The sequence below is a fragment of the Acanthochromis polyacanthus genome, chromosome 1, assembly GCF_021347895.1.
Source record: "Acanthochromis polyacanthus isolate Apoly-LR-REF ecotype Palm Island chromosome 1, KAUST_Apoly_ChrSc, whole genome shotgun sequence".
Lineage (NCBI taxonomy): Eukaryota > Metazoa > Chordata > Actinopteri > Pomacentridae > Acanthochromis > Acanthochromis polyacanthus.
Window position 1 is genome coordinate 49,758,806 of NC_067113.1, and position 214,848 is coordinate 49,973,653.

Here is a 214,848-nt window from a genome sequence, read left to right on the forward strand (position 1 = left end):
GGGTCAGTGGAGAATTGGAGGACATTTTATCCATCAAATTTCATATGGTCTACGTACAAAATACTAAAACATGCAGCTGTTGAGCACATTTACTTGTCCTGAATCTTAAAGAAAAAAAAAACTAGGAGAAAAGAATGTTTGGAAATATTTTGAAAATACCAAATAAGTCTGGAGTTCCCCCAAAAATAACATTTCTCTGTTGGCTTTCTTGTAAATCAGAGAAGGTATATTTTTCAAAAATGTTGAAGTCCAAATGTCCTCCAATTCTTGAATTAGCCATTTATTCTATGACTGAAGTCTCCTCCTGTACACTTTTCAGCAGATCGCTAATTAAGCAGCGCCCATGAATGAGTGCATTTCCATGGAGGTGGTTTTGTTTGCACTCTTGACCTCAGTACATCTCGCCTACAGTCCTGAGCATTAAGTAATTCCGCTTACAAACTCACAGCTTTGTTTTTACATGTCTAATTGTATTCTAAAAGTATTTGGCAGCTCGCATTTGATATGTTTACAATTGCACCAGTAATTCTATTGTTTTGTATGATTCATTCATTTAGTTGTATGACATTGCACAAATCCAAATATCATTTCTCGTCTTTTGTCTTCTTGTGTTTGCTTCGCATTAATCCCAGCCGCCTTGAAGGGCCGTTTTCATCATTTTCTCCGCTAAGCTTCTAAAATTAACCTAATCTCCTGTCCCACCCACTCGCCTTGTTGTTCTGAGCCCACGCTCATCCTTCTGAGGATATTGAGTTTGGTATATTACACTCCAACACCAGAGTGACTTTGTGATTACGATGCAGAGGCTGTTGTCTTTGAGATAGGCAGGACTGGAGGAGGAGAACGAGGAGGAACGGGGGGATTATGAGGCTAATTCCCTTATAACTTTTTCCCTCATTAATCTCTGCGGAGGGATACGAGATTCTTTAAATGCTAATGTCCAATAAAGATGTCAGCAATGACATTTTACAGTGGCTGCACAGATGTGAACAAAATTGACCGTGTTGTCGCCGAAGAACTGTTCCCACTTTCCTCATCTCACATGCTAATTTGAAGAGTCCTCTCTTAGGATTAATGTGTTCTAAGCACTCATCCTTCTTTGGGCAAGTCGTAAATTCAAACATTTTTTAAAACAAGGTCAACTCTCGTCCTCAAAAACAACTTTGAGATGAGGCGCAGAAATGCAACTTTTACAGAGGAATCAAACTTTAATTCAAATACAGTTTGATGCTGTCAGAACAACCAGCTGTATTTACAGGAATTTAATGGAGGTCAAAGTTGCAACAAACAAACAACAAAAAAAATCACTTTCACAGCAAGCACTGATGGACACGAAGGAACTCTTGTGTTTCCTTCAAAAGCACCCATTAATCACCTACAAATAATTGACAAATCACTGAGGTGAGAGCAAAACAAATCAGCTCTTACAATCCTGTCACACAGAATTAACGTCCCAAAAGGTTGAACGCTAAATGTAGCGCTTCTTCCTTCGCTTCAAGGTCGAATCCCTTCTGAAGGGTTTCAACGCTCAGTTCATTTGGTTGAGGCTGAGCACCTTCAGGAGTTTTAAAAAAAGAATGTGACGACACTAAAGGTTTGCATAATATCGATCTCTGTTCGCGTAATCTCTGTAGGCGAACTTGGCGTCCTTCTTGCTGTGTGGGATTCGTCCGAAAGGCGCGTGGTCGTTGAAACATGAGTCGAACACCTCGTCGACAACCTTCTCGGCCTGCTCTCGACTGATTTTCCTCACGGCCAGGATGGAGCGCAGGGCTCGGCCTCGGACGCACTCCTGTCCAAGGAGAACAGAGGTTTAGAGGCCGTTAAGTGCAGGTTACATTCTGTATTTAAAAAAACAAGAGATGCATTGACTAGACTATCATTCTAGGAAATGCCAGTAAGGAGTTTAAATTAACCACATGTGCATAAAAACTACATTTTTCAACTTTATTTTGTATTTACAGTTGGCTTCTTTTGGCTACTCGGCCCACCCCCCATGTCTGACTTTTTAAAAGAAGGTCTCAGGACCAGGGCCTCCTCTAGGGGGACTGTGAGGATAAACACAGAAAAACAACCTTCGGACAAAATGTTCTTTCTGTGAAGGCCAATAAGATCTGGAACAGTCTTCCACTCTCCATAAGGGAGTGTCCCACGTTACCAACTTACGAATCTCACATTAAACAGCGGCTGAAAGGGAACCAATCATGTGACCATTGACCTATAACTTCTTTGTGTACATTTTGTGACCGATTGTCTTTTTATTGCCTATTTTCCATGTTTTATTGTGTGTTTTACTGTCATGTTTTCTTTGTGTATTTTTTGCAGTGTGATTTTATTATGACTTATTGTTTTATGTATGACTGTTACATCTTTTTTTTTTTTTACCCAGGGATTGCGGATGTAAATTAGCATTGTTGCTACAACCCGGCATATTTACACCCATTGCTGTATAAATAGGCGTTCATTAGTGTGCACTGTTCATACCAAATAAAGAAATAAAATATGTGAAAATCACAGACATGCATTTTAAATAACACACTGGGAGTTTATCATCAAAATCGTGTCAGTCATGATGTGACCAAACTGAATCAATTACTCATCTGACTGATGAGTGTCTACAAGATTTTGACAAAAACTTGTCACTTGACAGACCATAAACAATAATAAATTTCTACATGACCACTCACAAAACCTGTGATTCTCCATGGATTATATTGCTTGCATTGTTATAAGTCACAAGTGGCTGTTTAACCATCCATCCATTATCTATACACCTCTTAATCCTCATTAGGGTCATGGGGGGCTGGCGTCTATCCTATGTTTGACCATGGAGCAACTCCCCTGACATTAGGTCTTGGTTGAAAGAATATGCCAGACATACAAGGACACGTATTGAACGCTCTCTGGAAAAATAACAACTTTAAGTAGAATTGTGGTGGTAATTCATAAAATGCCAGTAAGCCACAAGAACCAAAATCACACATAAAAATAAAGCGAGGATATCTTCTTGTTCTACAATAAACACTGATTTAAACTCATTACTGGTTGTTTTTCCTCCCAAAAGGCATTTATAGCTTCGCCCTACTGTCAGGATTGCATTCACTGTGGCGAGCCTGGCAAGGTTCACGGCAAACACGCAGGCTGAAAAGTCCAAGCTACATCCTGTATTCAACCCAGTTTAAGTACCTGGTGATGCTCCTTCAAGCCAAAGTTGAATCTGGCAGCTTCGTTGTAAAAGGAACAGTCTCCGCTGAGGTTAGCAGCCCGAATCTGAAACACCGACACAAGAAAGCCTCTGAATAATCAGCAAAGGTGTCATGTTTTTCTGTGTGAGGATTACTGAAACTATTTAGCTCCAACGAAACATAACAGTAACGCATACAAAGGAGAAAATTCAATGTGGATGTTTGGCAATAAAATGCCTCAAATCAACTCCGACCTAAAATTAATGTTGCAGCGGGCAAAAATCTGGAAAAGATGAAAAAGCAACAAATAAAGAAAACATAACTTTCTGCACAGAGGTGTATTACAATGTAAGATTAACATAGCTGGGCTTTTTTTGAGTGAGCCGGCTCAACAAAACCTGCTTATTGTTAACATAACATCTTGAATTTAGCTGTGAAAGGGGAAGCTGATAGCAAGTTAGGACAAAATATTTGACATTTGTAATGTTTTATAAGGAAACACTTTCAGCAGATTTGTTAACAAGAAGTCAAACATGTGGCAGCTCACCTCAGAACAAGCCAGATGTCTGTAGTTGTTGAACCAGTCGACGTGAGCTCTGCAGTGGTCGAAGGCGTGGATGAGCTCGTGTGTGACGACTCGGTTCATGTGTGCCTGTTGGCGGATGTTGTTCTGACACAAGACGATCTGGAAGCAAACATCAAACACTGAAAAGTCGAGTCTTCGTAATAATCCAGAGCAACCTGTAGCATGTTTTTAAAAAAAAAAAAAAAAAATCGTTATCTCTGTTACCTGAGAAGAAGCTGCATCGAAGCCGCCGCTGACTGTCCCGTCACAATCTTCGCAGGAGAAATGTCGGTCTTTAAAGATTTTGCTGCATCAGACGGGAAACGTAAAGTGATGCAGACACATATTGGAGCAAATATTAAGTAACGTTGAAAATATCTAATTGCGATTTTTTGGACAGATATTGTGATTATATTTGCAAAATTATTACTGTAAAAGTAAGATTCAGTTCAGCATCCACTCAGTAAAACATGTCATGGTGCTTTACACGAGGTGGACAACGTGAAGTTATAAAATCACTAACACCAGAGTTTAAACCCTGCTTCAGATGCACTGGATATCATCTGTCCAGGAGCATTTGCCAATTCCATGGCAAGAAAATTTTAACTGAATTAATTGTAAAGCTAGTGCAGGAATCTGAGTTTTGTTGCATGTATGTAGTAAATGCTCTAAAGTTTAAAATGAGGATCAATTAGCAACGTTGAGGCGAAGCTTCTGACTTATTTTTTCATGTCGTAGTAAACCAATTTATTAGTTTTACCCTTCTAAAATCCAAAGCTCATCGGTGGCTTTAAAAGGAATGTTATCAAAATTTCGATATTTATCACAGCCAGAAATTATTAAGACAGAAAGACACACCTGATTTTCAACTTTTCGACAGTCCTTGAACTGATAATGTGTGATATGTAGCTCTATTTGGAAAATTAAATTTATAAAATATTTATAAAATATTTTTATGTACATGCGTCATTAAAAAATTTGCCAAAAATAAATAGCTTGCACCATACAGGTCCAGTAAAAAAAACATAAATATTCTGAGCTCCTTGGCACAACTATGAAGCCATGAGTGACTCAGCTTCAAACAATTCAGTCACTTGACAAAGATTCATGGAGAGGAGGCAAATATGGAAGCAAATTAGAGAGGTTGGGAGCAAAATAAAGAATACTTTATAGCAATAAAATACATTCAGCATGGCTCAAAAGCATTGTACAGAGCAGCTGTCAGTAATGTGTTGGAAGATACATTCAGCATGGAGAAACATCTTTCTGGAGTTCATGTGCAGAGTAATGTGACACCTAATTTGTAGAGGTTGAAAAAAAAACGTAAATATAAATATATACATACACACACACACACATATTGTCAAAATGTTCTATGTATTGATTTCATGTTTTTCAATATTTGAAAAATGAATGAGAGAAATTCAAGATTAGTTGTGTTTTTATGATTTGTGGCATCCTAGCTGTTTCATACTACACAAAACACATTTTTTGGATTTTCTCTACTTCTAGTCACGGTTGTTCTGTTTCCATAGAGGTGCTGAACTTTATTTTGCAGTGAAAAATGAGTCCACAGTGATTAAAAATGGGACAGGAGCAAAAAAGGAAGGTTCAATGGCATTACCATTAGACTCTACGTAAACAAGAAATATTCCCAGGATTTTTAGGAATTTGAAACTGGCAGTAGAAAGTCAAATATGGCAACGGTTGTTTTTTTTAATGACACGTACCATCCTGAATTCTTCATGGCACTGAGGAGGAGTTTGGCATAAGGACCTGAGAGAAGCACAGGTGGAGACAGTTAGCATTCACTGACAGCTTTTACCTTTAAACGGCTAATCAAGCTAGCAGTAGCTACTTACTGGTTTCCATTGCGAACTGCAACATGACCCGACACTTGTGGTTGAAAGTGAACAGGCTCTGGCCGAAGTACGCCTTCTTGTCTTTCGGGTTTCTGTCCGGGAACAGGTCGTATCCGTACTCCTCCTCATCCTGCTTAGTCTGGTCCATGGTGGGAAACACTTTTGGAGACGTTAGCAGCCGCTAGCTAGCAAGAGAGGTCATCGCTGTTTTGTAGATCACATGGTCACTACAGGTCAAAGGTAAGGGATATTAATTTTTATTTTCAACTTATTCCATATCGTCCTTCTCCTAAATGTCACAAAATAAAAACAAACCTAACAAGAAATAAATAAAAAAAAACATTTTAAATTCCTTTTCAAGGCAGGTTAGTGTGTAAAGATCGTCTATTTAAATGTGTGGAGAAAGGCGTTAACTCTAAACAGGATTTGTGGACCAAAACCACAATCAAACCTCCACAGTTTTTAGTGTTGTTCTCACTGACACTCATGCCAAATTGTGATTTACACTTTTTTTTTTTAAATTTCACCGGTTTCTTTCTTCCAGCTAAAAATTGGCATTGGTGCGAGAGATGTCTTCAATCAATTTTAGAATATATATTTGGAATATATATTCATTTACATAGTATATTCCAGTAAATACTTCATTTGAGTGCTCTGGAACATGGTGGAAATTGTCATGTTCTATTTTTTTCCATTTGCAACAATTAAAATATATTCTAAATATATATTGTATGAATAATATGGGTTGCAACGTCACTGGCTGGTGTTACTTCACTGTTTGATGAAGTCTGAAGTCAATACAGCCGTCTAGCTGGAGATTTTAGAGCACTTCATGTTTCTATCTGCTGGCAAGATTTACAGAACTGCCAATTTCCCAGAACTACAACCAAATGGTTTGCTGATAATGGTATTACTGTGCTTGACTGGCTAGCCAACTCACCTGACCTGAACCCCATAGTACCCCATACAGTATATTGTCAGGAGGAATATAGAAAACTCTTGGCCCAGAAATAGGAATGAAATGAAGGCCACTATCAAATCAAGCCACACTGATGCAGTAATATGTGGTAAATGAGCCTCAAACAAGTATTAAGTGCGTAAATGAACATAGTTTACAGAAGCTAGACTCTTCTCTAATTTATTGATCTTAGGAAACATTCTAGTAGTTTGAGATACTGGATTTTCATTAACTATACGCCATAAGTATCAAGATTAAAACAAAAATGGGCTTTAAATATTTTACTTTATGTGCAATAGATACAAAATATATGAAAGAACAAAAACAATTAAGTTGTTGGATTCTTTTTTTTTTTTTTAGTTGCACTTGCAAATCTATCATTGTTGCGTATCTCATTTTACAAACTAACTAGCATAGATGCTAACAAGTGAATAAAAGATCACTGAAGCAGATTGTCTGTTGTGTATATAGACGATCTTCGGTTACTTCCGCCGCCGCAAAGGCTGCCGGGACTCCGCTGTCATGGCTCCCAACATAAACAGAAACCTGTGAAAAACGACACTTTTTACTGCAGCTTTTAGCAAAACTGTTTGCAGCTACGTTTTCCCTGTCAACTCAGGAGAGAAACGGAAGGTATCTTACAGACATTAAGTTACCCCAGAGTCGCTTTAATCCGCTGTTTACTCTAAATAAGTGATTCTTTGCTAGCCAGCTAGCTGTTAGCCGCAGCGTGATTCTCGTGTTTTCCACTGGGCTGCTGCTGCTGCTGCTGCTGCTGCTGCTCGGACTGAAGGATAACAAGTGTTAAAGAGTTTGTCCCCAAAAAAAACAAATGTGTGTTTCACAGGGAGGAAAACATGTCCGGAGGAAACAAAGCCGTTGAGCTGCAGCTTCAGATGCGGCAGAATGCGGAGGATCTGCACAGCTTCATGAAGGAGCTGGAGAGCTGGGAGACGGACATGAAGAGGAGGGACGAGGAGCTGAGGACCGGAGGAGTCCAGGAGGTTGAGGTGTGTCCTGCTGGAGACACACATCCATGTCAGGAGAGTTTACCAAACACACGAGGCTCATTTTAAGTGATGTGACTTGCTTTTAGGCTTTTCAGCTCATCAGTATGCACCAAACAAGTAAGGTTTACTTTAGTTGCTTTGACTTCCATTAGTTTGGTTCCAATAAGTGCATTTACCAAATAAACCAGGCTTATTTCTGTTAGTCTGACTTACTTTCAGCTTGTTTTGTTTCGTTATAGCAGGTTTACCGAATAAGTCGGACTTGTTTCAGCTAGTCTGAGTTATTTTCAGGTTATTTCAATTCAGTTTCATATAGCAGGTTTACTAAATAAGTCAGGCTAAATTCATTTAGCTTTTAGACTATTTAGTTCCATAAACTGAGCCTCATTTATTTCAGTTAGCCTGACTTACATTATTTCGCCATAAGTCGAGTTTCCCTATAAGCCAGGCTTGTTTCACTTACTTTCAGGTTTTTACAGTTCATGAAGTGACTTTACCAAATTAGGCCAGGCTTCTTCCATTTATTCTGAATTGCTTTCTCGCTGTTTAGGTTCCATAACGTAAGTGTACCAAACAAGCCAGACTTATGTCAGCCAATCAGACTTGCTTTCAAGCTAATTCATTCCCATAAAGAGAGTTTATCAAATAAACCAGGCTTATTTTAGTTAGTCTGACCTACTTCCAGAGGAGTGTGCCACGAAACATGTTCAGCATAACCAGGATTTGTTTAGTTAACTGTCCTGACAAAACGTAAAACCCTTCTCGCAGATAACAGGTATCACAATGGTGGTTATCAGCTTTCCTCGTTAACTCAGGCTTTCTTTATCATGATCTGTAGTTTTTGGCTAAATCGCAGGGAAATGAATGCTATTTATGGAATAATCTTTGTGATAAATACCAATAGACTAATCAGTATTGGAATCTGTGTGCCTAAAAAAATCAGGACCAAACATAGAATATATATTTATGTACTTTTTGCATTACAAATTAAATTTATTTAGATTCCCAAAGCCACACAGTGCATACAGTTTGGTTTGGTTAGGTTAGCTGTGCAGCATCAGTTTCCATGTAGCAGGAGACATTGAGAACTCTGGCTTTAGGCTGAACAAACCTTTCTAATCTATTCACTCATTTTGTAGTTAACCTTTCATTTGAAGACCTGGTTGAATATCTATCAGGAGTCATCCGCTTGTTGTTTCTGTGTTGTAGAAAAACCTCCCACCTGTGCGCAACAAGTACTACAAAAACAAAAAACGAGAGAAGAAGAAGACGGAGCTCAGTGGCAACGGTGACGCAAAAGCAGAAGAGACCAAACAAGCATCGAGGATAAAAGCATACGATTATCGATCATGGGACAAGTTTGATGTGGTAAGGAAAACTGTCTTTGAGAGCCTTTCAAATGTACTTTGAACAAGAAGGAAGTCCACTACAGCTTTTATTTTTTTCTTCTGGTTGCAGGACAAAGCTCTGGAAGAAATGGATAAGGAGGAATGTCACGAGTCGAACGAGTCCGACTCTGAGGAAGCTGCAGTTGATCAGGAGAAAGCGCTGGCAGAGAAGGAAAAGGTAAATATTGTTCCACAAGTATTTGAAAATAAAGACAGAAAGGGAGAACAACTAAAGTGGGTTATGCTTTGATTTCCAGGGTAACAAGTTTTTTAAAGATGGGAAATACGACGAAGCCATTGAATGTTACACCAGAGGGATGGGTGCAGATCCTTACAATCCTGTGCTTCCCACAAACAGAGCTACCTCCTTCTTCAGACTCAAAAAGTAAGTAAACTGCATGTTGCATTTAGCTGCTGTGTTGTTCAGTAAAGGATGTTTGGAGGATTTTGAGGATCTGTAAATGAAGAAGTGTTTTTTTTTTTCTGCAGATATGCCGTAGCAGAATCTGACTGCAACCTGGCGATCGCCCTTGATGGTAACTACGTTAAAGCCTTTGCACGGAGAGGAGCAGCTCGTGTTGCACTGAAGAAATATGAATCTGCATTAGAAGGTAGCAAACAGAAACTGAGCATCATTTATTCTTCATGTCTTCAATTAAGAAGTCAAAATTGGAAAAATCCAAAAGCTGCTTGTTGTTTATTTACTGATGAATCCAATGTGACGCCTTACCTGTTGGTCTGTGTATTTTTTTTAGTCATTTGATTTTCCTGTCAGACATGAAAAACAAGTGATTATTTGATTTCCATGAAAATTTAAATCTGTTTCTTTTCATTTTAATGATCGAAAAGGTTGAGCACAGTTTGAAAGAGTCTCATTTTCTTTTTCGAACATGAAACAAAAAATCAACAGAGAGCAGAAATGGCGAAAATATCTCAATGATTGCTTTATTTCTGAGTGGAAAATTTGAGTATTTCCTCTGTGAGCAGTCAAAAACAGATACTTGAGAAAGACTGTATTTAGAATAGAGGCCCAAAGTAGGAAGTCAATGCAACAAAAGTGAAACATCTGTGATTCAAAAGAAGATTGATAGAAAACCAGTGACGAGTCAAACAATATTGAGTCACCTGTGGTTTCCAGTTAGCCCAATTGCATGAACAAGGTTCTAAAAATGGCATTAGAACTTTCTAAATTTTCAGTGTCTATCTGCATCATGGCAGATAGACATGTCAGAGAAACCGAAAGATCTGATTGTGTGACTTCACAAAAATGGAGGCGAATACAGATTGATCCATGGACAGCTAAAATAAGCTGCAGTAGTAATCAGAAGGTATAGACCGAGTCATAGTGCCACTGATCAGAGCTGCAGTGGTCGTCTTAGTTCTGAAAAACGGATCAAACCAGACGATTAAGTGCTTCAGCCTTTACACAGGTACTGTCAATGGAAAGTTGAAAGCGTTTTTGTGAAGGCTCAGACACCATGAAGGACCGAACATGATGTCAACATCCAACGGCATCCAGGAAAGAAAAGTTGTTTTTGTTGGGAACAAACCTGCCGGATAAAACTTACCAAACAATTTACAAATAAGCCTGATGAATGCTGGGAATGCAATCATTGTTTACATGAAAGACAGATAAATTTGTTTGGTTAAGATGGAGTCCACCATATTTGTCATGAAGCCATCCAGTGTATGCACGGTTTGAGTGTGATTATATGGGGTAGAAATGATATTTATAAATGCCATCATGTGTGAAAAGAATAAACAATACAGAGACGAAGCAATTAAACCGTTCAAAAGGCAAAGCAAGTGTTTTAGCTGACGAAGATGACGACATAATTCTGCTTCTCAACAGATTATGAGACGGTCCTCAAGCTCGATCCTGGAAATGTGGAGGCCCAGAATGAAATAAAGAAAATCAAAGAGGAGGTGAGTTCATGGTGGTTATTTTAGGGTCATCTCTCTGCTCTTTATTCTCTAATGTTCTAATTTTATTCTGGCCGGTTCAGACCTCTGGACATCAGGCTGCTACCGTCCAGAGTGAAGCGACGCGACAAGAAGCAGCTCCAACAGTGGATCCTGATCAGCACAGGCTGCTGGAGGATCAGCAGAGAAGACAGGAGGCGGTTCTCCAGAAAGACAGAGTAAATTTTACTGCAGTTTAACAGTTACCTGACATGTTTTAGCGTCATCTACTACTTTGTTTTACAACCTGATGTATCTCAAACTAACTCCCAAGTGAACGCGGTTATTGTATGCGTCTGTCAGGGAAACGCTTATTTCAAAGAAGGAAAATATGAAGCGGCTGTGGAGTGCTACACCAGAGGAATGGAGGCCGACAGCATGAACGTCCTTCTGCCTGCCAACAGAGCCATGGCCTTCCTCAGACTGGACAAGTAAGGACATAGATTTACTTGAGAGACAGTTAGAGGAATTAAAACAAAAATAAAAGTTGTTTCTCTGTAGATGTGATCGATGGAACTGAACCCCCTTTTATTAAACCCTCTTATCCTCAAAACCAGGCGATGGGTTTAAAAGCATTTTATGTTTTTGAAAAATCTGTAAAAATAACGGTATAGAGACAAATAAATTTGGTTTAAATATTTATTTGTATTATTTTTACTATGTGTATGAATATTATTTATGTTATTAAATGTAGATGTGATCAATGGAACTGAACTTTTTAAAATTTTAGTCCTCTCCACCCCAAAACCAGTCGGCATGTTTGTTGCCTTTACAAAATAATCGGCAAAATTACATCATTTATCAGAGCCAGAAACCGTAAAAGAGAAGAGATAATTGTCAGGTTTGGAAGTTTCTGACTGTCCTTGAACTACTCTTCTGTAATGTGCTGTTTCATTCGGAAAATCAACTCACTTTTGAACTTCAAAATCACTTCATTCTGCATGTCTCATTAATAAATACACCAAAAATAAACCATTTGTTCAAACCTGATTCTGTAAAAAGAAAAAAAATTCAGGGCTCCCCACCACAATCAGAAACTGATTAGTGACTCAACTGCGATCAACAGTCACATAACAAAAAAATCAGGGAGTTTTTAGGATGAATACAGGCTGTGTTTGCACAGCAAGCGTCTGACAAGTATGGAAGAAAATTAGTGTGATTTGATAGCAAAACAAAACATACTGGAGCAATAAAATACACATAGCTTGGCTCAAAAATGAACAAATTGTCAGAAATTTGTTAGATGATGTGTTCAGAGTATATAGAGCCACCGTTTTTTTCCAAGTATCAGTAACACCTGTGTTATTTTTTTTTCAATCTTTCTATAATAGGCAAAGAAAATCAGCTTTGTTAATTATGATTTATGGCATTCTAACTGTCATTCTTAAGTTGTCTCTACTTCTAGTGATGTATTTCTTTAACACATTCAGTGGTTTAACATTTCAGTATATGGCTGCTTTATTTCCAGTCGAGCTGGATGAACACATTTATTTGGTGCCAAGCTGTAATGCGCTTTTGCTGGTGTTTTTTTCACTGTAGTGTTAGCACTCACCTGCCATCTTCCACATTCTCCACAATTTTGCTGTATAACTTGAAGGCTTTTCTCGTGGCACCTATGGGCGCTCTGCATTGATGACTGAAAGGACAAAGAGATGCCAAACATTGAGCATTTCGTAGAGTGTCCAGTATTTGATGACAAGATGTGCACTTTCTAGCTTTCAAATGCATATGTTTCCATAAAGGTGCAGGACTTTAGATTGCAGTGAAAAATGACTCTACAGTGAGTAAAGTTGTAGCAGCACGGTCATGACACACCGTTTCTTTATGTTTTTCCTCTTTCCTGCTGCAGGTATGAGGAGGCAGAGGAGGACTGCACTAAAGCCATTTCCCTGGACAGCACTTACTCCAAAGCTTTCGCTCGCCGAGGAACAGCCAGAGCGGCTTTAGGAAAACTGGAAGAAGCCAAACAAGGTGCTTCACAGAACAACACTGTGTCTGCTTTTCTGACTCTGTGCTGTTGAATTCATTCTTACCTTTTCCTCTGTTGTGGGTCACAGACTTTCAGCAGCTTTTGAAACTGGAACCAGGAAACAAACAGGCCCTGAATGAACTCCAGAAGCTGCAGATTGTAAGTTTCAGTGAAACATTTGAGTCTAAAATGGCAAAGAAGAGAAACAGCCCTGCCAGTCAGATGAATGTTGAAATTCACATCTTGTTCCTCTACTGTCTCTCCAGTGTGGAAGCTCTACATTAAAATAAATGAGTACATTCCAGTTTAATTCAGCTTACAGACTTCCTTTCTCTTACTTGTTGTTTTAGGACTCCACAGGTCTTCTTCAAGCAGAGGAGAGCTCACAGAGGAGAACAGTCCAGCCCATAGACAAGCCAGAACATCTGCGCTCAACTGTGAGTTTCTCTAAAAATCTCTATTAATCTTCCTCTAAAGTGTACTCTCATTCTCTGTTACTGCATTGCAGATGAAGGAATCCTTTAATTAACCAGCCAATGATTGCTGTGAAGTTGGGAATTTTGGATCAAAAATATTTTAAGCTTCAATCTTACATCATTCATACATTAATAAAAAGTATATTAAACATGATTTTTTTGTCATATTACTGTTGATCACTGCAGAGCCACTAATGACCTCCCATTTGTGCTGAAACTGCAGAATTTTATGTTTTGTTTTGTTTTTTTTTTTTGTTTTTTTTACAACATCTGGTTGGATAATTTCAATAAAATGTCACAATTTTAAGATTAGATTTGGTAAATTTTCCCGACAGTACGACGGATGTCAGATGAGTAGTTGTGCTGCTGTTGGAGAGTTGAAAATCTGCCGTTTTTTTGTTTTTACAGTTTGTGGCTTGAAAAGTGGTTTAATTTTGTATATTTTAAAAAAGATAACATGATTTGAAAGCTGCTGGTGGATTTTGGATTTCAGAGGCTTAAGATGACTGCAAATTGTCACAAGTGTATATATTTAAAATTTTAAATACCAAAAGATTAATTCAGTCAGAACAAAATAAATTCATAATAAAATGTATGTATTTATGTTGATTTTGGGTAATGTGATGGTGGTTTCCGTCTTTATAATCTTTATATTTCGCTGTAGCTTTGACTGTTGTTTCCTTCAAAGGAAACAACAGTTTTTTTTCTCTTTACCTTTGTTTCTTTACCTTTGTTTCTCTTTACATGCTTCAACATTCTTTGTCCAGCAGGTGGCACCATAGACTCAATATTTAGCACCTGAAACTTACATTTTAGCTCCTTTAGAATGATGAGGATCAGTAATTAGGTGTTTTTTATTTTTATGAACTTCACCAACACATAATTATTCGTTTTCTTTGCTCTTCAGAAACCTCTGAGGAGGATAAACGTGGAGGAAATCAGCGGAAAAGTGACGCTGCCTGAATCAGTCATCCAGGAGGTGATGAAGGAGGCCGAGGACGGATCGTCTCCGCTGTCCACATCACCGAGTGCCAAGATCATCAAAATCGAGGAGATTTCAGACTCTCCCTCCCTCACATCTGACCAGTGAGGGATATTTATTCATCAGCATCATCTATAAAAGTTGTTTTATTGTGTGTGCTGGTCCCCCTGTCTGGGGATTTTTTCTTGTCCATTTTCGAACGACTGCTCAGTAAACGGGTGTTCTGCTTCTGTTCACCAGATTTCCTGCAAATAAACCGACCAAAGAGGCAGCAAAAGAGGAAACAGTTGGTCCTCCTGAACCATCGGCCACAGAAATGGAGCTTCCTCCTCCACCAACCAACAGTTTCCAGCTGGAGTCCGACTTCCGCAAGATCGGAAAGCAGCCGCAAGTCATTTACAGATACCTGAGGGTGAGACTTCTGAGCTCTCCTTAGTGAGATGGTTGAAGCGACGCTTCAAATCACCTGAAAACTAGACTTTTAAATACAAGGATTGAAATTCTTTCAGTCTTTGGATCTGAAAATCTGACGAACAAATCAAACATGAAATGCTGAAAATTGAACTGAACACTTAAAAATCCGCCTCTTATGTCCAAACTACAAGTTTGGACATTTCTGCTGTTTTGTACCAGTGTTAAAATAATACGATGATATGATGCGCACTGTAGGAGCTAATTAGTGGTCAGTTTATGAAAAGGAAACGGCATTAAACAGCCGTCTGAGGCACCTTGTTGCTGCAGTATTTGTGTTTATTTATAGAAAACATGGTGGAGATTATTTCTCGGGTTGAATGAGAAAACTACTAATGCATCTCAGCATATCAAAATATAATAAAAAAGTTCATTTTTTCAGATTTTAATTCAACATAAAGGTGAGCTGTCTTGTTTTCTATATTAATTACATGTCAAGTGCAATGTTTCAAGCCTCAGTCTAAACTTTATGACAAAATGCGAATTGTTTTAGGATGTACTGATACTATATGCTGTTGATGTACACGATCCTGAAAACGTGTAGTTTCGTCCTGCTGTACTTTGAAAATGACTGAGATTACAGTAAAGAGGAACTTTAAAAGAAAAGGCTTGAATATTTAGTTTGATTTCATTCTTGTTCTTACTCCTTGGTTTGCAGCAAATCACCCCTGAAGCGTACGCGAAGATTTTCCACAACTCCCTCGAGCCCGACATCCTCAATCAGATCCTGAGGACGATGCAGGAGTTCTACATCAAGTAAGTTCTTTAAATGCAGCTAAAAGGAAAAAATATCTGCATCTGAACTGGTTTTATTTGTAGTTAATGAATATTATCCATTCCTCATTCATTATATTACATTTTTTTGTTATAAGTCAGAACAGACACATTTACAGTTTGATTTAATAGACGTAAAATGTATGTTGTTCTCTTTCTTTTTTTTTAAAATTTTTTACTGTCTTTATTCTTTTATTTCATTTATCGTTTCGCCTTTATTCCATAAATCTGTATTGTTTTCTTTCCTTTAATGTGTATGTTAAAGGCATTTTTGGTGCTTTAACATTTTTGTGAATTGAATTTTTTATTTGTTGAATGGATTTATTTGTATTGAAATTCTGTATTTACAATTTGTATTTTTTGTTCTATTTCTCCACTTTTTATATAAATATAAAATTAGATGTATACACTACCATTCAAAAGTTTAGGGTCACTCAGACAATTTCATGTTTTCTGTGAACATTGACACTTTTATTCATGTGTAACATAACTGCATAAGGTTTTTCTAATCATCAGTTAGCCTTTCAACACCATTAGCTAACACAATGTTAGAACACAGTGATGGTTGCTGGAAATGTTCCTCTGTACCTCTATGGAGATATTCCATTAAAAATCAGCCGTTTCCAGCTAGAATAAACGTCTAGACTGGATTTCTGATTCATTTAGTGTTATCGTCATTGAAAAACCTGCTTTTCTTTCAAGAATAAGGACATTTTGACCCCAAACTTTTGAATGGTAGTGTGCATATATAGATGTTATCTATATAGAACTTCTTCTTCTTCTTGTTTTTCCTTCTTATTATACAAGAAAAAACAGTAACTAAACAAATGGAGAAATATTTTTTAGCATGAAGAACCTGTCTGGTGTTTTAGTGTATATTCAGACCAGTTTCTGTGCAGGAACGAAGCTCCAGCCGTCACCATGGAAACCCTCAGCAGCCTAGCGAGTGTGAGACGCTTCGACATGGCCGTCATGTTCATGTCGTCCTCGGAGAAGAAAGGTGGAGTCTCCTCGCTTTCACCGCTCTGCTCATTTTTTTCATCCCTACATTCCAGCATGCTGATAATTCCTCTTCTTTACTTTCTTTTCTCTGCAGTTCTTAAAGAATTATTTGACTTTCTTCACCAAGCCGAGCTGGATGGATCGTCTGTCGCCGCCTTACAGAAGAAATACGGCGTGTGACTCTCGGATTTCAGGCAAATCTGCAGCCTCTTCGACAGACTTAGGATTTCAAAGCCAATTAAACAATTTAATTATATTCTAATACCTGAATAAACTTTGATTCAGTTCCCTTCCACTGAACAGGACTGCTCAGCTGTAGGGAATATGGACATCTGTACTCTTTACACTGAGTGTATTCAGAGTTAGAGGCTGGAAATTCACCCCCTGCTGTCCAGACTTTGATGTATTTTATTAAAAAAAACAATCCAGTGAAAAGCCTCGTTCCTGTGTCATAATTAAATTCACTGACTTAAGTCAGATTTTCTGCATCTTCAAGTGCATCTTTACTCTTCCAAAATGATGTTGTAATTTTGACTTTTAAAAAAATCTCACCAAAATTTCACCGTTTACGTGAGCTAGAATCTGTCCAAGCAGAAATGATCTGATTTTCAACTTTTTGATGGTCCTTGCACTACTTATCTGTAACATGACATTTAATTGAGAAAATTAATCACCATGTGTTACAAAATTGCTTTATTCCATGTCTCATGTTTAAAAAAAGCGGTTGGTTTTTCCCAGATTCTGTCAAAAACAAAAAATTCAGCAACCTTTGGCACAACTGTGAAACAATCAGTGACTCAGCTGTGACTAACAGTTACTTCGCAAAAATTTTGAGGCTTTTCGGCTGAGCTGAAGGCAGTGTTCACACAGAACAGATAGGAAACAAGTCTAGAAACCAATTAAAAATGTAAGAAGTAAACAATTATAACTCGGAACCATTCTGTACTCATTTAAGCAAGGTTTTTTTTTTTCAGCTTTTGTGAAATGAAAAGTCTCATTTATTTGTGTTTTATGGCATAACTGGGTGCACAATACCAATAATTTAAGTCTTTTGTGTATTTCTAGTCAAGGCTGACCTGTTTCCATAGAGATGCAGGATTTTATATCTCAGTGAAAAATGAACCCCCAGTGAGTAAAAATGTCGTAGGAGCATAAAACACCAGAAAATGCCTGGTGTTCAGTGGTTAAAGCATCTGTAAGTGGTTAAAAATTCATGAACAGGCAACACCGGTAATAAAAAAATGAAGACAAGCTACACAGAAAGAGGAAAATAAAAATTAATGGCAGATATTTCACTCAGATGTGAGACGTTTTCTACAAACAGGAAATGTGAATTTCCAACATCCTGCTTTGTTAAAGACAATATTAAAGCATAAATGTGAATTTGGGAGTTCTCTGCATTGGTTGAAACTTCCAATTCTTCTTCTTTTTTTGGCATTTTTTCCCTTTATAGTGGAGAGAGAAAAGAAATGTGGGAAACCAGGGACTCGTGTAGTTTGCACCCTCACTGCTCGACATATTTTCATTTTAAAAACTTTATTGGCTAAAGTGGTGAAGACAACTGCAAGAAGTATTTAGTTGCAGTAAACTGAGCCACAAATAAAGCAGTATTTTGTAAGTTACATGCCAGCTTGTTAGAATTTAACGTTGGGTAATCTCAGGTTTGTCGCCTCTCAGATGTGCAGATGAATTAGCAGCAGGTAATCATTAAAGCAGCTCATTGTTTATTAATGACATCAAGACAAATGGGAATAGATTGTGATTGAAATTAGACGAGCTTTATGTAGTTCATAACTAAGCACACTCTTTGTTTCAATGCAGGTCTAATCTCGTGTTCAGGTCACACAGAGGTTATCCCAGCATGCTTTGTGTCGAAGGCAGGGAACCACCCTGGTCAGAGAGCACAAGCAAATACAGCCATACGCTTAGGATCATTGATAACAAAGATAACCAACGTTTACGTGTGTGCGCTCAGCCGCTAACAGGAGAAACTGGTTCACACAGTTCGTCTAACATCTCAACAGCCGCACCACTGAAGTTCTGCAGTGAAAAACACAAGAAATTAGAATAGACACTAACTTTAAACTGCATCTAAATACATTCAAAAGCTCTGACAGCAGCCCACCTGACACACCGAGCGTCTCGTTGACCGTCGCCGTCCTCTCAGTGACGGTGTTCTCAGCCCGGCAGCTGATGGATTCACTGGAAATGTGTCGGTTCACGGTGATGTCAATAACATCACCTTTTATGTCGTTACCATACAGAGTCCACGTGAAGCTGCAGGACGGAGTGCACTCGGCTGAGCATTTAAAACTCACTGTGACCCCGATGTCAAGAGAGTCTGGCCCTGAAATGACCACGTCTTTAGGTCCATCTGCAAGACCAAAGACACAGCAGTCGTGGCATTGTTTGCTAAACAGAGCTAAATTACGAACTCCCAACTCCCGTTTAGTGCCTATAATAGCATTCATACCCCTTAAAGTTTTCCACTTTTATTGTTTTTCAATTTCAAGTAATGGCCAATTTCATTTGGCTTTGTGGGCAAGAATTTACCCCAAAAAAGACTCATGTCCAAGTGGAGACAGATTTGTACCAAGTAACATCAGTTAATTTAAAAAAATTCAATGTATAATAAGCAATTGAATGCATCTCAAGTTATTGTAATATAAAGACTCCTGTATCTGTAAGGTCTAGTCACTGGTGAATCAGTACTCATGGATATAATACACCTTGAATTCTTCACGTCTTGATGCCGCCACCGCCATGCTTCACGTCGTGATACCATCACTACAGTGTTTCACATCATGATGCTGCCACCACCGTGGTTTGCAGTGGGGGTGGTGTATTTGTGATGATGTGCACTGTTTGGTGTCTGCTAAGCATTGTGTCTTTCTGGTGAACTCTAGTCAAGTTTAATAATTAACTTTTCCCAAGAGTAACTTTTTCTTTGCCACTGTCCTATAAGACTTTGACTGGTGAAGAAAAGGCAACAGTTGCTGTCTGTACACTCTCTCCCATCTAAGCTGCTGAAGCTTGTAACTCCTTCAGAGGAGTCATAGATGTCTAAATGGCCTCCTTCACTAGTTTCTTTCTTGCTCAGTGGCTCAGTTTTTTAAGGAGACCTACTCTCAGCAGATTCATGCATATTCCTTTCATATCTTAATGATGGATTTAACCGTCCTCCAAGGGATATTCAGTAACTTGAAAATTTTCTTCTATGCAACCCCTGAATTGCATTTCTCAGTAAGTTTTAGCAGAGTTACTTGGAGTGTTTTTTGTCTTCATAGTGTAGCTACAGTCAGAATTCACCAGAGGCTGGACCTTCCAGATGCAGGTGTCTTCATACAACAACCACTGAGACACATTAAGAGCACTCAGGTGATCTTCATTTCACTAATTATGTGACTTCTAGTGTCAGTTGGCTGCACCTGTGTTGAAATAGGTGAGTCATTTATTATAGTTAACTGACAATACTTTGCAGAAATCTGTTTCCACTCTGACATGAAAGAGGCTTTTTTGGGGGGGTAAATTTTTTTCAAAAAACCATAAACAAATTGACTGTTCTTACCCGGAACAACAACTGTGGTCTCAGCTGTTTTGTTTTCCTTTGACAGCGGGTTAGAAGCCACACAGGTAAGGTCAGTCGTGTATTGAGAAGTGTCAGGTGTGAACAGTATGGAGGCGTTTGTAGCCAGGAGTGTGTTGTTGTAAAACCAGGTGATGGAGCAGGTGGGGAAGCAGTCGGTCAAACACTGCAGCTCCGTTGTAGATCCAGGCAGAACGTACAGAACCTCAGGAACCAGCATGTTGTTGGCTTTCACCATCTCCACCTTGGTTGGCCCAACTGGAATGTGCGGGGGGTTTTAATTGTTTTCTAAATATTCAGCTCATTCAATCAACTACCGTTTCTGCTCTTGTGGCTAAGTATGAAAGTACAGTCTGGATGCAGCTCAGTTAGCTTAGCTTAGCATAAAGTTGCATATGAAGCTACAGTGTGGAAGCAGCTCAGTTAGCTTAGCTTAGCATAAAGTTGCATATGAATCTACAGTGTGGAAGCAGCTCACTTAGCTTAGCATAAAGTTGCATATGAAGCTACAGTGTGGAAGCAGCTCACTTAGCTTAGCATAAAGTTGCATATGAAGCTACAGTGTGGAAGCAGCTCACTTAGCTTAGCTTAGCATAAAGCTGCATATGAATCTACAGTGTGGAAGCAGCTCACTTAGCTTAGCATAAAGTTGCATATGAAGCTACAGTGTGGAAGCAGCTCACTTAGCTTAGCATAAAGTTGCATATGAAGCCACAGTGTGGAAGCAGCTCACTTAGCTTAGCATAAAGTTGCATATGAAACTACAGTGTGGAAGCAGCTCACTTAGCTTAGCATAAAGACTCATGGCTGGGGGAAACAGCTAGAATGTGAGGATATTTAATCAACAATACTGATTCTACTGTTGTGGCTAAATATGAAACTACAGTCTGAAAGCGGCTCAGTTAGCTTAGCTTAGCATAAAGCTGCATATGAAGCTACAGTGTGGAAGCAGCTCACATAGCTTAGCATAAAGACTGGCAGCAGGGGGAAACAGCTAGAATGTTAAAATATTTAATCAACAATACTAATTCTGCTGTTGTGGCTAACTATGAAACTACAGACTGCTATTTTGGTTAATTTCCTGCTATTTTCTGATTTTTTTTTCCAACCAATTGATAAATTCAATATGACGTTAATTCTTAGTTGCAGTCACATGAACAATGATTTATTGAATGTACAACATTACAGCTCAGTGGAAATGTCTAATCTGCTTTATTTGCTGCATAAATACCATTTAAGTGTTGGTTCACATACTTGCCACCAGCAGAGCCAGACTCTTTGAGATGTATTGTTGTGACACCGTGTCCTGAGCCTTGCAGGTGAGATTCTCAAAGGTGGTGGTGTTAGTCGGACTGATGGAGATTGTGCTTCCTTGTTCAGAGCTGAATTCTTCTTCTATGGAGGTACCAGTCCAGGAGTAGCTGCAGGAGGGGAAGCAGTGAGCAGAGCAGCTGAAGTTTGACGTAATTCCTGCAGTGAGGAAGGTTGGACCGATGATCTGGATGTTGGATGGTCCAGCTGGAAATACAGATCTGGTTAAAAATGTCGCTCCATTACAAACAAACAAGACTAATGTTGTTGTTATCACCTGTGACTTGCAGTGTCTTCTGAGCAGTGACTGATTCTCCAGTAGCAGGATTTACAGCCGTGCAGGTCAGGTTCTGTGCTGACTGCAGTTCACTGAGCTTCAGGCTGAACTCAGAGCCCTCAGAGGTGGAGTTTCCCCAGATCCAGGTGAATGTACAGTTGGGGTAACAGCTGGCTGAGCACTGGAAACCATAAAGTATCCCCACAGTCACCACATCGACCCCACTGATCACCACTGAGGACGGTCCATCTGCAGCGAGAGGTACAACACACTAATTATTCATGTTATTAATTCAACAAGGAGAAATATGTGGCAAATTATAGGTCTGAAAAGAAGGTTAAAAGAAAACTATTATTCATTTATGCAATATCATGCCTACAACTAGCATCATGATTCAAATGAAATGCAGACAAATGGACATCTGAACCAAATGTTTCACGATTACTTTCATTACATTCATTCATTCACTCACATAATATTTTAGGCATTTTTATCTCATTTTGGCTGGTGTGATGTTACTTCTTGCAGCTCTATGCCCTTCAGTGGTCATATTCAAATCCTTTACTCAAGTAAAAGCACTGATACAGCAATTTAAAAATACTCCATTACAAGTAAATCAGGTTGAATCATATTATGTCCAGTTTTATATTCAGAAACAGATTAATGGGAGACAAAAGAAGAAAAATCCAAGTTCTGATGCGTTGATCCCTTTTTTGTTTTTCTCTACTCTCAGATTTTTGATGAGATGTTCGATCAATTGAGCGTTTATTGAAGTGAATAGAGGTTTAGAGAGGAAAATCCCCATTTGGTGGAGCTGTTAGCAATTTGTGTGACCAAAGGGGCTATTTTTGTCCCTTTCATTCGTGATTTTTTTTTAAAACTTTTGCGGGAAATTTTCCAATGACAACCTCCGAGTTCACAAAAATGTTACACTGAAGATCTTAAGGACCAAAATATTTCCCCAGTGTAACCATTTAAAACTGACATTTTTGACCTCACTGCCACATTTAAAGGCTGAAAATCAATGAACATTTGGTGTTCATGGTGCAGGTGTAAAACGTTTACTCGGTGAAAGTGAGAAACAAAAGTAATATTTTTGTGGCAGCTTTTTAAGCATGGAAAATGATGGACTTCACCCTGATTTTTTTGGGGAAAAAAATGTTGAAAACCACTGGTTTAATCTTCAGCAGCATTCTGCATTTTAAACACTTGCTATATTATCAATTGAGTAAAATCTTCCTTTTAAGAGTAACTGAAGCTGCTAGATAAAAGTAGTGAAGCAGGAAGTGCAATCTCTGAAACATGGTGGAGAGGAAGTATGAAGTAGCATACAATAGAAATATATACAAGTAAAATACAAGTACCTCAACCTTTTGCTAAAGTACAGCACTTGAGTAAATGTACTTAGTTACTTTCCACCACAGATGGGCCTCAGCAGCAGACATGTAACTGACTTAATATGATAAGAAGGATGCAGTATAAAGTGCCTCAATAACTCCTACCATTATAAAGGTGCATTTGCATGTAAGACTTACTGTATGTTTGCCAATATAAAGAAGAAATACTGGATATTATTGTTGGCAAGCATAGTGGTGCTTCACTACTCTACAGTTTATTCATGTAAACCTGTTTATGTCTTGCTGCCTACTGAGGCGACTGATGGAATCCACTCACAGTCTACTAGCATCTGGTAGCCGACAGACTTTATCGGAGTGTCGACTTCTGAAACCACACACTGGTATAAACCGTCGTCTGTCTGCAGCAGAGGACTGAAGGTCACCGAGCTGTTGTCAGCAGAGAAACTAATTCTTTCTGAAGCCGTCATCGGCTGTTTGTTCTTCAGCCACGTGATGGAGGCTGGATTCTGAGATCCGATGCACTGCAGGGTGAAGGTTGTCTCTGCTACCGGTAGAGCCTGAGAGGAGGGACGAACTGAGATGGGATCTGTGCAGAGAAAACGGTCAGAATCAACATGAATGCTTCTTGAACCATTTCTCTTTCAAAAATCCACCAGAAGCAACATCACAGACTCACCGATGACGGTGAGGTTCTTGGTTGTGGTGATGGTTTGATGCGTCCCTGGGTTCGAGGCCTGACAGGTGAGAGATTCAGTTGTAGAAGAGTCGCTGACGGTGATCTCTATGCGACTCTCGACATTTGCTGTCTGCCCCTTGTTCAGTATGGGTATCTGGACTTTGTCGCCCTCGAAAGTCTTCCCCATGTAGGTCCAGGTGAAGGTGCATTGAGGGATGCACTGAGCGAAGCATACGAAGGTGTACAGTTTGCCCATCGTCACCGTGCTGTCGCCGGAGATGCTGATATCAGATAAAGCTAAAGAGGAAGAATTATGCTCAAAGTTGGATCAGGACATGAATGCAACCAAAGTGGTACCAAACCCTCTGAACCCCAAGCAGTTTCTGGACATTTTTTGCTCAGTGCAATTTAAAGTCCTGCACCTCTATGGAAGCAGAGCAACCATGACTACTCAAAACGGTCTTCTGTGCAGTAAAACAAAATTTTGATTCCTGTTACGACCCAACCGCTAGGGTCAGCTGGGTGCAACAAAAATAACCAGATACAGTATCTTTGGTTGCTCAGGGACAGAATGAACACAAAAGCAATAAAAGAAAGGAAAACAGGGCTGGTGGATGATGCTACATGAAAGAACAAAATAAAACAAAAAAATGGCCAACAGAGTTATCAACCCATCTAAAGAAAAACTAAATGGCTAAACTCCTTAGCCAAACCTAAACACCATAGTAACACCCACACCACACAAAAGTAACAAACAAGTGCACAGAACTAAGTAAACCAAAACAGGTGCTTCCAAACACACATGGCCAACCTGACAATATGTGAGTCACCACCCCTCATTGGCTACAGGACGCATGCAGGACACAAGTAGCTTCTCACCAAGTTAGCCAGCTGCTAACGGAATCTACAGTCTTGGTAACTCCTCACCAAATTAGGAGCTGCTAACAGAAGCTATATTTTCTGGGTAGCCACCACTCAGGGGCTACAGAACACACAAAACACAACAACTCAAGAGGCACCAGGGCAAACTGGTTATGTTAAATCCCAGCCACCCAGACTGAGGGTTTGGTTGTGGATTTATCCTCTCCAGGTGTGATGATGACTGCGGACGGTTGGATGAAGAACCACCACCAAAGCAAGATGACACTCAGTCACCAGTGGCTATAACAATGCCATAACTCATTTAAAAAAAACCCTGAAAGTTGCATTTCTTTCATCACATGACGTACAAAAACTGAGAAATCCTGGACTCAACATGCACCACATTTATTTATACTGTAAAAAATGGTGACTCAGTGTACTATAGATATTTTACTACTTACATTTTTATTTTGCTTCCTATCCGCTCTTTGTAAACACAGCCTGCAGTTCAATCAAAAAGGTCCCTAAATTACATTAATGCCACAAATTATAGAAATTGAAAACAAAAGTTAACTTTCCTTGAATATTTGCTTTAAAAAAAACTTTAAAAACCTAGAATCAACATGTAGAACATTGTGCCCATTTGATGGCTCCAGATATTGTAGATATTTTATTACACTGCCTGCAATTCTACCTAAAAATCTAAAATAATAATAATGATAATTTGTCACATCACTGTTTGTTCTCAACTGAGCCATTAAAGTCTTCATGGTTGTGCTGACAAAGGCAAAGTTTTTACTATTTTACAAAATCTGCTTACTGCTAATGGTTTATTTTTGGCTCTTTTTTTCACGAGACAAAAGAAAATAGTGTTAAAGAAATATATCTTAATTTTAAGCTGGAATTTGGTTAAGCTTTCCAGTTGAACAGCATGTCCTAAGTTAGGCACCAAAAGACCATCAGAAAGTTGAATATCTGTCGTTTTTGTGTGTTTTTCCAGTTTGTGTAATAAATAAATTGTGTAATTTCAGTGATTGTGGTGAAGAAAACCTGATCTTTGAGTTTTGGGGTTCAGAGGGTTGAAACAGAAATACAATCCAAACGTAATCAGAGGTAGCTATCAGTAGAATCTAATCAAAGGATGATGTTAGTTTCATTTGATATTCTTATTTAAAGTTCTTCCACATACTTGCCACATACAGCTTCTGTAGGGTGGAGATGTAAAGTTTTGAGACGGTGTCCTGTGCTTTGCAGATCACAGTTTCAGAATTAACAGTAGCAGTAGCTGGAGTGATGGAAATAGTGTCGCCTTGTGAAGTGCTGAAAACCTCGCTGTCTACCATAACCGTCCAGGTGTAGCTGCAGGACGGGTAGCAGTCAGCTGAGCAGGTGTATTTGGAAGCACCAGAGGAGCTGAGGTAGGCCGGACCGCTGATGTGGATGTTTGATGGTCCGGCTGAGAAGTTCAGAAAAACGATTGAAAGCAGAGCTGTGAAACCAGTGCAGGGGCCACATTCAGCCCAATTTGATCGCAAATGACCAGTAAAATCAGAACATAATAACCTGTAAGTAAGTAACCACAACTCCAAATATTTCCTTTGTTTTAGTGCAAAAAAGGGTTTTCTGAAAATGTTCACATTTAAGGAACTATCTTTTTACAAAACGTTAAGAACAACCTGAAATTCTTCAGAAAAATAAATACAGTTTCAACAACATTACACCTCAGTTTATCATTTGTACGTTACAACTTACAGAGCACAGTTTATCGACAAAAGGACTAAACATTTAGCCACAGGTATCTGAAACTGAATGATATAGTATGCACTTTATGATCAAAATGACAAAATTCAGACAAAAAATACAAAAAACAACAAAAGCAAGACAAAATATTACAAAAATGAGACACAAAATCACAATAAATGAGACACAAAACCACAAAAGCGAGAAACTAAATGACAAAAATGAGACAAAAAAGTTAGAAAGCGACAAAAATGGACAAAAAAATGAGCAAAGCCAGAAACAAAACGACAGAATAATAGACCAACAACACAAACGAAAAAAAACAACAAAAATGATACACAAAACAATGAATAAAGCAAAACACAGAATGACAAAAATAAGACGAACAACGCAAGCAAAACAAAAAGGAAACACAAAACAACAAACACATAAAACAAATGACAAAAAAGACAAAAAACAACAAAAGCAAGACAAAATATTGCAAATATGACACACAAATTGACAAAAAAAACAATGAGCAATCTAGTATTTTACTTTATGATCAAAACTTGTCATGGTCTTGAAATGATTTTTATCTTTAATGTTTTGCAAATATACAATTTGCAGTTAATGTCTTCTCTGTAATTTTCACACTTTGTAAAGTTGTCCCACAAGCCATAAGTTTTGACACCCCTGATTTAAAAGAAACCAATGAAGCTAATCAGGTTTCATCTCTAAACTGGTCTTTCATACCCGTCACTTGCAGCGTCTTCCGGACACTGACCGACGCCCCTGTTGCAGAGTTGACGGCTTTACAGGTGAGAACCAGCGCTGGTTGTACCTGCAGCAGCTTCAGGCTCAGTTCTGAACCCTCAGAGGTCACATTATTCTCGGTCCAAGTGAACGTGCAGCCTGGGTTGCAGGTGGCCGAACACTGGAAACCGTAAAGAATCCCCACGGTGACGATGTCAACCCCACTGATGCTCACTGAGGACGGCCCATCTGTAGGGAGGACAGAACTCGCACTTTAAAACTAATTCAAATATGAACAGTTTGAAAACATGAGGATTAAAGTTCTGGAAGTAAAAGGATCTTACATGAGGCTTCCATCACGTTTCCACTCTGCTCAGTTTCACTGGCAGAAGAGCCTTTATTATGAGAAGAAAGAATGAATTAATGACAGAAATAATTAAATAAATAAATAAAATTTTAAATCTTAATGTAACAAATCACGATATTGCACATTAAACTTTCCATCAAATCTTGTAAATTTGACGTATTTAAATAATCAATTTAAGGCTGTAGTAGATGAAGGATTTTGAAAAGAAAAGAAAAAGGTAATGTTTTAGCAGCTATTGGGCAAGACGTTGTTTAAAATAACAATTAAAATACAGTTTCCAGCTTTAATTTTACATAAGATCATGTTCATTTTTATAGCTTTAAACTGTCAAATGAAGAATATTTGTGTGTCAGAACAAGAAAATTACATATAAACATAATCCAACAATGTTGTAATAAAAAAACTAATCAGACTCAACACGGCCAAAATGTTCAATCATTAGTTGCATTTTATCATCTGAAGTGATATAGAAGATGTAAAAAATGTCACAAAACTGTTGTGAAACTAATAATAAAGCAGTTTGTGATTGCAAGAATCTACTGATAATTTTAGAATATAAGTGTAATTTTGCATAGAAATCTTGTAAATGTGACAGATCTTTAATTTAAAATGAAATTATTTTAATGTAATTTAAGTTGTTATAGCTATGCAGTAAAAAAAGTTGTAAAAAGTTTTAGTTTGGCAGAAAGAGTGGCAAAGGAAATACAGTAGATATTTGGGAAATAAGTAGCCCATAAAGCTACAGTGACTATCCACAATTAAAATACATTTTATAGACTTAATTTTATATGAGAGCATGTGTATTTTTATGTTTTTTCAATGAAAAACATTTGAATATAACATATTTACACCTGTAGGCTTTAACTTAGCAGGTTCACCTAATAAAAAGCATTATTTTAAAGAAATTACATTTAAAAAACACTTTCAGTAGACACTGTAAAAAAGGTTTAGAATAATATGAGGGGCCGTACAAGACTTAATTCATTCTCGTCCTCTCACACACATATATTTTCTCTCATACACACATACATTCTCCTCTCACACACATACATTCTCTTTTAACACATATATATTTTCCTTGCACACACATACATTCTTCTTCCACATACATATATTTTAATTTTCACGCACACACACATTCTACTTTCACATACATACATTTTCACTCATGCACACACATACATTCTCCTCTCACATACATGTATTGTCACATTTGCACGTACACACATTCTCCTTTCACATTCATACATTCTCCTAAATAAATAGACATATATGTATATGTACAAAGAAAATATATGCATGTAAGAGAAGAATGTATCTATGTAAGAGGAGAATGTAGGTGTGTGAGAGGAGAATGTATGTATGTACGAGAGAGAATAGTGGAAAAGGAAGTCCATCGTTTTTTTCCGCTGTGATTGGCTGAAAAGCTCAAGTGGGCGGTGATGTTCAGGTAACGGTTACCATGGCAGGTGGAGAGGAGTCCCGAGCGCTTCAGCAAGCCATTGGAGTTTTAAGAAACATTTTGTCATCCCCAGAAACGGTCACTTATTGTCGTCGTCGCTTGAACAGCGGGCGACAGGTTTATCTGCACCAAGCTTTACTCACAGCACTGTGCAAAGTGAGATGAGACAACTTTTCAGACCTGCAAACTTCCAAGTCGCTTCAGCGGGAGAAGCAGCTAACGCTAACGCTAACGCTACACAAGGCCGAACTGGAGGATTACGTGTTGTAGAATTTTCACACTCCCCAGAAAAATATGACTCCCTCCTTCGCGTGAACGCGCGCGACTTACGTTTCAGTCTGTGGCCACTTGACGGGTTTTCTGTTGTATGTTTACTGTTTTTACTGTTGTTTTCGGGTTAAATTTGATTAAGTACTGAACTGCAGACGTGTTTTCCTGTTAAATATGATTAGGTGACATGTTTCTCCTCCTTCTCATCCGTATGTGCGCACCCTAAATGGCATGGGGGAGATCCTATGCTACTCTCAGCTTCACTCCTACGAGGACATCAGGACAGTACAGGGTGTAATCGCCAAATATCGTTCATATTCCATCAGTGTTCTACATGTGTCAATAAAATGTTCACCGAGAAAGCTTTATATCTCTTTATTTAAAATCAGACTCCCCTAAGAATGTAAGATATGGCATCAAAATATGTCTGGTATTTATGTATAAAGTCTTTACTATAAGTATAGTTTTTAAGTATAAAGTCATTTGTTATTGTTGTTATTTTTATTGGGCCAGTGAACAATATAATAGAATTGAAATTCTTTATTTATCCCACACCTGGGAAATTATTTGCTACAACAGGTGTTTTAGCTGTAGTAGCAAATAATGTGTGACAGGAGAATGTATGTGAGTATGAGAGAAAATATATGTGTGTGAGAGGACGAGAATGAATTAAGTCTTGTACGGCCCCTCATAGAAAAACAAAAAGGTAATACTTTGGTAGCTGGGGTGGGAAGAAATAATTTAAAATAACAGGAAATCATCATCTTATAAAAATACTCTAATTTTCCACAATTAAAATATAATTTCCAGGTTTAAATTTACAGGAGACCATGTTTATTTTTTGGCTTTAAACTATCAAATGAAGAATATTTCTTTGTAAAAAAAAAAAAAAAAATCTTACTAAAATTACAAATAAACATAGTCCTAATCAGACTTAAAACGGCCAAGAAATGTCAATATTAGTTGTATTTTATATCTTTTTATTCTAAAAAAAAAGGCTTTAAAAATGCCCCAATACTGTTGTAAAACTAGTAAAATCAGTTTGCATTTGCAAGAATCTGCCAATAATTTTAGAGCTAATTAAGTGTAATTTTTACATATAATTGTGCATTAAAATCTTGCAAATTAATGATGATAATAGATCATTATTAAAAAATGTATTTTAAGTTAAAGTTATTTTAGCTGTACTTAAAAAAGAAATTTAAAAAGTACTATTTTGGCAACAAGAGTGGCAAAGGGAATGCAGCAAACTATTATTATTATTGTCTTTTTATTGTTTTTTATTGTTTGTTTTTAACTTGTTCAGCACTTTGTGCTACTTTTGTATGAAAAGTGCTATAGAAATAAACTCTGATTGATAATGGGAAATTACTAGCTCATAAAAACACAGTTCCCATCAATTATTACAACATCAGATCATTTCAATTCTTTTGTTTTTCTTAGTGCTGAAAAATATTTAAAGATCATGTATTTATACATGTAGACTTTAACTGAACAGGTTTGCCTAACAAAAAGCTTTATTTTAAAGAAATTACATAAAAAACATTTTCTTGAGAAAAAGAAAGAGATTTTAGAGGTGTTTTACATTAGACATGAAAGTTCTTTTTTTATTTTATCGATATTTTTTCTGTATGTCAAACATAAATAAAAATATCTATAAACAAAAATGGAAAGCTTCTTTTACAGTAGAGCTCCTATAAAATTTTAGATTAAAAAAAACCCAAGCAAATATTTGCAGAAAAATACCCCAATAAAGTGTAGTACAAATTCAAGAACTCTGATTGACGCAGCAGGTGATCCTACTTCAGTTTCCTCTTACCTGTCGGCCAGGTGAGCAGCAGCAGCAGCAGCAGAGCGTCTGTGTGATGAACCATGGTGAAATATTCACTCTGTCAGACCATCAACACTTTTATAACGTGTAGAGAAAACCTTCCCCTCCGTTATCAACACAAAAACAACAGAGACATGAAGTTCCTGGCACTGAGGTCGACATATCAGCTGGTTTATTCTCTGCAGAGCCCATTCAAACAGTGTTTTTGTCTTCTGAGGGTTGTGGTTGTTTCTTTTGTAACTGCACACTCGATCAAACCCAGATAATGTGCTTCTCTCGTTTTCCATATCTTAACGCGGTTGCAGATGTAAAGATTTTAATTTCAGGTTATCGCAACATCCTGATAGAATACAGCTGCAAGCAATCTATGTGGCCTTTGTGGTTCTGTTCATGTGTTTACCCTCTGTTCACCTTTCTGCTGTATGCTGTCACAGTGGCACACTGAAGTTGCACGACACGTGATTTGGATTTAAAGCTTCCCAAGACATATGGTTAGATACCACAGCAAAGGAAAGTCTGCCAGCGGGAGATTTTTCATAAAAGCACATTTGGGTGCGTTTTGTTTCAAATTTCATGCTTTAAATTACATATGCTTTCTGTTTGTTGTGCTCAAACGCAGTGAAAAGTTCTAAATTCTCCTGATATCCTGTGTTATATCAACCCACTGAACTCAACGGTATCACATTTTGCTCAGAGCTTATTCCACAGTAGACTAATATTGACTGTGTTGTGCTGTCATCCTCTCTGAATACTGAAAACACTTGGAATAATTAGATAAAACCTAATGTTTGCATATACACTAGCGTTCAAAGTGTTTCATGTTTTCCACGAAAACTCACACTTTTATTCATGTGATAACTTAACTGCATAAGGGTTTTCTAGTCATCAGTTAGCCTTTCAACACCATTAGCTAACACAATGTAGCATTAGAACACAGGAGTGATGGTTGCTGGAAATGTTCCTCGGTACCCCTATGGAGATATTCTATTAAAAATCAGCCGTTTCCAGCTAGAAAAGTCATTTACCACATTACCAATGTCTACACTGGATTTATGATTAATTTTATCTTCACTGGGAAAAAAACTACTTTTCTTTCAAAAATAAGGACGTTTCTAAGTGACCCCAAACTTTTGAATGGTAGTGTGCCAAAATATCTAAAATATTCATCCCTGTAAGAGCAATTACATTTGACAGAATATTACTAAACTGGCAGTTTACATTTGCTTTGTTTATGTTTGAGCTAAAGCCTAAAATGACCCGCTGAATTCATTAGGAGTTGCATTTTTACCATTTAAGTACAAGTCTGGTATTCACTCTTTTTGCTCTGTTTTTGGTCACCACCATCTTTTCAGAGAAATTTCAAATACAATTTCTTCTCTTTTAAAACATGTCAGAAATAATAAGAAAGAAAAACTTAATGCATATATATATATATATATATATAGCCAATACACTGGTGATAACTAACCGCTTTGCATAGTAAAGTTACTATATTATACTAAGAGAAACCCAACAAATCCAAGCACTTGCCATCTGTGAAGAGAAAAACTCCATGTCCATACATGTCTGAAAAGGAGTTGGAAGAAATTCATTCTTACAGTTGTGAACCAGAGTTCACATACACTCTTCAGTCTTGGGTTTCCAATGCCTCCTATAAATCTTTATTTTCTGTGAAACTTGTGTTTGTTAGAAAAAACAATCATGCATTTTGGTTCTTTCATAAATTTATTATAGGTCTTCTGGAAATATGACAAAACTTGCTGGTTCAGAGCATATCAATGCGGAATACGTCCAATTGGCCATTTTCAGGTGGTCTTTGTAGCCGTCCACAAACTTCTGGTCATTTCCTCATGGCAAAATTGGTGCAGTTAAACAAAACTTGTTGGTTTTCTGACACAGATTTGTTTCTTCATCAGTCCACAGGTTCTTGATAGCCGTTTAAGTCAAGACTTTGGAGAGACCAGTCTAAAACTTTTAATTTTAGCCTGATTTAGCCATTTATTTACCACTTTTGATGTGTGTTTGGAGTCATGGTTGTCTTGTTGGAACACCAATCTGTGTCCAAGATCCAACCTAGTGACTAACAATTTTAAGTTTTTCTAAGTAATGTATATGAATCTACCCCTTTTCTATAATCAAACATAACTCATTCTGAATTATTAATAATACAGACATCACAGATATGTGCAGACCAACAACAATATATGGCTCTAAAGTTGCTAAATAATCAATTTTTTTACCAGTTGGTCTCTAATTTAGTGTGTTACCTAAACAATGAGCTGAAAGTCCCCATGAAGCTCCATAGAGCTGACAGAAGCAGCAGATTGAGGAGAAAATTATTCCTGTCCCACCGTCAATTGATATATTATAAAAATATCAGTCAAAACTCCCTTAAATCAGGGACACATGACAGTGGATTAATTAAAATGCTTTTTCCCAGTTTGCAGGGTTCTCACCAGGATTTTTTCTCAGCGTAAAGGCAGGTCCTCGCGGACGCGCGCGCACACACACGCAATAGACGAGAACGGGTCAATCGACAGGAAAGTACGGCTGAGGTGGGGAGACCTAAATTAACCTAGATAGGCACCCAGTCGATAAAAACAAACGCAAATGGCATTATCTATCAAAATAACGCAGCGGCCCTAATCACAGTGTTAACCCTTCCTGTTCGGCCCTGACCGTGGTCAGGAAGCCCGGGGTTAACCCCCTTCACTTCCTCAGCAGCCGTAGAGGCAAAGACACAGGAGCCCAGCCGTATCGAACAACACTGCAGCCTTTACTGTCTATCAACAGTGGCTGAACCGCACAGTACCGCCAACCCAGCAACTACACGCCTTCTCTCCTCCTCTACCGAACTGCCGTCTCTCTCGCTCGCGCTGCATTCAGGGTCGCTGGGACATCTCGCTCTCCTCCTCTCTCACACTCACACACGCTGCTCTCTCTCCCTCTCTCATGACGGAGCCACACACTCTCATAACAATATTTTAAACTGATAGCGTAACGGGCCGTTACGACAGCGTAACGGGCCGTTACGACAGCGTAACGGGGCGTTACGCTGAAATTCGCTGGCGAGAACCCTGGTTTGTATCACCTACTAGAACACTCAAGATTTGTTTTCAGTTAGAGAAATAAATGGTAGTTTGAATTACAGGAAGCTTTTGTTTGCATTAATTGCTTAATATGGGATAGAACAGAATCTACTGCAAAGGGGAAAATGAACCTTTTTTATTTCATTGTTGCTTTTATAAGTAACAATCACTTATAATAACTATGATTTTATTGAATATTAGAAGCTACACTTTGACAGATGTCTTCCAGAGTATTGCATCTGAGCCTTTGCCAGAAAAAAAACACAAACAAGAAGTTTTACCAAACTTGGACCGCCCGGCGACAAAGATGACCCCTGTGACCTTGAAAATGAGGTCACGGTCACCAAAGTCGAACTTGATCTGTGTCTTAGTATGGTACACCTGTGTACCAAATATGGTTAGGCTACATCAATATTTTATCGAGTTATCGCGCGGAAACCAAATTGTTACAGACAAACAAGCAACCAACCAACCAACCAAGTCCATGCAGCTCAAAACAATACCTTCCGGAAAATGCAGTTTTGCCGGGCGGTAAAAACAACTTGGTTTGATTTGATTAATAGTCCAATTAAAACTTACTGTTGCTTCTCTAGTACTATCACATCTTAATTACATTAATCAAACCTTATAATAAAATGTCTGATGTTGACATAAGTTTTTGTTGACAAAAAATACTGTTTAGCATTTCTCAGTAAATTCGTCAGTGGACTGATATGAACACTGGGTGTGTCCTTTAGCTGTCACTTCTATTTGCCAGCATGAGATTACAGAAAACATATGGCCTTAAATACATAACTGTGTAGAATAGACAGAGTCATGTATGCTTTGTTGCTTGTAGCAGAATCCTGACTAGTGTGGCATTGTGTCACCTGGTTATAGTTGTTTGCACGCTAGCAGCTCATATTGTTATATAAAATGAATTTAAGGTGGAAGGTCGTATTGAGTGTATGAATATGCAACCGACTTTTGGCTCAGTTTATTGCATAGTAACACCTTCACTGTCCAACCTGTTGGAGACCTTGTTATTCTGTATCATATCATAGTCATGGAAATGTTACACTATTTAGTAAATGTATTTAATATTAAAGTCATTAAATGCAGATGTCAATGTAGTACCTTCACCATGCAGTCTGCAGATGAAGTCGTGGTTGAATAAACACTAAATCTTAGTGTCTAGCAAGAGTTCAAGAGTAGTTTTAAGCCAACTGATACCTGAAGAGGTGCTTTCAGTCATTTCACCTGATATGCCCTCCTCTCAGGAATGTGTGACTGTGCTTGATTGACATCTTCCTCGCTACAACTTTATTGTACCTATTGGGCTGGAGCTAATTATTAATGTGATGTTTATTAGTTTGTTAACTTTAGTGACCTTTAGTCCAGCAGAACATCCCTCAACAGCCTGAATAATGGAATTGGAAATACAACTGCACTGACACACAGTGGCGGCTGGCCAATAGGGGGCGCTCGGGAGCAACGCCCCCCCCCCCCCCCCCAATAATAATCAGTTATTTTTTAGCACCATGCATGTTTAAATTCGTCATGTACAAAATATTCATTAGAATTTTCGGGGAAAATAGTTTCCTGCTCATCTCTGCGGAGCTGCTGGGGCGCTGGAGAAATCGCCCCAGCAGCTCAGCGAGAGATTCGACATAGCAACAGAAATTTATCCAATCAACGTCGTCGAATCTGGTGCCCAGAGGGGCAATATCGATATCGCCCCAAGCCAAGTGAGCATGCGTGAGTGCGGTGGATAACTGTGACAGCAACAATGATGGGCAACACGGATGTTGAAAGTGTACGATCTCATCTCCTAAATCCATTTGAAAGGAGAACATAGGTGGAAAAACTCAAAATAAAACAGCGAGGCCCAGATCAACCTAATATCAAAATAAGTCAACAAACCAGTGAGAAAGGTAAATTTTATACAAGAGATTTCTCTCATAATTGGTACAAGAGGAAGGCTTGGCTAGCTGGATGCAGTCATGCAAATGCTTTATATTGCTTCCCGTGTTTGCTCTGTAAAACAACAGGGACAGACACGGCATGGACTGTTTCCAGCCCGATCTCACGAGGATTCGTGAAACTGTCACGTAAATTTTTGTTTCGGCTTCGTGCGCACCAACACGATTTCGTCATGTTTTTCGTGCCGCTCACCACGAAATGCGCACCAATGTATTTTAAACGGCGGACTTTTCGTGCCACTCAGAACGTATTTCAAAAGAATGTGTATATTATATTTTTAATGTAAAACCGTGGCGAATCCAACGCTATATTTTGCATGACATCGTCCCTAAACATAACCCTAACCATAACCCTAACCATAACCTAACCATAACCTAACCATAAGCCGGTGGTACACTTACCAATTTGCATAGGAATTTCAAGAATGTCCGGCGGCCGGCGGCCGCAAACGCAATCACACAAGCAGTATACGCCGATGGACAGCTTAGATCGTCATGAATCCGCCGGTATAAACCACTTTCAGATGTGATTACCACAGCGAAAAACATTTCGTGGTGAGCGGCACGAAAAACATGACGAAATCGTGTTGGTGCACACGAAACCGAAACTAAAACTTACGTGACAGTTTCACGAATCCCCGTGAGACCAGGAGTAAGAGATATGAAACATTTATCCGAGAAAATAAAGAAACACGAGAGTAGGAGGGCACATATGGAGAACACCGTTAAGCTAACGATGCTAGGCAAGGCTAACATCGCGACACAGCTAGATGAAGAGATGAAGTGTAACACACAGTTACACACTGAACTGTTCTGAAGTGGCCTCCAATGAGCCCTGATCTGAATTCTACTGAACATCTGTGGAAGGAGCTGAAACATGCAGCTGGAGCAGTTTGCTCACCAGGAGTCGACAGGTGCAGAGGTCTCACTGAGAGTTACAGAAATCACCAGACTGCGGTGACTGGTTTAAAAGGTTGTGCAACAAAATATTAAGTTAAGGGTACCATCATTTTTGTCCAGGCCTGTTTCATATTCATGCAAAGTAATCTTCAACAGAAGAGTACTGTCTGTCTGTATACACACACGTTTATTCCCTTGACCAGATTTTTCTTTGTATAAAGTTGACTTTAGCACAACACATCATCCAGCGATGTAATTTTTGGATATTTTGTCTAAATAGTATGTGTTTGCTTATGTAATCTGCTTGTTCACTAAAATGTTGAAATCATCAAATTGTTGCAGATTGTATTTTTCTTTGTCTGCTAATTGAAAAAAATCACTTAATTGTTGCAGTTCTGATCAGTTAGTAACATTTAGCATGATCATAAATTACTGTACAGTATTTTTCTGTTCTAGTATTAATTTCTTAATATACTTAACACTTAACATAATACTTGAGTCATCAATTCAACACTAATGCACTTTCATGTGCTCAGCTGTATATAAAATTTACTGCCAAAATTGTGGTTATGCAGTATGTTCATGTTTTGTGCAAAAATGCCTCAAGTTGTTAATATTGGCATTTAATAATTATTACTTCACAGAGCACTGATATCCTGCCGTTTCTGTTCAGTTGTATCGGGATGGTTACTGAAACTGACCTGATATGGCACAGCCCCACCTAGAATATTTTTCACCAGCCGCCACTGCTGACACACATTGTTGAATTTGTTGACATAGTGAGTTTTTATTTCTTTTTACATATTGTCCGAGTCTTGTGGTGTAAGTCATCAGAGCATTTTATTAATGATATTTCTGTGTACATATTTAGACTGCTTCAATGTAGAAGAATCTTACAAATATGTTAAACAAAAGAAAATATAATGACAACATCAAAAGTGCACACTCCTTCCCACACTTGTTGATGTATGAATCCTTTGCCATGTCAAAAGTGCAAACAGGGCTCGGCCCATTGTCAACATGTGCACATAAGACTAATACACAGATTGAGATTGCTGGTATGGGTTAGGGTTAGGTGAGTCATCAATTCTTTGGAGTTCAGAAACGTTGCTTCATGATTTATTTGCAGAAGATGAAAAAATCTGAAAGAGACAAACTGAGAGAAAGGAAAATCATTTTTATGATATTAAGAACAATAATTTTTCAGTAGAAGTCAACTGGATTTGTCTTTTTTGGGTCTTGAAAACATTTCACCTCTCATCCAAGAGGGTTCTTCAGGTCTGACTGACTGATTGGGACTCACAGATAAATATTGTTACCTCCAAAACACATGGACAATGGACAGAACTCTACAGAAGTATGTCAGGACTGCATTATAAGTACCTGATAAGTGGGACTCTAAATCCCATCCTCTATTTAGAAACTGCTGTTTTCAGTCTATGGCAGCAATCAAAACTCTTGGTAGAGATCTCAGGACTGCATTATAAGTACCTGGTAAGTGGGACCACTGACTTCATCTTGTCTTTAGAAAAAACTCTTGTTGGTCCATGGTAGCAATCAAAACTCCAAAGAGGGGTCTCATGACTGCAATATAATTACCTGATAAGTGGGATCCTTGACCACATCTTGTCTTTAGCGACAACTCTTGCCAGTCTAAAATCAACAATCAAAACTCTCAGGACTGCATTATAAGTATCTGATAAGTGGGATTATAAACTGCTGGTCTATGGTAGCGATGATAGTTTTGGGGATGACACTAAATTTCTGAATCCACTGAACCAGTCGGTTAGAACTGAGAAGGGCTCTTGGATGAGCAAGGAAACATTTTCAAGAACCTTAAAAGACAAGTCCAGTTGTTGTCTGACTGAGAATCTACACAGATATAAGAGCAACAAATCTGTTTCTGTTATGACAGTAAAATGGCACTAAGTGATAAAACATTTTTTAAAGGCATTGAAACTGTAGCTGAAAACAATAAGAAGTAGAGTTAGTGAAGAAACATGCTAAGACACACTAATGGGACAAATTATGAATACAAAAATTCACCTTTCCCCTTTGGATCACAGTGCAAAGGCAGCAGAAAGGATGAAGGCAAACAGCAGCAAAACCAAGGTTTCTCCAGGACGTGTGGACTTATTATCAAACCCTGAAGATGAAAAAAAACATAAAAATGCAGGTCACAAATCTCTAAACATTCTTATGTGATGTCCAGTTATATCCAACAAGCCATTTTTGCAGCGTATCCACCTTTGATTTGTACAGTTTTTAAGGCTGTTGCTGTCTTCTTTGAAGCAGTGTTTTGAACCTCGCACTTGAGAGTGACCGATTTATGCGGCTCATCCACGGACATCTCAATCACGTTTCCCCTCACGGTCTGACCGTCCACGGACGACACGTAGCGACACGAGGGGTGACATTCAGCAGCACACTCGAATTTATACTGTTCCGCAATTTCTATAACGTCAGGGCCTTTGATCTGGACATGTGATGGACCGGCTGAAAGACAGATAGTGAGGACATGTCGATACTACAGTCAGTGAACGGAGCTGGTAAGAAAAAAAAGGTAATTTTTAAACTTTACATCTGATAAATTCAGAACCTTTAGATGAAAAATTAGAGGTTACTCTGGTGTTTCTGTACTAAATATGAGCTTCAGCTGGCTAGCTTAGCTTAGCATAAAGCTTTGAAATGCGAGGAACAGTTGATGTCTTCTGTCACTTTATTGTCCAACTTTCGTTGTAAAATATTTACGCAATAGGTTTCTATTTGTATTAACATTTTTGTATGGGATACTGCACGTTACCTGGTTAGCTTTAGAGGTTCTAACTAGCTCTTATTTTGGAGTAAAGATTAAAAGATTAGTCAATTAATCAACTGGCTGTCAACTATTAAATTATTCATTAACTAATTTGATAGTCAATAAATTAGTAAATAATCCAAATTCTCAGATTCTTAAATGTATTTTCTTCTATCTTATTAACTCCTTTATGACAATAAACTGAATATCTTTGGGTTGTAAACAAAACAGCTCATTTGAACGTGTCATCTTGGATTAATCAAGAAACAATGATCGACATTTTTCTCTTTTTTCCGACATTTTTTAGACCAAACAATAGATTAATTATGAAATATCTGCCAATCAACACTGAAAATAATCATTAGTTGGGCCCTACTTTAGAGAGTCAAGCCAGCTGTTTTGCTAAGTTAAGCTAACCATCTCCAGAGACGTTATTAGAGAACGGCTCGCCATTTAAAGAGTCCCGAAAAGAAATGTGGAAAAACGTCAAACGTGGCGGTTGTATGACGCGTCCCACGACACCTTTGTAACAACCGAACCAGGAAACATCCAGTCAATTGTGATGTTGTTGCACTGATGTGAAAGCCATGTTGTCAGGCGATGTACATGGTCTAAATTGTGGGGGAAAACTCTTTTTCAACTTTCAACTCTTTCAACTTTCAACTCTTTTTCATTTTGAGAGGCAAAGTCATCAAAATATTTAACCATTTTTCAAGAGATTATTATTGTGTTATTGTGTCTTATTGTGTACATGCATTTTTTTTGTTCGCTTCATGCTAGCCGTAAATAACTGCCTGAGTTTATTACCAAGATGGCTGCTGCGTAGCGAGACTTGCTTACGAAGGACACATTGACGGTCTGTCAGAGAGGCATAGAAATTGCTAGTGCCCAGTAAGCAGAGATGAATGCTATCATATAGATGGATGAAGAAAATTAAAAGGATGACAATAAAAAAAGATAAGATAATCTTTTATTGCTCCTCATGCCAGGAGAAATTGTCATTGCTACAGCAACCTCATTTAGCAATAAACATAACAATAGTAATAAAATAGTTATATTAACAATAAATTAACAATAAATGTCTGAGACAGCATCATTCACAACATGAGGGTAGCAATTAATTGATGCTGATGTTGTGTAGTGCAAAATCCAAATTTGAAGGTTTCTTCAAACTGAAACCTTAGTTTAAAGATTAGCTACAAGTGAAATGTGCTAGCAAAATGCCGTATAGTGGTATAATAATGACTGAATAATTTTCTTTAGAGATCTATTCAAACAATAATAGACACTGTACTGTGGCATATTGAAAGATTGAAATAAGGCTGTTGGACAGTTTCCTGGTCCAGTCTTGGATCCAGAGACTGTTTTAGCAGAGTGTTTGTCACATTTCAATAAGCAGATAAAGAATTTGCCTTCTCCAGACTGTGGCTTTGGATTTATAGGTTCTTTTGTAATTCTTGGCAAGAGAGTCATGTTTATATCACCAAAATGTCAAAGTATTACTTTAATACTTTATATTGGAAACTAGTGTCAACATGTAGGGCTTTACCTAGGTATCTGGGCAAGAAAGTCAAGTACATTTCTCAAAAATGTCAAGTATCTTTTTCTTTAGTGCTTTACACTGAAAGCTAACATCCACAGTTACGCCTAGGAATCTGGTCTTATTTATCATCAGTAAAATAAGCTTTATGGAAAAGTGTTCTCTTTCAGTTTGGCATCTTTCCTCTTACTAGTAAATTTAGCACAACTCTTGACTTACTCGTCACAGCAAGGTTTCGAGTAGCTGTGATATACAGCCCAGAAACGCTGTTGGTGGCTTTGCAGGTGAGAGATTTGGAGTTGTCCATCTCCTGAGGCATGACGGAAATAACGTTGCCTTGACCACGAATCCACGGGCCTTTATCTGCCCTCCAGGTGTAATTACAAGATGGCCGACAGTAGGCGTGGCAGCTGTAGGTGTGGCTCACTGTGGGATTCATCAAATCAGGGCCTGTGATGGAGATGTTGGCAGGTCCAGCTAAGGTGGGAAAGACAAATATGAGTCATACATATTCTACAGTATCACTCAATTGGCGGCGTCTAAATTTAAAAAACTTCATACCTAGCACCCGGATTTTCTTTTCTTTTTCTGCTGTCTCAGTAGTCGCATCATCTGTGACTGTACACTTCACTGTTAAAGCCTCCACCCAGCTTTTAACAGTGAAGGCTAGCTCGTTGCCATGACCTTGGGCCGTCTGTCCGTCCAGAGACATGGAATAGGTACATTGAGAGCAGCTGGACAAACATACAATGCTGCTTGGCACACCCACAGTGACATGATTCGGACCGACGATTTCTACCGTCAAGCCTTTTGAAAATGACACAACATAAGTTAGTACACCATTGTGTAATATCACTGCAATGTCCAGTGATTGATAACTATCATCTTTCAGTAGTTGCGTCACTTCTATATTGAACAATAGGGTATTTAATCTTACGTCAAATTAAACCTTATTAAAACTAATAAATTTAAAAAACGCTAATAGTTTAGATTTTAAAAATTCAGAACCACAAAATAGTAACTCAGTGCAGAAAGTTGTTACTGTGATTTAAATTTTCTACTGCTTCAGTACTTCATGTGTCCACCTCTATTTTTAATGACAGAATCAATCCCCCTCAACATAGAGGACAATACATTACTGGAGAGATGTTTGACCTTTTTTTCTAACTGCTCTTTGCTGGAGGGGTTGTGTTGCTCTATATTTCTCTTAAAAACACACCCCAAAGGTGTTCTGTTAGATTCAAGTTGGGTGACATACTTGACCAGGACACAGTTTTCACTTTTTTTCTTCTTCAGAAACCTTTGTGCGATTTTTGAAGTGTGCTATAGATTGTTTTTCCAAAAATACTCGTCTGCCAAGTTTTTGCAGACTGGGACTCATCTTTTTAGCTAGTGTTTGGTATATCCATTCATGATGTCATGTATAATCATCTCCCCAACACCTTTTCCTCTCATGAAGCCACATATTAGAACACTCCCACCTTCGTGCTTCACTGTGAGGACTGTGCATTCACTGGGATAGTCCTGACGAGGTTCACAGCAAATATGTCGAAGCACATTTGAGTCCAACTAATTTACTTTGGCTGATCTGACCAAAGAATGTTCTGCCAATATTTACCAGACCTGATTTCATGTTCTTTAGCAAAATTTCATCTTGCAGTTTTCAGACACAATTAAAGGTGTTTTTTTATGGATCAGGTCCATGTACTGTTCTTCACACTGTCTGAGCTGTCACGGAAACTTCAATTTTCATTGATAACCTCTGCAGCAAGTCTGAAACACTCTTTTTCAGAGCTAGATTGCACAGGTAGCACATTTTCTGTTGTGTCATTTTATTATGATGACCATCGCATCTCTGATTAGTGGTACTATGGCTCCTTCTGCACCTTCTGCTTACCGCTGCAACTGTTTTCAGTGATTTTTAGTTGTTTGTCGATCCTCCCCTATTCTTTTCTAATCTTTTGGAAGTCCCATAATCAGATTTTTAAATTCCTTTGGCACTCTTTCCCATGTGGAGCCATGAAGTCATACAGATGAGCACAGCTCGTAGGTCCAAAACTGACAACTTTCTGGTGTTCACAGCCCATTTTATTGTCATGGTAATGCAGTTAAGTCACACATGTCTTCAATATCATCTCACTGATCACAGATTCTGACTTGTTTTCAGTATCAGTTTTGTTGCACTGAGTTTCTACTTTGAATGCTGTATTTTCAGAATAATTTTTCAAAAATATATGCTGTTGACTGCATTACAGTACAGTATTAATTTCCGACATGTGAACTTAGAAGTAATGCAATTATTGAAAAGTGATGCATGTTTGAATCATTTGACATTTAAGTGACGTTGCACAATTGTGTCCTCTCTTCTCTTGTATACTTTAAGTGCGTCATAACTTAGAAACATTAATGTTCACATTTCAACACTTCACAGTAATCTCCCCAAAATATTACAGACAATTTAACTTTTTAGATTTTTAAGATGATGCAGACAGCACTTTTAGGATAAGATTATTTCATAATTAAAAGGAAAATTACTTACTGCTTGGTGGTTGAGTCTGCGCTCCCTGAGAAGACAGTGCTGGCTGAAGACCTAACAAGCAGTGAAAACGTGCTTCATAAATATCTAGCATTAAGCATAAAAAAGCGACTACAAAAATAGGTCCAAAGCAAGGTCTGCTTTCTAGCTTTTCTTTTTTGTTGTTTGTCTGTCTTCATCATGCTAGATATGTTTGTTTCTTTGTTCTATTGCTCTTATCCAGGTTGTTTTCTCCTGACTAGATCCTTGCTTGTGTTGTATCTACTCTCAGATGTATGTCGCTTTGGATAAAAGCGTCTGCTAAATGAAGTTGTAGAAAGGTAGAAGAAGGTTTGTATGACACATTGAAAGTGGTAGCTAACAGCTTTACATGAAGTTAATGGTAAAGTACAACAGAGGACAAGATAAATATGGAAAAACTCCAGTATAGTACTGCAAATTTGTCCTGTAGATGTAATTTAAATACAGTGAAGGGTTCTCCAAGCAAAAACTGTCTTTAACAGTCAATGAAAAGAGCATGGCAGCCCTCAGCAGACTACACCAAAGGACCACATATTATCACGACTACATTTTGATTCCCTTTGCTGGTGTTTTCATCAAAATGGACATCATCGTGTTACCTGTCAGAAACAGCAGCAACAAGACTCTGCTGAGAGTTGTGTGTACTCCGTTTGGTGTAGATGTGTAGATATTATCCATTGTCCTGGAAGAAAGTGAAGTGATCGGCCACCAGGAAATACTCAACTGAGGCAGCGCAGTCAGTCAGTCAACATTAGCAGGCGACCAGCTCTTATCACAAAGAGCTGAAAAGAAATTTACCTTCTTAGTCACCAATGAAAGATCCATTGTTTTTAACTGCTGGCACACTGCGACCCACAGCAGTGATAAAGAAGTTTCACTCATGGTGACTCCTTGCAGATTTTCTCCAGCTGCAAAATAAGCTGATTTAAATGTACTTACTTGCGAATCGAATTGCTGCAGGTCAATTCTCCAGAAGCTCACTTGTGAGAGAGGAGATCAGTAGTGCTTTCGTCTTTGGGCTTCAGGCTCAGAGCCAGCTCGAGGGAGTGTTTTATAGATTGTAGGATGTTGTAATTCAATTGGAGACTGTCCCAAAAAAGGAAATGTCACAAGTCTGATCACTGTAAAAGGGATTGTATCTCAAACAAAATTGGAAACCTTGCATGCATGTAACAAAATATCACCTGGTATCATTAAAAATCTGGATCAATACGTCAGGTACAGAGTAAAGTTTACAAAGAGGAGAGAAATATTCTTGTTATTGACTGTGTTTAAGGACTTTTACATGAAAAGAACTTGTTTGTGGTTGATACAGTGCCTTTGTCATTATTCACATCGTCCCTCTGAGCAACCTCGCCCTTACTTCCAAAAATAAATCCACTATCAGAACAAATAATCAAAATGCAAACAGATAAAACAAACAGTTTTCAAAGAAGAAGTTCCATGAATGACATCATGTGGTGTTTTAATGATGGACTAAATAATCTGACATGCACACAAACTCTTCTGAAAAAAAAAAACATTTATTGAAAGTTTAAACTAATAATATCCATTAATCCTACACAAATTCAAAAGGAAAAGCATATTTCAGGGTGCAGGTGTGACTATGTACAGCTTTGTGTTTAAGAATAAGTGTGAACATGTCGTGCTCTTAAAGTGACGTCTCTTTCGAATCCCTGGGCGGCCTGAATGTCAGGATCTCTGTGAAAGTGTGACCTGTTCAAAAACAAAACACAACAGGAATATGCATCAACTACTGTGCATCAAATGTAGATCCAAGCTGAACACCTTCATGGGGCTTTTATTTTTCTGATCATGGTGTCCATACAGTACATGGCAGCTTTTGTGTATCATTCGATTTAAAAGAGCTATCAAGTAAAATTAGATCTTTAGTGACATCCATTGGCAAATGGCAGGTACTGCAACAATAAGATATTTAACCTATAGACTGTATAGCCCCGAAACCCACCAGACTTTGAATAAGTTGTTATATTTACAAAAAACTCCAAAATTACAACATTTATCAGAGTTAGAAAGGGTAGAAACAGAGAGAATCCTCAATTATTTTCACTTTCTGACAGTTCTTGAACGACTCCTCTGTAGCATTTGCAGAAGATTTCCCCAAATTTAAGCCTAAAATTGTGATATTTCATCGATATCCCTTACATCAACTTGTCTCGATTTAACAAACGCCCAAAAATAAACAATTTGATCCAACCAGATTATGTAAAAAGCAAAAATGCATTCACTTGTTTGTGCAATCTTGAAGTCTGACAACAATCAGTGACAACAATAGACTTTTTGGCTGAACTGCAGGCAGTGTTTACAGACAGCTGATCGCAAATAAGTATGGTGACAAATGAAAAATATAAGTAGTAAAATATCTACAGGATGTGCTCACTTGGAAGCATGATGTACGTGTTAACTGGAGGTTTGTAGGTTAAAAGAAAAATAAATGAAACAAAGAAATTACACTGTTTATTTATCATAATGTCCAGAAGACATATTTGAGTTTTCTGTACTTCTTCATGGTTGTACTGTTTCCATAGTAGTTTAAGACTTGATATTGCAGAAACAACAGTGAGCGAAAATATAACAGAAGCAAAAAACATCCAGAAACTACTTGAGCTTCAAATGGTTAAGATGAGTGCAGTGCAGATGAGTTTTACTGCATAGATGTGCAATAAAACTAGTGTCTTTAAAGATTTGATGACCTTAATTGTTTTTGTTTTTGTAACTAACACAGATGCTGATAATATTCAATCATCGTGGCCTTATGAAAATGGAGATACGGTAAAAGGCTATCTCTGGACTGGATCCTTTAGAGGATAAGTCCAGCTCTGCAGTTTCGTTAAATGTTTTATACACATTGTATATTTTTGATAATGTACTCATATCATAAAAGCAAAATATTTCTCTTTAGTCATTTAATCAACTTGTACAAAAATTGCTTAGCCAAGCGGTTGTCCTTGACATTCTGGCTTTTGTCTTCTCAGATGTATTACGATATACAGTAAAGACCCTTATTCACCTGTTGTTTCTGATATTGCAGAAACAAAAGTGAGTGAAAATATAACAGAAGCAAAAAACACACAGAAACTACTTGAGGTTCAAATGGTTAAGATGAGTGCAGTGCAGATAAGCTGCAGATCCACTTAAGCAAACAGATGCAGGCAATACTAGTGTGTTCATTAAAGTGTTCTGACTCGTTTGTGATCATTATTAACTTGCGTTTTACAAGATGCAAAAAGAAACTAGCACAAAAACACGATCTCTTCAATATATATTGACCACCAGTAGCTACTTTCTCAATATCTGTATCAGTCGTTAAAAGTCCTGATCAGTTAACCCCAGTGGTACATGTTGAAATTTTACCGACTGTTAAAATTGAGAGATTAAATAATGCAGCTTTAAATCTGACTTATCCCCCTCCTCTCTTACGTTTCCACTGGTCCAGAGGCAGGTCTGTGTTGTCCATGGTCTGGTCGTACGGCAGCGCCTCCGTCTCCTCCTCGGTGTCTCTGAACTCGCTGAAGAACGGCAGGTCGAGGGCCTCCGAGGCGCTGACCCTCCGCTCAGGATCCAGAAGCAGCATCTTCTCCAAGACGCACACCGCTGCAGAGACGCAAAGACACATCACAGTCAGCAAGGTGAGAGTGGAACTAAATAAATTCATGTTTAATATTTAAAATTTATACAAATAAATTAATAAATTAAATATAAATAAAAGAAACAAAAATATATTTAAAAAAAATATACAAATAAATTAATAAAATAAAAATAAAATAAAAATAAATTTAAACCAGATAAATTCAATTTATGATTAATAATTTATAAATGTATACAATTATATGAATAAAATATCAATAAAATAAATTTCAAACCAAATAAATTTAACTTATTTTCAACACATTTAAAATTGTTGTTAAATAAATAAATAAAATAAAAATAAAATAAAATGTGTGAAATACATTCAAACCAAATAAATTTCACTTACATTTAATATATTAAAATTATATAAATAAGTAAAGAAAATGTAAATAAAATAAAAATATTTATAAAATAAATTGAAACCAAATAAATTCAATTCATTCTTCTTATTATTTGTATTATATTATTGGTATTATTATTAATAGTAGTAGTAGTGGTAGTAGTAATATCATATATCAAATCAATAAATATATATCATATAAAATAAATATATAACATGTATATAGCTAAACTCACAGGTGGATAACCAGATATCTTTACTTACCATTTGAACTGGCTTTGGAGAAAATGGAGTGCAGATCTTTTTTTGGCACTTTTGTTAGACTTCTGATATAGTTTTTGGCCTGTTGGGAACAGAATGTGAGGAGAGAGGTTGGTGGATTTTGGAACACAGTAGCACGGACTTCCTCTTATCTCTGTGCTTGAAGACGTCACGGCAAAAAGTCTAGGCATTACGAAACCCTGAAACCCTACTGTGAACTCTGAGAAAGGCGGTAAAAGAGTGACGATATCTTTAACCCTTTAAGCTTCAGTCAATTCCAGCCATTTTCAGTACAAAAAATCGCTAATATTCTATTTTTAAATAAAAAAAATTACGAAAAATACAGGGAATATTGGACGGGCATCGCGAAGTGCATTTCCTTGAAAATGACCGATTCGGGGATTTTATACCGACTTCAGGACATGTTTTGGATAAAATAGTTTACTGGCTTGTGTCATCTGGATGTAAAAGGTTGGATTATGGCCGTTTTTTGTGGAATCTTTTTTTGTGTGTAATAATAAACCCGGAAATGTGAGTCGCGCTGTGTGCTTTGAAGCCGTGTATAGAGAACGGATGGATGAATATTCGTTTTTGACGGACAAATGTGTTTATATTACCCGCTGTGGTAATCGCATCTGAAAGTGGTTTATACCGGCGGATTCATGAGAATCTAAGCTTTCCATCGGTGTATAGTGTTTGTATAATCGCGTTTGCAGCCGTCGGACATTCTTGAAATTCCTATGCAAATTAGTAAGTGTACCGCCGGCGGTAAACTGAAGCTTAAGGGGTCTTATTCCACTCAAAATGTGACTTAAGCATCAAAAACTTGATCACAAATGGAATAAACTTCTTTAAAAAGCTGGATTTTGTGATGCAGGACTTGCTTGAGATGTTTCTACATCTGATAAAAACCTTGAAGACAGTATCTACTGGACTTTATTGTGGCAGCTATGAGTCCAAACTGACCACAGCTGCTGCTCTCTTTGAGATTTGAGGTAGTAAACCACGGTATTTTACAAGCTTCATTCAACTTTACGGGCAGTCAGTGTTTCATACTCAAAGGTCAGATTCAGAATGTGACTGTAACTCCAGGTTATGACTTACGTCTTGACTCTGCAGTTTCACAACAAAGTCAGCAGTTGGGGTTCCTGTAATCTTCATGATCTCTCTCAGCTGGTCCAGGTCTGACAGTAGCTCTGGTTAAGAATCATCTGCTGTGTGGACGTTTACCAATCAAACATGACCTTTCTCAGTGACCACCGTTGAGGATTTTGAAATGAATACTGGATGTTATTTGCTCTAAACATGTTCTAGCCCACAAGTCAACCAGTTAGGATGTAATTAAATCATTGTCTGGAATGAATTTTGAACAGAAAAAGATCACTGGGTTCAAGTTAGCATGCTACAACAGTGGAATCAACAGGAAGAGGGTGCTGAAACAAGAAAGCAAACACATTTTCTGAACTTCACTCAGTTTCTGGGTGTTTTTTGTGTGCTCCTGTCACATTTCACTCACTGTGGGCTCATTTTTCACTATAAAATAATAAAAAAAATCCTGTTCCTCTATAGCAGTGGTCGGCAACTGGCGGCCCGTGGGCCAAAACTGGCCCGTCAGGAATAATATCTGGCCCGCCAGATGATTTTGAAAATTTGATTTGGCACGGAGCCAAGCCAGTCCCAACACGAAACCCTTGTGGTCGGCTGCTGCCAGGCATTTCCGCGATCGCGCTACACGGTTGTACCAGCCAGATTTCACCGAGCAACAGTGTGTGACAAACGTGTATGTCTCGGGAGTGTTTCTTAATACATCTGTGATCAGAATTGAGACGTGTGTCCCAAGCAGCAGCGATCAGCTGTAGAAGCTCCGCTGCTCGCGGTATCCCCCCCCCCCCCGCGGAATCGGAGCACACCCCCCCACAGGTTGGCCCGCTGTTCAATTGTTTACAAACTTTTTGGCCCAAAGCCACATCTACTTGCCAACTCCTGCTCTATGGAAACAGCACAACCACGACTAGAAGTATAAAGAACTCAAACATGTATTTTTTTCAGCACTGCAAAGTTATGCCACAATTTATATCAGTAAAGAAGAAAATACGCTTACATTTATTTCTTTAATTTACAACAATTTATGGAAAAATCTGGAATCAGCATCTAAAGGTTTTCTCCAAGTGCCCACAGGTGTTATTAATACTGGAACAGATCTGAAGACTCTACATGCTAGAGATAGTTTACCATTTAAATTCAAATTTGTTTCCATGCTTGTCTTGTACGTACACTGCAGAGCAGATTTTTTAGAGTTTTTTTTGGTTGCCAAATCTAGTCAGAGCAAACACTTCATTTTTAACAATTTTTTCTCCATGATATTGATGAAATATCACAATTTTAAACTTAGAATTAATTATTTTTCCCAACTTAATGACAATTCATAGATGAGTACTTCAGTGACCATAGCAAAATTGAAAATTTCCGCAATTCTTTCCGTTTTTTTCTGCTTGTGGCTCTGACAAATGGTGTAATTTTGGTGATTATTTTAAAATGGCATGTCTTTTAAAATTGCCAGCTGATTGTGGGGTTCAGAGGATTAAAAGATTTCAATGACTAGATCAGAAGGACAACTGGCCAGGATCTGAAACATATTAGCCCATGTCTGAATAAAGTCTTCATGCACTTACATGACACAGGTTTGGAAAGTCTACATCAGATACAATCAAGCTGGACTGAGACCAGTCAAGGATACGATCGTTTCCTTTGAACAGCGGTTTCCCCAGCAGCATCTCTGCCATGATACAACCTGCTGACCAGATGTCCACTGCAACACAAAGCCAAACATCAGTTCATAAAACAGATCTTCCTCATGTTTTCTGCCTTCATGTGAGGACTGAGAGTTTTACCCGTTTGTGTGTAGTGCATCCAGTTGAGGATAACTTCAGGAGCTCTGTACCAGCGTGTCACCACATAACCCGTCATTTCTGCATCAGCTTGCCTCGCCAAGCCGAAGTCCAGAATCTGAAACATGAAGAAGAAGCAGTACTGTAGCTTACTAATGTGTGGACTGTTCAAATCAAGATAGCATTATGTGATGGTGGATTACCTTTAACTCACAGTCTGGATTAATGGCTAAATTCCCAGGTTTGAGGTCCTGTAGGAAACGGACACATACATATAATTTTAAATCCTTAAATCTTAATCAGCTTATGATATTTTACATTGATGTAGGGTCATTGTCTAAGCTTTTCCCAACTTTTTTAAAACAGTTTTCATGTCAGGAATCTCAGAAATCTCTGTTACTCTGCTACTTTACTAGCTAAACCCCACAACGTTCAGTAAGAGGCTCCACCTGATGGCACAACCAGGTACCACCGCAAATTTACAATACCTGAATCAATCAAAAAATACAAAACTTGATTGGGACATCCCTAATTTAATGTTATCAATTCCAATCTTGCCTCCTCAGGCACTTGGGAAAATCTAAATCCCTGCACTTTGACTGGAAGACTATTGAAGTTATCTGTGTTTGCATAAATGTATGCCTGTTTCACTGCTGAATGTGAGACATAGCTACAAAACCAGCATAAGATGGTCTACTATGATGTAGGGACCCTGTCTGAGTTGGTCTATCATAAGTATGCCTCCTAGAAGTCTTTGTCACGATGTTCCTTTACTTGCTAAGCTGCACAATGCTTAGTAAGAGCACCCCCTGTTGGCGGAAACAGGTACTACAGCTAATCCACAAGACCTGTATATTACTTAAGAAAATGGTATGGCAGACTTGGGTTGGATCTAAAAATAGACTAAACTTGATCGGGACATCCCTCATTTTAATCCTATCAATCAAGATTTTGGCATGGATCCCTGAACTTTGACTGGAAGGCAAACAACACGACAAGCTCACATTTTGAAGAATTAATTGATCGATTCTCTGTGGTTAAAGTCTAGCAGACCCATCTGGATACAGAGATATATCAATAATACGATCTAGCAGATGGCATGTCATCCTGTCTCGACATAAAAAACTACACAAATCCACACACACACATTGCAAAGCTCTATGTGTGGGAATCAGCATGAATGGGATTTAGTGTGAAAAAATGTGAGAAAAGGCCCCACCCCCAAAGCTCATAGTCTCAGAGGTGAAAGTTCACGCACCCTGTGGATGATCCCTGCCGAATGGATATACTGTGGAGAAAGAAGATAGCGTCAGTTCTACTCACAACTCTGTGAAACAGTTTGGAGAAACAACGCTGTGTTTCTCTTCACCTTGAGTCCTTTGAGCATCTGATAGACGAGGAACTGCACTCGGTCTTCGGTTAATCTCTCCATTTTCATGAGCTTGCCGAGGTCGGTGCCCATGTACGGCATCACGAGGTAGCTGTGGAAGCGAAGGAAGGAGCAAAATCTAAACAAACTATCTTCTTTAAAGAATAAGTGTTTAGGAAAGCAGAGGAACTCACAAATCACGAAAACGGTCCAAGGAGATCTCAGCGGTGAAAACATCCAACAGTCCAATTACCTGATATGAGCCAATCAGGGGAAATAAAGGAGAAATTAAAATCTGATTGGGTTTACTCGTGTTAGCAGGCAGGACTGGAATCTTTCCTGCTTTCTTACATTTTCGTGCTTCATGTGTTTGAGGAGTCGTAGCTCTCTGTAGGCCCTTTTGCCAAAAAGCTTGGACTGGAAGGGTCGGTGAAGCTTCTTGATGGCCACCTGTGTTCCCGTCCGGCGATCCCATGCCGAACTGAGATGCAAACATACATTTACAACTGGAAAACAATCAAAAATAGAGCAAAACAGCTTTTCCAAGAACATAAATTTGACACATTTATAAAGAAATCCACTGACTGATGTGAAGCTTTCTTAAAGTTTCTCTTGTGCTTTTCCTGCTTTGATGCATCAAAATGTCTGCTGGGTTTTTAAAAATGCACATTTGTGTGAGTGGAGACAAAGTAGTGGTCCTTTCAATGGACTTAACTCGAGCTCTTTGACTTCTCCCAACAATGAGATGGGGGGGGGGGGGGGGGGGTCTTTGCTGACCCTCATACACACAACACAATACAAAGAGGGGCCCTGCAGAGCCAGCTGTGCAGACTGCTGACCAAAATATACAACCGGGAACTGCTGCTTGGAGTGAAAGTAGAAGTAAAAGACAGCTCCATCCGAATATAGAAAGTCAAATTATCCACTTTTTTGTTCGTCTTCTCCGTGCGTAAAATGCAAAAATTGTATCTTTTGGCTCTACATTTCGTCTTGTATTTATTATTTGGTAAAACATGAATTGAACGTGTTAATATACAGCCTTCGCCATAAAATAAGCTATCTGAGCTGCTACATTCCTGTACTCACCACACAGTCCCATACGCTCCCGTTCCGACCTGCTTCAGATCCCGGTACCGCTCCGGAATCTCCCACACGGTTCTGTTCACCTCCTGCCGGCAGAATCCCGTCCTGGACCGCACAGCCATTCCTCTACCGACGAGTCGAGGCTGAGGTCGGTCTGTGGGTCTCTACGCTCATGAGAACAAGTCAAAGTTTTCGTTTTTGTTTTTTTTTTAATTTTGGACGCGCAAGACGCACAGTACGCACCACAGTCTCCACATGAACCAGCAGTTGTGCAGCAGCGCAGCGTCGCCGGGTTCACCCCCAACACACACACACACAGACGCACATATTGTTGGTCGCTCAGGGCAGTCTATGGGTGTGTCTACAATGTGGGGAAACAGCCACCAAACATCTGCCCACCCTGAGCTCTGAGGCTACAACTGCTGCTACAGTCTGATCAAGTTTCTGTAAAATCACTGCAGAGTTAACTTGAAACTATGCTGTTCTGTATGTTCAAACTATCATATGCTATACGTAACTACATACTATGTTATTAGTTGTGGTATACCATACTATGATATACTACACTGCAACAGACTATTACTTGTTCTAAACCATGCATAATTGTGCTTTGCTATGCTACATCACTACTTTATGAAACAACACTATACTATACTGAACTGTACGATGCTATGCTATACTATATTGCTACTATATTTCACCAAATTATGCTATACTATACTATACTATACTGGGTTATACTATACTATACTATACTATACTATTATTAGTACTTCACTATACTATACTATACAATGCTATAATATACCGCATCAAATTAAGCGATACTATACTATATTATACTGTAAAATACTATACTCTAATATTACTAGTACCTCACTGTACTATACTATATTATACTATGCTATGCTATATTGCATCAAATTATGCTATACTAAGTTAATCTACACTACGCTATACTACACTATGCCATACCATGTTATGCTATACCGTATTGTAATATATTATATTATTACTAGTAATAAATCATACTATATTGTGTTTTGTTGTGCTATGCATCACAAACCTTGTATGCAATACTATATTGTACTCTGCTATATACTATACTATATTTTGATATTACTAGTTCTATACTGTACTATACCATACTACACTAGGAAATGGTATGCTATACTACGTATACACTATACTAAGCTGTAGTACACTATACTATGCTGCACTCTACTGTATTATACAATACTGTAATATTACTAATACCTCACTATAGAATAAAATACAATACTACTAAAGTATACTATGTTATTCCGAGCACTACACTATAGTACACTATGCCACGTAGTGCTATTATACACTATGCTATTACTAATACCATACTATACTGTATACTATGTGCTGCTGTACTATGCTAGACTGCACTACACTGTACTTGCTATGTCAAATATATTACACAATGCTATCCTATTAATACCTCTATGTTATGCTACACTCCACTATACCTTAACATAATAGTAGTACTTCACTGCACTATACCAGACAATGCTATGCTATACTATATTAAAAAACAGTGCTATATTGTAATATTATATACTAAACTGTGCTGTATTATACTATGGAAAACCTTTGGCTCCAGATTCAAGTAGATGCTGCTTGTAGACCACATAACCTCCTCATGACAATGTTGTTTCTCGAATGCAGTGTTCAAGGAAGTCTGATCCATGGAGGTGCTACATCACAACAACTGAAGGATCTGCTATTGACGTCTTGGTGCCTGATACCTCAAGATACCTTTAGAGATCTGTAGGTCAAGTCTTCAACAGGTTGGAGCTGTTTTGTTGTTATTACTTTGCTATGATGGTGAAAGTTTTCCTTTTTTAGCAGACTTTTCTGCAGGATTTTACCTGGCTTCAGGACTTGCAGGTACTGATGTTGGGCATTGAGACCTGGTTCCAATTACCGTTCCAGTTCATACTGTAGAGATCAGGACTCGGAGCATCATTTCTTTATGGAATTAGTTTTATGAATGCAGTTGGAGGTACACTATAACATCTAAAAGACCCCTCTATGCTGTAGCATTGAGTTTCTTTTAATAGGAATTTAGAGGTCTAGTCCGAGTAATCAAAAACATACAAAAACCTGGAAATCCATCCATATCTATAACTATAGTGTTTGTGAAGATTGAATAATGCAGAGAATATGCAAGACAACGAACGTGGTGGCAAACAGAAACGATGTTGTTTATTCTGTTGAAGCCAAAACTTGCCAAGTCATGTTACCTGCTGAGAAATGAGAAAACCATCTGGATCATTTGCAGAGTGAGAGCTGACATTCATTTTTAGTGAATTGAAAATGGCTACGGCTGAATCACATGCCACCATGTATTCAAAGGTCACCTCTAACTTGTAACATACATACGTACAGTATACATATACATTCAGTTTGCAGTTGCTATTCAAATCCACCACGTGTACAACATCCACAGAAGCACAGAACACTTTAACATTCAGAGCTCGTACACACTTTGATTGAGACACACTGTTTAGATTCATTAGGACTGTAAATTCAACAGTTTGCATCCAGTGTTAGTGAACAACTTGCACAACAGGCTACATGTAGCACTCCAGTGTGATCCAATACGGAAAAGAGTACATTTCCTCACCTGTGCTCCATTAAAAATGATTCCTAAATGGTAAATTGAAGCTTTAGTTGTGCTAATGTTTCTGTGAGGCAGAAATAATCTGACTGGTTGAGTTAAACTTGTGCCACAGAACACAGATTAGCATCTCCTAAAATACTCCGAATACTGAACTTTACTTCTTACTTCTCCAATGAGCTTAATAATGTTACACTCTATTCTGTACTCATACTACGATAGTAGTGCGACAACTGATTTAAACCTTGCTAAAGTTTAGCCTTGCTAGTTAGCTTGGCTAATGTCTAAGCTAGACTGTAGCACTTTAGCTAACCAAGTGCACTACTTACTTGACATTTGAGGGTCATTTTGGGGAACCAATAAATTGAAAGTTTATTATCTATTTTAGAGAGAGTAGGAAGAAGTACACAGATCTTGCACTCAAGTAAAAGTATCAAGACTACAATGTATCAATTATAGCTTTGTATTTAATCTTTACTTATGTAAAAGTACCAACATATTGGCATTAAACTTTACTTAAATAACTACAGGTAGTCATCATGCAGAATGCTATATTTCAAAATATAATTTATTCTATTATTTTATTGCAATTACTGAGTCATTAGTGTGCATGTCACTGTATTTGTTGAAGCTGATAAAGTTCATATATACTTTATATAGTTCATCTGCTAGGTAGCTTGTGAATTTCCACTCAGCAATCAATGAAGATTTATCTTAATCTCTAATATGACACCATCATATTTTTGTAGACTGAAGTTTGTGTTATTTAGCTACATCTACAAAGGAACAAAAATTAGTGAATAAATATAGTACAGTAAAAATACATTATTTGCCACATGTAGCTGACTATAAAGTAGCAGAAAACAGAAACACTCAAGTGGTATAACACAAAATTGTACTTGAATATTTTCTGCCACTGGTTTTATAGCAAAGTTGTATCCAGATAGTGCACAGATAACATTTAAAATGCATCTGCAGCAGTAATATATGACAAATAAACCAGATGTATCTCATTGTCTGATATATGAATGTTTTACCTCCAAACATGTCAACTGGCTTCACTTAGCTTCATGTTCTGTTGTTAATCTGTTGTGAGATTTATTTTTGTGAAGATTTGTAGGACTATATTATGTTTGAATTAATTTAATTCATAAAATTACTATTTTTCCAAACAAAATTTCTCATTTATTTTTTAATCCCCTCCCCTTCTTGTTTTGAGGCTTTTATCACAGAAAAACTTCTCAATAGAATTCACCTATGCTCTCTCAATCCCAGATTTGTCCCCCTACACAGTACCACCTATTTTCTATTTCTGCACAGTTAATAAATTGCCCTCATTAAGTAAATGAAGACTCTGTATCACTTATTGCTGCCTTGTTTTTGGTTTTAAAGTTGGAAGGAATGTCGGTTTTATAGAATATACGTTATTTACACCTCGTAAATTCTAAACTAGTTTGAGTAGAGGGATGCAGCATACAGTGAACTTATCTCCAAGTTTACTTTGGCTGTTTGGTGACTACAGCTGTATTTGATAGATTTTGGTGTGGACATTGACTAAAAATACACATTTTCTGAGGCTAAAATGGCGTCTATGGTAGTAATAGTAATAGTCAATGCTAACATACATCAGTGTTAAAGTAGTTTTAGCATTTTCATTGACCTTCAGTATCACCCTGGTTTGTTGGTTCTGCACACTGAGGTTTACCACAACCAGATTATTTCTACCTCAGCAAAAAAATGTTTTTTATAGAACTAAAAACTCCAGTCTGCAGCAAAATGAATGACACATCAGTGGGGAAGTCAGCCATTTGACGCAATGATCTGCATTTGCATTGAGCTCGTGCTTCACAGGGTGTTGCGTAACATGATCCCGGGGATAATAATGTTGCACTAAGCTATAAACTGCAGTTGGAACATACGCATTTGAGGTAAAGCACACGGCCAGTTGCTGTAATACTGTGCTCAGTAATGAATATGTGCAGTCTGGATAGTTTTTCTTTACAATAAACTAAAAAAAATAACATGAAAGATGACAAATGAACTCCCTGGTTGCTGCAAGCAGCCAAACATTGCTGCTCAAAGTGAATCATCTGCCTGGGTGGTGTTTGACCTGTCGCTGCTTGGACGGAGCTACAAGTTGTGTAACAGATTTTTACCCGGCATTGTTGCGCAGCTACTGGAGGGGATCGTTTCTGAGAGTTTACAAAATGTCTGTAGTTAACGTAAACACAAACACGGGACTGTAAAAAGACACAGCAGAGAAACCCGATGGAGCGGCGCCAAAGCCAAACCGGAGAGCCGCAATCAGCCATCAGCGGTATATGAGAAGCGAGGTCGCTTTGTAAACACAGACCTGCAGCACAGTCACTCTGTTCCAGCTTTGGCGTATATTAATTACTTGCTAATTAATAGCACAGTTGGTGTTTACGATTCTGTAAGCAGGAGAGGATGAGTTTCATCCACGGAAGAACAGTAGCTAGTTTTTAATGGAAAGTATAAGACAGAACAGGTTGGTCACATTTCCTGGCGATGCCTCTTTCACACCCTCAGACTGGTTTAAAACCAGCGTGCCAGACTCAGTAAGCAGTCTTAATGGTTAATATACAGTACCAGTAATATGCTGTAACAATAAAATGCACAGAAATCATGCATCATTAGTATGCAGGCTAAATGCGAAGCTCTTCTGTGACGTGAAATGACATTGCTGCAAGCCTTTAAACATGAATTCCATATATGAAAGCATCACGGCATTCGTCCGGATGAGGGATGAGACAGCGTTCCTGTCGTTGCTTTGGAAATCCTAGTGTGCATTTTTTTTCCTTTCTTTGAATACCCTCCTGTCAGTCTGTAAACAGTTGCGTAAAGTTGCTCCCTCGTATGAATCCTCACGCCCTCTTCCATCCCCAATGGTTCCTCATTTTACCCTCAGCGAGCAGAAACATAAAAGGAGGCAACTTTCCTCACCGGAGAGATCCTTTTTATTTGACTCTTAAATGCTCCCTGTAATTGTAACGTGTGCATCTGATCCCACAGAGACCGTCCCACCTTCCTGCTCAGATAAACTCAGACACTTCTTTCAGTTGCTTCTCTACAGTCTTCCTCGCATTCATTGGTCCTTCTTCAGGCAGACGATGAGGCAGAGCAGGAGGTTTACTGCTCCACCTGAAGGCTGTCAGTCTTGCTGCCAGGTGCTTTGAAGCTGCTCACCTCTTCGAATACCAACTCTGGATATACATGAAAAAGAAACAAGAAGAAACTATTCTAGTAGGTGCTGATTAAGATTTAAATCCTGTAAAGTTGGACAACAATGAACTGGGAAAAGCATCTCTTTATATAATACACATAGTGTAAGGCATCAAAGGAACTCTAAAATTGTCTATGTGAGTCACATCAGCTCCGGGGCATTTCACACTCAATAAAACTCCCTGCTGAGCTAAATCATATTTATGATGTTATAAATGACATCTCTAAATATCTCAAAACCCTTATTACTTTAGCAGTGCAGTCAATGTTCCCGCAACACCCATACAGGCTTAAATTCATCATTGCATAATCCCCAAAGTGAAAAGCTCTGCTTGTTCTCACTTCCCTTTACAGCCAATTTCAATAGGGTTGTTTTCGACTTGCAGAGGAGGAAGTTTTACAGACTGGCAACACAGATCTGGTGTAAGCCTTGAATATATTCATGTTTTTCTTGTCCTCCAGCAAGGACCACAGTGAAATTACAGGTGCAAGGTAAATATAGCATTTACATAGCAGTAAACACCTATGTGAAATATGGAGGTATAGTGGAATAATGGCGTCCTTAGCAGAGAATGAATTCTCCTCTGTGTTTGTGTAATCCAAGCTTCTCGGTTACTGTTATGTCAAACTAAGACTCAAATGCGTACACAGAAGTCAGGTTACAAATACATAAAGTCAGATTTAATTGTCAAGCCTAATAAAAATTAACCAAAGTACAGATGGTTTCATCAAAACAAAGGGAGCAGGAAGACAACCAAAACATCCAAAAGGGCAACAAAAGCATGGGGAGGAAACTGAAGAAAGAAACACAAAGAGGTTCAAAAGCCCTAATTACACAAACCTAAAGCACAGGAATATAAGATCTTTATACACGGTACGTCAAATGTAGAAAGTCAAAAATACCCACAGCACCTTCTACATCTAGTTAGATTTTGAAGTATGCTTGAACATGTTTTTCAGGCCATTCTGACCCACAATCCTCTGTGAAGGTACGTCACCACGTCTCACACGAGTATAAGCAAGCTTGATCCAACAAGACCTCCAGAAAGATTTTGCACCGTAGACAGTGACAGTTAAAGTTTACTGTACAAACTGAATGAAATGGTATGTGAAGGCAACATTGGTATGTACTTAAAGTAAAACAGAACAGACAAAACACAAGTGGAACCAATGGCTCCATTAAAAAGAGGGGAAAACACACAAAGGGAGTAAGTAAAACAACTAGAGACAAACAAGGACATGGAAATTCAAAATAAAACAAATTATTAACCAAAACCAAAGACCATGACACTTTCCCGTTCTATGTTTGGGCAGCTGGTTTTTCCAGTATGTGAGTCCCTCCCGTTGAAACTATTAACTGTTATGGCTATTTGTTGGCTCTTGTGTACACAATCTATCTAGTTATAAATGAAACATCCGAAAGGCCTATTTATTCTGTTCTGTGTGTATGTTGTCGCAACATCTACTTTTTCTGAATGCATTCAGAACTCTTATTATTTTAAGTTACATCTGATTGTAGTATCCAATGAAGAAAGTTTCTGAGCTCCCTGCAGATATCCTACCGGTAAAGTCCAGCCGCTCTACAGACAAGCTCACTTTGGTCACTTGTATTTGCAGTCTTGTTCTTCTTGCCACAACACAGAGCTCATGACCATAGATGAGGGTTGGAATAAAGACTGACTGGTGAATTTTAAGCTTCCCGTTCTGGTTCCTCCCCCTCTTGAACCACAATGATTCAGTACAACTCCTAGACCACCATTCTGAAAGTCATGTGCTACTCAAATATCAAAGTAAGCCTTACCTTTCCATTCCTCTAGAGTTCGGTCTTTGCTCTCCAGTGTTTGGTCGTAAGGCGGGGCCTCCGGCTCATCATCTGGATCATGGTACTGTGAGAAGTAGGGGTGGGACAGAGCCTCACTGGCTGAGATCCTCCCATCACAGTCCAGAACCAGCATTCGCTTCAAGAGATCAACAGCTTACAGACAGACAGAAACAAAAAGACATCAGCGAAAGGGGGCTTGGATATGTTCCGAGGTTGGAGACAAAAAGCCTTCAACCTCTAAGTGAATTTCAAATTTGCAGTATGGAGAGAGCAACTTGAGTCTTAGCAGGCTCTCAGCGGCTCTCAATCGAATTTGAGGAGTTGATAATCCAATCTGTGGTGCATCACCCACCTAGTGGATTCGCTCCTCTAAAGATCTTTTCCAAGTCTTGTTGGGGCATGAAGGGCAAAGATTGGATGTACTTCTGCGCCTGCAAGTAGAGACCAGCATTCAATTCATGGTATGTGACAACACTGAACACATGATGACAAACAGTTAGTGATCAATCACCCCCAACACTCACGCATATTGACCATTCAATCAACGGCCTTGTCAATGAAATGACTAATCATGAGAGGTTGCGTGGGTCAGTGGAAGCAATGCTAAAAGCCTATAAAGCCTTCTTTATCACTTTCCCAGACCCTTCTTCCCTTTCTCACATGTTCAGAGCAGATCTTCTTCAGCAGGTCTGGTGTTGGAGTCCCAACCACCTCCATGATTCTCTTCAGCTGGTCAATATCTTCGGGCAGGAGGAGTTAAAGGCATCAAGAATTGTGAAAAATCATCAGCTTGCAGCCTGACTCATTATAACTTCCTGTTACATAGTGAGATGGAGTATCGCCGAAAGTCAGCTGTTCTTTTTTTACACATCAGAAGTTTCACGACACACAAAGATCAGTAAATCAAATTTGTTTTAGCTCCGCACTTAGACACTGAATACTACACCCTCGGTAATTCAGTCCTTTGTGATCGCTCCTATTCATTCCCCAGTTGCTCTCTGTTAATGCAACTCCTCCTCAGAAAAGGCCTGGGATTGTAATGCAAATCCACAAGAGGTCTGCATCCATGCGGCACTTTAAAGACGTAATGGAAGGCTCCTGCTAAGAGGGGAAAGAGCTGCAAATTGCGGTGGACTCATGCCATGGCGATAAAGGATACAGTCAGTGCCAGGAAAAAGGACTTTTCCCTTCAGCAGCTCTCCCATAATGCATCCCACTGACCAGATATCAACTGAAACACAAGCACAACATGTTTACTTGTTAAGCAGTTGATCATTTGAGTACTTTCAATGGAAAAAATTATGTTGATGAGCTTATTAAAAGTCTATAATGTGGTGGCACCTCACCATTCTGATTGTAGTGCATCCAGTTTAGCATGATCTCTGGCGCTCGATACCACCGAGTCGCCACGTATCCTGTCATTTCATCATCTGTCTGTCTGGCTAATCCAAAGTCAAGGATCTGTCGGACACGTGGACAGTTTCTCTAAGTTATGGAGTTTATGGAATGCACTGAAGGTCTCTTAGCTTTAAACTGAAGGACAGTCTTACCCTTAACTCGCAGTCCTCGTTTACTGCCACATTACTTGGCTTGAGGTCCTGGAACGGAAAGCAAAACAAACAGAGGCACAGAAACATGATGAGAATTAAGATGCATCAGAGTAAAAGAGCATTTCCTGTGTTTCTAACTTTGCTGCACAGCATTTATAGTCTGGTTGCTTTTCTCTTACACACAGCTGCATCTACTTCTGTATTCAAGGTATAAATATTAACTTCCATGTTGCTGAATTTCACCCAACAGAAGTTGAGATAAAAGAGAAAAGTTTCCTGACTCAACCGCATAATTTAAGGTTGCAGTATACAGCAATATATATCAAGGTTGTGTTCTTCTAGAAGCTTACTTCTGGATTTCAAACTTTCAGATAGCTAGTTCTTGTTTGATTGAAATTCTGAAAAATTGTGTTTTTGAGTTGCAAGGTTGGCTGGCTTTTGGTGAGATACATATGGAGTCTTGGATATGAATATCTGAATATTTTACTCAGTGTAAACATCACATTTGCAGCTTTACAGAAGAGCTGGAACAAGCTGGTACAGAATATTTGTCATAGTATGGCAGACGGTGTTAAATAAGGTGATTTTTTTTCAGACTTTAAACTACCTTAACCCTCTGAAATCCGAGCAGTTTTGGCTTCTGGGTGATCCAAACTTTTGAGCGGTAGTACATCTTTTCAAGTTTCTACAAATGTAACCAATATTTTAAAAAATGTTGACTACATACTATATATTTTACTGCTTTTACTTGTGTCCATACTTTTTCCCCCACTCTGCCTAAACAAAGCCTACATTTCAGCCCAGTCTAGCCAAAAAGTCCAAGAATTTTTGTGATTTTAACGATGGCCACAGCTTTGTCACTAAAGATGCCATTGTTACATCAAGAAGTGCAGAATTTTTAGTTTTTTACAGAATCTGGTTAGTGGCAATGCTTTATTTTTCAATGAGTCATGCAGTGTACTTGAAAAGTCTAAGAATTTTGACCACAAGATTGAAGCTTCATGGCTGCGATGAGGAATATAGTTTGTTTTTTTTACAGGATGTGGTGATTCAAAGGGTTTTATTTTGGGCAGATTAAAGATATGAGACAAAACAATGTGTTAAAATGTTTTCTTGCATTTGAAACCACGCCAGTGCAGTAGAATAACAAAGACAAGAAGGGAAAAGAAGGCACTCACCCTGTGGATCAATCCAGCTGAATGGATGTACTGTTCGATGGGGTGGGACAGCAGGATGGGGGAGGAGAGAGGGGAGAGAGAGGACATAAAGAATACGGAGGTCAACAGTGCAGTTCACCATATTAGCTCCTGCCTAAAGGGGAGGCTGCTTTTGCCGGCCCCATGGTAACCGGGCAGCCGGACAGCCTCTGCAGGCTGCTGGACTCATTCAGTGTTGGCTGGCAAACACTGGATGCAGTTTGTGCAACATAGATTGTGGTTTTCAAACTCTGTTGGAAAGGCTGAAGACAGGTGGCGCTTAAACCAACCATAGTATGTTGGAGTGATTCCAGTACTTCAGTTGTCAGGAAATATGTTAAAAGATGTAGCTTCAGTTTATCGTCATTTTGGAGCGACAATGCATCTCTAGTTCCAAAATAGAGCTGCAAATAGTTTATGGCTATTGCTAACTTTCAACTCTCGTCCCCAGTTGGTATTACTCATACAGCGCAATTAAAATAGACAGCTTTCATCCCCATGACAGTACAGTGAAATACTAAAAGTAAATTGGGATCCATGAGAAAGAAAAACCTACATTTACCTAAATATGACGACAGCTGTAGTTCACTTTTAACTCCACTTTAGGTTAGATATCTGCAGTTACTTTAATTTCAATGTTCAGACTTGACAGTCTTAATGAAGAAAGCTGACGGTCCAAATTTAGACATACAATGCAATATCTGAAGTGTCTGGAAGCAGAGTCTTCTAACCCACTTTCTGCAGTTTTTGAGAAAAATGGGTTCAAAGTTTTGTGTTTTCAAGAATGCTCTAATACTCAAAGCACCACTGTAACATTATATTTGGGTTGTGAGTTAGACCACTTTTCCACTAAAATCTAGACCATAAAATATTACAGAAATGATTTAAAATTCAGTTTGGATTTTTTTGTGGTTTAGACCACTCTGCTTTTAACCCTTCATTTTACAGTTGGCTTTCAGCATGCTTCTAGTTACCCTGTTAGTGTCTTGTGTTTGATTATACACTACTGTTCAAAAGTTTGGAGTCACCCAGACAATAACACGTTTTCCATGAAAACTCACACTTTTATTCATGTGCTAACATAACTGCACAAGGGTTTTCTAATCATCAATTAGCCTTTCAACACCATTAGCTAACACAATGTAGCATTAGAACACAGGAGTGATGGTTGCTGGAAATGTTCCTCTGCACCCCTATGGAGATATTCCATTAAAAATCAGCCGTTTCCAGCTAGAATAGTCATTTACCACATTAACTATGTAACAGGTCAGTAAACCATGCAGAGGTCCAAACAGTCAGCTAAAAGTACTGGATAAATGGTTTAAATTATGGCTATCAGTTCAAATTGATTGCTTCAAGTAAGGATTTAAAATCTACATATACAGTATACAACTGAAGACAGTACATCTCTTAAATGTCACATGATTCCTAGTTGTGTCAGATCACAATAATTATTTTTTTCTCAGTAGACAAGTAGAGCATATCACAACACAAATACTTCACAAGAACTATAATGAAACCACAGTTGTGTCCAGCATGTTTGTTTTGAAACTGGCCAGGACTACCACAGTGAATGCATAGTCCTGACAGTGAAGCGTGTAGGTGGGAGTGTGATAATAAGGCGCTGCATGGGTGCAAAAAGAGCGGGGAGGAGATGACATTTATAAATGGCACCATCAATATCAGTAGGTTTACCAAAATACTGGCTAAAATGATGACTCAAAATCTGCAGAAGCTCTGCAAAAGATGAATATTCCAGCATGATAATGATCCAAAGCCTGCTGCCAAAATACCACAAGAGTTTCTAAAGCAGAAAAAAGTGACATCTGATTTGAATCCAATCTTTTCATCTCTGAAAGACAAAGAAAGGGCAACACAGCCCCTCCAGCAAAGAGCAGGTCTTCTATGAAGAACCGCAGAACATCAAATTTGGCATCCTTCATGCTGAGGAGGATTTAGTCTCATCGAAAACAGACAGACGTACAAAGTATTGAATAACACTGCATTGAGCTCCTGTGGTGGGGTCTGTATTCGTAAATATATTAAATGTAAACTGTTAGATTTTAATTTTACATCAGCTTAGAAGCAAAGCAATTACTGCAGGACATTAAGGGATATTGCAGCTCACTTCTGTAGTTCTGTACTGTATACTGCAGGCAAACGCTTAATGAATGAATTTAAATCAAATATGCCAGATAAATACAAAAACAAAGCACCGACAGTTCATTAGTTCATCGTTCAGCGAATTCAAATGTGTAGCTCATCACATCCGGCTGTGGGAATACATCAGAGGCAGAGGGTTTTACATACAGTATAATATACGTGTTGCATTCACTGCGGCGTGCAGCAGATGTGCACCATGATGCGGTCAATTACCTTGAGGCCACGGAGGAGCTGGTAAATTAAGAACTGCACATGCTCGTCTGACAACCTCTGAAATTTGACGATGTTGTTGAGGTCCGCGCCCATCAGGTTAGTCACCAGGTATCTGCAAAAACAGGAGACGGTGTATAAATATATATATATATATATATATATATATATATGGCATGCCGTTTAGGAAATTATATATATAATGAAAGTCGATATATATATAATGAAACTTGATATATATATAATGAAAGTTGATATATATATAATGAAACTTGATATATATATATGAAAGTCGATATATATATAATGAAAGTCGATATATATATAATGAAACTTGATATATATATAATGAAACTTGATATATATATAATGAAACTTGATATATATATAATGAAACTTGATATATATATAATGAAACTTGATATATATATATAATGAAACTTGATATATATAATGAAAGTCGATATATATATAATGAAACTTGATATATATATATAATGAAACTTGATATATATATAATGAAAGTCGATATATATATAATGAAACTTGATATATATATAATGAAACTTGATATATATATAATGAAAGTCGATATATATATAATGAAACTTGATATATACTTGATAATGATAATATCTATGTTTATCTTTATAGCTGGTCTTAAGGCTAATTACGAGGCAGAGGTCAGCTGCTGCCTGGACACATCCATGATCACGCCACTGGTGGGACACAATTGTACTGGATTTCAGCTGAAGGCTGTTGTTCTGTCCAAACTGAGACATTTTTATTGTGACATACCCTCCACTGTTGTTAGCTTTTGATTCAATAAATTTTTTTGAGATGAGGAAATCACTATTGCATGTTTCTAGTTAAATACCCTATTTTTATGATATATCACTCAAGCATGCACTTTTTATATTTTCCATCAATTTCACCCAAAAGTTGAATAACTATTTGTGAGCAGTGTATGTAGACACATAATAGAAGCACATTTCAATAATATGTCTGCTGCAGTAGTGCAGTTTATCTACCTAGATTGGTGTAACAGTAAAAAAAAACACATATGCTACTGATGTTTCTGACTAAAATCTGCTTGAAAAGCACAACTGCTTATCTGTCAAAATGTGTGTAACAAAAGTGTGCACTGAACACTGAATAAAGTCTCTGTAGATTATAGACAAAATTTGCATCTCTCATCACAAATTTCTGTTTATTCACCCAAAGTGCATGAGTAAAATACAAAACAGGTGAAGTACTAAAAAGATTTATTTTCTAGAAAAGCCAATAGTCAACAATGCAGTTTAATTCTGGGACAGTTGCTCCAGCACCGACGCCATGCGTCCCATCAGTGCAACCAAGGTTTTCATTCATCTTCTGGATGTTCTGGAGCATGGCAGAGGTCACGTCTTGGTGTCTTCCGATCTGTTCCAAGAACCGTTCCTCTGACCTCTCCAGATACTGCAGAGGATCCAAAGCAGCTTCCTGGTTCCCTTTTCCTGCATAAAAGCACCAAAAAGTACTAGTTGTCAGTAATTATTTTCTATTTTCATAAACACAGTTAACTTAAAGTAAATGTTCTATTTTGTGATTTTAGGATGGGTCAAAAGATAACATACTGATCATGTTGATGTCTGCATAGTCTAAACAGATCTTACTTGATTTGGTCTGTAGAGAGGAGGACGGCGTGGAGGAGCTGCAGGACGGAACCAGTAAGCTGCAGACTAGTGCTCCTGGTAACTGGACCTCATCATCCAAGGCCGACAACTTAATAAAATGAACAAGACATGCTGTTGATAGCATCTGTAATACAAATGATTTTATCCATTAACTGATTTATTGCTTTGTCCATACAATGTTAGAAAGTGTTACAAATAATACCTGTAATAATTTCCAACAGTGATAAATGCCTTGTTTTATTTTACAACAAAAAACACCAAAAGCATCTGTGTATAAGAAATCAGTGCATTGGATTTCCACATCTGCAAAGCTAGAAAATCACACATCAGAATTTTACCTTGAAATTATGAAAATAGCTGCAGATTACCAGTACTCTTTACTTCATTGTGTTAACTTGATCATTTGAATCAGTTTTTTAGACTTGTATTACTGATACGAAACATAATCAACACATAAATTAAAATGTGTTCGCAAAGAGTTCACTGGTTCTTCAAGGAAAATTTCAATGATAACCATATAGTTCAGTAATATGATTAATGGGTCATTGTGTAACAGCGTGGGAGGTTCTGAATACAGGTCTTGGACTGAAATATTGCTGCTGCTTTCCTCCGGTTTTATAAGGAGTTGTTTCATAGCTTGTTAGCTTACCAGCGGCTAACTGGCTGGCAAACAATAGTTCAACGCCAACCTCCAATCAGTGATCCGGTGTCCGGACCGCGTTAGCTGGCGGAACGTTCATAATACTGATGTGGGACTGTTGTAGCTAGCGTATTCATAGTAGGATAACAGCAGGATGTTGGAGAAATAAAACTTACCATTATCAGGATCGCTGGTCTGCATGGCAGACTCTTAGCGCATCGCACTGCTTGAATGTCTGTGTATTTCAGGCCGATTTCAAAATAAAACTCAATAAAATTCTCGTCCGGGTGAGTGTCCTTCATTGTCGCTTCGCCATACGGACATGTCCCTTCCGGGGCTCGGTAGGAAAAAAAGATTTGATATATATATAATGAAAGTTGATATATATATATATATAATGAAAGTCGATATATATATATAATGAAAGTTGATATATATATATAATGAAAGTTGATATATATATAATGAAAGTCGATATATATATAATGAAAGTTGATATATATATAATGAAAGTCGATATATATATAATGAAACTTGATATATATATAATGAAAGTTGATATATATATAATGAAAGTCGATATATATATATATATATATATATATATATCAAGTTTCATTATATATATATCAAGTTTCATTATATATATATCAAGTTTCATTATATATATATCGACTTTCATTATATATATATATCAAGTTTCATTATATATATATCGACTTTCATTATATATATATCAAGTTTCATTATATATATATCAAGTTTCGTTATATATATATCGACTTTCATTATATATATATCAAGTTTCATTATATATATATCAAGTTTCATTATATATATAATTTCCTAAACGGCATGCCATATATATATATATATATATATATATATATATATATATATATATATATATATATATATATATATATATATATATATATGTATGAGCCGATGGAGGGGCTGGGGGAATTTTTAGTAAGAGAAGAACATGATGACGCTGCCATGGCAACCATCAGACATCTCTACAAGCCTGCTATCCCCCCGAGGATCGCCTCCGTATCCATCACCGTGCCCTCTATTAGCAAAACTATCAGTTTTTCGCGGTGAAACGTGCACAGCTTGTAGTGAAAAGATTTACAGCTCATTGAAGTCTTCTAGCGTCGCGGCAGGTGTGAAGACGTCCAGCAGCCCTATTACCTGCAGAGAGAGAGACAGGAAACAAGCAGAGCTGATCAATAACCGAGCGGAAGCATGCAGAGAGCTGCGTCTGTCTGTCTCTGGGTATTTTTATTGGCGGAGCACTAACATTCTCGTGTTTCATGTGCTTGAGCAGCCTGAGTTCCCGGTACGATCGGCGGCTGTGGATCAGAGACTGGAAGGGCCTGGACAGCTTCTTCACCGCCACCTTCTGCCTCAAGACCACATCGTACGCCGAGCTGGAGGCAGAAAGCAAAGGGTTAAAAACAACACTTTATGCTAAGCTAAGCTACTGCTTTACACCTGCTGTCAGCTGGAGATGAGATTGTGTCTACATAACAGGGATCAATGTTCGAGAGTGGAAAAAGAGCGAGACGGGCCAAGAGAGACGAGCAGAGAGAAAGAGGATGTGGTGGAACAAGAGAAGTGAGGATGTCAGTTATTGTAGAAGTGCCAGCAGGGCTTATTTCATCTGCCTCTTTTGAAATGTAAATGTCATTCCACGTATCGAATGCCGGGCCCTGCCGCCGCTGCCTTTGTGCTGCCAGTGTTTCTCAGCCCTGCCAATCTTCTGCAGCGACTCACAGAAATAATAATAATAACAATAAAACAGCCATCAGAGAACGGGGTGCACAAATGGGAAGGAAACATGGGCGAGAAATACTGCTAAGCACTGCAGAAATAGAGCAATGAGCAAGAAGTGAAACACTAGATAAGAGGAAGCATTGAAAAGACTTACATTACTCATTTAGAACTGGCTCAATATGTGACATGAAACTCTTCATTGTGAGGTTTACATCATTAGTTATCTAAAAGAAAACCCCGTCTTCTTCACACTTAAAGTTCTCTTGAATATATCTAATATAATATGTAGTACACCTCATTATTTTTTAATAACCTTCCCTAGATTTCTCAGGATTTTGTCAGTTTTGCACCAGAATCTGCAGCAAAAGCCTAAATTTAGCATTCAGTTTGATATGAGGGTTAAAGCAGTTTAGTGGTTCTCATTGTGTTTTTACTGTAAGCCACACCTGCTCACTGAAAAGCCAACATGTCTTGCTCATCTTGCATATCTGTTGATCAGTATTGTTTAAATATTGCAAAAAAGTAATATTTCTACAGATTATTTTTTACTATAAGCAGGTTTAATGGACATAACAACCAGACAGAAATATTGTCTGTTTTTCCTTGATCTGGAATGGTGAACTGATCCAGACTTTTTAAAATGACACAGTTTTGGACATAAATGAAAGGAATAGTTCACCATTTGGGGATATATACATTGACTAGCCATCATGATGCAATGTTGTGAACTAACATTCTGAAGACTCAAGTTCTGAAATTGGCCACCACAATAATGGTCCATTCCCTGCTATTTTTACTCTAAATGGGACAATAAATTACTAAAGGGACATCAGTCTGTATTGAAGGAGACTTGAAACTACCAATGGAGACCATACACTCATTGGGTAATTATTTACTGAGCTAGCAAATCAAAAAACAAGTACGGTCACTTTCCAAAGACTTCTATACCATTGGAGCTTCCAACTGGAAAGAAATCGCCCCCTGCTGGGTGTTAGATACAATGCAGCGTCCATACGTCCATCCTATAGATATACTCTTGTTAAATAACACTCCTGTCTGTCTCATTTTAGTCTGACTTACTGAATGCAGACCTGCAGTTTCCTTTATTCAGCTTTTTCCTACATTGTTGCTTTTTGTGTTTAACTGCAACTCCGAGCATCAATCTACATGTGCAATAAGCCAAGCTTGCTTGTATCTTGCAGCGAATTAACTATGATCAATAACAATGGTCACCTCCCTGCATGCAAATAATACTCCACCAAAACAATGTTTTGATCCACTACTATACAGGGCACCATCACTGCATCCTGGGCTGAGCACCACCCAAGACGATTATGATTAGTTTAATGAAATACAAACACAGCACATTTTTTCCCTTAAAGCAGTAAGACCATTGTTCAGCACTGACACAGGTCTGTGGCTATGCGAGACTAGTGTTGTTGAAGTGTCAAGAGATTAGCTTAGCTTAGCATAAAGCCTTGAAACAGGGGGAAACACATCTAAAGATGCACGAATTGTCTTGTTTAATCCCTAAAAAAGTGAAACAGTGACAAGTTGAGTTTCTTCTTTACCTGAAAATGTCTAAACTTACCATCTCCTGTGACGACTGACTTAAAACACTGAGACTAAAGAGCTGTATTAATCTTCGTATCTAAGACAACAAGGGAGCAACAGCACTGCACTATTCCTTCAGTGCATATCATCTTTCTAATTTTAGTGAGCATGCTGCTGTGCAGGTAGAAAAATAAGTACAAAAGGGCCCCATGCAGCCTCAGAAACACAACCCAGTCATTATGCCATCAAAACAGTCTGAAAGGGACTTTTTAAACGTCTCTACTGATGAGAGGAAGTTCATTTTGTTCTTGTCAGCTTGATAAATCTCTTTTTTCCCATTAAAACCTGCAAAATTTCACTTCCCAGCAGGCACAGTCACCTGGAGACCATAGATGTTTTCCCCTGCAGCCATTATGACATGAGTTGTAGGTAAACACAGGCATGATTAGTGGCAGTTTTGATGGTTTTTGTTCTATTTAGGTAATTAGATGTGACTAATAATCAGTGTGTTTACCTACTATTTTAAGTTAAAGTGGCTGCTGTGAAGACAACTGATGCATGTATCCTTTTTCTTCCACCATATAAAGCCCACCATAGTATCATTTTTGATGACCTATGTTTAATTGTGTACATGCTTGAGTAAACTGCACAGTCGAATGCATCCATGTGGCTCAGTGTTCACCTGCTGCCAGTCCGGATGTTCCCGCCGAGCTCCGGCCAGGACGGCAGCCAGTCGCCTCCATCTGACATGAACCAGGCCTCCCATCTAACACACTATTTACCTTCCTGCCTGCCATCTTCCATACATGGGTCGGACTGCTCTCAACACACTGCAGAGCCACGGCATCGATCTCCCTCCTCTCCTTTTGTCTTTAATGTCCCGGCTCTAGATGCACCTCAGATTACACAAAGGATCAGCCAGTCACGTGAGACGAGTTGCAGTTTATCCAGCAAAAAAAGACTGTTCTTATATAGATTTACTGATTAATTCAAATGAAATCCAGACAACTGCACTGCATTGATTTTTTTGCATTTAGACAAACAGCTTGGCTCATTTTTTTCTTTGTTGCTGAGAGTTAGAGGGTGAGATAGCCTTTAATCTTATGTCAGAGTGTGAATTATGTAGCAACATTTAGCAATAGCTAGTGAGCTAAGATTAGCATGCATTCAGGAAGTGGAGAAACAAGTCCAAAGTGTCAAAATCCACCTTTCAGCATCTCTAAGGCTCACAAATAAACACTTCACATCTTGTTTGCTTAAGTCACCCATAACTGATGCATAAAGCAAGTGACTCCTGCATGTGTGAGCATTTATGATATGTGATGTCGGCCGTCTGTCAGGGGATATATTCCCATAAATCACAAAAATCGCACATATATACACTACCGTTCAAAAGTTTGGGTTCACCCACACAATTTCATGTTTTCCATGAAAACTCACACTTTTTTTACGTGCTAACATAACTGCACAAGGGTTTTCTAATCATCAGTTAGCCTTTCAACACCATTAGCTTACACAATGTAGCATTAGAACACAGGAGTGATGGTTGCTGGAAATGTTCCTCTGTACCCCTATGGAGATGTTCCATTAAAAATCAGCCATTTCCAGCTAGAATACTCATTTAACACATTAACAATGTCTAGACTCTATTTGTGATTTATCTTTATTGGAAAAAAATGCTTTTCTTTCAAAAATAACGACATTTCAATGTGACCCCACACTTTTCAATGGTTGTGTAACTAAACAACAAGCTACACTGTAAAATAGCCGAGTATTACAATTATTCTTTTATTTTATGTATTTAAAAAAAGGCAATAAAATTACAAAAAAATTCTATAAAATGATACTGTTTAGTTATATGTAAATGAAATATTAGAAAAAATAAAATGAAATAGAAATGTTATATTTATTTTTATTTAATAGACTTAACTGTTAAATTTCATGCTGTAAATAACTCTCTAAAATTAGATGCAGCTGGTGACAACAGAAAAAGAAGTTTTGGTTGTGTAATTTTACATAGGTTTGTTTGGTAAATAAGAGCTATATTGTCAGATTAGTTTTCACAAAAAATATTGAATGTGTCTATATTATATGTAGCAGTTAATTCCACAGTTTTATACATGTAAATATTAAAAAGTAAAAGAAAAAAATCCTAAAAATATGATGTCAAGTCAAATTAGGGATAGAAGATGAATATTTATTATGCAAAATTTATAAGTTTATAGGAAATTCTAAGAGTTCTTTAAGAGAGGCACTTTGTTTATCCACCAAGGCAAAAACTCCATTTTGTGCAATTTTGTCAAATTTTGCAGTAGTTTGGCATTGAATATAATACTGTGGGTTTTTAATCTTTTAAACCTTTAATCCAAGTCTGTCAGTTAAATTTGTATGAGAACTAATATTGTAGAGTCTTAACTTAGTATGTAAAGTTGTTATTTATCTTGGATTTTAATGTTATTTCTATATTGGAAAGCACTTTGGATCAATGTTTGTCATTGAAATGTGCCATTTAAATAATGATGTTACCCAGTTTGGCTTATTAAAAAATCATCCAATAAGCCACAATCAATACCAGATCATATTTGACAATCAGCGTGTTGTCAGAATTTTTTTGGATAATTTTCTGGACTGTTTCATCTCCACACGTCTTCTAAATTACTCTTAAATTACCACCACAGATCCAAACCAGATCAACGACCACAGTGTGATTTTCTGCTCAATTTACCCATTTTCCAATAACAATCCAGCAGACAGAGACCGTTTTTGACAGTAGAGAAAATGAAGCAATCATGTTTTATTCATCCCAAAATGAGAGGCTCCATGCCAAAGTTCTGGTTTACCGAACAGATGTTCCGTTTACTGACAGGAGATGAAAGCAGCCCTGATCAGCCGAGTGCAAATTCTGTCCTGATGTTCAGTCTGAACCGAAACTGTCCCAGTTTTGTCTCGAGAAGCAGGAAGTAGAATATTCAATAGGATTAAGGCTCGCCGGCTGGAAACTGAGAGGACAATGAGGCTGGATTAGACACAGAATATGACAGTCCTCCCAACTTTTCATGACTTATCAAAATTCAAGACCGGCTGCATGTTAAATTATTAAACTGGCTTTGTATTTACCATGCTGCTGCCGTCTGCAGCTCTAAAATTCCTTGACTCGATCCTCTCTTACACCTTAATGTACCATTCCCTTCCTAAACTCTTTTGATACCCCCTCTCCCAGCAGCGATGGGGGTAGAAGTTCTACAGCTATAATGAATTATATGAGCTTGTCAGATCCTTGACCTGAGGCCGGCGGTCTCTCAAGAGGGTTTGTCTGGAGAACAAGCTGCTCATTGGAGATAAATGAGGAGGGCCGGTGTTACTGTGCATCTCCAGAGGTAGACTGTGAGAGGATCCTCACCCCCCATTAAGACACAACACGTACAGATGTCGAACCCTCCGACTCCCATCCCCCTGCTGCTTCACTAATCAAGTCCTGCCATGAGAGAGTCGGCGACAAAAGGCTGCAGATCGACATTAACAATGCAGGGAAGAGCTCAGTGGTGTGTGCAGGAATGTCCTTTGTGTATTGTAGATTTTGATATAAAGTCGGAGCGTTTCAACACTGCTAGCATTCACACTTTGCCTGTCCAAAGATATGATATAACAGTTTAGTGTTAATAAGACAGGAGGAGGGTAACACCTGCTACTTCTAGGAGTCGCTCAGTCAATCTGAAGAGAAATGTCGGAAATATATCCACATACAGACGATGGCTATACACTATATGTTGCCAGTTAGCTTGAATATAAGTGTGGCCAAGAAAGAATATGCATGGAAATAGATATATGGTTAGAATAGATGAATAGAAATGGATTTATGGCTAAAATATGGACCTACAATGGGATAAATGGTTCAAATAGATAGCTAAAAATGGACAAATGACTAAAAAACATTAGATTTGAAAAATGGCTTCAACAAACGTGTTACATCTTGTTTTGTGATGGATAAATGGCTGAAATGGATAGCTACGTTGGATAAATGACTAAAACTGATAGCTAAAAAATCAATAAATGGCTGAAAGAGATAGCTTAGTGCATATATGACTAAAATGACTGCCTGGAAATCGGATAAATACCTAAAATAGGAGGCTAGGAATGGATAAATGGCTAAAGTCGATAGCAAAGGAATGAACAATTGGCCAAAACACATAGTTAGAAAACAGATAAATGGCTAAAATAGATAGTTTAAATGTAACTAAAGCTAAAATGGATAGCTAAATACAGGATTAATCTCAAAAATAGAGCGCTATAAATGGACAAACGCCTAAAATGGATAGCAAAAAAATGAAAAGAAAAAATACAAAATAGACAAATGGCTGAAATAGATAGCTGAAATGCATATATAGTTCAAATAGATAGCTAAAAGTGTGATACATCTGAAAATGTGAAAGATAAGAATGGATATATGGCTAAAATAAACAGCTCAAATGCACATATAGCTCAAATAAATAGCTGAAAGTTGGATAAATCTCTAAAAGAGAAAGCTAAAATTGGATAAATGGCAAAAATAGATAGCTGAAATGGATATATAGTTATAATAGATAGCTAAAAGTAGGATGCATCTCCAAAACAGAAAGCTAAAAATGGATAAATGACTAACATAGATAGCTTAAATGCACATATAGCTAGTTGAAATGCACATTTAGCTCAAACAAATACCTAAAAGTTGGATAAATCTCTAATAACATAAAGCTAAAAATGGATAAATTGCTGAAAGAGATTGCTAAAAAAAAATGGATAAGCGCCATAAATATATAGCTAGAAGTTAAACAAAATGGCTAAAATAGAAAGCTCAAATGCAAGTATAGCTACAATAGATAGCTAAAATTGGGTAAATCGCTAAAATAAATAGCTTAAAGTGGATAAATGTTCCAAATAGCTGAAATGCATATATAGCTAAAAAGAAATTGCTAAAATTTGGATAAATTAAGCTACTTTAAGAATAAAGCACTGACTAAACTGACCTAAACATGAAACTGTCTGACCAATACAAGACTGCCAACTTTTATATTTGAGTGAAATAACATCCAGTCTATCTGCTATCACTGTTGTGATATTGTCTGTCAGAAAGAGTTTGAGAACCACTGCAGAGCACAAACGTAAAAGCTAATAAACTGCCCTGATCACTGTTATATCATCCCCGGCACTAATCTGCCTTCAAAGAGAGTCACTGAGCTGACTTCACTAATTAAGGCGGCCCATAAAATCATAATCATCCTATTATGAAATCAGAGAAGCCGTCTAGAAGGTGCAGAGCAATAGATCGCTATAAATAACAGCTCCGGCTTCAGTGTTGAGGTTTCCATGTTTACTCAGGCTGACTGCACCTTCACACATCATGAGTAACCGCTTCGAAACGCTTCGGGCGTCGTTTTTTTTTTCTGTCAACAAAGACAGGATTCATGTTGAACGCTCGCTCTGATAATACTATCTTTGTTGCATGGGTGTCCAAAATGGGAATCTAACCTTAAACTTGGCAGGTTTGGCTGAATGAAGCAGCTGATCTTCTGCATTTTTACTATGAGGAGAACTTTCAAGCTGCAATATGGAGAAGACGGTTGAAATCTCATCATCTCTTGGTGTCTTAATTAATGTCTTGGAGTCATCTGTGGAGATAAAACTCCTTTCTGAGGCTGTGGAGATATGGGGTGTGGCTGAACACATGAGCTCTGTATCATTTTCCTGCTGGATGCTGTCTCGGTTCTTCTGTGACTAAAAGGTCTGACAGTAAGATGCAGTAAATTGTAGATGGTGAAACTTTTGCAGCCTTGTCCAAACTGTCTCCTAAACTGCACAGAGTGGGCGCTCCGTCTGCAGAAATCCTCCATCCCTTTTCTACAAAGCATCACAGCAATTGGGCTTACAGGATTTGGGAACTTAAATCCAAGAAAAGCTCACCAAAAAAAAATCGGATTCTCTCAATGTAGCCAAAAAAGGCTATGTGAGGTGAACGGATCAGCCTTTTACTGCTTCTCATAAATCTTCTCCACAAGCCTTTTTACAAGATTTGGGTGTTTCTGTCGATCTAGTTCATTTCTGGCCGTAATATTTACTACTAGGTGCTACAAATCAGCTCCAACATCTTCTTCTAGTTCTGAAAATGCTGATTATTTCTCCAGGATTCTCTCAGGTAACCGTGAGTGCCACGTTAATGGCTTAATTAATGTTGGAGGAGGTGACACGTCGCCATGGCAACGGCATCCCACCAGCAGATGCAACTTTAAGCTAATTTTTCTAAAAACAATCCGCACAGGGAGACATACACAAAGAAAAACAAAAAAGAAATAGTGTGCCAGTGCAAAACAGCGACTATGAGGCATGCCGATTGACTTTTTGTTAGCATGGTTGTTTTTTTAATTATTTTTTCTCCAGATGTGGCATCCAGCTACAGCTTTAGAGGCTATGCAGGGTGAGGAGGGGGTTATTTGGGAAATTCCTGCACTGAGGCTGTCTGAGTCTGTATTTTTTGCTGCCCCACACATCTCTCTAGGAGCAGCAGAGGGATGAAAACAAGCCCTGCAGACCTGCTGTTGGTTTCTATATGGATGTCTGCACAAAGAAATCCTCATCATCTGCATGTTGAAACATAAAAGCATGAATATTTATGTTTTATCTTTCAGAATAATTCAATTCTACGGGATTAGAATATATAGTAGTAGGAATAATTCGCATGCAATAAACCCCAGCTTCAACTCTGACACAGCTCTTGTATTCTATATCATCGCTGCACTGCTGGTGCATCATCACCGGCACACGGCGGCTGCTGTGGCCGCCCAGCCTCGCCCCTCCGCCCCGCACACTCACCACACCGAGCCGTAAGCTCCGGAGCCCACCGGCGTCAGGTTCTGGTACCGCTCCGGAACCTCCCACACCGTCTTGTTCAGCTCCTGCCGGTAAAATCCCGGTCTGGCGGACATTTCTTCGCGGCGACTGCAGCTACAACAAATTTTTTTAAAAAGGCGAGTAAGCGAGAAAGAAAAAAAAACAGAAAAAGGAGAAGAGGCGGATTGGAAATAAAGGGAGGAGATGAGGAGGATGAAGGGCCGCCGTCTGCTGCTGAACAGACTCAGTCACAGTGAGGCTCCTCTGATCCCCACCCCCATCTACCACCACCCCCATGTGGTATTATATTATATTATATTATATTATATTGAAATAATTCCGATTTTTTTCATAAGAACTTAGAAACTTTACTGTTAACATGATAGTCATGTAACCCTTTATTAATCCCACAGTGCGGAAAATGTGCATTGTTCCACCAGCAAAGACAGTGCACACATTTAGGAAATTTAGAACAAAATAAACAACATATACATACGTATGCACCATTATTGCATATGCCAGTGGTATTGCACATATTCTTTCGTGAATGGAAATACTGACATGAGTATAAATGTTGCATAGATTTTATAGAAAAACACCTGTGTAGCATTTGTTCTAGTACATGTACATAAAAAATGTCTGTAACTTACCCTCACCCTCACCTCTAACAATGTTGGATTAGATGAAGGGTTATCAATTATTTTGAAACAAATAAACAAAACAGACAAAAAAAACTAAAAACAAAGAATTTTTCTGTTTTAAACAAATTTTTTTTTGAAGGAACATGCCCATCAGTGATTTTCAGATTTCTGTTAAATTATATACATTATCATTTAACAATAGCCTGCTCTGTAACTATACTGGGAGGTCATGTTATAATATGATTAGTCAAATACAGTAGCACAACAGCTGACAGCAGTAACAAAATAAAAGGTATAGATGTTTAAACTCTATTACAGCTAATATGCTGTAATAGAGTTTAGATCAATAGAGACACAGAAATTAGATAAATAAATATGGATAGATGGCTAAAACACACAGCCAAAAAATGCATAAATGGATAAAACAGATATCTGAAAATAGATAAATGGCATATGTATGTGTGTGTGTGCATATAAGGTCAAATATACTTTATTTTCAATGATATTTTAATTCATGACATCCATCCATCCATCCATCCATTCTCTATACACCGCTTTATCCTCACTAGGGTCGTGGGGGGTGCTGGAGCCTATCCCAGCTGACTCAGGCGAAGGCAGGGGACACCCTGGACAGGTCGCCAGTCTGTCACAGGGCTACATATACAGACCAACAATCACACTCACATTCACACCTACGAACAATTTAGAATAGCTAATTAACCTCAGCATATTTTTGGACTGTGGGAGGAAGCCGGAGTGCCCGGAGAAAACCCACGCATGCACAGAGAGAACATGCAAACTCCATGCAGAAAGATTCCAGGTCCAGTCCGGGATTTGAACCAGGGATCTTCTTGCTGCAAGGCAAAAGTGCTAACCACTACGCCGCTGTGCAGCCCTAATTCCTGACATGTAAATGAAAAATGAAACAACGTTTCGCAACCAATAGTTTGTTCAAACTATTGGATAACCCTTCATGTGACTCTCATGTTAACAGTACAATAAATGTTTCTATATGTACATTCAGTAAAAAAACAACAATAACAAACACACATACAAACAAACAAAGAAAAAAACACAGCTAATACTGTGATGCTACATTAATTGGCTGTAGCCCTAACTAGCTAGCTTGAATTCTGTGCATGTGTTGGCTAAACATCCCTGATGGTTTGACAATATTTATATGTCGTGAATTTAAACATCAATGATTACGAAGCAAAACTCTTGCTTTTGTCCTACAGGTCCTTCAATTGCCCCTTTTGAAGATTTTTAGATTTTTTTAATTTACAAAACAGTAGTCTATTGCGGTTTACTTACCCTATAAGCATATTCATCTGTCCATATTAAATTCATATCTGAAAAAATATATATATTTAAAAGGCATCTTGTTGTTAAGGGAGGTGGCTTGCTCTGGTTCACTAATGCTGCAGGACACAGTGTTTTTCAATCTGAAAAATGTGGGAACATGTACTAATATTGCAAGTCTGTTATTGTCATCTGGTGGTGAAAATCTGCTAGTGCATCCTTCAGTGAATATAGAGGTTCAATTGACACAATTACATCCAGCAGGGTCATTAAAACCAGTGTTTGAGGACACCAACTATCATATATGTTGCAGCTTGTTTTACCCAGACTTCAGGGCAGGTTCTACTGAGATTTGAACTCAGATTGCTGGATTCAAAGTCCAGAGTGCTAACCATTACACCATAGAACCACTACACAAGGAGCCACATGATACAAAACCATCATAACAATAACGTTTATGTGATGGCACAATGATCAGAACTACTATACAGAGCTGCCAAACTGTACCAAACACCCATATCCCAAACTGTATTTACATATAGACCAAATCATTCACTGTTGTGTCTGTCGTGTCTTCAAGTTAGAACGTCTGAGAATCCAGTCAGGATGGCCGAGTGTGTTCAGGTCGCAGTCTCCCCTGGAGACGTGGGTTTGAATCCCACTTCTGACAAGTGGTGTTTTCCAGTTCCAGCTTCTATCACTATTACAACAAACTTGTAACCTAATATTGGGAGGTTCTGGGGAGCTAATGACCCGTTTGGTGACCTCCTTGTATCATCAGTGGTAGATTTGCTGGATAAACTAGCTTAAAATACTGCAATATTCTGGTTAGCGGCATTATGCCAACATGATTCGTGTGTGGTTTGCTGCCATAGTTTCCTGACAGTGATCACCTAGTGTTTGCTCATTTTTGACAGCCATGTGATATTTAACTGCAGTATCTCCTCAAAATCAGCTCCCACCGAGATTTGAACTCAGATCATCGGATTCAGAGTCCAGAGTGCTAACCATTACACCATGGAATCACTACAGGCATCATAATTGGAGGCGTGGGTTTGAATTATGACATTACATAAATGCAGTGTCTGTGGCTGTTTTCCAGTTCTAGCTGCTATCACTACATTAGGAAACAGGTAACATGAAACTGGGAAACTCAACATACTTGAACAAATTTTTAAACAACTGTACTGTACTGATCACTGTAGCAGCCAATGAAAGTGTCATTTTCCTTTATTTATTTACAAAAACCATAAATTATAGACATTTTTTTTCTTTCAGTAGCCTGGCTAGCTCAGTTGGTAGAGCATGAGACTCTTAATCTCAAGGTTGTGGGTTTCAGCCCCATGTTGGGCAAATAGTTTTTAAACAAGGATGGTGAGTGATATAGATAACAAGCTTTCAACACACAATTCAGCAGTCTGTGGTGACTAATGACCTGTTTGGTGATCTCCTTGTACTGTCAGTGGTAGATTTACTGGATAAACTCAGGCGTAAACTAACCGTGACGTCACCCGTTGGTTTCAACGCCGAGAAAATGAAGCCCGGATTTTGCTACTTCCTGGTCGCCGTTTTGGATTTTTTGGAGCCAGTGACGTAAAAAGCGTCATCAAACAGGCTGGACCGGAGAGCAACTAGGGACAGGATTGGCTGAGGACTCTCTTATCCCGCCCACGTTTTACCGCAGAGGCTTCTGTTGCTGTCCATCAAGTATAGCCACGCCCCCTGGCTCCGCCAACTTTAACGATTTATTTAAAATTCAGTATTGATTTATTTTAAGATCGGCCACCTGATCTCTCATATCTCTCTCAAATTTTATTTTCTCCAAAAATGAATTGGGGTCTATGGAGAAAAAGCTTCTTGGAGCCAACCCTAGCGGACGGCGTGATATTGCAAGTTTTTGACACTTCTGGGTTGGCTTCAATTCTGGAGCCAGATGCTACGTCCACTATATATACAGTCTATGGATAAACTACATAAAATACTGCTGCATTTTTTGACAGTAGAAATTAAGCTAATATGCTTTGTGTGGAGTCAGCTGGGTTTTCTGATGGTGATCACATAGTTGTCAAAACCTACTGTTTGCTCCTTTCATTCTATTTTGAACAAACATGCAATATCTAAGTGCACTTCCTCCTTAAAATCAGGTCCCACCGAGATTTGAACTCAGATCGCTGGATTCAGAGTCCAGAGTGCTAACCATTACACCATGGAACCACTGCACAGGTTGTGATTGGAGGCGGGGGTTCGAATCCCACTTGTGACAGTGATTCTTATCAACTTCTGTTGGCCAATAATATGTTCTTTCATTGTTTCCTTCTTTCATTAACAGTAAATAAGACGCTTTGCCTGCCTTCTAATAAAGTTAAATATCACAAATTGATTTCCAAAAAGGTCTAATTTTTTCTTATATATGATTCTTATTATCTTATGTTATTATTAAACATGAAGAGATTAATATATTCCATTATGTATATGTTTGTCAGCCAGTCAAAGCATATATTTATTTATTATTCATGGTGAATTTTTAATGTTGCTACATATCCTGGCTAGCTCAGTTGGTAGAGCATGAGACTCCTAATCTCAGGGTTGTGGGTTCAAGCCCCATGTTGGGCTCAGCTATTTCAGATGATGATAGTAGAAGCAATCCTTCATCACATAATTCATCTGTCCGTGACTGTAGCTTAACTCAATGATTAGTGCAGCATTTTGTAAAGCTCCTGTCGGTCTTCTCGTACTGCTGTAGTTTGCTGTAACTTTCCTGATAGATGGAGCTATGAGGATTTATTAGCTTAACTTTGCCCTCTCTTACAAATGTTACTTCAGGTTGTGGAATGTGTACTACTAATGAGACATTGCGACTCTTTATCTCAAGGTTGTGGGTTTGAGCCCCATGTTGGGCGGAGGAATTTTAAACAATGTTGGTGAGGGATAACAGTTTGAAGATTTGTCTGTGGTAATACTGCAGTTTGATGCTAAAACTTGACAATACTAACGTAATAGTCCTTTATGTTGTAAAACTCCTATAAATCTTTCATCACTGCCATGGTGTTTTTTGACTCTACTGATGAATGTAGCCATGTCAGCTCAATGTTGCCCTCTTTTATGAATGCAACTGCAGGTTGTTGAATGGTTACTATTATGGTGACATTGCCGTCACAAATGAAATAACCAATTTTACCTTCCCAGATGCTGGGAGTGCGTGAAGACTGTTGTGTTCAGTCTTGCACATGGAACATTTGGTGGACTTTGAACTGAACAAAATTCTCACTGGATGGTAAAAGCTGAGAGGCTGTCTAGGTGAGAAAAGAATAGAGAAATTACACTTTAGATAGATAGATAGATAGATAGATAGATAGATAGATAGATAGATAGATAGATAGATAGATAGATAGATAGATAGATAGATAGATAGATAGATAGATAGATAGAAAAAAAACATCTTAAAATTCTCACAGTTATTATTTTTAGCTTCTAAATTTTTCAAACACTCAATGCTGTTTTCACCATGAGGGAACTTTAATTCAGGTGGCTTTTGAAACATGTTAAACAGCTTGAAGCGGTGATGTGCTGTAGTCAGATAAGATAAGATAAGATAAGATAAGATAAGATAAGATAAGATAAGATAAGATAAGATAAGATAAGATAAGATAAACTTTAGAGGTAGACATAAATGAGGTAGACCAGTGAAGTTATGAGGCATTATACAGTCTGACTGATGTCGGGACACGCTCCTTATTACACTTAGGGTGTAACAGTCGGTCACAAAAGGCATTGCTTAAGGAGTTCACTGTCTGATGCAGGGGGTGGGAGGTGTTGTCTATGATGGCAGAGCTGGCTCTTTTTGTCAGTCTGTTCAGTCTTTTCTTACCCCTCCCCAGCACACCACTGCATAGTAGATGTTGGGAAATATATCTAAAATCTGTGCTCAACATTAAACTAAAATTAGAATTATTTTTTTTAAAAACTATATGAAGAGTTTATTTGCAAAAACAGATAACTCCAATTTAGAAACTTTCAGAAAATTTATTTTTATTGTTTAATTGAGATAATAATAATAGTAACAATAGTAATTTATTTTTTCTCTATTTTGTCATGTATTTTTCTACTGAGTCAAATCCAGTCAACTTCAGTTTGATTGATATTATCTCAAGTAAAAAATAAAAATAAAAGTTTTCTGAAAATTTATTTAAAAAAATGGAGTTATCTGTTTTTGCAAATAAACTCTTCATATATATTTTATAGTCTGTGACGACAGCTTACGTCCTTACGTCATGTGCAGCCACCGGAACAGTGCGTTATGAGTCCCCGCCCCGCAGCTCAGTCAGTCCAACCTGAAGAGAAGGCGAGTCCACGGCTAAAAATATAAGAGCTAACACAAGATGGCCGGTTTGCCTCGTAGGATTATAAAGGTAGACATGACAGCGCACAGTGTATATATGTGTTAATGAGCCCGTGTGTGAGTGTAGTAGAGGTTATTTAGTGATAATATGGACGTACAGTTGCTACCATCTCGCGTGTAGCCTGCCGCTAGCGCGGTTAGCACAGCTAGCTCTTATCGAGCTAGCTCGCTGCGAGTGTTTTGTTTGCCACTTCCGTTTACTCCCTTCTGCTCTGTCTGCGGTTCGATATTCGTACAAGTAGAATTGTTCCCTTGATTAATTTGTAATTTTCAGAGCACCGCGTTGCTAATTTCCACAACGAATTAAGAAATTGTATCAGTTTGTCCCGGTCGCCATATGAATGGATTCGCTAAATGAGCTAGGCTAGCAACTGTAGCTTTGCTGATTCGTACACATGTCTGTCGCTGATGTGAACCGCTGCCCTTATGGTCTCGAAACGTCCAAATGCCTCCTAATCAAGCGAACATACTAGTTTTGCTTATTTAGTATAAAACGAGACCAAAAATGCGGCAGTAATTTCGGGCCGCTGCGGTCTCCTCCCTTCAGCCTCACCGCAGCTCCTCCGGGCCAGGCCCGGCAGTGGGCGCGATCAGCCTTTTCCGCCACATCCAGCAGCTATTTCTCAGGTTTAGCAGGTTTTCATGGGCAATAACACAACGTTGACGGACTGAACACACCACCCAGCTTCTGCTATGGAAACATGCCTTTTGTTTGTCCCTCGCAACAAAGAAACACGATTATGTAATTAAACAGTGGACCGGTTTCCTTCCTCTTGATTGCAGATATTTCGCAGCACCTGCTGTATCAAATATAGAAATTTAAAAAATGCTCCACTTCCTCCTTTTGATTTCCATTGACGGCTGTTCTGTGTTACACAGTACTACTATAATCTAATGTTTGTATATACTAAATGAAAGAACTATAAAATGGATCATACATTTTTTAGAAAAAAATAGTCAAGAAATGATCAGACAGAAACTATGGGTCTGCAGCTGTTTTTCTAGCTTTTTAATTTTAGATATTTTTATCTACTGTGCTGTGATAAGAGGAACAATGTGTGTCTGTGGTAATATTACTAGAACCAAATTTCCTTTCAAAGACCACATCGCTCTGCACACATGGGCATGAAACGCATGAATTGGCCCTTATTATTCTACTATAGTGGATAAAAGAAACACTCTGAACTTTATTAGGCTAAACACAAACTGGGTGGAGCTAAACCAAGAATGCAACAATGCTGTTGCCTCAAATTAGTGACGGTGGAACATTTTAATGCAGGCAACCAAACATTACAATTACCAAAAATCTAGCTGGGCTGGTTTACAGCCACATTCACTGCAAAATCAGTCATTAGCCCAGATCTGGGTGTTATTTCCTCTCGTGGAGGGGATTTTGAAAACAGTAAGACGTAAAGAGCAGAAACAGGAGAAAAAATGACCGACTTATACCTGCAGTGAGTCAAAGTAGGCTCTTTAAAATAGGGACATTTGTTATTATTTTGTGGCAACTTTTAGACCAAAACAATTTAAAATACTTGCAAAATACTGAACAGGTTATTTGATTATGACATTAAGTGTTAATGCTACCTTAAATTTGAGCTATTTTAGTTACCAAATCTGCTGTGAAGCTCAGTAGAAAGTTCTGTGTTCACTCTAAAGTCATTGTACAACATGTGAGAAGTGCTCCGGCCCTCATCTGCCTTTTAGTTTCTGTAGCTCGATGATTGTTGTCTTGCCTGTGTGGGAGAGTTGAAAGTGTGTACGCATGACTAACCCGGGCGAAATTGTACGTTTTCATCCATTATATACTTGAAAGTCTGTTGTCTGCTGACACCTCCACAGTTCTTCCTACGACACTGTTTTTTATTATTATTATTCAGAAATGTCAACAGCGGTGTTATGTGTTTCTCCCTCTGACCACCCTCAGGAGACACAGCGGTTGTTGGCAGAGCCTGTTCCAGGGATCACGGCTACACCTGATGAAGGGAACGCACGCTACTTCCATGTGGTCATTGCAGGGCCTCAAGACTCTCCTTTTGAAGGAGGCACATTTAAACTTGAACTATTTCTTCCAGAAGAGTATCCCATGGCAGCTCCCAAAGTGCGATTCATGACCAAAATCTATCACCCCAATGTCGACAAGCTGGGAAGAATATGTTTAGACATTTTGAAAGGTAAGAAAAAGTGTCAGACATTTACTTTAAATGAGTTTTTTTGTGTCTGTATGTGATTTTTTTTTGTGGTTGACATTAGTGTGGAAACACACAGTCAGCATTCTTTAGGACTATAAAGTAGCTTTTTTTAAAAATTGCTTTCCTTGTAGTAATGGGGTGCTTCATTAGCAGTTTAAGCTGCTGTTAACAACAAAAAATCACTCGCGTTAATGGCTTTTATGCCTATATGACATCCGCAAACGATCTGTTCTTGCACTGGCATTAAAAATGATGTTTTCACTTGTCCTGCTTTGCCAAACATGTGGTTCCATTGGCTAGCTGCTGTTTGATGCCAGGCAGATAGTCAACAAAAACGTATCCAGGACCAACTTTGCTATTGTACGACACTGTCTTCACTAAGATAGTGATATTAAAAAAAACTTTAATTTGCTGTCTGTAAATGCCAAATTTCTGCTACTTAGACACCTCATGGTTAGACTGACAGGTCGACACAAATTGATGTCTTTTTCACAGTAACACACAACTGTATGTATAAATGGACCTAATGTAAGTGACGCCACTCACTGGTTTGTGTCCTGATCTTTTGAAACCAGTCGTAATGCGAGAGCTTCAGGTCTGATTGGATAACCAAAGTACATTGCAAATGGCAGCACAGTAGCGGCCTGTCAGTCACAAGGTAGCCCCGCCCTAAGACACACCATCCTTTACTGTCTATTTTACTCAAAGTGAGGCTGTAATTTGAAATGTGAACTTCATGCAGTACTTAAAAATCTTGAAAATAGCGACTGACACCATGAACTGATTAGGAAAATGTTTCTTCAGATCACAGATCAACAGAGAAGTGAGGTGGTTTCCTCAAAGACTTTCATACAATCAGACTTCTTTTTACAACCACAGCTTTCGGTTTCACTTTTCATTACATCCATGTTTTATATACAGCCTATATTCACATGAGTACACTGGGTATTTTAAGCATGGAACCATAAATTTCATTATTTAAAGGAAATAATTTAATGAAAATGCTGAAAAGCAGCAGCTTGTATTTGCAAAGAGCAGAAAGCCACCGGAGGTCCATGACATTACAGCTATTAAATCACAGTTTTGGATAAATAAGCTCCAAGTAATGTTTATTTGCAAAGAGCAGCAGAGCGGTTGCCAAACATGTGTTACAGCATTAAAGAAACAGTGCCAGAGTTGTTTTCCATTATCAAAAAGCTTTAGGAAAAAGTGGATCTCGGGGCACTTTGTCATGAGCTTCAACTCTCAGCCATTAAAGCTGCTGTTTGTCGTCTCTGTCACTGGTGCTTTGTCGCTGCTTTCCTGCGTCACACGTTTCCCTGTTTTCCATATCTGACCCTTAATCTGTCATTTGTTTGTCTTTTTTTGCATCTTCTCTTCTCTCGTCACAGACAAGTGGTCTCCAGCCCTGCAGATCCGTACAGTGTTGCTATCTATCCAGGCGTTATTAAGTGCTCCCAATCCAGATGATCCCCTGGCAAACGACGTCGCAGAGCAGTGGAAGAAAAACGAAAGCCATGCCATCGAGACAGGTGAGGACTGGATTCACGTTTTCCTCGATGGGCCGCTCTGAAGTGTCAGCGCCACAGATTTCCAGCATGAGAAACACTTTGACAGATGGCAGCACACAGTAGCTCAGCTCCAGACCTCTGAATTGCCACCCACATTACAGATTGTATCAAATGATCTAAAGGACTGGTGTCACTTTCTCAATGGCGGTTTTACTGAGTGGAGAAGTCAGTGAGTTAGTGGGAGGGACAAAGGTAGAAAAGCATCTGAGAACACAATCCATTAGAGGCATTTGTTCATCTGGATGTGTTTTCTGTTCTCCAGCATTATGAGAACAGTGTAACTTCTCATATATTGTGTAAAAAAGCATCTAGTACTTACAAAGTGACGTTCTTTTATCACCTTGTTGGCAGTAAATGAAAGACAAAGTAGTTGTAACATGTTTACCTTGATAGCAGGTTTTTTTATTAGCTGACTCAATGTTGGAGCGCTAACAAAATGGCAATTCACTCTAAATACCAAGCCGAGAAGCAACTTCTGTGTGCAGAAATCCAGCGTAATATAAATGTTTACTTTTGAGACGGGCTTTTGAACAGTGTTTGTCTGTCTGATTCTGTGGAAATGCCTGCGATTCCTGTTCTCTTTTCAAATCGGAGAACCAAAACATCTTTAAATATCTTCAAATTTCTCCAAAGAAACTAAAAGAACAATGTAATATTTTTTTATATTTTATATTTTTCAGTTTTAATTTATTGAGTCGTCGTTTCATTTTTCTGTGTGCCGTCTCAGTTGCTCAGGGCTCAATGTGAAGTCTGCAGATTGTTTGTTTGGTTCTACCACTAGTGCAAATTTAAAGATATTAAAGTCAAAATGATCTAACAGATTTTTGGCAGTGTCCAAAATGTAGATATTTTTCAGCTCGGCTTGGCAGAACACAGATACTGATAAATGCACATATTTTCCACCTAATTGCAGAGAACATCAGGTCTCTCTTGTAGTGTAATTAACATCTCATTATGCAGGCTCTTATTACGGTGGCTCACTGGGGGATGCAGACAGAAAATACACTTCTTGTCAAATCTACACATTGGGCAAAATATAAAAAATACTTTACATTATATGTAGAACATGCTGTTTATATTTATATGAGCTTTCAAACTAAACTATAGACTTGTAGCCAGACGGGCATTTTATTCCAAACTATGTTTATTGTGGGACAGTGTTGATTTTTCATTTAAAAAACTTTGATGATTAAAGAAAACTAGAAAAGCATTCAGAGAGCACAGAAGTCCACACAGAAGACTGTTTATTCCCCCATATGGGATTGCCAGAAATGCAACATTTGTTCATTAGTTATTGATGATCAGAAATCACAGCAACATAGAATGCGACCATTTAATATAGATGTACCCACAAACAACATGACCTTGCGCTGAGTACAGGCGTGCGTTTTGCATGTGTACGTTATGTACAGGTAACGAATCATGTGACCTAAATATGTAGCGGACGGCAGGAATAGATGGGACTCAGAAACACCCCCACAATTTAATCACTTGTTCCTTGTATGATTTCTGAGTAATAAGTCCACAGCGGTGGATTTGTAGTAGGATCACAATCATGAGATCATCAGCAGGCAGCTGATGTAGTGTTCACTTGTTGTCATGGTTACAGTGATGCTTTGCTGCTATCTCACAATGATACAGAAATGTTTAATAAATCAGTAGATCCAGACTATAAGCCACATCACTGCCAAAATCTAATCACTTTATTCTTGTGTCATTTCTGATCTTCCCTGGAAATTTCATCCAAATCTGTTGGTCTGTTTTTGAGTAATGTTGCTAACAGACAGACAGACAAACCAACACTAATCGTCACATGACTCTGCTGCGTTCCTTGACTGAGCAATAATGATCCCAGCGTCTTTGAGTATCTTTAATATGGTGCATGGAAAACCAGTAAACCCTCTCAACTCGTCAGCCTTTACTGTTACATAAAGTTTATTGTAATGCACCAAACCTCATCAGATTCCTCACATGTGAAAACCAACTTGATGATAAAAGAGATTCTGAAAAGGGTAGCTGGAACAAACGCTGAAACTTGCCATTTTATTTATCATAAGCATAAATTTGACTAACTTTTTAAGAGTAAAAATACCAACGTTTTGGGTTCTCATAGTCTGAGAATTAACTGAGAAGTGATTTGAACAAGTCCGTTCAACTTTGAAAAACCGGTTTCTTAGAATTTAACCCTCTGAGCTGCGAAGCTCACTGGTATGAGATTATATTATCTGTTTTATCTTTTTTTGTTTTTAAAACTGCACCTTGTCAGAGCCGGAATCTGTCAAACCAGAACAAACTGTTAGTTTTTCAACTATCAAATGATCCTTGAAGTACTCATCTGTGACATATGGTTCCTTTAAGCAGCTTCTACCAACCTGCAGTGTGTGCAGTCTCCATTTTCCTCGTATTAGTACCTGTGGGCATCTAGAAAAATGTGGTTCATGTAGAGTCTAGATTTTTTCAAGTTGTGTAAAATGACTTATCAAAGAAACACTTTTTTATGATTTAAGGCATTGCAAGTGTGCGATACTGCACAGAAGACATTCTAAAGTTGTGTTGTTTCCATAGGAGAGCAGGGCTTTATATTGCAGTGAAAAATGAGTGAAAAAGCGACGGAGAAACAACACACAAAGGGTTTACGACCCAGTAATTACCTCATTTACTGAGAAAACAGTTGGCAGATAAAAGACAATAAATGAAATCATTTAGTTGCTGTCGTAGGTGGAATCAATTAAAGCTTTCAGTTATTGTTTGATCTGCGTTTTTAATAATAAATTAATCATGAAATCGATGATCTCATTGATTAACTGAGTCATTATTTAGATTTGTATTCGTAAACAGTGAAGCATCCCAGTTACTGTTGGTTGCTTGTTGTTCTGGGAGTCTTTATTTACTGTCCAAACTCATCAAATCTTCTGTTTCTTTGTCTCTTCGCAGCCCGAACATGGACCAGGCTCTACGCGGGCAACGACATGTAGAAGAAGAGAGACGAGGCGTCTGAATGTGATCCACAAAAATGTACTCCTATTCTGTCAACATTTGAATTTAACGGACACACACAAAAAAGAGAAAAAAAAAAAGATTATAAGTCCAAATCTATTTGAAAGAAATGATGAGATTTACTGCTGCAGACCTCTGGGTGACTTATTTTCCTCTCTAAGATGCGTTAAATGTGTGTTAGCCTTTTTCCCCCCCCCCCTGTGTTGCTATTTAAATGCATGGACAGAGAATGACACCCTCCCCACTACAGTTTTAAAGAAATCACATGCAATATGTTGTCCTGAACTAGGCACATACTGGTACGTTTGCAAAAATATACATGCATTAAAGCTGTCCTTCTTTTAACACATGCTTTATTTGTCAACACATCTGTATGTCTTTTTGTGAGATGACATGTTGTGTTATTTCAGCACATAGGAGCGTGTGAAGCTGTGCTCTCCCACACAGACAAAAACAGATGAATGAGGTTTCTCTTTACCGTTCTTAGGTGAATACAGCCACTTCTGTGTTCAGACCGGCACCTAAAAACACAGAATATGTAGTTGGTGGTGCAGAAACTGTAGCATCATCACAGGAACACATGGGGCACTTCATGCTAAACACAAAAATGGTGTTTTTATCACAGAAAAGTGATTTTATTTGTAAAATCTGACATGAAATCGAGTTAATCTGAAGGGTTTCACACAGCAAATATAATCTCTTGCTGAACTCGAAGGTCTGAAAGAGTAGAACCAACCTTTTCACACAACATCTTTCCTGTAAAATGAGTTTATAGACCTCCGGAAAGTAGCTGCCAGTAATTCTTCATAATCACAGTTAATGTTTAAACGCATTCAGTCGACAGTTGGTGTCAATTTGTGGCCCCTGCAGGTGTAATTTTACATCTCAAAATTGTTCCTAGTTTGTTAAGAAAGACGGATAATTGTGTGATCATGTGCCTGAGCCCAGATACTGTACAGATAATGTAAAATCCGCTGGTTTAACGTCAGCAGGAGGAAAGTTTGCCATCGTGAAGCAAGTTTCAACATGTAACTCTGAGAATCTGCGGGTGTAATGTTTGCGTCATTCGTTTTCTGTTTTGTCTTCGTCAGCGATTGGCTTTCGGACCTTGCTGGACAGTTTGGGGAGGGTGAGCAGAGCACTTCCACATGCTTAAAAAGTCATTCCCAACACATTCAGAGAGGCAGAAAGACAGCATGTCGGAAAAGGAACTAACTGTAATCATGTAGAAGATGTGTTGAAAATGGCGTCTGCTTTTTTTTTTTTTTAAAGAGTGTAGGAAGTTAACTTGTTTTTATTTTCCTTTTTTAACCGTCTGTCCATGCTATCTATGTTGCCTGTTCTCTGTTTTGTTTTCAGTGTTGCTTCATTTTTTATTTAAAAAAAAAAGGCATAACCAAACTGATATCAGAACAGTTCAGACTAGTTCTTCTCGGGTGGGTTTAGTCAGATTTGAGGCTTTGTTTCCTTTAAAGGGGAAGTTGAGAGGTTTTGTCGTCTTTTACGAGTCGGTCTTAACCTGCTTTTGCTGTTTTTTGATCTGTGATGATGATGATGCAAGTGCATTTATTTGACTCTTGAGAGGAAATTGGGTCATTGTGGTACCTTGAAAAAGTGGTGTTACAAATAAAATGTGTTAAAAAGTTCAAGGTTTTATCATGCGATTATGGATTTTCTATTGGCTGTAGAGAACTGATGTCTAAAAATCCTGAAACTTTCCTTTTAAAAGATGCTGTATTGATGGTTTAGAGGGATCAGAACACACCTCCAAACCCTCCATGATCATGTTGCCTCAGTTTGGCTCATCCGAGAGGCATCATGTTGTGGTATTTTCTGTTCTTTTTCGGTTCATCTTCTTTTCTTTACTCTTTATCAGATTACCGCAGGCTCGCCGTTGTTGCTTAGATTTGTTTGTGTCCTGTCCTCACCCAGGAAATATTAACTGTTTCTAACATTTACTCAAGTCTGGAAAGACGGAGCATGGCTTCAAAAATAAAAGCTGGTTAATTTATTGTTTCCCTGAAGGGACTTGACAGTAATCTAAACCGAGAAACAGTCACTCACTGGATATTTGAAGCATTTAGATCGAACTGTGGAGAGATCAAAGTCTGATTAATCAGCTCCCCGTGTGTAAAGGAAAGTAAGAGGAGTTCTGTCGGTAATTTCAGTACATTTGCATACATGGCTCTTCAAACACTCTGTAAATAAACTGAGTTGAGTAAGTAAGAGGAGTCTCCTCTGTTTTATCGTGTGTGGATGTGTGTTTCAGAAGGTCAAAGGTCAGATTTATTGGATGACGGGTTGTAGTGACGTGGAAAAGAAGTCCCAAATCATGGGCCAGAGTCGAACACTGGACCGTGTTCAAATGTCTAGCAAGCTTCTTTAAAGATCTTCATAAAGTCGCCAGGAGAAGTCAGCAGGATTTATTGTTGACAGAAAATCCAGGATCAGTTCTAGCAGTGATAACACCACAAGAAAAGCAGAGACACTGAGCTGTGCATCGTCTTTTATGCTGTGAGAGTTGGTCATTTTTTCCATGCCTATAGGGCCTGTTTTTGGAGAGACAGTTCTGACACCATGATACTTTTCTAAATCTACTGGTGAGATCTCGAGATCAGGTTATCATATTTCACCATTAGGCCATGTTTTACACAGAACATACCAGACATGTTCAGACTCTGCCTGAGCCCCCCTACACATTTTACCCCGATTACTTTGTGACAGATTTCATGCATCATTATGTATCATTAGGTTTCTTATACATTTGTAGCAGTTACACTGCCAGTCAGAAGTTTGGACACACCTTTAACTTTTGTGTTTTTATTCTTTATTTTCATGACTATTTACATTGTAGATTCTCCCTGAAGGCATCAAACTATGAAGCAAGAGGTATGGAATTATGTAGTAAACAAAGAATTATGAAATAACTGAATTTGTTTATATTTTAGATTCTTCAAAATAGACACTCTTTGATTACTACTTTGCACACTCTTTGCATTCTCTGAGCTTCAAGCTTCTTATAATAGGGATAAAAGCTGCAACTGGGAAACAAAGCTGTCAGAAGTGGGATTCAAACCCACATCTCCAGGGGAGACTGCAACCTGAATGCAGCACCTTAGACCACTCAGTCATCCTGACTGCATCCTCAAGTCCTCTAACTTGAAGACACAACAGGCACAGATCATGAAACCATCAGAAAAGCAATGTCATTATGTAGATGTTGTACCACTTCATCCCTTGTGTAGTGGTTCTATGGTGTAATGGTTAGCACTCTGGACTTTGAATCCAGCGATCTGAGTTCAAGTCTCAGTAGAACTTGCCTTTAAGATGAAGTTTATGTAAAGCAAAGACAGGGCTCCTTTACTGGTTCTAAAAGGTTTCCATGAATTACAGTTGTTGTGGCCAGAAATCGGTTACATCAGCTGTAGTAATTTGTGTGTGGGTTACTTTATTGTGTAATTATAATACGATACTGTGCTAGACATAACCAGTCTAAAGTTTGGACACGTCTTCTCATTTAATGGTTTTTCTTCATTTTCATGACTATTTACATTGTAGATTTTCACTGAAGACATCAGAACTATGAATGAACAGATGCGGAATTATGTAGGAAAAAAAGCGTGAAATAAAGCGTGTTATATATTTTAGATTCTTCAGAATAGACACCCTTTGCTTTGTTCACTGCTTTGCAAACTCTTGGTCTTCTTTCAATGAGCTTAATGAGGTAGTTGCCTGAAATGGTTTTCACCTCACAGGTGTGCCTTGTCAACCTTCATCTGTATAATTTCTTGCCTTCTTAATGAGGTTGGGACCATCAGTTGTGTCAGGTTGGTACACAGTTGACAGTCCTATTTGATATCTGTTAGAATCCATATTATGACAAGAACCAATCAGCTAAGTAAAGACAAATAACAGTCCATCATTACTTTAAGAACTGAAGGTCAGTCAGTCCAGAAATTTGCAACAACTTTGAATGTATCCCTCAGTGCAGTCACAAAAACCATCAAGCGCTATGACCAAACTGGCTTACATGAGGACCGTGCCAGGAAAGGAAGACCCAGAGTCACCTCTGATGCTGAGAAGAAGTTCATCCGAGTCACCAGCCTCAGAAATGGCAAGTTAACAGCACCTCAGATTAGAGCCCAGATAAATGTCACACAGAGTTCTAGCAGCAGACACATCTCTACATCAACTGTTCAGAGGAGACTGACCAATCAGAGCTTTATGGTCAAACAGCTGCACTAGAAAGCACTACTAAGGAAACACAACAAGCAGAAGAGATTTGTTTGGACCAAAAACAGAAGGAATGGACATTAGACCAGTGGAAATCTGTGCTTTGGACTGATGAGTACAAATTTGAGATGTTTGGTTCCACCCGCTGTGTCTTTGTGCGATGCAGAAAAGGTGAACAGATGGTCTCTACATGCATGGTTCCCACCATGAAGCATGGAGGAGGAGGTGTAATGACTGGTGACACTGGTGAGGATTTATTCAAAATTGAAGGTACACTAAAAAACCATTAAATGAGAAGGTGTGTCCAAACATTTGACTGGTAGTGTATGTTGCCTTAAGTGTACCCCATTATGTTCTGAGTACTCCATATTCATTTTTTCTATGAAGTATGTGATGTGTCTTTACTCCAAAAATACTTGTTTACTTTGTGTCCTCCACAGACAGACACACACCATACCATCAAAACATCGGTGATTACTAGAACCTTCATTATTATGTATATCATACACGTGCTTAACTCTGTTCTTCACTTTAATAGCATAATTACATCATATTTTACTCTAAGCACACCATACCCAAAAAATGTTACATTACAGTAAACTCTAGAATCTCATCCATTTAAACTTCTCTGTTAGGACTTTGCACTGAAAACGCTTCTGATTTTCATCAAATTTGCTGCAACCTTTCAATATTTTTCAACTTACAGCTCACAGAATCTGAGGTTCCTTGAGTTTATATGAGTAAATCAGAGCAAGAGCATCAACATGCCAGGAGAAAACACAGTAAAACATTTTCACTTTTGTTTTGCAGAACCACTAATGTCCAGCTGAGGGAGGCATTGACACTTTCAATGAGTCAGGAAATGCCGAGCTGTTGTTTCACTTTTGTTTTCATAGAAACCAGGGCTTAGGGCAGTATGTGTTTCCTTAATATAAACAACAACAACAGTATATGTGCATAAAGATGGTTATAGACAAAAATGTAAGTATACAATACAAAAAATAGTGATAATTCAGAATCATTTTATCCCTTTGATGTGTAACATGGTGAAAAGTGACCCAAATCAAATGGAAAATGGGTGTCTTCTGACTGCACATCAAAGGGTTACACGTGTATGAGTAAGAAGTTCCTCATGTTCCCCCAACGTCCGTACGTACAAAACAGCACTTAACAGCAAAATAAAACCAAAATATCATAAAACTAATGAAGGAAAACAATGTCAACCTGTCATCATATTAACAAAGGAAAACCCTGATTCCTTGATCTTTATGGTGGAGGGATCCAGTGATTCAGTTCTGCTGTAGTTTTGGTCTACAAAGTTGTTCTGATTGATCATCTTTATCCAATGAGGAAACATTTCTATCCTAATGGACGAGTGGTCTCTTCCAGGATGATGGTAGCTCCATCTGTAGGACACAAGAAGTCAGTGAATGGTTTGATGAAAACGATGGTAATCACAGTCACCACAGTTCGACCCATCTACGTTATATTTTGCAGCGACTTGTTGGACGACATTCTCTACCACCATCATCAAAACTCCAAATGAGGGAATGTCTTTTAGAAGAAGAGTGTTTCATCCCTACAGAATTGAAGACTAAGGAGCTGTTTTGGCAGCACATCAAGGCCCAATGTCTCATTAAGACACTTCATGCTGGTTTGTCAGTCTAATTGATTGTATTCATGTCTGTATTTTAAGTACTAAAAGCTACAATTTGATATTAAAACACTCATAAAATTCCACACATCCTGCTTCGTTGTGCGGTTTGATTCCATGTAAGGTCCTGATAAACCGAAATACACAATATTCAGACGGTGAAGATTAAAATTTCCACTGAAAATGGAGAATTTTTGGACCAATTTAAAAGAGCTGCTTGAATTGAATTAAGTCTAATAAAATGAAGCTATCAAGCAACATTAATGCCTACTTGAGTCATTTGATTTCTCTCAGATGAGCACTGCAGCAGTACATTTGAAGGAAAGTCAACTTGCAGTTTGACTTGAACTAATATTTGGTTTACACAAAATTTAAAACGTCTTATTTTGTCATTAGACATACAGCTTTTTCCTTTTTTTATTCTGTAATCCAACTCAAAGCAAAAAGTGGTTGAGTTGCAGCAGAAAATCCCAAAGTGGACCTTAGGGTCCGAGCACTGACCGTGCCGAAGGATCCTATTGAAACCCTGGGGTTTCTTTTTCTTCTTCATTCTTTTCCCGTCTTTTCCACTTTGGCGGCCTAAACATATCCCCAAAACGCGCCAAACTTTGCATGCACAACAGGACTGGCGAAAAATTTGATATTTTATAGGAGTTGCGCACGTGTGGCAAAATGCCTCCATAGCGCTCCCTGTAAAATTGAAAAAGTGGTCATTAGGCCGCGACGTTTCATCTACAGCTACAATATTTGGGGGGCATATGCAGCACATCAGGACACACGAAAAAGTCAATCATGGCCATACCCTTAAACCCAACAGGACGTCGGCCATCTTGAATTAGCTGTAAATTTTTTCTGATTAAAAACTCATTGGGGGTAAGTCCAAGAGACCTCAAATATGGCCAGTATATGCAACAGTCTTTCCCGATGAAGACTTATCAAAATGCTCCGCAAAAGTCTGAGGACGTAGAAATGGCAACCCCTGGAAATTTACAATTCACCATGAACCAGAAAATGCTGTGTAACTGCCCTGCACATGCTCCAATCTCTCTCAAACTTTACTTGTATGATCAATGTCCTGCCCTGATCACATTCACATGCTGATTTAAAGCCATAGTCATAGCGCCGCCTGCTGGATGGAAGGAAATGCTCTAAAACTAGCCTGTACATGATCCAATCTGCCTGAAACTTTACATCTGTGAACACACTCCAATCCTGCTCATATCCATGGGTCAATATACACTCTTGGTCACAGCACCACCTGGTGGATGGACAGGAAAAGCTCTCTAACAAGTCTGAACATGCTCCCATCTGCCTAAAATTTTACATGTGTGATAGTCCAGCCCTCATCAGCCCTCATCACATCCATAGAATGACATTCACTCTCAGTTGCAGCACCACCTGGTGGACATGCATGGATTCGCCGACCAGCAAGGATGCGATGATTTTTAAATATTTTCTGACATTAGATTACCAGTTTAAAAAGACAAAGTTGGCGGAAGCCACTAGAGTAAACTGCCTTCAGCAAATCAGAAAGATAAATGAGACGTACTCAAAGCACTACTTTATGCTTTACTGCTTTATTTGTGGCGTCACAGTGTTGTTTTTCTTACAGCAGTTCACAAGATGGCGCTTGAAGCAAAGGAAACTCATAAAACTCATTGTGATAGCCTGCAGTTCCTCCTGAGGTTTTTACTGGTATCTGTTTGGTTTCATCTCCACAGCAGTGTCCAGGGAAGTCACAGGTAGACGTTTCGATAACAGGATTCACCTGTCCTGCACTCTGACATGTTTCCTCCCCAGAAAACAATGTTTGACAGTGTTTTATGATCCTGGCTGGTTTATGTGGCAGCAGTGAGTCACTCAGGCTGGTATGCCGCTATTCTTTGAGTGGAAATGCAGGAAACGATTCCCTTCGTTATCTGAAATATCTGACAAAACATTAACCAGCACCATCCTCACAAAATCTCAGCTGCACTGGGAGATCTCTGAGCCTACATACTTCATTTTACATCGACACATCTCATATTTATACATCAGGGCCATTCAAGAATTAGAGGACATTTGGGCTTCAAAGGTTTTGAAAAATAAACCTTCTGTCTTACAATTTTCTGCTCCATATTCATCAATAATAGGTGGTAAACTATCAAAGATTATTGATATTCCATGTTTTATTTGTTGTTTTCTAACCCTACTCTAATCACAGTAACAGGGTTGCTAATCCATGCTAATGTTAGCTTTTTCTCAGCAGTAGAAGCTAGATATTTAGCTAGCTGTTACTGCTGACCAAGAGGAGAAGAGGAGCATTTCTGGACACATTTGGAGTCATTTTGAACAAATTTTGAGAATTTCTGGACACATTTTTAGTATTTCTGAACAAATTTGGAGTAATTTTGAGCACATTTGAAGTAACTTTGGACAATTTAAGTCACTTTAAACAAATTTTGAGAATTTTTGGACACAATTTGAGCATTTCTGGACAGATTGGAGTAATTTTGAACACATTTGGACCTATTTTGGACAAAGGTTTTGTAATTTAGAACAACATTGGAGTCATCTTGGACGAATTTTGATCATTTTTGGACAGGTTTTGAGCATTTCTGGATGGATCTGGAGTAATTGTAAACACATTTGGAGTCATTTTGGACAAATTTGAACAAACTTTGAACATTTACACAACATTAATTTACACAACAACTGCATGTTTTAGTATTTTGTACATGGATTGTTTGAAATTTGATTCGTGTGACGTAAAATGTCCTCCAATTCTGGAATGAGCCATTTGAGCCCATGTTTGACACTAAAACACATTACATGTTCATAAACTGCAGTCTTCACCTGATTATGATCCTGTTAGAGAATCTCACGGCCTTATCTGCTCCGTCTCATCTTGTAATGTTTATTCAGACTTCATATAGGCTCCATCCACAGCCTGACCCTGAGCTATTTAGATCACATTTTATGGTTTGTTTGAGCCAACATGTTGACAGAGTTTCCAACACACAGCGACAGCAGAATAAAATACAGATGCGGGAGTCGCTTCAAAGTGTTTTTCTGAAACCTACAGGGACAAAGAGAGGTGCATGTCTAAACACAATACTTTACATATCTGCACAGAGGGATCAAAAATTTAGAACAGCCGCCAAGACTCTAGAAATCCGTCCACTTACCTCCATTACAAAATCTTTATCTTAAGATTTGCTTCTACTTTGTTGTATAAATCATTTATTTATTCATGTTGTCACTGAAATCTCTGAAGCCTGGAATAAGCTCATAATTTATCCTAAGTTCAGTTTTAAAATGTGATATTATGGTTTCTGTCTGTCAGATGTAAACAATATTTGTTGGAATTTTTTGTTTCTGACATTTTTGGATAATTAAACATGGCCTAGGGACGTAATTGCAATTTCTGAGAAAGAAATCTAACAGGAGGTTAAAGTAGTTTATTACCATTAAACGTCAATGCAAATGCCCTTTAATTCAGGTGTTGGATGGTTTAACTGAGTTTTAAAAAATCCAGTTTGACTGTTCACCTTCAATCTGGAACAACCGGCAGAACGAGCTAAAGCTTGACTCAGTTTTATCCTCGGGGAAACTCAGGTTTGTAATTTAATCCTGTTTCACTTCCAGCTGTTCTTGTTTCAGCTGAGTCGGTTGTTCCTGAATCTTAAAATCTTGAAGTAAGGCGTCAAACAGATTTAGCCCAATTTGATCTTAAGTGACCAGCAAAATCACAGCATAAAGAGACAAAAAAAAAATAGACAAAAAGATTACAAAGCAACATAGAAACAAACTCAAATGAGCCAAATAATGACAAAAAAGGGAACAAAATGACAATAAAACAGACAACAAAAACACAAATGAGACATAAAGGAAACACAAAGCCACAAAAACACAAGACAAACGACAAAAGTCAGACAAAAAAGACAAAAAAACAAGACAATATATTACAAAAATGAGCAATATAGTATTTTACTTTATTAGCAAAACAACTTGTCAACGTCTGGAAATTATTTTAAATTTATAGTTTTACAATTTGCAGTTGATGTCTTCTCTGTAATTTTTTACACTTTGCAAAGTCGTCCAGTGAGCCGGATTGTTTTTTTAAATCTTTTTTTTAATTCTTGGGATTTGTTGTTGTTTCTATGTGAAGCACAGTGAGCTACTCCTGTGTATGAAAAGCACCATACAAATAAAAATGCTTTGCCTTTCTCTCTTTCAATGACATTTTTACTTCTGTCCAGCGTTTAATTCTACGTCTGTTTTTATTTTGCTGCCTTGTGAAGCACTTTAAAAACTGCTCCTATCTGCTGCAGCTCAGAGGCTGTAGATGAAATACTGGCTCACATGACAGCAGCAGAACCATGAACAAGATGATAACGCTAAATCAGCAGAGATGCTACTTTCCTGGCCTTGAACACGCCGATTCTCATGACAGTACAGCACCACAGTGATGTCTGCCTCATGGACGTGGATCCGGCCTCCTAATCTAAGTCCTGCTGCTCCAACACTGACTGCTGACTGCAGGTGAAGCTCTCTGGTCACATGACGGCGATGTTGAAGCTGCAGGCGACGACAGACGTCCTGTTTTGGGCGACGCGTGTCCTCGGCATCAGCACTTCTCTGAAACCCAACACCGGTGTTGGTCTGGAGTTGTGGGATGTGGTGCAAGAGGAGAGTTATGAAACCTCGAGGTTTTTGTTTCTTCTCCTTCTCTTTTACTTTCCCTGGCTCTCCTCCAGTACTCCCTTCAATTTAACTGTTTATTCTCATCTTTCCATTCTTCCTCTCCTTTTCTTTCTGCTCCTTTTCATTTTCCTCTTTTCTCATCTCCTCACTCTATTTCCTTCCATCTCCTCTGCTTCCTTGTCCCTCCTTTTCAACAAGATTAATCTCTCCTTATTAATCCCCTCTCCACTCCTTTCTTTTCCATCTCCTCTTTCACCGCTCTTTATTTCTACTCTCATTTCTCCTCCCTTTCTTCCCCTCATTCTTCTGTCTCCCCTTTTCCTTCTCCTCACTCTATTTCCTTCCTATCATCTCTCCTTCTCATTTCATCTCTTCTCCTTTCATTTTCCTTCCATTCCTCCCTTTTCCATCTTGCTTTTTTCATTTTCTCTTCCCTATTTTTTTCCTCTTATCTGCTCCCTCATCTTTCCTTCTTTCATCCCTTCTCCTCTTTTCACCTTCCCCTTCTTTCTTCTTCGTCTTTCCACTGTTATTCTTTTCTCTCCTCTCCATTTCTTTCAACTCCTTTTCTCTTCTCTATTTCCCCTTTCCCTTCTCCTCTCCTCACTCCATTTCCTTCCTATCTTCTCCTCCTTTTCATTCCAGCTCTTCTCCTTTCATTTTCCCTCCATCTCCCCATTTTCATCTTGCTTTTCCTTTTTCTCCTCTTTTCTCCTCGTCTTTCCCTTTCCATCCCATCTCATCTCCTCTCTTCATCTTTCCGTGTCATTCCTCTTTTCCTCTTTCTCTTTCTTCCTCACTCCATTTCCTTCCTATCATCTCTCCTTCTCATTCCATCTATTCTCCTTTCATTTTATCACCTTCTCCATCATTTTCATCTTGCTGTTTTCCTTTTTCTCCTTTCTCCTTCCTTTTCTCTTTTATTCTCTAATCAGCTCATTTCTATTTCACATCTTTCCTTTTCCTTCTTTCATACCTTTCCATATTTTCTCTTTCTTCCTTTAACTTCTCTCTACTCTCTCTTTCTTTCCCATTTCTTTCTTTCTTCTAATCTTCTCACTCCTATCCTCTCCCCCACTATTCAATCCCTCTCTTCTCTCTTAATCTTTCCTCCTTTTCCCTAATATTCATCTTTGTATTTTCCTTTTCTCTACCCTCTTTTATATTCTTTTCTGCTCTTTCCCTCTCTTCCTCTTTCCTCTTCTTTGTTGCCTTTACACGTTTCCTTACTATTCTCCATATTTCTCTCTCTTTTCTCTTCTATCTCACCCTTTCCTCTTCTCACTCCTTTCCTTCATCTTTCCCCTCTTATTCCATCCCTTCTCCTTTCATTTTCCTTTGTCTTTTCCATTATTGTCTTGCTATCTTCCCTTTTCTCTCCCCTCTTTCGTCGTCTCTCTTCTCCTTCTTGCTCTCCACCATCTCTCCTCCCTTCCTCCCCTTTCCTTTCCATCTTTCTCTTCCCCTCTCCTCCCTCTCTGTCCCACTGCAGATGAAGTGTAAAGGGGGACTGCAGTCAGAAGCATCTCACCTGAACCCCTCCTCGCCGTTATATAACCACCCTTGTTGCTCTCTCATGCGTAAAAACTGAAGTCAGCCACCCAAAAGGGAATCCCTTTTTTGTATTTTTGTTTTTGGCCACAGCAGGTACTTGAAACAGCTCTTTCTTGTCTGACTTTTCCAGGAGTTTTACATAAAAGCGCTCAGAGATGTTACACAAGACAGCTGCAGTGGGTTTTTAACGCAGGCAGGAGTTTGCTGAGAATGCAAATTAGTTTTTTTAGTCATTTTTTGAGAATTTTCAGAAGGTATTACAAACCCGAGCCTGTTCTTTTAGCCTCTTAGCCTTTTGAATCTCCTGCTGCCTTTCTTGTTTTCATCTCGAGGACAGGTTAGGCTGCTCAGAAATGTTGCACATGTTGGAGCACGTTGTGTATTTTGAGGTAATTTGGGACCACAGAAATGAAGAAGCTTTAATTAACAACCCAGGAGATCTGACTTTCACACACCAATCAGCTGCAACATAGAAACTACCGACAGGTGGAGTGGATAACAGTGATTGATCTGACGAGAGGTGGAAGATATTTAGCATTAAGGAAACAGTCGGTTCTTGAAGTTAGACGCAGGAAAAATGGGCAACATGTGGATCTGAGACACTTTGACAAGAACTAGGATGTCCAAGAAAGACAAACCAGTGAACCTGAAACAGAGTAATGACCACCCAGTTCTCATAGATACACTGGAGGATCGAAGGCTGCAGCTACAATATATTTGTTTTGAGAAAGTTCTGCAAAGTTCTACCAGTATTTTCAGCGGCGTTTTCTACGGACACCGTAAAGAGACTTTTGCATTTTGATGTGATGTGGGAAAATGTTTGATTTACATCCTTGCATAGGTGCATAAATGCAAACATCACAAGCTAAGATAGTCCATCTGACGTAATAGGGAGCTGTTCTGTCATCTCTGTGTGTCTGTGAGGTGATAACAGGGATTCCTTTTGTCTGTGTAGGTTCTCATTCATCCAGGTCATGGTTATCCAAAGTTAAATCAATCCAATGGACTTTAAGAAAGTTCCTTGAAGACATTTCACTTCTTATCCAAGAGGCTTCTTCAGTTCTGGTGGTGGTTGGTGTTGCCTCAGCTTTAAACCTCTGTGAGGTGTGTTCAGGGCTATTATTCCAGAGACCGATACCAAAACTCATCTGACTACTCAACGATGGTCGTTGTATCGGTGGGGGTCGTTGAAATGCACAGATGTCACTGAGCCCTCCTATGCTAATGGTGGTCATTAGCATGACTCTGCTGAGTAGTTCTTTTGGGGAGTTTTGAAAGGACCTGATTGTAAATTGGCGAAAGATGATGTTGCAGACCACCCCCCCATTCAGAGATGGCTTCTCTACTTTGACATGGATGGCTTCTTTCACTCCTTTCAAACCATCTGTCCTCCCTGTCCAAAATCTGAACATTGGTGTCCTGAAACGAGTGTCCTTCTTCCTTAAGGTGAAGGAAGACTGCCGAATCCTGTCCTGAGGAACTGTTCTCCTGTGTGGAACCATGCGCTTGTTAAGTGGCTGTTTGGTTTCCCCGATGTAGAGATCTGAGCATTCCTCGCTGCATTTAACTGCATACACCAGGTTGCTCTTCTGGCTGTGTGGTGTGGGGTCTTTTGGGTGGACCAGTCTTTGCCCGAGGGTGTTATTTGGCTAAAAAAAGACGGGGATCTGGTGTTTGTTGAAAATCCTCCTCAGTTTTTCAGACACATATGGGATCACTATATTGTTGCGCCTGCTCTCCTTCTCTTCTGTCTTCACTGGGTTGTTCTCCTTTCTGGATCTTGTGTGAGCCTTCACAAAGGTCCAGTCAGGGTATCCACAAGCATCATGTTGTTTTTTTTTACTTTTTGTTTTTAAACTTATTAACTATGGAAGCTATTTCAGGAAATGTGTGGCGTTATGTCTGTTGTGAAACTGTTGTGACACTGTAAGTTCCTGTAAAGGATTCTTAACCCTCGTGTCGTCCTGCAGGTCAAAACTGAAGTTTGAAAATGTGTGTGTGTGGGGGGGGGAATATGTTTTCACAGTGAAACTTCTGATGTCCACATTTTCAACATTTTTGGGAAATCTTTGAACATTTTTTGGTGGAAAAAAAAGGAATGTTAAAAATGTTTCTTTAAGAACATTGACAAAAAAAATCAACCAAAATCCAGCGAATTTCGCTGGATTTTGGTTGATTTTTTTTTTTTTGGTCAATGTTCTTAATCAAAATATTTGAATTTTTACTGATATATGTGTAATCACTTCAGATATTTTTAGGATTTATTTTTTGGAAGATTTTACTCATTTTTGGAAAATATTGACAAGAATTTTCTTGCCACATTTGGGGGATTTTTAAAAAAAAACAACTTTTAAGTAATTATTGGAATTTTCTTCCTAAATGTTTTGCAAATTTTCAAAAATTTTTGGATTTTTTTTGGCTGAATTTTTGGATTTTTTTTTTCAGACAAGGAAGCAATATTTTTTTGGTGCCCGCAAATGAGGACAACAGGAGGGTTAAAGTATCTATCTATTTTCTCGTCTCTCCTTCCATTTCTCTCCTGATGGCTGCTTTAATTAGCATAGAAATCTTAAAGTCAGGTTCTAGTTTTGAGGTTTGAACATTGATCAGATCCTCATCAGATGTTGCAGAGACACTCCTCCTCGCATACAGTCATCATGGGATGGTTGGTCGTCTCGCCTGCAGTGTTGAATGTAAATAATTAACTGAATATCTTTATAGGGCCTGTACAGGGTAACCACCACCCCAACTTGTAAACAAACCGGCGACTATGTGCTAATAAATTCCATGTTACTGTGTCACTGCTGACGATGCTGATCAATAACCAGTCAGGCGGAAGGATGATAGTGAGCTTTCATCATTCAGGTTTCAATATATCTCGTAACTTGTACTAGATTAGATTAAGGCAGGCCGGACATTATTGGCATGTCAGGCTGTAGCTGATATTTCAAACACACTTCACCTTTTCAGGTTCTGTGATATTGATTGTCCTGTGATGTAAATCTCTGGTCAGACTGCTAAAATGTGTCTTACGCAGAAGAAGCTGCTACATTTCCACTCTGAGTCAAATGAGGCTTTTTCTGGAATGATTGCAAGTTTTAAAGCTACATGTAGGCAGCAGCTTTGAGTCAGTGGACTTAAAATGGCAAAGGACCAAGTATTGAACTGCTGACATTTGACCCCCTGTAAAAGATCAGTGAAATAAAGAGTGAATTTCTGAATTTAAAAAATGTAATTTATATTAAGCTCTCGTTCAGTTGGAATATTTGTTGCTCTGCCAAGAAACGTGGCAGAGTAATGCAACTGGAGTGATGGAGTTATGTGACGATCGTCATACTTTTGTCCGTCTGTCTGTTAGCAACATTACTCAAAAACAGACGAATGGATTTGGATGAAATTTTCAGGGAAGGTCAGAAATGACACAAGGAGTGATTAGATTTTGGCAGTGATGCAGCTTATAGTCTGGATCCAAGGACTTGTCAAAGATTTCTGTATCATTGTGAGATCGCAGCACGGCATCACTGTAAGTATAACAATTGAACACTGCGTCATATGATTGAGATTCTACTACAAATCCGCTGCTGCCTTATCAGGACTTATCCGTCAGATATGATCAAGAAACAATTGATGAAAGTGTGAGGGTGAGTTCCATCATCTCCCTCCGCCCGCTACATATGCAGGTGAAGCGATTCCGTATCCGTACATAACGTACACATGCATAACGCACACCTGTTCTCAGCGAGTTTTGTCTGGTCTTCCTCCCACAACCCAGAGACATGCATGATAGGTGAAGAGGTGACTGTGGATTGGACATGGGTGTAAGCATGTATTATGGTCTGTTTAGATTAGACCTGAGATGAACCAACCATCTGTCCAATATGAACCACACCTCTCAGGTAATCTCTGCTGGGTTAGAGGAGGAATTGAGTATAGCTCCAAATGGATGGATTTTCCATTTTAATCAATTAAATCTTAGTGTCGAAAATGCTAACGTAAAGAAAGTAAAATCAGAACTCAACATGCTACAGATTACATCAGAGGAATCAGGCAGGTTGTGATATTTTTGCTTAAGAAACAAAAGGCCTTTGCCAGTTAATTTCTAAGCTAAAGAATTCCAAGTCAAGTTGTCCAAGTTGTAATTTTATAGCATACTCATCCCTGTCACTGTTTTGTAACCTTAAGACAGATCCATCAGCAGCCCTGAATGTGCAGCGGTGATATTTTAGACGTTGTATAGAGGTCACCCAACCCAGAATTCACATAAACATCGGACTGAGATAAGAGAGGTGGGATGGGTCAGAGATAACAGCAGCAAGCATGAAGTCGCTGTAGGTGAATCTTTGTGCTTAAATATCTTGCAAAACAGGATTCAACCCAGCGCCCACGAAAATCAATCAAGTTCCTACAGGTGTAGATTAAAACCTTCTGATCAATAAGCACAGATTAGAAACAGAACTTTGTGTAATCAGTCAATCGGGAAATGTTAAAGTAAAGAATAAGTGGATTTACTCTGCACAGAAAGGTGATGAGTAATAGACTGGCTGTGTCCTCGGCACACTGTCCCTCTGTCTCGCAGAGATGTGCCTCCAACCACAGAATCACTGCTGGTTATCATGGGGTCATTGTGATGATTATACCCTGGACATCTTGATAAACACCAGTAAATCTCCGGCTTCTCACAAACACAACAACACGGAGTTACAACATCACCCAGTGGTCGTCATTTCGCTGCAAACGTGTACAGCAAAAATGAATCATAGGGTATTTTGTTCTTTTCAAAGCAGAATGATGTCACTTGAATTTCAGCCACGCAGTACTTTCAGTCCTCCCCTCTCCTCCCCCTCCCTCCCCCATGTCTGTCTGTATTCAGGTCACTTTTTCTTGCATAACAGCTCATTCATAAAACAGCACCACACCTCGGGGAAGGGATGAGGGAAAGACTCTCGGCAGCTGCTGAGACGTATATAAAACATCTACAGAGGGAGGATTTTTGCTGCAGTGTGAAGCGCTGTAACGTCACGCCATGGTGCAATGTACTTACTGTAACCGTCTGCTGGAAAACCTCGTAACTCCACTCAAGTCTGAAGGAGAATCTGCACTTCCAGGGTCTAGAGTGTGGGAGCAGCTTTGGTTTTGTCTATGAATACTGCTGTATTTTTGGAAGTTTGCTGGGGAACATGTTCTTTTTACTCTATATTTGGGCTCTGTAATGATGTTAATTGAAACTACATGGGTTCAGTTACCACCGTAGCCAAAAAACATCTGGTAGAGATAAGGAAAGTTTATGACAAATTGCATTTTCCTTACAGTGCTGTGGGTAATGCAATTAGTAGCCAAGATTATTATGTTGAATGAGTGTATCTCAGGGTTTTATAGCGAAGTTAAGATAGAAAACATGAACCTGCACGGAAATAAGAACAGAGGTGTGATTTTTACACAACAAATACGTCATCTTCAGTGAGTTTGGCTCATGTTGGGCTAATATTCACTAATGTCAGGCTCAGACTACAGGAGTTTGAATCACACACATAAGGTGAAACTTCTCTCTAATCCCAGACATGCAAACACTACAAGATTGGAAAACAGCACATTACACACTGCAGGATATTCTTAAAAAATACATTGCCAGAGGGAGCAATAAGGGAGCAGTGCACATGATCTAATGGGGAAACGGATGTAAACAAAATGGAAACTGTGACGCAACAACTTGCCTTGCAGTGAGAAAATAAACAAAAGCAGAAGAAAAGATGCGACCAACACAGTTTGCTTTTCCTTTAGAGGGAACTGTAGGTGGTTTTAATATCTGTAGCTGAAGACCAGAGTCTTTATTCTCGCTTGGCAAGAATGTCTGATAAGCATCTTGATCATCACTTGTAAATATCGAACATGCCTGATATTGTCAGGGCAGCCATGATGAGGCTGGAAGCAGCTCAGAAGGTTTAGACTTAATCTGTAAACACTGGCTCAGACCAGATTCCCAGACCAGATTTCCAATTGTTGAAGAGTCAAACGGGAGTAAATCAGCATGAAATTCCTGCATTGTAAGCCAGGCATTACTCCTATTACTAACACTACCACGAATATTACTACTACTACTACTACTAATCTTATTTATATAGCACCTATTTAACCCAGAAGAACCCACGGTGACACCAGTGTAACAAGTGCTTTGAGTGCCCCAGTCTCTGCCTTGTAAAGCTTTATGTCTGACCTTAGCTCATTAAGTCCTTTAAGGAAAAATGGGTCTGGGTTCTTATGGGTAAAATGCTTTAAGTTTACATTGTGCTTTACAGGCAGAGCTAAGAAGAAAACATGGATACTCAAACAAAAAAGCAGCAAAAATGTCATATCCAACTAAGGAATAACAGCAAGTGGAAGAAAATATAACAGAGGTGAAGTTAGAAGTAATAATAATGACAAGAAAAGCACTCAGAGAGCAGCACTGGGCCAAGGATGCTCAGTCGTATCATTTCTGACAGATGAAATCTTTACAAAATCCACGGTCCAGGAGCTCAGATGGCTCAACTGGTTGAACTGGTGACCCATGAATGCAGCGGCCTGGGTTTGATTCCAGCTCACAGCCCTTCATTGCATGTCTTCCTGCTTTCCTGTCTGCCTCTCAATTGTGCCCAACAAAAAGGCCAAAAAAATAAATAAAAAAAATTCATGGTCTGTAGCGGTGGATTTGTAGTGAGATCACAATCATGTGATCATCAGCAGGAAGCTGATGTAGTGCTCATTTGTTGTCATAGTTACAGTGACGCCATGCTGCTATCTCGCAATGGTACAGAAATCTTTAACAAATCTGTGGATCCAGACTATAAGCTGCATCAGTGCCAAAATCTAATCAGTTGATCTTTGTGTCATTTCTGATCTTCCCTGAAAATTTCATCCAAATCTGTTTGTTTGTTTTTGAGTAATGTTGCTAACAGACAGACAAACCAACACCGATCATCCCAATACATGGGTCCATTAGACGAACCCACCTGTTCAGACTGTACTCTGGATCCTGATGAGAATTCGTTATAGACCGATCTGTGCTACATTAACAGTCGACGTATGTTTTTGTTTAGCACTTCTGAGGTCATTTTAGTCCAATTTATTCCTCTGCTATACACCTAGCTCAAATTCTGAACAGGCACCAAATGTATACATTTTCTCGTCTGCTGATTGACATTTTCTGCGTGTTTTATTTACCTAAAATGTGTCTAAATGCTGTTTCATAACCTTCCCAACACTCCCAGGAATTGAGAAATACTTCTTCTTTATTTCCTTGCTCATCTAAAAATCATCAAATTTAAAAAATTGCTGAGAATACAGGAGTGCATCTGCACAAAGACAACTCCCCCGTGTGCTACAACACGCCAGTTCCCAGAAAAACAATGAACATGACAACATCTCAGTGTCCTCTGGAGCCGCAGCTTTGATGTTGCTGCTGCACATAACTTGTAAAAGGCAAAAACTCTTCCTTTAAATAGACAGAGTGAACAGTATTTATGCTACAGTGACAGCTTTACCCTTCAAACAAGAGATGCTAGTGTTTAGACAAACGCTGTAAATCATTTTCGACTCCATGGTGTAAATATTCCTACTGTGAGATCGTATGTGATGACTGGAGAGCAGAACAAAGTCAGAGCAGACAAAGGAAGAAGCAACAATTATCTAAATAATCGATTTTTTTGTCGCAAGATATCTTCATGAGATATTATAACGTTGTGCAATTCAGAGTAAATAGAAATTCATTAAATTCACTGTATTTGGTCCTTTTTTTGTACAGGTAGCAGTAGAAAAAGCACAGGAGTCAGTAAAAGTATTGATTACTCAATTATATGCCGTAAAAAACAGCTTTTAATAATTTACCTGCAAATACTTGTAATTTTTTAACAATTTACTTTTATTTAACATTTTTGACCCCTTGTTAAATTACAGGTAATAATTAGTAAAACCACAGAAAAAAAGGATTCATTTACATGCCAACCCTAAAATATGCCCACATTTGTTTTACAAATGATAATTTTTTTTTAACAACATTTGATCGTAAAATTACATGGATTTTTGTATTGTATTAAAATAAGCAAAAAAATATTGTGTTTTCACTGTTATTTTATAGATTTTCTCTATTTTTGGTAAATTACATAAATTTACATGATGACTGTAAAAAAAAGACAAAAATTGTGCATAGTCACATCAAAAATCTGTATTTTTATAAACAGTAATTCTTACTTTTACAATGTAAAAATGTATTTAAACATAATTATTTTAAAGACTTTTGTAGCAACATGACATTTTTTTGCACTTTTTATAGTTTTAGATTTTTTTAAACGTCACAGTATTCCCCAGTTCTTAACGTGTTTTTTCAAGTATCCTTGCTGCACAGTTTTATTTTATTTTATTACTCCGCCAAGGAATGCAGCGTAATTTTGTGACCATTGTCATATGTTGTCTGTCTGTTAGCAACATTACTCAAAAACAGACAAACGGATTTTGATGAAATTTTAAGGGAAGGTCAGAAATGACACAAGGACAAAGTGATTAGATTTTGGCAGTGATGTGGCTTAAAGTCTGGATCCAAAGATTTGTTTAATGATCATTGTGAGATAGCGTCAAGGTGTCACTGTAACTATGACTAGTGAACACTACGTCAGCTGCCTGCTGATGATCACATGATTGTGATCCTGCTACAAATCCACCACTGTGGACTTATCGGGACTTTTCCATTTGAAATGATACAAGGAACAACTGATTAAATTGTGGGGGTGTTTCTGAGTCCCATCTATTCCCGCATTCGGTGTCCGTACATAACGTACACATTCATAACACACATCACATCTATATTAAATGGTCACATTTTATGTTCCTGTGATTTCTGATCATCAATAACTAATAAACAAATGCTGCATTTCTGACAATGCCTTATGGGGCAATGAGCAGCCTTGGCGGAGTCCTGCTAGGGTCCTGGAGTTGTGCATGCCTGCTCTCTGCCCTGACTTAAGACCTGTGCTTTAAGCGTCTCATTAAAAGTGAAGCTCCACTCATATGGACCAATCATCCTGGAAATGAAGGGTTATAAGTTCAATCCCTACACATGGCATCCCTCTGCATTGTATGAAACACAGAAATCAAAACTTAAAAATCCTCAAAATATGTCTTAATCATATTATTTATAGCCCACCAGGCCTGGAGCTCCACCTCCCCCTGTATTATTAGGGCTCAGCTCAGCATTAAAGCCATTCAAATCCAACAAATAAACCACCCTGTTATATCTATTTGTCATAAACCATGACTGTTTTATTGCACTTTATCGTAGACAGTTCCACCCTTTTAAAGCTATGTTCTGCTTCCCTTTATTTGCTGAAGATCAGATTACACAAAGTTTTTCACTTGCTGCTTGAACTAAACATTACTTTAGCCTCCTAGATTCTGTCTTCGGGGTGTTTTTGATGAATTTGTGCACAAGATCACGTAGTACATCCTCAATCCAGTGTGTTGGGAAATCAGCCGGTGACTCCCAGGTTTCACTGAATTTACATCATTACTGAGGTCACGTTAATGTCACTCCCAGCCACCAGGGACAAACTGTTTACACAATCATTCAAACACATATTAGAGGTTTTTTATTTATTTATTTTTACCTCTTTGCGAATCAGAACCACTCCTGGATAAACACATTAGAGTCAGATCTGTATCAGATCATATCTCATGGCGCTCCCATGTTCTGGCTCCGTTCATATTAACCTCATGTAATGTCGAGTGAAAGAAAAAAGCATCCCTTCCTTCTATCAACAGGTGGGGTTACAGAATCTGTAGCTGCACTGTGAGCAGCTGTAACTTATTAACTGATTAAATGCAGCTTCAATTACATCACTGAAAACCACAGCAGATAATGAAATCATTGCATAAAGGAGACAGAGTAGACTCCATGTGTTGATGACACACTCTGGTTGAGGTGAAACCTGTTCCCAGCCTCCTTGGTTCACCTTTGACCTGCAGGTTGAGCAGGATCTGCATGTCGTAACGCTGCAGATAACACCGACAGCCAAAGGATTCCCAGAAGATCAATAAAATAATGATCAAAGTAGGCCAAAGACCTAGACTATCCACTAGTTTGTGAAGATCATCAAGTGATTCTTTATCTTATCTGACCTCCTATCAGGTTGTTAGAAGACAAAATGCTGACTAGCTGTGGCAGGTTAGAGCATCATAATAACATCTGGCAGTTTTGCTATAAGGTTGCACAGTGGTTATGTGGTTAGCACTGTTGCCTTGCAGCTAGAAGATCCCTGGTTTGCGCCTCGGTCTTCCTGGGATCTTTCTGCATGTTGTTTGCATGTTCTACCTGTGGATGCATGGGTTTTCTCCAGGTTCTCCAGCTTCCTCCCACAGTCCAAAAACATACTGAGGTCAATTGGTAACTCTAAATTGTCCGTAGGTGTGAATGTGAGTGTGATTGTTTGTCTCTATGTGTAGCCCTGTGACAGACTGGTGACCTGTCCAAGGTGTCCCCTGCCTTCGCCCCAAATCATCTCGGATAGACTCCAGCACCCCCTGACCCTAATGAGGATTGGGTGTTGTATGGAAAACGGATAAATGGAATTTTGCTGTAAAATATCTACATAATTGGGTCCATGTGTGCATTTAGGAGAAGTACAGGGTTATTTAAGGAGAAGCAACAGAAAATTCCAGCCAAGTCACATGTATTCCACTCACAATCAACTTTTATTTGATGTTTAAGGTCATCAAATGACATCAAATAACAACAGCGATCAGCTCAGTGGATGGTGACATGCTCATACACGTCTGGGAGGAATTCTCTTCTTACATTGATGTTGTCCGTGCTACAGGAAGAGGCCACAATGAACACTTTTAAGACAAGAAATAAAAGTTGATTGTGAGTAGAATACTTGTGACTTGGTGGGAGTTTTCTATTGAATTTCCTTATTAAAATATTACGTGATGGAATTGGTTCATTCTTTTTGAATAACCCTGTATATTTAGTCCATGACTTTAGGCCACACTCAGATATTACAACTTTTACATGGATTGTCATAAAACTTTGAACTGAACGTGAATCTCACTGCTTTTGTTGACACCACTGGTGCCTCCAGCAGATTAGCATGTGTGGTTTTCGGTGAAATTCTTGGGATCTGTTGAGTGTTTAACTATAAAATCTCGTCCATACTTGCACACATTACTCAGGTTCAATAGCAAGAACTTTGGTGATCCACTGAAGTTTTCGTCGGGTACAATATTCACTTTGAATGCTCAGACTAGAATAGATTTACATGAACTCTAACAGAAGCTTTTATTTAATTCACTGCTGCTGCTTGTTGCTAACTCTGCACTGATCCATGTATGAAAGTAATTTGTTGCTTTTGACGTGTAAACCACTTGCCCACTGCCCTGAATTTTGTGCATATTTACACAATATATCCCCTTTGCACCCGATTAGTCGCAAGTTTCCAACAACACAGTGTTTGGAATAGCATCCCCATCTTCCAAGCTTGATATTCTGAATGGATCGCTGGTTTTATTCATTTGGGAATCAAGAGAAAGAAAGACCTGACTGGCTCTACAGGCTGCTAAAAAAGGCACTTCAGCTGGTCAGTGTTCATGCCCGTCCTACATTTCTGCCCTCCTATTGGTTCCCTTGTCTCGACCTGCTGTACCCTCCTCTACCTCCTCTTCTTCCTCTTCGTAATCCTCTTCCTCATTATTGTTCATGCCATTTCTACAATCTTCCACCTTTCTTGGTCCTTCCTGGTGTTTTCCTTCAGCCTGTTCTATGTTCTCTTCAGCATACTGGTCCTCTCCGTCCTCTTCTACCTCTTTGATTTCTGAATTAACTATCCTTCTTGGGATCAAAGAAGTTGTCTGAAGCTGAATCTGGAGTGAGTATCTTTTAATTTTAACAAAAGCGGCACCAAAATTTGCTGATTTTTTTTTTTTCCATTGCTATGCTCCACCTCTCCTCCAAGTCTCATTAAACTCAGTGTGGTAATTTTTCCCTAATTCTGCTGACAGATTGACAACTTGTCAGTATCTGAACTAAGACAGTGACCGAGGTAAACATTGTATCTCTAATCTTCCTGCTAGCATTGCCAGTGTGATCATGTCAGCATCCTGATGTTATCATTCAGGTCAAAGTACACCCTCAAAGGGCAGCGAGCATCCGTGTTGCTTCATTGTTGTCAGAGTCTCTTTTCAGTCACTGAAATCTTCCTCATTTCAAGAAAATCAATGTGTCGTGAGACTAACACCCAACCAAACGCGTTAACTCTAAAAAATCCTTTTTTCTCTCATAAAATCCCCCAGTTACACACATATCTTGATTAAATCTTGGAGGTAATTGCTCTCCAGACGACCTGGAAACTTCTCTGTGCACGAAAAAGCAGTCATGTTATCATTTTAATCACTGCGGTCATCGCTTCCCTCAGATGTAAATACAATAAGCCTGCAGGTCATCGTGTTACTGGAAGTCAAACGGCATCATCATCTTGTTTTAGCAGCAGTTCTACAGGCTGTGCTCTGATCTGATTACTGGAATCGTAATTGGAGCACATTTTCCACATGATGTAATAGAGATCAAATACAGATTTAGCACAATTTATTCATACGTACACTGCAAATCAAGCTCCCCTGCTGCCTTAAAAAGTGAGTTAAAAGCACTTCGGTTGAGGAATTAGATCAAAGTTGTCTTAGGAGCTGTGAAAAGTGTGAAACTATCTGAGTTAAATCAACTGAATTTGTGAAATCAAGTTCAACCAACTTAAAATATTGAGTTGAATCAGCTAGACATAGACAATGGTTACTTTTTCTTTGTTTCATAAATTTAAGGAGTTTGTGCTTCATTTGACTTTGAGAATTTACAATCTCAGTGTTTGAAGTTTTGTTTTTTTCTTTTCCTGGAACCAGCACAAAGAGAATCTGTGAGGTTGTTCTCAGTTACAGTGAGACAAATTATAGATCTGGTTGTCGTTGGACTGAATTTTAACTTTATCGTAGTTAGAATTGCTTTGATTAGCTGGAAAAGAAAAACTAAAATTTGATTGAACAAATACGCACCAAATTTCCATAATGTTTGTTTTCTCAAACTATGAAGAAAGACACATCTCTGGGGAGTTTCAACTCTCTTGTAACGCATCCTGAGAAGTCAGCTTGTCTGGTCATTTTGTGTCTTGAGTGAAATCAATTCATCATATTTAAGTCACAATGGTTCAAATGGTAAGAATTCATGTTGTTATTTTCTAAAGTGGCTTGAAAATGACAAAAAAATTAGACATTTTAAGTTAAATGAACTAGAGCTCAGCAATTTTCACATATTTACAGAAAGTAAATGACAAACAATGAGTCAGCTCAATTCCTTTATGATGTTTTACAGTTTAGGCAAGAAAAGAAAACATATTTCCTGAATTAGTGGCTGTAGGTGAGAAAAAAATTGTAGTAAACATGTGGATCATTATATCTAACTCTATATTTACTCCGCCAAGGAACGGCGGAGTTATGTGATGATCGGTGTACGTTTGTCTGTCTGTCTGTCCGTTAACAAAATTACTCAAAAACAGACTAGTGGATTTAGACTGAATTTTCAGGGAAGGTCAGAAATGACACAAGGACCAAGTGATTAGATTTTGGAAGTGATGCAGCTTAAAGTCTGGATCCACGGATTTGCTAAAAATTTCTGTGTCACTGTTAGAAAGCGGCATGGTGTCACTGTAACTATGAGAACAAGGGAACACTGCATCAGCTGCCTGCTGACGATCACATGATTGCGATCCTACTACAAATCCACCGCTGCGGACTTATCCAGCAGAAATGATACAAGGAATATTTGATTAAATTGTGGAGGTGTTTCTGAGTCCCATCAGTTCCCGTCACCCGCCTCATATTTAGGTCATATGTAGTGGGTCGGCAAAGGCAAAAATCATTATTTTTATTAAGGATTTCATCTTTTGAAAATGATACAAAGGCTGAGCAGCCTTGGTGGAGTACTGCACTCTCAGAGTGCTTTTCTTGTTGAAGAATTATCAAGTAATTTACAGTGGGTACGGAGAGTATTCAGACCCCTTGAAATTTTCTCTCTGTGTCATTGCAGCCATTTGCCAAAATCAAAAAAGTTCATTTTATTTCTCATTAATGTACACTCAGCATCCCATCTTGACAGAAAAAAACAGAAATGTAGAAATTTTTGCAAATTTATTAAAAAGAAAAACTGAAATATCACAGGCTGCTCAGTGGCGTAGTGGTTAGCACTTTTGCCTTGCAGCAAGAAGATCCCCGGTTCGAATCCTGGGGTGGGCCTGGGATCTTTCTGCATGGAGTTTGCATGTTCTCCCTGAGCATGCGTGGGTTTCCTCCGGGCACTCCGGCTTCCTCCCACAGTCCAAAAATATGCTGAGGTTAATTGAGTACTCTAAATTGCCCGTAGGTGTGAATGCGAGTGTGATTGTCTATGTATGTAGCCCTGTGACAGACTGGCGACCTGTCCAGGGTGTCCCCTGCCTTCACCCAAGTCAGCTGGGATAGGCCCCAGCACCCCCCATGACCCTAGTGAGGATAAAGCGGTGTATAGAGAATGGATGGATGAAATATCACATGGTCATAAGTATTCAGACCCTATTGAATAGAAGCACCCTTTTCAGCTAGTACAGCCATGAGTCTTCTTGGGAATGACGCAACAAGTTTTTCACAACTGGATTTGGGGATCCTCTGCCATTCTTCCTTGCAGATCCTCTCCAGTTTTGTCAGGTTGGATGGTGAACGTTGGTGGACAGCCATTTTGAGGTCTCTCCAGAGATGCCCAATTGGGTTTAGGTCAGGGCGCTGGCTGGGCCAGTCAAGAACGGTCCTTTGTTATTTTAGCTGTGTGCTTAGGGTCATTGTTCTGGTGAAAGGTGAACCTTCAGCCCAGTCTGAGGTCCTGAGCACTCTGGAAGAGGGTTTCCTCCAGGATATCTCTGTACTTGGCCGCATTCATCCTTCCTTTAATGGCAACCAGTCGTCCTGTCCCTGCAGCTGAAAAACACCCCCACAACATGATGCTCCCACCACCATGTTTCACTGTAAGGATTGTATTGGGCAGGTGATGAGCAGTGCCTGGTTTTCTCCACACATACCGCTTAGAACTAACACCAAAAAGTTCAATCTTGGTCTCATCAGACCAGAGAATCTTATTTCTCATAGTCTGGGAGTCCTTCATGTGTTTTTTGGCAAACTCTATGCGGGCTTTCATGTGTCTTGCACTGAGGAGAGGCTTCCGTTGGGCCACTCTGCCATAAAGCCCCGACTGGTGGAGGGCTGCAGTGATAGTTGACTTTGTGGAACTTTCTCCTATCTCCTGACTGCATCTCTGGAGCTCAGCCACAGTGATCTTTGGGTTCTTCTTTACCTCTCTCACCAAGGCTCTTCTCCCACCATTGCTCAGTTTGGCTGGACGGCCAGGTCTAGGAAGAGTTGTGGTCGTCCTAAACTTCTTCCATTTGAGGATTATGGAGGCCACTGTGCTCTGAGGAACCTTGAGTGCTGCAGAAATTCTTTTGTAACCTTGGCCAGATCTGTGCCTTGCCACAATTCTGTCTCTGAGCTCCTTGGGCAGTTCCTTCGACCTCATGATTCTCATTTGCTCTGACATGCACTGTGAGCTGTAAGGTCTTATATAGACAAGTGTGTGCCTTTTCTAATCAAGTCCAATCAGTTTAATTAAACACAGCTGGACTCCAATAAAGAAGCAGAACCATCTCGAGGAGGATCAGAAGAAATGGACAGCATGTGAGTTAAATATGAATGTCGCTGCAAAGAGTCTGAATACTTATGACCATGTGATATTTCAGTTTTTCTTTTTTAATACATTTGCAAAAAATTTCTGCATTTCTGTTTTTTTCTGTCAAAATGGGGTGCCGAGTGTACATTAAGGGGAAATAAAATGAACTTTTTTGATTTTGGCAAATGGCTGCAATGACACAGAGTGAAAAATTTCAAGGGGTCTGAATGCTTTCCGTACCCACTATAGGTCTAAAAAAGACCACAGATTTGTACAATGCCAGCAAATTGCACTTTCTATCAATGTAACTCAGAATAATGCTAGAAAATTAATGTATTTATAGAATTTGTGGGGTCATTTTCACATGATTAATGACACGTAATTTATGATGGGCTAAAATTAGAAGGTAACCCGCTGAACCCAGTCCTGTTCCCATATTTAACAACAGATGTTGTCCTTTCACTGGCATCAGTCCCCTCAGAGGAAAGTAAATCCTTCTGTCATCATATACTCGAAGTGGTTCATCATCGTCGTCTTGCATAGCAAAGGAAGGCAATTAAGAAGTCCCCTTTTAGCCGAGGTGTGAAGGGAATAGAAGGATCTGGTTTCTTCTGACTCAAGTTGAGACAGATGGAGGGAGGAAGGAGCCAAAATATCAAGAAAAGTCAAAGACAACAAAGTGGGCCAGTAGTCCAGAGAAACAAAATAAAAACATACAAATACGAGTTTAATGTACACAACAATCTAGTGAATAAATATTTACATCCATAAAAACACAGAAAGACATCAACGCTCTCACACATGGAGTTTAATCTGCTTCTTCATTTGCTGTGATCCACTCAGTGTTGGCAGCCAACCGCGATTATACGAATAAAATCCTGAGCTGATTAGCTCGGCCATAAGTCTCTTAATTGACCTGAGCCTTCAGACATGAGTCATGTGAGCGGATGGCTGCTGGCCAGATGGGAAAAACACTAAAATACGTCCTTGCATAAAAGATGTAACTGCTCCGATCAAGATAAGAACAATGAGGCATAATTTATTCAGCCCTAAATTTAGTTCATGGATAATCATCATGCAGTAGCTATCAGGCTAATTTTAGATCCCGCCATCTGTTTCCCCCACTAATGTCTTCATTATATCAGTTTAAAATTAAGCTTTAGCAAACTTCCCTTTATATAAACTGCTGCTACCAGACGGCTGGACATTTGTCTGCAGGTGCTCATCGTGAGGTGAATGTTTAAAGAGATGATCCGATGATGAAGGGAGCTCCTGACGTCCGGCCGAGGCTGCCAAGATGGATGTGAGCTGCTGTCAGCTGTTGAATAAAGAGCCTGAGAGGACTCTGCAGATGGATGGACGGCTTTCATTATGACGTTTCTTCCCTCAGATAGGCAGAGAGTCTGACCTTTACCACTAAGCTTCATCAAAACCTCAGTTTTTAAAGCTACTGTCGGCTTTGTTTCTTCATTTTTAGCCCAGCTCTAAAGAGGATCAAAATTCCGACAAATACCGTCTTTACTGGTTAACATTAAACCACAGTCATGTTACCTTGATTTTTTAAATAATATTTCATGCCTTTTCTGATGTTTGGTCATTCCACTATTATTATTTTATTTTCTTCTTGTAATGTTTTATTGTTGTTGTTTTTTTAGCTTACAAAGTGCCTTTTAACTCCACGTTTGAAAGGTGCTTTAGTTCAAGTCCACATGCAGCCCAATTTGATCCCTAGTGGGCCGGACCAGTAAAATCACAACATATTAACCTATAAACAACAACAACTCCAAATATTTCCCTTTGTTTTAGTGCAAAAAAGTGCATTCTAAAAATGTTCATATTTAAGGAACTATCTTTTACAACATCATAAACAAACTGAAATTTCTTAAGAAAAATTAATTCAGTTTCAACAATATTATGCCTCAGTTTATCATGTTCACATTACAACTTACAGATCACAGAGGATCTATAAAGGCACAGAACATTCAATCACAGGTATCTGGAACTGAATAAGGTAGCATATTACTCTATGATCAAAAGAACAAAAGTTGGACAAAAAAAAACACAAAAACACAACAAAATATTATAAAAATAAGACCCAAAATGATTTTTAAAAAATGAGTAAGCGACACAAAACAAAACAAAAAAGAGAAAAAACTAGACAAAAACTTTGAAAAGCGACAAAAAATGGACACAAACGAGACAAAAAATGACAAAAAAGGAACAAAACGATAAAACACAGACAAAAAAAACACAAGCCAGACAAAAAGGAAACACAAAATGACAAAAACACGAGGCAAACAAAAAGTCAAACAAAAACCGACAAAAACAAGATGAAACATTAGAAAAATGAGACACAAAATGACCAAAGAACAATCAGCAACATAGCATTTTAGTTTATGATCAAAACAACTTGTCAAGACCGAGAAATTTGTTGAAATGTACAGTTTCACAAATTTACGATTCGCAGTTAAGGTCTTCTCTGTAATTGGACCCTCTGCTGCGCCGGTTTTGGCCCATGCACCGCATATTTGACATCCCTGCTCTCAACTTTATGTTTATGTATTTATATGTGCAGCAGATATGTTTTTTGAGCCATTTAAAGTCGAACATTTGTTCAGTCTCAGCTTTGTTTTCAACTCCTCAGAGAATTATCTGCGTCCTTAACAGTCCAATGTTCCACCGGGTTTTCCAGCTCGTCACCAACTTCTGTCCAGCTCTCTCTGCCAGACAGGTAGTGTCCACTCGTGATGACAGCTGCCTAATGAAACTGGAAGGTAAGCCGAGGAGAGCAGCTGCTCAGATCAGGACGCCTCACATGAATGGTGGCATCAACGGCGATAAAGTTAGAGTCAAATGCAGCTGTGTGCTTAAGAGAAAACACAACCCTCTTTATTTTCTAAATCCCATCAACTCTCTTCTTGATACGAGAGAATAAAAGCAGGTCTCAGAGTTAAGGATGGAGGAATGACAGCAGCTTTCTTGTGCGGGCTGGAGGACACAATGGCTGCTTGTTGGTGCACATTATTAAAGCCTGTCATTATGAGAGCTGTGGGTAAACAACACTTCAGATGAATTACCACGATAGACAGGGAGAGACAGGCTGGGTTCTTATCAGTTGATTAATATAGAATCAAAGTTTTATGTGTTTTTTTTATGTGTTAAAACATCAAACTGAAGCTACGCAAAGATAAAGACTCCACTGAATGTTGAAACTACCTGTTTCCTCACAATGATGCCTCTGTCTGCTCGAGGTAGAACAAAAACACAGACACTCTATAATCATGGGAAGATTAGGCCTTAAGGAGCATAAACAAAGCCAGACAGTGACAGTGCGATTGCCCCAAATGTGGGAAAGTCGTCTGAAACCGAAGCCCACAGCAGCGATGACACATGCAGCCAGAATAAAGGTGTGATCCACCCAAACAAGTGACAGAGGAGGAAATCAAAGTTCCTCACACACCTGAGGAGCTCACACCTACTGACACGCTGTGAATCATCATATTTTAACATCTACGTGGACGTTCGAATTACTTCCCATCATGTGCTCAGTCAGACTGCCCCGTTTTGGTGAGATATGCGGAGAGAAAGCTTTGGATTTTACACAGCGGGGACAAAAAAACAATTTGCTGACAGAATAGCTGCTTGGGGAAACCAAAAATTAAAAGTTTATTGTTGTATGCAAAAGGCCTAATGTTGAAGACGGGGAGAAAAACATACGCGTTTGAAGCCAACTGTGCAAAAATGTTTTCTGACACAACAAAAGGGTGTTAAATTAGAAGGAGCAGGAGCAGAAATGGTTTTACTCAAGATGCAGCCCTGGCAACAAACATGTAAACCCAGAAAAAGCAGCTGTTGTGGTGTTAAATGAGGATTTTTCTGGCAGGTTTTGTTTTGGAACCAAAGTTGGTGACACCAGATGAACTGTGTGCAGCAGCTCAAACACCAACATCTGCTTTATTTCCTGCACTTCCTTAATGCGGGAAAAACAACCCGACCAGGCCAGTCGGAACACATGTTACTGAACAACTCAGAGCCATCGAAAGGCCTGATGCAGACTCAGATATTTTTGAGGAGTTGGTCACCTCTTTCCAGTAATTCTGCTGTTGTCACCTAATCAACCTCACAACACAAACTAATGCTTACCTGTGATTTATCACACCTTAAAGTTATAGATGCTGCTGTTGTCTTTGAAATTTTACTGTATTTGTATGTATGAGAATGTAACTTCACTGGAAGGTTTTGTCATAGACTCATTTCTCATTGGATGTTTGTGTGTTTGTCTATGACCATGTATTGTCTCCTGTTGTTAGATTTAGACCTTCTATCTTCAAAATTTAGTAAACAGTCACAGAAATGTCTCTGTAGACCATTTTATGAAGCTCATTTGAAGGCTTCCCCAAGAAGAAGTGTTCCCAGGCCAGATGAAATATGTAATCCCTCTGATAAGTTCCAGGATGACCCTGGGGTCACCTCCCAGTTGGATGTGCCTGGAAATTCTCCAAAGAAATTTGCCCAGTAGGCATCCTAATCAGATTTTTGAAGCACCTCAGCAGGTTTCTTTAGATGTGAAGCAGCACTGACTCTAGTTTGAGCTCCGTCGACCTTATCTCCACTGCTAGGTGTAAACAGGATCCGTCATTTCAACACTTCCCATTCATTGTCAATGTAAGTGACCTTGCAGTGCATTCTGGTAGCATCTAAATGTGTTTCAGGAGACGAGGTGTTGTGTTGCCTGCTCCTCATCAGCACAAAGCTGCTAGTATGTATGGATACCACTGAAATAAGGCATGTAGTCACAGTATCAAACACTGTATTTAGTTGGTGATGCAGAAAATACATTTTTATGCTTGGCACTGATTTGCTGCCAGATCCGTACTACACTACTGATATTTGCAGCTGATACAACACAGATTAGAAAACTTATCAGTCAATGGGTGTTTATCACAAAGAATATTCAATCAATACCTTTAATTTAACTTTGATTTAGACAAAAATTAGTTACTCATTATTGGACAGGTGAAACAAAATATATCAACTTGCTGGTCTGGCTCACTTGAGATCAAATTGGGCTGTATTTGACCCCTGAACTAAAATGAGTTAGACACACCTGTTTTAAATGCTCTCTTTTCTGTGAAAGAATCTCAAGACGTTAACAACTACAGTTCATAACCACCACTGTGACACTTCTGACTTTGATTATAGGCTAACACAAAGAAATCCTGGCTATGTGAAACTTGCATAACCTCTCAGGTTAGTTTCGCAGCATAAACTCCCACAGCAAGTGAGCTAGAACTATGCTTATGAAACGGAAATAGCCTGAGAGTAAGTCAGACTAACTGGAATAAGCCTGACTTCTGTGGTTATCTCGCTCTGTTACATGCGTCCCTGCAGCACTGCTGGAAATGTTTATGACTGATTTTAAAACAGCAGCGTGGCCCCGCCCACTCGGAGCGGCTCAGCCAATCAGCAGCGCGCAGCCTCAGAGGAGTGACTGGAGCTCCAGCTGCCTGCTCATTGTACTGAGTCAGCGGCCATGCGCAAATGGACCCAGAGGAGGGCTGTGCTGTGTAGGCTGTAGTCTACATAAGATCTGCCTCTGTGGGGCTGCTCACACTCACTGTCGACCGGAGATCACAGGTACCATCTGGAGCTTGCGTGAGGAGACCATAAATCCGGGATAGTCTCTCCAGATAACCCTCCTAGTGTGACTGACGGATGCAGCAGAGAGAAGCAGCAGCAGCAGCGATGCGGCGGCTCTGCTGTTAACTCGTTGGACCACCCCTCTTCTCTCTGTGTGTTTTTTTTTCTTTTTTGCCGGTTCTTTTCTGAAGGAAAATTCACAATGAAGCTCAAACCGAACCAGACCAGGACGTACGACGGAGAGGGCTTCAAGAAGAGAGCGGCGTGTCTGTGCTTCAAGAACGAGCGTGAGGAGGAGGTGAGGCAGCTGTGTTTATTCACAACAGTCTGCAGCGGTGTTGTGACTTTGTGGCCTAGTCCATCTATTGCACCCAGTCATTCACGCACTACAGGGGCGCTCATGGATAAAACAGAGAATATTCCTCAACAACACATGTGAGGTTTGATTTGTGTTGTCTTTTTACGTGCGTGGCTACACTGATAGTGTTTCTGCTGAAGGACACTGTTGTGTTTTGTGTTACTGATGCGCCTCGGGCCATCCAGTTCAGGCTAGTTTCAGGAGCAGAAAGGAGAAAAAGCGCTGTTGTCAAGATGACGCCGCTTGGCAACGCGCGGCTTTCAAAATAAAACCCCGCCACGTTCAACTCCGCTCGAAACTGCTGCGTCAGTCACGTAGCGCTCTTATTTTGAAGGAGGCCCCGCTGCGCAGCCCGTTAGCTTGTTGCTAGCTTGACGCGGCTAACAAAGGGGGGCGAGGCGCTGCTGCTCTGCTGCACGTTTCCTCTAATAGCAGCTTTAACGTGGGCTCGTGTCGAGTGACGGGACGGGGATATGGGCCACGGAGATATTGCTAAATATACCGGCGAAACGTGGCGTCACTTTGACACCGACACAGCATCCGTGACCGAGCAGCAGCCATTCATGGCTCTGCTGCATCCCGCCGGCCTCGAGCAGGCAGCTGCGTAGCAATAATGTGGATGAGGATTTAAAGGGACCTTCACCATGTAAATAATGAATGAAAGCTGACAGACACATAATGTTGTTGTGCCTTAAGGACTAATCTGGGTGATACTTTCGATGCACCTCAAAGGGGGGATTTGAAAGCTTCCCAATCTCGACTAATAGTCATGAAGAATTAGTGGACTACAGTTTTTTTCTGATAAATCAAAATGTGTCACAATAGAGTGTTTAAATGAAGCACTACAGAGATCTATTAGCCTATAAATCAGAATCTTTTAATGAACATGCAGAACTCACATTATCTTTTTTCTTTCAAATGCAGAAATGATAGTTCCCACTAAAACCATGACTCACATTGACAGAATATCTGTCAAAAGAATCACAGTAAAGATTTTTTTCCCTCCCTGTCTTATGAATAATACAACAGCTGTGACATCCAAAGACAAAAAGAACAAGAAGCCCAGTGACCCATATCAAGTACAGATGACACATGAAACCGGTCAGAAGCTGCAGAAGATGAACTAGCAAAATAGATGAACACAATTTAGAAAAAGGTTTAGTCTAAATCAGTGTGGAAATTGCAACAAATGGTATTCAAACAAACAAAAAGCCTTTTGTCTACAGTTGTTCTGAGTCAAAATTTGTATTTTATCACTTTTAGCTTACTAGATAGTGTAAACAACTGCACCCTGTAGTATGTATGTTATTCTCTGTGTTGTGTTTATCTCCGAATCATGGGAGCTGCAGCTTTTTTGATGAAGGTAAAACGTGTCACAACATAACATTTTAACCGAAGTAATGTGAAGCCACAGGGATGTACCAGTCTGTAAGTCATGCAGTAATTTTTAGGATGGTTTTGGTGGAAAACAAATGCAAAAAATATGCGTTATCTCTTAAAAGAATCTTACCTTCCTTTTATTTATTTATGTTTTTTGCTTCTCGTTCTACCTTTTTAATAATACAACAGTTATGACCTTCCTGATACATTATGCTGTCACAAGAGCCAATGTGTTGTTGGATTTTTTAGAATAGAATTGGCGCTTTAAATGAGACGTAGTGGAGATTGCATATTCATCAGATGTAAGGAAACGTGCAGAACTCGCATCATGATTTTCCTTTTGTTTTTTTAAAGCCAGAAATGATAGTTCCCACTAAAATCATGACTCACATTGACAGAATATGTGTCAAAAGAATCACAGGGTGATTTTGAGCCTTATTAATAATGCAACAGTCATGACCTCACAGATGTTTTATGCTATCACAAGGGCTAACACATGGTTGGATTTTTTTTTTAGAATAGAAGTGACCCTTAACTGTCATAGCATATAAAAATACAGCAAAACGTTGATAGTGTTTCCTGGGTTAAATAAGATTTACATATAGAATGAAATATTTTTTTTTTGTTTTTGCGTATAGTGTTTATTTTGCATGTTATGTACACTACCGTTCAAAAGTTTGGGGTCACTTAGAAATGTCCTTATTTTTGAAAGAAAAACAGTTTTATTTTTTAATGAAGATAACATTAAATGAATCAGAAATCCAGTCTAGACATTGTTAATGTGGTAAATGACTACTCTAGCTGGAAACAGCTGATTTTTAATGGAATATCTCCATAGGGGTCCAGAGGAACATTTCCAGCCACCATCACTCCTGTGTTCTAATGCTACATTGTGTTAGCTAATGGTGTTGAAAGGCTCATTGATGATTAGAAAACGCTTGTGCAATTATGTTATCACATGAATAAACGTGTGAGTTTTCATGGAAAACCTGAAATTGTCTGGGTGACCCCAAACTTTTGAACGGTAGTGAACATAAACAAAAGGAGACCCAGTGACCCATATCATGAACACTTGATATATCAATTGGTTTCAATGCAGCAGAGGATAAAATACCACAACATGAATCAATTGTCAATGTTTCTTTGACAAAAAATGGCATTTTTTTTTTTACATTTACTTTTTAGCAATATCTATATCTAACCACTTCTTGTTGAGCAGGCAATGTAAACATTATACTATTCATGCTGTACATAGTGATTTGTATTGTGTTTATCTCCAAATCGTAGGAGCTGCAGTTTTTTTTTTTTTGATGAAGACAAAATGTGTCACAACAGAAATAGAGGGGTCTGGCTTACAAATGATTTTCTCTGAATATAACTGAACATTCTTGTTTGGTACAGACTGCACAGAAATCACAATTTAGCATTTGTTTTCAGTGTGAAAGGGTGGCAAACAACCTTTCCCACCAACACTGTGACTCCTCTTGGAATCACAAAATGATTTTTTTTAGTTAATCGCTCAGCTCCTGTCAATACTGCTACAGCTCTGGCCTCACTAATGAAAATGCTGCCTCAACATATTAAAAGGGCTTTGTGTAGAACAGTGTTTTTCTTTGTTACATGCAGCATTTTGCACGCATCATACACAAACAGCAAAGAGCCCAGTGACCCATATCTAATACAGGTGACAAACAAGGAAACAGAATGCAGAAAAAGGGTTAGTCTCATTCGCCCTGAAAGCTTTCCCACATATGACCATAAAAGACGTGACCAAACACAAGAAGTTATTTTGTTTGTGCGTACAATCCAACCACTTCTAGTTGAGGAAGTAATGTAAACAGTATCCCATTATATTAATCTATATATCATACACTGTATGGTGTTTATCTTCATCGCCTTGTGTTGGTTTTTCTCTGTGGTTTGCATGCATGAATATTTCACTAGAAAGCCATATTTGTGTCCATAAGTCATCGCTCTCTCCTGCATATCCTTGCTTGACTAAATTTAGTCTGCTTTTAGAGCGTGGCATAAACATAGTGTTGCACAATATACAGTAAAAAAAGCCCAGTCTGGTGTCACTAGGCTGGCAGAAAGAGCTCCCCCTGGGCCGCCGGTGTTTGGCTGTACAACACACATATCTAAAAATGCACATGCACACACACAGCAGATCTGTTCAGTTACATGTTGAGAAGTTATGCTTTTATTATGTGTGACTTTAAGTGTATGGCCATCAAAGAACTTCTGCTATTTTGTAAAATTGCTGATTTAAAGTCACAGATAAACACATGCATGCTCTAAATGTTTTAACACTTTGTACCTGTGTTACGTCACTTTTGCCAAATGCTTCTCAGAACTTGCACTTCGTGATTCTTTTTCAATGACTAGTGATTACATGAACAGTCAGGACAGTCGGGGAATATTGTGACAACAGATGTGTGTAGGTGTGACCACCCCTCTCAGGATTTTCAGGCTTTGACTGGCAAGTCTACTCTTGCACTCAAAAAGATGACACTGCTGGAAGTAGGAGACCCAATCTGATGCTCTGATTGTAATTGGGGTGCCAACAATGGGCGCTTTAACGAAGCTTGAGATGTTGGGCTTTGTGATACCCTTGCTTTCCTTAACCACACGGCTGCACAGAATCAGTTCCTGGACACTGGACACCCGACTGTGGTGAAATAGGAGCTGTATGTGCTGCTCAGCTGTTTTGTTTTGGAGGGGAAAGGAGAAAGCAGAGCCCTCAGGGCGAGCTGCTCTGTGACAGCAATTAAACTCCCAACAGGGGAAAATGGGAACCTGACAGTGCAGAGGGACGCCAATGATAGCAGAGGAGGCCACCTGAGTTTAGCAGCAAGAGAATTACGGAGGCCTCATGTCACCTGGAGAGCCTCTTTAATTATTTTACCTGTGGTAAAGCAGTAATAGGTGTAGAAACTTAGAATTAAATAAGAAAAATGCTCAGAGAGCGCAGTACCAAGGCTGCTCTGTTGTATCATTTCTGATGCATGAAATCTTTAAAAAAAAATTTTGTGGCGCAAATCACGACACCATATAATGTGTCCATTTACTACAGATGTACCCACAAACAAAATGACCTTGTGCTGAGTACAGGCATGTTCTCGTTATGTATAAATACTCAATCACATGACCCACGGGCGACGGGAATTGATGGGACTCAGTAACACCCCCACAATTTAATCAGTTGTTCATTTTATCGTTTCTGATGGATAAGTCCTGATAAGTCTGCAGCGGTGGATTTGTCAGCGGATCATAATCATGTGATCGTCAGCAGGCAGCTGATGGAGTGTTTAATTGTTGTCATAGTTACAGTGATGCCATGCTGCTATCTCACAATGATACAGAAATCTTTAACAAAGGCGTGGATCCAGACTTTAAGCCACATCACTGCCAAAATCTAATCAGTTGGTCCTTGTGTCATTTCTGACCTTCCCTGAAAATTTCATCCAAATCCATTTGTTTGTTTTTGAGTAATGTTGCTAACAGACAGACAGACAGACGTACACTGATCATCGCATAGCACCACTGTTCTTTGGTGGAGTAATAAATATTGCAGAGTTTTTCTGCATGTTGCTTATTCATTCATATATTATTTGATCCGATTTTCTTCAAGATCTCAACAGTATTCTTGTTTTATGACAGCTGTGTCCTATGGTTACAGCTCAGCAAATAGTCCAATCAAACTGCAACGCCTCTATGGCTTTAAAGCCGCCGTAATCAATATTTTTGTATTAACAATCGATTAAGTGACCGAGTAAAGTGTGAAATGGGTTGTTTATAGTGACAAACCTGCAGGGAATTATCACCTAACTAGTTCAGCTTAGTTCACAGATCTGTACTGACTTTAAGCTTGTTTAGCTTTTATCACCTCCAGCTTTACTGTTTTGGTCTCGTCTCACTGTTTTATTCATCTTTTTTTTAGAAGCTGCTGCAGCAAAAAGATTCAAAAAGAGTTGTACATTACATTACTAGCTCCAAACCTGAGGAATATTTAGCTTAGGAGGTGGAGGAGACCACAAATGGAGCAAAAACTGAGTGAAAAATGGGCTTGCTCCATCAGATGGCCAGAAACAAGACTCCATGTGAAAGTCAACATCAGTCATGTAAATAGTCATATCAAGTCATTGTTGTAGCTTTAAGTTAACTGTTATGTTCATTTTTTTATTGCAAAGTTTAAAATTGTGATCCTTTGTTTTCTTTTACAGCATATTAGCCTGTAGAGGCAGCTTAATGTGCATCAAACTCGTGTCTAACAGAGACTCTTACCAGGCTAAAGTTGAGGTAATGCCATGAGATTATTTCGACTGAGAGACGTGCGCCACTCTGATCAGGAACACAGATTTATAACCCTGTTGTTAGATATTTAAATTGCAGATTTAAATATTGTCGTAGTGGAAGTGACAGAGGGAAGTTATGAGTGTGAGAGGGTGCTTCATCCTGAACCCAGACATGTAGGTGTTCAGAGTCTCCACTTCTCTGATATGTACTGTCTGTAACTCCTCTAGTCGTTGCTGTATAGTGCAGCGACTGCATTACTGTCTGAACGCTATCGATTGTGCCTCTGCGCTCATGCACTTGAGTGTCCACGACTTTCCATCATTCCCTCCTCGGCTCGGCATGGCCTTTGGAGCCTTCTTTATTTGACAGCTCCAGGCGTTCCTCCTTGGGGAGGAGGAGGTGGTGGTGTTTATGTCCTCCAGAATATCCTGCCTGCTGTCCCTGTTTGAGGCCATACCAGAGGAGTCGCTGTCATAGCTTTAGTACCGGTGGTGGTTCTGATATCTCCTATTCAAGAAAGATGCATGTTAAAATTTCTGTATTCAATGTCTCTGGAAATGTATCATTTGTCATTTTTGCTCAGGAGTTTAAGGTTCATCTCGTGTGTCTTTGCGTTCTTAGATTGATTTTTAGATTAGTGTGAAGTCAAATAACAGTTGATTATCTTGACGTTTGTCTGCGGTGTTTTTGATTATCCAAAGCAAACTTACTGTATACCTTGTATCATTTTTCCCTATGTGGGGCTCTGTTAAGTAGCGTGAGCTGCAGAACGGTAAAATGTCACTAGCAAACACTACAGTGCTCCCTCTGAGGTTTCATCCTGACCCTCTTTCCAAATATAAGTGGGTTTTCTGTGCTTGGAGTTTAGCTGTCAGATGACCGTTGACCTATCTGTCAGGATGGTGCGAGTTATTTTGTTTTGCTTTTTTCCCACTTGACTACTATTAGTAGCCTGTAGGGTAACGCTGTTTTATTTATGCATGTCAACAGTTACAGGACAGCTTATGAGAAGTGAAATGTTGTGTGTAGAGTGGAATATTAGGATGTCACAGTTAGGGGTAGTTGCTGTTATTCTACAGTAACCAAATCAGCACTTTGGCTTTGCAGCTAGAAGATTCACGGTTTGCGTCCCGGTCTTCCTGGATCTTTCTGCATGGAGTTTGCATGGTCTCCCTGTACATATTTGGGTTTTCTCCAGTTACTCCGGCTTCTTCCCACAGTCCAAAAACATGCTGAGGTTAATTGGTGATTCTAAATTGTCCATAGGTGTGAATGTGAGTGTGATTGTTTGTCTGTATATGTAGCCCTGCGACAGACTGGTGACCTGTCCAGACTGTCCCCTGCCTTCACCCTAAATCATCTGGGATAGGCTGCAGCACCCCTGCAACCCTAGTGGAGATTAAGACAATCGACGGATGGACTTTTTTTAATCTGTGGTGTTATCGTTTTCCACATTCATGTGGCTGTCACCATTCAGAAGTGCCTGTATAAATGGCCACCAACAAGAAACATGATAAATCCACAGAAAACATTAAATTCCTCGTGCAGAAAAAAGACCTCCACAGCCATGAACATCGTTTGAAAATCCCCCAAAAAGCAGCGCATTGGCCGTTTCCAGTAATTCAGGTTTTAGATTACAGATAGAAGAAGATATAGTGCACAACCTGTCAGCGACACCACAGATCTATACCACCAATTGATAAAGCACCACAGGCAGCTATAAGACGAGTGTCTGGCCAAAAAGCTAAATGAAAGTAGTGATGCTCTATGCAGTCGAGTCAACAGACTTCTGTTTCAGTGTCATTTCTTACTGCTACTCTGTATAGATAAGAGCCCCTGAAGGCACCGTGAGGTGAACTAATTCACACCTTTAAGTTCTTCACATCAGAATACATAGCAGTTCATATTTTGATTTTATATTATGTAGTCATGTTCCAAAATGTTTCAGATCTATTTCATGGTCAATGCTGAACTAAAGTTTGATTTTGAATAATTATGTTGTAAATCCATCCATCTATGATCTATACACCCCTTAATCCTCATTGGGGTCGCAGGGGGGCTGGAATTCATCTCACCCGACTTAGAGCAAAGGCAGGGCAACATATAGAGACAAACAATCACACTCTCATTCATACCTACTGACAATTTAGAATCAGCTGACCTACCTGAGCATGGTTTAAGACTGTGGGAGGAAGCTGGAGTAAAAAAAAAAACACACATGCACAGGGAGAACATGCAAACTCCATGCAGAAAGATGCCAGGAAGGCCAGGACCTGAACCAGGGATCCTCTAACAGCAAGGCTAAAGTGCTAACCACTACTCCACTGTGCAGCCTACGTTGCAAATCAAATTGCAATATCCATTATACAAATCGTTCTGCGTGGATAAGTCAGCACTATGATGCTACCAAGCAGATGAGAATATACTGAGCGATAAGTAGAAATTCAAATAGTGATATAATGGAAATATGCGGTGAAATATGGTTGTAAAGTAAAGGATAATTTGCCACATTGTGTTGACTGTCAGTGGGAGAACTCGCATCAAAAAACTAAAACTGTCACTTGTATGAAACTTAAGTTGCAGATAATGATTTAGTTGTCTTTTTCCATTCATTTTATGCCTCTGTTAGTTTTAGGTTAATGGTTTTAACACCTTTAATCACCACGTTTTTGCTGAGAATCCAACTAATAGCCTCCTTTAAGTTACTGAGCTCCACTTTTTCATTTGTTGTGAAGCTCAAATATGCTGTGGAGTTTGGCTTTGCAGCATATTTCATGACGGTAATGGGAACAGTTGCTCATCAAAATGCGGTTGAATGTTAGAAGTGTAGCAGCTCGAGATCAACAGCTGGTGTCATCAAACTGTAACAGAAGAAGGGGGTGAAAATGCTGAGACAATGTGGGAGCAAGTCATTGAAATCTGGCTTTTCTGTTGGTTTCATCCAGCTGTTTTTACACACATGAATGGAAACTATTCAATGATGAAGCAGCAGTGATTGATGCAACTTGTCTAGAAGCTTTCAGACTTGATTTTATTCTTGCAACAGAAAGTTTCTTCTTGCTGCCTGGTCGTTTAGCTCAAAGGCAGCACCGTGACACTGCTGCTCCCTGCCATGAAAACCGCTGCTGTTCTCACCTCAGAGGCACATGTCAAGAAGCAAATAGTTAATTAAATACAGTTTGTAATATGTGGATTCGACGCTCTACATTCCTCTATTCATTCGATCAAAACTAAACGAGGCCTGCGTTTCCGAGGACGGACGAAACGAGAGCAACGACAGAAAGATATAAATGGAACAAGCAGAGCAGAAATCAGCTTTTTGTCCTTGTTGCCTCGGAAGCTGCGTGGCTTTTGTTTTGTATACATCCCCACGCTGTCGGCTTAGGACGCTTCGACACCAGTGACTCCCTCTAAGCCTCGCTGGCTGCAGCTCAACACCACTCACACGCAGTCAGACGGCCGTGAGGCCCAGAGGTTGCATCGCTCTGAAATCTCTTAACACACTCAGAACAAAAAAGAAGGAAGGGATGAATTTTTTATGACGCCATGCAGCTGAAATAGCCGGGCGCTGCGTGGAACTTCTCGATAATGACTTCTGACTGGTGACATTCACATCGAAAGAGAGGTCAAACTGAATCGTAATGACACATAAAGCCAAAAAGGTCATCTGAATCTGCCAAACTAAACAAATCTGCACCTTTTCTGTCACAAATGCTCACATTTGGTTGGTTTTAAATGACCTTGCTGGCATCTTCGTCATCAAAGAGTTCACTCAGGCAGGTTACCAGGTTCAACTTTGCACATTTCTTCCAGTTTGCAGGCTCCTGAGAAAACGTCATTCACTTTCCCAGCACTGCTTGGGCTGAACGTGTTAATGTCCCTGCCTTTAACATATGCCGTTTACTGTGCGCTATATAAGATTACAGCCGCTCATATAGGATAAACACCTGTCGTGGGTTTTGTCAAGATTCCTTTCATCTCTGGGAAATGTTTACAGAGCGTGCACACACTTAATCCGCATCGTCATGTTCAACATTCGTACCTCATCGCCTCCGCCTCCCCCTCCGTCCATTACCTATATCTTCTCAGCAGGTGGGGGAGGTGAACGATCGCTGCACGTGAGGAAGCGTCCAGGTCCAGCAGCATGTGCCGTCTTATCGCTTTTGGCTTCCACGAGAGCCTCAGAAGGCCTCCGGGAGCCGCGGTCGCAATCTCATTAGAGAAAACTATAGGAAGCTATAAGAAAGCTCAGATAGGATTAAGTGACAGCCTGACTCCGCTGGCAGATTACTGGGTATGGAGATCAGATGGGTGGCGGTGGAGGATGTCACCATCTGCTGCACAAGCTGCTTTACACACGTTTCTCTCTTTAATGCAGTTATATTTACATTCACTGCCGAGTATTCCCTGCCCTGAGAAAGCAGAGGAGCTAATTTATTAAAAACAAGTTCGTCGCCTCTTTGCCTCGAACTCTCCGCTTGTATTTCAAATTAAAAGCTGCAGGTTTGATAAAATGACAGTGACCGATCCTGCTCCATTGTTTTCCCCTGGCTGGCCTGTTGATGTTATTACGACCTCGGCCCCTGTAGCAGGCCTCCATGTGTTAATGACGGTCGAATTGCTCCACTCCAATGTGATAATGTCTGCAGCAGGTGTGCTCATGTCTGTTTTGATTGCTGCACGGATGCTTCCAGAAACTGCAGAGGCAGACACATCTGATCCGCGCATATCGCTGCACACTGCAACTGTAGTGTAATTCAAACCTTTGAAGGCCGCTCAGGGGAGCACCGGCAGGGTTTTTAGAGGCTTTCCCTGGGTTTACACGCATTGTTCGCCGGGGTCGTGTTGTGGTGGAAACATGTCGACGCTGGCGGTGGTTAACTCTCGTGTGCGGGGTCAAAATTGACCCGATTTATAGATTGAAAATGTGGGGGGAACGCATAGTTTCACAGTGAAACTTCTGATGTCCACATTTCAGCATTTTTGAGAAATCTTTGAACATTTTTTGGTGGAAAAAAATAAATGTTAAAAATGTTTCTTTACGAACATTCACATAAAAATCAACCAAAATCCAGCGAATTTCGCTGAATTTTGTTTGATTTTTATGTGAATGTTCTTAAAGAAATTATTAGAAGTTTTACTCATATATATGTAATCACTTTAGATATTTTTAGGATTTTTTGGAAGTTTTTACTCTTTTTTTGAAAATATTTAAATTGGAGGATTTTTTTTTATAATATGACTTTCAAGGGAAACTTTTAAGGATTTATTGGAATTTTCTTCCTAAAGGTTTTGCAATTTTTCAGAAATTTAGGGGATTTTGTTGCTTAATTTTTGGATTTTTTTCAGACAAGGAAACAGTATTTTTTGGTGCCCATAAATGAGGACAACAGGAGGGTTAATCTTGATTACTGGACTGGAAAAAACGCTGTCAGAAATGTTACTTTCAGTGATGACAGACGCTTGAAGCCTCACAGACAGAAGAAATGACAGGAAAGAAAGAGAAGAATCACACTGAGAATTATAATAAACCTCCAAAATGTCATTCAGCTTAAACTAATTGAAAACGCAGAGCTTGTGTATTATGTTTTACGTTTAAGATTTCATCATTTTTCCCACATTTTTCATCACTTCCATGCACTTATTTCACACACAACACAGAATGCCATGTTTAACGTGAATGTGTGAGGGCTGCGGTGGATTTACTGTTCTGCAAGCGACACCACCAATCATTTGTCATCTTGTCCTTGAGTCCAAAGGGTTAAGGCTCATGTCAAACCCTCACTTTGTGCTAAGTCAGGGCCGCTGAAAATGAATTTAGCCTCTCAGGTGTTTCTGAAAGCATCACTGTGTGCTAAAAAAAACAAATTGCACTTAAAAAGGCCAAATGTGAGAGCTGTCTGTGTCCGTGTCGTCATGAGACGTTTCAGAGTCACACGTCCTCACTGTACGGTGAAATTTCAATAAAGTTGTTCTGTATTTCTGCAGGTTCTGCTGGTCAGCAGCAGTCGGCACCCGGACCAGTGGATCGTCCCCGGAGGAGGGATGGAGCCGGAAGAGGAGCCGTGTGGCGCCGCAGTGAGAGAGGTGTTCGAGGAGGTGAGTAAATCTGACTTTTGAAGCCAAGCATCGGCTCCAAAAGTGAGGTCATAATCATATAATGAGCCGACGGTGAGACGAGGTAAAGCTTAAGTCTGCATCAGTGGTCGTTCACAGCAGCCAGAAAACAGCAAACAGCTTGTTGTTTGTCCAACATCCTGTTCAAGTAAAAATCTGCTTCTTAAGCTACAAAAGATAAGATATAGCGCAAAAAATACAAGAATATCAGTAGAAAAATGAAGAAAACATGAAATATGAAGTGATGGACCCTCCTATTTGTTGATATTTAGACTTTGCAATGAATGTGGAAAATAACAGAATAGTTCTTTATCTGTTTTGCACTCCATATTAGCAGCATTATAAATAAACCGTAGGGCGTCCAGATAGCTCAGCTGGCTGAGTGGGTGACCCATAATCAGAGCTACAGTCCCTGATGCAGCGATCATGGTTTCAAATCCAGCCCATGGTCATTTACTGCATGACATTCCCCCGCTCTTCTACCCACGTTTCCCATCTCTCCACTGTCCTACATAAAAGGCCAAAAATATCACTTTAAAGAAAACTCTATGAAGCCATATTAGACACAGACTGTATATATATACACAGCTGAAATGCATAGAAAAGCACAAATATGGACGAGAAGTTGTGTGATTAGAGACCTGCTTTACGCATGATTATTGCACATAATAGAACTGTAAATATTGCAATTAAGCATAAATATTGCACCTTCAAAGGGGAGGGAGAAGACATTTGACAGCTTCTGCATAAAAGCTGATAATAATAATAATACTAATAAAATGCTATTGCACATAATTATTCTATTTGTAAAACAGATTTTGTATTTCATAGATTCGTCCATGAGTGTAAAAATACTGATATTGTGCAAATTCTTCTATATACAAAACAAATAAGCTGTACATAGTGTTTGAAATGTGCAAAGTAATCATGATGCACTAATGTGAAATATTTTTTTCTATATGTGTCTACTGGGGTCGTGTTGGTTGTTTTTTTTAAAGTCTCCATGTTCCAGCTGCTGTAAAAGTGTCTCATTCTTGCAAATATCCTTATTTAAACTGCAGGATTTTTCACACAACTCCCACATTTTTAAGGCACTGCACAGAAGGCTACATGTGTCGAGGCTACTAGTTTTATTTTAGAGCAAGATATTTGTGTCACTGAGGGGAGCGCTGCTTAGAACACTTCATATTTAAAGGAAAGAGGAAGGAGGACAGTAATACACTGCTGAAAACATTCCACCTGTAATCGTTTAAATACAGCGTTTAAATGATCGTAAACGCCTCATTATGGAATGACAGTCTCACGCCATTTCCATTAAAAACAAAACACACTGGAATAGCCCCACTTGGACTTGGATGGTCGCATGCCAAGGGTGAGATGTTTGAAGGGCCACAGTGTCAGTCGCTGGGTGACTGAGGAGTCTGATGGTATTTCAGAGGCCCCACCGGTTGAGAACCTTGTGTTCTCGATCACGTCAGCGGTCTAAACTTGGCCCTTTGCTGGATTCCTGTGCATTCACAGAGCCGGCAGTCCGTCCTGCTGCGCGCATCGGTGGGACGGAGTGACACTTGTGAAGTATGCTGAGCAGGGAAAAGGACAGATGTCATAGGGCTTGACTGTAATCCAATTCCTACGTCTGAATTAATGAAGCAACTCTTACAAAAGGGGGATAGTTACGTTTCCGTATAACACTCTGTCTGGTTTCATTGCCAGGTTTTCTCCAGGCGATGAACACTACAAATGGCTGCAATTATATATGTCCTTTCCAAAGACTTCATATCCTTTAAGTGGTCTTTAACGCTGCAAGGCTCCATAGGAGATTATTACACTCATTCAGAGAAACGATGGTTGTTCCCTGGCTGGAGGTTTCTATAAAAGCTGAAGGAGGACAGAAAAACACTCCAAAATACCTCAGTCCAAGCACACTGGTTTATTCTTTAGCCCTGATTTTTTTTGTGTGTGTGTGTTTTTCGGTAATTGCTTGTCAAAACAAAGCATGCGAGGTTAGAGTTGAGTTCAGTACACAGAGGCAGGTCTGAAATGTAATACACAATTCCCATTGTTTTCACACAGACCATAGCTGAGCTTGAATGCGGCTTTTCTATTGTTTTCATCCGTTATTCAGCTACAGGAGGGACTCTGTTGTGAGACCGCAGCTACACAAAATTAAAAAAACTTTTTCCTTGTTTTGTTTCTCAGGCCGGTGTGAAGGGCAAGCTGGGACGTCTGCTTGGTGTGTTTGAGGTGAGCTTTTCAAATATGTACTTAAAACTCTCTAAACAGTTCATGAGTGTTTTTAGCTCCTGTCATGTTTCTCTCACTATGGACCCATTATTCATGGTAGTATAAGGTCCTGCACCTCGATGGAAACACTACTACTTATTTAACACAAATTGAAGCCACTTTTCCAAGTGTATACAGGTGTTACCAAAACAGTATGGCCCTACATATTATGGATATTTTACCACTTGATTTGTTTCCACACTTTACATCTGTGCAAACTCAGCCTGCAGTTCATCCTACATTTTTTTGTCACATGACCGTTGGTTGCTGCCGAGTCCACTAATGGCTTCCCAGTTGCACTGAAAGCATCAAATTTTTGTTTTTACAAAATCTAGTTACCTCAAATGATTATTTTTTTTTGGCAAATTTTTAAATAATATATAGATAAAGTGATTTTTAAGAAATTTTAGACAATTTTAGGGTCAGATTTGGTAACGTATGTTGATGGAAGATGATTAGTTCAAGGGACTGTCGGAAAGTTAATCGTTTCTTCTTTTTCAGTTTTTATGAATAAAGATTTTTAAAAAGCATTCTTTCAAAGCCACCAGTGGGTTTTGTGGATCAGATGTTTACAAAAATGTAAAACTGGTGCCTTTAAGGTAACATTCCCTGCATGTGTGAAGGGAATTGACCAGTAAACTTTATTGTGGTGTATTTTTCAGGTTAATACTGTGCTGCATTGACTTCTGTTTATGCCTAAATATTTGTTTCCTTTTAATCCTTACAGCAAAACCAGGATCGGAAGCACCGGACGTACGTGTATGTGTTGACCGTCACAGAAACCCTGGAGGCCTGGGAAGACTCTGTCAACATCGGTACGGTTTCTCTTCACCTCCTCCTGAATGTCTGCAGTCACTGATATGTCCGCTGCTGCCGAGGGCGGCTTCACCTCATGCAGTATGCTGTATGTTTTTATTTATGAGAAGATCGGTATACTGCACTGAAATGATATGGGCATGGGGGTATGCAGTGACAACAGGTCCCTATAAATCCAGGCCACGGATCGACGTTGCAGTGTATTACTGTCAGTATCCAGCCAGGCTTTGTTGTGAGATCAGTGGACAACATCCTCTACCTGCTACCCACATGTCCTCTAAATATTTGTGCGTTTATGAACATTTATAGGTGTATATGTGATGTTTTTGTGTATATAAACTTGCATTTATTGTGAGTTTGGTCCTTAACCCTCCTGTTGTCCTCATTTACAGGCAGCAAAAATATTGTTTCCTTGTCTGAAAAAAATCCAAAAATTCAGCAAAAAAAAAATTCCTCAAATTTCAAAAATTTGCAAAACCTTCAGGAAGAAAATTCCAATAATTCCTTAAAAATGTCCCTTTAAAATTTTTATTTTAAAAAATCCCCCAAATTTGTCAAGAAACTTCTTGTAAATATCAAATCAACCAAAGTCCAGTGAAATTTGCTGGACTTTGGTTGATTTTATGTGAAATTTCTAAAAGAAACATTTTTAACATTTCTTTCTTTCCCACCAAAACATGTTCAAAGATTTCCCAAAAATGTTTAAAATGTGGACATCAGAATTTTCACTGTGAAAATATATATATTTTTTTCCCACATTTTCAAACTTTAAAACAGGACAATTTTGACCCACGGGATGACATGAGGGTTAAGATAGTGTCCACCTTTACCCAGCTTTGGCTGTTAACCAGACAAACCTGTTAGATGCGGGTGTAATTTAAATCTACACCGCCTCTTGTGGCGACTTGCAGCAAAATATTTCAGCCCTGCTTTACATTATATATATCAGAATTTCAGTTCTAATGCAGAGACATGCAGCTGCTGAAAAAGCTCATGATTCTCTTTGAGTTTAGTAAAAATCTCTTTGATGTTTTGATTTTCAGGCTCTTTAAAGAAGTACATTCTGTACATAACATGACTATCAGATCCCTATGTGTGCTTTACTGCAGTGATGTAAGAAACCTCTCTAGACTCACTCGTGTTCTCTGTCTCCCTCTGCAGGCCGGAAGCGGGAGTGGTTCACGGTGGATGAGGCCATCAAAGTCCTGCAGAGCCACAAACCCGTCCACGCCGAGTACCTGCGGAGGCTCCAGCTCAGCTGCTCCCCCACCAATGGAAACTCCATCCTCCCGAGCCCGCCGCCCAACGACAACTACCCCCACTACAGCGCTACGGCCACCGCGCCATCGACAGGCACCGTGCTGGGCTCCTCCTGCAGATAGGACTGCATCTCAGCCTCTTGTCCTCTGGCAGATCACTGAACGTCTGTACAGTCTCTTGCATGAATCTAAAGACTCTTCAGAGCCGCGGCTCTCTTGTATGTATCATTTCTAATCTTAGCTGCAGGACAGACCAAAGCCATTGCCAGGACTGTGTTAAAGACTGAGCAGGAGACGCTCGCATCTCAGACACTTTTTTCTTTGCTGGCAAACAGCGGACTGTTGAGGCTGACGTTGGAAGAAAGAAGCTGGACAGCCTCTGCTGGCGTGAAGGAATGCCTTACAGAAACCTTTGTATGGAATGTCGTATTTGGGTGTTTATTTCACTAATGACCATTTTTACTTTTCTTTAGCGGAGTAAATATGCTGTCTAGTCAATAAACGGGTTATTGACCCCAAAGCACATCAAATGTGGGGAATGTTTCCAGACTACAAGTCATCAAACCACAATGAGAACAGCAAGGTGTTTATACTTACATGGATATTAATTCAAAAAAAGACACCGCAAGCATTAATATGTTTAAAATTCTACTCTGTTGTGGTTTCAATTTTCATAAAAGTGTAGATTTTCCTTGACCCTCATATAATCCCTAAACCTATTATTAAATTGTTTCTAAAAGCTAAAATTGATTGAACTAAGTTGGTAAATCATCTCCCAGTGTTGTTTTTTCAAATCAAAGTAACTAAGTGAAGCTTGAGCAGTAAATATTACAATTAATATAAGTAAAATGAAAATTGCTGCGTTAAAAAGTTGATAAAAGTGAGTTTCTACCTCAGTAAACTGAAAACTGGATCACTCTGTGACGCAGGGCTGCTGTTTGTTTTCGCTTAACTTTGGCTCCTCCAACAAACTTGTCCTTTAAAGCCGCATACCTTTTTTATCTCTGCTTTGCGTTTCCCAGTGAAAGTATTTAAAGGTTCAAAGTCCGTCTTTGCCCTTTGGTGTTAATGTACGTTGCCGATCTCTCCTCAGTTTTTCCACTTCCGTTAATTTAAAAAGTGGATTTGTGTAATTTACACTGAATGACAATGACGTGATTGTTGCTCTTTTCTTTAAGCTGCAGCGGTTTTATCATGTCTCATGGTGCTGCAAGGGAATCTGGTGAAACTGTCCACTAATGGCGTCATTTTAATGCACAGTATGATTGTTTAGTTGCAAGTAACTAAGACTGTCTGCGTCCAACTAATGCAGCAGATAAATCTGCCAATTACTGTAGTTTGATTAATCCATTAATGTGCTCGATTCTTGCTCAACTTGCATCCCACAGAGAAGAGTTTGATTCAAAAAACAAAGTGCAGTTTCATATTTGTTGCTGCAAAAACGACCCCAAACAGCTTTAAATCCGCTTTTCAGACAGAGAACAGATACTCCGAGTAAAGCGTTCGCTGCTGAATATCACATTTCAGATGTATATTTTTCTGCTTCTTCCTCACTGGAAACAGAAAAGTCCCTCCAGCTTCGACAGCCGAATGACGACCCGTAACCACACAGAGATCTGTAAATAGCTTTGAGGAGAACCGTTGAAAATGTGTTTTTAACCTGAGTGAACCTGTAAATTTTTCTCTTTAATATTTTATATATTTTTTAACGATGTACAAAATGGCGAGAAAACAAAAAAAGACGTGTAGAAAAATCCCTCCACTGAGTAATGTACAGTACAGGATGTTTGTATCACTTCTGACAATGTGCCACAGGTTTAGGATGACGGGAGGAATGATACCAAACACCACGGGTGGAAGCTGAATCCACGCTGCTGCCCAGAAAGGAATGAGAGTTAACGTTTCAGAGCAAGGTGTTCTGGGAATTGTAGTCTCACTGAAATGACTGACAGCACAGAATGAACTAGGATAGCGCATGGTAACCTGGAACCTTACACTGAGAGAGAAATGGGTGAACTTGTGTTTGTACAAGCACCGAGGGACACGAATGAGCAAATCTGTGGTGTTTTTTTAAAAATTCAGGTTTTGGAAAATTTTGCATCAGAGGAATGTTTTGGAGATTTGGAAATGAAAAAAATGCTGTTTTAATTTCTTATACACTGGCAGAAATGTTATTTCTAACAGTTTTCTAAGGGTTAAAGGAGAAAAAAAATCTCATTTCATTCTTCATATCTTTGGTTTCCCTTCCAAATCTTATTTGCAGTATCATAAACTCTGAAACAGCAGTTCAGCTATCATAAACTTTGGGCCTTGTTTGACAGATGTGTGTGTGTGTGTGTGTGAATTACAGGTTGATGAATGCAAAATAATGTGCCAAATTAAGAAAATTGTTCGTGTTCAAGTGGAAAAAAATCTTGAAATTTTACAGATTTGTAACATTGTGAGAGAAAAAAAAAACAATCTTAAATATTGTTTGATGAAGTCTGTCTGTGTATTTCTGAATATAATCATTTATAATGTGAAAAAAGTGTGTCTTTAGACATCGACTGCATCCTCCAGTGTTCAAATTATAACTAAACTATTATTCTACGCCCCACGCAGATTTGAAATCCATGTGTCACGTATTAGAGCATAAAAAACTAACTCAGATGAAGTAAATTGAACTAAATCCTGCTGTTCTGCAGCTTGGATCCCCCTGAAGAACACCTTCTTCCTCCACTTGCTGAAATGCTGTTGATCTGCTTCTGTTTTGTCCAGAGCCTTTTCAAACTGAGGATTTGTCACTGTTTATTGTAATCTTATGCACAGCAAATGTGAAAGTGATTCAAAGAATTGGACTGGAAAGATTGTTTTTGGAGAAAAGATTGAATTAAAGGGGAAAAATCTGACTATAAATGGTGTTGAATATTCATTTATGTCAACTGTCTGGGAGGCAGAATTGGGGGGAAAAAAAGACTACAGTGAGTCATCATGTTTGGCATCAGTGTGTTACTAGATTTGGAGTGATCCAAGGAACTTTAGCTGAACTTTCCCTTAAGAGTGCTCTCTGGGAAACTTTAGGGAACGGTCATTTTTTTCTGAACCTTCAAAAAATGCCTAGGGAACGGCCCAGGAAATTCCTTGAAGGTTACATTTGGGAACTATCAGGAAATGTTTAAGGAATGTTCTCAGAAGGTTGCTATTCTATGAACTTTCAGGGAACATTCCTTAAAATGTTAAGGAACCCTTCTGCGGAATCTTGTGAAACATCTTGAGAATGTTCCCTGAAAATTCCCTGAACGTTACTGTTGTACTTTCTGTTTGAAAATCTTCAGAGAATATCCAGGAAACATTCCCCGAACCTTCTTTTCCGAATGCTCCCTGGAAGGGTACAGTCCGCCTGAACCTTAGGAAACGCCAAGAAACGTTCACTGAACATTCTCTAAAGGTTACTGTTTGGCTTTTTTTCAGGGAACATCTAGGGATCATCCTCTAAAAGGTTCCCTGAAGGTACTGTTTGTTGAACTTTAGAAAATATCCAGCGAATGTTCCTGAACCATTCCCTGAAGGTTTTTGTTTGGGTTTCTTCAGAAAACATCCAGTTTCCCAAAACACATCTAAAGGTTCCCTAAAGGTTACTGTTTGTTAAAACCTTCAGAAAACATCTAGAAAATGATCCCTAAGCATTCCCTGAAGGTTGCTGTTTGCTGAACCTTTAGAAACACCCAGAGAACATTCTCAGACCATTCCCTGAAGGTTATTGTTTGGGGTTCTTCAGAAAACATCCAATCAGAACGTTTCCCAAATCTGATCTAAAGGTTCCCTAAAGGTTACTGTTTGCAACAACAACAAAAAGAACTTCATAAACATCTAGGGAATGATCCCTAAACATTCCCTGGAGGTTGCTGATGCAACAACTTTCAGAAAACTGAAAAACTGAATTAAAGGGGAAACAATCTGACGATAACTGGTGTTGAGTATTAATTTATGTTTGCTGTCTGAGAGGCAGAATGGGAAAAAGACTACAGTGAGTCATCATGTTTGGAAAGATTTGAGGCTTCAGTGTATTAATAGATTTGGAGTGATGACCAGATCAACCTGCTATAGGGGCCTGAGGGGAAAAAGTAAGTGCAAATTCCAGCCTCAGCCCACTATTCCCAGCAGGGATTAGCATCTGTAATGAGACACATTTATTAGCTGACATTTTGGGGTTAGACAGTTTGCACAGTATCAGATGACGGCGGCCATAAAAATTTATCTTTGGGGTGAGATTGAAGACCAGGCTGAAAGATACAATCTCCTCCTGAAGACAGAGTTTCTGTGATCTTACTTCAAAACCAAATCCAAAGAGGCAGCTTTAAATCGTAATGCAGCTTTGTTTGAGAAGCACTTATCTTAACAATGGAGCAGAAAAGAAGTCAGCCTTTATTCTCGTCTGCAAAAAACAAGTCCCTGCTGCACATTAATCAACATAATGCCAGAGCTACGTGGACAAGTCTTTATCGTGAATGTTTGCTAGTTATTGCTGATAAAAGTTTTTTTTTTTAAGTCTAATTACTCTTGTGTAAAACTGACAGTAGCTGCTTTCTCTGGAAAACCACACCTGGTGGGATCGACGTCATACCTTGCAGCAGTTTTCTCTTACAGCTGGAGCCAAAGAAGGCGGCGCTGTGGGTCAGTGTGGGAAATTGATGACAAAGGTGCCTGCAGTTGACGTCTAAATTAATTTATTAGTCAGATATCACAGAAGCCCGATCCAAAGAGGAGATAGATTTGAGGAAATAATGGGTTTTGGCTGTAAATGAACACCAAAGTAGCTGCTTCTATTTAATGTACATTTAATGCCAATGTATTAACCCTCTGAACCACCAATCAAAGCAGGTTCTGGGCATTTTTTGGCACATTTTAAGTCACTGTGGGCTCATTTTCACTGCAATATAAAGTCCTTTACCTCTGTGGAAGCAGCACAAGCATGTCTAGAAGTACAGAGAGCCCAATAATGTGCTTCGTGCTCTATGACAATTTTTTAATGCCAATCTCAATGCCATTTATTTTTACAAAAATTTAAAAAAATCTAACTGAAAACAACATGTCCAACAGTTTTGTTTTTCAGGTACCCATATGTGTTACCCATAACGGAAAGTTGCTACCATATGTGTCCATACTTGTCTCCATACTTATTGGACAGGTGTAGATATCTGTGTTCTTGTGTAAACTTACACTCTCACATTTGGATTCCTTCTGCAACATTTGTATGTTGGATAAATTAGTCCATCATTTATCAGCTATTTTAAAATAAACTTAACTGCCCAGATTAAAAAAAATCTAACTGAATGATTTTATTTACTCTACACTGAATCTCTGTTCAGGGAACCTTCAGGGAACGGAGCTGTTATTCACTGAATCTTCAGAGAACACTCAGGGAACGTTAGCTGAACTTTCTCTTAAGGGTGTCAGGGAAACTTCAGGGAATGGTTATTCTTTTCTGAACCTTCTGAAAGCTTCTGGGGAACATTCCCAGAAAATGTTCTGAAGGTTACGTTTGGGAACTATCAGGAAAAGTTTAGGGAATGTTCTCAGAGGGTTGCTTTGCTATGAACCTTCAGGGAACATTCAACGAAAGTTAATGTTAAGGAATCCTTTTGCAGAATCTTTTGAATCATCTAGGGAACATTACCTGAAGATTACACGAAGGTTATTGTTTGGAAATCTTCATGGAATGTCTAGGAAGCATTCTCTGAACCTTTTCTGAATGTTCACTGAACCTACAGAGAACATCCAGGGAACGTTAACTGACCTTTACCTCAACGGTGCTGTCTGGGAAACATTAGGGAATGGTTATTCTCTTCTGAACCTTCAGAAAACATCTAGGTGACGTTCCCAGAATATTCCCTGAAGGTTACTGTTTGACTTTTTTTCAGGGAACAACTAGGGAACATCCTCTAAAGGCTCCCTGAAGATGACTGTTTGCTGAATCTTTAGAAAACATCCAGAGAACATTCCCTAAAGGTCACTGTTTGCTAAAATCTTCAGAAAACATCTGAGGAACAAAATCCCTAAACACTCCCTGGAGGTTACTGTTTGCTGAAACCTTCAGAAAATATCAAGGAAATAATCTCTAAACATTCCCTAAAAGTTACTGTTTGCTGGGAAATCAGTTCAACACCATGACTGAGAATTTTCACGACACACGTTCACAGCACATTGAGACAACATTGATTAAATTATAGAATTTTAATTGGCAACTGAAACCATGGTATGACACATTGTTGATTCAATTGCATATTTTCAACAATTAAACCTTTTACAAAGTTGATCTATGGCTGATATTTCACCAAAAATCAACCTTTTAGTGTGCCCAGATAGCTTCACTGGCTGAGCAGGTGACTTTCATATAGTCCTTAATGCAGTGGTCACGGGTTTTAATCCAGCCCATAGCCATTTACTGCATGTCATTCCTCCACTCTTCTACCCATGTCTCTCTCTGCTGTCTGTTACATAAAAAGGTCCAAAATATCAACCTTATGAATGTTAAATCAACATTTTTTTTCTATCTGGGTGTTACAATAACACATAGAGAAATGTAATAATCATTTCCTGATCAACACAATGGAGCATAAAGGAGCAGAAAAAGAGCATTCTTAAAGCACACGTCAACCTCAATGAGTATTTGTTTCATTCATAATAGAGGTGAGGAGATGTGATCCCTCCCAGCAGGACACCTGACACCCAGGTGCGTCTCTGGCTCCGCCCCCTTCTCTGCCGGGACCCAACTAAGCAGCGACAACAAAGAGGAGCGGAGATCCAGGAACCAGCTCTGAATGAACGTTCCGACCTCAGGCTGTTAACGTGTCTGTGTGAGTTCACGATGGACGAGGTGTTTTTTAAATCGGCTCTTCCTGCTCAGGACTCCTCGGCGCTGGGAGACTCCAGTCTGGCTCTGCCGGTCCAACTCTCCCCCAGATCCTCGACGAAACCCGACTCCAGCTCCCGGAGCCTGAGAGTCCAGCAGCAGGTCCAGCTCACTCTGGCTCGGCAGGCACGGAAGACTCACTCAAACGGTAATGTTCATTTATTTTATCTATTATTGACGTGATTAAAGCCGGGACTGTGCTTTCCCACACAGATGCACATGAGGCCACTCCCATGTTTCCACCTGGAGGATCATTTTACTGAGGGTGGGACAGTATCTGCCTCCCAATACTCACATTACTACCTTAGACTATGTCTTATTTTGACATTTTTGGCATTAAAAGCTCACTGGTAAACATTTTTTTTTTTTTATTATGAGGGTTATTCGAGAAATAGATGACATTTTATCCAACAAATTTCAAATAATTCATGTACAAAATAGTAAAACATACAGTTATTGTGTACATTTTTTTTTGTCCTGAGACCAAATTGAAAAAAAAAAAAACTAGGAGAAATATTTTTAAAATACCAAATAAGCTTGGACGTCCCCCTAAAATGACCTTTGTCTCTTGTCCCACGTCCCTGATGACCAAATTGAATCTCAAACAAAACAGTTGAATTTAAATTTAAATCTCCTTTTTTGGTATTCTTTTTTCATTGATGTCTCTTGTAACTGTGGGAGCGTTTCTTTAGTCAACATAATATTTTAAATAATAATTATTTCGCATGTGTGTGACCTGCTGAAAGCGGTTGTTATTTAGACTGAATCCAGACATTTCTGTGAGTGGAATGCTTTCTGCATACGAGTTCAACAGGTTTCTGTAGTTTCATCTGTCTGCCTGAAGGCTGACAGATGTGACGGAGGACCAAACGTGATCTTATTATCTCACCTAGTGGCCTATTTCCAGCACTTTACACCTCATTTATGATGCACTGGGAATTAATAAAAGGTGGTCTGGTCAGGTATGAACTTTTGTCGGAACAATAATAGTAATAGCAATAACAATAATGACAATAAGTATTCAGAGAAGGTGATTCAGCATGTTGGTCTACAGTGTAAAGATTTAAATTAATTAACCTTCCTATGTTATGATGTTCATAGGTCATGTTTAATTATCCAAAAATGTCAGAAACCAAATAATCCCAATAGAAATAATTTCTATCTCTTTAATAATTATTTCTATAAATATTTAATGCAGCTGCATTTTTTAAAATCTCTCTCAGATCATTGTTCTGTAGGGATAATTCACGTGCTTTTCATAAAAAATGCAGATCATAACTTTTTTCCAATGTACATTGGAAAATACCTACAAATAAAATACAGTAGTTTTACATGACATTTTTTTTTTTTTACAATTTTTATGTTATGTTACATTTTTCTTTTTTTTTCTTCGTATGGAGTTGATAAAGGCTTCCTCCCACAGTCCAAAAATATGCTGAGGTTAATTGATTATTCTAAATTGTCCGTAGGTGTGAATGTGAGTGTGATTGTTTGTCTGTATATGTAGCCCTGTGACAGACTGGCGACCTGTCCAGGGTGTCCCCTGCCTTCACCCGAGTCAGCTGGGATAGCCTCCAGCACCCCCATGACCCTAGTAAGGATAAAGCGGTGTATAGAGAATAAATGGATGAATGGAGTTGATAAACTAACAAAATCTGTTCAGTTCAGGGTGAAATCAATTATTTTCACTGAACAAATGTGTTACACTTACTGTGGATTGTTGTTGGGTCTTTTGTTACCTGGTTTTGTTTAACATTACGGTGTTGGATGATGTCTGAAAATAAGGCAATGAAATAATAATCCTGTCGGCTCCATTCTTATGCGGACTGATGAACAGAAAATAATGTGACAAGGTTCAGCATTTGGTTTGCAGTGTTGTGAGTCTGTCTTGTGCTGGGTGGGATTCAGGACAAAGTGTTGCCATGTAGGTAATTACAGAGTGGAACAATATCCTCCAACAAAACTTCCTTGACTTGTTTCAGGTGGTGTCCATTTACAGAAGATCAAGAGCTTCGATGCAGCAGATGGATTTTTAGCTAATACAAAGGTGAAATCTTTTCCTGTTCTGTCTTCGCTCATGTACACACACAGTTTATTGACATTTTCCATCTTTGTTATACACTACTGTTCCAAAGTTTGGGATCATCCAGAAAATTTCACATTTTCTGTGAAAAGTCACACTTTTATTTATGTGCTAACATAACTGCACAAGGGTTTCTAATCGTCAATGAGCCTTTCAACACCATTAGCTAACACAATGTAGCATTAGAACACAGGAGTGATGGTTGCTGGAAATGTTCCTCTCTACCTCTATGGAGATATTCCATTAAAAATCAGCTGTTTCCAGCAAGTGATGCTTTTGTGAACCTTTAGAAAACGTCTACAGAACGTTCTCAGAAAATTTCCTGAAGGTTACATTTGGGAACTATCTGGAAATGTTTCTCAGGAAGTTGCTTTTCTATGAACCTTCGTGTGACATTCAATGAAAGTTAATGTCTGGGAACCCTTTTGCGGAATCTTTTGAAACATCTAGGAAACATTCCCTGAATGTTTACTGAAGGTTACTCTTTGGAAATCTTTGGGAAATGTCCAGGAAACATTCCCTGAACCTTCTCTGAATGTTCCCTGAAGGGTACTGTCCACTGAACCTTCAGTAAACATCCAGAGAACGTTCCCTGAACATTTTCTGAAGGTTGCTGTTTGGCTTTTCCAGCCCTTTACAGCTAGAATAATCATTTACACATTAACAATGTCTAGACTGTATTCCTACTTAATTTATTGTTATCGTCATAGAAAAAAAATGCTTTTATTTCAAAAATAAGGATATTTCTAAATGACCCCAAACTATGAACGGTAGAATCTATCACTCAAAGCTTTACCTCATGGTCATTTTCACAGCTGGGTCTGACCTGAGGAATTCTGTCTTTTCCTGCTCATCATATAAATGAATGAGCTTCTTTGCTCTTGTGTCATCACAGCATGCGTCCCTTTACTCCATGATTTGAATGTAGTCAAATAGGAGTGTATGGTTTTCTGCTGCTACTTCCTGAATCTTCACAGACTCCAAGTCTATCAGATCGTTCACCGTATTATCAGCTTTAGCTTTTACATATCATTTGTGAGTATTTAAACAGTGTTTCCTGCGAATGTACGGACTGGAGCCCTGAAACTCACAAAAGAGAAATGGTCCTTTTCTAAACAACTTACCGGTTTACAAAATAACGTAAGACATAATTTATGCCAGAAAAGCAAACAACAAAAGCAATAAAAGGCTTTTATAATATCAACTACTTTGAGATTAAATAAAAAGTATAAAGTGTTATATTTTACAAATATTTACTTATTCAACAACACAATTCATTGTAGTATTCAGTTATATTTTTGACTTATGTAAACTGTATGGACAATAGTGCTTTTATTGTATTATGTAGTGTTGTAAATGTATTATGTGTAGAAATGCATTCTTTTGTTTTTGCTTCTTTTTGTTTTTTGTTTTTCTGACTGTTGAATTTAAATGATTGTGGACTTATGCTGGGAGGGAGTGGACATTGATAAGTTCTCTGAACTTTTTCTGCTCCTTTTTTGGGCACAAACTGAATTGAACTCGCCCTATTAACTCAACAAATGTCTGCTCAAAATAAACAAATAAAATAAAAATAAAAATAAAATAAATAAAACTATATTTTGTCCATATAGATGTAGCCAAATACATTTACTAAATGTCATAAAGAATAAATTAGTTGTTTACAGAACGTCATATTAATAGAAAATGAAAGTATGCAGTTCAGCATTGTTGCTATAATCTGACATATTTACATCTATTGCTGCCTAAATAGACGTTCATTAATGTGCACTGTCCCTATCAAATAAATAAACAGTGTATTTTTCTTTCACAGGTAATTGGATCAGGCTACCACAGTCACTCCCTCTCAAGTAAGACTCTGCAGAAACCATCCAGGAGGGTTGAAGTGACTCCTCCACCGAGCCCAGAGTTACCTCGAACCCGCTTCAACTTCAGCACCTTCCGTTTTGGGACTCACACCATCCCAGGACCCAGTCATTCACACATTGGGGGCTCTCCGTTGCACCGCTCTCATGGGTCTGATTCACTGCAGCGCTACGCTTTCTCTGAAGTGCCTCGTTGCTCACAGATGCCGGTGTCCACATCTGCACTGGGGACGTACCGCCGGAGGTCATTCAGACAGATGTCAGGGCCTCAGTCTGGGTTTGCAAGTGCAGCATTTCAGCAGAGTGGCGAATATGGATCTCAGTGGGGCCACAGACAGAGTATTATCAAACAGGAGAGACACACCGTGCAGGGACACAATGGTGATCTGATGCTTAGTCCCATCCAGCCTGATGGAGGTTTATCCTGGCTGGCTCAGGCTCGGAGGGACGGTCAGAGGTCCATCAGACTGAATTCATACCCGCCTTCAGTCGTCAGTGCAGAGGTGGAGCTGGGGGGGCAGGTGGACGTAGATTTCCCCATTCAGCCGATCCAGGCACAGAACGTCACAACACTGTAAGATCTATGTTCACTTTGTAAGTTTAGTGATTCTAAAATATATTGTGGATTGATTGATATGGGTTCTTCAGGGCTGATATTGATGCTGATCATCGCTGATCAAGAAAAGTTGATTTTACCGATATTTGGAAACAATGTACAGTAGCTTTCAAAAGTTTGGGGTCTCCCAGATAATTTCACATTTTCTATGAAAACTCACACTTTCATTCATGTGCTAACATATCTGCACAAGGTTTTTCTAATTATCAGTTAGCCTTTCAACACCATTAGCTAACACAATGTAGCATTAGAAGACAGGAATGATGGTTGCTGGAAATGTTCCTCTGTACCCCTATGGAGATATTCCATTAAGAATCATCCATTACCAGCTAGAATAGTCATTTACCACATTAATAATGTCTACTCTGTATTTCCGATTCATTTAGTGTTATCTTCATTGAAAAAAAATGCTTTTCTTTCATAAGTAATAATTTTTGACCCCAAACTTTTGAACAGTAGTGTATATTGGGGATTGATTGATATGGGTTCTTCAGGGCCGATACTGATGCGGATCATTGCTGATTAAGAAAAGTTGATATTACCGACATTTGTAAACAATATACATTAGATGTAATGTTTTAAGAGGGTGTGTTATCAAATATTATTTCATTCATAACTAAGTTTCTTCATTAATAAGGGTTACTAGAACTGAGAGTTTAAAATAGATCAGTTTGTCTCTGTCTGCTGTTCTTCTCAGTTTACTTAATATTTTACTTTTTTGTCATTTTTATTTCTCATTAAGATCCATATCATAAAGCACTATTAATTATTGTTTTCCAGACTCTTTGTCAGGTTAATGTCTGGCTGCCTTCTAACTTAACCACTAGCTGTTAGCGTGACGTTAGCCACTGTGAGAGCAGCTAATTTCCTGTTTTGTGGCAACGGCTTGTGTTTTTCAGCTTTTACTGCTTGAGAGACATTTCTGAAACCACAGAGGCCTGAGACGTGAAGTAGTGCATTTAGTTTATCAGTAATCAGTCAATAAAAATACCCATTCGATAATCAGAAAAATGCTAAATTTTGCCCACAATAATTGGCCAGGCCAATCATCAGTCTATCCCTGCTATATACTCCTGCAATGCCCTGATGTGTGCTTCAGGCCATGAACCGTGTTTTGTCTCTTCTCACACAGAAAATCAGAGAACAAGCCTCCAGAGATGACGATGGAAAGAGCCGTGAACCTTCTGACCCAAGATAATGAGGAAACACTGATCTGTGCAGCCAGCTTCATACAGAACCAGTGTTTCCAGAGTGCTAATGCGAAAAAGATGGTATGTTTAATCACATTCAGTCATTTTACAATGATTCAGAATAGTTACAGATGTAAAACAGAATGGTGGAAAATGAGACTACTAATATGTCCTCATCCAACTTGGCTCAATTTTAGTAAATATGCAAATATTTATTTTCAGTACGAACAACACGTTTTAACTAAATTAGCAAAATTGCTAATCTGATCGGGCTGTGGGAAAGTGATATCAGTCCATTTATGTTGGTGATAAATGATATGATCAGGATAATTAAGCATAATTCGAAGCACATGATACTTTCGGAACATCACAGTTGAGGTAGATGAACCCTCTGAACCCCCAGAAACCATTGGCGGGTTTGAAAAGCATGTTTTCTTTTAACAATTACCACAGTTACACCAGATGTCAGAGCCAGAAACTGTGAGAACAAAAAGAATCCATGGATTTTGAATTCTCTGGCAGTCCTTGAACCACTCATCTGTGACATGCAGGTCCATCGGGGAACTTAACCAAATCCAAAATCATTGTATTTCATTTTAGCTGCTTTGACTTCAAACAAAAAAACAAGAAGAATCTTTTTGAAATTTAATGTTATTGAATGTGCCTTTCTGTACTTTTGTGTTGCCCTCACCACCACCAAATATTTTGGATTTATAGAATTTTAACCCTGCCAAACACCATAAGAGACATTTTTCAGTTCTCTTTACTTATAGTCAAGGTTGTGCTGTTTCCATAGATGTACAGGACTTTATATTGTAATCAAAAATGAGGCCACAGTGAGTAAATATGTCAGTCTGTAAATCTGTCAGTCAATAATGTGCTGCTGTTTTCAGGTTTATTATCTCCGTGGGATCGGAAAGCTCCTAAAGCTCCTGGACAATGACAGCGAGGAGGTGCAGCGAGTTACTGCCGGTGCGCTACGCAACGTGGTTTACCAGAGCAACGAAAATAAGATGGAAGTGAAGGACAACGAGGGTTCGGCTGTAATTTTGCAAACACTCAAGAGCAGCCGTGACATCGAGACCAGACGGCAGCTTGCAGGTCAGATTCTTTACTTTGTAACATAGATAGCAACTGCCTTTTCTTGCAAGGATTGTCAAAACAACTTTCTTTATTTGCTTTACATAGATAAATAGTGGCTTTAAGACCCATGAAATGTTCCTATGGCTGCTCTGTACCTACAGATATGCAACGATCACAACATTAAAACCGAGTATTTTGTAAGTCTAACTTGTGCCTTTAAAACAGCTCTGACATGGCAGGACGTGGACACAGCACTTCTAGGGATGTGCAGTGGGATCTGGCAAAAGGATGTTGGCTGTTGATCCTTTAAGTCCTGTGGGTTGTGGTTAGGCCTAGATAGATTTCTGGTCTGTTGTGACACATCCATCGGATTCTTTCTAGAGTATTTGGAGACTTTGAAGGTTGGTTTAGTGCATTGAGCTCATGGTCGTGTTCCTCGAGCCATTCGAAGTAGGTGTGCTCCATCTGTAACAATGTTTAGTGTTGTGATTCAGTCTGCCTGCTAAGGCCAGTGATGTTCAGGCAGCTTTGTCAGACATATAGTCAAAAATCAATTCTGGATTGAAAGTTGGAGTCATCAAAAAGTTCTCAAGAAAGAGTCTTCAAGCAGTCTTCAAAGTCTGATGCAAATAATGTTTATTCAATACAGGGTTACAAGAATAAACATGAGAAAAATCTCAAGATTTTAAATGCTAGGTTAGCATTATTTATGTAACTCAGCGTAACCTTGGTTCCATCTCACAAGTGCAGATGAAGAGAGGGCTTGCACTTTGGTTCTTAACGCCTTACATGGACTTCATGGGCTTCCGTTGGGTTGCCGCTTTCCACAGGATTGTTTAGTGTATGCATAACTTCAGTGGACACATTAGGTCTTCCAATCTGATCACTGTTTGTTTTAAAGTCTGATATACACATCATATTGATCTAATTTTATCATTTGTTCAATCTTAAAATGCCACAACATTAGGAGGTTGGTAAATGTCGAAGTAATATCCATATGAGTGCTAGATTTCCCAGCAGAACGTTGGATAGTAACACGATGATCAATATTTTTTACTTCATCTGTCGGCAGTTTTAATGTTGTGACTAATCGGTTTAGAAGCTTAATTTTTTTTAGATAAATCTCCTTACAAGTAACAAACTATTTGTTCGTCTCACTCCCAGGTGTTCTGTGGAACCTCTCGTCCAATGACATGTTGAAGAACCATCTCGCCCGGAACTCCATATCCGTCCTCACCCACTCAGTCCTGGTGCCCAGTTCTGGCATTTCTGAAGGCGAGAACCCAAAAGACGAGCTCCTGGCTGATGCTGACACGTTCCACAATGCTACGGGCTGCCTGAGGTAGGCGTCTTTGTTTTTAGCTTCAAAACTCTGCTCGGGCTATAGACTGGATCGAAGAGACGCCGCTACTGCCGTCAGATAATCAGTTCACGGCAGAATAAACATGCAATTTGAAAATTTACATGAATTCACATAATTTTATCGACATAAACTAAACTTTGTATCCAATGATCATTGCTAATTTCTTATCCTGAATGATTGCATGTAGTAAAAAGGTTGAAAGTTTACCACCTATCAGCAGGGACAGATAGCTCAGAAATTACTAAATTTAGTCCGTGTGCAACATGAGGAAATAGTTTTATGATACTACGAAGGGCAAGGGTTAACAGATGGCACAGCTTCAGTAAACAGTATGAGTCAGTGCCAGGCTGAGCTATGACTAAACAGTGTCTCAGTAGAGTAAACTGATATCAGCCTTTCTCTGAATCTTGCTGTAACAAGAATCGGGAAACACCGACTCTAATTCTGTAGTAAGAACAAGCAACAGACCACCCGCTTGATGGTGGATTTAAGAAATATAACATGAAAGAGCTGCTACAGATTTTTAGAAATACTCATCCTATTTCTAATACAGTATTCTGGCATCTTGTTAAACCACAGTTTATGTGTTTTGGTTTGAGTCTGTGCATCATATTGTTGCCTTCTACTTGTTTAGACACACATCATCTCTCTGTTTACTAAGCAGGAGATATCAGACGCTCTGCTCCCTTGGCAACTATAGCCAGATGAAAAGAGTGAAAGACTGAATTATTCATCAAGCCCTCTCTGTTCTCCGCTCTGCTGAACTGAAATCATTCAGTCCTGGCTGGCCCGGCGTTATCAAGTTCTCCTTATCATGTTCTGAAACCTTTTGAGCTCCCAGCGGACGAAAAAAAATGATGAGTTCTTCTTCCTTTTCTGTTTCATCTCGGCACAGAGAGCCTGTTGTGTGGTTTCAGAATGTTAATCGCTGTATTTATTTTCCTGGGGAGGTTGGACAACAGAAAATTGGCTTATAATATTTTGTCGTGATTGCTGCTGGCGTTGGACAAGATACAAAATGGTGCATCCATTACATTATATAATTACATGGCTGATGGAAGGATGCTTATTAGCGTTACTGATGTTGCTAATATGGATCAAAACAGCGCTGACAACTGCTTATCTGATTGAAACGCACTCAAATGCCGCATTAAAGTGATTGTTTCGGCTGTTTTTGTTTCCAGAAATCTGAGCTCTGCCGGTCCAGACGTCAGGAGAGCAATGAGGGAGTGTGACAACCTTATTGACTCTCTGGTTTACTACATCCGAGGGACCGTGGCAAACTACCAGACAGATGACAAGGTGAAATGAAAATGAGAAGCATTCCAGAGAAAATGTTTGTCTTCACAGTGTGATTCACAACAAACTGCTCAACAGTTCAATTCCAAGTGTTGTTGTGGGTTTACAACTAGGAATTTTTACATCTGCATCTTTTCTTTTTATCACAGGGTTGCCAAATCACATATTTTCTACATGAGAGATTCACATTCAGGCTCTGTCTCAAGCTGGCCAAGAAAATTTCATGTAGAGCAGTTATACAAGGGTTGATTTAAAAGTTCAGAAACTGTGGCGGGGATGCACGGTGGTGGTATCATGAATATGGAAATTGTGCAAGCAGTAAAACCTCACTATCAACATCAGGAGCTGTCTTCTTCCTCTGCCAAGGAACACGTTGGAATTATGTGACGATCGGTGTTGGTTTGTCTGTCTGTCTGTCTGTCTGTTAGCATCATTACTCAAAAACGGACAAACGGATTTGGATGAAATTTTCAGAGAAGGTCAGAAATGACACAAGGAGTAACTGAGCAAACTTTGGCAGTGATGCGACTTATAGTCTGAGCCCACAAATTTCTTACAGACTTCTGTATTGTTGTGAGATAGCGTCACAGAGTCACGATCATGTGATTGTGATCCTGCTACAAATCGACTGCTGTGGACCACGATGTTTTAATAACAGTTCATCTGTCAGAAATCATACGACTGAGCAGCTTTGGCGGACTGCTGTGCTCTCTCAGTGCTTTTCTTATACGTGGTTTTGTGACCACTGTTGGGTATGCATTTGCAGTTTGTCTGTAGCAGAGAAGAAGGTGTTCAAACCATCATGTGGAGGATCATCACTGCCACCTAGAGAAGATAGCAATTTTCATGGTGGAACAACCTGCAGTTTCCAAAACCAGACAAAACTTGTCAGGTCAAGGGGTGTACCAGGAGCATGCTTGCTTTTTTTTTTTTTAACATTTAGTCTTCAGGGGTTAAACTGTTAATACAGAGTTTTACTGTAACTTCTAGAGTTGCATTCAGGGCAAACCACCTCAACTGTAGCACAATGGCATGTGGGTGCTCCAGTTACGCAAACACCTCAACAATCCAGTCATCACTCACAATCCACTACTCAGTAGATTTGCTGTGGCTTCTTTCTCTTCCCTAAAATGAACTTCAAGTTGAGGTTTTGTGGTTTTGACACATATTTACAGACGCTGCCAGTCAAAAGTTTGGAGTGACACAGACAATTTCACGCATTCCATGAAAACTGACACTTTTATTCATGTGCTAACATAACTGCACAAGGGTTTTCTAATCATCAATGAGCCTTTCAACACCATTAGCTAACACGATGTAGCATTAGAACACAGGAGTGATGGTTGCAAACAAACAAACAAAAAAACAATTTACCACATTAACAATGTCTAGACTGGATTTCTGATTAATTCAATGTTATCTTCACTGAAAAAAATGCTTTTTTTTTTTTAAAAAAAAGGACTTTTCTAAGTGACCCCAAACTTCTGAACAGCAGTGTAACTGGACTATCAGGGAGCATTATAAGCATTGCAACAGCACTATAAGCAGTGTATCACTGCACAAGGGTATTATTTCAACAAGGATGTCCGCCCATTTTAAATCAGATACAGTTTTTGATATTTCATAACACAGTCTACCTTTTGAACTTTCCAACAAACCTCGTTTGTCTTAAACAGGTTTTCCCTGCAGGAAGTTTGAACATCAGCCTTTTCCACATTTTAGCACCAACAGTAAACCCTTAATCATCATAAAGATCACAAAGAACACCATTCTCATGCCTTTAGTCACCAGAGGTCCACACAGACTTCTCCAAAGTAACAAAACTCCTTTGCTTAGTCACTTTGCTCTAAAATGTCATATCTATTACGGAAATGTCTGTAAAAATGCAGCTGCACTGTGATGAAGACAGAGTCTGTACCAGGTCAGATTGAAGGGACTCGCCAAAAACGTTCACAGGAGGTTGAAGTGGAGTTTGTTGCTTCCAGCTGTTTGTAGGAGTTTTTCCCTCTACTTGAGTCCTAGGCTTGGCTGCAGACATCGCAATATTGTTTTACTTAATTCTAGCGCATATTGATGAGTGTCCACCCAAAAATATGGCAATAAGTGTCCTAGTAATCTTGAAAATACATTTTATTGCACATAAGTGATTCTATTTACAGATGTCCTCACATGTATCAGAGTTTGGTTGAGTTATTAGTAGTTGTTTCTTCGGGGTATTGTAATTTTATGTTTGAACTTTACTCACTTCTGAGCACCAGAATCTCTTCGTCTGGAATATTTCTTCCCTGAAAGTTGGCAGCCCTGTGTTATCATATATTTATGAAAAACACAGTCCAGATCCAAACTGTTTGAGTCTCAGGTGCAGAGCAAATCTCATATCCTGTACCTTTAGTATACCTTCCAATCAATTTCCACTATGTTATATCTACACATGTGATTAAACAGCTTCCCACACTGTTTTTAATTTGATATTTATCTCCGTCTTTATCTGTGAAGTCCACAGAGAACTGCGCCTGTATCCTGCACAACCTGTCCTATCAGATCGAGTCGGAGCTTCCGCAGCATTACACCCGAGATTTCAGAGAATCTCGCCAAAATTTGGCTCCCGATCCGAAGGCTCTCGGCTGTTTTGCTTCCCGCAGTGCCAAGATCACAGAGGTAATCCCTTTGAACAATAATCCACACTGACAATACAAAGATGTGGAATGATATTTGAGAGAGATTTTCTCTAATCCGCCATAAAAGAACTTCTTAGGAGGCAGCCTTACTGAGCTCTTGGTAATATTGTGTTAGTGGTGAGAAATGTTCAAGAAAATGGTACATTTTACAGCTCTGTCAGATGTAGCAGCATGAAGACCTGCTGTTCTGTCTCTATGACATACTTTACATATTTATGATATAGTCTACAGTACATACTTGTGATTACAGCACATTTAACCATTCTTATTGTGATGTAACAGCCTCATTTCTTCTGATTTCCTCAACATTTTGGAACCTGACTGCAAGGTTTTGAAATCATTTTTTTTTGCTCTTGCCACAATTGTACTCACTGTGGGCTCATTTTTCACAGCTAAATAATATCCTAAACTTCTATGGAAACATCACAACCATGGCTAGATGTAGAGAGAATTGTCTTCTGCACAGCACATTAAAGTTGCAATGCCATAAACCATAAAAACAAAAATACGAAAGTTAAAATTTCTGTGATTATTTTTTACACAAATGTGACAACAACTGCAATGATAATGTACCATATTTTTCCAGGTATCCACAGGTTTGTATGTATATGGAAAAATGGTGGCTCTACATGCTGTAGATATTTTACTACCTATGTTTTTTTGTTTATTTCCACCTTTGTTTCCTGCCTGTTCTGCGTAAGCACAGCCTGCAGCTTAGCCCAGTTCATTCAAAAAGTTTCTGAATTTCAGTTACATGACTGTAGATGATAAATAACTTAGTTAAAGCTTTACAGTTGTGCTTAGAAGTGAATATTTTTTGTTTTTTCACAGAATCTGGTTAAGTCAAATGGTTTATTTTTGGCCAATTTTTAAAATGAAACCTGTAGAATAATAAGATTTTGATTTTAAAATCACAATATTAAACTTGATTAGTTTATGGACCGTCTCAAAGTTTGACCATTCTTTTTGTTTTGACAGTTTCTAACTCAGTCAAATGGTGTCAATTTAAAAATTTTGGCTTTCACTTCAACGTGTTTTTCTACCTGCTGAGAGGTTTTTGGGATCAATAAAGTTCAGGCCTGATTGGTCGATCCTTCACGTAAGATTGTTGTTAAAAAGTTTAATTCACAGTATATTGATGAAGGACATGGATTATCAGCTGGTCTAGTAGGTTTCAAATGTGGTAGAAGCATTTTCTTGTTTCCCTTCAGCCAGAGTCCAGAGTCCTAACTAACACCAGGAAACTGCATCATATTACATCACTGCTCTGGCTTCCTGTTAGTCAAAGGATAGAGTTCAAATCTGACTCCTGGTCTACAAAGCACTGAATGGTCTCGGACCAAAACACATCCTGGACTTATTATCTCCATGTGAAGCATCCAGAGCCTTCAGATCATCAGGGACAAGCTTATTGTGTGTCCCCAGAACCAGAACCAGAACCAAGACCAGTGAAGCAGCATTCAGCTATGATGCTCCTCACCTGTGGAACAAACTTCCTGAACACCTGAGTTCTGATCAAACTGTCGGCTCTTTTAAATCGGGCCTGAAAACCAGATAGTTTACTGCAGCTTTCTCTTAGATGCTCAATTTGCTTTCTGACTTTTAATGCACTTTTTGTTGTATTTGTATGATCTTAATGGCTACTTTTAATTAATTAATGCTCTGAATTGCCTTGTGTATGAATTGTGCTCCTCCTCGCCTTGCCTTCAGCACCTGGAGCGTCAGCGCCCCCTGCTGGAGGAGAAGGCCAACCCTCACGGCATCGAGTGGCTGTGGAGCCCCATCACCATCCGCATGTATCTGTCTCTGGTGGCCTGCAGCGTGCGTCATTACACCCAGGAGGCTGCTGTCGGGGCGCTGCAGAACATCACTGCTGGAAACCAAGAGGTAGGACGCTCTGTTTGACGCGTTCAAAGGATCACTGTGCATGAAGTTCAGTTGGTGTGAGAGAAGAGGATGCAGAGGACGGGGTTAGATGGAAGCAGATGAAGGGAAAAGCCAAAAGTCAAAGAAGACTGTGGAAGAAGAAAAGAAACAGGATGGAAATGTTAGAAATGTGTATCCTGACTGTTTATTTACACCTTAATAGATAGAATGATGTTCAAAAAATGTGTGTTTTCCATGAAAACTCACTCTTTTATTCATGTACTAACATAACAGCACAAGGGTTTTCTAATCATCAATTAACCTTTCAACACCATTAACTAACACAATGTAGCATTAGAAGACAGGAGTGATGGTTGCTGGAAATGTTCCTCTGTACCCCTATGGAGATATTCCCTTAAAATCAGCTGTTTCCAGCTAGAACAGTCATTTACCACATTAATAATGTCTAGACTGTATTTCTGATTCATTTAATTTTACCGTCATTGAAAAAAAATGCTTTTCCTTCGAAAATGAGGACATTTCTCAGTGACCCCAAACTTTTGAACCATATTGTAAATTTAGTTGTGGGTCAGATATGTTTTATAATTTAATTGTGTTCTAGCTGATACTGTAAATTTACTTTCATTACATTAAAAGGGCTCGCAGTTCATTCATTCAGTTAACTAGATTTTGTAATCGGTAATAAATATATACACAGCAAGAAGATGATGCAATGTTTAGCACTGTTTTCCTCACAGACTTACGTTTTAAATTTGTTTCCATACTTGCCGTCTATCTGCTCTGTATGGACACAGAACAATTCAGCAGAAAATTGCAGAATTTTTGTCATGTGACTGTTGGTCACAGCTCAGTCAGTCATAGCTTTTCAGTTGTGCAGAAGAGTGCAGAATTTTAGTTTTTTTGCAGAATGAGGTCAGATCAAATTATTCATTTTTGACACATTTTTAAATGAGACGTGGAGAATAAAGTGATTTCGATGAAACAGCACGGTTTTAAGCTTAGATTTAATTAGATTTTCTCACAGAATATATGATTTATCAAGAAAAGTTTTTTTTTTTTTAAAAGACACTGATGATTCTTTCTGTTTTCATAGTTTCCAGCTCTGATAAATGGTGGAACTCTGGTGACTTTTTTGCAAAGATAACTTGCCTCTCAAACCTACTCTCAGGTTTTGGGGTTAAGCAGCTGAATTTTCATTTACAAATGAGTTATTGTGTGTCTGTTCCTCTGTTTTTATATTTATTTTAAAGCCAGCATTAGTATTTCTTTCGCACCATGAACCCATTTTCACCAAAGAAATTGACTTCAGGATAAGAAACAATAACTGTACATCTGCTGATTCTCATCTTTTCAGTTCTGTTTAGCATCAGAAAGCATATCTGTTGTCATTCACACATATTTAATAGATTTTCTGGTTCCTGGCAGATGACTGAAGCCATCGCCTTCACCATCGTTCAGCGGGAAAATGGTCTCCAGCATATTAAGAAGGTTTTAGAGGAGGGAGAGAGTGATGTGAAGAGAACAGCCATATCTCTAATAAGAAACCTCTCTCGCTACCAGGAGCTGCACCCTGCCATCGGTAATTTCACATAAAAACTTGACAGATTTTGACTTTTAGAACAACAGCCCGTTATTTTTTCTCCACTAAGCATTTTTTAAACCACAAACTGCACTTTCAATTTTAACACTACACACATTAAATCGATCTTTGATCTGATTTTTCCTCCTGTAGTGAACCAGGTGCTGCCGGAGGTGGTGGCGATGCTTCCCAACGACGACACCGACCTGCCCAGCGAGGTGACGACTTCTCTGTGTCAGATCCTCATCAACCTGAGTCAGAGCGACATGAAGAACGTCAAGGCCATCGTCAACCAAGGAGGCCTCCGGAGGATCATCAACATCAGCAACGCGGACAACGGGTCAGTCAGAGTCACATTAAGTGTTTGCAAATGAGGCGTAATAATTTCACGTTTCATGATGAGCAGTTCACAAGAAATGGAGACAAATGAACTGGTTCAGTGCAAAATCACAGAACACTGTATCTGTACTCTGTGTGATATCAAGTACACCTAAACATACAGCAGTTTCCATTTCAGAAGAAATATTTTTCAAGCAGCAAATCCCAAACTTCTGATGTGTCATTATATAAATTCACTGCATCATATTCTGGTACGTTAGTTAAATAAAAGAAGCAAAACAAGATAAGAATGAGATCAAATAAAATAAAATAAGATGACATAAAATACAATTATTAGATACAATGAAAACACAAGATAAAATGAAACAAGACGACATGGTCATCAGTATCCCCCTCAACATGTGATGTCTATGAGTCTATATCCAAAATAGTGATCAAGGGCCATAACTCTGTTAAATATTATCGCACAGGTCTCATTTTCGAACTTGATCAAGGTGTTCATGGTGTGAAGCTACACACTAAATTTCATAATCCTAGCTGTAATAGCTTCCGAGAAAAGCTGTCCCCTTCATGTCGGACGGACGCATGGACACACGGACTGACGGAGGCCAAACCTATATCCCCCTTTTCCACTTCGTGGAGGCGGGGGATAATAAAATGTGATGACATTAGAAAAAGCAAGATAAAATAACTAGTAGGCATAAATGAGGCAGTGTATTACAGAGGGACAAAAAGTAACATTAAACAGGAATTAATTGATGTTGATCTTTAATATGTAGAAAAAAATAATGTAGACAGGTACTTCCATGTGTAGAAGATACTGATATCACATAAATACTCATATATGTAGAAAATGTTGACACTGCACAGATTCTTGTTAATGCAAAAAGTAAGAATATTGCACCAATACTATTCTAAAATAGTTATCTAAGTGCCTCATCTGACATCTGATCTGAGCAAAAACTGAACTATTATAATCAAACTTTACTTCATGTGTCAAAAACCAAAACAACTCGCAGTAAAACTGTAGCTGTGACCTGACTTCTCCTTTCTGTTTCCTAGTTATGGATCGAGCCGAGCAGCTCAGGCAGCTTGTGTCCTGCTGCAGGTGATCTGGAAACACACTGATCTCCACGGGGCCCTGAAGAGGGTGAGTACCTGAACGCATCACGTTGCATCATATCACACGGTTCTTCAGTGACACCGACCGTGGATTTGTCAGTCGTCTACGGTTCTGCTGTCAACAAATGTAAGCTCACACTGAGATACTGCAGGAACTCTGTCTGCATGTGTTCTGGTAACTCAGTGGAGTTCATTTATTTAAAAAGAGACAACTTGCACTACTGTTCCAAAGTTTGGGGTCACCCAGACAATTTCATGTTTTCCATGAAAACTTACACTTTTATTCATAATTTGAACAAGAGTTTTCTGATCATCAATGAGCCTTTCAACACCATTAGCTAACACAATGTAGCATTAGAATACAGGAGTGATGGTTGCTGGAAATGTTCCTCTGTACCTCTATGGAGATATTCCATTAAAAATCAGCCGTTTCCAGCTAGAATAGTCATTTACCACATTAACAATGTCTAGACTGTATTTCTGATTCATTTAATGTTATTTTCATTGAAAAAAAACTTTCCTTTCAAAAATAAGGACATTTGTAAGTGATCCCAGACTTCTGAACAGTAGTGTATCGATCAGTTTATCTTACAGCAGTCCTGTGTTTCTCATAGTGAACCTACACTTGATAGGAAGTTTCCTGTTCACCTGAAGTTCACCAAACTGAATGTTACCTTATTGCAGACTCTTTTTATGTTGGTTTGGAAGCTGAATCTAACCTCTTTGAAGTTTTAGGTCTGAATTATTTATGAGACCTGCATTTCAGGCTTTAATAAACATTTTTAGCTTCTGCGTCATGGCACAGATAGTTCTGGTCAGAGGATTTAGTTCAGGTTTACAGAATCGGACTCTTCCTTTCAATCAGTTTCTTCATTCAGATGAAACAATTTGTGTTTTGCATAATAGACATTGTTGCCGGTGTAGGTTTTGTGTTATATGTTGTGACTCCTTTAATTCATATTGTTCACTGAATGGAGAAAACAAATAAGTCTTTTGGTATCTAAATTGTGGATAGTATGTTTGATATGGTGATAGAAAGTATATCTTACTTTTGTTGACATTGTGAGCAGGACTCCTTTGACATTTACATGAAAGTTCAAAAGTTTGGGGTCACCCAGACAATTTCATGTTTTCCATGAAAACTCACACTTTTTTTCATGTGCTAACATAATTACACAAGGGTTTTCTAGTCATCAATTAGCCTTTCAACACCATTAGCTAACACAATGTAGCATTAGAACACAGGAGTGATGGTTGCTGGAAATGTTCCTCTGTACCCCTATGGAGATATTCTATTAAAAATCAGCTGTTTCCAGCTAGAACAGTCATTTACATCATTAACAATGTCTAGACTGTATTTCTGATTCATTTAATTTTACTGTCATTGAAAAAAATGCTTTTCCTTCGAAAATGAGGACATTTCTCAGTGACCCCAAACTTTTGAACCATATTGTAAATTTAGTTGTGGGTCAGATATGTTTTATAATTTAATTGTGTGATTGTTGTGATTTATCTAATGTTTTCTTTATTGGGGAAAAAAATGCTTTTCTTTCAAAAATAAGGACATTTCTAAGTGACCCCAAACTTTGAACAGTAGTGCGCACATTCACAAGTTAGATTTTTATTTTTTAATTCACTTGTTGCTGTTCGTGTTCGATGTCTGCCTTAGTGTCTTTTCTGACTTTACCACTAGGGGGCACTAAAGACTCCAGTCTGCTGTAATAGCTTCTGCAATGCAACACAATCACAGTGACTTCCTTCTCTTTTCAGAGTGGCTTCAAGAAGTCTGATTTCATCAATGCCAGAACAACAAGGGTTGTGAACTCAAGATGAGACTGAAATCCTCAAACTTCCACAAAATCCCTCAACGCACTGTTTTCTGACATTTTAGAATTTCATGCTCCAGACAAAACATCATGAACTCCACCTACATTTCCCGTAAAGATCCTCTTTAAAATCTGACTTCGGCTTCAGGACAAACACGTCCTTGTAAGTGGGAGGTTTTATTAAAACAGATAATTAATGTTGGAGCAGGAAAGCGACTGATGCAAGAAGTACATTAATGAAGAGCTGTTTCTCATTTCATGGGACCTTTAAAGCACCTTTTTTAGTTTTTTGTTGACATTCTTCATGAGATGCATCACTTCTGGCCGCTGTCTTAGTAACTTATAGTCAGAATGTAGATATTTTTGATCCGTCTCTGAAATTTAAAATCTTTATGTTAGTGTATTTTTTTTCTATTCTAACAATTTGTTTTTAAGCACTTCTGGTAATTATGCAGAGAACCACAAAGGACATGAATATGAAATAAATGTATATAAAGTGTATTTTAAAGTGTAACATACAAAAATAAGTGGATCTCTGGGCTTCTGACTTGAGTTGTTTCCAGAAATAAATGCTGTTTTGAGTTATTTTTGTAAGGAAATGTTCTAATTATTTAGGGAAATGCCACAAACTGTTAGCTCATATAGATATAGATCAGTAAGAATACACTGTCCGTTAAAAAAAAAGTTGCATACTCTAACATATTGTTGGACTGCCTTTAGCTTTGAGTATGGCACAAATTCGCCGTGGCATTGTTTCGATACCCTTCTGCAATGCATTTATTTGTCTCCAGAGTTGCATTTTCTACCAATATCTTATATTGATGATGGGAGAGACGAACCGCTGCACAAAGTCTTCTCCAGAAAATCCCAAATATTCTCATTGCAGATGAGGTCTGGACTCTGTGGAGGACAGTTTGTCTCATGCTCCCTGATCCACTCATTGTCAATGTGAGCCCCATGAATCCTGGCATCGTCATCTTGGAATATGTCCATGTTATCAGGGAAGAAAACTCTGCTGATGGAAAGACCTGGCCATTCAGTATATTCAGGTAGTCAGCTTATCGCATTATTTGGGAACATAACTTTGCTGAATCTGACCAACCCCAGATCACAACCCTACCCCCCACAGGCTGGTAGGCATTAGACATGATAAGTGCACCACTTGTTTAAGAAATGAGAAGCTCCTCAGTGCATCAGCTAGGGTTAAAGAAGTTGTTGCAGCTGAAACACTGCAGTAATTATCCAATGGAAGGATCTTACCTATTTGCTTAGTTATATCCTGGTGGTGACTATTTTTTTGGACAGGCAGTGTAGTATGTACAGTAAACAGTTTTTCCTTAATGGATCGCTTCAATCAGTTGGAAAAAGGTCAGTCACTGCTTGGCTTTACAGCATGACAAATGACCACACAGTCTCAGATGTATCTCCCATTCCTGTGAATTAATCCAGGAAAAGGTTGACTCATTTATCAAAATAATCACTCCGACCTGCCAAAGATCAATATGCATACGTTTTAATAGAATCCTTCTGACAGACAGTGCAGGAAACCAGGATTAAAACCCCAGTAAACAACTTTCTCTGTCTATTTTTTTCTGCACATTAACTGTGGAAGATGAGGTCTGTGCTGGTGGGAAAATGTCAAAAAAAAAAAAAGAAAGATGTGTTGGCTCCCGTGTTGGTTTGTCAGAGCGCCCGGTGACTTTGAGGCCCTGGAGCGGCGTTAACCTTGCGGGGGTCTGGCAGGTCGAGCTGCACTGCGGTACAGCTGGAGGAGGGGAGGAGGAGTCGGGAGGCCGGGTGCCAATCAGCATCACCCCTCCAGGACACGGCTGATAAGGTCAGAACAGGAGGGGGGCTCAAATCAGCGCCATGACGCTGAAAAAACTATTCAAAAAAGGGGGGGATTTAACATGAAATACAGGTGAAGAAGAAACAAAGCCTCATCCTCGGAGCTCCTTCTTTATTTAAACAGCTCAAACTCCCCCCAGAGATCCACTCGGTCTAATTAAGCTGATCACAACTGGGAAATCTGCGCTCTTGATTTCAGGCAGTGGGTACATTTTCGACAAAGCAATTACAGCTTTATGCTGCTGTTGTCTGTGATTTTCTTCTCATTTTGTACAACTAGCAGCACAGAAAACCAGATTTAAAGTGCATTTCATGTCATCCAAACTCATGTTTACAAGACAGATGCTGAATAATTCAACGAATCCACTTCTTAGATGTAAATATGACTCCTTTAAGATGCTTTTTTTAGGTCACTAAGATACAGAAAAACACAGGTTTGCTGTTATTCTACCCAGCAGAGGGCAGTGGTGTAGCGTTAGCTCCCCATTAGTCACCTCATGAAGTGAAAACATTCAGTTTTGATCTCTAAAAACTGCCCCCAAGTACGTTTTGTCCTCCACTAACATTTTTTCATATTCATAAAATCTTTATCCTACATGTTTTAAAGTGGTTTAGCTCCCAGATTAAAGCCTAAGCCTTTCTATTTGAGGAACCAAACTCTGCACTTTCCTCCTGTTTTTCCCCCCCACTAATAATCTCTAATTCATCCACTTTGTGAACTATTTTGGTGACAAAAGGCTGCGATTTTCCGAGCGCCGGTCTTGGCGGAAGCAGAGAAAAGCCTCAGAAGGAGCCAGATCCTTTTAACAATAGCTTACTTGTCTCTGGGCGACTTACGCTGCTCTAAGAATTGGTCCGATTTCTTATTTCACAAGAAGAGCTTCAAGCTGTCGCAACAAATAAGGTGGACAGAATTGAAGAAAAGCATTGTGGGGTAAAATAATCACATTTTCCTGTGAGAGACTGTCAGAGTGAGAGATACAGACACCCTGAGAATATTTATAGACCAACACAGATATGTCCAAAACACCAAAATAGCCGATGGTAACAGGTGTGGAGAAACATGAGGTTTGTTTGCTACTGGAGCAGCCGGTGAAATGTGGCCACATATCTACATGTTTAACTCACAGAGGAAGGAAGGACTCAGTGATCTGCAGCAGAAAACAGGCAAAAAGGAAGCCAGTTTTTAGGACACACTGAGGCCTTTGTCAGGGGCGTCGGCACTCAGAGCAAATTACTATCTACTGACAGCATGTGCAATCACAAGTGAAAGGATGAAACGGAAAAACAACACAGAGTTTCATGGTTTCCTTGGATACAAGAGTTTTTACTGTGATGTTCTGATAAGAATGTTTGGAATGGAGATCCACCCTTAAATGTCACTGAGAGGGACTGAGAGTGATACTGACAGGTTCAAGGTCACTTTATTTTTACCTATGGGAAAATTTGTTTTACAGAAAAAACCACAAAAGCATTCATAGAGTGAAGTTCTCTGCCAAGGATGTTCATTGCCCCGTATGGCATTGTTAGTAATATTGATGATCAGAAATCACTGCAGCATAGAATATGTCCATTTAATATAGATGCACCCACAAACTAAATGACGGATACGGACTTTGTTGAACTTTGCAAACCACCGTTCAAGTTAATTATCAAGTGAATTAATTGTGTGTCATTGTGGCATAAAACATAACGTTATATAATTTAAATAATAGTATGATGCGACCACATAAACGGGAAACTTTGTCCTGTAGCCCCTCAGAGTCAGAAGAAAGATCCAGAACCAAGCAGCAGCCAAGAGCCACAAGTCCAGAGTGGGAGGTAGGATTGTTCACTGAGTGAATATTACTAGAATGAATATAATGAAGAGTCTGGTGTAGACCTGCTCTATATGAGAAGAGCCCTGAGATGCAAGATGATTCAGCGCTACATTAATGAAACTGACCTGACGGCTCTGTAAAAAGTGGAGATTTGTGCTGAGAATTTTGACCATTTTAAAAATGTGATTTAATGTCAGAGGCAGAGCCAGTAGTGATGAGGGGATTACTGCTGTCAGTATGAAGGAACAGGTGAGCTGTGGGAACAGAGTGAACAAGCAAGCATTAGTTCCAATACTTTCTATGCCCAAACAATAGAAGTGACCCATTTTATTTTTATCATTAAAAGACAATGAATACACAAAGCCCACAACTGAAAGGGAATAGGATGAGATAAAAACATTTACTTTCATTACTGATGTTGTCCAGTTTTAATAAAGTTCATGCTACTTTTATAAAACGATGAAAGTGAATAAAGTGTATTTTTGTGATCTGTGTTTGATTTCTCACTTTTTTCCTGTCATCCAGATGTTCAGAGGGAGCTGATGCCACATCTGGTCCAGCCGATGGAAGGTGTTGAAGTTCTCTGACTGAAGATGGTCCTCTCACTGGATTTAAGGTTCAAATGCTCAGGAACAAACTCCACCAATGAGTCAACAGGGAAGCTTTAGGTTTATTAAATGTTGCTATGAAGCATGAAGACTAAAGGATCCAAAATAAGTTGGACTTCTACATAAGAGCTTTAATTATTCTTCATCTACTTCCTGAAAAGTCTGGTCAATAAAAAAGACAAAAACTAATATTTTCAGCTGAACTAAAGATAGACTTTGTGATTTTTCTGCCCACATGTTGTGTTGTTGTAAACTTACTGTTTCAAATAAATAGCCTCCTAACCCCTTGGAAACCAGGATTTGTCCTGTTTTTGTGTCACTCCTCGGCGACCACAGACATGTTTTTGAGCAACACACCATACTATGATGTTTTTACAGTGAAGGTTCTACTATGGAACCAATCTGACATGTTCAGGCGTTCTTTGTGTGAAGACTCAGAGATTTCAGGTATCAGAAGGTGGTTTTCAACTTTCTTTGTTCACTTTCTGCTTCAACTTTAAACTAAATTTCCTTCACTAAGCAAGCCCTCTGGGCTTCCAGTAAGCTGTGTTCCGATTGGCTGTCCAGGTGGCTGCTTGGTGCTATCAGGAACACCTGAGCAGCTCAGTGTCTTCCTACTTTATGACTGCAGTCAAACATTTCCTCTGCTTCTCTTCACTGAACCGGGTTTGGCTCCTCTGCTTTAGTTTGTTCTTTAGGCGTTGGCTTGCAGCTTCCAGCAGTAAAATCCTCCTTAATGTGTTTCTTGGTGAGTTTTAGGGCTTTGTACTGGAAAGTTGTCTTGGTAAATGTGGTTCTTTAGCCAAAGTTAGCACATGGTGCTAATGTGTGCAGTGATTAGTGGATTTGGTGCAGCTGAGTTGTGTCTTTGTCTTGGCTGTAGTGAGTCTTTAGAGGTTTTTGGTCAGACACATTCTGTATTCCTGTTTGTGAACCAACGTCGGTTGTCCAGAAGGTAAGAGTTCCTGTCCTGATTCTCTGTTTAAAGAGCTTCTCTGGTAGGCTGCAGGAGACTTCAGCGTTTGGGTTGTGCTAGTTTGGTTTTTGTACGGTTTCATTTGGACGACTATCTTGAGGCCCCTCCATGTGGTTTAGTGATGTTTTCTGTAACAGTTCTAAAAAGCAACCTGCAGCAGAAGAGACTTTGAGAGTTTTTAGGAAGTTCTGGAGACCAGAGTTTAGAGCAGCACAAACATTTGTCAGCAGTTTGAGCAGGAGAAGGTGAGCTTCAGAGTAGAAATGAGAAGGAAACCTTCTTGACCCATGTGGTGAGGTCCTGTACCAAGAGTTTGAGCAGGTTGTGAAGAGTTTGTAGTTCTTTGGTCTGAAAGCACCAGAAGAGTCAACTCATTGAAGGGGAACTTCTGGTTTTTTTTCAACCTGGGGTCTGTTTTCATTTGTCATTTCATACATGTAAGTGATGGAGAAATGAATTTTCGACATAGCTCCAGTATTTAGCCAGGCCGGCAGCTTCGCAGCTCAGCTAGCAAAAAGTATGGGGCAACTTGCCCCCCTGCGTCAAAGTCCGCCCCATGCTTTTTGCTAGCTGAGCTGCGAAGCTGCCTGCCTGGCTAAATACTGGAGCTATGTCGAAAATTCATTTCTCCATCACTCACATGTATGAAATTACATATGAAAACAGATCCCAGGTTAAAAAAAAAAATCAAAGTTCCCCTTTAAAGGAGAAAACGGGAGATATTGTTGGTTCTTCTGTTCCTCTGCAGTTTCCTCAGACTGAAAATCAAGTTTTTATTTTAAATGATTTACTGTGTGAGCCCGAGAACAAAATAAACTCCCTCCATCCCCTGGACACAACATTTTATTACCATGTTAACCTTTTTTTTAAAAGATGTTTTTGAGTTTGAATCATAGTTTTAGCATAGTTTTTTTTTTTTCTTGTTGCTTGTTTAGTTTTGTCATCTGTGTGAAAGGTGCTAAACAAATAAAATTGAATTGATAAACTGAATAACCAGTGAACTTATGATTGTAACAGAAGTATTTTGTGATTAAAGGGTTTGTATCATTTTTAAGGTTGGGGTTAAACTCTTGACAGAAAAAAGATTAAGGAAATAAACTACATTAAAAAGGCAATTAAATCAAAGGAAAAACATTTAATACAATAAAAATTTACAAAGAAAATTAAACATTAAATACAATTAAATTATAAACAAAAATATTCAATTAGATAATTAAACAGAAGATACAAAATATGTAATTATAAAATTAAACATTTTTAGACAAAAATATGAAACATTAAAGATGAAATATTTTACACAAACATTTAAAAATACAATTAAACAAGAATATTAAACATTTAAAAAATATATAAAACATTTAATTAGGTTATTAAACCTTTAAAAGGACAAAACATTTAATTAAAAATTAAGTCTAATTAGAACTTAAATCTTAAAGACAAAACTTTAAACAGGAATTAAACAATGGAGCATTCAAAAAGAAAATTAAAAAGGAAAATTTTCAAACAAACCGATAAAACATTTGAAAAAACAAACATTAAAAAGACAACATTTCGAAATCAAATCAGACATTAGAAAATGAATAAAATATGAGAAAACAGCAAAACTAAACATTTAAGAATAATCAAACTAAAGACAAAACATTTGAAAAGACACCAGTTAGACTTTAGAAGATCAAATTAAACAGAAAAGACAATAAAATGATCAAAAAAAGCAAAAACAGATAAAGGTCTTAAAGAGTTTTCTAGTCTGAAATGAGAACAAGTTGTTTCTTCAAACATTTCCTCTTTCTATATTCTTGGTTTGACTGTGGACTGATTTACTCCGAACTAATTTCAGAAAACTGCTTTCCAGATAAAGTCTACTAGTAGTTGAAGGCATCGATCAAACTAATGTTACCTTCTGATCTTCACAAACTTTACTGTGGAGTGAAGAGAATCAAAGTTTGTTCAGGATTTCTAAAGAACCCACAGGTGAAGGTCTGAGAAGAACTCAGATGGATGGTCTAAATGTGAAATCAAGACTCATGGTCACAAGTTTTAAGGCTTCTGTTAACCACAAAGTTCAAACTCACAGGCATCTGCTCAGGAACTTCTTGAATTTCAGTCCTCAGACTGTCTCAAAGTTCAAACAAACAGAGATCTACTGTGGAACTAAGAAAATTTCAGCCCTCAGACTGTCTGAAAGCTCAGGTCCTGAGGACTCAGGAGGTCTCGAGGTTTTGGAAAGTCTTGGAACTGAGGATTCAACCCTCCAGCACAAAGGTTGAAGTCCAACCTCCTGAGAAAAACGGTCGAGTCGAGACTCAAGTTAAAAAAAAAGTTCGATAATGGCAAAAAATAGATGAGAAATGTGCAAAAAAAAAGAGGAATTAGTATCTGAGCAAGTTGCTTAGGGGTTAAGAAGAGAGACTACCAAGCAGATGGTAGTAGGTTCAAGGCCTGCCACTGGTGTCTTTCTTTCTTTGTCTAAGTTTTTCGAAAAAATTTAAGACAGATCTGGTCTTGAACCAGCAACCTGCAGCTCTATAAGCAAACCCTTAACTCACTGAGCAACAGATCAGGCAAAAAAATATGATTTCGTCGTCCATTTGACATCGAAGTTTCCAAGTGACCACATGGGTGGAGTCAGGGTGGAGTCTGGGTGGAGAGTAGGAGGGGAGGTGGGTGTCGGCCTCTCCCCTCTACCCCCCCACCTCCCCCGGCTGCCCCCCTCTACTCCTCCACCGCCCACCACACCTTCCCCCGCCCGACGAGTTTTTCGAAAATCCGAGTCTCGACGGGTTTCCCGAGTTTCTGGAGTTTCCACCAGGTCGGAGGCAGAAGAACTTGTCATAAAGAGGTGCTGCAGTCCGCGAGGATGGAGTGATTTTTTTACAGCGACTAGAAGGAAGACGACTAGAAGAGCAGGTTTTTAACCACCATCCCTAAAATCCATGGAGTCGGCTCCAGAGAAATGAAGGAAGGTCAACTTTTATCAGCCTCTATCCAGATGTTCAACTTGATATCTTTACTTTGATATTTTTAGCACCACAAACCTTTAGTATCACACTTTATTATCATTTATTAGGACTTTATTGGAATCCATCAGCAGATTTAGTTTTTGTTGAGAAACTTTATTCTTGTTGTCGTGGGACTGCAGTATTTAAAACTGTTCCTTCTATTTGAGCTCATGTTTATTAGTTTTAATGGAGAAAGTTATTTTAATTGTCGATTAGTCTCTAATAAACCAAATAATAAATTGGATTAGTCAAGAGGTTTAAATTTCTTACTTTGTCATATTTTAAATATGACAAAAAATATAAAAATTAAGCGTCCTGAGACAATTTGACCTGTAATTGGCGTTATATAAACAAAACTGAATTTAAATTGCATGTATCTTGTAATGTTGGAGTAATTCAGTCATATATATTGGAAAACATTTTCTTTGTCCTTCAGTCTGTTGTTTTCTCCAGTAATTCATTTCTTGTTTTGGTTTATAAAATGTCAAACCCAAATATATTCAGTTAACTGTCATAAAAACCAAACAGATTTACATTCATGATGCAGGAATCAGGCAGTTTGTCACTTTTTATCTTAGTTTAGTCAGAAAGATAGTTGATAATGTGTGAATTGTTGCAGCTTGTGAACCATTAAAGGTTTTAATCTTTGGGGTCGAACGTCAAAAAACATTTAGAAACCAACATCAACAAAACACTCAAAGATTTGAACATTATTAAAGGGAAATCCAACTTTTGCATGACAATGTCTAATTAAAGGACATTTATTTCCAACGTAAATGTGTGATATTCGTCCTCTTGAGCTTCTCTTCACATCGTCTTCCACATGGACTGGTTTGGTCAGGAGCATGTGCAACAAACATCTGAAAAACTGCACTTTAACATCAATGAATGACACTGAAGTTTAATCTCTGCATAAACTAGACGAGCCCTCAGTAGATGGCAGAACCACGCCATCTACTGGCGAGTTTCAGTAGATGGCATTAAATACTTGCATATGACTCTGTATCCATTTTGATCATCCTACGTATATCCCTTCCTACTTGATCTGCTGACCTGTAACTCCAGAACTGAGCAGGGGACCTTAGACTGATCTTCAGTGTCAAGTTTGATTATCCTGACTTCAGCACTTGCAGAGATATCGGAGCGTACGTACATACATACATACATACATACGTACTTACCAATAGCACATCAAATGGCTGTGATCATAATTTACATCAATTCTTGTATTCCGGTGTTGCCGACTCTGCTATTTGGTTTGGTAAATTAAGTGCGCCCCCCCAAGAGAAAAATTCACCAGCCGCCACTGGATAGGTCAGTCAGAGTAAAATCTGACAGCCAGAGACATAAAATGAAACTTTAACTGAGAACAGCAGGAGCTCATTTCACCTCAGAGAGCAAGGAGGGAGCCGAGTCCTTGCAGTGAAACATGATAAACACACAAACAACCTGGTTAGACAGACACAACATTCTTTTAAATTCTCTGCTCTGAAGGGCTGCATCGCTGCTACGAGGAAGAGCTGGTGGCAAACACAGCTGGCAGGTCAACAAGGATGAGGGCCGTGAAAAGGCAGCGTGAGAACAAGTGTGGAGAGCTTTTGAAATCCTGAGAGTGAGAGTCGACTCGTGACTGATTGGGGTCAAGGAGGTTGTGTTGTGGCTGGTACAGAGAACGCTGCTTCGAAAGGGACGCTCACGAGCCTGAGAGAAGAGATGGATTCCTGTGCGCAGGTCTCCACAACAGAGAGGTCAGGAGTTTGTTTCTTGACCTGATTGCAAACAGCAGGCAGGTATACGGACATAAAAAAAGGACAGAAGGTCGTAGGCAGCGACCCGACGGAGGGGAAGCTGTCAGGGGAGAAGCTGATTGATCTGCCCGACACAGATTTCAAGAATGTGTCAGGCAGGTGAGGAGAGAGGAGGAAAGCAGATTTAGCCGTAACCTTCTGAAAACCAGAGCAATGTGTGGAGGATTCAGGTGCTGAAAAGAGAGCAGAGAAGATATGAAGAGTTGACTTGATGGTTGAAAGAAAACAAAGAAGTCAGATTTTGCTCGTTTAGTTAATTTATTCAACTATACTGCTGTTCAAAAGTCACTTAGAAATGTCCTTATTTTTGAAAGGAAAATAGTTTTTTTAAATGAAGATAAAATTAATCAGAAATACAGTCTGGACACTGTTAATGTGGTAAATGACTATTCTAGCTGGAAAGCGCTGATTTTTAATGGAATATCTACATAGGGGTACAGAGGAACATTTCCACACAAAACACAAAGGCAGTCTGTCAAAATTTGCTTTGTAGTAAATACAGTTTTACTGGTGTACTTTATTAGCCTAGCCGCGCTAGACCCATGTTCTGAAGGCACAAGGGTCTAGGACCGCTCAACAAGGAGGGAGGCGGGCTAAAAGGTTGTCTTTCAAATCACTCTGCAGCAATTGGGTAGGTATACAACCAATCAGCGCAACGAATAGGCTGACGTAGTTCCTAGAGCGCCGGATTGTGGCTAAGTCTCATTAGCTTCCCAACCAGCGGAGCCAACTGGTATATTAAGGATTTGCCATATCCCGTCGGCAAAAGTCCAAATACGTCTTTCTTCTCAATGAAACACTTCAGTGCCTTCCTTTGTTTATCTTTCAAGTTGAATTTTAGCTTCAAATCTTTAAGGGCTGTGGCCAAAGCTGAGTCGAAAGATAACTGTTTATTGTGCGCCGGTTGTTTCTGTCAGAATCGTCGCGCCTCTGTCGTCACTTCGTTGCGCCCGCCTTCTGACTCTACACTTCATGGTGATTGGTCCGGCCAGTTTTAGGACAATCCAACCTCAAGCCTTATGGAGGGTAACTAGACCCACCCTGGCAGAGAATTAAATTTGTTGCCGTGGGTTGTCTAGGCTAGTACTTTATAGCTCCTATTACGCCTTTTACTCTTCATTCTAAATGGGTCAGATACAAGCAACCTAATACTAAATGTGTCTGTTTACTCATGTACGAAAAACAATTTTTAAACCCAACTGCTGAGTATAAATTCAACTGAACTCTATAAGATTTCTGTATGGGTGCAACTTGTCTTAATGTCTAAAACAGTTTGAGGCCAAGTTTGAATGTGTATTAAGTCGTGTTTTCACTTTCGGTTAAATCAAAGTGTGCTTAAGTGGGGATTCTTTAAATCAGTTTCATACTGCTGTTTGGTATCAACAGCTGCAGCAAAACTACCATGAAAGTGAAAGATGTCAATCCACACCCACAGTCCCGAGAAAAGGTCTAATCATGCAACGTGAAACAGCTGGGCAACAATTAGACTTCCAGATGGAAACAAGGAGTTTTGGGCTTAAACATTTCAGCTGATTTATCCACATAAGAGAAATGCAAGTTCCTGTTAGTGGAAGCTTTAACTCTCTGATTAACTATGCCGTGGTTTGCTTTTAAATCACACACATGACAATATCAGCTGCAGTGTGGCCATATCGTGCATAACAGCTGAAGATAGGCTTTAAATCCTGAAAGCATCTGTCAACTCTTGGCACCGCTGCCTGCAAGAAAACATCAGTCACTCACAGCTTGATTGTCCCTACAGCTTGAACCATGTGTCGGGGATTAATTGAAGAGTTAGGTTCTAAATGGAAATACAGGCCTGCAACACTGGAACGAATGGCTGCTATTAAATATTAAAGCTGGCTACGAAAAAAAAGAGCCAAATCATGGGTTTTATTGAATTTATGACTCGTGTAAAGACGTTTGCTTACAAAGTGGATTTATGAGAAGCAGCTTAATTGAGCAACAAAGACCTGATTAAATACTAGATTGTATGCAAATGTTGAATTTATCAAAAGTTGAGCACAACAGCAAAAAAGATTGTGTAGCACTGAAGAGCTGAAGGTCATCGATGACTCTGTCTGATCAGCACAACAGGCAGCAGTCAGGATTAATGCTGTGAAACATGAAGACGTGAGCACTGAGCCTCTTTAAGTAAAAATGTTCTGCCACATAAAGTATTTAGCCACCCAGACAGGGCAAATCTTTGAAAATCACTGCAATACATGTGTTGGTTATTGGACCGATCATGTAAAATTCAAAAGCAAAAGTGTGTCCGTCTAACTTCGTGCTGTGCAGCGAAGCGTCACTCAAACCCACAGAAGTGTATTTAAATTCTAGTGGAGATCCCAGAGTTTCCAAAGATGCCAATTACTGTGTTTCAGCCTGTATTTTGGAGACATGTGTGAGAAATGATGCACTGAGACATCTGGATTACTCTCACTTGATGGTATGGTGCAGCCAGAAAAGAAATGTCTTGGGTTAAGCTTTTCACTCAGTTTAGATAAAGAGGCCTATCATATATTTATAACATAAATCACAGCTCAAGTCACTCATTTCTGAGAAATGTTGAATTTAAGAAAAGATAATGATGCATTTTTACATAGGGAAGCCTACAATCTTGCCCATTTATACATTTAGGAACTTTAAAATACAGACAGGTGAAAAAGGAAAGAAACTAGAAAGTACTCAGAGAGCACAGCACTCCGCCAAGGCTGCTTAATCGTATCATTTCCGACAGATGAAATCTTTAAAAATTCTGTGGTCTACAGAAAAAAATTCCTCTAGCAACTGGGAAGACATCGAGTTGTGGTTGTCATTCCTTAACAGCTTTTACTTATAAGCAACAACCACAAAACACAATGATTATTTAAAAAAACATCACTATATGGGACCTTTAACTATAAGCGACCCCTTTACACTGTTGTTCCATTACTATAACATCATCTTTAGATAATAATATAATTTTATTTCCTTACTTATTTACACTAGGTGGCTCTGTAACAAACATGAAAAGAGCATAAAACTGCAGATGTGACTCTCTGCACTGTGACTGAGGAGCTCTGGGTCCATTTGCGGTGCAGTGCAGCTTTAACAGGTCCATCATGCCTTGCGGTGTCCCACTTCTGTTCCGATGTAATTTACAAGTGCGGCTCTCCGTCACTGGCGGCCAGAGCAGCAGCTAGCGGGCAGATGTTGGAGGCTCTCTGCTCGGATGTCCGATGACCGGAGCGGCTTGTGTTTCCATCCAGCGCGGATCCCGGCAGGCGGAGATGAGCGGATGCCGTTAACACCGTGGATCTGCACGGAAATAAACACGGATCTCCCACGAGTGGCCCGCATCACACGGCGTGGAAAGTAGCGGATTCTAACCCAGACAGGAGAGTTTACACACGCGGAGATCTGCGGCCCCACAGAGGTATGTTTTTATTGTTGATGTTGTTGTATTTTTGCGCAGTGAATGCGTCAATCAAATAATAAAAAAACAGCTGATCAACACTGCTGTTACATAAGTTCACTTCATTTTTATGGCATGCATGCGATCAGAGCAGGCAATAAGTTTGTTCTGCAGATTTGCTCATGTTTTTTTAATTTCAAAATCAATTTAAATCACTGTAAGAGGACATCCTGTGTGTGTTTTCCTGCAGATCCATGAGGCAGCCGTAGGTGAGGGTATGAGTGAGTGGTCAGAGGATCTGCTGAGCCCTGCAATGATGAATCTCCTAACAGAGTTGTGCTATAAGCTCACTCAGCACTGCTTTTAATCAGAGTTCCTTCAACTGAGTCATACACAGGCAGAAGTCCTTGAAGCACACGCGTGATCGAAAGCTTTGCTGCACAAAAACACCATGGAAAAATCAGTGCAATTCTTTATTTGTGTCTAGAGTGTTGGTTTAAATGAACCAACACCTTCATTTGCTGCTGAACTGTTGTCTTCTGAGCTAAATTTGCATTTAAAAATGTAACGTGCAACTGTTTTTCTCTATTGTTCCTTTAAAAAAACCCCAACATATTCTTATTTATAAATGAGAAATAATTTTAAAATCATGTCCCTACTGTACACTCCATGGCTTAATATCTTGGTTTATGTCCTATAGATGTAAAAAGACTGTTTTCAAACTAAATTAATGAGCTCTGACAACATAATGTTCTGTGAAGCTGCAGCCGTCAGATCATTTGCACATTTTCTCACTTGTTTTCTTCAACTACTTCTGGTGTCAAAATGCAAAAAAAAAAAAAAAATCCTCGCACTATTCCCCAAAGCCTGCAGGGCACAATTTTAATATCCATAAATGTTCAGTTTCCTATCACAAGACAGAAAATCCTCACAAGACAGATGCTGAAACTAGATTGAATTGTGCCAGAAAGTAACTCTCCAAACAGTTTTTAGTTAGCTTTCTGCTTTTCTCTCTCTTTGGACTGTTTCATCAATGAGATAGCTATAAAGCTGGATACATTATGTGCTGTTTTCATATTTTTCTTTAACCCTCTGAACCCTAAGTAGTTTCTTGGTGTTTTTGTTTTGCTCCCATCACATTTTTTCCTCACTGTGGCTCATATTTCACAGCAAATTAAAGTTCTGCACCTCTATGGAAACAGAACAACAATGGCAGGAACTGGAGTTTCTTTGATTATTTATTCTACAAGAACAGAAAAACTTTGAATCAAATATGTACAATATTTTTTCAAATGGCCACAGATATCATGAGAACTGTTGTGGAAAAAAAGAAGTACTTAAGAAATCTACAGCTTTTTTTATTTGTTTCTATACTTCCCCCACATAATGTCTGATTATTTGTCATGTGACTGTTGGTCACAGCAGAGTCAACAATTCCTCATCAGTTGCGCCACGAAGTGCAGATTTTTTTGTTTTCAACAGAATGTAGTTATTCCAAACTGTTTATTTTTGGCAAATTTTTAAACAAGTCATGGAGACTGGTTATCTTGGTCATGCGTGGCTCATTCAAGGACCGTTGGAAAGCTGAAAATCCAATGATTCCTTTTGTTTTCCGCCTCTGATAAATGGTGTATCATTGGCTGTTTTTTAAAGATAGCATGCCTTTGAAACTCGTCACTGAGTTTTGTGGTTCCGAGGGTTAAACTTCATATAAAATTCTAAGTTCAGTGAGTTCCTAGCTCTATTAACACAACCCAAGCTGGTCTTTTTCTTCTTCCTCCTCACTGATATTCATTATCCAAATGATCGATCCCAGTGTGTGCACACGTAGCCCCATGTCGCGAATATTTTCCTGTGAGAGCCGACCTGTGCTGCTGAAGTGGAAAACTCGTAACAGACTTTGCGGTGTAAATCCAGTCCTGTTTATCTTTCAGCAGACTCCCCCTCCCATCACCCTGTGGTCAGCTAAGCTCCGAGTCTTACAGGCTTATTGTCTCCACCAAGCTGATTAGTTGTAACTTTTGAGACTGTGAGGTGGCCGTTTGGTCGCTGAGCTTCAGTGTGGTGATTGCTTACTGCAGTGGTGGTAAAACAGTGAATGCCAGGTTGGGTTAAAGGTCCTACCAAATGCTGCATATTTGTTCACTGGGAAATCTAATGATGTTTCTTCCTGAATTGTTGATCGACTACACCTGAATGCAAAGCTGTTCTCTCTGATTATTCCTTGAGGTTTCTCAAAGTTGATCTGTAAAAGACACAGAGTAGGAGACAGCTCATGGATCATAATATTTAGCCAGAGGTAGAAGATCACAGGAGACTGAAAAGGTGCAGGTTTCAATTTCAAACTGCAGCATGTATAACCAGCTGCAGCAGGATCAGGACGGCCTCGTGGAATCTAATAGCATTAGTGTGTTAGCATCAGTAAGGAGGGCCAGGGAGGGTGAGCGGGTTACTACTGTATAAAAAGAAGGCTGTGTGCCAACTCAAAAAGCACAGCGTCCTGAGTATGTTGCTGTGTATGCGATGGCCACTGAGCCTGCAGGATGTTCCATTAAGAAAAGTGACATCTTGTTTCAGGACAAAGGTCAAAATTTAATTTAATTTGCTCTCTGTATTTGAAATACCTGCTGACAGTAGCAGTTCTCGTGGCTATTTTAGCCATGCTAGCAGCATGGCTGTAGAGATGACAATGTCAGGCACACTGAAGCATCTCTGCAGCTATTGGATGGATTGACATGAAATTTTGTAGAGATGGTCCCCAGAGGTTTAATCCTTGCAGTGTTTACCCATTAGCATCACCATGTGGTTAATATTTGTTATGAAAATTCAGGTTACGCTCAGGAAGTTATATGTGTTGAAGGTCAAAATGTCATTTTTACTCCACCAAGAAATGGCAGAGTTATGTGAGAATCAATGTTGGTTTGTCTGTCCGTCTGTCTGTCTGTTAGTAACATTACTCAAAAATGGACTAATGGATTTGGATAAAATTTTCAGTGAAGGTTAGAAATGACACAAGGACCCAGTGATTAGATTTTGGCAGTGATACGGCTTATAGTCTGGATCCACAGATTTTTAAAAAAAGATTTCTGTATCTTTGCGAGATAGTGGCACGGCGTCACTGAAACCATGACAACAGTGCTACATCAGCTGCCTGCTGACGATCACATGATTGCGATCCTGCAACAAATCGACCGCTGCGGACCACAAATTTTTCAGGTTTCAGCCGTCGGAAATCATACAATGACTGAGCAGCCTTGGAGGAGTACTGCGCTCTCTGAGTGCTTTTCTTGTTTTCTGTACTTTGGTTGATAGTGAAATACCATCAAGCACGCTATAATTGGTTAGCATTTAGCCAAGTACAACCTCAGAGCCGCCTGAATGTATTTAGTTTTAGATTTCTTTATCCAGGGAACAACACTTCTACAAGAGTCATTCCAGTATTTTTAAAGCTGCCTTCTACTCAGATGTGTTTTCTTGCTTCTCCTGAGTATCTGAGCTGCACTATGCAAAATGACGTACGTGCAGATTTTGATTTGAGAAGATTTGCTTTCTAATTTGTCTGCACTCGAGTTGATTCACTAGCAGGATTTGTGACCTCACTTTTACTTTACGATCCGATCCTGTTCCAACAAACGACTTACACAAGTGAGAACTGGAAGTCTGAGATCTGAGGTCATAGGTCGGGACCTGAGAAAGTTTATTTAGAGCTAAAAATATAATTTGAAGCTAAATGCGACAGGACTAAAAACAAATCTGTAGTTGAGAACTTCTTTGTGATGCAGTCCAACTTTCTCATTTAGTGTTAGCATGTGTGAGAGGATGAGAGTGCAACTTCTTCATCATCATCATCAGCAGCAGCATTTCCACTAATCTCAGCAGAGATACCTGCAGATAACTGATGGCAGTAGCAGCAGGTGGCCTGTGTGTGAACTGAGAATGCAGTGATTGATTTACTGTTATCTGTAAGAAGCAATAACCTGGAACAGCCTCAGGGGTAAAGGTGTCTGTATGAAGAATTTTAAAGATGCTAAAATACTCCGACTGTGATGCAGGATTGGCACGATATGCCTCGGTTAGCAAAAGTTTTAGCACAACACCACTGATTACATCAAAGTGAGAAGGAAACATATTTTTAAATCAAGTCTTTTTTGGCATAAATATAACTAGAACCTCAACCAATGATTTTTTTCATTATTAATGAATCTGTCTGTTATATTTAAGATTGATCCATTAGTAGTTTTGTCCATAAAATGTCAGAAAATTGGAAAAAACATGTCAATTTGTGTTTCCCAAAGCTCGAGGAGAGATGAAAAAAGTCTTGTTTTTCTACAGCCTGACGATATTCACTTTAATTGCATACAAAAGTAAAGAAACCTCATTGAAGAAGCTGAAATTAGAGAATCTTGACTGTTTTTACCTAAACAATATTTTGAACCAATTATCAGAATAGTTTTTGTTTGTCCAACACCTCGCTTCATTCTGAGAGAGAAACCCCGCTGCCGCACACACCTCCATGTTTTCTTGCGGCCCACATTCAGAAGAAACAAAGAGGAAGCGACAGGAAAGCACGGGCTGCTTCTTAATTGTTTGCTGATTGTTCGGCCTCCTTTCCCAGACCGGACCCTCCAATCAATCCAGTCATCTGTGTGAGGCTCGGACAAAGCTTTGGCTGCGTCGCCATGGTGAAGGATTGTTTGCATCCAGTCATGCCGCTTGCCATGCGGGCTCACACACACTCGCACTACAGCACGCTCTTTTGTTTTGTGAGCCCTTGTTTTCCAGCGGACCCCCTTCCTGCCGACACAACCTCCTTAGAAACTGTGCTGCATCATAGCTGTTGTTGAGCCGCTCATTACTGCTGCCACGTGTGAAAGTCACATCTACTCAGCAGAAAATATTATTAGACTGACATAGTGGCTTTTAAAACAAGCACCGTTTGTATATTTTGGTCAGATTTTTTCCCGCCTTCAACAATCTGTTTATTGTTGGACGTCAGCCAGAGAAATAAGCAACGGTTCAGATTTAAAGATTGAGTTTGTTAAAGTTCAATTTAGCAAAGCGCTGAGCTGAACAAGCAGGAAATGAACTGTTTGGTTTGTAGATTGAGTCTAAACCCCAGATTGTAACATGAAAACGATGTCCAATCTTAATACCCTTGTCCCTCCCTATTAAAGCCTCATTTTTCTCCTGATCCGTCTCATGAGCGACTCTCTCATCCAGATCAGACACCGTGGCTTGTCACCATGTCCCCTCCCCGGCTCTGCCTTCCTGTGGCATCCTGAGAATGAAACTTCAGGGAGGCAGCCTGAAGTCACGACTAAGTTTAGCTCAACGGTTCACAGCCCAGACAACGCAATATTCTTCATGTCTGAGACCGAATGGCTGCGGCAAAAGTTGTCTGACAGCAAAGATTTGTACTGAGAGCGGCAACCTTTCCTCTCAGCGGCAGAGTCATTCTCCATCTTGTCATTCTCCATCTTTTCAACTATTTCCTCGCATCACAGCTGAAATGAATAGTACTATATCTCCTCCGCTGGGGACATTGTGTTTCTGTTTTCTTCTCTCTTCGGCTCAGTGGTCTGTTCTGTTATTTATTTGTGCTTGAGTTGTTTCACAAAAATGCAAGTAGATACAAATCCTAGAAAGCTGCAGTAACACAAAACAATATCTAATATTTAAATTTTGCTATTGTAAATGTGGCAGAATTGAAATTTTTATGAAGAAAATGTTACAGTGCATTTTGTAGTAGTCAAGTCAACTTTATTTATATAGCACATTTAAAAACAGCCAAAGTTGATCAAAGTGCTTTACAGGCTTGAAATGCACTACTTTCCAAAATAAAAGTGGCCACTTGGATTTAACTAAGCAAAAAGGGAAAATTCTTTTATTGGATAATTACTGCTGCAAAGTTTATGCAGTTCATGCTGAAGGGGACACAACCCTCATGGCAAACCATCCATTGTTAACCCCAAGAGCTTTAGTAGAAGGCAACTGAACTTTTCGGTTATTGATTCTTTAAGATGTTTCCTCAGAGAACATCCTGATGCTTTTTAAGACGCAGCAACACTCTGAGACAAAAAGTAGTTCAACCCAAAGATCAAGCTTCTAACCGCCAACCTATTAAAGGGGAGACTTAACAACTGTTTCACAAGCATATGGCATAACACTGGAAAGCCAGCTCCTCCAGGATAAAGGACACTCCTTCAAGGACAGCAATGTTTACATTCTGCACAGAAAAGACAGATGGTGAGAGGACTGAGTGTTTAACTGGAACAGCCATCTCTAAAAGACGAATGAGTCTGTGACGCCACAGATCAGGTACTAACAGCACAGTCTTGAGATTCCTTCCTAGAACGTTTCACCATCATTAACAGCTTGAGTCATTCATCTCCTGACAGTTTCACAACCATTTACCTTGAGACATGTAAGTTTTGGGTCTTTAATAGACCATTATTCCTGAGATTTGGGGTCCTAATATACATCTGAGATGCCTGCTCAGGAAGTTAGAACTGAAGAAGCCTCTTGGTTGAGGTGAAATTTCTACAAAAGTCAAAAAGAGAAGCCTCATTACCTTTTACTGAAGCTCTGAGGATTACTGTCCTGGACCTGAATGACTGAGATCTACACAGATATCCAATATTAACATAATAGGATAGGGTCACACTCATGATTCTGAATTCAAATTTAAACCAAAGATAATTTTAAACAGCGTCTGCCTGCAGTGACGTAAATGTTGCATGGCCACAATATTCTGGATTCGTGCTGAAAGTTATGGTTCCTGGTCCTGAATTAAGTTGCTAACTCAACTGTCCCTCTGTGAATGGATTACTACATGGAGCTGGAATGTGGTGCTCCAGGTCCAGCAGTTTATTAAAGTGACTAATGGAAAAGGAAATTCCAACAGTGGCAGCACCTTTGCCACAGGTTCTGACTAGCTGTGTGTGCGTATAGCTCACCAATGGGCTCTAAATATGGAGGGAGACATTTACGATGAACCAGAATAGAAACCCATGTGGCAGCATGCTAATTTGTGTACACTCGCCTGTATGATTTATTTATTCACACGCTGGCGGTGGGAGCATCAAAGCAACTGTGATTTAGATTAAAGAGAGGATGTGCAAATAGCATGATGAAAATCCAGAACAGTAATGGCAACGACGAGAGAGAGAGAGAGAGAGAGAGAGAGAGAGAGAGAGAGAGAGAGAGAGAGAGAGAGAGAGAGAGAGAGAGAGAGAGAGAGAGAGAGAGAGAGAGAGAGAGAGAGAGAGAGAGAGAGAGAGAGAGAGAGAGAGAGAGAGAGAGAGAGAGAGAGAGAGAGAGAGAGAGAGAGAGAGAGAGAGAGGAGAGAGAGAGAGAGAGAGAGAGAGAGAGAGAGAGAGAGGAGAGAGAGAGAGAGAGAGAGAGAGAGAGAGAGAGAGAGAGAGAGAGAGAGAGAGAGAGAGAGATGAGGCACTGTAAGACTCCAAAGTGATTGAAGTGTTGGAACTTAGCAGCAGGTTAAAGAAAATCGAAGCTCGTTTCCACCAGGAAACAGACTTGAGTGGTCGTGTTGTTGGAGCAGTTGGGCGTAGAATTCAATTAGGTTGTCATTGATGAGTCTGGATGCTCCGTGGTGCTACAGGACGACCTTAAGGTTTTCAGATCAGACCTTCTACAGCCTGTTTGCTGCTGTAATTCCCTCTGGAGTCACCTATCGAGAGCATCTAAAGACACTTCCGTCACCCAAGATCAAAGCTATCGAGCTGATGGACCTGCTTGGTTCCACTGAAGAGCGTTTCAACATCTGCTCTTGCACAGCTTCCTGCTCTTATTGCAAACACCTACCAGCGTATGTTGTGATGTTTGTGTCATGGCAACAGCGGGAGCCTATGAGTCAACCAAACCAGTTAATCAGTATTAATCTAATGTTTTCTGCTTTTCATGGACACTTTGATATTTTAATGGGTCGCGGCCTGCCTGCACTTGTCGCCAAGAAGCGTCTCCAACTGCATGAATCATCTTTTAATTAAATATAACTGCGCGCTTAGTGGAAGACGTAGTGAAAGACTCTCCACGTGTCCTCATGTGGCCACCCCGCCCTGACAGGCTCATTGCTCATGTTAACATTAGTCATTTTTATAAAAGTAAATGTATGATTCCCAATGTCATGTCGGTCGTAGAAACCCACTGGAGCGCAGCCTGTCGTAGCTTAATACCCTTCATTCAGCACGACTTCTCACGTAGGTGTGTCCATAGAAAGTGTGTGTGTGCATAGGAGGTGTGAGCTCGGCGTTATGAATGTGTGTGGGAGCATTGAGGCAGAGATCACATTCACACCTTTGTGTCAACGGGCTTTTCCACCCAGTTAAACCTCAGTGTGATTTGGATGTCGTTCAGTTACAACATTTCAGCCACGGTTGTGAAAAGTTAAAGGTGTCGTCATGCCATTTTGAATGTTGTGTGTTATAAAACAGCGGCACACACCTATATTTCCTCACGGTTTGGTCATGTTGGCTGCTTTACTGATGAGAGAATCCTGCAGTAATCAGATGTTTTCCTGCTTTGGGTTCTCTACCACCAAAAAAATCAGTCCTGTTATTGCTTCTTTTTATGCCTCATCCCAAAAGTGTGCTCTTCACACCGCCCCAACCTCGTCTTCTTCTCTTCATCCCCCTGTTTTGTTGTTTACCCATCTGTCCCTCCACTCTTTCACCTCCATTCCCCCCTTTTTCTCGTCTTCCTTCTATTTCCCAACCCACTGAGCTCTCTGCAAAGAAATAGCCTCATTTGCTCGACTGTAGCAAGAATTCAAATGCATCCCTCAGTATCGGTCTAAAGTAACAAATCATCCCACCTCCCTCCAAATGCAGGCTTTGCCCTTAAGAGTGTGTAGCTTAATGCCATCTCAAGAGGAAAAGGCCCCAAGAGGGGACCTGTAGTTAAACTGCAGGAGGGCTGGGAGCCCCATTCCAGCTGTGAAGAAGATGGAAGGCGCCTAAATTGTTAAGGGAGGCCTCGAGCGATGTGGAAGTCAAGGATCAGAGCTGAGCTGATGGTCCAGAGAGGAGCGCTGCTGCCCAGTAGGGCTGCAAAACTGAGCATCAGGCACCTGCTCCTTCACTGCTCTGTTGCTTCGGCCTCGTCAGGTTCATAATGACTCGCCTCGCTGCTGAGGCGCTTGTGTCAGCAGTTTGAAATGGCTCTCATTCTCCGTGCATGTAAGCTTTCCTGCGCCCAACACCAGCAAATGAAAAATATATATACTGGTGTGTTACGTGATCATGAGCGCTGCACCGCAACCGTGTTCTCGCAGCTATTTATCAGCGGCGTTACATGAATCCGCTTCAGAGGAACAAGCGTTGTGTGTTGTCGTGAGTGTTTCCATCCATAATGTAGAACACTCTCTGGTGGTTGTGAAGTCATTTAGGAAACAGCTAACAGAAACAAGATGAGGAGAAAGAGTGGGTAATGCATCAACACTGGAACTGTTCTGTGGCATTGTGATTATACTGTGCTGTTTCACAAAGCACTGCTGACCAAACGGCATTAAATTCAAATTTAAGACAATACAAAAGCTTATTAAGAGAATTCCACTTAAATTAGTGGCAGAAGTGTGGGGTGATGATATTTTACATAATTTTATGTTGAAGAGGGGGCTTCTCCCACAATAAGGAGTCAGTTAGCTGCTTTTTCTTTTTTAAAGCAAGCAACATGAGCAGTAATTCTGAGTCACGTTCATGACTATATAGACTACTGTTCAAAAGTTTGGGCTCATCCAGGCAATTTCATGTTTTTCATGAAAACTCACACTTTATTCATGTGCTAACATAATTGCACAAGGGTTTTCTCATCATCAATTAGCCTTTAAACACCATTAGTTAACCCAATGTAGCATTAGAACACAGGAGTGATGGTTGCTGGAAATGTTCCTCTGTACCCCTATGGAGATATTCCATTAAAAATCAGACGTTTCCAGCTAAAATAGTCATTTATCACATTAACAATGTCTAGACTGGATTTCTGATTAATTTAATGTTGTCCTCATTGAAAAAAGTGCTTTTCTTTCAAAAATAAGGATATTTCTAAGTGACCCAGACTTTTGAATATTAGTGTATATTAGTCACGGAAAAAGGAGAAAATATTCAGATCTTTACCTAAATAAAAGTACAAATGCAGCATAGTAAAAATATTCATGCTTGAGAAAATACATAAGCATTAGCAGCAAAAGTACTTAGAATATTAAAGTAAGAAGTTGTGTTTGGTCCTTTTGACTGACAGATTATTATATCTGACTTAATTAAAATTTTAATAGTGAACCATCAGTGTGTCAGCAGCACGTTGCTGTTGTATCTGCTGCAGGTTTGAACTGGTTCACATAAAGTTTGATTTGCGGATACAAGAATATCTTAAGGACTGGGACATGAGTCATGGGAGAGAAACGAAGCACAAGTCCTTATCCGTTTGTGTCCTTTTTTAAAAAAACTTTTTCTCTAATCTTTGATTTTTGGTGAGATATTGGATCATTTTAACATTTGTAGAATGAAACCGAAACCATGTGTAAAGATGAGAGCTAAACATTACTGTTTGATGGAGTTTTTAATAAGACACAGACATCTGAAATGTATCCCAGTAATACATAAGAAGCCAAAATGATTGAAAAGCACTAAAAGCATATTATAGGATCCGTTGTTTAAAATCTCCTTATTAGATGGGATTAAAGCTGTCAGATAAATGTGGTGGAGCAGAAAGTGCAAGATATTACTCTAAAAATGTAGTATAGTAGAGGTATGAAATGGAAAAAAGTACTTCAAACTTTTACTTAGGTGCAGCATTTGAGTAAATGTACTTGGTTACTTTCCACCACTAGTAATGGGTGTTCGCTTTCTGTTGGCCAGTTGCATACTGTGGGCTTATTAGTGCCATTTAACCAATAATATCTGCCTGCTCCAATTAGAGCAGGAAGACAGAAGTAAAATTGGAAAAACTATCAGCCAAAACCAAAAATGATTTGTCTGAAGAGAATAAAACGCTCCGTAGGGTTGTCACACTGAAGGACACTTTAGCTAGAATTTGGATACATTGATAACATAGAATTTTTGTTGTTGTTGCAGTTTTAAGGTTTTTATTTAGTGAGAATAGAATTACATTGAATCATGTTTTCTTTTTTGCTTTCAAGGATGGACAATAAACCCTTGACAGCACCCCCTAGTGGTGTGGAGGACTGAGGGCCTCTGGATGAAGGCCATGGAGCTGAAAGTTTGGGTGGACGGAGTGCAGCGCATCGTGTGCGGGGTCACAGAGTTCACCACATGCCAGGAAGTGGTCATCGCTCTGGCACAAGCCATTGGTAAGCTCACAACTCTGTACTACAATAAAAGGAAAAAATGCTCTAATCTCTATGTCAAACATTACTGGTTATATAATGGGAGATTCACAGCCCAACACAAGGACACAGAAGTCTATAAAAAGTGGTGCAAATGATATTTTGTCCAAGATAAACCCCCACAGGGATATTGTGTGATGTGGGCTGTGTCCAAAATTGGCCAGGCGAGATGTCAGACATGCTGTGAGATGATAAATTGCATGAAAATGAAAAGTGACTTGAGGGCACAAAGAGATTTTCACCATAAATGGGCTCCACAAGACGAGATGAGTCATACTGCAGTCTTTGCTTTATTGACATGTGCTGTACAGTTGCAGGGAAACAAGTTCACACTCTGCCTCTGTTAATCATGGCATAAACTATAATGCTCACGTGCCTTTGTGAACGTACGACTGTGATTTCTTCAAATTGAGGCTTGCATGGCGTTCTTAAGACAGACGGATTTAAGACTTGACTTCTCACTAACTCCATAGATTAGAGGTAAAACATGTCTTTCATGGTGACAGACGGGCAGGAGTTATGACATTCACTGTCCTTTGTGTTGGCTGAGTCTTTTGTCCTGGTCAGGCCACTTTGATGTGAATTGCTGTAGTGATGAATGCACCTCTTTTTACAAGGACCCTTACTGCGTTAGTGGAGGCTGAGGGTGCCATGGCCAGTGTTTTGCTCTTATCTGTATGTGCACAGACAAGAACACAGGAATACACAGAGGCACACACACACACACACTAAAAGCCGTGATCCATTGAGCGTAGCGCTTTGGCCAATACAGTGACTGTTTGTTGGGTTGAATTTTCCCACTGTAAAGCTCTTTCACCAAACATGCTGGTAAAGTCCTTTGAGTCTGCCAGTGGAGCACAGGCGTGGGAGAGCCGTGAAAGAATTCAGTGGATTGGTTTTGTTCTTTTGTCAGTGTTTAATCTGTCTTTGTTGCAACACATAGAACTTCCTTCAATCACTTTTAGAAGGTTGCATAGCTTTTAATCAGCAGACAATATCATGCTTTTTGAGTTTTTCCTTTTTCTTTAGTGTGTTATGGTTTTATTTGTAGATGTTAAAGGTCTTCAAACTTACAAAGCTCATAGTCCACAACAAAGGCAGCTTTTCTTCCCCTCAGAAAACACTTCTTCTTCCATCCATCAGTCCATTTTCTCCCACATATGTGGGTTTGGGTTGCTGTGGCAGCAGGCAGCTGATGTTCCTCTCCCCAGTAATGCTTTCCAGTTCCTTCTGAGGAATCCCAAGGTGTTCCCAGGCCAGATGAGATACGTTATTCCTCTAGTAGATTCTGGGTCTACCCTCGGGTCCCCCTGCAGTTGGACATTTCTGGAAAGCTTTCAAAGAAAGTTATCCAGGAGGCAACCTAATCAGATATGATCATTTTTAAGGTTGAGCACAGCTACCCTATGTAGGAAACGCATGCTTCTATCTGCGATCTGAGCTTATTCTATTCAAAGCGCACAACCATAGGTGAGGGTTGGAATATAGATTGACTGGTGAATTGACAGCTTTGCATTCTGGCTCATCTCCCTCTTCACCACGACAGTCCAGTATAACACCAGCATCACGACTGACGTTGCCCCAATCAATCTCATACTACATTTTCTTATCAATCATGCCTAAAACCCACTTAAACGTCTTTTTAAGAAGGCAACTCACCCCCGTCCCAGAGGGAGTAATTCACTGATTCCAGTCGAGAACCATGGCCTCAGACTTGGTGGTCTAAATTTATTACTGAAGCTTACAGCCTCATGAAACAAACAGAACCACATCGTCTGCAAAAAGGCTCAACTCTGACCTCACCCCAACTGTGCCTTGACATCCTGTCCATGAATTTCACAAACAGGATCTGAAACAAGGAGCAACTTGGTGGAGTTTAACACCCATCAGAAACGAGTTTGACCTATTTATGTCATCGTGTAACACATTATGTAACTCCTACCTAGCAGCTAGTTTGGCCCTCAAACAAAGATCCTGTACGCAGAAATCTGAAGTTCTAATGCATATCAGAGCAGATTGGGCTTTGTTGGCAAGGAGGCCTTAAAGACAGGAGCTAAAACGGAGCGTTTAAGACAGAAGGTGAGAAGAAGTAAATTAAAATATTAATGCAACTGGTCAGAAAACAGGAGGCAGCAAACTGGCTTAACGTAAAACTAAGAGTTATGGTTTAAAAATAGATCTTTAAGTGTCAATTCTGTGTGTGTTGAAGATGACCAGCGGGAGAGCCAGTGGGGAAAAAATCCTCTTGCAATATGTAAGATACTGAGACCAACAGTCTCAAAAGCTTTCCACAGACGTCAGCGATGCTTCAGAATCAAAGCACTGAGCAGGATTTACTGTCCACTAAAGTGCACTTACAAACAGACTGAAAATGAGTTGGCAAGAATCATGATGGTGCACAGAGAGGTGCCTGGACTCAAGATAGATCTGGAGAATATCATATCATATACTTGAGGAGTGAAGGAGCAGCATTAATAAAACGAAATACTTGGCTTGTCTCTTGCTCTTTTTGAAATTTTGCTTGTGTTAAACCTCTGAACCCTGAAATCTGTCGACGTGCTGGAGAACCACAAAAAATAAAAATAAAAATGGCACAATTTGTCAGAGTGAGAAATTACAAAAACAAAAAGAATCTTGAGATTTCCAACTTTCCAGAGGTTCTTGAAATGCTCATTTGTGACATGTTATTCCACAGGAAAGAAAATCTGAGCTTAAAATTGTGATATTTCATTGTAATTGCTTTATTTTACTTGTCTTTTTTTAAATACCAAAAATAAACTGTTTACTCTCTCAGGATTCTGAAAAAATAAATAAATTTTTGCACTTCTTGCCAAAACTGTGAACCCATGACGGACTCAGCTGTACCAATAGTCAAGTGGCAAAAAATCCGATAGTATTCAGGCTGTATTTACTCAGAGCAGATCAGAGACAAGTAAGGAAATATATGCAAGTCGAAAAACATGCATAGTATGTAGAGTCACATATTTTCCAGTGTCTTTAACATCTGTGGGCACATGGAAAATGGTTGCACATGTTGATTCCTGTTTTTGTTTTTTTGTTTTTTTATGATCTGTCACATTATAGCTGTGATATTGCACAAGAGACACTTTTGAGTTCTCACTTTTAGTCATGGTTGGTCTGTTTCCATAGAGGACTTTATGAGCCCACAGTGAGTAAAAATGTGAAAAAAATGCCTAGAAACTGCTTGGGGTTCAAATGTTAAATATTCTTGCAAAATTATGCTGAAGTCTTAGACAAATATCTAGTGTTAATTAACACTTAGCTGATGTGTTTCACTGGGACCATGTGGGAGTAGTTTAATTGAATTTGACAGATTGAGGCCTGACAAGATTAGAAAACAACTCCACAGCTGTCTGTCCTCACAGTTTCTTTAAACCTGATCAATACATCACATCACCTTTTTCCAGCTGAGTTCATCCACTAGAAAACAGTGAGAAAACTTCATTTAGATTCACCCTGCTTGTAAGGAAGTGCTGTCATAAACGGTTTTTGTAATTTGCGTTTTTGCTTCTTTCCAGGACGGACTGGCAGATACACTTTGATCGAGAAATGGCGGGAGACCGAGCGCCACCTGGCTCCACATGAAAACCCCGTGGTGTCCCTCAACAAGTGGGGTCAGTATGCCAGCGACGTGCAGCTCATCCTCCAGCGAACCGGCCCGTCTGTCAGCGAGCGGCCGACCTCCGACAGTCTGACTCGCGTCCCTGAACGGGGTCTCTACCGCCAGAGCCTCCCACCTCTGGCCAAACTCCGCCCGTCAGGAACGGACCGCTCCCTCAAACGAAGGGAACCCAAACGCAAATCTCTGACCTTCACTGGAGGAGCTAAGAGTCTGCGGGACATATTTGGGAAAAGCAGAGATGCTGAAGGTAGCGTGTGTACAATATGGTATCACTGATGATTTTCTGCTTTTCTGCTTCTAATTTTCTTGTCAACAATCCAATCTCCCTTCTTTCTCCACATGCAGCCAAACAGCCTCAGCAGCGTGGTGTGAGTCTGAACCTGAGCAGAGTTGGAGGAGGTGGAACAGCATCTGTACCTGGGAGTCCAGCCAGAGAGCTGAGCCGACTGGTGCAGCTGCAGAGAGACAAACTCCAGGCCCTGGAGAGCCGTCTGCTGGGCTGCGAGGCCGAGCTGCGAGACTGGGAGGAGGCCGGCGGCGAGGCCAGTGAAGTGAGTAAAACCACAGCTGCCGGTGGTGTTACTTTGAGAGAATTTGGATTTGTGCAGACCTTCAGATCATCTGCTCATCTCTAAACCCTCATGTCTTCAAATATGTTAATGCGTACGTCCCCGCCTGCGCCATCTTTCACGGCGATCATTTTTCACCTCACAGGATGGAAACTTGGAGGAAGAGCTGCTGCTTTTGGAGCAGCAGGTGAGGAGGAACGACGCTGAGATGGAGGAGGAGGAATTCTGGCAGAACGAGCTGCAGATTGAGCAGGAGAGCGAGCGCCAACTGAGGCAGCAGCTAGCCGAGCTGCAGGGCCGCGTGCGAGACTGCGAGGCCAAACTTTCAGAGTATTTAGCGAGAATACAGGTGAGCTTGGCATCGTTGATAAACCACCAATATCAACCAGATACTGTTTGATTTGGTTTATAAACAGCATGAAAAATACGAGAATAGTACTGCTAGCGATTATAGCAATTATATGGGGAATATTGGTAAATTTACTCAAATTTCAACTTCACAACATCTGCATTTTTTAAAACACTACAACAGGGGTGTCAAATGTCTAATCAGTTGGTCCTTGTGTCATTTTTGCCCTTCCCTGAAAAGTCCATCCAAATTCATTGGTGGCGCAATAAAGAACAGTCCTCATCTACTAATGCTAGTACACCAGAGAAAAAGCTGTGGGTATTGCAGAAGTAAAATGAAGACGTTTTGTCAACACTAGATCTGCTAAGCTGTTATCTGTTGTATTGCATAGAGCATGGAGGCAGGTCTGGAGCAGGAGCGACTGCAGCAGGAGGCCGAACTCAACCAGAGGGTCAATGAGGAGGAGGTACAACGCAGTCTATCTCTCTTTTTTTTTTCTTTTTCAAAAACCCACACAACAGCATGAAAACAGAGGAATTGGTTTTGTTGAACTGCTGACTTCTTGCAAGTCTCTGCAGCCAAAGACACACGCAGGGATTCAGATTCTAATACTGAAATGTACAGCACATTTTAGATACCATATTCTGAAAATGACCCTCCATTTGACATCTGCAAGCACACACATACAATACAGCTTCAGTCTTAGCTTTCAGACTCTTTGTTTGCAGCATGAACACTACTTGCAACTCGTTAAATCCAGATGGAAGAAACACATCACCAATTGAATATTTGGTGCTTTTGTTCTGCAGTGGGTTTGTCTAAAATTAATTCTGCATATTTTTCACAGCACAGCAACTCATATTCAACCAGTTAGAGCATTAATAGTCCTTCTATGTGTTTTACTATGAGGCTTAGCTGCTTTGTTCTAATGAAAAGTCGCCCCTTCACTCTGGATTTCAGGTGCACGCCCAGCTGGAGAAAGTGAGGACAGAGTTGGAAATGCACAGCCAACAAACAGCACGACTGGAGAGCAGCTGCAGGGCGTTGGAACGCTCACTCGGCCAGTCAGGCAAGAGATTACAGGTCAGCTACATTCAACTGTTTTGTATTTTTATATAGTTTTTTTTTTTTTTTTTTTACCACCATAGCCTCAAAATTGTTAAGAATTTAAAGCCTGCTGACGTTCTGCTAAAAATACAGTCGCTCCCAGTAGGCTTAGAAGGATGGCGGGGAAGTTTGATTTTCAGCAAATTCTTATTACAAACTTGGCTAACTTTGGCTGCTGCAGTGTGAAAAGTCCAGTCCTCTGCACACACAGGTGGAACCATAGAAATCAAAGCTCATTAAGTTGTAGGCAGTGGAGCGGAGCTTTATCTGTGGCCCGCAGCGATGTGCAGCCGATTCTCGCCTGCTCGCATCCGAGCCATAGCCCTGTGTTGAGGCGAAGGTCCAGCAGGGTGTGGGAAGCATGAGGTAATGAGCAGGGGGAGGGAGGGAGGGAATTACAGCATTCTTTGCCTGATTAGAGAGGGGCCTGAATAAGTACACAATCCCTTGCCTGCAGTTGCGTAACCATCTGGGAGTGAACGCTTTTCTTTAGCTGTCTCCAACGGGTTGTGACTTCTGTAGAGGTCCTGAGCAGGATGTCATCTCACTTTATGCACCAGTTAAATCTACCTCAGAGAGATTGTAGATGCAGATGAGATCGTTGAAACTTTGACCGGATGTCAAGATTTATGATCTTTTTCAAAAACACAATTATACATAGTATAATGCGCAGTGAAATGCATTGTGCACCTGATAGAGAGAGAGATAGAAATAAGCAACATAAATGTAAATTAAAGTGTCAAATAGTGCAAAATAACATATATAGAAGGATTTGCAGCACCTACCTGTTAAATTAACTCTAAATTTAGCTTAAATCTTAGGAAAGTAGTTATAAGATAATAGAATATTGTGCTGTTATATAGTAGAATGTATTACTCAGTTTATATGAGCTCATTAGATAAGGCTTGCAGTCAGTAACTTCTTTTTAAATCACTTTTATAGACCTGCTTTTATGTGAAGTTTACTTTTAGCTTTAATTAAATTTAGTGTTCTATTTTGGCTAATGTCCTGTTTATTTTGTACGTTCTCTATTGTTTTATTTTACTTTTAGCTGACTGGTTCTTCGGTGTGATGTCATCTCTCTAATTCTTTTATTCTCTAATTTTTTAATTTGAATTTTTGACTTTGGCCCTCAGTCTTGTCCTTTAATTTTTTACACTGCCTAGTTCCCTTGTTTGATATGAATGTAGTTAATTATTCATTTAACTTATCATTTTTACCATTTATTTTAATTGACTTGCTTGATTATCTGTGCTGCATGTCCTGACTGTCAAAGCGCTTTGTGAACGCTGCTCTTAAATGTGCTATGTGAATAAAATTATTACTATTATATAAGATGAAGCATTTTGTTGTTTTTGTGGGGGTTTTTTCAACTCAGGAGAAGGAGCAGGAGCTGGAGCAGCTGACAAAAGAGCTCCGACAGGTCAACCTGCAGCAGTTCATCCAGCAGACCGGTACCAAGGTCACTGTGCTTCCTGCTCAGCCCACAGCAGAAAACAGCAACGGTACGAACACAGCCAGCCATATAAACACAATATCATCACCCACACCGGTTTAAAAAGGTCAATTTCACAGCTGACTTCATTGGGCCGACATATCTGCATACAGTATTGTTTCTCCATGCGTGTGGACACAGTGCCACCTTGTGGAGGTCCTCAGAAGGACACATCAAACTGCAGGCTAGTGAGGCTGTTGTGCCGTGACAGCTTAAGTCTGTAACCCCATTACATGCTCTGAAATGCTGCCAGACTTTCACAGGAAGTCAAAAGGAAAATCCCCTATTTTCATCCTCAAAAGGAAAATTCCCCAGAAGCGTTTTTTTTCTGTAAACTTTCCCAGTTCTCTCCCAGTTCAGTTTGTTGTTCTTTTTCCTTTAAAATCATGCACCGAATGTTAAAACATCACATAAACGCATCAGTGACTTCCATGCCTTTTTTATTTTAAAGCTGCTAACTTTGTTGTTTCCTGCTGCAGAGGTGGAGGGCGGCTCTCTGAAACGCCTCGGCTCTTCTCGCCTTCTACCCAGCGACCTTCGGGCTCTTCAGAGCACCGTCTCCTCCAGCCTCAACCCTGAAGGCATCTACGTTTGACCCCAGAGAGACTTTTCTTTGGGCAGCCAGATGCTACTGGGACCGATTCTACTCTGAGAAATGACTCCACAGACTGCTTTATAGCAGTCAGGAGGATGAAAAATTTTCAAAGAAAATTTGTTTGCATCTTTCCTGCACTGCCTCCTCTTCCTGATTACTGATGTCAATATCCATTTGCATACTAACGCTTAACGTGCTGTCTCGTTAGCCAGCGAGGATTCAGCTCCATTTCCAAACCAGCAGATTCTGTTTTTTTTCCCCCAAGGCAACCAGTGTAGTTAATGTAATTTCTATGCTGTAAATCATGAGAGACTTTGACACATGTACACATATACATACAAAAGAAAACCTACTAATTGCATGAGCATGCACAAACAGTGACACCACACCTGTGCTATAAATCATAGCCATATCTGATTGCCTTACTCTGGTCTTTAAAAACCAGATGTCAGTAAATGTAAAACAGAACTCCAGGTAGCTACTGAACACTTTGCGCCATATGAATTTGAGGTCAGGTGACTCCTAGTCGATGTCAGTATATCTCATTGGGTTCGCCTCCTTTTTTCTTTTTTTTGTACATGAACTTTTGTATTAATTTGAATGGAAAACAAAGTCATTATTCTTATGCTTAGACAGCGATGGGAAGAAAAAATAAACCCTCTGAACTATCATAATATAAATGATATAAGAGCTGAAAGCAGGTTTAATGGGCCCATCAGCTCTTTGACATTTTCTAGAATAGTTTGGCCCGTTTGAAGTTTGCATTGTGCAGGAGGAATTAATCTCCTTTTGTTGTTCTTCCTCCAAAATCTCCCCAATGAGCAGACATGACAGAGGCCTTTGAGTCTGCAGTGCAAATCAAGCCTGTGATTCTCAATCGGCCACTAGGTGGCGACAAAACATCTAATATTCAGACCGGTGAAAGTTAACTGTGTGAAAGTTCCTCCAACTGATGTCTGCAATCATTGTCGTGGCTCATATGTTATATTGTTCTTGTATATAAAGCCTCAGCACTTTAGCTTTCAGTGTGTTAAGGTGCCACTTAAAATACTGGTTTGATATGTTTCACTGTGTTCATTGAGCAGGGATGCGCACCTCGAGAACATCCGATGTCTAACATTTTAACAAACTAAAGATGTCTCATATGAACCAAAGTCTGTATAGCAAAACAAACGGTTAGATGAATGTACTTTTCTACAACTCATGAACACGATATGTACAAGCTAGACTAGTTTCATACAGTGTATTTTTCATGCTTTGCTGTCATTAGGTGCTAAGTGGGTTAGCTTTTATCACACAGGAGGATGAAGCTACTGATAAAGTTTTACAGGAAAGGAAATTCAATCAAATCCAAGAACCCGAACTGCATGAAAAAATAATGTTTGTGTGTATATGGGTTTGAAAAATGTGTAAAAACTGAATGGGTGTGAAGGTGTAGAAAAGATTTGAAGTTGAAAGAGCAAAAAAACAAGGACACATATCAGTTTTCACACGCGTTCAACTTTCAAAAGTGTATTTTCGCAGCCCAAAGATGCAATTTAAATGCGTGTGTGGGCTTCTGGAGCTTCAACGTCACACACAGTTTTCTGCTGTGAATCAGTATTCACTCGAAGCGGCTCTCTTGTTTCAGATCTGATTTAATTTGTGCAACTACAAATCTTCTCTACTCTTTCACAAACTTGAATTTTCCCCCCGTCCTCTGTGAGAGATACAACCACAGACTTTGCAATTATTTCATCTCCCGAGCTGCAAATCTCATCGACCATTATTTGAGCCCACATGAAGAAGCCGGTGTTTGTGCTGTGAATGTGTAATAACAAAGTGAATTCCTCCCCTTCCAGTATGGAGAAGCTCTCTGCTCGGTTGTTTGTTTTTGCGGCTCAAAAAAAAAAAAAAGAGAGAGAGAGAGAGGTAACCTGGAGAAAATTCACAACTTTTTCAAAGTCCTCCCTGCAAAACTGTGCAGTGACAGTTACAGAAAATTGGAGTATTATCGTCATGGCAACAACTTCGGCTGCGACACGGAGACTGTAACCCGCTAACAAAGGAATCACAGCCCTCGTCGACTGAACGTTTTGAATAATGGCATGCCTTACTGAGAAAAAAAGAGTAAATGTCTACATATCACATCAATCTCTGGACTATTTTTAAAGTAGATTGAAGTCTGATATATGCAGAGTGCCGGTAAACAGGTAGCGTGTGCATGCAGTAATGTGTGACTGGTTTACTTGGACTCCCAATTAGTGGCTACCAACAATTCATCTGAGACTCATTTTGTTTTTGCTTTGTTTTGTCCCTTTTTTTGCCTTGTTGACTTGTGAAATGATGGATGAGCTCAGTAGAAAAATGGCAAAACCTCCACATTAATTTCATGCCTTTTCATTTCATTTGGGCAAAATTCATGAATGTCAAAGAGATCCATGTTGCATTGACAACAAGTTTACCAACACTGCATCTTTTTTTTTTTTTTGTTTCCCGCTTCACCCTTTGAGACGTTGCCAATAATTGGCGTCTGTCCTGCCATCGATGGCGCTTTGAAATAAAAAGCATGAGATGATGGAGCCATTATGGAAACAGCCATTGAGTGGTTTTGAAAGCTATTTTAGAAACACTGTGGCTCAGGGATATTTCAAGGCGCAGAATTACCCAGACAAGAATGGACAGAAAGTAATTATGGGTAAATGCTGTTCACAATGTCTCAAGCCATTTGACAAGTTAAAGCGTATGTTTGCTCTCCTGGGGACTTGGACAGCTGTTTGACAAGTTCAACACCGGGTCCTCGACGCGACACAACAAATGAAAATGAAGGAATGAGTCTGTACTGAAAGAGGTGCAGCTGAAAGTGAAGTGTCTCTGTTGGCTCATGATTTATGTGGAAGCCAGCCCAGTTTGCATCTCATGTATTATGAGAGATACACCAGAGTATACATGAGAGGCGCAATCTGGGGTTTGCGGTGTAATCCTGTTCCTGAAACACCCCTCAAAGTGTTTACATGAACACTTCACTGTAATGCTAGTTAGATGAAGTGTGTGGCTGACATCACTCTGAACATTTAGACAAGACAAATTATTGTATATTCAAAATGTTGTCATTTTGTATTCTTTACCTGCAAATTCAACTACTATATTTTTTATCTTTCAGAATTTTATCAAATCTTCCTCTTGGGTCATCGTTTAGCCACTATGTATGAATGAAATGAAAATCAAAGTTTAATGTAAAATATATAAATAAATGATGAAATATATTTAAAAAAGAAACATGCCAGAAATCAATAAACTGCTACACACTGCTGAATGTGTTGCTCTTCTCTCTGCTTTTTGGCTCAGAATGGAGAAGATTAGCTCGACAGATTGTCTGAGTACCGATAAATATGCTGTTGGAGCCTCTAGTACCACACACAGAAAACCGCACTTCTGAAAAGTGGTGTAGGAAAATAAAATAATTAAGTACAGATTAGGAACTGTCAAATTTGTCAGCTAAAACGACAACTGTTGCTAAAGCTAGCTAGCTATAAGCTAAAGTTATCCTTTTTGAGTTGTTTGTTTTAAATTCTCTCTCCAGCTTATTTTTAATGTTTCCAGCTATATATAATAATGCAAAGTACAGAAACAAATGATCAAATCTGCTTGAAATGCTTGAAATCAATAGTCAAAAATTTAGCTATTTGGCCACAATGATCAGAAATATGTTTGGAGGAGTGAAGATGATGCCCTTAACCCTAAGAACAACAAACCTACCTTCAAGCATGGTGGTGGTAGAATCATCTTCTGTGTCTGTTTTGGTGCCAGTGGAACTGATGCGCTACACAAATTAAACGGAAAAATAAAGAAGGAGGATTACCTTCACATTCTTTAGGAAAACCCCAAATCCTCATCCAGATGGTTGGGTCTTGGATGCTGTTGAGTGTTCCAACAGCACAATGACCCCAAACACACATCAAAAGTGGTAAAGAAATTGTTTAATCAGACATGACATGAAGGTTTTAGACTGTCTTCCCCAAAGTCCTGACTTAAACCACATCAAGAACCCGCGGACCGGAAAGAAACAAGTCTGTCCTACAGCCGACAAATTCAGTTTAACTGTCCAAATTGTGTCATGAGGAGGGTCAAAGATGCAACCAGAAGCTTGTGGATGGCTACCAAAAGTGCCTAACTGAGTTGAAAATGGCAAAAGGCCATTTAATCAAACATTAACATTGCAGTATGGATATTTTTGACCAAGCAGATTTGTCATATTTCAGGAAACCCTATAATAAATCTTGTAACAGAACTAGAATGAATGATTGTTGTGCATGAATCATTCCATCATAAAAAATTATGAGTTAGTGGAGTCACTGGAAACTCCAGAAAACCATGCTATGAAAGGTCTCTTAAGTGTATGTACATTTTTGTTTAGAACTATATGTCATGTGGTACAAGACACTCAAAGGTACTGTGTAGACCTAGGCTTCTGCTGGCAGTGGAAGTAACTGATACCCAAAGCTGGTACTTCAACACAATCCAATATTTACACTGTTACTGCATTTTTGGTCTTGGAAAGGGTCAAAAATCAGAAACTGTCACCCCAAATCTTCATATCTTCAGCCCCATGCACACAGTTTCCACATGTAAGACATGCTTCATGGGGCTGCTGCACCTATAGTCTTGGCTGGACAATAGCTGTCCGGCGGAGGGATTTAGTAAACAGTCAATTACCAAAACCCAAGTGACACATAGTAAACCTGGGGCTTCTGGGATTCCCATGAGTTTCCCACTTTGCCTGGGAGGTAATCCACCATTGGGTGGTCAGAGAAGGAATAGAGAAATAAAGAATGTGTGTGGGCTGCCAGCAGTGTCCCCGAAATCAAAATACCAGCAGCATTACAAGTCCAGATAGTATCAGCATTAAATGTAAGTGGCATTCATTCCACAAGAAAAGGCAGATTTATTTGTCACTTAGTCTTACAGCGGAGAAAGACGTTGCTGCCGACTTCTGAGTGAGCCGCAGACATGCGGGTGACTTTTGCGGTTGCCTAAACGAAACGAGATAAAAGCACAAATGACCTTCTGTAAATCTACAAAGGATATAAACAACTTAATTTTTAATATGTTTCTGAATTGCAGGAAGCGGCGCCGCAGCTTCCTCTTTACCTGCACTTCAGAAGTCAAGCAACTGTCAGAATCGCTCTCAGCTCTCTGGCCAGCCGGCTTTGTTTTGGAAGACAAACACAAAGACTGCTGCAGAGGCCGACTGAAATAAAAGTTGCTGCAAAAAGACCCAATTTCAGATTTATTTTCAACTGAGGAGGAAAACTTTTGATACTTTGCCAAACTGGAGAACTTTGGTGATCACACCAGGTGTTTTTAGTAGGAAAAGTGATTTGTCCCTGAGTGTCTCCCTGGTGTATTCCAGCTTTAATACTTTAAATGGAGCTCAACAGCTGGGTCAGAGGGGCTCTGATTACATCTGTGACCCTCTAACACCAGAAGATACTTGAAGATTTGTAGCCTTAAATGCTGTTAACTTCATCCGACCTGATTTTTTTTTAAACTCCAGTTGTCTCCTGTTGTTTATCAGGTGCCATCATTAGATGTACTAGCGTGCCATTTTTAGCAGGACTCACTTTTGGAGATGCATACTGTATATCTCATTAGGGAACAAACTCCTTCGTAAGTGACAGCAGCTCTCAGCATGCAGACGTCAGCTAAGCCTCCAGCTATTTAAACACAACAGCATTATGTTTTTTTTTATTAAACCTGTTCAGTGTGAATGTTTTTAAGTTGAGGCTTGTGGAGAAAATGGACTTCATATTTTGGAATCAACTCAAAAATGATTAAAAAATGTATATTAAACTGCACATCAGAGTGTAAAAAGGGGTCATTTAGCAGCCCATATAACCCAAACCAACACTACTATGACGTCATTTTTGGATTATTAGATTGATCCCCAAACTAAGAATGCAATTTATGAATTGATCTTTTACTGAAATGAACCAAAATATGCCAATTTTCAATACGATATTGACACAGTTTTCCTGTTTTTTCATGGTTTCTCCTATTTTGTTACTGACATTAGTTATGTTGTTATATGTTAGCTTTAAATTTTTAAAAAATACAGCATCTTATCACCCACAGGAAATGTCAGACGGTCTTTATTGCCCGCTGTGCGACTAAAATGTTTGGTATGGGAGAATTTGTCTCTGATTCATACAACAAATCCACTTCCCATATCAGCTTCTTTCTCTATCCTGAGCTCCGCTGATTCAATCACTCACAGCGCTGTCCCTGGGCCTGCAATAACATCAAAGTAGTCTGATGTTATCAGAAGAAAATCTGTACAATGCCGGAGTGTGACAAGACTTTTGTGAGAAACCGTCTGGATGGAGATCAGAGATTTTACGCGAGCTCTGAGTTATGCGAGTCCTCTGAAGGTGCAGCGGTGATCAGGATGAGTAATAGTCCTATACTTATGAAGCCTAATTGGTTAACCTCAGTTTGTAAATCACGATGTGAATATTGTACCTTAGATGGATTAAACAATTGTGTTTAGAATGAATTATAGCTCACGGCGGATGATTGATTAGACTGTGTTGTGTGTCTGCGTGGTGTATGTGTGCTCTCTGTTGTGTGGTTGTGTGGATATTTGCACAAGCCATGGCTGATGCTGTCATTAAATAGCCCCTTGGCCCCTCTTCTGAATTTGTTTATTCTGCACTGGGCATGGGAGTAGGTGGCAAACAGATGGGCATCCATGAATTATGGAAATTATGGGCTTTGATTAACCACCACACACTCTGCTGGATAAAGTAACTCCAGGGTTGCCAAGTTATGCGGTGCAGTGGGCTGCGCCGTCAGTCAGTCAGCAGCGTGATGGACCTGATGCTTGATTGATGTTGTTTACTGTTCAGTTTTTAAAAAGCGAACAACAAATTCTGCTCCATTTTTCATGCCGTTTTTTCCTGCTAAGTTTGGGTGAGGGAAAAAGGGTACTTTACTCGTAATTTAATTCTAATTCCTGACCCATTTTCCTGTAGAATTGTGTTAAAACAGTCTTTCTTGTCAAGAGTTTAAAGAAATAAAGGGTTTACCGGTCTCAATTCTGTTCAGTAAATGAGTCTGTACATCCAGAAAATGGGTTGGCAACAGCTAACCTGACTCTATTCAAAGTCCTTAAATCCACCCTGCAGCACCTTTTAAATGCCACAAATCAACACATTCCATCTTTTTTACTTTTTATTTTTAAAACCTATACAAAAAACTCAATGTAAACATCTCAAGTTATAGCTTTACAAGGGAAAACACACCAAGAAGCAACAAGATTAAAAGCACCACCAGCTGAAGTGAATATCTTTGATTATCTCGTTACAGAGGCACCTGTCAAAAGGTGGGATATATCAGGCAGCAAGTGAACACTTGGCTGTCGATGTTTTAGAAGCAGGAAAATTGGGCAACATGAGGATCTGAGTGACTTTAGGGTGTTCCCAGTGTGCAACGGTCAGTAGCCAGTAGAAGTGGTCCAAGGAAGGACATCTGGTAAACCAGTGTCTGGGTCATGGGTGCCAACGCTCACTGATCCGCATGGGGGACAAAAGCTGGCAAGTGTGGGATAATCCTACTGATAGAAACGACAGAAATGTGTCAGAATACGCAATGCATTGCCACCTGCTGTGTACGGGACAGATCTGAGTGCCCGTGTTGACCCCTGTCCAAAAGCACCTACAAAGGGAATGTGAGCGCCAGAACATGAGCGTGGAGCGATGGAAGAAGGTGGCCTGGTCTGATGTGGACAGCTAGGTGTGTTTTTCTCATCTGCATGTATACTACTGTTCAAAAGTTTGGAGTCATTAAGGCAATTTCATGTTTTCCACAAAAACGCACACTTTTATTCATGTGCTAACATAATTACACAAGAGTTTTCTAATCATCAATTAGCCTTTCAACACGATTAGCTAACACAATGTAGCATTAGAACACAGGAGTGATGGTTGCTGGAAATGTTCCTCTGTACCCCTATGGAGATACTCCATTAAAAATCAGCCGTTTCCAGCTAGAATAGTCATTTACCACATTAACAATGTCTAGACTGGATTTCTGATTAATTTAATGTTGTCTTCACTGATAAAAAAAAAAGCTTTTCTGTCAAAAATAAGGACATTTGTAAGTGACCCCAAACTTTTGAATGATAGTATAAGAAGAAGGCAAGTATGATGCTCTGAGGAATGCTCTGATGAGAAATTTGCATTCTTGTAGGCATTACTTTGACCTGTAGCATCGACCTAAATACTATTGCCGACCATGTGGATTCTTCATGGAAATGGTTTTCTTTGATGCCAGTGGCCTCTTTAATTAGGATAATATTTTCGGTTATGCGGCGAGAATTGTTCAGCAATGACTTGAGAAACCTGACAGATTCCCCAGATCTCAAACAGATCTGGCATCTGTTGGATGTGCTGGGAAAGCAAGCCGGATCCATGGAGGCCCCCCCACCCCACAACTTCTAAAACTTAATGGAGCTTTCAGATGTCCGTGGTGTCGTCCTTGATGGATTACTGCTGTTTTGGCATTATACACAATATAAGGTAGGCTTTTTTTGTTGTTAAAAGTGATTTTATTACCTTCAGACTGAGCAGCATTTCCAGTTGTTAACATGCTAACCATAGCACACCTCCTTAACAAAAATATGAGTATGTTCCAATTACTTTAAAAGAAAAAGAATAGTTTGTTTAGAAGATTTAAGAGAAGATTTACACTACTTTCAATTATACTTCTCATAAAATCACAACTTAAAGTCATTTTTACACTTCAGTTTTCAGAGTTTTACTCAGCTTAAGTGGTCCTTTGGAAGAAGCTAGGCTAGCTGTTTGCATGTTCCCAGTGGTATAAGCTGTCTGGCTACTAAGTTTGACAATGTGAGTCTCATGTAATAAGCAATTTTAATCAAGATTTTAAAGTTTATAAGCCTGTGAGAGAGGATGAGGATGGTAGCAAAGACGCTGTGGGTGGAAAGAGAGGCATCAAAACCTCAAAAAATGTAGGCTAGTATTTTTTCTTTATCTCTATTGTAACTATATTTTTTGTTTCTTATTCAGCTTTATTTGTATCTACCTGCTATATCATGTACATTTCCCTAGATAGGGATCAACGATGCTTGTCATATCGTATTATTCTGCCAAGAAATGTGGCAGAATTACGTGATGATCTGCGCTGTTTGTCCATCTGTCTGTCTGTGCACAACATTCAACCACTGCTGCAGGTGGTTATTTGGGTCAAATTATATAAATTTCTTTCAGATTATCAATGGTTCTATAATCTCAGTTCTGAATATGAAGACAAGACATATTTGGCTTCTTCCTTAGTACCATAATTTATCCTTTAAGGATGAGATGTTTGAAATTCTCGACATATTCATTCAGTATTATGCTGCCAGATAATTAATCATGCTGCCTGTGTGATTATCATTAAAGTCTTCACTTATTTTCATCAAATAAAGTCAGATTTGTTAAATCAAAGCTTTCAAAAAAAGTATTTGATATGTTTGAAACGGCTACCAATTATCTCATCCTTCCCTGAGACACCCCCATTTTAGATACCCACTCCTCCACCACTCCCCCCTCACCCCCACACACATGTCCACCAACAGCTGTCCACACACACACCGCTGTCCCCATCTCTCCACTTTCATAAATGAAGAGAGACAGCCTTATCCCGGAACCAACACGGGAAAGCAATTAAAAAGGAATTAAGGGTGTGCAGGGAGAAATTGGATATGATATCCAACGCCTATTGTAAATGTCAACGTTATTACTGTGTTGTTGTTTCCTATTCCTTTGGCCGCCTCTCCCGTTTTCAAGAGTGACAGTCCATAGTCTGCTGGGCTTAATGAAGCCGTCTCAGCAGCCACGGTCTCAGTATGTAAGGTGAAGAGAGCTGCTTATCCTCTTCTGCATGCAGCTCTCATTAAGATCAGTTTTGTGGTCGCCTCCTCTCCTCCATCTCTGTCCTCAAGCAAATGTCTGTTAGATTTATTTAACACCGCTGCCCTGATGCTACGTGAATTGTTACAGTAGCTATAGGTTTATCTAATTGTGTTTTCAGCTCAGATTGCACCACAGGGGACTAGAGATTGTCTTGGAAAATGGGATCTTAGATAAAGCAAACACCCAGAAAACAGCATTTTTACACTTCTCACTGATATTATTTTGGTCCATTTGGTCCAATAGCCAGCGGACATGGCTAGTTAGATCTCAGCAATATAAACTGTTACCCACAGGCCCTGCTATTTCTACAGTAACATAAAAGAGTGAAAGAGTTAGATCTGTCCATTGGGTGTGAAAGATAGAGAATTAGTTTGTTTTCCCCCTCTTTCTTTGTGTTTATTGCTTTAAAGTGTTCAGATAGTTTGCCAGAATACTTAAAGAGAAAAAATGGATCTGTTCCAAATAATTTTGGTTATTCGGAGATGAGATGAAGACTCCTATGCCACCAACAAGTGCAGCACTGTTGGAAAAACACACACACCCAGACACAAACATATATGTACACTACTGTTTATTCATGTGCTAACATAATTACACAAGGGTTTTCTAATCATCAATGAGCCTTTCAACACCATTAGCTAACACAATGTAGCATTAGAACACAGGAGTGATGGTTGCTGGAAATGTTCCTCTGTACCCCTATGGAGATATTCCATTAAAAATCAGTCGTTTCCAGCTAGAATAGTCATTTACCACATTAACAATGTCTAGACTGGATTTCTGATTCATTTAATGTTATCTTCATTGAAAAAAATGCTTTTCTGTCAAAAATAAGGACATTTCTAAGTGACCCCAAATGGAACATTTGTGTATAAATATACTCTCAGACATCAGATTCTCCATCTTTAGAAAAAAAAGTAAAGGAGAAAAAAACTATATTTCTGCAGTTAGATACTAAGCGTTTTCAATGATTGAGTTGTCCCTATTTTTGATAAATTTCTACATTTATTTCTGTTTATTCGTTTTTGGTTTGTCTTTACCTTATTTTAATCAGTCTGTCAAGGACAAAATTAACTTTAACGAGCATCAAAGTGATGTAAATGTGTCAACTTTTCATCTTTAGTCCCATTTTCTTCTTCTCTTGGGTTGATTTGGGGACTGAATAAAGAAATGCATTTGGAAAACGTCTCTGTATTGACCTACCATGTCAGAGGTCACAGGTCAGTCTAACGTTATAGATGATCACTGACACCTCAGCATTGATATATTGCCAAACTGTGACCCCATATGTGCTATCAGAGTATTAACCTGACATGTGACAAGTTATCATTCCTTTTAAATTCTAAATTTTGATGTAACTCCACAAAATAAATTACCGCAGCCCGCAGAATGAGGGATTTACTGGTAATGAAATTTACCTGCAAATGTGAGGTTGAAGGCAGTGAAAAGCAATTTCAGCTTGCAGTCAGTTCTTGTTGACTGCTGTCTGAGCCGTCACTAAAAACATAAGAACTGATTCTGATTTCGGTGAGTGAAAGGAATTACTCTGGGATGTGAGACATCTCAGGTGAACACGTCTGGCTGCATTACTGTAATGTGGGAATGTCCTGTTTTATCAGCCTTTAATTTCCCTCAGGGACTTTTATTTTGCACCTTGCAGCTTTAGCTTGAATGAATTTCCATTCCTCGGGGTGATGCCGAGATTGAGATTTCTTTAAAAAAAAATCCCAGTGAGGGGAGAGGGGCGGTGGTGGTTTGTTGGCTGCATTTTTCAGCCTTGTGCTTCAAATTCATGCAGACATTCAGTCAGTGCAGCCACAGTCTGCTGCTGTTGGCCACTGAGCAGCTCCACTGGAGCGATTTGGGGTTTAAGTGGCTTCCTCAAGGGCGCCACAGTAGTGTTTGTTGAGGGAGCCGAGAGCGTTGCTCATTCATTTTCCACACCCAGACATCCCCGAGATTATCTGTCCTGAAATCTTACATCGCCAGTTCAAGTAAGAAGAATAATTCCTTCCCGTATCTATGATTATGACGCATCCGCCCAGACCAAGAGGGTGTGTGTGTGTTTGTGTGTGTGTGTGTGTGGGTCTTCCAGTTTCCTTTGTTCTCACACTCCTGTCTTCCAGTCTGTCTTGTGTGTCCCACTTCATCCTGCTGTATAATGGAAGTGGATGACAGCCACATCTGAAGTCAAGAGATGAAAGACATCATTTACAAGTTGGTGTCTGCTCTCCCTCTGTGCACTTTTTTTTAACACACACACACACACACACACACACACACACACACACACACACACACACACACACACACACACACACACGCATGCATGCACATACGCACGCAGGCACGCACACACACTGTAGCAGACCACATCAACACTGCAATGAAAATGTTCATTCTTTGTCATGTGTTGAATAACATTTCGTCACTGAATCAATTCAAACTGATAAAAATGCATTAGAAGACCCTCTTTTTGAACCTTGCTTTTTTGGTTTTAGTAGTTTTCGTCTGTCAGTCGCAAGTTATTCTAAAATGTACTTGACCGACACTCAAGCTAAATGTGTAAATTATCATACAAATGCAATGTACAGACCGACAAATGGTGCTATGAAGTCAAGAGTGCACATAGCGAGTTACCTTTAACACCACATGTAAGTCCACAGTGACATTAAATGGTTGCTGCAGATGTATTAAATAGAACTATTTTCGACATTTATGCTGCTCTGCTGCAACCTTTGATGGCAGATTTATAGATTACTTTCGAGATAATATTCAGTATTTTAGCTTGGGTAGGAAGGGCCTGGATAAAAGAAGACAAACATCATGTTTGCACTGTAATAGTAAAGCTTTTTATTTGGCAAATACAGGTGGTTTGCACACTGCTACATAATTAACTGCAATTAATTAAGTCTTCCACTCATGTCATGGTAGAGTTCTCAAACTAAAACACACATCAGGCCTGGTTTGGTGTTTTCTTCTCAAGGAAATTCTGCTGTTTTACTGCATCAATCGCCCCAAGCAGTGCCATTTAAGCCAGCAAAGGTTGCATCTTCAGTCTACAAGTTCATCTGTATTTAACTTTTTATTAGAAGAGACTCAAGGACACATTAACCGTTACTAGCATAACCTGAATCTCACACTAAAATGTCAATAATCACCTTGCTTTATAGGTGATGCATGCACCTGGATTTGTACGTAAGAGAAATTGGTTCTGCTGCATCACATTTTAAAGAAACAGTTAACTGCAAGAAACAGTTAACAGCTAACTACAAGGCTGACATTTGTTGGAAGCAAAACTCAAAAAATAGTAAGCATCAGCACAGCATATTAATACTGAAAATATATTTATATGGATTTAAATTAAGTATTTTATGCTTTGTTGTCCTTATAAATACCACCAATCACTAAGAGTTTACAGACTTTTGTGATTCTGGCTTCTTATTCAGCTGTGATATAAATAATTTTCCCTGTTTTCAGTGATTGCCATTGATAGACGAAAGCTTAGAGGCTGCAGATGAAAGGGAAAACCTCATGTTTGAGGGGAGGTAATGTTGTCTTCATTAGATGCAATAACTGACAGTGACAAAAGCTTGTCATTCACCTTCTTGCCTCTTCTTTTGTTTCTCTGGCTTGAGAAGAGAATCCCTGAAACAGTCTTTTTCTTCCAATTACGAGAGACATAACCTGCCAGGTCTCATTGTGTTATCGTAATATCTGCCGCTCCTTTTTCCCTGCATCCTACTGTACCCTCTGGCGTGCACGAGCGCCATTAGGGGTTAGAGTACAACCTGCACTGGCGCCAACCCTCTGCACCTTGTCTTGATGCCCTTGAGCGGTAATTGGTTGAATCCCCCCAGAATCTGACTTGAGGGCACAGAAATCCACAGCTCCCCAATCAGCCGGCTGTCAATCATGCTGCCAACTAAAGTAAAGCCGGGGATAACTAACAGGCTGAGATTGGAATTTAGAGTTAGAGAGACATAAATCTTTCCGACAAGTTTGTGCTTGGACAGGTAGTACTCCTAAAGGCAGGGAGATCACCAAATTGGATGATGGGGATGCTGCCAACGTGGCGGTTAGGAGGAAACCCAACATCTAATTTGTCTTTCACAGCCGGAGAAGATGTGCACTTTCCTTGTTCCAGATATGTAAAAGTGACAACAGTGATAGAAACTCTGAATGGATGTTACCTCAGATTCACAAACACGTTGGATTCAGACGTAAATCTCTGTCCTATCACTCTATTCGGGCCGAAAGATGCACACAAACACATATTTAACCCTTCAGCTGTTTGGTATAGAGCACAGTTTGAGTTGCAATCTCTCGGTTGTACGGTCTGAATGAGCCATCTGTAGCTCTGTTGAAGTATTTTAGGTGCAAATAAAAAAAAAATCCCCTGGGTGCACTGATATTTTCAGACATTTTCATAGGGCTTCCTTCCAGTGAGTTAATGGCAGAAAAAAACAGTCCTGGCATGTGCCCTGTAAGTTTTCATCAGATA

General features: G+C 39.3%; 10 protein-coding genes, 1 long non-coding RNA gene and 6 other non-coding genes across 18 annotated transcripts; 9 read left to right on the forward strand and 8 right to left on the reverse strand.

Annotated features, from left to right (window-relative positions):
- Nucleotides 1-1,184: 1,184 nt before the first annotated feature.
- Nucleotides 1,185-5,847, reverse strand: atp23 (ATP23 metallopeptidase and ATP synthase assembly factor homolog). The gene is made up of 6 exons (XM_022189352.2): nucleotides 5,613-5,847; nucleotides 5,481-5,526; nucleotides 3,976-4,057; nucleotides 3,733-3,870; nucleotides 3,187-3,270; nucleotides 1,185-1,792 (listed from the first exon to the last, which is right to left on the reverse strand). The coding sequence occupies exons 1-6, from the start codon at nucleotides 5,758-5,760 to the stop codon at nucleotides 1,589-1,591; spliced, it is 702 nt and encodes a 233-aa protein (XP_022045044.1). The 5' UTR covers nucleotides 5,761-5,847; the 3' UTR covers nucleotides 1,185-1,588.
- Nucleotides 5,848-7,052: 1,205 nt separating this feature from the next.
- On the forward strand, nucleotides 7,053-17,039 carry rpap3 (RNA polymerase II associated protein 3). Its single transcript, XM_022189353.2, has 17 exons — nucleotides 7,053-7,203; nucleotides 7,418-7,580; nucleotides 8,790-8,948; nucleotides 9,039-9,146; nucleotides 9,226-9,353; nucleotides 9,458-9,579; nucleotides 10,821-10,894; nucleotides 10,975-11,109; nucleotides 11,234-11,361; nucleotides 12,780-12,901; nucleotides 12,988-13,058; nucleotides 13,250-13,336; nucleotides 14,283-14,461; nucleotides 14,598-14,769; nucleotides 15,487-15,584; nucleotides 16,502-16,602; nucleotides 16,699-17,039. The coding sequence occupies exons 2-17, from the start codon at nucleotides 7,428-7,430 to the stop codon at nucleotides 16,782-16,784; spliced, it is 1,923 nt and encodes a 640-aa protein (XP_022045045.1). The 5' UTR covers nucleotides 7,053-7,203; nucleotides 7,418-7,427; the 3' UTR covers nucleotides 16,785-17,039.
- Nucleotides 17,040-18,305: 1,266 nt separating this feature from the next.
- On the reverse strand, nucleotides 18,306-24,188 carry LOC127534277 (hemicentin-1-like). The gene is made up of 7 exons (XM_051948931.1): nucleotides 23,813-24,188; nucleotides 23,453-23,722; nucleotides 21,779-22,027; nucleotides 21,445-21,708; nucleotides 20,173-20,448; nucleotides 18,730-18,978; nucleotides 18,306-18,644 (listed from the first exon to the last, which is right to left on the reverse strand). The coding sequence occupies exons 1-7, from the start codon at nucleotides 24,066-24,068 to the stop codon at nucleotides 18,622-18,624; spliced, it is 1,587 nt and encodes a 528-aa protein (XP_051804891.1). The 5' UTR covers nucleotides 24,069-24,188; the 3' UTR covers nucleotides 18,306-18,621.
- A 13,660-nt stretch (nucleotides 24,189-37,848) lies between these two features.
- On the reverse strand, nucleotides 37,849-44,601 carry LOC110947989 (uncharacterized). The gene is made up of 7 exons (XM_022189355.2): nucleotides 44,519-44,601; nucleotides 43,902-43,952; nucleotides 41,924-42,169; nucleotides 41,582-41,839; nucleotides 39,273-39,521; nucleotides 39,072-39,171; nucleotides 37,849-38,181 (listed from the first exon to the last, which is right to left on the reverse strand). The coding sequence occupies exons 1-6, from the start codon at nucleotides 44,595-44,597 to the stop codon at nucleotides 39,086-39,088; spliced, it is 969 nt and encodes a 322-aa protein (XP_022045047.1). The 5' UTR covers nucleotides 44,598-44,601; the 3' UTR covers nucleotides 37,849-38,181; nucleotides 39,072-39,085.
- An 820-nt stretch (nucleotides 44,602-45,421) lies between these two features.
- On the reverse strand, nucleotides 45,422-53,921 carry LOC110947988 (mitogen-activated protein kinase 12-like). The gene is made up of 12 exons (XM_022189354.2): nucleotides 53,515-53,921; nucleotides 52,780-52,909; nucleotides 52,623-52,681; nucleotides 52,429-52,540; nucleotides 52,318-52,347; nucleotides 51,263-51,310; nucleotides 51,063-51,177; nucleotides 50,909-50,980; nucleotides 49,276-49,355; nucleotides 48,175-48,253; nucleotides 47,361-47,534; nucleotides 45,422-45,635 (listed from the first exon to the last, which is right to left on the reverse strand). The coding sequence occupies exons 1-12, from the start codon at nucleotides 53,631-53,633 to the stop codon at nucleotides 45,571-45,573; spliced, it is 1,083 nt and encodes a 360-aa protein (XP_022045046.1). The 5' UTR covers nucleotides 53,634-53,921; the 3' UTR covers nucleotides 45,422-45,570.
- Nucleotides 53,922-55,721: 1,800 nt separating this feature from the next.
- On the reverse strand, nucleotides 55,722-79,138 carry mapk11 (mitogen-activated protein kinase 11). The gene is made up of 12 exons (XM_022189356.2): nucleotides 78,838-79,138; nucleotides 69,965-70,094; nucleotides 69,797-69,855; nucleotides 66,349-66,460; nucleotides 63,955-63,984; nucleotides 62,777-62,824; nucleotides 62,573-62,687; nucleotides 62,386-62,457; nucleotides 61,887-61,966; nucleotides 61,579-61,657; nucleotides 61,206-61,379; nucleotides 55,722-59,385 (listed from the first exon to the last, which is right to left on the reverse strand). Exons 1-12 carry the CDS (start codon nucleotides 78,948-78,950, stop codon nucleotides 59,312-59,314), a joined length of 1,086 nt encoding a protein of 361 aa, XP_022045048.1. The 5' UTR covers nucleotides 78,951-79,138; the 3' UTR covers nucleotides 55,722-59,311.
- A 1,997-nt stretch (nucleotides 79,139-81,135) lies between these two features.
- trnaq-uug (transfer RNA glutamine (anticodon UUG)) lies at nucleotides 81,136-81,207 on the reverse strand. Its single transcript has one exon. It is a non-coding gene; the product is annotated as a tRNA-Gln (tRNA).
- Nucleotides 81,208-82,078: 871 nt separating this feature from the next.
- On the forward strand, nucleotides 82,079-82,151 carry trnak-cuu (transfer RNA lysine (anticodon CUU)). Its single transcript has one exon. It is a non-coding gene; the product is annotated as a tRNA-Lys (tRNA).
- Nucleotides 82,152-82,940: 789 nt separating this feature from the next.
- Nucleotides 82,941-83,012, reverse strand: trnaq-cug (transfer RNA glutamine (anticodon CUG)). The gene has a single exon. It is a non-coding gene; the product is annotated as a tRNA-Gln (tRNA).
- A 326-nt stretch (nucleotides 83,013-83,338) lies between these two features.
- Nucleotides 83,339-83,411, forward strand: trnar-ccu (transfer RNA arginine (anticodon CCU)). Its single transcript has one exon. It is a non-coding gene; the product is annotated as a tRNA-Arg (tRNA).
- Nucleotides 83,412-85,064: 1,653 nt separating this feature from the next.
- LOC110947992 (ubiquitin-conjugating enzyme E2 N-like) lies at nucleotides 85,065-94,183 on the forward strand. The gene is made up of 4 exons (XM_022189357.2): nucleotides 85,065-85,207; nucleotides 87,125-87,371; nucleotides 88,781-88,921; nucleotides 91,895-94,183. Exons 1-4 carry the CDS (start codon nucleotides 85,178-85,180, stop codon nucleotides 91,933-91,935), a joined length of 459 nt encoding a protein of 152 aa, XP_022045049.1. The 5' UTR covers nucleotides 85,065-85,177; the 3' UTR covers nucleotides 91,936-94,183.
- An 829-nt stretch (nucleotides 94,184-95,012) lies between these two features.
- trnal-cag (transfer RNA leucine (anticodon CAG)) lies at nucleotides 95,013-95,095 on the reverse strand. Its single transcript has one exon. It is a non-coding gene; the product is annotated as a tRNA-Leu (tRNA).
- A 108-nt stretch (nucleotides 95,096-95,203) lies between these two features.
- Nucleotides 95,204-95,275, forward strand: trnaq-uug (transfer RNA glutamine (anticodon UUG)). The gene has a single exon. It is a non-coding gene; the product is annotated as a tRNA-Gln (tRNA).
- A 30,073-nt stretch (nucleotides 95,276-125,348) lies between these two features.
- nudt4b (nudix (nucleoside diphosphate linked moiety X)-type motif 4b) lies at nucleotides 125,349-142,334 on the forward strand. Its single transcript, XM_022189358.2, has 5 exons — nucleotides 125,349-125,779; nucleotides 137,504-137,614; nucleotides 139,832-139,876; nucleotides 140,643-140,730; nucleotides 141,893-142,334. Exons 1-5 carry the CDS (start codon nucleotides 125,684-125,686, stop codon nucleotides 142,111-142,113), a joined length of 561 nt encoding a protein of 186 aa, XP_022045050.1. The 5' UTR covers nucleotides 125,349-125,683; the 3' UTR covers nucleotides 142,114-142,334.
- A 6,329-nt stretch (nucleotides 142,335-148,663) lies between these two features.
- pkp2 (plakophilin 2) lies at nucleotides 148,664-168,397 on the forward strand. The gene is made up of 13 exons (XM_051948930.1): nucleotides 148,664-149,030; nucleotides 150,865-150,929; nucleotides 152,779-153,404; nucleotides 154,579-154,717; nucleotides 155,530-155,737; nucleotides 156,884-157,061; nucleotides 158,267-158,384; nucleotides 160,878-161,039; nucleotides 162,770-162,946; nucleotides 164,372-164,525; nucleotides 164,679-164,865; nucleotides 165,927-166,014; nucleotides 167,757-168,397. The coding sequence occupies exons 1-13, from the start codon at nucleotides 148,838-148,840 to the stop codon at nucleotides 167,817-167,819; spliced, it is 2,358 nt and encodes a 785-aa protein (XP_051804890.1). The 5' UTR covers nucleotides 148,664-148,837; the 3' UTR covers nucleotides 167,820-168,397.
- A 2,847-nt stretch (nucleotides 168,398-171,244) lies between these two features.
- Nucleotides 171,245-172,315, forward strand: LOC127534291 (uncharacterized). Its single transcript, XR_007942310.1, has 3 exons — nucleotides 171,245-171,304; nucleotides 171,415-171,481; nucleotides 172,006-172,315. It is a non-coding gene; the product is annotated as an uncharacterized LOC127534291 (long non-coding RNA).
- An 8,581-nt stretch (nucleotides 172,316-180,896) lies between these two features.
- Nucleotides 180,897-203,683, forward strand: rassf8b (Ras association domain family member 8b). Of its 2 annotated transcripts, XM_051948938.1 has the most exons (10): nucleotides 180,897-181,289; nucleotides 181,519-181,537; nucleotides 192,424-192,594; nucleotides 196,170-196,520; nucleotides 196,619-196,824; nucleotides 196,988-197,191; nucleotides 197,583-197,657; nucleotides 198,152-198,274; nucleotides 199,677-199,803; nucleotides 200,273-203,683. In XM_051948938.1, exons 3-10 carry the CDS (start codon nucleotides 192,483-192,485, stop codon nucleotides 200,386-200,388), a joined length of 1,314 nt encoding a protein of 437 aa, XP_051804898.1. In that variant the 5' UTR covers nucleotides 180,897-181,289; nucleotides 181,519-181,537; nucleotides 192,424-192,482; the 3' UTR covers nucleotides 200,389-203,683. The 2 variants fall into 2 exon arrangements, with proteins under 2 accessions (XP_051804898.1, XP_022069774.2); XM_022214082.2 differs by lacking the exon at nucleotides 181,519-181,537 and having other exon boundaries at nucleotides 180,898-181,289.
- The last annotated feature ends 11,165 nt before the right edge of the window (nucleotides 203,684-214,848 follow it).

Coding starts and splice junctions, on each gene's coding strand:
- rassf8b (XM_051948938.1), top strand. CDS start 192,483: ATGAAGGCCATGGAGCTGAAAGTTTGGGTGGACGGAGTGCAGCGCATC. Junction 192,595..196,169: donor CGCTCTGGCACAAGCCATTG/GTAAGCTCACAA, acceptor GCTTCTTTCCAG/GACGGACTGGCAGATACACT. Junction 198,275..199,676: donor AGTCAGGCAAGAGATTACAG/GTCAGCTACATT, acceptor TTTTCAACTCAG/GAGAAGGAGCAGGAGCTGGA.
- mapk11 (XM_022189356.2), bottom strand. CDS start 78,950: ATGTCCGCCAGACCGGGATTTTACCGGCAGGAGCTGAACAAGACGGTG. Junction 62,825..63,954: donor CAGCTGGATTGATCCACAGG/GTGAGTGCCTTC, acceptor TTTCCGTTCCAG/GACCTCAAGCCAAGTAATGT. Junction 62,458..62,572: donor GATGCACTACAATCAGAATG/GTGAGGTGCCAC, acceptor CTTGTGTTTCAG/TTGATATCTGGTCAGTGGGA.
- LOC127534277 (XM_051948931.1), bottom strand. CDS start 24,068: ATGGGCAAACTGTACACCTTCGTATGCTTCGCTCAGTGCATCCCTCAA. Junction 23,723..23,812: donor CAAGAACCTCACCGTCATCG/GTGAGTCTGTGA, acceptor TTCTCTGCACAG/ATCCCATCTCAGTTCGTCCC. Junction 18,645..18,729: donor CGAGACGCTCGGTGTGTCAG/GTGGGCTGCTGT, acceptor TTTTCACTGCAG/AACTTCAGTGGTGCGGCTGT.
- LOC110947988 (XM_022189354.2), bottom strand. CDS start 53,633: ATGGCTGTGCGGTCCAGGACGGGATTCTGCCGGCAGGAGGTGAACAGA. Junction 52,910..53,514: donor GGAGCGTATGGGACTGTGTG/GTGAGTACAGGA, acceptor TTTGCATCTCAG/TTCGGCATGGGATCGCCGGA. Junction 51,178..51,262: donor ATCCAGACTGTGAGTTAAAG/GTAATCCACCAT, acceptor TTCATGTTTCAG/ATTCTGGACTTCGGCTTGGC.
- LOC110947992 (XM_022189357.2), top strand. CDS start 85,178: ATGGCCGGTTTGCCTCGTAGGATTATAAAG. Junction 87,372..88,780: donor ATGTTTAGACATTTTGAAAG/GTAAGAAAAAGT, acceptor CTCTCGTCACAG/ACAAGTGGTCTCCAGCCCTG. Junction 88,922..91,894: donor AAGCCATGCCATCGAGACAG/GTGAGGACTGGA, acceptor GTCTCTTCGCAG/CCCGAACATGGACCAGGCTC.
- pkp2 (XM_051948930.1), top strand. CDS start 148,838: ATGGACGAGGTGTTTTTTAAATCGGCTCTTCCTGCTCAGGACTCCTCG. Junction 153,405..154,578: donor GCACAGAACGTCACAACACT/GTAAGATCTATG, acceptor CTTCTCACACAG/AAAATCAGAGAACAAGCCTC. Junction 162,947..164,371: donor TCACTGCTGGAAACCAAGAG/GTAGGACGCTCT, acceptor GGTTCCTGGCAG/ATGACTGAAGCCATCGCCTT.
- LOC110947989 (XM_022189355.2), bottom strand. CDS start 44,597: ATGGATAATATCTACACATCTACACCAAACGGAGTACACACAACTCTC. Junction 39,522..41,581: donor TCGAAACCTTGCTGTGACGA/GTAAGTCAAGAG, acceptor TCTGTCTTTCAG/CCGGTCCATCACATGTCCAG. Junction 39,172..39,272: donor AAAAACTGTACAAATCAAAG/GTGGATACGCTG, acceptor TTTCATCTTCAG/GGTTTGATAATAAGTCCACA.
- nudt4b (XM_022189358.2), top strand. CDS start 125,684: ATGAAGCTCAAACCGAACCAGACCAGGACGTACGACGGAGAGGGCTTC. Junction 125,780..137,503: donor AGAACGAGCGTGAGGAGGAG/GTGAGGCAGCTG, acceptor GTATTTCTGCAG/GTTCTGCTGGTCAGCAGCAG. Junction 139,877..140,642: donor GTCTGCTTGGTGTGTTTGAG/GTGAGCTTTTCA, acceptor TAATCCTTACAG/CAAAACCAGGATCGGAAGCA.
- rpap3 (XM_022189353.2), top strand. CDS start 7,428: ATGTCCGGAGGAAACAAAGCCGTTGAGCTGCAGCTTCAGATGCGGCAG. Junction 9,147..9,225: donor CGCTGGCAGAGAAGGAAAAG/GTAAATATTGTT, acceptor TTTGATTTCCAG/GGTAACAAGTTTTTTAAAGA. Junction 13,337..14,282: donor CAGAACATCTGCGCTCAACT/GTGAGTTTCTCT, acceptor TTTGCTCTTCAG/AAACCTCTGAGGAGGATAAA.
- atp23 (XM_022189352.2), bottom strand. CDS start 5,760: ATGGACCAGACTAAGCAGGATGAGGAGGAGTACGGATACGACCTGTTC. Junction 3,271..3,732: donor GACATCTGGCTTGTTCTGAG/GTGAGCTGCCAC, acceptor TCGGTGTTTCAG/ATTCGGGCTGCTAACCTCAG. Junction 1,793..3,186: donor GCTTGAAGGAGCATCACCAG/GTACTTAAACTG, acceptor CTCCTTGGACAG/GAGTGCGTCCGAGGCCGAGC.